Below are 254,957 nucleotides of genomic sequence, written 5' to 3' on the forward strand. Positions count from 1 at the left end.
CTTTACTTGGAATAAGCCTAGGAAAATGGTTGCCCTGGAAGGCAATTGTGTTCAAGTTATCACTTGATAGCCTACTGAAGGCCAGTTACTGTAGCTCCTTCCAGCACTTTTAAGCAACAAGGTCTGAACCCCTGGTCATTGTAGTAACTTCCTGAGCACCCTCACGTCCCTGGCAGCTCTAAGACCCTACAGGGCACATGGTGAGCAAAGAGCATCTTCTTTCTGTGCTGCATCAGGACAGCTTTTTCTCACAGTAAGACTTACATGCCTTGTTTCCACAGTATTTCGGGTTCAAAGGTAGTAGGTACCAAGAGGATAAAATGCAATTGTTTGGCAATAAAAAAAACCATGCCGAAGGCAGCCGAGATGACTGTGGCTCCTTAACAAACTACCTCCATGCTCCCCCTTGCTTCTCAGTCCTTCTGCTCTGACAGTTCCCTCACTGCATAATCAGAAAAGATTCCTTCATCACAACAAGGGAGAAGGAGCCAAAAGCAAAAGGTTCTTTTGTGACACCTCCCGTTGATGCAGCCCCTACTGGTGCTTATGAACAATCATCTCCGCCCTGCAAATTCTTAAAATCCTTTTTTTTTTTTACCACAAATGCCACTGGTGACTCTGGGCATTCATTATATGGGTATGCAATCACTCGACTTTCCTGATAACTGTTTTGTTTGCTTGTTTGTTTTCAGCCACTCTTTTGCGATGAAGCAGTAAATGTGATAAGCAAAGTAGATAGTACATCAGTCTTGCTCTCATCAAGACTAAATACTGTGAGAAAAGCCTCAGTTATCACACAAATCTGCTTAAATAATTCTGGAGGTATCACTGCTGAAATTACTCATGTTCTTTGTTCTGCTTTGTGCTATAACTCAGCCACTGGCATTTGCAAAAAAAAAAAAGAAAAAAAAAGTAGTTTAAACATCATTCAACTTGACAAGTGATGCAAGACACATCAGTACATCAGACCTCCCTTTACAAGTCCTATTCCGTTTATAAAGACACATTCCTAATACGAGCCATGCCAGAATTACTGGGGTAACCTAATTCCCTCTCTCCCCTCTACACCATCATCCTCCGGATGCCGGCATCCTCACTGTTATCTGCAAATCCAAACTCTCCTTTTCTTTAAAATCTGTAACTAACAGGGTTCACAGATAACAATGTGCTGCCCTAAACCTTCCCTTTCAGGCAGCCTTTCTCCCCTCTCTCTCATGTACTATCATCATGTGTAGGAATAGCATTCACATGAATAATTTACCAACAGCCCACTGGTTGTTCAAAAGCCACCCGAATCCCAAAAGGTGACTGTGCCTTAGGCAGATGAAATGAGTTTTGCGCACAGTTGCTTGGGACCCATCTGTGGCCATGTGTTTTCCTCTTAATCTTAATTGCTAGGTAAAGAGCAAAAGCACACTCACCAAAGCTCACAGGTTTCTCTAGTTAATGTCAGAAGGTGCTGGAACAGTAGGTCTGGTTTTTCTTAAGAAAAAAATGCCACACACACCAGCAATATGACATTAATCACAACATGAGCAAATAATTTACCTGTTTCTTTTCTATTCAGTGGTAAGTGGGTTCAAATCCAGAAAATGATACTCTCAGCAACTTTCATAGCTAACAAATGCAGTGCTGAAGTCAAGAATAGCACATTGCTTCCCAAACCCTGAAATTTGTTTCAAAAGCTCTGCAGTAACTTTGGCTCACACAAAGAAGATGAAAATGTTCATAAAGTCTTTAAAAAGACTCAGGGAAATTCACAAGCCCACTGACCTCTTGCTTAGTGAATTCTGTGGGCTGCATGCTCATTACATATAGGAGTCTGACATTTCCGATGCTATTTAATTTATTGTTTCTAATGGCAAACAGACTGGGTGAAGAAAAGCTTCCAGGCCAGTTCTCAATGCAGTCTTTATAATGTGTTTTTAATAACAGAGTGCTGTGCATGTTCTGAACAAAATCTCTTTTACTTCTGAATGAAGTCCTATGACAGCCTGAATGGTGCCATAGGCATCAAGATGAAGAGTGCTTTTCTGCATCCTTTTTTTCCATAAGATGGAAAATATCAACCTCTCTGCTGACTCAAGGAGTCCACAAGTCATCCTCTAGCAGTTCCCCAGGACACTGGTCATGCCAGACTCACTGTGCACCCAGGCTGGCTTCAGACTAGCCCTTCCATGGAAGCCACACTCTGCTTGGGTATGTCTATGCTAGCTTTGCAGTTCAGATTAGGACCACACTTTTGAGAACAGTTTCTTGTTTCTCCCCATCTATTCTGCTTGGGTTCATACTGCCTGAGCTGGAGTCCTTCTGCAGGACTACTGCTATTAATGCTACTAATAGGCATCGAGTCCTCGCAAGCACACTGCTGCTAATCTGAAAGAAAAACTCCTGAAACACACAGAGTGTAGATGTTGGACCCATGGCACCATTTTGCTCCTAATGTAGACATAGCCATCATTCACTGTTAGTGCTCTGATCCATTTTGTACCTAGAGTGCTGCAACACATGCAAAGCAAGCTGAATAATGCATAAATTCTACCTGTCTGGTTGCCTGTCCACAGAGGAAGCTACTGTTAAGTTGCTGAGTGGGACTGTAAACCTACTGTACACTAACTCTTCCTGTAGTCCACTTCCAGTGGCAGTTTACTCTTTCCTGAAAATTGCGGCTTCTCCTTCAATAAGAATTTAAAGCTACCTTTTTTCCCTATGCTCAAAAGCCTCCAGAAAACAGGAATGCTAGATGATTAAATATGAATATCAATCAGCTTTCAGAGCACTTTGTTAAACTGTTTCTAACTGTTGTGTATCGACATTGAGAATTACAGGGAATGTACTTCAGGTCCTTTTTCCAAAATTGACTACAACTTACTGAGAAAGCCTTAGTTCTGAATAAGAGAGTCAACACAGGAGCTTGGTTTTGTTTAACGATCCGTTTTAAAAATCTGAAACTAGTTAATTTAGATTTTTTTTTTTTCTGAGAGCCAGAGTGTAGATAAACCCCACAGAGTTCATCCTAATGTTGTTTATTATTCTTCTCTTACTGTCCTTGATTCTCAGCCAAAAGGCTCAGGAGAACCCTTCAGACAGCAAAGCCTGTAACACAGCAAATACAATACTTTTAGATGAGATGCTGAATTTACACAATTAATTGTATTTAAGAAGCATTAACCCTTGAGGTTGAAATTTTGCACAAAGCAGGTCAGGACCAAGCTTAACACTGTCAGATTCTTTTTCCATTTGTTTGGCTACCTGACCATGTCTTCATTCAGTAAGTACGGTTTCATCTCAGAGCCTTGGGCACTTATGTTTGGTTTGAGAGATGAAACAATTTCCAAATTGCTTGCAGTTTAGGCTCTGTATTTCTTTTCATTTATAGAACATTTTATGCCTTGGTATTTTGAGTGGGCAAATCCCAACACTATCTAAATATGTTTTCAGCCTGAGCATGGCTGCTGTGGTTTGTTATCCCAACACGGAGGTGGACATATGTTGATTTTTATATTTAAAACCTTTGTAGACAAGCAATTTCTGAAGATGTGGTATGGTCTATAATCAGGCTAGTATTGCTGCCTGTGTGGGAGGTACCTACGTTTGGCAATTTGGTCAGATCCCTACCCTGGGACAGTTTACAGTCTAAGTTTGCATCTGCTCTGGAAAAAGTAGTTGAAATCTAATTGTATGTGTTCTCAGAAAGTTCTTGTTTTGATAAATGCTGTTAATAAGTATGTCTGGGTCTCATTTACAAATCAAAGAGCCAAGAGGCTAACAGTTTCTTGCTTGGCAAAGTTACTTGCCCCTCCAGCACCCCCAGGACTCTGGAGTGAAACACCTTCATACATAAGGAGTTTAATGAGGTTTCTGTTTCTGGGTAGATTTGCATGTACTACCTTAAAATCAAGTTTAGTTTAAATTGGAAGGTGGCTTGTTTGCTCTTTGTTATGACTATGCTCTTGCAACTGGATGCAAGAGATTATAGAGATCCAAATTCATTGTTGTGACTCTCAGTAAAGCTGCAGTAACTTAACATGACGTATAGAAAACTTCCTTCCCTGGTCCACGAGACAGACTACTATCCTCTGATAGTAGTCCAAACTGGTAACGATGATCTAGTAAACAAAAAGACCAAAACCATCAAGAATGACTTTAGGGCCTTTGGGAAAATGATGGAGGGCTCTGGGGCACAAATAGTATTCTGCTCCATCCCATGGCTAAATAGAGAGGAGCAGGAAGCCAGGAAGAAGAATTCGATTAATGCCTGACTCTGAGCCTGGTGTGAGGAGAGGGGCTTTGGCTTCTTTGATCATGGGGGGGCTCACGCAGCCCCAGGCTTTCTTGCTAAGGATGGGAAACGTGTGTCTCCTAGGGGGACTAGAGCCCTTGCTAGAAACCTAGCTAAGCTCATAAATCAAGCTTTAAACTAGTTGTGAAGGAGGAGGGTGTTGAGCCCAGACTAGACAGGAACGAGCCTGGACGTGGGGCAATGGTGATTGGGAGAGGGTGTGCTGGTGAGGACCACCAGTACCTCACCACACAGAAAGTGAGGGTGAACACACCTGGGGGTGGTAAGGGAGATATGGGCACTCTGGTGCTAGCTACTCCAGTTACCAGGCAATTGGGAACAATCTCTGTTCCCTCTAAGAGGGCTGAAGGCTCAGCAGTGCAGCTGAAGTGCATTTACACCAATGCACACAGCATGGGGAATAAGAAGGAAGAGCTGGAAGCTGTTGTAGGGCAAGGAGCCTATGATGTTGTTGCCATTACGGAAACGTGGTGGGATGACTCATATAACTGGAGTGCAGCTATGGTGGGGTACAAACTCTTCAGGCAGGATAGGAAGGGCAGGAGGGGAGGTGGGATATCCCTCTTTGTAAGGGAGGACTTGGACACCTTTGAGATGGATTGTGACGATGAGGAGATTGAGTGCCTGTGGGTTAAAATCAGAGGAGCCCACCAGAAGGTAGATTTTGTGATGGGAGTCTGTTACAGACCACCCAGCCAAGGAGAAGCAGCTGATGAGCTCTTCTATAAACAGCTGGGGTTAATCTCTAGATTGATGTCTCTTGTTCTTGTGGGAGACTTCAATCTTCCTGATATCTCCTGGAAGTACAATAGAGCAGAAAGGAAGCAGTCTAGGAGGTTCCTGGAGTGCGTGGAAGACAACTTCCTTGCACAGCTGGTGAATGAACCAGGGTGCCCTCCTGGACCTGCTCTTTGTGAACAGTGAAGGCCTTATGGGGGATGTGGCAGTAGGAGAACGCCTAGGACAAAGTGATCAAGAGATGATAGGGTTTTCTGTTCTAGGTGAAGTGAAGAGGGTGGTTAGCAGGACAGTAGCATTAAATTTCCAGACTTTGAACTCTTCAGAAGGCTGGTTGGCAAAGTCTCATGGGAGACAGTACTTAAGGGCAAGGGAGCCCATGAGGGCTGGGAGCATTTCAAAAAGGAAACCGTAGCAGCTCAGGAGAAAGCCCTCCCCATGTTCCGGAAAAAAAGCCAGCAGGGTAGAAAACCAGCTTGGTTGAACAGAGAGATCTTGAGTGATATCAAGAAGAAGAGAAATGTTTATGGGCTCTGGAAGAGGGGACAGGCCTCTTGGGTGGACTACAGGAGGGAAGTGAGATTGTGTAGAGAAAAAATCAGAAGGGCTAAAGCTCAGCTACAAATCAGATTGGCAAAGTCTGTGAAAGATAACAAAAAATCCTTCTATAAATATATAAATAATAAAAGGAGGACTAGGGAGACCATACAGTCCCTATTGGACGCAGAAGGAACAACAGTGACAGGGTATGAGGAAAAGGCTGAGGTACTTAATGCCTTCTTTGCCTCAGTCTTTAATTGTAAAGAAAGTTGTTCCGTCTGTGTACAAACCCAGGAGCTAGAGGAGCAAAATGAGGCTCCCATGATCCAAGAGGAGGTGCTCAAAGCCTTGCTAGCCCGAGTAGACACCCACAAGTCTATGGGGCCGGATGGGATTCATCCCAGGGTATTGAAGGAGCTGGCAGATGTGCTGGCCAAACCCCTTTCCATCATCTTCCAACAGTCCTGGAAGACTGGTGAAGTCCCACTGGACTGGAGGCTGGGTGATGACGGGTCCTGCACTTGGGTCACAACAATCCTGTGCAGTGCTACAGACTAGGAGAAGTCTGGCTAGAAAACTGCCTGAAGGAGAGGGACCTGGGGGTGTTGGTTGACAGGTGAATATGAGCCAGCAGTGTGCCCAGGTGGCCAAGAAGGCCAATGGCATCTTGGCTTGTATCAGAAACGGTGTGACCAGCAGGTCCAGGGAGGTTATTCTCCCTCTGTACTCGGCACTGGTGAGACGGCTCCTCGAATCCTGTGTTCAGTTCTGGGCCCCTCACCACAAGAAGGATGTTGAGGTTCTGGAGCGAGTCCAGAGAAGAGCAACAAAGCTGGTGAAGCGGCTGGAGAACAGGTCTTACGAGGAGCGGCTGAGGGAGCTGGGGTTGTTTAGCCTGGAGAAGAGGAGGCTGAGGGGAGACCTTACTGCTCTCTATAACTACCTGAAAGGAGGTTGTAGAGAGGAGAGTGCTGGCCTCTTCTCCCAAGTGACAGGGGACAGGACAAGAAGGAATGGCCTCAAGCTCGGCCAGGGGAGATTTAGGCTGGACATTAGGAAAAAATTCTTCACAGAAAGGGTCATTGGGCACTGGAACAGGCTGCCCAGGGAGGTGGTTGGGTCACCTTCCCTGGAGGTGTTTAAGGCACGGGTGGATGAGGTGCTAAGGGGCATGGTTTAGTGTTTGATAGGAATGGTTGGACTCGATGATCCAGTGGGTCTCTTCCAACGTGGTTATTCTATGATTCTATGATTCTATGATTCTATAATAAAAGAGGAAATACCAGAGCTGTAACTCACAACAATATTATTTCCACACTAAAAGTATATGGGGTGTTTTTAAGCCATCCCCACAGTACCTCTATGATGTCTTCTGTGACTTTCTTAATTTCCTTTGTTTATTTAACTCTTGCGATTTTCCAGCGTAGGTAATTTTCCCTGAAATAATTTGGAAAATTTGCTTTAACATAAGAAGTATGTCCTCCTTGCCGCAGGTTATATGGTTTATATACACATAGTTTGCACCAAATTTTAATTTCTCCTTCTTATTATACCAAAGAACATAAATACACATAAAATGTTATATTCATGTAATATATACACATGGCCACAGTTCTAATGGAACATTAATATTTTGCATGTGTGTAACCATTTTACTCACAAATAACTTGAGGGGAAAACTACTGCATTTTCTGCATTGCTGTCATTGGTAAAATTATATTACCCTTCCCCACTGTGATGCTATCTGCAGTATAATTTCTTAGCTCTCAGAACTTTGTTCGCATCAGCTGCCCTAAACAGAAGTGGTTGCAATCACGTAAATAGAAGTTCAGCCTTATTATTTCCCTGTTTGAAAAATAACTCATACCTGAAGCAAATGATGCTTTCTTTCCCTTTCTTGTTTTACCCTCATTTTCTTCACTCCCTACAGCTACAAAAATAATTATCTCCATGACAGGTACCAAAATTTTGCTATCTGCCTCTCTCTCCCTTCAAAAGCACACTCACCAGCACTTTGTGACAATCAATCAAAAATATTACAATAATAGTTTTCAACATAGTCTCCTCAGACACATCCCTGGGATTTCTGTCTGCTATTGGAGCTGAGGAGGGGGAGTCTTGCTTCCAGGGCCTTCCTTTCATCCCTGTCACCTATTCAGAGAAATGAGTTTCTATACAAGTCTCCATGGTCTACACACATTCCAGGTGCCCAAAATTCACGGTCACCATCACCTTCACTCCCTCTTTGTGTTTCCTCTTTTTACATGGGAATCACACATAAACTTCAGTTGCCGCCTGATGCCACTGTTTCTAGGCATGTCCCCTGCAAAGGCCTCCAATTCACCACTCCATTCCTTCCAGACAGATGGAGAAAACTCTTCCGCAATGCAGTTTGCAGCTAAAACAACTTGGCTGACTGGAAACCAGGGTGAAACTATAAACTTACAACTATAGTACAGGTTCTTACTGCCTACAGCCATGTCCTGTTTCTGTGGTCACAAGTGAGGTAATTTAACCACGGTGGCTCAGATTCTTCACCTGTAAAACACATGTACTGACTCATACATAAACCCTAATCCCTAATACTGCTTACCCCCAAAGAGTTCTGAGAAGCTGAATATATTTGAAGGGTGCTTTTTGACACTCAGCTGACACATCTTATTGTCCTTTAAAATCTTTTAAAGGTAAGATTATACAACTCTGGATTAGATAATACAAATCCTAAACCAAATTCATCATGTCAGTAATGACAACCCAGATGATCAACAAAAGAAATCAACAAAACCAGCAATACTAAGAGCCATCCTATCATAACTGTAAAGGAAAAGGAAGACTTTCTTTTTCAGAGCTCTTGGACAACAGTCCAGCTTTCAGATAAGAAACCTTTAAGCATCGCACTTAAACCTGCATTTTTTTGCTTTATGAAAGTACCTTTCAGAGAGCACTGCAAGCATATAAAGTGTACATGTTTCTAAGTTAATTACTTTAAAAAAAAAAAGATTTAAAAACTTTTAAAGTAATTGAAGAAGTTCAACTGAAGTACACCCTGGCTTCTGCGTTTGCTCTGTCACTGCCATTGTAGCTGCCAGCTGTGGAACAGAGGCAATGGAAACACTAGTGGAATGGATTAGGAAGAAATAGGTAAACACACCTGCGATGTGTTTAATCATACCCTCTTTGACATAATTGGGACTTCAGGTGGTGATTTCATTTGGATCATGACCAGATCCAGCTAGAAACCGACATTTTTAAACTGGAAGACTGATGAGACTGTACCCACGCTACTGCGTTAAAAAGAGCTCGTTGCAGAAAACCATAGAATTGTCTTTTACTTGCGATAGGAACGCTTGATTGTAAATGAAACTTGATTGCATTTACACCAGGCAAAAACAGAAGCAAGAGTAAGTAGGAACAGTAGCTATCTCACTTTTCCACAGGCATGAGCATGAAACAAAGTTGCCATTTTACCTTTTGTGGCCCAGTTTTGCTGCCCCGTTCTACAGAAGGACTGGAAACTGGCTTCTAGCCTCACTGCCGCAGCTGTGGGCGTTGCATGAGACATAACGTTCACATACAAGACGGCCCACAAGGAACACAAGTACAAAGCAGCAGAAAGGCTACATCACTGTGTGAAGAAGGCTAGAGTCAGAGATCTGGCTTTCAACATCAGTTCTTTCAAGAACGTACAAATATGATCCTGTCCAAACCAGTTCACTGCTCCATGCAACCTCATCTCCATCTGTTTGGAAAAGTGGAATCATTTTTTAGGGTAAGTGGTGTGGACCTCATAAATGGCATTCTGCTATTGATCATAGCTATCACACAGTTCTTGAATTTATTAAAGAATTTAGGGAATAACAAATTGATTAATACTTTGGACATACTCAAGAATGGAATTACACCTGCGCAGTCACGTTCACTGTTGACTTCTGGGGACATGCGACTAACCACAAGCAGTAGGGCTTCACCCAGTAAAAGCAAAAAAAAGCAGAAGTGGACCTTCACCCTGAAGTGAATAGTATCAGATTAGCATATGACAACCTCCAAATGGTTTGTCAAACTACTGAATAGGAATTAGAAGGGGAAAAAAAGACATACTAAAGGTATACTTTAGTGGATTTTTAAATGGAACATTTTGATGAAATGCAAAATATACACAGGTGAAGCTAAAAGGATAAATAAACAAAAGAACAGGCACAGAAAAGTAAATGCATGAAAATCTCATGCCAGTAGAAATATGTCCTAGGCTATGTGTGCCATCAAGCAGCAAACAAATGAAAATAAATAGATCTTGCTGTATGAGAAAGGCTAATAGTTTCAATAGTTCTCTAGTATTGATAAAAACAAGGTCAAGTATTGCAACAGCTATTTCATTTCTACAGCTTTCAGCTGAGGAAAGTGACTCACAGAGAGTATCCAAGAATCAGTGCCAAGACAGAGCTGAGAAGGATATAAGTGAGGCTGAAAGGGTGGTCCTGTTTGTTTGCCTTTTCATAATGGAAGAGCAACAGAATATGAAATTAAATTAGAAGGCAATATATTTAAATCAACAGTTTCTTTTTCAATGTTATCTTGAAAATCAAATGGTTCAAAAGCAAGGAACTGAACTTGAAACTTCATATATTTTGTAGTGAATGTAAGCAATAATCAGTAAAAGCATGAACCATCCATGTATAAATGAAGAGAACCTCCCTAATATCTACAGACAGTATCAACAAAAGAGCATGGGGATGGAGAATATCTCGCAGGAGACGTGCAACCCACTGGCTACTCTTGCCAGGCTTGTTAGGGGGTATCCTCATAGCTGGTAACTGCAGATAAGGTTTGCTGCTTTCTCCGAGACACGCAGAACCGGCTCCTTGCAGAGACAACGGGCTCTGCCTGGGATTAGCAGTTTTTATCAAGTTTAATCTGACATATTCTTGTAGCTCAGCCACTAACCGAGAAAAGACACCAATTAATACACACAAGATCTTCGGTTCTTTCTTAAGAGGCATAAATAACGACAGATGCTGGAAACTGGCCAGAAGTTTCCCAAGGGGGAAGGAAACACTAAATGAAATTTGAATGCTCGCCGCAATATATGGTAAATAAATATAAAAAAATGTAAATACTGACAAAAATCTGGAGCCAGCTCATAGCCACAGAACCGTTTTGAAGAAACTGGCGAGAGGCACGGGAGGCACCTCCGGACCTGCGTTTCAATCCTTGCAAATCATTTGCAACGCGCTGCGGTGCCGGGGCTTTGGGCGCGGGGGGAGCCGGCGGGACCTCCTCGTTACCGAACCGCAGAGCCGCGACGTTTCCCGTTCGCTGCGGCGGGGCGAGCGCCCGCAGAGCCCGAACACGCCCCCGGGACGCGGGCACCGAGCGGTGAGCAGCCGCGCCCTCCGTCCCGCGGGGGCCGGTCCCGGCTCTGCCCCCGCGGCTCGGGGCTCAGCCCGCCCCGCCGCCCGGACCCGCGTCCATGCCGAGCCCCGCAGCGCTCGGCGGCGACGGCCCCGCCGGGGCTGCGGCTTCCAAACGCGCCTCCCTGGACGCGGCCGGGCGGTCGGGAACTCGGGAGAACAGCCCCGCGCGGCCCCGGGAGACACTCGCCGCGGGCGGCGCTCACCTGCCGGGGCCGCGCCCGCCGCCAACAGGAAACCGAACCGGGGCCGGGACACCGACAGGGGCCGGCGCGCCCGCTTTTCCGAAGTGCGTTGAACTGGGGCTCGGGCTTAGGTTTTCTTTCGGGGCGACCCTCGGCGGGCGGGGGAGCCGCCGAGGTGCGCGTCGCCGCGGGGCCGAGCACGTGGCGGCCGGCGGGGGGGGGGTGGGGGGTGAAGGGGACGGTGCCCCGGCGGCGCGAGGGAGCGGCGGGGCGACCGCGCTCGGGCCCGGCGGGAGGAGGCGGCGCCGGAGGTGAGAGGGGCTGCGGGCGGCAGCGCGGTGCGCGGGAACTTTGCGGCTCGCCAGCGGCACCGGCTGCCCGCCGGCCGGGTCCCTCCTCTCCCCGAGCCGCCAGGCTGAGCCGTGACCGCTGCCGAGCCGCCCGTCCCCGTGACCCGCGCCCCCCCCCCCCCCCGCCCCGCACCCTCGTCTTACCCGCTCCCCGTCCTCCGCGCTCCCGGCTCCCGTCCTCCCGCTCCCCGTCGTCCCCGCTCCCTGCGGTGGCAGCCGGAGGCTCTGGAAGCTCTGGAAGGGGCACCTGCTCCTGCCTGAAAGTACTTTTTTGTCTCTTTGCCTGCTTGGCGGTTTTTTTCAGGGTGGCGTTCGTTTCAGTGACAGAAATGGGGCGTCCCGAGCTGTCACGGACACACCGTGTGGTGCCTTAGCATGTAACTGCCCAGGAGCCCTAAATTCTCTAGATTTTGCCTGTGCAGAGTCCCCGCCGGGTTCCTGGGCCTTTCTCACAAAATTAAGTCTTTACTCAGCTTGCAACGTCTGCTAAATAATATGTATAGCTAACAAGATTATCAATTTCAGGTTGAATCCTAAGCAAAATTTGCTCTTATTATGCATGTCAGTCATAGTTAATGTTTGCTAAATGCGTAGTAAAAAGTTGAGTGTGTATTCTTAGTAAGGTCAGACCATAAATTGTGACGGAATATCGAGGGTCTGTCTGGACTCAGAACCACAACGTATGGTTTTAATATACCAGCTTCAGTACCGGCCATGAAGAAAGGGGGTTAAGATTTGGCCTGAGGAAGAAGGTTCTTGTCTGTAAAACCCTTGACAAGTCTGATCACTTCTACCAGAGTCTTTCTGAAGAGGCAAGCTCTCCTTTATGATAGTGCTCGTGCTTGAGTTTCTTTTGCAAGAATAACTTCTAACTGCATCTTTCTTCGTAGGGAAAGAATGGCAAATCTCCACCTGAGGGCATGTTTTTAGTTCAGCCTGCAGCACTAAAGTTATTTTAGAAGTAAAGGTGTTTCTCAAGTCTGCTTATCCCGGCTATTTCCATGGTTCTGAAATGACTTGAGGCTGACCTTCAGAGAAAGAAACCGGCTTTGCTCAGAGGATTTCGAACCTCTTTTATTTGCTTTCCTTAAAGCTTCTCTAAAGCAAACAAGCAGAGCATTTGGAAAGAAACCTATGATTTAATATTCAGCACTTCCTTTCCCTTGGGTAAAAGCTGATAGACCTTCCTACTTGTTTTTGGAAAGGTTTCTAGCCAAGTACAAAAGATCAGATTTGACACTGCTAAAGTAAGATATGAGGTAAGGCAAAGGGGAGTAGTCTTTTTTTCATACGTCACTACTTATGTGGGAAAATAAAGTTAAAAACTAGGCAAATTGTCTCAGGTTTTTGGTTTTTTTCCAATCACACTTCTATTTTGGTGGGTTAATCCATGTATCAGTTGCTGTGAAAACTCAAGACTTACACCTTTTAAAAAATATTAGTATCATCACCAGATACTTTCAGGCAGTACACTGAGATGCTACTGCACTGGCTAGGAGATTAGCAGCATTTGGCCTTGTGCCTCTGGTCTTGTGCCTAACGATACTTCGTGGGAGCACTGCATTAACTGTCAATAAATGTCTATCATCTCTTTGGGCTTAATTATGGAATGTTTTTAGAGCAGCATACAAAATAAAAAAAGCAGCTCAGCTTTTAAATGTGATACAGCCCTGTGCATGAATAACTCGTGGTGCCTGAATCTGTTGGCAGTGTCCCCATTAATAAAGCCCTGCTTTGTTTATGTGGCTTTGGTTTTGAAGCCCTAGAAGGTCTGCATTAATTTTTGTTTGTTTGTTTGTGTCCCTTTAGCAGCTCCATGTTGATAAAACAGATGAGAGAAGAGTTGCATTTCTTTGCTAAGCAGGGTGTTTAGACAGGATTCTGATGGTCTTTGCATGCTTCTTGTCTTTCCCTTTTCTTTGTAGTTGTGTTCGATTTTTGGGAGAAATCCTTTTAAATGCCTGGCTACGATTTCAGGACAGTCTAAGAAATTTCTCGCAGGTAATCGGACTGTGCATAGCACTGAACCCATACTGTCTGCAATCAGACAGCATCAGTGATCAAGCCAGTGTTGGATGGATTCTTATACGCTGTGGAAACCCTTGTACTTCTGTAGCGCAAGTCTTGTCTAACCAGAGATGTTAGAGCCAGAAACGCTGGTGGGAACTGATAATGTTGTAGCTAACCTGTGCCAACATTGTGCCACGGGTAATGTCATTAGATGGTAAGAGTGCCCAGGTGGTGAATTATTCCAGAGCATTGTCTTCCGAATGCTCAGCATAGCTTTTAGTTTGTGAACTGGCACGTAGACAACTGTTTGATTGCTTGTTTTGAGTAGTCAGGGGAAAGACCAAGCTGCATGTGATCACTGTGTCCGCAGATTGGAAGGCAGAAAGAGAGGCAGCATATTAAGACTGAACAGGTAATAAAAAGAAATGTTTAATTTGAATGGTATTAAGGGAAGAAACAGAAAACAAACTGGGGGTAGTGAAACTTCCTAAACATTTTCTAAAGGTCTAAGTGATTAAGAAGCCTTTCTTCTGTTTTGAAAATTACACAGGCAGAGTGTTTTGAAAATTACACAGGCAGAGTGTTTTGAAAATTACACAGGACCAGAGTGTTAAATTTGTGACGGATCTCAGTAGGGAGTTCAAAAACTTTGTCAGATGTATACAAGTGACAAGGATTGAAATTGTTTCCTTGCAAATGTTTTGTAGCTCTACTAAAAAAATGAAGCCATATCAGCTCTGACCAGATGTCTCTTTAAATATTCAGTGTGTCTTGCATTGCATTGACTAGCTTATTTGCTTAATTAAGACCTCAGTTTTGATTTATGTGACTTGCATGTTTCCCTACTCAGATTAATATCTTCATCAGATTGATTATGATACCCTTTATAATCAGTGGACCTTAAAGCTTTGTTTACATCAGTCAGGCTTTTTTTTAGGTACCTATTAATTAAACCTGACAACTTCAAGTTACTTTGTACTACTTCCCTGGTATATTCTTATTCTGCATCGCAGCTGAACTTACATCCTTTTGCAGGAAACAGTTTAGACATACAGAAAGTCAGGCTTCATTGTTTCTGTTTCTCTTGTGTAGTGTCTTGCCTGTGGAAGACCTTTTCCTTGCTCCTCGCTTTTTCTTTTTTCAATGGGACTAAGACTCCAAGGGAAGATTCTGTGCAGTGTGATTAAATGGTGAGCAGGATAAAAAAATAACATTTTTTTAAGACCCTGGTGCTGATCATGTTGTTTGATGCAAGGCAAGAGGCCGTCCCCTGACTTCCCAGCAGAATAGGTGGATGCTCCCCATGTTACTCAAGATGAAAGAGGGGCCAGAGTCCCTGTGCTTCCTTAATATCATCCTTCTGCTCTTTACCAACTCTAAAGTTGTCTGTAATGTGTTACTAAAAGCTGATGTGCTTTAGGATGAGTGCTTTACATTTTAAAACTTTCAGTATTTCCACTAACCTTAGGTGCATGTATTGCACTGAAGAGCAATTTCTGGAGCATTATTCTTATTAAATATTTAACATTTCTTGACCTTTTTTCACCCTGGAAAAAGATAAGAATAGTCTCCTAGCTTCTTAACATGAACTCTGATAATCATTCAGGTTATACCAACTAATCTGCTGTTTCACAACCATTTGTGATAAAATCTAAAACTTAAAAATAATCAGACTCAGAGGTTCATGGTATTTTTTCCAAACTACAAAAAATCGAAGAAAGAGTTGTAATTACTGTAATTGAATCAAATCAATTTAATATGTTCCTGATCCTGAGTAGAAAAGGTCTCAAATGAGCACTCTCTCATTGTGTTTCAGGATTCTAAATAACTACATTTAAAATAAGGATAATTGAGACTGTTATCTATGATTGTAACTATTGGTAAAAATAAACATAAAACCACTATGTTTACAGGATATCTACACAAATAATGGTTCTCCCTGCTCTGTGCTACTTTTTTAACTAGTGTCTTTGGTTTTCTGAGCTCTCCTGGTAGCATTTGTGGATTCTGCTAAAAACAAGACCTCCAACTAAAGTGTGTTGAACTGGAGTTCTGCACGACTGGTAAGCAGGAGGTAAATTGATATTGGACAAATAGGAAAGAACATGAGCATTGAAAAGAAAAAGTGTTGTACTCAGAATTCTACTCACGATTCTAGGAATATTAAAGCAACCTAGAAGAAACAAAAGTAAAAGCATTAAAAACATCCTTTTAGCGTTGTTTCAGAAGGTAAAGAATTATATGTGCTGGTGTTTATGGAAATTATTCTCATCTTATTTTTCAGAGCTTTCTGTTTCTTCAAGAAACAAACAGTGCTTAGACTGAGATGGTACCCTCAAAAAGCACTTTGTATGTATTAATGGGGGGAGGGTGGACATTTGGTTAGAACCATTTGTCTCAGCCTTCTATAAATGGCTCCATTAGCAGAATAAATAGTCTGATACCACCTGGGCAGGGAATAACATGTAAGATCCAACATTGTCTGTGTGCAGTGTTGTCTTGTGCCAGGATGCCCACTGCTCACCCCTCAATGAATAGTAGCTCCATGAGAACAGCGGTGGGGGTGCTGGTGATATCTTTCTCCGTCTGAACTCCCATCACTTCCCATGTGGACAAGAGTGCTGTTAGAATCATCGAATCATTTAAGTTGGAAAAGACCATTAAGATCATTGTGTCCGACTGTTAACCTAACAAGTCCACAACTATGTTGGCTTTGCTTGGTACACCTGGGATTTGAGCATGGTCCCCTGGAAACTTTGGAGAGGAATGATAAATGTGTTTCTTTTCTGAGAAGAGCCATTCTAAATGTGTAGATTTTTTGCCATTCTGTGATATTTTTCTTTAAATGTTTCTAGTCAGAGACACTACTGGAATTAGTTGAAAATCAGTTTTGTCAGATGTGCTGTGAAGCTAGTTCCTTACATGTGTTGTTATTTTATGCATACTTACCTCACTGTCTGAATTACAAGACCTCTGTAATTTTAAAATGTCTAAGGAGAGACTGGAAAGATGAAGGAGAATAAGTAAACCAGTCAGATTTCAGATAAACTGTCCTCTGGGAATTTGGCACAGCTGTGAGAATAATTTTTTTGCCAAGCCTTGTACCCCTGAAAAATACACCTAACTTTAAGTCTAGCTTATTTCTGGAACTATGTGATTTTATCTATCAAGGATTGAATGGAACTGGATCCTGAATGAGAAGCTCATTTCCACACTTTTTTTAATTTCTTTAGTTAGAACTGGATATAAGCTGTTGCTTGTAAATCTTTGTCACATCAAACTGGCTTTGAATCAAGGGATATCTCTTAGGGCTTACTATGATGACTTTGAAGGTGTGAAAATTTGTACAATCTCAGTCTCTCCCTTTTACCTCCTCCCCCCTCTTGGTCCATCCCTTGCCATGGGGCTCAGCAGCGCATGGATCATGAGCCCTCTTTCCTGTGCTTGATACTGCTGCTGGTTCAGATGGATTTGGGATTACTAGGCGGTAACTGGCTTGAGCTGGAATGATTTAATTCACAGCTAAACTCAAAACTGGTTACAGCTGAAGTGACACTGAATTAGGTGAACAGCAAAATAAGAACACCATATTCAGCATGAACAATGAGAACATGCTGGCTTAACTGCACAAGTGATGTGGATTAATGAAGGAGATTATATGTGAGTCCCATTATGAGTTGAGGTCTTGTTGCATGCATGGGTGGCATGAAGCAGTGTCAGCCAGAAGCCTAACCCACTGTTGGAAGTTGGTAATCACAGCAATGAACAGATTTTCAGTATGTGGGAAGATGTTCTGGGTGAGTTTTTTTGTATTTTTTAAAAGAGGAATATCCTGCTTTGGAAATGAGATGGAAACAATTGCTAGAGAAAGTGAATTGTCAACATTAAATCATTGAATGGTCAAAACAGTAAGATAAAAGATAGACTGAGCTTGAGGGAAGATGACAGGCTTTTGAATTTCTCAGAGTAAAGTGCAGGGATCCTAACTACTCTTTGCTGAACAGATTGTGATGGGCAGTAGCAGAAACAATTTCTTTCCTTCAGATCATCAGTGCAGGTTTTTTTTCAACTGGTAAGGCCGGGGAGATGAACATCCATGGTGACTCTGCAATCACAATATAAATTCATTCAACAAAACTGAGTGAAACCCAAGTCTCTTTAGTTTAGAGCTTTTCAAATATTATTCCAAGGCTAAAATCTGTATGGGTTAGGATTCTACTTTATTCTGACCTTCAAGGATGAATTTTTTACTTGGTTCTCAAGAATGAATTCTCTTTCCTCACAAACCACCTTTGATAATGCTATTGATTTAAGGAGGAAATTCTTTAAAAAACAGATATTTCCCAGGACATGGAGCACATCCTCAGAAATTTTAATTTCTAATTATGACATCAGAAATTATTGCTTTTGGAGATTATTGTAACATGCTTCTAATTAATGAAGAGTATGATAGACCATCAAGATTAATACCCTTTTCCCTTATTTCATGCTTCCTTTCCTCTTATTTTTTTCTTGTAGTGAATTTGCATTTAAATTTTGATGGGAGAGACTTGTTGTGTGTCTCCACAGGCAGGCTAGTACCATTTTGTTACCATTACTGGACCTTCAGGCTGCAAGAAATTGTTCAATTGAGCTGTTATATTTGTTTACAGAACACATGTTGACGTTGTTCTGAGCTTACCCCTGTGCTCAGAATAATGACAGGTATTACCTTCCAGACCTAAGCAATCAGTGAAACCTCAAGAGGCTTGTTTGTGGTTTCTGTTGATGTGTGTGGGTAGGCTTACTTTGAATTATGTAATTTATGTGATGTCTTTCAATATCCAGAAGCACACAGTAAAATCTTTACTCTGTTATGTTTAGTTGTGGAGACTGTTCCTGTGGCAGTATTCATGTTAATATATTCAGTCTTTGTTCTCAGATAAGTTTTATGTATCTTTTCCAGTGTGTCATTCAGATGAACTTCTGTACATTGATTAAGGGAAACTCATGGTACCATATCGGTACATCCTTAGGGGACATCTCCACTCTTCAGCCTACAAGAAGGCAGGAACAACTCCGGTCATAGCAGGTCTAGTTCAGCTACAACTGATTTGCTGTAAGTTCTGCACACAGAATAATTTTCTTGCTGTGTTCTTGTCTAATGTTTTGCAAGGTCATTTATTCAGGATTACCTTTGAGCTGTAGTTTTTACTGTTATGTGATGTCTGTAAAGTCACCAGAGAAAACATTTTTCAGAGTATGGCTCTAAAAGCAGTGAAAACCTTTGAAAATATATATGGATTAGGGAAGGTGGTCAGGCTTATGTTCCAGACAGAAATAAGAGAAATTGAAGAAGTCTTTTCAGGACAATTTGAAGTAGTCTTGAAGCAGGTATTAAGCTCCATTTTATAGCTACTGATTTAGAAACAAAAGGTTGAGTCCTTTGGGACTTGGAAATGCACAGTGTGCACAACCTTTACTTTATCCACTGAGAGTATAAGTAGCATATCCTCCACACTTTTGAGGGTCTCAGCGTTTGATAATTGTACATTACAAATCTCCCCTTTTATATGTATACTCTTCAATGTAAATGTCACTAAAATATTTTTTTGCATTAAATTGAGTGTTTCCCTAAAACCCTTATTCTGAGTTCAGCCTCTCCTGATGGTTTTATGAGGCTTCATGCTGCGAAGGCTTCCTCTGACTGTAGAAGGACTTGAATTTGTTAGGGGCTCTGCAATGGGAACAGTTTCTGACTAGATGGCAGGGGAATGTTCTTCTGAGCTATACTGAAGCAAATCAAAGAAGCGTGTCCAGATCTTCCTTGTTATAAATGACAGCACATCTCAGTCGTAGATGTTTGTTCTTTTATTTCTTTGTAATTGTACTGTGGCCTGGAGTTAAACCCCTCAGAGTTATGGATTAGTAATATATTGCCCTTGGGCTAAGCAAGAGTAGAATTTAGAGGTTTATTTTATTTTATTTTTTTCCTAACTTTAAAAGATTTTTTTTTAAAAGAGCTTGTATTCAGTGCCTATCCCTGCCAGACTTTACCCTTTGTGAGTCATTCACACAAGCCATCCTACTGAAGTTGGAGTCCTGAAGCTGGTGGACTCATGTGAGTAAGGGGTTTGAAGACTTACAGAACATTTAAAAACTTTAATTTATCAGATCTCGTGCGTTCTAATTGCTACCTCACAGTCTGTATGCTTTATCATGTTAATAAGTGTATAACTATTGTGTTTCTCTGTATCTCTGATAGCAAAAGTAGTAGACTGTGACAAAAAGCACGTGTTCAAATGATGTACATGTGTATGTGCGTGCTTCTCAGAAAAACGCTTTTTTGCTCCATATCAAACATAGCTACTTATGCAACAACTTACTTCAATTGTGAATGCTGCATTATTATTTTTTAAGATTGTCTAGAATTAATTTATTCCCCAGTCCATCTTTACCCTAAATGAGACATGACCGGTGTATGATCCAAGTCTCGTGTTTCAATACATTCTAATGAACTTGATTAATTCAGCTGTTAATAAAAAAAGTGTTATAAGGGAGTACATTGCTATAGGCATGTATCAGTGTGAAGAACCAAAGTCAGATGAAGATTTGTTGTATCCTGGCCTTCATGGTGTTAGCAGCATCTTAGACAGGATAGATGTCATCTTTCTTTACAGTACTCTGTCATTATCAATTTAGAGATCTCTGCAGGGTCCTGGCATTGTACAGTGCAGTCCTGGCCTTGAACTTTGTCACAAGAGCTATCTGAGGCTCATAATGACCTACTTAACAGGATTTTGATAGTGCTTTGCTTCTCAATAACCTGGTTATTACCTGTGTACTTTCCTTAGTTCAAAAAAACCTCACTTGCAAGCAGAACTGTTGAGACAGAGTACAGATCCCTGAGGACTTCGCAGAAATAATTTGCAATCCTGATAGAGAGCATTATTTTATTAATTATCTTCTTCCATGAATCTTGAGATCCACTGCAGTATGTCAGTTTATACCACAGTCGGCATTCTCAAAAGTGGACCATTGTTATAAAGAAAAAAGAAAAAGTAATTGTACCACAGAAAGATCCTACTCTACAATTTTTAAGTTATTCTATGCGTCATTGGAGATTCCAGTGCAAAATTATATAACGAGACACAGCTGCAGCTATGTTTAATAGCATAAAAAGGTATAAAACAAGTCAGGCCCTTTATTTACAGAATGTAAATGAAATAACAGTGTTTGGGTTTAGGAGCAAAGTGCTTCTAAGAGCAAGGTCTGTCATGATTGCACATCATGAGGTTTCTTGAACCTTCCAGAGAATTGTATTATATTAGCCACTGATTTTTCCATCCCATTTCCATTTATAAAAGCCAGTCAAGATAGTCTAACTTTGAGCCCATTTGTTGCAGGATTTTCAACTGGCCATTAAATGTATTCAAATAGTCATAGCACAAGCGTAATTTTCCACTTTAAGTTAAAATAAGTTAGTGTAAAATCACACAGACTGGAATTTTGACTTTAGGTGGTACCAGGTCAAAGTAGAACAAGAGTGTTCAGTCTGGCATTATTTTCAGTCCTCTGTTGTCATGAGCTTGAGTTTTGTCTCCATTCATTTTGTGCATTCACTTACCCATTCACAGGAATAACAGGTGTCTTGAACAGCCCTCTAAAGTGTCTTCACAGTCATCTGCTGCATATTCATAGGGCTGTCTCTGAAAAAAAAAGGTGTAGGACCTTTACAAGCTAGGCTCAGCAATGCCTGTCTTAAGGTTTCTGAATGAATTCCTAAGCCCTAGATTTGGTTTTGGTGCTGCCCACACCATGTGCATCCACTACAGGCAAGACCCTGAACAGATCTGTTCTGTAATGCACTCCATCCTGCTCCACGGTTACTCAACTTAAGAGTTGTGTAGTGTGACCAAAAGCCTTTCTGCAGCCTGTGCAGCCATGTTGCTGTTCTCTGGAAACCATAGTACTAGAAAGCATGGGAACAGGCTGGGAAATAGACATCAAGGTATCTCTAGTGTAGGTCCAGGATGCAGCCAGGCTTTGTACCTGTTTGCAGAAGACAGAAAGCGCTCCAGACTCAACACCATCATTATCATTTGGGTTTTTTTTTTCTCCACAGGAGTATTTCTGAACCTCTGCCACATATCTAAGGCTGAGTCAAAGCTGTGAGCAGTTACCTCTGAGTCCCATTAAAATGAAACATTCTTCAAGAACAGTTACCCTCAATCCTTTGAAAGGACAGAACTGAGCCAGCTGTTTGCTTTGGAAGGGCAGTGAGCTGGGACAACAGTGCTCTTGAGCTGGAGCCATGAGACTAGGAAGTTACCCTCTAGAGTGAAAACCTCTGATTCTGAACATCTAGGGCAGTGCTCTGGCTTCTTGGCTGGGTGTTCCTTTCAACTTCTATGCTGAAGCTGTTCCACTCATGGCATAAACTCTTAGGGATGGATTGAGAAGGCAAAAGCGTGAGGGAGCATGATGCTGTGCCCTGTATTGATGGTGGTACATAGCTTGCTTCTTATCCAGTGCGAGGGAAGATGAAAGATAGTAAATGAATGTGATAATGAAATGGATATCCCTCTGCCACTTCTGTAATTTTATCTAAGCCAACTGGTTAGTGTTGGAGTGCTAGAAAACAACATGTGGGTTTTCAGGGATCCAAGGATGGATTTAAAACCATTTTTATGTTGCTTACTCACCCATGTTACATTCCTGCTACGCCAGTAAGTTCTCAACAGCACAGCAATAAGTACAATATTAGTACAGTTATGGTTAGGTTTTTGTAATTATGTAGTAGCACTTTCATTCATCAGTTTTTGTGTCTCTGAAATAAACAACATGATAGCAGTGCAGATTGTTATATCCATAGCCCTAAAGGAAACGAAACTATTTTAACAGAAAATGAGACAAAGCTCATTAAGAAAATGTGTTTGTGTGTCAGACTGGGTGCTTTCTTCCTTGCAGTTTCACTCACTAATTCTGATATTGTTCTTGCCGATACTAGCACCTGCCTTTCTTTGGAGGGACATCCTCACTGCTTCTTGGGGGAAGGGAGCAAGGAAATATGAGACCTGACCCCTGACTTCTTTTTTTTTTTTTTCTTTAGTGGAGTGTCAGGTATGGGTGTAAGAGGGAGCTGCAAGTCCCTTAGAACTTTGTGAAGGCAAGGTGTATGGCAAGTGATGCCAAAGTCCTTTTGGAGGAGAGGACAAGGCAGGCTGCCAGGGAAGTGGAGTTAGGAGTGCCTTCTGTGACCTTGCATGCAGAACATGGCAGGAGAGAAGGCTTAAGTGAGGTTTCAAGTGGAGGTCTTGGCTGGAGCTTCCATTTTAAAGCTTTTTGAGGGTAATAGGTTTATTGCACCTGGGAAGGGCTGGGAAGCTAGTGGTTGTGTGCATGGCTGGCTAGCCAAGATAAGGACCAAACTATTAGTTTGGTGCAAAAATAATTGCTGGTTTTGTCACTGTAAACTGTGGTGCTTCTTTATGATTGAATTCTTATTTAACTCTGTTCAAGTAGTATACCATTTTAAAACATGAAATTAGTGGAAACTACTAGTAACATCAACCAAACATTTGGCCAGGGGACTGTCAATAAATGTACTGCTTGACTTTGGTTCCAAAAATTTCATAATGGAAATGAGAGCCTTGAAGATGAGGACGCTCGCGAATGTCCTTCTGCAATAGACAGCCAGGTGAGAGCCAGTATTGAAACAGACCCAGGCAAAACAACTAAAGGAGTTGCAGAAGAAATAAATGTTGACCATTTAACAGGTGTTTGACATTTGCACCAAACTGGAAAATCCAAAAAAGCTTCACAAATGGGTGCTGCATGAGCTGAATGAAAATTTTAAAAAATCACTGTTACGAAGTCTGCTCTGTCCTTCTTTAGCACAACAAAAATCCGTTTCTTGGTGACATTGTGACATGTGACAAAAAAATGGATTCTATACAACAACTGACAGCCTTCCATACAGTGGCTGGAGCAAGGCGAAGCAACAAAACACTTCCTGAAAATGAAGCTGCATCAAAAGAAGGTTATGGTCACTATTTGGTGGTCAGCAAGTGGAGTCATCCACTACAACTTTTGAATCCTGGAAAAACCATCACAGCAAAGAAGTATCGTAAGGGAAACAACAAATGTACCAAGAACTGAAATGTTTACATCCAAAACTGGTCAATCAAAAAGGACCAGTTCTTCTCCAGAACCGCACCTGATCTCATGTCTCAGAAATACCTCTGTGGAAGCTGTACAAACTGGGCTACAAAATTCTATCTCACCCAGCTTACTCACTAGACCTCTCTCCCACTGATTACTACATTTTCAAGCATCTCAACAACTTCCTGCAAGAGAAGGTTTTCAACAACCTAGCAGCTGCTCAAAATGCTTTTGAAGTATTCATCAGTTCCAGGACTCCAGAATTCTATGCTAGTGGCATAGACAGACTTGTTTCTTGTTGGCAAAAATTGCATGGATTCTAATGGTTCTTGTTTTGGTTAATACATTTAATTCCAAACTGAGTTATACTGCTTTAAAGCACAGGAACAACCACAAGGCTACAGATAAAATGAAAAGAATAAATTTATTTCCATTGCCTCATGATCCAGTGCAACTCCAAAACACCACCTGGGCAGAGGAAACACAAATGGAAACACAGGCACTGCAGAGCTTGGTCTTTGCTCACAGTCCGGGGCAATTCCAAAACAGCACCCAAGCAGAAAAAATGCAAGCGGGAATGCAGGCACTGTGGAGCTTGGTCCTTGCTAGAAAAAGTGTGTGTATAGCCTGCCCCTTTGCCTGCATTTGTCAGGGGAAAGCATGTGCTTTGGTCTTTCTCACAGCAACGCTGGAATCTCAAGCATGTTTTCTAGGATGGCCCTGAATTTCGCAGGCCTGTGTTACCTAAACACAGAAGATTCTGCTTGTTAAGCATCTGAGACTAGGCAATGATTAGCATGATTTGTATTTTCTGCATTCCAGCTGCAAGGTCTCTTAAGTGTATTTACAGTTCCTCCTCAGCAATCTTCCACTATATTCTCACAGTGATTAAAAACATCAATTTTTTTTTGCACCGACCTAGTATAAGAGCTTTGACTATTATCGTACTGGAATAGTCCTGATTCCTTATGGGAATTGGTGTAGTAGAGCACTTTGAAGAGTCTGTTTGTGCAGAAGATTCTGCTCAGCCTTGGTGATGCATAGTGAAGTGCAGTGCAAGGGAGTCAAAACAATACTGTGGCTTCCCTCCACAACCTCCTAACCCCGTGTGCTGCTCACATGGGATCAGAGACAAAAAGCCAAAGTCACATGCAGAGTGAGAGACTGTCGCTTCTCTCCATCAACAGCTTTGTGTCTGTGACTCAGTGTGCCACAGACCCTCAGAAAAGCCTCTGTCCCTGTTGCATCGCCTGGTGCAAGGTGTAGAACAGAAGCATCTGCTCCTTTCAGTGGTCCCTAAAATGTTGAAGACATATTTCAGCACCTTAAGATGGGGTGAGAAGCCTGGAATTACATACCAGCGGCAACATACGCACCGTTTTGGAGGAAGACTGAGCTAGTAGACTGAAGTACACAAGAGCTCATTTGCTCCAGAGAGGATGTAAGTGAAGAAGGGGTAGATAGTAGCATATGGCAGTTCAGCTCTGAAACGGCGCTGTGCAAAATGGCACCTCCTTATTTAGCAGATTGGCTTCCTCTGTGGGTGCACTAACTTGATTTTGTAGAAGACCTAATTCTTTCCTTGATAACTGAATAGATTTGGTCTGGAAATAGAGAATCTTATGGTTCCTCTGACTGAAGTCAGAAAAAGTGGGAAGAGGAAAGACATTATCAACTTCAAGGCAAATAACATATGTTGGAGGAGAATTTTAGGAGACAGCATACCAAGATTTTAGGCCAAACCCCGAGAAAACATTTGGAAAGCATTTAAGAAGTAACTGAATGTAGAAAAAAGAATAATGACAAAAAGTCTGTTTACTTTCATTTGCTCCTGAGCCAGACAAAATCAAAGGAATATCTTCACTTAACCGTGGACACATGTTGGAAACATCTGCTGATGCAGATCTTCCTCCTCCTGGTCTGAGAGATCTGCAGGCTGGGAGGGGAAGCACAGGTAGGAGGAAACAGGGGCTTAATAGAAAGGGAAATTGTATTTTATCTGGTAAGTTGCACATTTTATGGTCACTTGAAGCTACCTTAACCTCGATCTTATGCTCTGTGAATCGCCTTGAAGAAGACATGGATCACCGCCATAAGTTGGTTAGCAAGTGGCAGTAAGTTGCTGACACAACTAGAGTGATGTAGTTGGAGTAGACCTGGAAAGCCAGCTATGACAAAAATAGCTCAACATAACTGATAGATTTTGTTTTCCTGGCCACACATAATTATTATGTTTCAAATCAACATAAGAAATACTCATTTTCAGAGCTAAATTAGAGCAGGAGATATACAGAGTATTTTATCAAATTTTTACTTTCCAGCATTTTGGTAGTCTGGTACAAATGTTGCTGGACTCACCCTCCTGAAGAACAAAAGGAAATAAAGACATGCTAAAATAATCCGTATCCGTCTACCTTGGAGAAAGCAGTCAGATGGTGTGATTTCACTCAAAGTAGTAGGAGTATTGTAAAAGTGATCTGGAGAAGGAAAACTGAGAAATGTTTGTCTATTCATTGACTAGGAAAGGGTAGAAAACGTATTTTTCTAGGAAAAGAATGCACTTTTGGTTTTATGGTTTGTATAGTATGCTCCAATGAAATAAGACTAGTCCAGGCTAGAGATGCATGCTCCTAATTTGTCATTACCTCTTGTCAAGGTTATAGCCTGTCCTTAGGTCATCTTACACTGGTATTGAATTTCAGCAGACCAAATTTTGAAAGTTGTTGGAACTGCCAAAGGTAATCAATTGAGATAAATCTGTGGAGGAAAAAGAAGCTGAGGGAAGATGAAAAGTGCTGACAGCTAACTTGGTAAACTGCAAGCCTTAGAGTTACTTGTGCTGTCTAGCAGTAAGAAAGAAGCCTAATAAAAAGAAAGGAAACTTGATGATAGTCTTCTTCCTAGAAGATAAATATGAGAAAGAGGGGCTGACGGAAGGTTAAATGTAACTGTCACAGATGCTCACTAGAAGTTACAAGCAGTAAAAGCTGCAGAATTAAACCAAAAGGAATGGGAGGATTTAAAGTAACATTTATTGGAGCATAAAATAACTCACAGAAAAAGGTTTTAAAAACAATAGGAATATAAGTCAGTAAAACAGAATGATTCTGAAATGAGCTGTTAATGCACCAATTACACAGTTTGGTTTGTTCTGTTTATGCAAGTGTTTGCACATTTTGAATTTTATAATAGTCTCTGACCAGATTAATTTTCATTGAATCGGATATGATTCTTTTTATGCAGAAACTACAAATTTATAAAGGGTTACCATAACAATAATTTATGGTATTAAAACTTAGAATGCGTTACTCAGTATGCCATATCCTCTAGATTAAATAGGCAGATCTTCATCTGGCTTCTGTTTTATGTGTTTACAGGCAGTCAGATATAAAAAATCTACGTTTGAGCATATACAGCTGCACTTGAAGACATTTGAATAGCTGCATAGCTAATTAGCTGATACAGTTATGGGCTGATACAATTATGGTATTTGTACATACAAATAAGGAGGCAGTGAAAATGTAACCTTAAATATAATTTATTTTTGTCACTGTCCTGATAATTTAATAAACTACTGGTCATTGCTTATTGAAAGTGTCAGGAATATTTTGTTTGTTGCCCATGTATTCTCTGTGAGGAATACGCTAGCCCTGTTGCATTAGAGTGTACAGCTGTGAGCAAGGATGACATCAGTGCACAGAGCAATACACGAACAGGAAGGGTGAACCTCAGTTTTTGAACCAAGTACTGAAGAAAACTTTGCTGGATGAAAAGGTGATTTAAGTATCATTTCAAAACTCTTGTTTCAGAGCCTGTAGGGATGAAATCACAATAGCTTTGGAAGTAGGATTTAGGTAAATAAATGACAGAATACTTTTTCCAAAATTCAGCTTCAGTAATCCGTATTCAGTCAATTTGTAACTTTGAAGCATAGATCTGATGGCTAGAAATAATTGAGATAAAGTTCCATGGTGGATAAAAATTTCAGGTCAATTTTTTAAAACGTATGACCACGTGATAGGTGATTTATATATGCTATACTGTGTAAGTGTAATTATGCATGTCTCTCTGGAAGAGAAAATGGATCTGATATGAGAAACTGGAACTAATACATGGTGAGGTGATGCTGTGAGACATTTATTTGGGGTGAAAGGGTCCATCAAATATGCTCTAGTGGAAAATAATTTGGAGAGTAAAGAAACTACTTGAAAGGAGAAGAGATTTGCCAGACTATGAGAAGCAAGAAAAGATACAGCTAGTGACTCTTTTGCCTTTTCATTATGAGGAAAGTAGCAGAAAGGGGGCTCATAGATGAACATGTTTTATTCATGCTTTAGTAAAATGCAGCTCAAGATTGGATTGAAGGGAGTGAGCATTGAACGCTGGCAGGGGTATAAGAGCACATGTCCGTAAGGGAGATGTTCAGTAACAACTATGACACATCCGAGAGAATTTGGATTGAAAATGTCTGTAATGTCTGTAAAATTCTTCTCCACTGTCCGTATGGGATGGCTTGGCTGGGGGTAATGGAACTTTTGCTGCTCCTGTCTTTCTTGTATGGAAATAAAGGTGTTTAGGAGTGGGGGATGAAGTGAAAATGAAGATGCATGTTGTCTGTTCTCTCACCTTGTCCCCATCTTGTGCCTACAATTTTTGACACAGAGTTCAGGAAGGCTCCATTGTAATGATCTCTTAATTCTCTGTTTTCTCTTCATCATGTCATTTAGTGGTACCACACAGGTTCTAGTAAGTCTGCTGGATCTGAGGAAACAGTGGTTCTCTGTGTGCAAAATAACAATCAGTCTGAAAATCTTAACAGGTTTACATGCAAAAAGAGCAAGGACATTCTACACCATTCTGTATCCTGAATTAAAATGAGCCTTCTTAATTTAGATGGAAGTAGGCTATCCATGTTGCAAGATGGCATCTTTATCAGCTGTGTATTTATAACATTTTATGACAATGTGACAAACACAATATCCAGGCATTCTGAAATAGCTACCAATTAATGCTCATATGATGCCAGTAATACATTATGAAAAGTAGCTTGCTTTACTGCCACGGACTAGTGAATTCAGTGACACTGATTTTCCTTTCACTGTAAGAAATTCTCAGTTGTATTAAGTCAGTAGGAATGCAGAGTATGCATAAAACAGAGGGAAGAGGCCAAAAGCATGAGATCCTAGCATATGTATAACAGAAAATGTATCTACATGATTAGCTTTACTTATTCTTTACAGCTGGGCTTTTGTTTTATATAAATATAATGAATAGCAGGATTCCTAGGGTTTGGAGGAAATCAGCAGGTTTGTGTTGTTATTCCTGGAGAATGCAGTGTTGTTTACAATCCTTTGGTCTTACTTTACCAGTCTGCGATCAGGAAGGCTATTTTTAGACAACAACATTTATCCAACAACATTTACCCAACAACATTTATCCAAGTAGGGCTGACTGATCTGATATTATTTGACCCCTTTGCTGGCTTCTCTTTTACCATATGGCTTTCCTGTGTGCTTACGTGCCTTAGAACAGATGCATGAGTACTCTGAAAGGGAAACCACAGCCCTGTATTACATATCTGGCAGGTTTTCCATGATGCCTTTGTATGACAAAGGTATCTCACCTCCAAAAATAAGGAATTTTTGTGCTCTGTTTTCCAGCTTAGATACACATTCACAGTTATATACATGCATATTTCTAGCTGGTTCCCATTACGAGTGTCATTGTATGAACCAACACCTGATCAAACTACAGACATCTGAAATTTCATGTACATGCTGAGTACATGCAAAAACAGTATCTGCAGTGATCAGATGTGAACTTAAGTGAACTTGAGAATTAAGGTGTTATCCTCCGTAATACAAATTGTTTAACATGTTCAGCTTGGATAAACCAGGAAGCATTTAGTAATAAATATGGTTGCCTGATGTGAATCTTAGGGAAAACTTGTTCCAGAATAGCACTTAACTTTAATTACAGAATGTTTCAAGTTTACCTGCACCACAACACAGTAGAAATCTATTGATTTTTTTTTAACAGCACTTCTGCTGTTTCAGTGTGTATCTTATCTCCATGGAGACATCAGTTGATACGCAGTGCTGTTTTCTCATGTAGAGTACCATACTTTAAAAAGTTATGAATATGGAGGATCTTTTATTGGTGCCAAAAAAAAAAATCAAAAATAAATCCACAAGGGCTCTGTGTGAAGAGATTTTCAAAGGACCTAAAGGACACTGTGTACGTAGGACAGTTTTGGTTGCCCAAAGATAGGCATCTGGTGCTGTTTTAGATGTACTAGCACAACTTGCTTGGCATCCAGCTGTTGCTGTTGAGTCACATCTCCTAGGGTGTCCTAGGTTGCACCAGATGCTTCTCTGCAGGCACCAATTTCATGCTCCTTGTTACCACTGGAAGCTAGTGAGGACTGACTTGACCCTTGTTGCCACCTGACCTTACACTCCTGATGGCTGTGCTTGGAGACTCACAAGAATTTCATGTCTCAGATCTGATGTCTGTCATTTCCCTGACTGTTCAGGAGAATATATGTACATACACACACATATACATATAAATATACATATATAAATGTATGGGATATATATAGGGGGAAAATACAAAATTTTATAGGGGTCTGTTTACATGTGTTGATGTATATTTAAGCACGGGCTTAGTACCACTTATGCATTTAATTGGTAAGGGTGTTCTTATGTGATATGGCAGACTAGGGTCCTGACTCCAAGAGAGGCAAAGAGCTTCTCATAAGCTCTTTGTCACTTGCTAACTTACATGAAAAGTACAGGGATTCAGCATATGCTTGGATTAAACTCTAAAATAATTGTTTGCTTTATATCACATTTATTGCTATTCAAAGCCTTTTATTCTTCATTCCTCCTCTTCCTTTGCAGTCTTTCAGAAAATTACGTATTTCTTTGTGACTTATTAGTTGTTGTAAGCATAAAAATACCAAGTGATCTTAATTCATTATTACGCTTTATCTGAAAGCAGTACAATTTGTATTTCTTAGTTGGCCACAAGAGGTTTAGCTAAATGTTTTATCTCTAGTGCTCTCTTCCTGTAAACCCATCTGTGTTTGCTTGTGTTTCATATTTATTTCACACTTTGTTTCCCTTCTAGATCATGAAGGTATCCTTTACAGACACAAAAGCATCCATGTAATGACTACAGAGACACTGAATTTAGATTATAAACTGGACTCACTGTATAGCATTGATAGGATCTTTCCTGCTGGCCAATTCTGTCTGGCAAGCTTTCCCTGGGTCCCCTCTGCTCCAGCCCCTCAAAAGCCTAAAGATTGTCCTCTCTAGGAGCCAGTTTCCATAACTACTTAAATTCCTTTTGGCTAAGTTGAAGTGAAGACTTGTAGAGTATAACGATACGCTTCAGTGCAGTGTTTCTGAGACCAAATAGGGCTGCAAGTTCCTGCCAGAGTACAGAAGTATTCAGAAGTGGAATACTTATTTCATGCAGTTGTATGGGACTGACCTCGGGAAGTAAATTTTCTTGTTAGGAAGGGAACTGAATGAAGTGGAGAGCAGCTATTTGATCAGACCTTAAGGTAAATAGTTCTGTGTCAGAGTGAGCTACTGAGATTACTGAATGCATTAAATAAAATGAGGTCATTTAAAGTGTAAAATAAATAATACAAAAAGAATTATGAAGTACAAATGAGATTACATGCTTTCCTTTCAACCGTCCTCATTAAGCAGCTGTTAGCTACTTATTTACTGATCTTTATTCAGATTTTTAGATGCTGATATCCCTGTTTACTTTTTACTTGATGAGAAAGCAAATGGGATATGAATTCATATTTTATGAGATGTTATTTATTGAAAATTTTCAGGAGGAGAGAGAAGTTATTTCTGTGTGTGTTTCTTCAATGACTCTTCTGTGTTAATACTAGAGAAGAAAACAATAATAAAATAACATGGTAATGACAAAACATAAATTGAGATAGCTAAATCTAGAGTGTTTTGTTGTGTTGCATGATACAAATATCACAGAGGTGTTCAGCACATAAGCTGTGTGTCTTAGAAACACTTCTACTTAGTGCCGTCACTATGGAGGAAGAGGAAAGGGTCTGTGCAGGGAGCAGGCTCTAGATTCTTTAGTGGACAAGACATACCAAATATTTACCAAAGTACACACTTGAAACTGAGCTGGAGTCTAGCTTTTTGTCAGCACCTATGAAGCTCCACTATCTTTCTCATCTACCCAAACATCAAGCTTTTCTTCCCTGACAATGCTCCAGCCACTGTGACCTGATGAGTTAGACTTATCTTACTCAACTGCATAGCACCTGCGAGGGAGCTTCCTTTGGCAGTCAGAACACATAGTCTGAAAGAAAGAGGTGCAAAGTCATTCCTGCACTTGGCAGTCTTCAGCTTCTTTGAGAGCCTGTTGGACCTTCTGCAACACAAGAAAGTTAGAGCAGCTTTTTGTTACTGAAAGTGAAATAATCATACTTATCCTCTTGGCTGCATAACAAACTGGCTAGCTACCGTGATGGCCCATCAAGTAGGTAAAGGTGGAATAAAGAAAGAGCAAGCATCCTGGAGTCACAGAGTGGGAAGAAGGAACTTACAGAAGCAACATCCTCAACTCTGCTGGCCTTATCACCATCTTTGTCACCTTCCTCTTTTTCAATGGTAATGGAGTTCCCACAGGCCTGTTACCCTTTGTAGACATAGTTGACAGCAAAGTCATCCAGGCAGGCACTTGGAGTGAGAGTTCTACACAGATTTCCAACATAACCCAGATGCAGGCCAAATTGGCTTGTGCAGTTATAGTGCTTTTGCTGATGTAAAGCCTGTTTGTGTGTCTGTGCAGCACCACACAGTGAGCCTGCCTCTACAGAGCTATGCAATATGCAGTCGAAAGTTAGAATGAAGAGAAAAAGCTGCTCCACTGACAACCCTGAGTGAGCCCTGCTGTAATGAAGTCTGAAACACCTCCTGAACAAAGCCCTTAGGTTAATTGCCTCTTGATTTTCCACGTTTAACTCATGAGTACTGCAAACTGCAGCTCATGGAGGGAAGGGAAGGCTGGGTGGCAATGAACTGAAGTAGCTTGGAACTCATCATCTTTCTAATGGTAATAAGATTTAAAGCGTAACAACATAGGGAAAGAAACCAGCAGGCTTGGAGTGTGCCAGAGATACTGGGATGTGACAGAGTAATTTATTGTTTGTAGCATTTGCAGAATAATATATGCTTTATGAGTAACAACATGCCCTTTTGCAGCATGAAAATAACTGCTCAGAAACAAAACCCTGTTAGCAGTAGTGAAAATGTAAAATAAACTCCATACCTCTATTGTATCCTGACATTTCTGTGCCTCTATTGCTGTTGCAAATAGAACGATGGTGAGCAATCTAGCAAAAGCTGAAGGAGCTCTGAGCAGATTCTTCTCATGGAGAGTGTGAACTGTTCATTTGCTAGCCCAATTGCAAGAACAATTAATAAATAAATAAATGCCGTCAGCATCACCCTAAGATCTAGAATGTTTTCTTAATGTTTACATTATTTTCTTACTCACTTTTGTTGCCCCAAGAGCTCACCTTATTCAGTGGTTCATATAAATCTGTTGGGTCAAAAACCTATGGAGTGGAGGGACTGTTGTTAGAATTGAGTTTTTCACATTTCTGTCACTGAAGCAATTCTCTGGCAATGTTGTAGCAGAGTGTGTGTGTCTATGACCTCTGGTCTGCCAGTGTTCTCCTGCAAGATGTCAGTGAAATGTTTTCATCTATTGCACACCTGGTTAATTAGCCAGTCAGCCTGCCTCTTGTATCTGTTCCAATTTTTTTGAAAAGGGAGGTGATTATAAAGGATTTGGTATGACTGTTGCAGATATTGCACATAACTGGGTCAATCATAGAATAACCAGGTTGGAAGAGACCCACCAGATCATTGAGTCCAACCATTCCTATCAAACACTAAACCATGCCCCTTAGCACCTCATCCACCCGCACCTTAAACACCTCCAGGGAAGGTGACTCAACCACCTCCCTGGGCAGCCTGTTTCAGTGCCCAATGACCCTTTCTGTGAAGAATTTTATCCTAATGTCCAGCATAAACCTCCCCTGGTGGAGCTTGAGGCCATTCCCCCTTGTCCTGTCCCCTGTCACTTGGGAGAAGAGGCCAGCTCTCTCCTCTCCACAACCTCCTTTCGGGTAGTTATAGAGAGCAATAAGGTCTCCCCTCAGCCTCCTCTTCTCCAGGCTAAACAACCCCAGCTCTCTCAGCCGCTCCTCATAGGACCTGTTCTCCAGCCCCCTCACCAGCTTTGTTGCTCTTCTCTGGACTCGCTCCAGAGCCTCAGCATCCTTCTTGTGGTGAGGGGGCCCAGAACTGAACACACTATTCGAGGTGCAGTCTCACCTGTGCCGAGTACAGAGGGAGAATAACCTCCCTGGACCTGCTGGCCACACCGTTTCTGATACATATTTTACTTGATTTTAAAGCCATCATCTTCACAGTGGAATCCATTCATTGCCACAGCATTGTGTAGATAAGTCCATCAAAAGTACAAATTTTTTAAATCTGCTTCAAGCTGCTGCAGTATTTCCAATTCACCACACCCCAAAGCTGCAAAATCTAGATGTTCCAGGGTAAAGACGGGGCAGAATAAAAGTGAAGGGCTCTTGGAGCTTCCCACTCCAAGCAAGGAAACTTGTTCATTATGGAAATGCAACTTGCATTCAGGGTGAGATCTGAAGTACCTCTGGAGTACCTCCTCATTTAAAAACATGTCTAGAGGACAGGATTCCTACATTCTGCCCACAGACAGTAGGACAGACAATGCTCAATGCATGAAGCAGCAGTTATTAATCTTTTGTCATTATTCCCAGTGCTCAGTGTGTGGCATCATGCCATACAGGTCAGGGTCCACCTCTGTTTACAGGTCACCTCATCCAAGGACTCTGAAACTGCAACCTCCTTTTTCTTGTCAAGTCTTAAGAGTCTAAAATGAAAATGTATTCTATGCAATGATGTTAATAATTAACTGAAATAATTTTGACTTCAAAGATATGCTTATATTTAAACACGGTCTGTTTTTTAGGTCAATGAACAATTGACTTATGAAACACACACAAGAACATCATCTGTAAAAAAACAATGCAGATGCATAAAATCTGGTGTTAACTAATTAAAGCTAACAAAAGGAGCTAGATAATCTGTATACAATTTAAAATATCTAAAACCTATGAGTACTTGATAAAAGCACTTATTCATAGAATCATATAATCATTTAGGTTGGAAAAGACCTTTAAGATCATCAAGTTCAACCATAAGCCTAACACTGCCAAGTATACCGCTAAACTATGTACTTAAGCACCACATCTACAAGCCTTTTAGATACCTCCAGGGATGGTGACTCAACTATTTCCTTAGGCAGCATGTTCCAGTGCCTGATAACCCTTTTGGTGAAGGAATATTTCCTAATACCCAATCTAAATCTCCTCTGGCACAACTTGAGGTTATTCTCTCTCATCCTATCATATTTGAACATGTATATCTACAATCATTCATACAAACCTGTGAATGACCCCAGAAAAAATATAAGGACAGGTACACCCATCCATTTATTAGGAAAAGTGCTCCAGCAAATTATTGTGAACATATATGAATGTGAAACTGGGCATCACACAGTGAAACCTTATTTCCAGTCAGAAACCTAGTTGCTACATTTTGTACTAAATCGAGCATATTAATCATCTGGGTAGGAAGCTGCTAAGTATAGAATTTAAAAAATCAGTAGAAATAAAAATATTGTTATCAATGTTAGAAAGGGAATAGACCTCATGCTAAAACCTGCTTTTTCCCCCTGTAGTGATCTTCAAATCCACCGGAACACCTGAATGATAATTCTGTGATTTGCAGACAGCATGACTTGTTTGGTTTTTCATGCTTCTGGGATTTTGGCAATAGAAATGAGACAATCTGTTTAATTTCCTGGGTGAGAGGAATAAACAAAGCTGATTTAACGTACTACACTGTCTGTCACTTTTGCATTTGATAGTGCCATTCACATTGTAACTTAGGCCAGTTGTGGATGTGTAATCATAACTGGAGTAGGTATTTTAAATGCTGGATTTTGATGATTGGTTATTCTGAAATACAGCAATCGAAGGACAGGGAAAGAAATATTTCAGGCTGGCAACTAACACTATCCTATGTAGCAAAGTCTAGTACTGTATCTGAGTCTCGTAAGCTGGCTGATTAAACAGGATTAATGATTAAGGCTCCTAAAATAAACTTATGTATTATTCAGGGAAGGAGAGAAACTTCCTTGTCTAGTAGCTGCCACTATTCATGGTCAGAAGTACCCTGTTAGCGTGGTTCAATCACTGACCAAGCAAGCAAATGCAGACAGAACACATTCTAAAACTAGGCTCTTGGGACTGTATTCTTAGTTCATGGTTGCAGTTAACAGGAACTGGATCAAAAAATCTCCATGGTCAATCTCATCTCCTCAGACTCGGGGAAGTATAGCTCCTGATCTGAAGTCTGTTCAGTTTAACCCACCACTCACTTCATGCGTATATGGTGTCTCTGTTCAGATATTCAGCAAATATGAACTGAGGATGAAAGCACACTGTAGAAAAGTGGTTTTTTCTTGTAACCAAATGAGAGTTAATACCCCTAAACAAGTAAAGCATGGTTTGAGCATGATGCTCTTGTTTTATTACAAGTAATAATAATCCCGTGGGAAAAAAAAATTCTGCCTAACCCTTGTAGGATCTGCCTAAACCTTGCAGGCTTTGCTTGGATTTTGCTGCTCAGGATACAGATAGTTTCATTTAGTGAAATACACTGTGAAAGGTCTCTGTATTTTAGGACATTTGTGAAATCCTGAAGCTCACTAACCTGAACAGAATTGTGTAATTCTGAGGAGAATGTAAAAGCAAGCCTTCCTCTGCCTGTACTTTATCTAGCACATCTGCCCTCATGTGCTGTGCAATTGAAGTGTACAAATCACTTCATAGGAACAACAGTTAAATTGCATTTAGAGTACAAAAATAAATGGGCACTGAAAGCTTGTGGAAGTGCAGAAAAATGTTGGTTTGTGCTATGAAGATGCAGCTAAGAATCCCATACCTTCAGGTAGTTAGTTGGACGAAATCTATGATGCCTTAAAGATGTCACAGTGTTAATACTTTCAATATTCAGCTCTGGCAAGAGCTAACACTAGATAACTCATAATCTGTCTAACGGAGACAAATAGCTATGGGCAGATGTCAGAATATTTAATGTTGAGTCAAGTTGATTGTTCATTTAACAAATTGAATTGTTTCAGCTAATTAGATAGCGTGGCATAAATGCAAAGAAGGATGTTCAGAGAAGAAAACTCTTCTTTTTTTCCTCCACTAAATAAATGAAACCCTTGAGGAAAATGTACACCCAGAGTAGGCAAACAATTTCCGGCTTCACATGCTGAATTTTACAACCTCCATTTTGGAGCGACTGTTCCTGGGCTTTCTGTTGGACTGACCAATGCAGCATCCTCCTTGTGGTCCCAGACTACTCTCTGGAGAAGCCTATATTCTGCTCCAATAGTACATGAGGAACTCACCTTTCTCTGTTAGATAGGGACATCTCAGCTAGGTGCGTAGGACTGCATCACTCTATCCTGTAACTCTGATGAAGAAACGAACAAATTGAAGGACTGTTCAAAAATCCAGTACCTTTTCAACTTTTTGGTCAATTGCCTTTTCTAATCAGGAATTATAATGTCTTGAGAGGTTAGGGATATTAAAGTTTAGTGAAAATAAATAAAGAAATATATAAAATTCAGCTTTTTGGGGTTACATATAAAATACTCTGTGTGAAATCAACCCTTTTGTACTTTGCAGTGTATCCTTGTATAGATTATAGCAGTTTTGCACTGGTCTAATTTTCATTTGTTGTTTTCTTCTGTGAACATTTTGAGCAACATATATAGCAAACAAGTTTTATTTGCATGTCTTCAGGATTTTTAAAATCTTAACTCTTTAAAAATTGCTTTCAGCACTGATTCAGACAGCGTGCAGAAGGCGGCTTTGATGCTTCTGGTTTAATCAGTGTTACTTAGTCTCACTTTCAGACCTTACAAAACAGTATTTTCATGACATAGAAGTAGCAAAGCAACAGGCAGAGTTCAGACCCCTGTTGTGCTAGTTGGGCTACAAATATGCTTAGCAAATTTGAAACAAAAGTTCAAAGCAAAACATGAGAAATACTGTGCATATCTTTGTATAATAACACTTCAACAGAAATTGGAGTGCCGAGATAGCAAGTCTTTGATCTGTATAGCTGTGGTTGACCTCGTCGTAATTTTGTGTCCAAGTTCTAGTCCCCTGTCAACCTCACTGCAGACTTCTTGATGCGTACTTTTGTTCTACTTGGACACCTGTTGAATAGTTCCCTTAGCAAGAGAATTTGAATATAGACATGACACAGCTCCCAGAGAATAGTGTAATGTGGCCTTTAAAGTTATGAGTGCTCTGTATACATGGGAAAGCATCAGGCCATGCAAAGATGCCAAATGTCACACAGAGTCACAGAATAGTAAGGGTCGGAAGGGACTTCTGGAGGTCCAACAACGCTGCTAAAGCAGGTTCACCCACAGCAGGTTGCACAGTAATGCATCCATGCAGATTTTTAATATCTCTGGAGAAGGAGACTCCAAAACCTCCCTGGGCAGCCTGTTCCATTTAGTGCCCATTGCCCCTTGTACTATCACAGAGAACCATTGAATAGGGTCTGTCTCCATGCTCTTGACACTCACCCCTTAGAAGCTTATAAGCATTGATAAGATCCCGTCTGCCTTCTCTTTTCCAGTCTAAAGAGACCCAGGTCTCTCAGCCTTTCTTCATATGCAAGATGCTCCAGTCCCCTGATCGTCTTCAACCTCCTTGACCTGCTTAATGTGCCCCAGGATACCATTGGACTTCCTGGCCACAAGGGCAAATTGCTGGCTCATGGTTAACTTCTTGCATACCTGAACTCCCAGGTCCTGCTCCACAAAGCTGCTTTCCAGCCTCTCAGCCCCTCACCTGTACTGGTGCAAGGGGTTGTTCCTCCCTATTTGCAGTACTCTATACTTGCTTTTGTTTAACTTCATTAAGTTCCTCTCTGCCTGACTCTCTAGCCTGTCTAGGTGTTGCTGAATGGCAGCACAGCCTTCTGGTGTATCGGCCGCTCTTCCCAGTTTTGCATCATCATGTCAGGTCTGAATGTGTTAACTTAAGGGTACAGAGCAATAGATTGGGATACAGTGATGCCCTAACTGAACTATGACACCCTGCTTGCTTTTGTGGCCAGCAGGAGTAGGGAAGTGATCACCCCCTTGTACTCTCCACTGCTGAGGTCACACCTTGAATACTGTGTTCAGTGTTGAACTCCTCACTACAAGAGAGACATTGAGGTGCTGGACCATGTCCAAAGAAAGTCAATGAAGCTAGTGAAGGGTCTGGAGCACATGTCTTATGAAGAGCAGCTGAGGGACCTGGGATTGTTTAGCCTGTAGAAGAAGTGGCTGAGGGGAGACCTTATTACCCTCTACAGCTACCTGAAAGGAGGTGAGTGCAAGTCTTTTTTCCCAAGTAACCAGTGGTAGGATGAAAGGAAGAAGCCTAAAGTTGCACCAGGGGAGGTTTAAGCTAGATGTTAAGAAGTATTGCTTTAGTGAGAGGGCTGTCAAGCGCTGTAACAGGCTGCCTGGGAGAGTGGTTGAGACACCATCCCTGGAAGTATTTGAAAGATGTGTATATGTGTTGCTCAAGTACATAGTTTAGAGGCGATCTTGGCAGTGTTCAGCTTATGGTTGAACTTGATCTTAAAGGTCTTTTCCAGCCTAAATGATTGTGTGATAAGGAGTATACAGGGAGCCATGTTCATGTTCAGTGTGGACAAACCGAGAAGCTAATTCCCCCCAAATCAGGTGAAGACTCTGCCTTCTTGCTAAGCTCTGTCTGCTTTATTTTTATTATATCCTTACAGTCTCATTTCCCCTTTTTTGTTTGTTTGTTTGGGATTTTTTGTTGGGGTTTGTGGGATTTTCTTGGTGGTTTTTTGCTTTGGTTTGTTTTTTTTTTGTTCTTTGGGGTTTTTTTTTGTTTGGTTGGTTTGGTTTTTTTTAATCCCTGTATTATTTGCACCCTCTCTTCATGTTTCCACAGTTCCTCGCAGGGACTCATAACTGGGAGTCCAGGTTCTACCATAATGTAGTACAGGAGTAACCTGGATCTCCGTAATTTCTTTGTCCAAAGAGTAAGCTGTAATACCACTAAACGTATGGTAAATTGCGTGTGTAAGCTTGACTATTCAAATAATTTTGTGTGTTGTAAATTATAAATCACGTCACAGTACAAAGTTGGAATTGCTTTGGTCGTAGTCAGAAATGTCATCTTCCAGCACATCTCTGACTGGAAATGGCTGAGCATTGCAGAATGGATTCACTGACTCAGCTCTAGTTGGACTTGAGAGAAAACACCATGTGGTCACCCTAATCTATGTTTCATGTCTGTGGCTTTATATTATGACACAATGACCTGTGCTCTGCCAAACTGTGTTTCATTTCACAATGAAAATCTTAAAACATTAATTACTAAAAAGCCTCATGTCTTCCTCTTGCTCCCGTAGTACAAGTGCAAACCTTCAGTACTCTATAATTTACAGCAGCAATTAAAAAGTGACTATTCACAAAATCATGGAGTAGTTCAGCTTGGAAGGGACGTCTGGAATTCATTTAGTTTAACCTCCACTTCTTAAAACAGCATCAGCTAGAACAAGCTTCTCAGGATTGTGTCCAGATGTGTTTTGAATATTTCTAAGGATGGAGACTCCACAACCTCTCTTGGCATCCTGTTTCAGTGTTTGACCACCCTCACAGTACCAATTCTTCTGTGCAACTGCACACAGACCTTTTAATTCCTCCAATTTGTTCCCCAGACTGCATCCATTTGTGTACAGGTGCTTCAGAGAGCACTTAGTCATGATGATTTCCCAGAAAGGTACGAGTGCTCTGCCTGTGACACTTGCCTGTAGGCATATCTGCATTCAGGTGCATACGCTTGATATGGTCATCCTTTAGCCCTCTACTGCTGATCACAAGGTCTCCCCTGGCCATGTCACCATGCACCCTCTGCTACACAGCTTTGTCCCCATAGCTGCTCATTTGAAGCTCTCCTCACCAGGCTGGCCAGCCTGTTGGCAGGGATGCTTTTACCCAACTTTTCATTCTTATTCAAGGCAACTTGAGAACAGTGGAGCCTCATATAAAAACATACATGACTTAGATGGAAGAATACTGATAAAATGAGATGCTGAAGAATGTTTGCAAGAAAAGTGATGATAGCAGGCAAGCTAAAAAAGTAGTAAGTAGGGGAATAGCCTCCCCTGCAATGAGAAAATAATTCAACAAAAAGGAGAATAAGAAGCAGTTGTATGCTTCTGACATTTATTTATTGCTTAAAGCCATTGATGAGAAATACCTGTATTTTAAATATCTCAACTGTCTGCTGTTGACAGAATTTGGCTAAACTTGTGTGTGTAGACACACACATACGCATGCATAGGTGGCCAAAGAAAGTACTTATTAGTGAACAGAAATTCTTCTGCTTTACTTAAAAAAGAAAAGAATCCACAATATGCATGACCCACCCTGAATGTATGTATCATCATCAAACTGAAACATTCATACAGCATTTTAAAATTATGAACAACAAATATAGAGTCAAATTCTGTCCTGTGTCCCTGCAAGGGGCAGCTTATTACAGTCTGTGTTTTAATAGTCTTTCTTGCACCCATCTGTCAGATTAAAGGGTAGAAATGCCAACTGGATGATAATGTAGGATCATTTCTGGAAGTATTGGCTTTTAAAGTTAATCTTCAATGGGATGCTTTACTGTAGGCATGTGCATACATTAGATAACCTTGGCATGCAGAGAGTATTTTAATACCCACATAATTTTGAAGCACCCTTGAATATTCAGTGAAGGTCACGACACATTCCATGCACATAAGATCAGAAACAGACCTTCCAGGGCTTATTTTACCTCACAGGATAGATGCTACACTGGGAGCCAATAGTGATGTGTTCTCTTTTTCTGTAAGACACTTCAGAGTGGCAAAACAAGCTTTTCTGTGCTGTTCTGCTAACATCTGAGCCCTGGTATAAGGCAACCACCTCAGAGGTGCCAATAAGAGTAATATGTACAACTCTCTCCACATGCTTACCTTTTAGCTAAGATTTCCAAAACAAATGCTGTCGACTAACAATGTATTCTGGATCTAATGTGGATTCTGGGATCCTGGAGTATTTGCCTGCTTACAGATTTTCCTATTGAGTTAGATATTTCTGGGAGGCAGGAAGAAGTACACATAAGGTAAGATTCAAAGTAATTCTGTGAAATTTATGTGGCCCCTTTATGAAACAACCTGCTACACAGGGGAGAGGAGAACAGCAAACCCTGGGCTTGATGTCAAAACGATATATACTACTTTTTGTATGTTGGCTTGTGTAACAAGTGAGGCATGAAAACAAAAATGTAGTGCCCTCAGAAGTGGCAGTGAATATTTTATCTTATCAACAAAGCAGCAAGTGACTAAATTCTTAAAGCGTATGCCATACTGACAGTGCGCTCTTGTTGTGACAGTAATGATATTTGCAATCCCAGATGCACTCAAGCCTGTCTTTAAAAGCACCCATTGCTTAGTAGGCATGTTGCTGTCTCTTACCCTTTACTGGCCCTTAACCAGGCAGAGTAGTTTTTCTTTGTTGTTCCTGTTGCCCTGTATGAATGGATGTTCAATCAATTTTTTTTCCCAAAGTGAAAATGGAGAAATTTTGGCATTGTTAGTTCTTCAGAAATGTTCACACTACTAAAAAGTACCATTAGGTAATTGAACACACCTTTTTTTGTGCATGCTAATCAGCTTTTCTGTGACTTTTTACAAATATCCAGCATAAACACCTTTCTGAAAATTAGTGGCTAGATCCTCACAGAAATGGAGAAGTAGGAGTACCACTGCTATTCTGTGGTTTGACTGGGTTGGTGAGAATATTTAGAGGGTGATTCATGCCTGTGAGTAGCAACTATTCACTTTCTGACACGGTTTTGACTAAGTCTAATGAGTTAAAAGTTATTGAGTTGATCATAGATAAAGGAAGATGCTGCTCTGGGAATGTGGATTTGAATGTGTGTGCTCCCTGGTTTTTCCTAGCAGCCATTTGTTTGGTACCCTCTCCAGGCTGAAACTTGAGATTTGAAAGGGCATTGGAGAATGTTCCTTATAAATTATGCAGTTACTGCCTCATGGTTACTGTCTTGTTATCAATAATGTCAGACTATACTTCATGCCTCAACTTTTTCTCCTGCCTTACCGTCTTGTAACGTTTCTACATTCCCCACTTAAGATTGCTTCCCATCGCTGCATCCATTCCCAACCCAAGTCTTCAGTGTGGAGTTGCAACCATCCCATGCTGATTTCTCATTTCCTACTTCATAGTTCAGCAATTTAGGAAGTTTTAGATTATTTGCCTATGCAATTGCATAGGAGATATCCTAGTACAGTTTTGGAGAGACAGCTTTGGAGAACATGGGTGGAAAGCTCTAGAAAAAATGAGGAAGCAGTATAGCAAGTGAAAAAGTATGTTCAAGAGATCTGTGGGTTGTGGTGTGGTAAATGGGAGCTAAGCAGAAGGCACACAATCAGACCCATTGTGCATAATGCTTGATCTGGTAGGGCAGAATGCAACAACAGATTAGCCTACTTGCCCATGTGGGCAAAACTACTTGCAGCAAGAATCTTTTATATCAAAAAACGCTGCAAACTTGCTCCCTCTTCTTGTAGCCTGACTGGGAAAGTAGGGTAAAGTCCAACTCTCAGCTTCTTGCTTTCCACCACCCCTTTGAGATCAGTGGGAAAAATTTGTTATCCAGGAGTAAGAGCAGCAAACGGGTTGCTTCCAACTCGACTCCATTGGGTTTGGTCTCCCATTTCAGAGCTGCTGCAGGGCACCCTGTCCACCTCCTGCAGTCAGAACCACAACAGAGCCCCTGGTAGCTGCTGAGGCGAGCTCTGTGCCAGACCAGTGTCTCTGCCCATCTCCGCTCAGTACTGCGATGCACACCTCCCTGCAGGAGATGTCACTAGCCTGCATGTCAGGCCCCCAGCACAAGAAGAAAAGCTTTCTATCTTTTAGAAGTGTGGCTGTTCATGTAGATATGCCCAATAGAGCTTTAATGCAGTTAGTTGGGGTACTTGTGGCAAGTGGGTCTTAGTAGCACACATTTTCTGTTCAAGTACGCAGACCTTCTAGTATGCAGGCTGCGTATTAGCTCCCATATATTCATTGCTATTGGCACTTGGTGAATTTAAACTGGGAATGACCAGCATTGCTGCAATCACATTTCTGACTGTACTGTAGGTATATTTGTAGGCATTTTTGTAATAGATACATTATATAGATGGACCAAAATAATCAAAAGGCCATTTGCAACTAAGTTTCTTTATTAAGTTGCTAAAATGTGAATTGCCATTTATCCAAAAGACTCATTTTCCCTTCCAGTATCCGCTGACATCCAGAGTATAGCTTGAACCTCTAGAAAAGACATTTCTGAAAATTATAATGCACTGGATTTGTTTCCATTCATTCACTGATTAATCAACCTAGAAGTGCCATCACGGCTTCTGAACTTACTGCAGTTTAAGTTCTTTCACCAAGCAGATAGTCCTAAAATAATAGGGGAAAAAGTAATGCCATGGAGAAAGTTTCTTCACATCAAGAGGATACGATTGGTTTTAATCTAGCCACTCCCTAAATGTGTTGTAATTTTAAAATTCTGTTTTACAGATTGACTCTCCAATCAAGGTCCAGAGGTATTTTTTTGAGTAACCTCTACCTCCCTATGGACTTAGTAAATCTGTCACGAAATGGCATTGCTTACTGGGAATGCTGATCCTGAGTTCACCTCCTACTCCTTCAATAACCTGGAAAACCTGTGTGAAGTGCAAACCAAGAAAGGATTCTTCTACAAAAAGGCCAAACTTCTGCACCCTAGGGAAGACCTGTGCTGCTTAGCCCACCTGGAGGACAGGACCAGGTTTGTGATCATCAACGTAGGTGGTATTAAATACAAAGTTCCATGGACCACCTTGGAGAACTGCCCCTTGACCAGGCTTGGGAAGCTAAAATCTTGCAACAATTATGATGAGATCATGAATGTCTGCGATGATTATGATGTTGGCAGCAATGAATTTTTTTTTGACCGTAATCCTAGTGCCTTCAGGACGATCATGACTTTCCTGACAGCTGGGAAGCTGAGGCTTCTCAGGGAGATGTGCGCTCTTTCTTTTCAGGAGGAGCTTGTGTACTGGGGGATAGAAGAGGACCACCTGGAATGGTGCTGTAAAAAGAGATTGCAACAGAAAGAGGAGGAGGCAGATGAGTCCAGGCTTTATGAAGGGGAGATGATATTTAGTGAAACTATGCAATGTGCCTTCCAGAACAATAGCCGATTGAGTTTGTGTATGCGAAAGGTCAGGGATATGGTGGAGAACCCCCACTCAGGGATCCCAGGAAAGATCTTTGCTTGTATTTCAATCTCTTTTGTTGCCATCACCGCAGTCAGCCTCTGCATCAGCACCATGCCAGATGTCAGAGAAGAAGAAGATCGGGTGAGTGCAGCTTTTCTCAGAGTAAAGTGTGTTTTGCATTGTTGTCTCCTCAGAGAAAGTGATGGGCAATGTCACTCCAGCAGTCTTGTAGGTATTGCACTCAGTATTTATGATGTAGAGGGCTGGCTGATGTAGAGCACAGGAAGCATTATGTCACTTAATATCGAGGGAAGATTGGGCCATATTCTGCCTTGCCAGCACAGCTTTGCCAGTTCTCACTAGCAGACAGCTTTACCCAACAGATTTGTTTTCTGACATCTCTAACTAGATGACAAGCTAGTTATTGCAAAACTATTGAGGCTTAATGTTTTCAAATTCGGTTATTAAGAGCTAGGAGATGAGTTTTTCTTAAAGGTACTTTGAACACAACACTTTGAATGAGCTCTCAGTACCCCACTGTAAAAAACACATCTAAAATATTTTGATTCTGAAGGCGAGATAAATGGCAGGGAAGCTGAGGCAGGAATTTAACAGAAGAAACAAAGCAAAGCCCGAATTTTTAATCATGCTTAGTATTCTCATGTGTAAGTTGTGGATGCTGCATGCCCTTGAAAATTAAGTCTTACAGATATTTTGTTTATTCTTTAATTCAACACATTTCCTAAGGGTTTAGTCCCTTATTTGTGCAAGCAGCTCAGTTTCCTAGGATTAGCTGTATGTAGGACAATGTGAGTTCATCTGAAGATCAATAGAGGAGGATACTCACATTGTCATTACATGTGTGCTGAAATGCCATCTAAAGGGTCATTACCTGACAGGAGACATTTACTGGTTTGTAGCATTGAGAATAAAAAGCCTGATGATGGAAAATTTGCCCAGCAACTCCAGAGAGGTGCCTATGTTTGACTGAGTACCTCATGTGCAGTTAAACCCACTGTTTCCTTGTGAGATGTGCTCAGGTTAGATATCAACTGAGTTGTTTGAATTGGAATCATACTAATTCAGCAACAGCCAGGAAAAAAGACAAAACATTTGGTATGTTGTTTGATATTTGATTTGTTATAAGTTTTTTATTTTAAAAGCTTGTTATGATATAAAATTTGAGCATAGTAGTACTGGGTACTAGTTAAAACTATATTATCTTAATAATTTTTTTAAAAGATCATTTCCAAGCCATGCCTTTACTGTAATTAACCAGCAGTGCCCCTGTATGCTGGATTTTTAAGCACAAGGGATATTTTACTGTTGAAAACTGAGATGTATTTAGTGTTCAGATGTTCCTGAGTTTAAGTGAAAGCTGAACAATTGCTTTCAGAATTATCAGAGTTTAGCACCTTATATTTTTACTCGTGTTCTGTATATAAATAGAGACCCATAATAGGCTAATAATATTAGTTAGGTGGAGCAGGGTAATAATAAGGATAGAGCAAGAACATGCCTGGATTTCTTGGTAAGCTGGGGGCCATTAAAAGGCGCACATTTTCATAGTGAAATACAAAATGGTACAGTAAAGAAGAACGCAGACTTGCTCTTGCAAAACCAGAGTAAGTATCCCAAAGCTACTCCAAATAGGATTTAGGATGCAAGCAACTGAATGTAAGTTTGTGTTGCAGCATAGAAACAGAAGGGTTAATGTGATCCTTAAATGTCTGAGCTGGGGAATAGTGATTAGAAGCTGGGAGATTATTTTGTGCCTGTATGTGGCATTGGTGAGACTTGGCACTAGAATGCTGCAGTCAGTTCTCATGTTCGTATCTTTAAATGGTGTTTTGAAAAATTGGGGAGGGTGCAAAAAACCCTGTAGATATTAGACACCTGGGAAAAATGCCATACCATAAGAAATTTTAACATTTCAGTTTATTTATATAAAAGTAAGAGGATTCAGCAAATAAGTGATTTTTTTACAGGGAGAAGAAACCTTTAATTTACGCAGGGAAAGAATGCACGGTTAAAAGCTGAATCCAGACAAATTCATGTGGGAAACAAGGTGCTAGCAATTTATACCACAGTGATTAATTACTGGGGCAGTATAGGAAGAGAATTAATGGGGTTTGTATTATCTTATGCTTTTAGTTCAAAGTCAGTGCCCTTCTAGAAGGTAGCCTTTAGTGTAAAGACACTTTACATCAATCAAAACTAAATTTCTGATTTCAGTTCAAGTTACAAAGGTGAAATGCTTGCAATACAAAGGTGATCAGAAAAGAAAATGATCTGGTGTTTTTCTGTACTATTAAATTCTAAAAGCACAGAGTTTCTGTAAATAGGCTTTGTTCTGCCACAGAAGGACTGTGGAAGGAATAGAAATTGTTATTTGGTTTGAGACAAAAGTGGTTCTCTAGCACAGGATACAGGTGAAGGATCACTTAGAATCATAGAATCATAGAATTACCAAGTTGGAAAAGACCGACCAGATCATCGTGTCCAACCATTCCTATCAAACACTAAACCATGCCCCTCAGTGTCTCGTCCACCCGTCCCTTAAACACCTCCAGGAAAGGTGACTCAACCACCTCCCTAGACATCCTGTCCCAGTGCTCAATGACCCTCTCTGTGAAAAATTTATCCTAATGTCCAGCATAAACCTCCCCTGGTGGAGCTTGAGGTCATTCCCTCTTGTCCTGTCCCCCGTCACTTGGGAGAAGAGGCCAGCACTCTCCTCTCTACAACCTCCTTTCAGGTAGTTGTAGAGAGCAATGAGGTCTCCCCTCAGCCTCCTCTTCTCCAGGCTAAACAACCCCAGCTCCCTTAGCCGTTCCTCGTAGGACCTGTTCTCCAGCCCCTTCACCAGCTTCATCGTTCTTCTCTGGACTCGCTCCAGAGCCTCAACATCCTTCTGGCGGTAAGGGGCCCAGAACTGAACACAGGATTCGAGGAGCGGTCTCACCAGTGCCGAGTACAAAGGGAGAATAACCTCCCTGGACCTGCTGATCACGCCGTTTCTGATACAAGCCAAGATGCCATTGGCCTTCTTGGCCACCTGGGCACACTGCTGGCTCATGTTCACTTGCTGTCAACCAACACTCCCAGGTCCTTCTCCTCCAGGCAGCTTTCCAGCCCAACTTCTTAGTTCATCGACAAAGTTCCTCACCTGCTACTGAATCAGTGCAGGTCAGCATTCTATCTGAGCTGTAATTAGTCACGCAAAGAGTCATACACAGATTTTGGACCTGCACAAATGGGTTTAAATACCCATGCAGATCTTTTCAGCCTCAGTAGGGCTGGGCAAGGATTCAGACATCTGCCCACATGGAATTGCTTGTAGGATCAGAGACCTTGGTTGCAAACTCCTTGTGTTCCGTCTGTACATGGCTTAGCAAGCTGATGCAGCTCATCAAATAACAAATGCAGAGAGAAGTCAGTTTATGTGAATTCAAAGTCATGTTAGTCATCCTGAGCTGTATTCCTAGTACCTAGTTTAAAATTCGTGCCCAGGGATAGCTCTTTGGTCTGATTTTGCAGTCTGCTAACAAGCAGAAAATGTGTGTGAATCCCTCCTAGCTAAGGAACAAATAAACAGTAAATATTATCTCAAGGACACACTGTACTTGGTGTGTACATTTTCCAGGCTCTTGCTGGCATTACTCTTTTTACAGTTCCATGTCAGAGGTGTTATAGAAACCTTGGCTAACAAGCTGTGGTCTTTTCCTTGAGCTGGCATTTTCCAGAAAACAAGAGCTTTATGTGCCACCTACCTGCCCTGGTTTTGCTTCAGGGAAAGAGACTGGTTGATCATGAACAAAAGCTTGTTGGAGAGCAATTTCTTAATACCATCTGAATGGACCAGCTGTTACACCCATTGATGTCCTGCAGTGACCTCAAGCAGGTGTAAGCATGGGACCACAGAAGTAATTACAAAGTGGGTGAGGAAATTCTTTTAGGTACCTGCCTCTCTCTTTTAAAATACAGAAGAAGAATCAGTCATATATTTTTTTAACTTTATGAACTGTTACAGATGTTCTAGATGACAGTGGCAATCCCTGCTAGTTTAGCAGGAATGGGAAAGATTGTATTCCTTTGTACCATAGCTGTCTTGTTCCTACTAATAGTCATCCTGAGCACTACTCTTTTTTTGGAAGTAGTATCATGTATTTCAGATGCTGCACAATTATCAATGAAGCTAACAGAATCAGATCCTAAACTACTTTTTACTTACTATACTAGGATATATATTTCATCTTGTCAATTTTTTTTCATTTAGCTTTTATTTACCGATTAAGTTAAATAAAAAATGGCAGTCCAGTGATGTGCACAATAGCTGCTTCTGGAAGTTTCAGGAAAGGGACATTTCAAATGTGTAATTAATTTTTAATTTCAAAATTTTCAGAATGGGAGATTTCTATGGAAGGCCTAGATTTAATGGTGAAAAGTCCCCTGTTCAGGCAAGATACTGCTGAGACAAAATCATAGCAGGAGCCCTTAGGCACTGAGTTCTTTCAAGACCACCACAAAAATGATCTCCAAGACATGAAAATAGCCAGAGGCATTTTAGACATATGATACCTTTAAGTGGGCTGCTCAACTCCAATAAAACGGCAGGCATCTAGTGACTCAAGGAAAGCAGCTAGTATATCATGGGAGTCTTAAACCAGTTGGGGATACATTACAGCAAAAGCTTTAACAACATGGTGAGAGCTGAACAACCAAAAGGCATTGAGAGATTCAACTGAAAGCCAGTCATCATACTAGACACTTCATCTTTTTTCTTAGTGAAAACAGGAATGTCAGCCACTTGAATCTGAAGAAGAAAGCTTCTTTCTTTTGTTAGACAGTCTTCCTCATCATAATAAAAAGATGATGTGTTCAAGAGATTAACATTCAACACTTTGTCCTGATTCACAAAAGCATTTATAGGCTGGAGTCCCACTAAGCTCAATCATTTGTAGTACCACAATGTAAAACAGGACAAGAACATCAGAAAGTACTTCCTTCTTCGCTGTGCATTTGAATGTGTTGGGAAAAGCTAGTCTAATTAAAGATGCTGTGATAAGAAGTTACAGTTCAATAATCTTCAGCTGAAGAATCTTACAACAAAGAGAGAGACTCATAAATAATGAAGTTAATAATAGCTCATAAAGAAGCCTGAAACTATTTAACTTTCTAAGCTTAATTTACACACTGTGCTTCAACTTTCATATTGTTGAGGATGGGAAATAGATAAGTTGTGAATGTACACTTTAAAAAACCTTGTGGCTAAAGATTTAATTTTACAAAGGTACACAGAAAAGTAATTTCAGACAAGGTTAAGAGAGATTTGTATAATGATTCTCAACAGCTTTTCATAGACAAGCCATTGATGTAGGGGCTGGAGGTTGATTGAAAACTGGCCAAACAGACAGGCCCAGAGGTTGGTGATCAGTGACGCAAAGTCTGGTTGAAGGCCTGTAAATACTGGTGTACCCCAAGGGTCATACTGGATCCAGTCCTGTTCAACATCTTCATTAGTGATCTGAAGAGTTAGGCAGGGTTTGCTGATGATGCAAACTTTGTACAAGTGACTGATAAGCCACAGGGGCATGCTGCCATACAGAACCACTTCTATAGGCTGCAGAAATGGGCTGACAGAGAACTTAGAAAGTTCATCAAGGAGAAATGCAGAGTTCTGCATCTGGAATGGATCACTCCCATGTGCCAGTATATGCTGGGCATCACCCAGCTGGAAAGCAGTTTGGCAGAAAAGGACCCAGGGGTCCTGGTGGACACCATGTTGAACATAAGCCAGCGATGTGTCCTTCCAGCAAAGAGGGTTCATGGTATCCCAAGTATCATTAGGCAACGTTCTGCCAGCAGGTTGAGGGAGGTGATCCAGCCTCTCTCCTCAGCACTTATGAGGCCACATCTGTGTCCAGTTCTGGGGTCCCTGGTACAAGAGCGAGATGGGCATACTGCAGAAAGTCCAGCAAAGGGCCACAAATTTGGTTAAGGGACTGGAGCATCTCACATATAAGGAAAGGCTGAGAGAAGCTTTGTTTAGCCTGGAGAAGAGAAGCCTCTGGGGGATACCTCATCAGTGTGCATAAATACCTGACAGGAGGGTAGACTCAGGCTCTGTTCAGTGGTGCCTAGTGGAAGGAACAGAGGCAATGGGCACAAACACAGGGGGTTTCCTCTGAACATCAGGAAACACTTTTTCACCCTAAGGTTGGCTGAGCACTGGCACAGGTTGCCCAGAGTGGTCATGGCATCTCCACCTGGAGATATTCAAAAGCTATCTGGACACAGTTCAGTGCAGCCAGGTGGCCCTGTTTGAGCAGGTGAAGAGGGCTGGAGCAGATGACCTCCAGAGGTCCCATCCAACCTCAATCACTCTGTGATTCTGTGGTTAAAACTAGTGATTTGTTTAAGTTTGTAATCTAAATAGGTAGCTAAATAGGAAGAAATCTAAGTATTCAGGGCCTTGGAGTATCAGAAATTCCAGACATTTTGTTGAATGAATATCTTGTCTCAAGACTCTTGTAGTTTGAGGTACTTTGGGGTGGGGAAAACTGTTGTTTTTACTTTAAATTATTTTCTTATTTCAGTGAAAAAAATGTAAAGGTGCACAATAGTTGTTACTGTTAGTGCTTTCTGCCCTAGGATGGCACTCTGCTTGAGAGTGTGGAAAGAAGCTTTTTGTTACTGGAGAACATTTCTTCTTTTGTGGTGGTTCAGCTGGTTTTCTGCATGCAAGACTGAGACTTTCTTGATTTTAACTTAGAGCCATACGTTTATGTGATGCATAGATGGTTTGTTTACATCAATGAAAGTCTTAATAAATTGTAGCTTGTGTTTTTCTTTCTTCATGGAATAAACTGTTCTAGAAATAGCAACACAGTCAACATAAAACATGCATTTTAAAAAAAATCTCCCTGCTGGTATTACAGATAACTATTTAGAGTGTATAGGCACCAAAGGAGACTTCATATAAAAATAATTTTGGGGAATTGGACTAATTTCTCTGGGGATCGTCTAAGAATTCATTATATCATTCTCTCAGCTCTGCTGTTTAAATGCAGAAACCATTAGCAGTAACTATACGACTAGTTATAGCATCTGAACTGATCTACTGTCCCCTATGTTCTAGTTTACACTTTGTGTTTCCTCCAGGCAGTTCAGGCCACAGCGGGCTGGAGGCCAGGGAAAGACCAAATGACTCAGTTTTCACCTGCATTTTCTACAACATTGTGCACAAGGTAGTTCCTGTAGACACGAGATTCATGTTCACTTTCACGTTCACATGCCCTTGCCTTTGTTTATTTTAACTAAAGTGTTTCTTATTTTTTTCTTTCATAAGCTTAAAATAGGTTTTCTGCTTGGATGATAATTGGTAAAATGGTAACACAGCCCAAATGGTAACACAGCCCAAATTACAAGCATTGAGAGCATCCTTTCCCCACAGCTTTAGTCATCAGCACTAACCAAAAGTTTGCTTTGTTGTTTGTGAACAACCTGCCTCATCTAGGTTCCTCACCTCTTCTGTGTAGTCCCTCACTTAGACTGTGAATGCTTTGGGACAGAAAGTCTTAAACACAATGTCTATGAACCAACATCATAACAGAAATAAAAATTGCATTTATACTGCTGTTCATGTACATGGACACATTTCTCATGTCTTAAGCTTTGAGCTAGGTTTCTAAGCAAGGAAATTTTTTTTTCTTTTCATCAGTAAGACCAATTTAGTTCATGCAAGATGCAGTTACAGCATTATGTCTTCTTACAGTCCAGAACTGAGTAGTAACTGCAAAGTTCTGCAGTGTAAGTCTGAATCATCATAATGCAGTCTCCCAGCTCCTGTTTGACAGTCAGAGAAATTTGCTCTATGTGTTCCTTTTCAAACAGCTTAGGTTAGTCTGAAAGCAGTTGAAAGTGATGAGGATTGAAAGAAACAAGTGATGTTGCTTCTGTGGGTCACGCACAGAACTTTAATACCAAGGAGTCAAGAACTTCAGCAGTGCTCAGTCTATACCTTAAATGTTGACTTGTGTGGGGTTTCAAGTGGTGGACATTTTTTATCTGATTCCCATGGAACTTTCAAATGTCAGACTAATGGCAAAGTAAATATCAAGAAATAGTGAGCTTGTCCTTTGATCATTTTGCTGGGAACTGTGCTTGCCTGTGAACCATCTGCATGATACAGCAGACCCTAATGTAAAAGAACTACATGTATTTATCTTTCCTTTGTGGAACTGAATCTAAATCTTCCCTTTACTGATTCTCCAAATCCAGCTGTTGGCATTAGAGTATCTCAATATCAGTTTAGTTTACTGAGCTTGATATCATTAGATGCTTCCTACTAGGAAGCACTTTTGGTGCAGTGAGTTACTGGTGTCATTGTTGCACAACACATTGCCCACTGCACCTGCTCTTCCCACCACTGCAGCTGTCTGGAACCCCCAGGTCAAGTAGCTTGGACAACTCTTTTTCAGAGATAGACCTTCCCTTTTGCAAGACTGCTTTAAGCTGTTAATGAATAGAAAATGTTTGAAGGAATGATTTATTGTTCTTAATATTGGTTGTATGGACAGAGTGCTGGGTTGGAGATCACTTGCTTCTTTTGCTTGCTTCTCTTGGGAAAAAAAAAGAATAAATTACTTTCTTTAATACTTCCTTCCTGAGGGAAAGTTGATCCAGTATTCCTGCTTGATTTGACTTTAGCAGACATAGCTAGTTGTTATGTAGTGGCAGCTTCTTTAAGAGAAGATAAAGGAAACAGAGTCCCAGTAAGAAAATCTTTCTCTGCTGTATCAGAAGGGTTAAGAGAAATGTTGTCTTTTCTTTCACTAAGAGTTGCTTTAGATTGGGACACACACACACAATGACACTGTGCAACAGGTTTGTGCAGAGTCCCTCAGTGAACCTGCAGACCCTTTACTCAAAATTCTTGATCTCAGCAAAGTTACTGCCAAAGCTGTTCATGCCATGGCTTTTTCCAGCTTTGGGTCGCACTGAAGCACCTTTTCCTGAGTTGCTTTACTGAAGTAAAGAGAAAATTTGTATGGAACAAGGGGCTGCCCTGGAGGATTTTAAGGACAGTATGTTACAATATAGACTTTGCAAACCACATGAAAATCTCTCCAGTGTTTTAGGATTAGAAGTAAAAAAATGGAGACAGTGTGAGACAAAACCTGGGTAAGATAAAATTTCTGTTGACTTGTTAGTAACTTTGTGCTGTGCTAATGAACTTCTTCAGTTTACAGGATATCTTCTCATGAATAAAAAGAAGGCTTAGGTCATCTTTTAAATATTGCATAAACATGCTGCAGAATGACATTAGTGATAAATAATTAAACAGCTAAGACTCTCCCATAAAAGCATTTGTAACTTTGACACGTTGTTAACTGGTTTATGTTTGGTTTAATGTGTCTAAACCAGCAGAGCATGCTCCATATTTAGTTTCGTTTAATATTTCTCTGATTCCACCACCATAACTAGTTGGTTTATTGTCCTGAATACCAGGTAAGTCATTCAGGAGTCTCTGAAGCAATCTCAGGATAATTGTTGCTTAGCTTCGAGCCATTGTTATAAAATTATTACAGATATTATAGCCTGCTTTGTAATATCCTGAGAGTACAGCACAGCTTCTTTACTCCACAGATTGCTCCACTACCTTTTGCAAGAGAGCTTTTGCTGTATGGGCTTACTGCATACTGTCCTAGTGTATTGAAAGAGGGAAATCTTCCACTGATTTTTAATAAAAATATCACCTGGAAATTTCATCTCAGAGATCCAGGGGAGGTTGCTATCAATTCTGGAGGTTTGGGATGAAAAAAAGCGCCTAGATTTACGTTTAGCTAGAACTTATATGACTAGGCTGAGGTAATGAGCTGATTCATATGCACAGCACTTAGAAAATTGCATTAAATCATTTAAAATTATAGATGCTTATTGCCCAAAATGTAGTGATTAAAATGAAATATAGGAAGTTTTTTAAATTAGGGACTCCTTGCAGTGTCCATGGAAACACTGAGATTCAAGACAAATTAAGGTAGAAGAGTGGTATACAAATGAAAGAAATAAGGTTTAAAAATTTTTGCAATAGGTTTTTAACAAAGACTTGGGAAAGAACTAGGAGAAAACTATACTATAAGCTCATTGGATTTTCTAAAGGTAAACGTGACATTAAGTTCTAAGTAAAACCATGAAAAAGGTGGTACTGAGTGCAGTTGGCAACATTTTTGAGGATAACAGCATAATTAATTCTAGTCTATGCAGAACAGCACTCAAGAGTGAAACTGAATATACTTTTTATAATGTTATAAAGTTTTCTGACAAAAACAACTTCTGATGTAGGTACTTACACTTCTGTGGGATATTTGAATTAGTGACACACAACATGAATCCTTAATAAAAATTACATTTTTCATAAACTTTCTTCCCTTATTAAATATTTTAATAATTCCTGTTAGATCTCGAAGTAGCAGAAAACTAATATTGGAAATCAACATCCAATGACAGTATATGCAGAAAGGCATGCAAGTGTTTTTGGTGTTGGGCCAGAGCTACTTATGTGTGTTGCTGGTGGTCTGGGAGAAAATACAAAATAATTAAAAATTAAATTTGCAGGTAGCAGAAATCACACACTAGTCAGGGACTGGAAGTATTGCAGTAAGCTGAACTGATTCAAGCATACAGAGGTAACTGCATATTCATCAGCAGAGAGTGCAGCCTGGAAGTGTAGAGAGCATAGAAGGCCCAGGACAAAACACCCTTTTGGAAAGTGAGGGCTCCAAAAAGATATAGGGACCCTGGTGGACTGTCAGCTGTACACCATTTCCCATCTGACATGCTGGGTAAGATGCAAAGCATTGAGGCTTGAGATGCTATGTCCAGATTGGTATCCATTAAGCTGGTAAGTCAAAATAAAAGTTAAAAAATTGTTTAAAATCTGGACATTCTGCTTTACAGTGAGACACTAGAAGAGTTTTTCATGCAGTAAAGAGCAGAATGAGAATGCCTGTGGACATCAGTGAACAATAACTGGAACCCGCAGGTAGACAAACTCATGCTCGAAATAAGGTGTTTTACAGTGTGGGTAATTAACAACGCAAACTGGAGATGCTTGAGTACATCTCATACAATTTTTAAATACATTCTGACGGTCCTTCTAAATATGGTGTCTTAACTCAGTTGAAATCATGCATGTGATTCATGAGCCGCTTGGTGAGATCCTCTGCTCTGCAGGCAATTGGCTCAAGAGCCCCTTCTGGCCTTACAGATAAGTGAGCAATTGCCATCCTGTCCCTGACTCACTTGTGCAGGAGTGCAGTCTCCCTGCACAGGACGTACCAGTGAGGATGATGAATGTCTGGCGTTTCCTTGGCCCTGATGAGATGAGCAGTGGCAGTTCATAATTGTGATTAAAGGCAAGGGCAGCCAAAAAAACTCAGAAGCCTAGGAGCTTTCTGAAGAGGAGTGACATGGGATGAGTCTGGCCCTGTGAAGGCAAGATACTGACCAAGGTATCTTGTCCAGCCCTAGCTGTGTTTGTAGGGGTGCTACAGGGCCGGGTAAACATTACCAGCCGGGCTTCATCCCTCACAAGCAGGATGCCTCAACCAGAAGAGGCTGTTCACCAAGATATGTGCCAGCCCAGCCCTCTGACCATTCATTGGCAAGTTCCTCACACCCTCACCTTCCCATGCAGGCACACATCCCCTCCAGTTTCCTCTGCTCCAGATAATTTTCTGAGCCTGGATACAAACAGGAAATAGAGAAAATAATGTGAAGGTCCCAGCCATCCAATACATCCTGAGCCATGCTGGAAACTTGGCAAACACTGCACTGGGTAAATATGACAACAGAACAGAAATTGCAGTAACTGCCTGAAAGGTCCAAGCATTGAGTGTTTGTGCACAGAAGCTGAGGGTCTTTTCTCTCAGTTCACAGCTAGTTGCCTTCATACAAAGTAGAAACACTGGCTTTGATTTAAAAAAAATTTAAAGCAAGTCAGGCAGTTCTTGCATTCTGCTCTGCTGTCACAGAAAACACCATTACTGTTGCTTGAGCAGAAAGGGGGAATATGAGAAAGAGTGCAGGGTTTCACAGTGGTCAGAACCACCTTGCAAAAAATTCATCCTTTTTTGCAAGTACAGGAATACAGCTTACAAAGTGCAATGGGGTTGTTCAGCTTGGAGAAGAGAAGGCTACAAGGTGATCTTATAGCGACATTCCACTACCTGAAAGGGGCCTACAAGTAAGCTGGGGAGAAACTATTCATAAGTGCTTGTGGTGATAAGGTGAGGGGTAATGGGTATAAACTGGAGAGGGGCAGATTTAGGCTTGATATAAGGAAAAATTTCTTCACCACGAGAGTGGTGAGACACTGGAAGAGGTTGCCCAGGGAAGTTGTGGATGCCCCATCCCTGGAGGTGTTCAAGGCCAGGTTGGATGGGGCCTTGGGTAACCTGATCCAGTGGGATGTCCCTGCCCATGGCAGTGGGGGTGTAAGTTGATGATCTTTAAGGTCCCTTCCAACCCTAACTATTCTGTGATTCTATGATTATTCTCCAGAAATCAGAAGATTTGCTAATTTGCGAGGAAACTAGGCTCCTTCATGTAAAAGCTCAGGATCAAGCATTTGCTTAGATTTATATAGAAAGGATTTTTTTTAAAAAAAAATAATTGTAATTTATAAGCCTCAGGGGACATGAGGCCTCTATCATAGCAAGAAAATAGAGTGGGCTGAGGAGGACAATTTCTAGTTCATGTGAAATCAGGGGAAGAGGGGGGCACTTGTCAGCAAGGAGGTTTCTGGTGTTTAATTATTCTGTTGGCGTTCTCTTTAATTTCAATTTCAGTGAAAAAGTGGGCCAAACCCAAGAAAGACATTATGGAAATCTGGAAATAAAAAAGTTGAAGATAATAGTTACTCAGAAACACTAAGAACATAAGTGTTCCTAAAGTGAATCTGTCCTTCGGAGGACACGCTGACTTAGTGAAATCATTTTTTTTTCTGTGTTACTATGTCTGTCCATGGCAGTGACTGATTAACAAATTCTTTGTGCTGAGCAGCCCCCTGAGGTCAAGCTGTGCAGGTCATGCCTGGTCCAGGCATGTCAGGCTGTGTGAGAGCTGTGGCCGCACCTGTGTCACAAGTGGGTGTTTCTCATAGAGGGGATCTGCTGCAGGGAAAAGCTGCTAGAAAGCAAGTCATATGGGCAGTGCCTTGTGAAATCCTGCCTCAAATGCTGTAGGAGTTCATGTATCTCTTATACAGTATCTTGTTCTTATGGACTGTGTCTTCTTGTGTAGCTGTTTGTCTTCAGACAATTTCCAAATGGCACTGAGATACAGTACAATTGCCGAAGCAGATCCCAGATACGACTAACTAGTATTTTGACTCAGAATAATTGTTCAAACAAATGCAGTAAGCCTATTCTTGGACATACAGGTTGTAATTCTTTATTATTTAGAGCCTACTTATGTCTTAAACACATGCACAGCCAAAAACTATTGACAAACCAGGTAGGGATCTCAGACCCCCAGAAGGCCCAGCTCCAGGAGTATCAAGTGCATCATTTTGCTTTACTACTTGAACGTAACAGGAAGGTAGGGCTTGGAGGGGTCCTCTGAGGTGAGTGCAGTCCCCAGTTGTCATGGCTACCACATCACACCACCATTTCCATAAACAGAGCAGCTTAACCTTAAAAGACCTCTGGCCTTCCCTGTTCTTGGAGGGGGCATTTTTGGAACCTCATGTGTCTTCATGTGTCTTCAGTGTGTCTTCATGTGTCTTCATGTGTCTTCATGAACCTCATGTGTCTTCAGTGTCCAGATTCTGGATGCTGGTGTAGCTATTTCTTCTCTGCCAACTCCATCCTTTTGATTAGTCATGGGCTGTCTTTGCAAATAGCTAGTGCAAATGGAACATTTCAGGTCCCCCACCTTCCCAATCCTACCTCACCTGTTGATTGCCACCTGCTGAAGGGTTTGTCCATCCCAGCCACTCCTAAACAAAGTCAGCTGTTCTAACAGAACCAACCAGTGACTTATCCTGTTTGACTTTGAACTGAAGAGTACGAAGGAACAATCTTATGCCCTATTCAGTGGGATGAGCTGGGGACTGTAAACTGCCAGATAATCAATAGAAATAGAAGTACTTTCAATATCTCCAGACAGACCTGAATTAGAAGATTTGACTACCCCATTACACAGTGCTTCTCTTCATCCCCTTGGTTTATTTGTAGACTGCAACCATGTCTCTTCTCTGTCTTCAATTGATGATGGTAAAGAAGTGCACTTAATTGCCTGGTTTGGGGACAGGTTTTCTATTTCACTAGCCCTCCAAGTAATCTTGGGTTACTCTCCCATCTCACTCCAGTTTGAATCATCTTTGTTGAACATGGGTGGGGTTTGAACAAACAAAATCTTTCACTTATATGTTAGGATCTATCAGCAAACTCCAAATACAAGTGTTGGGTTTTTGTATTTGGTAAGCGAGAAGAAATGGATGTCAAGACTTGTTACAAGGTTGAAAACTGCAGGTTGTGAGCAGCTGTGTGTACCCATTGTAGTGGAGCAGATTACAAACACAAGAAAACCAAAGAAATACAAAGTGAAGGGAATACTAGCCCATGAGGTAGGCAGTGAGCAAGCAGGAGACCCTTAAGAAGCACCCTCAAAGAAAATGTTACCCAAGGTGCATCACTTCTCTTTAAGCTGTACCATGGCCCCTCTTTCCTGGTGTGTGGTATGATCAGAATGGGAGACAGTAGCAGACAGCCGCCAGTATGCATATTGTTCCCTCAAGTTTCTCCCAGCTGCAGTGACAATGTCCTAGGGGTTTTAAGATGCTAGATATCTTCACATCCCCACTCCAGCCTCTCCAAGTGAGGTACTGTGCTGTTCCTGGTAGGCATCTGAAAATCTGGCAAGTTGATGGTATTCTGTTTCATAGGTATTTATGATCTGTTTTAGTCTTTATATATTTATTGCTTCTTCAGATTTTACTTTTTGTTTGCTTTCCATGAAGTAGAGCCAGATAACATTTGTTTCCCTCTAACAAATACCATTGCCTTTGGAGAAGTAGGTGCTAAAAGTGGGTGCAGGTGTGAGAAAAGCTGGTTGAGAAGATGATATTAATAAGAAGGCATTTTGTGCATCTGTACTACTACTTGCCTGCTTTCCATTCCCAGCAATTCTACTGTGGCAAAAAAAAAAAAGGACAGTGGACTGAAGGATCTGTCTGCATGCAACAGGGAGTGTACATGAAGGTGGAAGGCAAATGGAGGACAGCCTTAGGGATCACAAGAATAGCCTTGTCTGGTAGCTGGGTGATCAAACTGCCTGTGTCTTGTGTCTTTCTCCACAATTCAGATGTATATGCCAAATCCATGCAGTCAGAGTACAGCTGTTAAAAAGGCATCTACAGCACTTGCAGGGAAAAGGTGGCAGTTAAACAGGTGTCAAGGCTCAATATTTACAGCTTAGAAACCCTAGTCCTACCTACAGTATTTAATTTTGGTTGTGTACTTTGGGGGTGAGATGGCCAAAGCAAACTGCTTGTGGATCAGACAAATTACCTCGAGGAAACACATCTGGTTCCTCTTTGAGTGCCATCTTGAGTGCCATCTGTGTCTCCTGGCTATTTTGTCTACAGCAGTGGTCATAGTTAAACTCCTCATGCACATGATCTTGTCTTCCCTTCTGTTGACTTCCAGACCTTTTTCTGAGGTTTCCATGAACGCAGTCATTTGGCTTCATAGTTACCTGTCAGAAGAGCACTTTGAGCCAGAAATGCAGGGGACGTGCAGGCAGCTCTGTCTCACTAACCCCCTGGCTACAGGACTGCAACTGAATAGCACAGCATGTAATTTTACAAGCTGCTTAACCTGGCTGTGGTTTTTAGCACACTTTAGCAGTCACCACAACCTTTTGGCATGTCCCTTTTTCCAACTGAGTTCCATATTTACTTGCAGCTTCACTACAAGAATAAAAATAACACACAGAGAGGTTTTGAAAAGGGATGATTTGCGGCTGTGGTGCTGCCTCAGGATTAAAGGAAATCCAGAGAGATAAGTCTAAAGTAGGTATAACCCCTGCCCACCTCCTTGCCCTTTCTCTTTGACAGAGACAAGTTTTACAGGAACAATTGTACAAGAGCTATCTTGTGTCCATTACATGACTGCAAACCATTTGTGGCAATTGTCCCTGCTGAAGGCAAGGCTATGGTTACCTTTTCTAGCAGGTGGGCTGAAGATATAGCACAAACTCAGCTCCAGTTGCAGATCAAAGTGTGTAGAGGAGGAAGCAGAGAGCTCCTTCTTTGCCCCTCAGCAACTTTAAAAACAGAAACCGTTACTTTGAATTCACAGCCAACCAGCTTTGAGAACAGACTGTTCAGTAGCTGAATCATCTTTGCTCAAGAGCACAAGAAATGCTTAGAGCAGGCTGGCTGCAAGTTCAGCCTGACCCTACCATTAATGGCGCATATACTGAATTACAATCAAGTCTGTAGGTAGTCAGTGCCAAGGAAAGCACGTCTACACCCAAGGGCAGGGGGTCACACGGCCCTTCCAACAGTGGATCACATCACAAGAGTTGTGCACTCATCCTTACTGTGGAAATGTTGCTGTTTTGCTAGAATTTTTCTCAGGGAAGGCTTCTTCATTTCACAACAATAGCTGGGATGAGGGTGTGTGGTGATCCAGCACCCTGTGTTCCAGGCACTACTGCAGGCTGGAACAGAGCCAGGTGCAGGCTTCCACCCTGTCTGCTTCTGAGCAGGAGCTGGGGCTGCTGTTCACTGAAACAGGCAGTTCAGCCTCCAGCCCAGATCCGAGAGGAACACCCTCAGCCTCTGACCCGGGTACCGTAGTGCTCTGTGCAGCGCTGTGCCCAGGCTGTGGGCAGACCTTGTGTAGCAGCCACAGGGACTTTGTCTGCAGGTCCCTTAATGCTGATCTCTGGTGCTGAGACCTCAGTTACAACAAAATTTCAAGAAGTTCCACATTTTTGTTAAAAAAGAGTTTGATCTGATGTGCACAGAGAAACATTTGAAATATGTGAGCCAAAAGGCTCAAGTAGCAAGGAGCAAGTGGAAAAGAATAAAAATATCATTTTAGAAATGTCATGATTTTAAACTTATGTAAGTATTTTTGTGTGCAGTGCCTCTCATGTTTGGGTTGTTTTGGGATTTTTCTTAATATATATGTTTGACAGGGAGGGAAATCTTCATTGCAAGGGGAATTGGGCAGCATTGAAACTTCTGCCTTTAAAGTGCTGTGGAGCTGCTGACCATACCAAAATGTGTGTGCAAAGCAACTGGAGAGGTTAGAGGTGACTGGGCTTTTGACATCTTCTAATACCAGAGAGGGGAGATGGTGTCAAAGCCTGCAAGAATCTAGAGAAGAGTCAGAATTTCTTCTCAGGAGACCAAAGGACAAAGGCAGGGTCAAGAAATCACATAACACACATTGGAGAATTTTTCTGAGGCACAGTACAGGAAAGAACTGGTCAAGGGGATCCTGCAAATCAAAATAAAACATTTCTGAAAAATGCCTGCAGTTTTTAGGCAGAGCATACAGAGCAATGAGTACAGCTGTACAGCTGGATTTGAACTCCAGTGACACCGGCATTTCTTTTTGTAATTTTTCTTTTGCCAAAGAAACCTTTGGAGAAGAAAATGTTTCCTCCAAAGAAAGACACTGTGGTTGGCTTTTTGACAGCAAATTTCTATAAATCCTAGTGAAGGAGACTCACTTTAATTTGACCGCATAGAATTACTCACTGAGACCTTCATTTATTTTCTTGTGTCCTGAGTTGACATTAGTAAAGGCCCCAAAATCCCATGCAACTGCAGATATTTCCCCATACTCAAGTAATTTCTGCATGGGAAAAAAACCCTGCTTGCTGTTGAAAAGAAACACATATACACCCTTAAATACATATACACATATCTACATCTTGTAAGGAACAACTGTGTCCATATGTTTTTACTATACCACTGTTTCTTGTAATTGAATGCCTAAGATATTTTTTGTTTAATGGCATGGTTATGTGCACATTAATAAAGAAGAATCTTAGTCTTTTAATATAATCTTAAAAATATATAAAAACGTTACAAGATGAAGAAATCTGGTTAGTCAGTATAAGAGCTACAAAAAGTAAAAAGTGGAATATAGTTGTTACTGTATGTGTTTATGGCCATGAGTCAGTATAGCTTCATTATATTTTTTTGAGAACATTTGAGATTTGACACAGACCTATTCTGGGCAGGATGATATCCTATTCTGTTAGGACTTATTTTTCTCTTATTCCAATAGCTGATTAATTCTTGATTGCTTTTTTCCATTTGTGTGTGTCTTTCTGTGCATTTTTGGGTTTTTTTTTTTCTTGATTGGAAAAAACTTCAAAAGCCTAAACAGAGTTACAACATCCGCTTGGACTCAAATACATAGTTATAAGTTTCACAAAGAGAAAAATGGCACTTTTTTTATTTTTACAATGCTGTAATCAAGGCCGGGGTGGGGGGCTGCTATGAAAAGCAGCAGCTGCAGCTGAAGGAAACAAAACACAAAACCCATAAAACACATTTTTGGTGTTACTGGTTTTGATTTCATATCAGAATAATAAAAGGTTATACCTAGATGATATTGAAACATGATCCAGGGGACAGGAAGACATTTAGTTAGTGAAAGAAAGGCCTCTGGCAGGTTAATTGAAATTTTAGAGGTCTGTTCTCTAAAAGACTGTTCAGACTTTCTTATTCTCAGTACAGCCTTCGGACAGAGCCTGGCTTGTTCAGATTGCAATAGGTTAATAATGATACTGAGAAAGACTAGCACTTAGCTGAAGATAATTATGCAATAGCTAGAAGAGAGGATTGTTTCATCCTATTGAAATGAACTCTGTGTAGCGGAGCATTATCACTCCACTGTACTGAAAGTAAACATTTCAGCATTCACAATGTTAGCTGTCAGCTGTGGGTAGTGAGAAGAGCAAGAGAAAGCTCGAGCCCACCATCAGCTCTGGATGGAGAACATTTCAGCTCTTCATTACAATGATGGGCAAAGATGCTAGCTTGATTCTTCTGTGCTGGATGACTTGACCTTCAGATACTGCCATGCGTCTCACGCTCAGATGAGCAAAGGTTACCAGGCTGCTCCTGTGCTTGCATTTTTTTATGTAGTTCTGCAGGAAGATTGGAGCCATAAATAGCAAAGCTGTAGGTTTGTGAACCTACACAGGATAAACATGCCAGAGTGTGGGAGGGCAGATAGAGTCTTCCAAAAGTCATCGCCACTTGTAGTCCATTAATGAGGAACAATTTTCACTCCTGTTTGCTCCCACACCAAAACTCACATGCTTCAGAGAGTTTCTCTTCCTTATGCACCAAATAAAGAGTACTGGGGGAATTATGAGCGAAATTAGCTATTAAATGCCTTGTAGATCTATTTCAAGGCTAAATTCTCCATAGGCTTCACTGACTTTCTTTAAACTTTTATTGGTATGAAAATAATATACATGCACCCCTGAATACAGAATGCTTCCTGCCAGATAGGTCTCTTAAGGCAAGCTACATCTTTGTTTCCATACGTGATGGTCCAAGTAGTGATATACCTCTCAGAGAAAGCAATTTGCATATGAGAGTTTTTTCCTTCTTGCCATTGCTGGTACTTTGCCCAGGCCATGGCTGTTCTTCTGTGGGTTGTCTTCCTAATGTCTCAGCCTGATCCTTCTGTGCATGTGCAAGCATAGCATCAGGAACTGCAAATCACAGGCAACCATTGCCCTTCGGTGTGAGATCAAGTGTATCGTGATGTGAGATTCTCAGGCAGCAGGGCTCTGGGACAAATATCTGTCTGATGGCTGGTTTCTTGGTAATAAGGTAACGAGTTATAGCGGCACAAGCAGAGTCCTTCAAATGACTTTGTGAACTTTGGCTTATAGAGCCTGATTTGTGCAGTAGTAAGAAAGCATCTTGCTTCCGTCTCTGATGGGAGATCCTGACATCTTTATTATGCTGTGATAGGAGTAAAGCCCCTAAAACCAAAATGTATTGTCCTATGTGTCAGGATTGTGGCAAAACCATTTATTTATGACCAAATTATTAATCTGGTTTGGCAGATATAATTTAAGCTCCTTCTAGTCTTCCTACTTGCCAGCATTGAAAAGACGCCTGGCTATCTGAACTACTACACTAGTAAAACAAGATTATCTTTCTTCCCTGCAATATGCTTAAGATCTTGACAGCAGTTTCAATGGGACATATGATTTTCCTTTCCATATCAGTATGACCCGCTGGGAAATAGTGGGAGGTATATCATGTATCAATTGAAAGTAGAATTAAAAAAATCTTCAAATATAAAACACTACAGCCTTTCATCATGTTTAATACAAGGACTATAAATGCCATCTTTGAGGATTCCTTTTCACTTTTTTTTTATCTTATCGACATCTTTTTAGTCATTGTCTCTCTTCTTAAGCATGAAATGGAGAGGGTGCCTTGACATTTTAATTATCATGTCGAGGTAACACAAGGCTTCATACTCAATGTGATGACACTGCTCTTGCTGCCGGCAGTGCAGCACCCCTTGGAAAGTGTATATCCAGTCACTCCCCCACATTTTGGGGAATGCTGTAGTTAGTGGAGAGGGCAAACATCTTGTAACTATTTTGATGTTTTCTTTCACAACAGAGAAAACTGTGCATAAACACTTAGAGAAAGATGAAGCTAGGATGTGGTGCTGTGCAGTAAAAATTTCTTTGCCTCCACTTAGCAAAAGACACCTATGGTGAGCGTGTGGGCAAAAGTGTTTATAGATGTGTCAGATTCTCAGCTTCTCCAGAGCATAAATGGAAACAAGCTTGACACAGCCTCACCACTCTTGAGTGATACTGTGTTGCTATAATTTAGCTTAAGCAGCAAAATCAGGTTTTACACTGGTGCTAACCTGTTGCATTCAGGGTGAGTCACGTACCCCACTACCATGGACTATCTCCTTTATTCTTAAAAGAGTTTTCAAGAACTGCTAAGAGTCAAACTGGCTCACTGAATAAGTATACACTTTCCTTAAATAAATATACACTCGCCTTCCACTCAAAGCTCCCAGAGCATTAAAACGTTCATATAAGTGAGCATTTACAGAGGAAACAGGACTACAGGACTAGTCCTATAATTGTCCACATGAAAATCTGTTAGCAAGTCCAGCTGAATAATAATCAGCTTTTTAAATTATTAAAGAGAATCAGCATAGTATTTGTGCTGTTGAATTAACAATCAAAGAGCAGCCATCACCATTGTTATTGTTTATTGCTGTTCCACTGTGCCAGGGCTGGCTTGTTTATTTTCCACTAAGTGAGCCTGTAGGGAAGTGCACCTCTTCCAGTGCCTCAGGACGCTTGGGAAGGGCATTATGGTCATTAGTTGTTACAGGTGAAGTAATTGAAAATGCTTATCTCTCCAGGCCATCCCATCTTCTTGTGGTTCTTTTTCTTTTGGTACTTTGTCTTTTAGAAATACCTACATTTGTCAGTACTTTATATAAGCTTCTGACTATAGGGCTAGTGTGTTAATAAATGTTCACTGGAATATAAAAAAAATTCTATATTCTGTGAATAATAGATTATAGACAACACCAAAAACAAAACATAAAATACTGTAGATGTTTATGAGCCATTTATAAACAATTTATTATCGATCAGGAAGGGAGAGATCACCCATTTATTAAAATCCTTGAATCCTGTACTAATCCTTTCTAAAGGGCGCTAAAGGCTCCATTCAAAATGAGGTGTGAGTCACTTGTCTTTCAGCTGTGGGCTGCCTGACCAACAGCTGACAGGATCACACCAAATTCTTGGCAGCCTCAGGATACTCCTGACTGTCGTTGACCTGTTCTGCAACGAACACATAGAAGTAGCTCTGGGTTTAGTTATCCATCCCAGCTGCTCTTAGCAGTGATGATTTTACTTTGGTACCTAGCAATTCATACCCATTTCATGTGGCACTTTCCTTAAGAACTGTCACTCTGTTTCTTTGGTTAACTTCCAAGCTAAATCTTTTTCTTCCCCCTTTTCTGTGTTTCCTGCTCCTCTTCTCCCCAGGGTGAATGCTCACAGAAGTGCTATGACATCTTTGTGCTGGAGACAGTGTGTGTGGCATGGTTTTCATTTGAGTTCCTGCTGCGATCCATCCAGGCGGAGAACAAGTGTGCTTTCCTGAAAACGCCACTCAACATCATCGACATCCTGGCCATCTTGCCTTTCTATATCTCTCTCATTGTGGATATGGTCTCCACGAAAAACAGCAGCAAGCCAAGCGGGGGAGCTGGGAATAAGTACCTGGAACGAGTGGGTCTGGTGCTGCGCTTCCTGCGGGCTCTGCGTATCCTGTATGTGATGAGGTTGGCACGGCATTCACTGGGGCTGCAGACGCTGGGGCTCACGGTGCGACGGTGCACCAGAGAATTTGGGCTCCTCCTGCTCTTCCTTTGCGTTGCCATGGCCCTCTTCTCACCCTTGGTGTACTTGGCTGAGAGTGAACTGGGAGCCAAGCAAGAATTCACAAGCATCCCCACCAGTTACTGGTGGGCTGTGATCTCCATGACAACTGTTGGCTATGGGGACATGGTTCCTCGTAGCATCCCTGGACAGGTGGTGGCCCTGAGCAGTATCTTGAGTGGGATTTTGCTGATGGCTTTCCCAGTCACATCCATCTTTCATACCTTTTCCCGTTCCTACAGTGAGCTGAAGGAGCAGCAGCAACGAGCAGCAAGCAGGCAGATGTGCCAGCTAGAAGGCAGCACCGAAGTCCCAGGTGGCGGCAGTACACAGGGTCTCAGTGTCACATTCCCACCAGATGCTGCTGGGCAGGAGGGATGGCCCATGGTGGACCAGGAAGCCAAGAAAGATTTTTGACTCTGAACAGCTGAAGACACAGCTTGGCAGCACAAGAAGAGGACAGTTCTGCAAAAAGAACATCTTGAACTGCATAAATGAGGGGCAGACACACAAAAATTTATCCCTAAAGACCAGCTTTTGATCCTGAGGTCATGCTGAAAAGTGCCCCTGGAAACACTTAAGAAGTACCGCTTTGCTCTATCGCTTTTCTTAGGGTCTTTCTTTTCTATTGAACAAGTATTTTTGACAAACTGCAAGGAGCAGCTGTTGAACATAGCCAGCCAGGAGAACGTAACATGGAGCACAGCCTGTGCTGGGTGCTGTTCGGCAGAGCAGCCAGCACTCTGCGTCCTCCCTGCTCAGTGCTGCTCTGCGTGCAAGGGGTGAATGAGAGAGCTCCTCGTACTGTTACAACCCATGCACGCGAGGGTTGTTTCGGCAGCTCCACCGCAGAACATGAACCTCAGACAAGGTGAAGGGGTGAGGGCAAAAGAAGGGCAGAAACATCCCTTCAGCTTTCCCGGGGGTTTGGTTTTGCCTTTTCCACATATCAAGCAGGGCAGCCTGGGCTGCTAGCTGCCAGCTCCAAGTTGTGCGCTAGAGCAGTATGCATTATTTAGTAACTATGCATATTTACCACCCTAAGCTTTGTAACTTAGCCCCATGACAGAAGTAAACATAGACAATCTTCCTGACTATGGGACTGAATGTTAACTTTTTTTTTTCCTTTGCTAAGAATGGAATATAACAAATACCTTTACAAATAATGTCATTTCTCCACTTTCTGTTAACTTTCTCTTATGTATCACAAAATATGTTTAATGGATGACTAAATTTGAACTACACACAGCTCACGAATGGGAGAGTGATGTTATACAAGCAGTAAGTCCCAGCTCTGCATACTCTTCCTCAGCAGTGGTGCCTGCAGCGACTGCAGTCATGTGCAAGCAGGAGTAGTTCAAACCCGGTGAAGTCAGTAAGATGCCTTCAGTGGGCTCTGGCCCAAGCTGCAGCGTAACAGCTGTGCTCTACATTAGGAGTACATTTTTTCTCCCCACTAAGAAAAACACAATCCTATCACCTAAAAATTAGAATTATTTTTCTGTCTCTTCTTCCTAATTCTCAAAAGAGCTAAGGGTTTTAATTTAAAGGGAAAATGAATCATATGGTGGCATCTGCGTGTTTGTTTACAGATACCAGCCCCTGAGCTCTACAGCTCCCTCTCTGGAGAAGCTGGGCCAAGTCAGTGTGCTGCGTGGGTCTTTCACTGCTCCTGCAGGTGGGATATAATCAGGGGATGAAGGGAAATGGAGCACAACTCTTTCTTGTACCTGCACCCCCATTTGTATTACAGCCATGCAGTGTTGGCCTCTGTATTCCCCTCCCGCCAGGAAGGGAACAAAAGCTGAGGTACTGAAAGTGGGATTTGTCTGGTTTGTGTTGGTTGGGGTTGTTTTTTGCCTCAGAATAAGTTGTAACACCAACCTTACATTAGCAAACTCCTGTACTAAGCCATGCCTTATAGGGATGGAGTAAGGGAAAATGTAAGGTTACACTTTAATGAAAATTAGAAGCTTTGTTGATGAATGGTTGCCTCTGATGATTCAGGCAAGAGGGGGGGAGGCAGTGTTTTGCTGTGCTGCTGTGAAGCCATGCATGCCTGTACTGTAGCCAGGATCCCATGTCACTGGTCCTCTCTGCCCCATGGTAGCCCTGGTGCTGCTCCTTTGCAGTCCTATCCAGGCCCAACAGCCCTGCAGCGCGGCAGAGTCACTGGGCCAGCTACTGTGTTTTGTTATGCAGCTAGAAGCAACCCATGTGATACACATACAGCTCGTGTGAGTGCTGCAAGAGATGGAGGCAGCAAAACTGAGCCGCCCCCCCTCACTGCCTCTGGGGCTGCATCTGGGTTTCCAGACTCCCAGCTGTATTGAACTACATGCAAACCAAACACAACCACTTGTGCCAGGGCTCTACCCATCATTCACAGCCCATCACCACCAGAACATCTGCTCCTTGTGCCAAGCAAGGAGGGCCAAGGGCCGGTGGATGATGCCTCAGCTGACTCTGACTCCTGGCAAAGCAACACCAGCACTGGGCTGTTGTGACTCATGAGATATTTTAATTTTATTATTTCTTTATTCCTGATGTAGACATTAAGGCTTATTAAGGTTAGGCATCAGAGATACAGCTTTGCAGCCAGGTAAATGCAAACCAGCAAAGTGAGCAGTGGGGTGGTGATGAGGGGCAGCAGAGCATTTTATGGTGGTATTTGTGTGTGCAGTCTTCACTTGGGACCCAAAATATTCACCACGTGAAGCCACAAGTTCGCCTTTCATGGTACTTTGGTTCATGCACATCAGGTACTTTTAGAGCTACATCTCTGCTGTGAATGCAGTGATCATGGCTAGCGTGCATACAGGGTGCAGTATACATCTCCTCAAGGTAACGAGGCCCATGAATGATCAGCAGCATTAGCTGACTCTTAGAAGAGCCATGTTAGAGTAAACATCCTTCCAGAATTATAGTTTTCACACTTGCATTGCTAGCATATAACCATGAACGAATGCCGCTTTTGCCCCTGCAGCACGAAAAGACATCACCAAGACATCTAACCCCAGGTCAGCAGCTGTGTAGGAAGATTGACACACATCCTACTGTTGCTGTGCTCCATCGAGTTTCTATTGTCCTACAATAGTGAGTTCTTTATATTTTCAAAAGGCGTATAATTAATTCTAGCACACACAGTGTTTTAATAAAGTGACAAAACCCACCCATCATGTATGTTAGTCAAAGCCTGGCTTTCAATAAAGCTTCATTTTATGTATTGAGATGGCAGATGAGGAAACAAATACAAACCAGGAACATTTTAAACAAAAGGAAGCTGGATAAATTTGTGATATGCACATTGCCAGACATAAAAGAAGAGTGAGTTTCACACAGCATTTCTGTTGTCACATGTGATGCCTATTACTTTTGAGCAGCTACTGGAGAACTGTTGGTTTTGTTGTGTATAGTTGTTTTTTTGATTTGACATTGCACACACATGATTTAAGGCCATTTATCTCCAACTATAATAAATGCTACACTGCTGTCTGCACACATGGCTGGTGCCAACAAGTACTCATATCTGTTCCTTTGAAACACAATTTAGTTCTTCATAGTTGTAGCACAGTGGGTTTGCCCCAAGGAAAAAAAAAATTCCTCTCTCATATGGGACAGAGACTCAAAACGCATGTGAGCAGAGCTGCCTCTTCTACACAGCCATCTTGGTTGCAGCACATGTGGGCACACAAATTCTGGCAGCTGGCAATAATAATGATCCAAAAATTGTAATTGTGTTTGAGAACTAAAGATGTGGTAATTGGTAAATTTACAGAGTTAGAGAGAATTGTGCAAAGTCAAACACAACTCCTTCTGCTTGTGTGGCAAGTGAGCAAAGCCATCTCCTGCCTCACAGCAAACTCAATTAAGAAAAAGCACTAACCGTAAGAAAAACATGACACTGGTACCACCCCATCAGCAGTGAGGCAGACAGAGGTTGCTGTCTCACATTGATGGGGCCAGAACAGACAGTATATGGCAGCAGATGCTTCACTGGGGCAAGTATCCTTGGCTCTCTCACAGGGCCTGGTGCCTACAAGCTGCATTCTTAGAAGAGTATGAAGCCTTGGGGCAAAGGAGGAAAGAGGCAGATGGAGAGGTTGACGGGTAGAGAAATAGTGTGGCTCTGCTGGCCCATCTGAGGCTCAGCAATGCCCTTCAGTCTCACAGCACAGCTAAGCCAGCACCTGCCAAGAGCCAAATCCACATAAATTGGGACACGGAAGGCCACCATCTGTGTTTGCTGATGGGACATTTCCAGATGCTGGCATGTACTGGGGACCTGGCTGCATTACATGGCTGTTTACAGGAAGATCTGCCCCCGCTCCAGGGCGTACCTCACATTTTGTTCTAGTCCATGTCTCTTATTTAGTGTTGCTGGCACAGGTATCCAGGCAGTGTGTTTATTTACTGGCATATTGTTGACTTATGCATTAATATTCTTTCCGTTACAAAAAGCCACCAACAAAGCTATCAGTCAGATCCTTGAAGCCTTCTTGGCACTCAAGCCTAAGCTAAGGATCACAACCAAATTTAACAAACAGCATCTGTTGGCCAACTTTTGCTTCACCATCCAGTGCTGTATTTGAGCTTTGCTTTTTGTGGAGCCACAGTACAGAGCATTGCCTGCCCTGCACGGCTGAGGGACAGCTCTGTCCCGAGCTCAGGGCCAGCCTAGACAGCACTGCACAAGCCAGCAGGGCAAGAGCCTCGCTGCTCCCCTGGCTGCTGCCGTTCCCAGAGGCGGCTATGAAAGCTCCTATTTACTGAAAGAGCTCCCCAGTGTTTCATTTGGGGCCAGTACCACTACTAGCTTCACCTCCATGAGTGTGAGAGTGGCAGCCAGTAACACCAGTACTTTTGGGGACAGACAGTGCAACCACTGAGTAATGAGCAGGCCCAGCTGTTATGGGAACTGCCTGGGCCATTGCCCTCTGTGGTCCCCACTGCCCTCAGACTGTAACAGAGCAGGCAGGCTTTACTCTCCACCCTCTTGTTTTCCTCATCCTTAACCCCCACTTCACTGATTCACCTACCTTTACCCTTCCAGGTCTTGGTTTTCCTGAATTCCCTCCCTTCCAAGAGTCTTCCCTTCAGCCCCATTTTGAGCAAGCTCAGCCTCTCCTATCTCTCTCCTGCCTTTTCCAGCCCTCTCTCCTGTGCCCTCAGCCCTCTCTCCTGTGCCCTCAGCCCTCTCCCCACATCCGAGCAGCCAAACAGCCTGCAATGGCTGCCCAGCAGGGCCCAGAAGCCACATATCAGCCACAAGGCAGGTCCTGACTGCCTTGGCTTGCTTTCAGGTACTAAATCAACATCAAGAGAGGTCAAGACTCCTCTTGCTACCACGATTAGCCATAAGATGACACAGTTTTCTCATCTTCTATGCAGAGGCTGCAAAGAGCGTATCTCTCGGATGTCTCCTGACTTTGTCCTCATTATGCAGTTTGCATGATACAGGTTTTTTTTTAAGCTACATAATAATCTGTCAGTGATTGGTTTTTTTACTGTGAGCATGAGCATCACAAGCATAGAAGAGTTAAGTGTTCATGAGGGTAAATTTACCCCAGGATGTATGGAAAAGCAGGGGACAGAAATCGAGAATCCCTGTCATGCGTCATGACCTCAGGACAATTTATGCCTTGTGTTTACTCATTTATCGGGAGGAAAAAGCATGCTAATTATTCCTACAGGCAATGCTCTAGACAAGATGACATATAATAATAGTTAAGAAGCACACATCTTATATCTGAACAAAACAAAGCAACAATAAAATTTGTATATAATAGGTAATATTTATTTAAAAAAAACATTGCAACTGACAGAGAAAATAAACTCCATGAAATGTACCATACAGTCAAAGAGATGTATTTGAAGTAATTGATTTTTCATTCTCTGAGGTGATCATTGATACAGATACTTCCTTGTCAATTAAAGAACAAAACCAAAGTTCTGTAACATTCTGTCCCTAAAGTATCTTGCAAGATGCGTTCCTGGCCTAGAGTCCTACTTGCTAAATGCCACATACAGAAGATGAGTTCAGACATGAAGGCTTCTCTTCCAGCATTTGCAGCTCTGCTGTGATTGAGATTGACCTTCAGAGCTTGCTGGTTTGGGTACTGGTGACAAACTCAAGAATCTGCCCACGGAAGAGTCCCAGAAGGAAAAATCAGCAGTTGTTTTATCCTCAGTAATACCTGTAGTTTAAAGCCGAAGCAGTGGCCAAAAGTGTGCATTCCCAGGTGAAGCTATAACATACAGAAGTGTATTTCTTTAGACCCATATTTTTCTTATATCCCCGTTTCAGAGACTATTACAAAAAGACCACCATATACAAAAATCTTATCATTACAAGTTATTAAAAAAAACCCCAAACTTCAGACCATTAAAACACACAAGAAAGTGTTCATATACAGTAGAAATACAATCCTCATTTAAGCAGTGTACCAGAGAAGCCAGTTGCTAAGTTTTCAACTGAAAAAGACAAAAGCCCAGACATTCCTGTAACACAAGCAGAACATTGGAGAAAAGAGGAACAAAACATTCATAGTCTGCCATGCCAGGTACATTGTCTTTGTAAGGTCACTTCAGGCCTAAAAGAGTATGGTATCAAACAAAGAGCGTAGAGTCAGTGCCCAGGCAGAGCATTTTGTGCCCAATCCTCAGAAACAGCAGCTCTTCTCAGCTTTGCTTCACTCATGCAGACCTGCCTGGCTCTGCTGGGGCAGGAAGGATTCCCTGGGGATGTCCTTCCTTCTACCTCCAGCAGTGCCCCCACCAAAGGGCAGTATGGTTTGGCCCCAGGGCGGGACTTCTGCCCTCAAATTTGGGCTTCAGCCCTCTGCCACCAATACATCAGCTCCAAAACCGAATGGCACAGGCAGTGGGAGCTCCGATGTCAGCCTCGGACTACCCACAGAGTGAGAGGGGCACAAGTCTGTAAAGCAGCACAAGGACAAAGCCCACTCTTCCCTGTCTCATAATGGATATTCCCAACGGAGTGTCACACAACCATTACTGCATCCACCTGATGCTTCTCCTCCAAAGGACTGTTTGCCAGTGATGAAAACAGTCCAGACTCAGATCATGAGGTTCCCAAATAAAACAGGTTAGGTGAAGCAGTATGTGTGATTTACATACTGAAATTTTTCAACTTAAGACTTGCTGCCATTGGCAAGAAAACATAAGCTCTTGGTCTAATCTTTGAGAAAAAATGATTCTCAAAAATCTATCACTTGCCTGTGGTCACATGGGATTTACCACACAGCAGAGAGGGAGCATCATGAAGAAGAAAGCAGTGCAGGCTTAGTTCCTAAAATTAAGCATCTTGCTATAGCTGCCTCTTACCAACCAAGGCAGTTTCAGGACAGTATCTGGCAGAAGCCCGGGGGCTTGGTCACAACCCGCTGCGGGTCCATACCACCTGCAGCTGCTAGACATGTGCAGTTCTCAGAAAGGTCATGGTGATCTACGCTGGCAAACAGCCATTATAGTCAACATCCACACTTACAAATAAACTCCACTCTTTCAGCTTTCTCAGTTCTTCTAAGTACAGGCTGCTGATTCTTCTAAGACCCTAGAAAATCTTAAGCAACAGAAAAAGGAAAATGTGGACCCCTTCCTTGTCGGGTCAAGGTAAGAAACACCTCAAAGCACAAAATGCTTCTTGTTTGGCATTAAACAACATGAATACGAATCTCAACCTCAAATAATCAAGCTGTCAGATGCTAGTCCTACTCCACAGGATACAGCTTTTCCTCTGTCTCAAACTTTTTCACTTCCCTGTCTGCGGCAATGGAAGTAGAGTTGCTTCTACCTTTGTGGCTCAGCCGCCATCTGGAAATACTTGCCTGGCAATACTGGCAACATGGGCCACACACCTGTGGGCCTCTTGGTTTGCAAAAGACACCCTGCAGCCCAGCTCTGTCCTGTGCACAGCTGCAGGAGCAGTGCTGCCCCAAGTCCAGGGCAGGCTGCTCCCAAACCCTATTGTGTCAAAGCACAGCTACCTAAGTTACCCACAGTCTCCTGTGAGCTCTTCCTCTTGGCTCACCACTTGACTAGCTGTGCCTGCTGTGAACATGGCTCCAGCATCGTCCATACTCGGACCCCCTTCATCATCTCCTTGATGTGTCTGCCTGCCACACTGATCCCACACCAGGGGTGAACATCTGCCATTCACTCTTCTGCACTCTGATGCTTTACACTGTGTACAACTGGTTGATTTCTGGCTGCTCACCTCTTTGCCGGGCCTACCGCTCTCACCTTCTCTACTCACCAGACACCCTTCTCAAACAACGGAAAAAGCTCTTGCATTTGCTCTTCAGTACTTCTTCCTACATCTTGGAGATACTGAATGCTCGCACATGCCACAAACTTCCTGTCAATATAGACTTCGTATTCTATAAACAGGTGAAAGTTTCCAACAAAATATCCTATAATTTCTGTAGTGTAACTTTTAAAATTAGCATTGAAAACACAAACCATCCAGCCCTTCTGATTAAATATACAAACATTTGTGAATTGATAAGGCTCATAGGTACATATGCAAAAATAAAGTGCCCCTCACCCCACCAAGACACAGTTCTGTACAGCTAAGTCTGAAAACAGAGAGAGCAAGTTATTTAAAATAAAACCTCCTGAGTGCAGACAGATTTTCAATCCTTGTTCTCATTTCTGCTTTCAACTTGGCAACACAGGAGTATTTACAAGTGGAAGAGGAGCTGCCATGGCTGACTCCACAGTGCCGTTGACCTGTAACGTGTCCAGTTAAGTGCCTCAGAGGGCCTTGGTGCTGGCTGGGTGTGCAGTGTGGGACACAGGCTTTTGAGGGTAGTAGCTGTACAAGTAAACCTGCAACAGGATAGCAATGTCCACAAAAACCTGCAGGAGTCCACAAATGGAGAATTGGAAAGGTGCCTGATTCAAGATGAAGTAAACAGTCTTGAACGTGTCCCCGCTGGTCCACATCAGCACCATCTTGACACTAAAAGACAGAAAAGAAGGCAAGAGTGTTTATTGAGAGTAACTTGACTTGTGATTAGACCTGCCATGCCAGAGGATCCCACCCACTTTAGCACAGGTTTATACTCAACAGTGGGCAGAGGCTCCCCTCAATGAAGGCAGACACTGTGCCTAGCCAAGACATGCAGCACTGTATCTGGAAGGGTGGATCCAATTCTCTACCCCACAAACTGCAGCACTTTTATCTCACCAATTACAGCTCCAAATGCCTGTGGGTATTAAGGTATCCAACATTTTAAAATATCCAGCTAGGCTACTTGACTCAGCAGTGCTCTGTAAACATGACTGCCACAGGCGGACAACACTGACCATAAACCAAAGTAAAACAGTGCATGGAAAACAAAAGGCAATTCATCCCAGCAGTTACTTCATGTGCATGTAATTTTGTGCTCATGCAAGGTGAAGTAACACACAGGCTGCTATCTCATGCACGCATAATTTTTTAGCATGTGCTGGAATAAACACTTCTGATAGACACAAGAACCCATTACCTACTGCAGAAAATGCAACCCCAAAAAAATCCAGAAAGACATATAATCGAGGAATACAGAAAGAGGGGAAACAATGTGCCTGCAGCTGTTACCAGAAGGATGAACATCACTAGGGATTTTTATCAAGGACACAGATCAAAAGCAATGCTCAGACTTCCTTTTAATAGCTATCCTTGCTTTCTTCTTGCTGTACTGCTGAGCCATCTCCTGTCAGCTCCTGCTTCCCCCATCAGAACAGAACCTCCTCACTCTGAGGAACAGACCATATTTTTGTTCTAACAGACCATATTTTTTTCAGTGCCCTCAACAAAATGGGAACAGCTAGATCCTGAAGGCTGTTTCAGAGCTTCACGCACTTTAACAGGAAAGCTTTTTAAGCCGTTGGATAAGTAGTAGTGGACGAAAGCTTTGTAGTTCACAGTATGTGCATTGTGCATGATTTGTCATAATTATGAGCAATTATGTTTTGCTGGCATTGACTCCAATTCATCAAATGCAGTCAGGCCCTTGCAGCAGGGTAGGACTTAATGTTCATTTCTCAAACATTCAGGCAGGGAGCTAGCACAATTTGTATTTTAGACACAAATACACAACGCTACTGCAAGTCAAATGCTGCAGTCCACTCCCTCCCCATATGAGAAGGGTGGCCAAAAGCATTGGTTTGTAGTGCCCCATCACACTATGGAAACGAGCATTTTTGGAACTCAAGCCACATGATTGAGAGCATAAAACAGGTCTACAATCCTACGGATCTTCCAAAAAGAGTTTCTGTGTGGAAGTGCAAGCAAGGACATGATGTTGAGCAAGCAATCATTCCTCCCCTCAAGGTCACTGTAAAAATGTAAATAAATAATTGGAGAAAGAAAACATCTGCTGAACCCACAATGCCATTTGGCTTAGTGCAAAGAGCCTACGTCACCTGCCTTGTGCATGTTCCCAGACACAACAAATTGCCTCATATCGCACTTAAGAGAGGTCTACAGATGGAGGCGGTGGGGAGGATTGTTTGGGATTTTAATTAGGAAGGATAATAAACTTGTACCTTGACTGCAGGCAGCCAACGTTTCTCCTCCTCTGAATTTAAGCTTCTCAGTGTTTTCTGGGCAACTGATGACAATTGTGAATCTGTGCTGGCATGTTTGGAGATCCTCACCAAAAGCACATGCTAAACCTGGCAGGTCAACCTAACTGCTCACTTTTGACAGAAAGGCAATCAAGAAATGCCACAAAATATCTGAATAGGAATTTAATGTGCAAAGGATTTTATTTGTCACATATTCCCCATGAAGAAAGCTGGTTGGGTTTTAAAAGTGGGCCCCCGGTGCAGTGCAGATGTGGAGGAGAAAATACACACTGTCAGGAGATGTATAGCCTTTGGGACTTTATTCTCCCAAAGAAAGAATAATCTCTGAGGGAAACCTTATGGACACACACAGTTAGTAGCACCACAGGAGGCAAGCACTAGAAGCACATCTCTAGCTGCATCACATGCTGTGCTGAATTTGCCAAAGCAATTCTTGGTTTTGCTAGGAAGCCACCTGCAAACTCAACATCGTGCTGGGTAACTTGATGCATGCTCCAACAGCCTTTGCATGTTCCAGAGCCTGCTCTTCAACTTCTACATCAGACACTCAAGGAAATCAGCATCATGCCTGGGGTTCTCACTAGAACATGACAATGCTCTTTACACAGGAAAATATCAATTTGTCCTTGAAATAAATGATTTTTTAAAATGTAACAGGTAGTCTAAAGAACTAACACCACAGGTCTGCCACTGAACTCAAAAATATACATCCTGCTCTGTGCAGTAGCTTGGACAAAAAGCAGAAAAAACCTGCAAATCACTAAAAAATCCAAAATAAAACCACTTGATGTTTCACAAAACCTTAGTCCAGCAGCTGCCCAGGGTTAATGCAGTATTCTCAGAGCCTAGGGTTCATGCTGAGCAGTGACTGGGGGGACACTAACTGCCCTTGAGAGAAGAGACTGGAACTGGACAAAAAGAACATGTCCAGCACAGACCTAAAGGTGCATGGGGTAACCAAAAACAGCTTGGCAAGGAAGAAGTGAGAAAAGGCAATGAAGAGCCCCAGAGGAAAGCCAAAGAAACATGAGAGGATCAAAGAGGTCAGTCAGATGAGGAGGAGGTAGGAAAAAGAGACTGCAGCAGGGCAGGGAATGATAGGAACAGAAGAGAACTGTGAACTTGGGACTTGGAAACTACTTGAATTTGGGGTGGACAGACAGAGGAGTACAGCCTCAGACAAAGGTATTCAGGGTTGTATTTGGTTTGCATGGCAATGCTGGAGGGAAGGGAAGCTACCAAAGTGGCTTCTGTGAGAGGCTGCTAGAAATTTTCCGTGTGTCTGACAGAGCCAATGTCAGCTGGCTCAGTGACAGACCTACTGCTGGCCAAGGCTGAGCCAGTCAGTGATGGTGATAGCACCTTTGTGATACCATATTTAAGAAGGGAAAAAAAAATCCCTGAGCAATGGCAATTGTGGAGTGAAAATATGTGAGAGAAACAACTCTGCAGACATCAAGATCAGGGAAGAAGGAAGGTGAGGAACTGTTCCAGGCACTGGAGCCCATGGTGAAGACCATGGTGAGGCTGGAACAGCTGGATGCATCCTGAAGGAAGCTGCATCCTGTGGGAAGCCTGTGCTAGAGCAGGCTCTTGGCAGGGCCTATGGACCCTTGGAGAGAGTAGCCCATGCTGGAACAAGTTTGCTGGGAGGACTAGTGACCCTGTGGGGGACCAATACTGGAACAGTCCATTCCCGAAGGACTAGTCCCCATGGAAAGCACCTATGGAAAGAACCCATGCTGGAGCAGTTTTTTGAAGAACTGCAGCCTGTGGGGAGGGTCTGCATTGGAGAAGTTTGTGGAGGACTGTCTCCCATGGGAGAGAACCCACATTGGAGCAAGGGAAGAGCTTGAGGAGAAAGAAGCAACAGAGGCAATGTGCAATGAACTGACCACAACCCCCCTTCCCCATTCCCCTGTGCTGATTACAGGGAGGAGGCAGATAAACTGGGAGTGAAGATGAGCCTGGGAAGGAAGGAATAGGAGGAAGACATTTTCAGGTTTGGTATTATTTCTCTTTATCCTACTCTGATTTTGTGTGGCAATAAATTAATTTACATTATCTGAGTTTGTTTATCTGAGTTTGTTTTGCCTGTGATAATTGGTGGAATGACCTCGCCTTATCTTGATCCACACATCTTTTATTATATTTTCCTCTCCCGCTGTTCAGTTGAGGAGGGGGAGTGATAGAGTGGCTTGGTGGGCACCTGGTGTCTAGCCAAGGACAACCCACCACAAGGATGAAGTCAGGGAATGAGCAGAAGAGATGTGCATTGCCCCAAGGCCCCCGCCTCATCATTCTAATGTCTGCAAGCAACCTTGAATGCCCCCAGTGCCTTCTCCAATTAAATACTTGTCTCACTCTTCCAATGCCTGCCCTAGGGAGAGGAAAATCTACAACTGCTGTCAGTTCTCCTCCACCTCAACCAACACCCATTTGCGCACACAGCCTGAAAGTTTCAGCTTACTGAGAAACCCATTGCATGTCTGTGTGGCATCTCAGTGGGAAAAGCGCTGCTCCTGCCCCCACTACCACATCACAGGCTTCAGGAGGCTGAAAGGAGCAGCTGCAAGAATTTTACTCCATCAACATGATTTCTGCCATCTCTTAATTTCCAGATACTCAGGTACACTAGTAATGGTCCTCCCCTCTTATGTGGGCAGTGCAATTGTCTTGTCCTTGCTGCATACACAGATGCCATTCACAATAATGCAACAGTGCGTGCAAGACTCTGCGTGACTGTTCGCATGGATACACCCCATCACTGCTTTAATACTTCCAGCTATTGTGTCACTTCAGGATGCCACACGGGACAGAAAAGCCAAGTTTTATCCACAGCTTCTCAACTTAACCTACTCACTTGGGGAAGAGAGGTAGTCGCTGTATTTATTCTTAATTTTGGGGTAGGAAAAAAAAGAAACCAACCTATCTTTGGCAGATAGCTGCCCCTTACCTGCTCCAGAGTAGAAAGATCAGTTTCTGTGCAGAAAGGGAGGGTTTTATTGCCCAGAACAAATAGTTGTGGGGAATGAAGAGGGGAAAAAGGGAGAGCACACCCAAGCCCTTCCTCCACTGCTGTGCTGTAAACCTCCATTTGCTGAATGAAGCTCCAGCTCCTTCTTGCAAACCATGCAAGGCTTATTTTTAACAAGCTGCTAATACAGCAAAGGGGGCAGCCCTCCAGTCTCAGCTTTCTTTCCCAGCAGGACTCTGCAGGCCATGTGACAGAAAATCTGAGAGCCACATGATGGAGCAGTGGCTCCAATGCTGGCTGCCAACAGTGGTGAACAAGGCCTCTATGTGGCTCTGTTCTTTTGCAATGCCACGTGCCAGGTGCCACTGGCTGGCAATATGCAGCCTGTTGGCATACATCTGGCCCTTGGCTGCACCGTGCAAGAGAAAATGCTGCGCTGTTATCGTAGATGAGGCTTTGCTGCAAGAAGGCCAACCACAAACACTGTCTGAGACTGGACAGCACAGCAAAAGCAGGATGAATGCAGGAAAAATTTCCCAACCTACCTCATAAAGACCAACTTCGCACTATATTCCTGCCATCTGCAAAGGCATGTGAGCGAAGGTGTTCTTTGCAGCACTGGCTACACAGCTAATCAACTTTTAGGTGTAAATAACCTGATTTCTTTCCTGAAACAGAACAAAGCCAAGTTTTGGAGATACTGAAGAAAGGAAATGCTCACCTTGTTGATCTTGAGGATACGGTCTAGTAGGACAACACAACTACTCTTAGTACAAATGAGTGAGCAGGTTAGGGGTGCACAGTGCCAAGGAGCAACTTGGGGAGGCAGAAAAAAACAAATGGCAGCATTCAGTTGTGTGACTGTAACAGAGATGCCAACTGGAGGGGCAGGAGGAAGGAACTGTGCTGAAATAGCTGGTATTGCCAGAGGCTGAAGCAGACTTCTGGTAAAAATAGTACTTCCCAGTAATGTAAATCAGTACTGCAGTATCCAATGACAACCAACATCCTAAAAGCAAGTGCCTTCCTTACAGCTGAGCTTGTTACAAGGAATGGCTAATGTAATAGAAGTCATTATCGAGTCTGTGCAAATTGCAGTTGACCACAAAAAGGAAAAGCTGGTGTTATCTCAACTGCTCTTAAAATCTGAAAGAGCGCTTATTTGTTCTGCTGTTAGAAGTAATTTTGCGAAAGACACCATTACTTCTGATGAGCCTAGGGGTGCGTTGCTAAATGCTGTTTTTCAAAATGGTCAGAATTCCTTACAGTGCTGCTGTCCTCTGCCACTGATAGCAGATTTCATAAAGACACCATACCAATCTTCATTTGATAAATAAATAAAAGGCATGCTGAAAACAGCATTCACTTTTCTCAAGGAAAAATTTGCTTCATTCAGGTTTGTTGTATACCACGTATTCATTTGAAGTGACAGCAATTAGAAGCAAAACCCACCTATTGGTACATTGTATCTGCAGTCAGCCAATAAACCACAATTTTTACAGAATAGTCCTGAAATTATTCAGATGTGAAAAGAGTAGAGTGCACTCAAAAGGAAAAAAAAAAAACCAAATCCAAAACTTTCTGTTGCTTCTCTTTGAGGAACTGCACTAGAGGCTGAGTAATTTACAGAACAGTGAGATTAGTCAGATATTTAGGCTCAATCCCCCTCATCCAGGGCTAATGCTAGTTGAATAAAAACTTTTCAGCATCTTCATTTCTTCTGCTCAAAACCTGGTTATAAGAGTCTCACATCTCTGGATTTTCCACTGGAGTCTCTGCACACTCTGCTCAACTTTAGTCACTTCTTGGTCATTTAATCTTTCTTCTTTGTTCAAGTGAAAGAGCAAAAATTACAGAAAAAAGGATCTTGTATGAAGCCCCTTCTTCCTTCTCCCTGGTAAACCAGATGGTCTTAACTAGTTGCAACCATCCATCAAAATAACTTACAAACAGTAGCACATTAGCAGAGCTGCAAAGCAGCGATCTACAGAACACAGGCTGGTACTCAGCATAAAAACTACACAAGAAGACAGGCACAGCAGCACTCGCTTCCCATTTGCACTCTTAATTTTCTCACATCAATGTTACGACTCTGCACGTTTGTAGCTTAACACACAAATGCAAAAATAGCCTGAAAGCTGGAAGACACAAAGAGAATGAGACATTAGACAGTTACTTCCATTGGGAAATTCTGTCCAGACACTTCAGCACAAATAACAACAGGAGGTACGTGTTGCCCTAATGTAATTACATCCTGCTACAGTCACAAACGTAGTGCTAATTATTGCTCAGTCAACAAACTCAAAAATACTAAGCTATTTTCAGTACTAGAAAAATTAGTAGAATTTATTGGCCTTTACCTACTTCGAAAGTTTGCTGGATTTCCCCCCACCCCCACCCCCATCTCAGGCAACTGGACTCTTTGTTCAAGAATCAGTGGAGGTTGACCACAACTTCTCCACATCACAGCGAAGTGCTAGGCCAAGATACAGGTGATGTTGGATTAAAAAATGTTGACTTTTTGGATTGCCACAGTTTCAGACATTTCTTCATATATTAGCACTTCACTTACGTTAAAAAATGGTGACAGTTCTTTAAATGATCAGGGATATTAAAGTAGAATAAAATCATTTAAGAGCTGACAAAGTAGTATTTCCTTCAGGAACATGATCCACATAGAAACTGCCTATCTTGAACACTGCATTTGGTTTTGGGAAGCAAAGAAGAGGGTACAGAAGGCATCTCTCCTGCAACCAGCTATTACTTCCCACAAGCCATTTGCATGGGGATGTCTGGAAGAGAAAGCAGATTCACTTATAACATCCTGACTTTGGAAAACTTTCAGCTCCTATTTGCAGCTCCAAAATAGTCTACTTAGAGAAGACAGCAAGCATCCATAACATTGCACTTCAATCAGAGGTTGGCCTGCCTTCAACAGTGAAACAGACCAGAAAACATGAAATCTGAATGCCATGTTATTTTTAACACTGCACAAGCCAAACAAAAATTAACAAATAGAAGATTTGTTCTTAACAAAAAGCCACAACAAAGGCTGAACTAAAGAGAAACAAAGAAAGTAGTTCTGAGCTAACCAAATTGTTCAGCCTGCCAAAAAAAGTTGAAAGAAAAAAAAAAGGTTAAGAAGAAAACATTGGGATCAAAAATCCAAAGCATCTGAAGTTTGAAAATCTGTAAACTAAATGTGCACACCCTAAGAAAGGTCATTCTGTGTGAGCAAGCATAGATCTTGTTTTCAAACACTGCACAGCCAGTTGGGAATCCAAGCATGAAACTGTTTACCAGTCCTAGTGCTCTGCTTCGGGAAGAGTGTCTTACCTCACTTCTCAACAATTCCTCTGAGGCTGGAGTAACACTGGCCATTTGCAGAGGGAGCCATTTGTCTAGCTCTGCAATGCTAGTAGGAGCAAAGAGGAGCATGCAGTAAGAGATCCAGCATTTATTTTGGATCTCTGGAACCCAGCTAAAGCAGTTGAGTTGAAGCTGCATGCATGGGCAATGGATACCACAGAGAGCTGCAATACAAGCACAAACTATCTGAAAGCTCCTGTCATTTTCAAGGACTGAATGCATCACTGAGGAAACTTGAAATTGAAGATTTCACTGTGGAAAACGATAAAGCAAACAAATGCATAAAGATGCAATTTAAAGTGATTGTTTGTTGGTGGCTTCTTTATTAATAGGTACATTTTATGCAGACTCACATATAAACAACAAAGTTTTATAGAAAAATTGGGTAAACAGGTATTTGTCAATTATTTTTCCTCATGAACATCGTTTTCTAAACTCCAAGCAGCAGCAGGTCAGCGGGTATTTTGACCATACTTAGCACACACACCCAAAAGCCAGTATTTGTTAGAATATGTCTGTCAAAGGAGAGACAAGGGGAAATGACAAGGCACACTACACAGGGCTGGTGGACAGGCCAGGATCGCCGGTATAGCCTCTGGCTATTTCAAGCATCTATGCTGAAAGTTTAGCCTGTAAAAGTCCAGAAACTGGTAACCCTTAACAACTACAAAATATTTCTAGTACTGTACAACTTATGCTGCAGAAAGAAGGGCAGCAGGTGTTAAAATAAATCTCTTCTGTGGATCAGAGGAAAGACTTGAACCACAAATCACACCAGTACACTTCCTGGCAGGAGACACAATGGATGCTGGCCAGACTACAAAGCTCAGGTCTACTTAGACACGTAGTAAAAACAAATATGAGACAGGCTCTGCTTCTGCTGCTGGAAGATTTGGAAGCTTTGAGACCTGCTCCTATGCCAGGGAGCAGCTTTCCTTTGGTGCTGGGGCAGCAAATCATGTTGTACACAGCTCGCAGAAATTCAGTCAGCTGCTAGTGCACACAGTAATGTCAATTTAATGTAAATGGTGCAGAGCAAACCTAAATTACACCACCCTTTAGCTGTCACTCTTGAAGTTGTTCTGGAGTATCTGTCCTCCTTTCCCGGTCTCTCACCTTCCACTCAAGGCATTACAATAAATGGAGCTGTAGGCACAACTGCTGGTTAATGCTGCTCTAGATGCTCTCATGCTGCACAGCTAGCTGAACCAGTCATCTTGGCATCCTGGGGCGCTCACACCACCCACAGAGAGGTGGGCAGCTGGTGAAAGGGCCATCCTCATGTCCCTGCTGCCATGTAGCTGTCTGGCAGCAAATCCCAGGAAGCAACACTCCTTCCCATGGCTCACCTCCCTGCAGGGAAAACTGGCCCCCCACACCCTGGCTGCTGCAGCCAGTGCACTGCCAGGAGGGACACCACTGCTGTGCCTCGCAGGGCCAGTCCTAAGAGATGGCAAAACCATGTACCTGTGTAACACCACTCAATGTATTTCCTTCTCTGCATCTAAAAAACTTGCAACACATTCAGTTTGAAAGGTAACAAAAAGACAGGAAGAAACAGAGCCTTGCTTCAGCACAGCTGTGTATCCCAAGGCTCAAATCATAGCATTTTTGAATCTTCCTTTCTTCCTGCCCTAGACAACAAAGAAATCATTTGACTCTTCATCCAATTTAACTTGAGGCAATCTGAGCACAATTTTTCCCTTCATCTTCGTGAAGTAACCAGTACATAGCCTGAGTGCACTTTTCCTGCTCCAATTCAATAATTCAGTACAAGGTAACAGTCCTATCTCTACTGCTTACCTTGTTCTAGATGATTAGCATCCAAGGTTGTCGCCAAAGCCAGCACTCCAAAGGACAAAATCTAACAATATTACAGTCATTACTTTTCATGAATTAATCACATCCTTCAGCTAGCAAAATGCTTCTCACATTCTAAGAAAACACTGGAGAAATGAAAATGCCAACGCATTAGTGTGAAAAATGAGAATGATCACTCATTGACAAAGATCTACCTTCTGGTCAGCTTACTGCCCGGAAATAAGGTAAGATTTCTACAAGAAACAAAGCTCTCATTATTCTCAAAACCACTTTACCATCATAAGGAAATAACACCCTGCAAGCTCTATATGAAATTATGTCAGCACCTAAGATTTCATATAAGATGCCATTTCCTTCCACGTGCATGTGAGCACACAGAGATACACAAGTGAAGTTCATGGTGACAGTAATGCCCCAAGCACCTGTGTGCTTTTCTCAAAGGAAAGCCCTGCAGGAAGGCTGTGCCACCACAAACCAGTGCTTTCTGATCCATTTCCCATGTGCAGCGTTACCACTGACCAGCAGCACTGCAGAACAGTGCTTTGAAGCCCTGCTGTGGACAGAACTGAATGCTGTACAGAGGAAATAAAAGCATCACAATTACATTTTTGTTAGAGAAAAAAGACACTTCCAGAAAATTTTCATCTTTGAGGTGCCTTCATGATAAGATCAACCCTGACCTTTTGTGACTTGGCAAGACCTGACCTCAACTATGCAAAATACCTTGCATGACACTTCCTTGCTCCCAGAAAAGAGCGCCCAAACTTAACAGAATGCTTTTTTTCATAGAAGCATGATTAATTTTCTCTTGTATTTCAAATTTTCAGAGCATGGAGAAAAGCACCAACTGAAGAGAGCACTGATTAGACATGCCAGCAATGCTTTATTCCTATTACTGTAAAGAAGCATTGAACTATTCGTAAAAGATGAATGCTTTCGGTTTGAAGTAATTTGCTTTAAATTTACTTTTTAGAATTGATGGGTTGAGGATCCAGGGGAAGAGAAATGAGAAAGACATTCAATATGTGCTACAGCTTTAGCAGTCCACACTGTGCTACAATCTGGGTAATGCTTAAGCGAAGTAGGTATTGCTGCTCACACTACCAGAAGTGCTGAGAAAATGAGGGAAGGAAGGTCTCCCACTCCCTCCTGGGTTTTCCCACCTGCCTCTTCCTTCATTCTCAGATGTGTTGAGTGCACGGGGCAAAAAGAACTGTCTTTGGAGCCTCATATTGTGCTGCTGCAGGAACACCTCTGGGGAGACACAGCAGGCAAGCATAGAGTTCAATGCAGTACTGACCCCCGCACAGCAACCCACAGGCCACATGTCTGCAGAGAGGAAAACAGAAAGTGCAGTTTCTTGAACCCAGAGCACTGAACAGGGAAGGGAAAGAACATGAGATTAAAGGTAGAGAGATCACAGGTCTGCTGTAACTGAGAAGAGTGTCTGGAGAAGAATCTGTTTGCTTCCTGAGATCAGAACAAAATGGTTTCAGTCTATCTGTTCGCATGCTGACAGAACTCTGCCCTCGGTCTGAGTGCACTCAAGAGACACAGCCTGTTTGCTTTCCTGATGTAATAACACTGCAAAGAGAGAAGAAATTAGCAATTTTTTGAGGAATAGAGACCATTTTATTCATCCTCTTAACTCTAAAACAACCAGAAGGGAATCTGATGTTCCTGTGTTCCAGAACCACAAATGAAAAGAGGAAGAGAGAAGAAAAGCTCTAAGTGGTAAGCATTGCTGTTGTACCAAAGCTTAGAACATCCAGCCATGAAAATTGTTTACGGATTACCTCCCAAACTCCTGCAAAATCCAAAAATGAGAAACTCCAGACTATTTTATATAAAGGACATCATAAAGGACAACAGTAACCAGCTGATCAGCACTGCACGAGGATAAGAAGAAATGTCAAAGCAAAGCAATGAAACAAGTAAAACTGCCCCGGAAAATTCTATGAATGCTGGCTGGAGCCTCAGAAGCAATGACAATGATTTTTGCAGACCCACAGAGAAAACTAAAGATCTGAGTAGGAAGAACGAGCATTTATGAAGACAAATTAATACAACCAAAGAACTACTGTAAATTATAGTAATAGTGTAAAATAGTCAATTTGTAAACATGGTAACAGACAGTTTTGATTAACTTAGTGCAATAGGAAAGGTAGTAAAACTAAGGAATGGTCTATATAACACTAAGTACAAACCACTTTGAAGCAGTGCTAATCATTTTGCAGGTACTCAATGTATTTCTGGCTCACAATTAAGACCTTGACTTCTCAATTTGCCAGGGTCCCAGATTTACCTTTTAGTTCCTAATTTTTCTCTTGAAAACCACGTTCTGTTTATAACTTCATCTCATATGATTGTCTATACAATTCTGTCTGTAATGAAGAACTGCTTTTCAGCTGGGTCAGATGATGATTAATTTGAACACAGAGACTTTTTTTTTTTTTAAACTAAATGGCCCCCACTTCTTATACTTCCACTGACTGCTTAATATATATATAGCTGCTTCTATTTTAAGAGTAGACACCATTATACCAGCATCTGGAGGCTACAACAACAAAGCCTGAGAGAAACAGTTCTCTCTCTTCAGCAGCTTCCTTGGTGTTAGTCCCTAACTGGAAACAATGCACTACTAACTCAGACCACCATTGTACTGGCCAGTGTCTGCTTTATGTACATGGCATACTCAGAAAAGGAAATCTCTTATGCAGGCATCCATTATCCCTACTCTTATTTCTTTGATTATGCTCTCATCCATGCAGTTTCTGTCAGTGAGAAACAGGAGTTAGGAAGGAGAACCAACACTGCCATTGCCTGCATTATACTCTTTTAACTTTCCTTCTTTTTAGAACTTTTTAAGTCCTTTCCCAGATAACTTCTCTTTTTACTTTACTGAACCTCCACAAAGAAGCACAGATATGTAACAAAGTTGTTCTGTCGATTGCACCTAGCATGTCTTCAATGGAACTAAATTAATTCTTTAGTTAAGAAGCTAATGCATAGCTAGTGCCCAAGCAGAAACATCCACAATTCTTGCTACTTCTCTCTAGCTTAGGGGGTTGTTTTTAAACATCCGAACTCCAAAGGAAGCAACTTACTGGAGCTGTTTTACCTATTCACTATTCAAAAATTCATGTGGGCTAAAAAATCCCAAGAAACCACAGGAGTGGCATTTTTACAGCACTTGCCCAATCTCCTCAAATCTCTCTAAAATCTCACTAGAGGAGATGGTCAGATATTGGTTAGCCAGTCCTGAATAAAGCCTTCTCCATGTGTTCATCACAGCACTTGGCTAATCCAAGACAGGAATTAAAAATCTAGCAGTTTGCATTAATCTTCACAGAGTTTGAATAAAGCCAGAATTTGTCTCTGGAACAAACACTGTCCTCAGAAGTCAAAAGCTTCTCTGTATCAGAGCTGCACATCACGTAAAGGAAAAAGATCTACAGCAGGACCAAAATAAAAGCACCCCACAACAAAACTTTATCTCCCTAAGAAATACTGCCTTCTTGTATTTTTAGTATTAGAGGAAATAATAAAGAGGAAATAATATCTCAGGATATATGTTTAATGCAATTTCTTCTTTTCATACCTCTTTACACTGCACTTATTTCACTGGATGCATTTCAGATAAACACCTGTTCCTAACTAGCTCACAGCTGCAGCGTACCTTGTAAAACATTTCTGAACGGAAAAGCATTCTTATAATTTGCAACTCTTGGCTCCAACAGCTTCTGAGACAATAAATGGTGATTGTTTCTCCTTCAGTGACTCGTGGCTTTTAATCACAGCAATAAATGCAGTACCTCCACAGGAGAGACTAAATATTTTCTTTATTTCATCACACAATAATCTGATTGAATGCAGTACTGACATTTTCCTCATTCAGCCTTTTTAATCCAGATTGCTCAAGAGGCTCATAGCAATACGCAGGCAGGGTACTCGATTGTGCCAAGCTGTCTCTAGGAGGCAAAGTTTTGAGCCTTTATCCAATGTCAGCAACAGACAGAGGATGTGCAGAAAGAAAGTTCCCTTTAAGCAGACTGAAAACTGGCCATGAGCTAGAAGAGAGGCTTAGGGTTTATGGTTAGAATTTAGGGGTTTGGTTCAGGGTTAGGTTTAGGGTTATCGTTAGGGTTTAGGGTTATGGTTTGCAGCTAGGGTTTAGGTTTAGGATTACAGGCTAGGAGTTAGAGGTCAGGGTTAGGGTAAGAAGGACAATACAGCCACTAGCATTAGGGTTTACAATTAGGGTTAGAGTTTAGGGTTAGGGAGAATACAGCCACAAGGGGTTTTAGGGGTTCATGTTAGGGCTAGGGTTTAGGGATAGGCTTAGGGTTTAGGGTTTATGGTTTAGTGTTAGGGACAATACAGTCATTAGGGTTAGGGCTAGGGTTTAGGGGTTACGGCTATGGGGTAGGGACAATATAGCAATTAGGGTTGGGGTTAGCGTTATGAGGTAGGGACAATACAGCCACTAGGGTTAGGGCTTATGGTTAAAAGTAGGGATAGGGATAGGGTTTAGGGGTCAGGGTTTAGGGTTAGGGTTAGTGTTTAGGGTTACAGTTTAGGGTAAGGGTTAGCCTTACGGTTAGGGTTAGGTTTAGGGACAACACACCCCTTCCCTGGTTCTGTCCCTCTGACCTTGCACACGTATACGCAGCCCTGAGCCAGGCACAGCACATCCTGCCTTGCATCCCGCATGGAGCCAGGGAAAAGACAACAATGCACACCAGGAGCTCACCAACCGCTGCAAGAGGACCTTGCTTTTTGGAGTCATATGCTTCCAAGGCAACCATCTATGGGGCATATTTGAGTACCACGTGCAGTGTGACTTCAGAGATTTCAAGATATGCAGCCCAGCTCAGTCCTACTGCCAGACCTCTTCCACAGACCTTGGGAGATTCTGCCACCCAGCAACTCTGAACTCCAAGCAGGGACTGAAAAGAAACTCCCTTGGGCTGGAGCAGCAGCTAATAGTCAAAAAGGGTCACTGCCAGTGACTTTGACGAGCTTTTATGAAAAAGTTTCAGTGAAGGGCAGTTATTTTTTCCAGAGTGGCTCTGCAGCAGGAATGCAATACAGGAGACCGCTCAGGAGCAAATCCACACTTATGCCGTCCCAGGGCTAACACATTCTTGTGTAGGCCAACACACCCACCTACAGCTTTGTCACAGACATACAGAGGAACACTCTCCACTCCCCTGCTTTGGTGGAAGGAGGTCTGATGGGATTAGGAACAGTGCATGATAACACTGGTTCCTGCATGAGCCTGTGCCTCCCACAGAGATGAGGCTCTCTCCTCCTCTGCATGAAAGCATACACTTCCTCCCCGCAGAAATGCTGTTGTCCCCACAAGGATATGATTCTTACAATGAACAGACCAGTAGGTCCCTACCTGCATGCAGCAGCACTGCTGCAAGATCTAGAGCCAACCTTCCCTCCATTTCCACAGCCTCATGTGGAATGCTACCTTTTGACTGCAGTTTATTAGAAGGGGACAGCAACTTCGAGGCAAGTACCTCAGAAGGAGTGGAGACCCAAAGATAAATAGCAGACACAGTTCTTGTCTGTATGGGTTTTGTTACAAAGGAAAAGCAGTTAGTAAGATGAGGAGCATCAGATCCCAACTGTGGCAGTCAGTATCCCTGCCTCCTGGAAGATGGAGGAGAGGCATGTTTTTGATACCAGTATCTTGAAATACACATAATATAAAAAAAAACTTATAAGGGATGAGTAATCTTCTAGCCCCATAACGCTTTTTTTTTTCCCATAGGACATGATGTCTCCTAAGCTACTCCAAATCTCCTAAGTTGAGGTTGCTTTCTTCCTTTTTCTAACCAACACAAACATAGTCATGCCCATGATTCTAATCTACCCTGACAACTACTAATGTTATTAAATTAATCCTTTACTAGGTGACAGGATAGAACTAGTTAGGTTTGCAAATATTCAAAAGTGCTTAAGTGCTTGAACAGAGCTCTAAGTTTCTTTAAGTACTAAATCCAAAAGTAATCAGATTAATTGTCAATGAGAACATCACAAAAATTTCTGTTCCTTTGACTGGCTTAGTTCTGTTTGCTTAAACATAGAAAAATTTCCACCCTTTAATTAGCAGCCCACCTGGGCATACACTACCTTCCCTCCACAAAAGCTGTTACTCAGCATGCATCTCCTTTCTGCTTTGTTTCCATCTCTTTCAAATGTCTTTGGTCTCTGCTTTCTCAAAGAACAGAGTAGGAAACTACGAGACCCAGTCACGAGAAAGCTACAAAAAGAAGGAAAACAAGACAAGTAAGGAAAAATGAAGACCTAAATAAAAATAATAAGTGAGGAGTTCTACAGAGATATCAAAGAACTCAAAGACTCATTCGGAGGAGTACCACAATGCACGCAGCTGTGACTCTTTCACTCCAGCCATGCCCTATTACAACAAACAAAACTGACTTAGCTGCAGATGTCTTCTGGATGTTTACCTCAGACATTGAGCACATTTTCAGTAAGGACTTTTCAGGCAATAGTAGACTCTCAAAGGGCATCCCGCCTGCCACCACAGCCACTCATCCCATTTACATGTCTCATGGTCTCTAGTCTCAAAGTTTGTTTATCAGAAAACGATTGCTACCTTAAGCATGAGACATCCTCAACTTCTTGTTTAAACAGAAAGAGGTGACTGAGGGGCAGAGAGGGACTGTAGGGTTATTTGGTTGCTGTCTTCTTTCAGAAACTACACAATGTTTGAGGAGTCCGGCAGGACACCTTGATCAGATGTGGCCACATACTGTAACCTTATTCTCCATTTCTATTTTGTCAGTTTACATTTATGAAAAGAATTATTTGCTAAAGTAGAAATAGACCTAACACATCAGCTGCTGTGTCCCACTTTGCCCCAACTCAGACACAGATGCATGTTGCTTCTTTTCTCAGCCAAGCCATAAGGACCTCCAAACAACCTCTCCTCTGGCAGTAAAGTGATGTTTATAAGGGACATCGGCTCCACTCTTGTACCACAGCTGACAGACTACCGCGGTTTAAGAAGTTATCACCTCCAACCAGGATATGATAATTGTCCAAGAGATCACTAAACAGAACAGCTTAATTCTCATTGCTCTTCCCATTAAGCTTAGAGACACCTGACATCCATTTTACTTTGCCACTGAGGCTTGCTAACAGCATGTCTGGCAACCAGCCATTATGACACAGCTGATGAGTAGAAGACCACAAGTTCAATTGCTTCTGGCAGTGCAACCATCCACATGCACATTATTTCTGCACTAAGCAGAGGGCATCAACTAGCTCCCATCTAGTAAATACTCATTCAAGTTCATAAACTTAATCCTTTGGGTAGCCTGTCTGGACTGCTACATGCTCCCTCCACTGCTTCCAGGACTGGGGTCTCTTCTCTAATGTGCTTTTACACAGAGAAGCAGGCACAGGAGAAGTTAAGAGGAAGTATTTCATCAGCTTCTTCAACAGAAGGTAATACACCAACCTAGTATTTTCTTCCTCTTTATTACTTTTGATATACAAGCTCTTGTTAGTCCACTGCTGATTAACAGTGTAGCACAGCTTGGGTTGAACTTCAATACATTGCTAACGGCAACAGCAGTAATTTTATATGTTTATTTTACTAAAACATTTCACCTGGACTTGGACAATGGGTCAGACCTCAGAGGTGTACTGGAGCTCCCGCTGCCTTCAGCAGTGCTGCACCAGCTCCTACAGACAGAGAATCCTACTCCAACAACCGCTGTGTTTTCAAGTAAAATTTAGAAAGATGACACTGTCCTGCCTAGAAAAGTATTTCCATGCTACACAGAAATTTACCTGCACACCTTTACTTGCTTTACATAAGACAAACACCATACCTCATTCCTTCTGTAGATCTGTTTTGGTAGTTACGGTAGAGCTGAGGAACACCTAACATTGCCTCGGTGAACACTGCAAGGAAGCCCAGCGTTTCCACAAAGAGAGATGAGTCAAGCCAGAGGTAAGTGATGTAACCGGTCACACCAGTGAAGGTCAGTACACACTGTACGTAGTCTGTAAACTTGCTCCAATGCCAAAAATAGTTCAAGTCAAAATCTGCAACAGAATAGGAATGGAAGAAGAATGAAATCTCTTTTCCCAACCCAACTCAAAGATAATCAGGGTGGAAGTGAGAATTGGGAAGGGAGTCACTGTTGGTCTTGGGGGCCTGGGGGAGGTAGAAAACCAGGTTAAGGTTTAAAAAGGATAAAACTAAGCCAAACAAACATAACAAAAATTTTTTTAAAAAGTAGTCCTACCAAACTCAAAACTAACAAAAAAAATAAAAATTAGGAAACTTGACAAGGAGAACATTTTTTTGTAGGGGTGTTAAATAAAGATATACAACAAAGACTTGCAAACTACCAAAATATTTACAAAGATGACTTTAAAAGAGAAAGCATTGACCTTCAGGAATTAAACATGAAGAACTCTGGATACAACCCAACAGAGCTGACATAGGAAGCCTTTCACCAAAAACTTTGTAATTCTAAGTACAGGCCCCAAATCACATCAGTGCAAGTGCTCTCTCTCTCTTAGGTCTACTTCAAGCTGCCTAAATCCAAGCTGCCTAGGAAGTCATCTGAAGTGCACAGCTCTGTTCCCTGGCGTGGTACAGCTGCCTGCCGTGACGGGCAAGCTGCCACGAGCAGCTGGTGCAGCTTTACTGAGATAGGTGCAAGACAGAGACAAGAATCACCCCTGGAACAAGGCCTCCCACAGACATCGCCACTTCTCACTCCAAGGGCAAAATGTGCTTCGCTCTTGCCTTTGCTGGTACTGATGAGTGCAGAGCGCACACCATTTCTACATCCACCAGAACAAAATGCTATGCCATCAAACACAATATCCACTCTTGAGGAATTAAGAGAAAGAACAAACCAGCTATGCATTTGCTTGACACATTAACAGCATATCACCAGCAGACATATAGCTATCTTGTTGATGACTAATAAAATACACAACCCCATTACCGCTGACTGCATAGCAAAATAACAACGTAATTTTAATATGAACTCTGAAATATCTGTTCATTAGCAGGTGTTGTTCAAGTCTTCCTTTCTTAAAAGGAACAGTCATTAGACTTTGTTACAGTGTTTAACAGATACCACCTCAGACCAATACTTGAAAACTAGCAACTGCTGGTAGCCACAGGCAAGAACACACGAAGCACACTCCTCCAAAGAGTTCCAGTCCTAGAAGAGAACCTCTTGGCTCTCAAGATAGCTATATAGTTGTTACACCTCAAATCCTGGACTCCACAGCATTAGTTTGGATTCTGGTCGCCATGCTGCCTTGGGCATCGGGATCCTTGGCTCACTCATTAAACTCTCCCAGCAGCTGTCTGGGCTTCCCTGCATACACTATGTTTCTCTTCCCACACTCCCTACTTGCTCAAGGATCTTTTTAAAATACCCATCCCTGTACACCAAATCCCCAAGTGCATTTCCCCAAGCATTTTCATAATAGAAGTGAAAGAACTAAATCCACAAGGGGTGTGGAAGTTTTGGAATTTCATGGAACCAAAAAAGTCAACATTCACACAGCTCAAACAGATACATGCTGAGGCCAGCATGGACTCATGCAAACACTTAAACATGCAATTAACTCCTGCTACACCAGCTGTTCATGTGCATATTCAGTACTGCTGCACTCAAGTCCATTTCCATTTATATAACTACTAATGTCCCTGAATCTAGTCTTAGGCAGCCAAAAAATCTGGTCATGATGATAATGTATTCATCACCTTTTGTCTGAAATTCTTAAGTATTATTTCTATTATAGCAACATACACAGATGAGAAAACTATAGTGTGTGACATATGACTTCAGCTGAAGCAGGAGAATCAATTACTAGCACAGAAAAGAGACTGAAATTCTCTTTTGCTCTAAATTATCACAATGCTATATAGTCTCAAGTTCTCTACGCTAGGTTATAACTAAGTTCTAGCTTCTGCTACAAATTTTGCTTGGTAATGTTTTCCTGAAAGAAAGACAGACATAATGTGATAAGAACAACTAAAACCTTGGTAATAGCCTTGCGGAAAAACACCTGAATTACCATAAAACCAACCTAATACATAATCACTAATTGCGCTCCTTTTATTTTTTTTGTATTTTCCAAAAATGTACTGTATTTTCCAAATACCGAAGTCTATTTTTACTCTACACATCACTGAAGTCTGCATTACCAACTACTTCCAGGAAGAAGTAAAAGAATGACTGAACTAAAAAGAAAAAAAAAACCAACCAAACATGTAGAGAGCAGACAATACAACCAATATTGGGACTTCTGCCCCAAACTCCCTCAGCAAACATCACCCCTTTCCTTCAAAAGAACAAAAATGCACAAAATCCCACTGCACCACAATTTACTTATATCAAAAATCTTAAAATCTGTCCCAGTTAAATCTGGATGCACATATTTCTACTCTGTGAAATGGGACGGCACTGCTTGCACAGCTCAGTCCATCCACTAGCTCCCCATCCTGCCCAGAGGACAACTCATTACATGAGTTGGTAACCACACTCAGTTAATGCTGTTCAAATGGTAACTTGCGGTCACCAACATCCAGGATTGATCTGAGCTGGCATTACTGCAGTGAAAGGTACTCTATCTTATTACCTATGCCTGAGCTTTTTTAATCCACTCAGTGAATTGCATTTTAAACATGTTAATCCACTGAAAGATGAGAGATATATGTTGGAAAATCCTCTTGATACTGGGGTAGGAGCAGCTCAGCAGGTACTTAGTGCACTGACTGGAGAGAAGTCTACACAGCTTGAGGGTGAAGAAAGATGAGATTAGAAGACCTCCTCTGAGAAGCACACCACACGTCAGATATGAAAAATGTAAAGCAGGCAGAGACAGCATTGCAAATAACCATGGTTTGCACTAGTCAGGCCATAACGCAAGCAGAAAACTCTATTCTTGTGTGGGATAGAGGCCAAGTGACACACAATAAGAGTCCACAGCATCAACTTTCACTTAAGGAGGACACAGAGGTCCAAACAGTTACATTATTTTTAGTCAAGACGCATTTTCTACGAAGTCAGCTACCATCTTAGTTCCTTTTGGGAAAGTGAAGCAGAGACTTTGACATCCTAAGAATTGTTTACTGTAGCTCTCAATTTCTCTTGCTAGTTACATCACATTTTGTGCCTTGACCTTTCTAATTCTGTACCTACATCCTTGCACTACATTCATTTACACTCCTCTTCGGTCATTTGACCCAATTCCCACTTTTTGTTTGGCTCCTTCTTGCATTTGAGCTTGCAATATACATTCCCTGTCTTAGTGAGGTGGGAGAGTTTGCACTTGAGCACTTTGTATAGCTTCACAAAGGAAATGAACTTGTTCCTTATTATGAAAGCTACTGGTTTTATTTTACTGTACTCCCTCCCTCTCCTTATAAATGCCATGGACTCATAGTCATCCATTGAAACTGCCTTCCATAATTAAAACCTTAGCCTCCTGTACGGAAAACACTGCTCACATCCTAAGAGCATGCTGTACAAGCTCTAGTCCTGAGCGTCTTTCTAAACAGGTATCTGGGTAGCTAATCCTCCTCCCCCCAGGGTTATAGCTAAGTCTTGTGCTTTGGAAGACTGCTGTTCAAAGAACCTCCGATTTCCAACACCTAACTCAGGGCCACAATGTTCGCCCATCTGACCTGACTAATCCTGTCACAGCCTACTTCTGCATGCTATCAAAGGAGTCCAGGCAGAGCAGTCAGATGTCCAATGCCTCCCTTAACAACACTGGAATCCAAAACCTCAGGGCTTAGATGCTGTTAAAGAGCCTGATAATAGTCATTAAACCAACCTTGAACAGCTACAAGATGTACTCATGTCTGGGAATTATTTCAGGTTATTATCCATGGTCTGTTTATTTTAAAATGTACACACAGCTTGAGGATGCAGGAGCTGGAACCTACAACTCTGCCCTGCCTCCGAGTCTCTACCACTGGGCTACGGTGCAGCAGGCTTCCTCTCACATATTCTTTTGCTTGCCTCAAGACACTTGTGGTCTCTCCTGTAAAAAGGGTGCAGCTCTGAGCAGCAGGCAAATACAATGTCCCTCCTCCTACCAGCCTGCCAACAAAGGCAACTCCTTGAAAGATGCAGACTTGTAACCCCACCTGGCAATAGAAATTAATTCAGACCTCTCACACTTTGAGTGAGTGCTCTAGGCTATGCACAAGCACTACACTCAGCAGCAGCATCTTAAAATCAATAAATTTTGCCACATTCTCTGAAACGACTCTGCCATAGGAGGTGGGGCCTAGGCACTGGATGCCAAAAAGGACTTTTACACTTGCAGTCCTCCAGCTGCAGTAAATCAAGCATTTGCTCTCCCCACCTAGCTCATTCTGAGCAGCTCCCAGCCAGCAGATAGGTTTCTCCAACGCTCTGTTTTGAAATTCCTGCATACCCTACAGGGCACTCAGGAAATAACTGGAGTGACAAAATCAGGAAGGCTCTGCATGACTGTTACCAGGCAATCCATAACTTCTTCTCTCACCTTCATCAACTACATATCCAGCTAAGCACTTTCTTCTTCCTTCCAGAAACAAGGAAGGAAGCAGTATTATAGACAGGCAGTAAGAACTGATACATTTAGCCTTTCTTTCTTCCTTTTTTAAGAAGTCATAGAAACCTGCAAAATGCTGTCTGAAGCCAGTATTTCTTTTACACTCACTGAGACCAAAAAGGGACTCATTATGTTTCACGCATGGTACAAAATAGAAGAAATGAGAGCTGAGCATCAAAAACTTCTGGGTCTGGTCCAAACTGCACTGCTTCTGAAAAATATTAAGGAATCCACCATCCTGCATGGTCTCTATATCAATGCTAATACCACTGTTCTCCATCTCCGTTCTTCTAGGCCTGTGACCTAGGAATTTCTGCATCTCTATGTACTTTTAAGTATCGGCACAGCCCTTTCTGCACAGTCCCTAAGCATGTCTCCATGTGCCTTAACCTTATAACATTCCTGTCTATAGGCTATTGTCACCTGACCTTCACACATATGCATAGTACCCAAATACTGCCACTTTTTCTTTTCTAGCACATCTAAGATGGAAGCAGAATAGTCCAGAATTTTAAATCTTCTGAAAACACCACCCCAGCCTATAAGAAACAAACTACCGTAATTCAATAAAATCAATTTTTGACATCCTTTAGTCCATATAGTATCTTTCCTTGGCCACATTTAGACCGGTATCAGAGTTTCAATAGAGCCAATTCTCTTAGTCTTTGACTCTGCTTAAAGCCCCAGCACAAAGTTCATATGAGAGAGAGAAAACATCAAACCTTAATTGCAGAGAAGGCGGCTGAAAGCCTGACCCAAACAAACCAGGAAGATTCATACAAAGACTGTTTGTTTTAAAAAGCTCACTGGAGGTTTTGGTACTTGGTGGAGGACTGTTGAGCACCTAAAATTAGAAGCTGAAGTCAAATGAAACCTCTTAAACATCAACATTACCCCCGTCTCCCTCAGATATCTTGTCTAGTTTGAAGGTAAATGCTTGTCTTTGTTTTCCCTGCCACGCTTTGTGGTGTCACCAGCTTCTAAACTCCCCTCTACTAGGTTTTGTCACATTAAGTTCATGTTTCTTCCCCACCATCAAGGTTGCTACCTGTTCTTCTTCCTCCTTCTCAAAAGAATTATACGTAACTGGGCTGAATTTTTGCTAGCACTGTTACCCCTCAGGGCTTCTCACTGATCTTCCATACTGTCCCTCAGCACAACATACCTCTAAGTATCAGCAACTATTGTGCCCTCCTCCTTCAGGTCCTAGTAGGTCCATTCTACCTCCTCACCAAAGAGAATTAGTAATCGCAAGGCTCAGAGACACGTTATTTATAAGTACTTTAAAAAAAAAATCACACCCAAATGCACTGGTAAAAATGCACTAAAAAAAGTCAAACAATCCACACTTTCTGTAACACCCTGCCTTTCTTATTTCTTTGCTATTAGGTTGATGCAAAAATAATTTCTGTTTTTAACCATCAATTCCAAAGCAGTATATCTCAGCTTAGAATAAAATTTATTAAATCAAAATAAGAACAATTAGAATCCATGGATTTTTGCCAACAAGAAACAAGTCTGCCTATGCCAGTAGCATAGAATTTTGGAGTCCTGGAACTGACGGATACTTCTAAGGCATTTTGAGCTGCTGCTTGGTTGTGGAAAATCTTCTCTTGCAGGAAGTTGTAGAGATGCTTGAAAATGTGGTAACTGGTGGGAGAGAGGTCTGGTGAGTAAGCTGAGTGAGGCAGAGTGTTGTAGCACAGTTCATGCAGCTTCCACAGAGGCATTTGAGAGGCATGTTGTCAGGCACTGTCGTGGGGAAGAACTTGTCCTTTTCAGTTGACCAGTGCTGGAGTTCTTGGTGTGTTTTGGCATTCTCTTGGTGATACTTCTCTGCTGTGGTAGTTTTGCCAGGACTCAAGAAGTTGTAGGGGATGATTCCACTTGCCAACAATCACAGAATCACAGAATCACAGAATAACCAGGTTGGAAGAGACCCACCGGATCACCAAGTCCAACCGTTCCTACCAAACACTAAACCATATCCCTCAGCACCTCGTCCACCCGTGCCTTAAACACCTCCAGGGAAGGTGACTCAACCACCTCCCTGGGCAGCCTGTTCCAGTGCCCAATGACCCTTTCCGTAAAGAATTTTTTCCTAACGTCTAGCCTAAACCTCCCCTGGCGGAGCTTGAGGCCATTCCTTCTTGTCCTGTCCCCTGTCACCTGGAAGAAGAGGCCAGCACCCTCCTCTCTACAACGTCCTTTCAGGTAGTTATAGAGAGCAATGAGGTCACCCCTCAGCCTCCTCTTCTCCAGGCTAAACAACCCCAGCTCTCTCAGCCGCTCCTCATAAGGCCTGTTCTCCAGCCCTTTCACCAGCTTTGTTGCTCTTCTCTGGACTCTCTCCAGAGCCTCAACATCCTTCTTGTGGTGAGGGGCCCAGAAATGAACACAGTATTCGAGGAGCGGTCTCACCAGTGCCGAGTACAGAGGGAGGATAACCTCCCTGGACCTGCTGGTCACGCCGTTTCTGATACAAGCCAAGATGCCATTGGCCTTCTTGGCCACCTGGGCACACTGCTGGCTCATATTCAGTCGGCTGTCAACCAACACCATAAACTTCTTTGATGCAGCTTCGGTTTGGGGAAGTGTTTTGGTGCTTCACCTCAGTCCAGCCACTGTGCAGAATGCCATCAGTTGTTGTATGAAATCCATTTTTTGTCACGTCACAATGTGACAAACAATCAAGAAATGAATCCTTTTTGTTGCACAAAAGAAGTGCAGAGCAGACTTTGTAACAGTAATTTGTTCTTATTTTATTTCAGCTCATTTGTGAAGCTTTTCCAATTTTCCAGTTTGGTACAAATGTCAAGCAACCGTTGAATGGTCAATGTTTAGTTCTTCTGCAACTCCTTTAGTTGTTTTGCATGGATTTGCTTCAATACTGGCCCTCAACTCGTCTATTGCAGAAGGATGTCAATGACCCTCCTTATCTTTACGGCTCTTGTTTCCATTAAGAAATTTTTTGAACCAATGTAAAGCTTTACATTTGTTGACAGTCCCCTGCCCAAATGCTTGATGGATATTGCTAGCAATTTCTGCTGCCTTATGTCCCCTTTCAAATCCATAAAACAAAATCACTAGAGTTTGCTTTTTTTCCATCTTTAATTCGAGAGCATAATGTAAAAAGGAACAAACAGTGAAAACAAAACCAGTAGCATAAATAGAGCAAACTTCATGCCTTAAAATTTATACTGCATGAACACAGTTAAATAAAAGTATAATCCACAATAAATATCACAGTTTACAATGACAAAAACAACGACTATTTTTACACCAACCTAATGCTTTCCTGACCTTAAAGGTCTTTAGTTTAAGGAAAACTTTTAAATACCACATAGAACGGTGGTCTTGACCAGAGATAATTAGCAGTAACACCTATAATGACCATTTTATGAACCTTAAAAAAGAGAAATTAAAAAGTTGGACTTCTTTTAAGAAGTTTTAAAAGTTACTACACAGAGTACAAGTAAGAATGAAAACCTAAACCAAGATATTTATACCCTGGACACCTTGCATGCAGGTGACAGCCTTTGCTGTGATATCTAGCATAATTTGGTTTGTACACACCTTCCGTCTATGGGAGTCTCACAGCAAAGAATAAAAACATTTTAGAGAAAAATCAGGTTGACCTTTAACTCATCTTTGACACTTTTCTTTGTCCTACAAAAGGATGCAGAATAATTTACCAGGCACCATTACCAGTCCCTATCAAAATTTTGTGTGTGCATTTATATAAACACTTAAACATGCTTGCATACATGTACATGCCTCTTCCTCACAGTACAACTACTAATATTATAAGCATTAAAAAGAAAGCAAAATTATAAAAGCAAGCAAGGAAGAACAAAGTTTTCTTTACAGAGAAAGCTTTAGTAAGTATGGTATCTGTGAGCAAGGCTCCAGCTGTCAGGCTCAGAGACTGCGGTGAATGCCAACTGAGCTGGGAAATCCACATGGAGCAGCTGTCTCTGCACATCACTGCAGAATAAGTGCAACCAATTTTAGGTGAGCCAGAAGCAAACTCTCTTCTTGCACCTTCCCCTAAAAAGCCTGCAGAAGTGTTCTCTGGACTATTGTCTTCCAAAACAAGGACATTTCTTGGAGTTCTCCATTTGCCAGATGCTTTCAAGGCAATCTTGCATGGCGTAAACTTGCAGCTCCTTACCAATTTACTATATGCCATCAAAACTCTCATTCTTCACAAGTCCAGCTGAGAGAAAATACCAGGTCTGTACTTCTAGAGCAGGCAAGTAAGATTAGGAGAAGAAAAAAAGACAGACTAACACTACCACAGATACATATCTATATCCCTGCTAGGGCAAGGCATTTAACTTTAATCCTATATATCTAAATCAAGGTAGTTATAGCACTATTTCCTCAGTGAAGACTGGCCTCCTCAGTAACTTCAACACTGAAATTATCTGTTGTATTACTGCTACTTTTACTTGTTCAGTACAGAACTCGTCTCTCCTCTTTCCCTTCCAATGTATTTGCTGTTCTTAGTCACTGTCTCCATGAGATTGTCTCAACAGCTGGTAAAGGCAGCTGTGAGCTGACTTACAAGATGACTAACGAAGGAGGACAGTTTAATAACTAGGCAGATCTTAGGGCTAGGAAAGCCATTCAATGAGGCAGTACTACAGAAAACAGGCTATGTATTTCAAAGGTGGAGGGAAAGCACCATAAGCAGCTTTAAAACGTGTGAGAGAGAGAGCATGAACCTCATGAGGAAGTCCTCCTCTCAAGGCACAGCATGGGAGTGAAATGGCAAGCCTACAGAGTACCACAGTGGAGTTTTGATGACTCTGGGCGGTCAATACTTTCACTACAAATACTACTGATTCTGCTCATCTCCTATGCCAAGAATGTCAAAAACCCTAAAGCAAGTCAAACTAAATAAATAAATCCCCGAACCCTTCACCTGCAAGCACAGTTCTGAAGCAAGGCCTTTGCTCCCAACTGTGCTAACAAGGGAGGCAGCAGATTAGAGAGAAGCTCACTCTTCTTTTGGCTAGATACGCCTTCCTATCCTAACTATAGAAAGAGACTTCTTTTTCTGACAGCAAGCTAAGCATGGATGATGAGAATGTCACAGCAAGAAGAACGTGTAGTACCAAGTTACTATTTTTACAATCATTTTAACAATATTTTACACTATCCTCAGCTCAGTTTATCTAAGCTATCACCCACAGCCCTACCAGGCAGCACACAAAGGCCTTGAGACAAAAAACTAAAATGGAGTTAAGCTCCGCAGAGCAGGCAAACCTTGGCTCCAAATTCCCACAGTGGGAGTTATAAACTCTCTATGAAAACAGTTTAGTTTATTTTTAATAGTACTGAAACTTATTCTTTGAAGTTTAAGTCTCAGAAGATATTAGGACTACTATAATATTAGAAACAATATGCACTTATACTCATTCGAAGACTGCAATGACAGAGATCTATAAAAGTTCTTCTAAATATTATTATACAAAACCAAGCTGTACACTAGCCCATACCCAGGCTGACTCAGATACCATGTCAGGGATTACAATGCCAGGTTGCATGTATAACACAGCAAGTTACTCCCAGAAACTATGGGATATGGTATATGTTACACATCTATATATGGAAACTATCGTATATGCTGCCCTCCCTTTCGAACTACTGATCTGTGGGGAAATTGCTGAATAGTCAGTAACTTACCTAAGAAAAATAATCTCTTTTTCAGCCTTATTTGAGCTTGACCTACCTGAAACCACATCTCCTCTGTTGTGAAGACACTTTTTTTTCCAGATACATAAGTCAGACAGACATACATGCATATGGAAGTGTGCATACAACAAAAAGCTAAACACTCCTACTAAAAATATAAACTCCTCTCCTCATTTAGTATTTTTGGGTGAAAAGTTTAATCCTTGTTTCCTAGGTAACCCACTACCAGCCTAATTCTTGCCCCCAAATTGGCCCTACTAATTTAGCATTAAAACAGAATAATGCTTTGTGCAGCTGCCTTCTTTACTAAAATAATGTCATGTGGCCTGGTAAACGTTTCTTGGTAACTGCCTCCATTAACTTCAGCATGACCTATCTTAGTATCGATAATTTAACACTTTAAACTCATCACAACCATGTCAGATTTCTGCGCTTTTATTCATTTGCCTCTCTCCTCTGCCTAGTCCCTGTGATGCACATGAAAATGTCAGACATGCTTGCTTTAATTATCTGGATGGTATTATAAAGATGCTAATATCTCAAACTGACTGCACAACATACTCCATTTCATAGGGGTTCCTTTCAAATATCTATTGTAGTTAAGAATAATAGAGTAGGCTGGTGTACAAAAATCCTGTTTTGAAAAAAAGAAATTAGTATTTTTGATTTTTGTTCTATGCTGGAACAAAAGCAAGAGTTTGGGGAGGATGAAGAGAAAGGTAAACATACCGATGGGAATTGTGAAATAAGTTCCCATTTTTAACATCTGTGATTTAAATGAAGGACCTTCTGCCTAGCTTCTTCCATGTCTTAAAGGAACACCCAGTCATGACGCCATCACATCACGACACATCTCCTCTCATCATAAACTCTGCCCATACTAGATGAACAATTTTGACCAAATAAATTCATTTTGATAATTTATGTGTGTGTTTGAAAAGATGTGACCATTCACCAGTGACAGCCCTTATCCCCAACAATCAATTCACAAATGGAATTGGCCAGTAGTAGCAAAAATTCTCAACTTATAGTTTCTCATTTGCTACCACTAACATCATTTAAGCATACTGACATTTGTAAAGTTGATTATGGAAATTCACCCACTTTTTAAAGAAAAAAAAAAAAAAAGTAAATCGATGAAGCTGGGAATAATTTCAATCTCCATATAACTTTCTAGGGAAAGGGGGAAAAAAAGGACTTCTGGAAGTAGGGGGTTTCCTGAACCTACATGCCTGCAGTTTTCCTTCACAGCCTTTAAACCAATGCTCACTCTATATCAAGTTTGTACAGATCTATACTACTGTATATAATGACCGAACAGGAGGTATTTCCACACAAATTACTTCATTGCATTAGCAGGAAGAATTTATAGGGTGGGAGAGCAGTACATAATTTCACTTAATTGCTTGCAGAGTGCCTTACTCATTACAGCACTTGTAACTGGAAGCGCCAAGCAAGACAGAGCTCCCTGAAAGAGAATTTCCCCTTCAACTTCCCAGCTGTTTAGTTTGATCACAGATAATTTCCTGCTTTGACATGAGCAGTGGTTATTGTGCAAGATGCACTTCTGAATACCAAGTCTCTGAACACTTGTGTCTGCAGTTTCATGCTCCATAGTCAATGTATCTTCAAGATCTGGAAAGGAAGGTAATAGTAGTGGATTTGGGTCAGTTGCTCCGTCATGAACAGTTTGGTGGTGGCACAGGTGCACATTCATAAATTGTTCACATTTCCCAGCAGAAGTTTGAGCTCCTCTCACCCCCTCAAGCTACAGCAGAACAACTGTATAGCTCCCTAAAGTTTCTCATTGAAGCAACAAAATGTGGCATTTTCTGAAATAAATGCTCCTGATTTTACACGCCAAGGAGTGCAAAGACAAGAAAGGACAGTCTTGTAAAAACTTAACGTTAACAAGGAGTCTTTCCAAGTTTATGGTGGTTTGTATAAATGGACAAAAAACATCGGGGTGGAAGGATGCAGAGAATTTCAAGACTAGCAACCATTTCTTTCCAAAGGCTATACAAACTGGAGATAAGGGGACAAAAAAATCTACCCAGCAGCAACTGCACGGTATCTGACATTTAGAAAGCAGCCTACTAAAAAGTTACTTTAGGTAAGGAAAGGATGGGAAAATTTTTGTTATCACCAATATAAAGATAGACTTCAAATTTTAAAGACTAACTATGCACACACAAAAAATGCAGTTAGCTTGCAAACACTAATGAAGTGAGTATGAAAACCAAAGTAGTCTATGTATTCCAGAAAGAGCATGTTTGGTGCCGATTCTGATGGGAAAAAAATCCTAAAACTCACATACCTTGAGCAAAGAAAGAGCAATGTTCTGAATATTAAAATGTTGCATCTCCCAAGTTCTCATCGGACTTTTGAATTGCAATGAGTAACAGTATAAAAGATAGCTTTAAGCAGCTACCAAAAATTAAAAATATGTTTCCCTGAAATACTCAGGATCTCTCTTCCTTTCACTAGTTTCCAAGTCTCCATGGAATTATCCAGGATGAACAAGACACCTTTTTTCAAGTGCAAGTAAAAATAAATCTGCCAGAACTGAATTCTGGGGGTTGGATTTTTTTCCTTACCCATGGGAGGGAACATAAGATCCCAATGTGGTAGATGCAATTTGTAAAGATCACAGAGTAGAGCAAAGAGAACGCAGGCCACATAATAAATGCATATGAAAGGAGGCGTTCATAATTTCAGGAATAGTGATGGTATAGTTCCCTCCACAAGGAAGGAAACTTGCTGATCTCTAGCAATCCCAGTGTCTAGAGAGAGACTGCATACACCCTGACCCTCACCATAAGTTCATGATTCATCAAAAAAATTACACCTTTTCTGCTGTTGATTCAAGAGGATACAGGGAGCACCTTTGCATGAACAGCTGTTACATCCTTTCTTCTCCAACCTCACTTATGTCATCTCTCTGTGCAGGCAGAGACTGCATGTGATGCTTTCAGTAACAAGATAAAATAAAATAAAATAAAATAAAATAAAATAAAATAAAATAAAATAAAATAAAATAAAATAAAATAAAATAAAATAAAATAAAATAAAATAAAATAAAATAAAATAAAATAAAATAAAATAAAATAAAATAAAATAAAATAAAATAAAATAAAATAAAATAAAATAAAATAAAATAAAATAAAATAAAATTCTGATGTTAAAACCCATTTATCCTGAAAAATAAAACAAATTAAAATTTTAAACTGTTATTATGCACACATCTTATGAAGCCTATGTTTGCTGAAAATTTAAATCATTGAGCATCTACTGCATAGTTTTAACGACTGAAGTACTAAATCTAAAGAATGTACTGGAACCAGATCTCAAAAAGTTGACTGTTTCTGCAAGAAAAACTTTTTACTTTTTCAATTTAGCTTAATAAAAATCTCATTTATTCAAACTGTAAGAAACTGGGAGCTGAGTAATGCCTGCAAACAACACATCTTTGAATAGTGACTGAGAGTACGGAAGGACAAGATACCTGCCCTCTAATGCAGGTAAATTAATTTTACAATGAATATATCTAAAAATAATACCTGCTTTATTTGGTTTTCTTTAAAAGCATGTTTCCACAAAATGGACCTTCAGTACAAATACTGCAGTTTATTTACATTTTTCAAATTTAAATAAGTTATTCCACATTTCTGTTTGAAATCAATTTTTAACCAAAATGGCTTAATATAAATTACAAGTAAAAGTAATCTAATACATGACTATTTAACATATTTTTTAAATTATAAAAATATAATTTGAATGGATTACATATTACCCTGTATCATTACTAAAGCGTATAGGTATTACACTTCCTTCATCAGCAAGAAACCCTATTCAGCGTAATGACTATATAGCTAAACACACCACCACATGAACCAAGCTTTCTTTTTTGAAGTAAATGAAGGATATAAAATCACTATTTTTTTTCCCATATTGATAATTTAAATAATGAAGCAAAGGCAGCTCCAAACCCAACCACCCTCACAAAGAAAGAGAAAAAAATTTTTTACAACGTAAGACTTCCTTATTACAGCATCAATGAAGTCTTTGGAAGTCATATGGAGGTAGCTTGGACCTTAAAGCAGAACAACCGTTTGTGGGACAAGACTCCCAAGTAAATTCAGGAACTGATAAGGCTAACAAAAACTTCCTTCCACCTTAATCCTGTCTCTCCCCTGACAGCCCTCCAGCAGTCCAGGCTGTTATCTGGAATGCAGCAATAAGCCAGTGCTGCTGCACATCCTTTGCTGTCGCATCACTAATCATCTAAATAATTTGTCCTGATAGGTAATGTAATCACCTTTTCTGAAGTAGTCCATTTAGGGTGCATGAAATCGCAAAAATTAACAAGCTCGAGGTGGAGGCCAAGACGACATATTACCTGTGGTTGAAAGTTGACTAACATGTCTCAGTGAAGATGAGAGTACAGGCAAAGGAAAAAGGCACTTAAAACACAAAGTTCAGAATAAACAAATTTCTTATACTATCAAAAGTACAACAGAGCAGGACTGTTTAGTTATTAACTTATATATATAGGCCAAGTCTGTGCTACTGGAACATTCACATCCAACAGCCTCCGTGCTAACTGCTGACATTTATGCCATTTTCTGTAACACCCACCTCCCCAATACACAGGAACAGAATTGACAATAATTCATAGACAACCTTCTTCTCTCCAGCATTTGTAAGCCGTTCTTTGGGCACCTGTTAACTGGCAAACATCAAAGGTGACAATTGTGCATTCACACCAGAGGGGTGTGAATTGGTTCGGCTTTTGTCCTTCAGTATACCTTGGGCCTGAAGGTTCATAAAAAATTACTCAAAAATAAATATGAATAAAGGCAATTGTGAACTTACTGTTGCAAAAGTACATCAGTAAAGCTTAGTAAGGGAGAGGGAAATTTTCCATGATGCAGTGCTGATCTCAAGGCACAGAGGGCAGCATTCATATCACCAGGCTTGAGAGATCTGGAGTCTAACCCATTTGTCTAAGTGAGGGATTCAGACCCTTTGCAATCAATGAAGATAGAGACTGGCCTGCCTTCAGCTCCCATGGACAGCTTGAGGAGTCAAGGGTAGGACCAGAGAACCGGCCTTTTAGTTTGCAGGAAACACTGAGATTTCAGACATGTCTCCATTCCTACTCAGGAGGAAATCCCACTCTTTCACATACGCATGCTCAAAGACAGGGAACCAGAACCTAAGAGCTAGGGTGCTTGCTTCAGGCTCCCATTGGGGCCCCTCTCTCCTGCCTGCAGCCTGACAACCTGGGGGCCATCAGAGTCACTTCGCAAGCAGGAACCTCCATCTCAGTCTCTGGCATCCCATGCTAGTGCCATGATACTGGCTTATAGCCTAATTGGAAGGGTTTCAACTCCACTTTCAGAAGGCTAAAAGCATTCAAGGGCAGAGGCAGACACAAACTAAACAGGGGATGAGGGCAAAACAGAGCTGACTACATACAACCTTTTTGTGACAGCAAGAGTGGATTCAAGAACTTACAGGAAAGCAGGAGGACCTAAGCCCCCTGCTCTGATGCGTCCTTGCTTACCATTCCCATGGGCTACAGATAGAAAGAACCTAGGTTCCACTGCTTCATTTTCCTGCTTCAGAACTGGGACATAAAATGCAATTTCCTGTGTCATCTCCCAAAAGCAAACAGCCCAGGGAGACAGGCTATCTGCAGCGTAGCAAAGCTCTTTCTCTTTTCTCACTGAAACATCCATCTAGGGCTTGAAAACCATTTCCCAATAAACACAAATGGGGGAAGATGTGAACCTTTCAGTAAAATAAAGCTATCCTTAATAGTTTTCACTCAAATATGGTCACTGTAGTGCACCACAGGTTAAAAGCACGGCACTTGCATCTAAATAGAAAAGGTTCTATTTTGTTTTCCCTTGATGCAGCAATGAAAATGGCAAAGCACTAACACTTCAGTGCAAAGTGCCTTTCGATATCCAGCATAAGAAATCGTCTTATTAACACATTGTTATTTATAAATAAGAGCTTCAGAAATATAGACTTATAAAATCTTCCCTATTTCTAGCTTAGTAGAAACTAGCAACTTCATATTAAATATTATCACTTTTCTTCAAGTAAATGAAGGACATAAAATCTAGCAAAAAAATAAATCAGGCTGAACACAAGCATTAGTGGGCAAAAGACATCATCTCTGAAAGGACATGCTGATTGGGAGAAGTGGTCTATGACTGAGAGCAAGGGAAGAAGGAGGAAAAGGAAAAAAAGAGGCAGAGGATCCAGGATCTTGTTCAAGGCAGAGGATCCAGGGAACTACAGGCAGGTCAGTCTAACCTTATCCCTGGGATAGTTATGCAAGAAGTTCTTGTGGAAATCATTTCAGAGCACTCGAAGGACAAGAAGGTGACTAAGAACAGCCAGCATGGATTTACCAAGGGCAAACTGCACCCGACCAGCCTAACTGCCATCTATTATGAGATGACTGGCTTTAAGAGCAAAAGGAGACTAGTGTATATAGTGCCTTCAGCAAAGTTGTTGACAGTATCCTACAGTATTTTTATTAGCAAAGTATCAACTAGTAAGTAGACAATAAAAATGGTATAACATCAGCTTGGATCGTGGGAAACACAGGAAATCCCAATTAGAATTGGAAGAAAAACTTTTTCACCATGAGGATGGTTAGACACTGGCACAAGTGACAAAGAGGTTGTGGAAACTCCATCTTTTGAGATAACGACAGCTCACCTGGACATGGGCCTGAGCAACCTCATCTAACTAGGCCTGCTTCAAGCAGGGAAATGGACCAAACAATCTGAGGTCCCTTCCAAGTCAAATTACTCTGTGACCTTGTTTAAGGAACTGAGCATACAATGTCACATGGCAAGCTCAAGAAGTGCAAAAGCTTCTCACATCTACCAAACCAAAGCCATAGTTTTGCTGCATCTGTTCCTTAATGTGCATGATGGGCAGACAGTATTTGAAGATTTAGATGTTTCATTGTCAATGTTACTGAGGCAAGTAATTACTCTGGCTCCCACCATGAAGGAAAATGTTTTTTTAAACCTGGACAGACTAGAGAGCTGTGTGGGGAGGAAACTCAGGAAGTTCAACAAAGACAAGTATAAAGTCCTGCATCTCAGGTGGAACAACACCATGCACCAATACAAGCTAGGGATTGAGATAAGCTGGAAAGCAGCTCTGCAAAGAAGGACCTAGGGGTCCTGACAGACAAGTTGACATGAGTCAGCACCATGCCCTTGTAGCCAACAAGGCCAATGGCATCCTGTGGTGATTTAAGAACAGTGTGGCTAGCAGGTCAAGGGAGGTTATCCTCCCCCTCTATAGTGAGGCCACATTTGGAGAACTGTGTCCAGTTCTGGACTCCCCAATTCAAAAAAGACAAGGAACTACTGGAGAGAGTCCAGTAGAGGGCCACAGAGATGATTAGGTGACTGGAGAACCACTTGTATGAGGAAAGGCTGAGAGACCTGGGTCTGTTTAGTCTGGAAAAGAGAAGACAGAAAGAGGACCTTATGAATATCTACCGAGCAGGTGTCAAGAGGACTGGGCAAGACTCTCTTCAGTTGTGCCCAGTGACAGGACAAGCGGCAACAGGCACCAACTGAAACACAGGAAGTTCCACCTGAACAGGAGGAAAAGCTTCCTTATTGTGAGGGTGACGGAGCACTGGGACAGGCTGCTCAGGGAGGTTGTGGAGTCTCCTTCTCTGGAGATATCCAAAATCTGCCTCAATGCGAACCTGTGCAACCTGCTGTAGATAAACCTGCTTTAGAAGGGAGGGGTGTACTAGATGGTCTCTAGAGGTCCCTTCCAACCCCTACTGTTCCGTGATTCTGTGATTCACTATTTCTATAGTGACCACCGCAGCCCTAAAAGCAAGATTAGACTCCTCTCCAAGGTTCCAGTTGAGTAGTCCAGCCGGCAAGAATTGGAAACACAAGAGCACCCTCATGTGGCGAGATGTTGCTACGAGCTCTCCCTCCTCACGCAACAGCAGCAAAATTTACATTTAATTTACAGGTTTATTTCCCCACCACATCACGGACGAGAAGAGGTGCTTGTGCCACAAGTAAAACTTCTGTCGGTGCACAGACTACAGCAGGGTGACAGGGACTGCCAAAGGGCTGGGTAGGGGCACCGGGAGCCAGAGCAGCACTCCAGAAACACAGCTCTGAGCCATGTCTCCTGCAATATTACCACTCATGCCAAGTCTCACTGCCAACCTGAACACCACCCTCTTTTCTCCCAGCGTTAAAGGACAGTTTTCCCTCAATTTAAGATTAAAACTAGAGTTTCCTGGTAGCAGATAGGACTTTTTCTTTCCCCTGCCCTTTTTTTTTTTTTTTTTTTTTAAACAGACAGGCTGAGAGAACAAAGGCTGTACTCCTTCCCAGTTCACCCAGCCACTGCAGTGTGCACTTCATTCTGCATGGCAAAGGAGAGGCCTCCTCACTCACTCTACCTAACCTGCATCCGCACCCTGCCTGTCCATCCCCATCCAACCACCTTTCTCCCAGCTCTTTCTCCTTGTAGTGGGTAGGCTTTCAGGAGATGCATTAAGCACGTAAGTCCTGTGAATTGCATTGGAAGTAAATGAAAAGAATGGCCTGGTTCCATTTTCCTGTAGAAGCCATTCCAAAGTCACAAGGCTGGTGCAAAGGAAGGGTTAGAAGGCACGTAACTCAGGTCTGACCATACTGTTCTACCACCAAATAATGTCTTACTTCAGACTCAGTAGAGATTTTACAAGTCTCTGGCTGGCCATTTTCTCTACTGGCTGTAAGCTGAACACTTAAAGGGGACTAAACAATAATTTTAAAATGTTCTAGTCTCCAAAACATAACACCATCCTGCAAGTACTCTGCTGTGATCAATAGTAAACACACGTAACACCTTCTCAACTCCCTGTTTTAGGGATACAGATGATGTATATTGTTTGATTACCACCACATAACAGGTGTGAGAAGAATTAACATGTGATGCAAAACATTACAAAGCTAATACAGCTGACAAGATTAAGAACATAGTGTTTCAGATTATCATACAAGTATTTCTCTCTAGCTAATAAAATATATACCCTACTGCCAAATGGAGAAGTAAAAGGAACAAAAGGATTGTATTTTCAAATTGTTTGTAGTGGTCACACAGTAAACGATTGGCAGAACATTTTTTTTAGAATCTTGCAGTAGCTTAGATTGGAAGAGTCCTCTGCAGGACATCTTGTCCAGTCTCCTGTCCAGAACTAACCTGTTAACATTTAAAAACTGAGGATATTTCACTTTACCAATTGGTACTTTGGACCTTTCAGATCAACAGTGGGTAGACTTTTAAATTATGATGATGAACCAGTTTAACTACAAGTTACTGTGCACTACAATAATATAGAAGTAAAATGTTATTGCCCACACTACACATAAGAATAACCCTTTCAGCCCTTAAACTGAAACCTCCAAAGCATTAAACTAAAAGAAGTTGAGGGTGACAACTCCACTTTCCTGAGCCTTTTGGAAAAAATAAACAAAACAAAACAACTTTTTACAATGACCCTTCCGATACAGCTCACAAAGTTCAGTGCTACTTATATTTACTACTGAATGTAAAATATTCACTCAGTGTATCAAATTGCCTGGTGGAAAATGCATGGCTAATATGTAACAACCATTATACATCAACTCCCATATACAAACTCATAGGAGAAAAACATTACTGGCCAGGTAATTTTCATTGTCAAAGGTACCACCTCTGAGTGGAAGCCTCAAGGAGGAATCTTTTTCTGTCAAGTTGCCAAATGACAAGCCTGGAAGCTAAAGTTCACCAATGGTTATAAAAATTTTTGGGCAATCTAGAACTAACTTTCTTGCATGCTAAAAACATTTCCTGAAATGCAACACATCCATCACATTTTATGGTGTGCAGTTATCCCATTCTCTGTCCCACAAGGGACAATGACCTGACAGGTGGCAAACGTTCTTCTCAGTTAACTGGTCTAACTGATAACAAGTTAAACTCGGACAAAAGTAGCTTCCAAACTGAATGGAGCTTGAAGCTCACTGCTTCTGTTTAAGACCATAAGGGCTTGCAGAGCTGAAAACATTTTTCCATTACAGGGCATTACCACTCCACCTGCCAATCTTAGTCTCATCCTAAAAGAAGATAAAATACGTATACTCCAACCCAAAGCCTGAATTCAGCAGGAATCTGTTCAATATCATTGTGCTAACCAAAATTCCAAGAAGTGGAAACACCCAAACAAGATCCCTTTCCTCACTAAATGCATTACCTACACAAAAAGAACAGCAGGTCAGCAGCTAAGAGTTGTCTACCTGGCAGATACATGTCATTCCATTCAGATGGCAGTCAGACCCAGTAAGAAGTCAACATGAACTGTGCTGACTAGCAATGTAAGACTGCAACTTGTAAAGAAGGTTCCATGTGCTAGCATGAAGTAACAGGCTCTCCACAGATCACACATACTAAACCAGAAAGCAGGAGTAAGACATCAGTCCTTGGCATTTCTTCATGTCTGGAAAGAAACAATATTTTTTTGAATGCAAACCACATTCCACCAGCTTACCTTTCTCCAAGAGGAAGCTCAAGACAAAACATGAGGCAAGAATTTCTAGATGTCTGAAAACTGACTGTTCAGTTTAACAGTATTATTTAATCAGTCTAGACAGCTTCTGCTTTACCTATTTAACTCTATCTCAACCCACAAATTCTCTCACTTTGATTCTCCCCTCCATCCCACTGCAGCACAGTCAGAGTGGCCATGTGGAGCTTAGCTGCCTACCAGGGTAAGCCCACAATACAGGGACAGGTGTATTATTCCCTGTGGCTTTACTATAACTATTGATGTATCTGTATTGATGTATCTGTTCACGAACAGAGCAATAAATCTGAAATCAGCTTAAGACCTGGAAGCAACTGCCTCATATTTCATAGATCACTGATGCATAAAATTAATCTTCCTCCTTTCTCCTACTGCAGTGTTTATCCATGTCTCCCATGAAAAGAAACAGCTGGTGATCACCTTTACTTTGATGCATCTCAGCATTTGCCTCCTACATGTAAACCACTCACATGCTGTGCACTCCCAGAAAGACCTGCCCACCTGGACCCCCATCACAGTATCTGATAAGTCTGTGGATTTATTGCAAGTCTCCCTCTCCCCTGCTTGCTCCCTCACACAGCCAAGTGGCACAGTTGCTTCCAGCACCAGGAAACAGGGGAATAAAAGAAAAGCCAATATTGTACTGTAGCCAGGAACGTGCTTTCACACAGAGCTCTATGTTCCAGTCTGCAACAAGCACAGAAGCATGCAGCAAGCACACCGGCCTCATCCCACCACCTCACTTTGGGGCTTCTGGGTGTCCCATGTTAAGGAAGTGTAAAGTCAGACTACGTTTATCTCTTTGCCTTAAACATTTTGGCTGAGGACTACCCACTTGTGGCACCAGCTTGTCTGCAGTGCCGAGGTTCAGCGGGGGGCAGTGCAGGAGCAGGCACAGCTCTCCCTTGCTGGGGCGAAGTCAGGCCCCAGAGCTGCTGCGGTGGGGGGACAGGATACAGCCGTTGCTGCTGCCCCCGCTACCCCCGCCACCTGCTCGCTTCCGGCGCGACAAAAAGAGACGGGCTGATGGGGGTCGGACTGGTCTTATAAAGGGCTCTCAAGGAACCAGGGGAGGGGTCTCGCTCTCACTCACACACTTCGATCGGCCACCCTGGACCACGTGTTCCCGAGATCATCTGCTGCCTTCGATGTGGTGATTTCTTTTCCTTCTTTCTCTCTCTCTCATTACCTCATGGTGTGCGTGTTGGATCTGATCTGAGGGACCTGAGTTGTTTTTGGGAATTCGTTTCTGTAACTTTGGGTGGTTGCACCCTCCCGTGCCTTTGCTATGCGCCCCGGTATCTTGGTGTGTTCATGTTTGCCGGAGCCAGAAATAAATACTGCTTTTGATATTCACCCTGGGAGTGACCTCGGGATCGCCACAGAGACAAACGAATCCAATCCCCCCGGTCAGGGCCGGACACGAGCGTGTGGCTCGTGAGTCCAGGTTGTGACATTTTTCGCGTTGTCAGCAGGATCTGTCTGTTTGTAACGGCGACAGGGTGAAAGAAAACGGTGATTTCTGGCACAGTTAGGATTGCTCCCTGGGATGTGCCCTGTTTCTATTATTCCCACTCATCTCTGGTGCTGTTGGGGGTGCTTGGAGTCCTGGTAGCTGCCGTGTGGGAGGTTGCTCAGAAGGGGAAGTTGCAGAGACTTAAAATTATGAGAGAAAATGAAGAGTTGAAGACAGTGAATAAGGCAGAGCGGAGAGCACAAAAGGCACTGGGTGACAGGAGAAGGTCAAGGGAGATTCTGCGAGGTAAAGGACGCTTTTGCATGAGGAAAGATGCTGACATTACTGTTGCTCCAGGTTCGTTAGGCCGGTGGTGGAACGGGTTTTTCGAGTTTTACCGAGGAGACTGCAGATCGGGCAGGGGAAGCGGCCACCTATTGTTGGGAGAGGGTGCTGCCCCATCGTGCCCCCAAGCTCGGACCCCTGTTTAAAACAGATGTTGCTTGCGAGGGAGAGGATAGGATTAGACTTTCTTAGCAAGAACTTGAGGGACTTTACAGACCAAGAAGTCTTTTGCTGTTGGATACAGCCCCAGAGCCCGAGCAGGTGGCTCGGCAACAGGGTCCTGTTGATGAAACAGAAGGCATCGGGTCGCCGCTGCTAAACGGTGGAGGGGGGTGTTGTGAGACTGGTTTTTCTAGTTCGGAGCATGAGGCTCATTGATTTTGGGAGGAGGGGGTGGTGAAATCGGATCCTATTCCCGATTCTGATCCCTAACTCCAACCCCTGATTATTATTAATGACGGGGTAGAATGTAAAGTCGTCTCTCTTTGCCTTAAACGTTTTGCCTGAAGACTGCCTGCTTGGGTTCAACAGGACAACGTAGGAGCGGGCACCGCTCTCCCTCGCCTGGCTGGGCTCTGGACCCAGAGCTGGCTGCGGCTGGGTGGAGGTGATGCAGCAGCGGCTTCAACTGAGCAAGTTGCACCCTCAAGTGTCACCACTATGGACAGAATGGACCCGAGTTTTCGATCTGACTCCTGTGACAAATGCTTAGAACGGAGTGGAATGTAAAGTCAGACTATGTTTATCTCTTTGCCTTAAACATTTTGGCTGAGGACTACCCACTCGTGGCACCAGCTTGTCTGCAGTGCCACGGTTCAGCGGGGGGCAGTGCAGGAGCAGGCACAGCTCTCCCTCGCTGGGGCGAAGTCAGGCCCCAGAGCTGCTGCGGTGGGGGGACAGGATGCAGCCGTTGCTGCTGCCCCCGCTTCCCCCACCACCTGCTCGCTTCCGGCGCGACAAAAAGAGACGGGCTGATGGGGGTCGGGCTGGTCTTATAAAGGGCTCTCAAGGAACCAGGGGGCAGTCTCGCTCTGTCCTCCATGCTCGCTCTCACTCACACCAGCCTGGACCACGTGTTCCCGAGATCATCTGCTGCCTTCGATGTGGTGATTTCTTTCCTTCTTTCTCTCTCTCCCCCGCCCCCCCACCATTACCTTATGGTGTGCGTGTTGGATCGGATCCGAGGGACCTGGGTTGTTTTCGGAGATTCATTTCTGTAACTTTGGGTGGTTGCAGCCCCCCGTGTCTTTGCTATGCGCCCTGGTATCTTGGTGTGTTTATGCTTTTCGGAGCCAGAAATAAATACTGCTTTTGATATTCACCCTGGGAGTGACCTTATTGGCCTCCGGATCACCACACAAACTAATCTAATCCCCCCGGTCACAGCCGGACACGAGCATGTGGCTCGTGGGTCTGGGCTGTGACAAGAAGCATACATGTCATCCTAGGGAGAAGGCATCTAAACCTGTTCACGTCCATGTGCAGCTACGCACGGACAGAGGGCGTGGCAGTTGGATCTAAGCTCTCCTTATGTGCTTAACTGCACAGCAGCTGTACAGGGAATTCAGCTACTAGAGAGCATGGTGTAAAAGTCACATACTTCCAATGAAACCAAAGTGCTACCCACAACTGGGCAAGGGAAACAGTCCCTGTTCTGTGCAGGACGTTGAGGCCTGGACAGAGAAGCACATTGTGCACGCTATTTACAGAGAACCTGTGGAAAAATCACAGCACATACCTGTATGTTTGCAAGCCAGGCACTCCTGCTGAACCCAAACAGACTGAACAGAGGGAACGAGAGAGATGATTAAATAAACTTTTACATCCTTCACAGCGCATGTAACATATTAGTGCTGTTCTGGAGTATACCAACACCCAATTTATCACAAGCCAACTCCTGCACTGCGTGCAGAAAAAGGAAGAGATGAAAGTGGAGTTATTTACTAGGCTGTCACAATGCCAGTGGAAACCATGTAGCAGATGACTGCACATGCTTAATTCACATCACTATTTTCTCTTCATTACTCTGCAAATACTAACACTGTGAAATTAACTACACAGACACTTTATGTTTTTCCTCTAAATAAAAAAATGCAGTTTTAAATATTTCTGCAACAGGTATTTGGTGATTCTAAGTTTTTGTCTTTTTAAATTACTACTGTCTTAAAATTTAACATTACTTGGATAACTTTTTGTTCAGGCTGAAAAGCAAGGTTCAGCATTCAGTAATACAGCAGATTTTAAAACCAGCTTCAGAGAAGGAAGAAAAACCCTTGTGATCTACCAGAAGTGTCCTTCAAAATATTCAAATATCTACTTGGAAAAAAATTAAGTCACATTCACCGCGAGATTTGTCTGCCACACCAATGAGATCATTTTAAACAACTTCAAAAGATATAGCCTCTTTGGAGCAATGCCTTGTTTAACGTTTTTGCTACTTCTGACCAATCTCCAACACTCATAGGACTCAAAATACATACATAAGAAACTTGTATTTTAGTGTAACAGAGTAAGACATTTATTTATCCACATTTGTTCTATAACAACTCATCAAGAAAAAAACAAAACAATAAACATCACTCAGCTTTGCTCACCCTCAGCAGTAGCCATCAAAAGCAAGCAGGCACCAGGTAGAACTAAATACTTATAGAATCATAGAATCACTAGGTTGCAAAGGACCCACTGGATCATCAAGTCCAATCATTCCTATCCTACTTGCATTAAAAAATAAAGGGAATAAAGTATTATTCCTTCAGAAATGGAGCTACTTAATCCTTTTTAATCCTTCCTTTGCCTATAAAAAGAGGGGAATGATTTTATTTCTGTATGCAATCAGGAAACCCTACACTCTGGGGCCCACCATACTGTAAATTGTTTATCTTACTTAGGTCAGTGATACTGCAGAAACTCTCTCCCACACTCCCAACTCCACTCAGCAGTGGAAAGTTGGTTTTCAGAGTAATGTGCCAGATAAAGCCTTATTCAAATAACATGTGGAAACAAAGTGGCATTAAATGGTTTGTTGGATTATGAACAATAATACATACCTAAAAGCAATCTCAGTGAGCACAGCAGGAGCTCAGTTCCTATTCAAAGAGAGGCATCAAACAGATGCCTCAGTATGTTTCTATGAAGTTCACCTGAAATTTATTGGTAGACCAGTACATTTTCAGACTAAGAGTTCAACAGCTGTACAACAAAATAGCGTTCATGGACAGTCAATCTACTACAAATGTAATATACAGAGCATTTCTATGTAACTGGAAAAATAAAGTAATATAATGGTTTCTGAATCCTAAAAGTATTCTGAAGAACATTTTTTACAGCACTGAAATAAACAGGGAAATGAAAAAGCCTTTTTTTTTCTTGAACAAAGGCTTAATCAAAACTCATTAAATTGGAATGCACTGCAAATACTCCTCCTTACCTAACCTCTTAGCAAGATTCCCCAGAGCTGCAGCAAAAGAGCAGAACTGTAGGACATAGCTCATTTAAGCCCTCTGTAGGCTGAAGTATGACTTATGCTTTGATGTAAAGCACCATGCATCCCACTCTTTCAACCACCAGGACGTACTTCAGCATGTACACTATACATAAACACCTCAAAACATTTCTGACTTGTTTACACTAGGAAGAACTATCAAGTTTCAACAGACTTGCCCACTCCAGTCTTTAAACTTCTCAATAGCAGCATAAGACCATCCTGTTCCTTAATCGTTAATTCAATTCACCCTACTTTGCTAAGCAATTCCAAATGGAACTTCAAGGAATATTTATTAACCAAATGTTTCGGACTTAAACCAGTTGGATTAGTTGCTTTTCTTCTACAAACCTCAACTTTCTAACCTATCAAACCAAGCAAATGATTTTTTTAACTAAAAGAAGAAAAAAACCCTGAAATGAGTAGAAGGTCACATTAAGTCACTTATTTCTGTTTCATTTTAACCACTTGAAGTGTTTTTAAATAATCCACTCAGTCATAACCAGGAGCACAGTTTCTAGCTTTGACACTGTACATAAAGCATTGCTGAATACTAGTGAAGACAATAGGAACACAGGCACAAGGAATACAGGACTGCTTAAAGTTTACATTCCATTGGTTAGCACTGCAAGCCAGTGACAATGAATACAAACCAGAATTAAAGACAAACAGAAAAACAAAATTTTTTGATACCACACCCAGGAAAAAAAAAAAATGAACAAAAGGAAAAGGTGCTTTGCACTGGTATCAGACCAAAAAAGGCAAATTTCCTAAAGTGTGCATTTTTTGCCTCTAAATCTGAAAGGGAAGATCCAGAAGATGAACCATTAAAAGACAGTCTTTTTATCCTTAGCAGGAATGGCCTTACAGCTTCAAGAAAGCATTTGGGTTAATATTAACTCTTTGGTAATGTTTCTCCAGTTTAACTGTGTGTGTCAACAAATACAGAAGAAGAAACTCTTCTTTTGCACGAGTAATATTCCTCTTTACCCTGTATTTCTTCAGTTGCCCCCTTACTAACAGCTAGTATCTAAAAGTCGCATTTGGGGAACTTCGCTGTCTCTAGTCACAGGTTATAACTTCCTCAATGTGATACAACCCTACAAATTTTAAACAAAATTACCATGACTTAACTAAAACTGCCTTTCCAAACCACTAAGAACTGAAAATAGTGCAAAGCTAGTTTGCACCTAATATTTCTTCTTCCTTAGGCATCAAGTGTTGTGGGAAATTTCTTATCTAGCATTCTGAACAATGCTGAAAGATTCTCTGTATTTTCCCTAGTTTCCTCCAGAGTCAGAAGAGGAAGAATAAGAATTGGAAGAGATGGATCCCCGTATCATGTAATATTTTGCCTGTCTAGCTTGGGGAAGGAAAAAGGAAGATATCATCAAGACATGCAATGCAGTGATTTCAACTGTCTTCAAAAAAATAGTTTCTGAAATATAGCTGAAAGCATCTTTTCCTCAATGAAAGTTAACTGAATGAATTAACTACCAATAAAAGTGGGTAGGGGTAAATTAAAAAAAAATAATGAAATGCACCAGGTTTTAGTATGTCAAGAAATAGGTAATGGAAACATTCTCTATAGAAGTGATCATGCAATCATTTCCAAGAATAGTTACCAAATGTAGCAAAGCATGAAATATGTAGTTGAGAGAACACCTTCATGTAGAATGGGTTTGTACAGTACATACCCAGATAGGATCTCTTGGGAGGTGCTTTGATTTCTTCATCTTTACTATCTGCAGCTACATCAAAAACAGTTGGGGGGGGGGGTGGGGGGAAGGGAAGGAAAGACAAAAATACTTGTATGATTAAATGCAACAGTGGGTCTTTTAGTTAAAGTTTAGTCAGTTAGTACATTTTGCCTATAAAAAAATAATAGCCAAAACACACCAGAAATTTTAGCCTCCATGCTTTCTATAAGGCCCCCACCCCATGGTGTTTATAGTCGAGCAGTAGGAAGTCCCAAAACAGTCTCAATACACAACCCAACAGCTATATACCTAGGGGGAGAAAATGAAGGCTTAAAAACAGGGAACCAGACAGCTTAACTCTTGCTTTATATACTTTTCATGAACAGCAAAACCCAAGTCATTACCTCAGCGACACTGAGTGTAGATACGCACGTATAATCAGCTAACACAATCCAGTTGCCTTGCTTCCTGTGAAAACCATTACTCTAACAGTTTCAAAAAGCCTGAGGTTTTGAATCAATCATATCAAGAAAGGCAGAGTAGACCCCATCTGCAACCATTCTGCATGCTAAATTTTTTCACTCTAGCCTTCCTCTGCCAGTTGAATATCATGTATTACACAAGAGTGCTTTCCAGTGCCAAAATCAGATCCCTCTTCAAGGGATCAGAGTGCTATAATAAGATATAAGTTATAAAGCAGCTTAAGACAACCAGCAGTTGGAAGGAAGACAAAACTGGATGAATGACCATCTTCATGTAAAAACACAAAAGGCAATGTTCTGCTTAGGGAGCCTGGGCTGTACTATAATACGAGAAGACATCCAGAAGCCCATTTTTAACAAATGCTGTCCACTGCTTTTCAGTATCGTTCATACATTCAGGGTGATCAAAATCTGTCACAGTGTCTTGCGTATAACTGAAATGGAATCTTTGTTGGGGATAAAAGAAGGTGTCTGTCTCTCTTAAGAATATGAAGAAACTGTTCTGTTCTGCCAACATTTTCAAGAGGGACCAGATGTTTTTAGCTGTCTGTATCGGTGAGTACCTTGACTCAATAATGAAGGGGAGGCTGAAGCAAGACAAGTCACATGCATCTTTTGCTTTTCAATATTTAGCTCTCTAGCATGGTAGCACCACCATGCCCCAGAAATATTACAGTACTTTGAACAAAAACAACTATAACAAAAGAAACTACCACTGAACCTTAAGCCTTTCTGTTCTGAGGCAACAGCACACAGCATAAGCACCATTGCATAAGGAGAGCTATTGTTACCATGACAATGGTACCAGGAGATCTCCATTAAAGCATTCAAGTTGCAATTAAAGTGGTGTTAAATGAAGGATAAAAGATGAGGAAGCAGTGTTCATGCCTGCTGATCTGATCTAAAGACTCCTTCAAACAGCTTTCAAAGTATTCATACACAGGAGAGAGAACTAACCCATCATTGAAGGTTTTAAAATAAAGTTTTTCTGTTTCTTCTTGTTTTGAGTTCCGCCCCCCCCAACTCAGAACAGTTAATAACAGGCTAAATAGTCAAAGTTTAAAAAATAATAAAACAATTGGATATATAAAAAGGACTTACTCTGTCTTTGATCAATAAATGTAATTGAAAGATAAACTTTATGTACACAGAAAAAAAAGTCAGGGAAGGAACGAGATGGGCTCCAGCACTTTCAACTTACTTTCACTTAAAAGACTCCCATAATAGAGAAGTAACTGAGAGGAAAAAAATAAAAGGTTTTGCAAGTTTTCCTAATAAATTCTCTACAAGAAATAATTAAACACTACTGGAAAGAGATCAGGAAGACTGTAATTTTCATGATATGATAGTTAACTTATAAACGGAAGTACAAGCATTTCAACTGAATGGCTTTATGTCTACATTCTGAATTGCTACAGACATGTATTTTAACCCAACAGCACCACAAAACAGGCTAAAAAATACAGAACAAGATTGTCAAGATTAGGAGAGGCTGCTTCTTAATGCTTTAAGAAATTTTAAGTAGATTCCTTCTGAACAAGTTATTACTAAATAGACCTTAACTGTAAGCCAGAAGATATAAAAGACAACTCCCACATAACTCAAAACACATTGTTGAATATATACTCATGTGACTGGGGGGCAAATACCACGTTTGATAGTAATAAAATAAAGCAGCAAACTCCCTTCCACTGAAATAATCTAAATTATTTTGGATTTGCATTTCCTAACAATTTTGGATTACGTTGCAGAAACATTCAAAGTAAGGATAGAAATTAAAAAAGAAAAATGTTTAAACTGAAGACCATCCATGTGAAAAGTTTATATTCAATATTTATTTCAATATATTCAATATTTTTTTATTTCAATATTATATAGAAACTGCACAACTTCCCCTGAGGATTCTGCAAGGTTAACCAAAAACACTGACTTCAAACCTAGCTTCTCATGGTCCCAGTAAGCTATGAGGAAAGAAAGTAAGTACACAGATTTATCAGCTTGCCTATATCACCATAAAACTTAAACGATAAGATTAGGAGTAGAATTAGACACATGGAAACTCCTAGTCAAATTGTGCTTGAAATACAAACCTATGTCTCTGCCTTGCTTGAAAGAAGCTTCGTATGCATTTATATGTTTATTCTGAGTCATCGCGTTATAGTTGCCCTTACTAAACATCAATCACAGGTAAAAAAAAGATTTTAGCTGTTCTCAAAATTTGTGGGAGGATGCAAGCCTTTTGATGAAAGCAAAGCAATAAAGTTCCACAAACAGGTAAAACCAGTCTGTGTAGCTAATTAAACACACGACAAGCCGAGTTTCAGGAAAAAAGATCAAATGACAGAACACAACCTTGAGGAGTAGCCATCACCTGGTAAGGGATAAACTGATTATCCTTTAGGAGACTGTATGTCTTTCAGGGAGAGTTGTTTAAAAGAGAGCTATACACTAAACTGAAAAGCCTCCCTTTTTGTCCAAAGGCTACCAAAGGAGCCTGCCAGAGTGTGTGTGTAAACATGCACAGGGATCATTTCCCCTCAGACAGGGCAAACAGAGAAACCTTTCTGCCACTTCACAAAATGCTAGCACACAAACCAAAGGAGGGAGAAAGCATACACACCCCCCTCAAATACCTCCTGGATTTGGAAGCAGTTTAAGTCATTCATCCTGCCAGACTAACAAACCTAGTGAACACAGCAGCTTGTGTTTGGGAGCTGGAGTGCATCTCCTCTTCCACATGAATTCACTTACCTGAATAGTTCCACACTACACTCCACAATGAGTGGGAATGGAAGTGGCTTCCTGAGCTATTAAGATAAATTACCCTACTGCACAGCCAGTAGCTGCTGCCTTCTAATGATGGCTATAAATATCTGGAAACAGATCAGATCCTCAGTTATTAGGGAGTGAGGGAAGAGAACAGATGGAGAGAATAAATTATACATCCATATTGGCAAAACAAACAACAAAAAGCTGACAGCATTAATTCTGTTCTTCTTGTTAATAAGCAGTAACATAAAATATTGTATGTCAAAGCCAGAGAAACACAAAAACTACTGCTCTTACATTTCTTATCTGGAAAAAAAAAGCAGGGACTTTCCACAAAGCTTGAACATTTCATTAAATAAAGAATAATATTCTGGCCCCGACTGAAAATACCAAAGCCTAAAAATTAACTAACAACCAAAATAAAAAATACATGAAAATTCCCATAAATCCCAAACTACAGCTCAAGAAAGTGGTATACAAAAAGACATTTTTGCAACTATGATATGACAGCACCTCCTATTGTCACATCCAATAACTCAGAAAACAGAAAATAAATTGTCTACAAAAGAAAATGTATGCAATTGCAAAATAAAATTTCAGATAATAGCGTATGATTGTACCCAAGAACTTAGTAGAAAGTAGAGCAGAAGGAAACATCCTATGCTGGCCAAGATCTCAAAAAAATCCAGGCTAGCACAATGGCTTAACAGTCATCTCTGTATTCAGTGGACAGTGTGAAACATTAAGGAGAATGATTTCTAGACTGAATCAAAACCTGTCTGAAATAAAATTATGGCTTTACACATTTATCTGGAAAAAAACAGTTTTAAAAAAGCAGCTCAGGAGCTGCTACATTGAATTATCAAGAAAGGAGACAGGATTGCAGACAGAACTTCTGTCCAGAATACAGCACACTGCTTTCAAAAAGATTCACCTTGGAAAAGTCAGTAGCTGTCACTAACCTGCAAAAGATCGGCGTTTTATGTTGAGCTCGTTGGATACACGTACTTCAGTGCACAGTTTCAGCATCAGTAACATCGTAAAGATCATGATAATGCTTTGCCACAAAAGAGGGGATTCAAAACGCCTTCCAAACCTTTAAAAAAAAAAAAGGGAAAATAAAATGTATAAAACATCTCAAAGATGACAAGTGATGTACTCAGCTACTTTCATTATTTGACCTAAGGACCTGAAAGAAAATCCTAATAGTAACAGGCTGAGGAAAAGAAAGTCACCAGCCAAATCTAAATGTAAATGCAGTAGATCTGTCACAAACCCCTTGCAAGAGTATCGGAGAACTACGTTACAGCATTCCTGTGCACTGATCCTAGAAATTCTGAAACCAGAAACTTAAGTCTTTGTTTCCAAAGCCAGCAGCAAATCTATTATTCAGAAAGGAAAAGCAGATTCATGGAGCAGTCAATGCAGTACAGAGAGATCAGAGAGTTATGTCACATTAATACCAGTTATGTGTCCTTTCCACATACACCTTCTGTAAATTTCATAAGAATTTCTGTACAAAACTTACCTCTCTCCATTTTTTTTCGTTTTAATATGTAGTCATGAAAACTTGCCCTATAAGGAAATAAACACTCAAAGGTATTAGCTTGCTAGATATAGCATACCATCTTCCTACAGCGGGGAAAGAAAGGTCTTGTCTACCTCTAGACAGCTGAGTGGAAAGACAAGGTCTGCAGAACACACCAATCAATTCATGAATTTGTGTCTAATTTGGACCAATGCTGGGGGAAGTAAGAATACCAAAAGATATGGGAACTCAATACATAATTTGTCCTCTCCTGCCTTACCCTCTGCCTCAAATGTAACTTCTGCTTGCTCACAGATGATGCTCAGTGGGGACTACTGAGCCTTTCCTACACATAACAGAAGTGAACTTGGTTTGTGGCCAATCCTGACTGAAGAGCTTACTCTTATGTGATTGCATAAGGCTCTGACACAGGAAAATTAAACCCTTCAGTGAAGACTAGTGATGCTATAAGTTTCTCTTCCTGCATTACTTGATGGAAGTTCAACAATCCCCACCAGACACACTAAATAAGTGCATTAGGGCTAAAGGGTAGAAGCGTTTCATATACAGCCCTCAAAGTATATAAAATTTAAAAAAATAAAAATAAAAATTTAAATAGGAAGGTTGCACACACAGTGCAGTGAGCTGCTTCTCTGCGCTCACTTCAGCCAGGTTTTATGCCTTGAAGACAGAGATGCTGAGGAAGGGATTTGGTGAAAGCACATTGCTATGCTCCCCAACTCCTTCAGCCTGCAACACGTGGCACACAGGCTTTCTAAATTTCTTCACAGCACAGTTACTAAGGCCATTTTCTGAGCACACCATGGCAATCTTTGCCGTCCTTACAGTTCCTGTTCTGTTGCACCTTGGCAAAACAAAATTTCTTACACTTGGGCTAATTTCATGGCAGAGCTCTGTGTCAGTAAAAACCAACTAGGTTCACCATCACACTCTCACTCTCTGCATTTCCACTATAGCTATTTCACTAGAGAGACATTTTTTTTCCTTACGAGTCAACTAATAAGGAACAGGAAAGAGACTGGAAAGCCCTTGACTAGCTTCCTTGGGAATCTTCCTGTGCAGAACAGCCAAGCAGCCCACACCAATAAAAACACCCAAGTATTTCCTGCCTAACTGCATAGCACTAAGGAAAATTACAATGTCTTGAACCTCAACAGCACTGCTAAAGACACAACCAGTAGCTACCAAAAGAATAGCATTTGTGTATACCCTGGTCCTCCACTTCTTTCTACCATCAACGGATTTGTTGTGAGCCACATGACAGCCGTTACCCTAACTAATGTGGAGGACATTACAAGGAAGGAAATAACGAACACAACTAATGCATGTAATCACAGGCAGAATGTGCTCCAGATAAAGCTTTCACTGCACTAGACAAAAACTGCAGGGGAGAGGAACAGAAGTTTGGCCCTACCTACGGCCAATGTCCATGATCCCAAAGCTCATTCAGCCTGTGTTGCTGACTGTGGCCAAGTTCCCCTGAACAAATGAATTCACTACTGTTATATTTGTCTCTTATTGAGGGAATGAGGAAAAAAACATGGGAAAGACTTCCTTAGAATTACAGAGCAGTTAAAATTGTTTACATTAGGCTGAGAAAAAAAATCCCCAAATACAAATGCATTTGCATGTAAAAAATAAGAGTAATGAATTTAAAAGGAGCTGAGCTAGAAGCGCAATAAGCTAGATGCTATTATGACTGTAAATCCAGTGCAGTTCAACAAGAGGTTACTTTCTCCCTGCTGATGAGATTATTGGCCATTCATGGGTGCCTTACAACAGTATTGCTTGCAGTATAAACCTCCACCCACCACAAACACCTATCAGCATGGCCATGTGCTGTTTCATCACAACAATTTGCCACCATCATAGCCTTACTGGAAACAGGACTGGAAATACTGCTGCAGATCTTCTACCCCTTAAGAACTAAACAACCACAAAAAAAGTAAAAGAACAGGTAGACTAGAAATCCTAAAATTTTTATAGGGACTTCAAACAATGTATAACACCTGAAGCTTTTTTTTTTTTTTCAATCCTCCAGCCAAAGACAATAAAGGTTACACAACAAAACATACTCGTGTGAACTGTATCTTCCCAAACACCAATCCCCAAACCGAGTCTCACAGGCAACACAACCAAGACCAACAGGCAGAGTAAGCAGGAGACTGTTTACATCACACTACCTGGACAACACCACGGTAAGGAATACTAGTGTCAAGGACCACTGTTGGGTTCCTTGAAACTTTAACAGTAAATCTAGAACACTCATTTTGCTCAGGATCATGGAACAAACATCACTCCAAGCTGCTTACTCTACTTTGCATTGTTATTAGTGACTGCCAAAGCAACACTAACCCAGTTTAGGAGTCCTTAAGCCAGCTTCAGCTAGGAGGAGCACTGTAAGGTGCGAGCCCTGCATGGAGAGCGTTCTGTTACATGTTCTGCTTACTTTCTGCCTCACAGATTTTATTCCTATCTTTGCCAAAGCAGGAGCCAGGAGAGGAGTAACATTAAAGTAGATTATGAGAGAAAGATTAAGAGCCTTAAGATACTATAACAGGCTCACTGACAAGAACAACTTTGAAGTCCTAGGGATGAAGGGGTCATGAGCATTATTCTGCATTTTCACCCCACAACTACAATGTTATGTGACAAAGTGAACAACCATGATATTTGCAGGATTCTGGGAACTTAGACATCACCTCAAACACGGACACAAACAGCTTTTCGCTGTTTATTTAATACTGTGAAAACAGAGGAACTCTTTTTCCAGTACTAGTTAAATGTGCAAATAAAGAGGGGGAGGGGCTGACATGCTATTAGTATTTCAACAGCCTTAAAGCAATTAATGCTTGTTCAGGGTGATGAAGACAGGAGAAGAGCCAGAGCAGAGACAAACTAGTCATTGAGAAAACTAGGTAATTCCATCAGTATGACTTGACCCTCTCGCAATAATCCTGCTATTCCAGTTCTGAGCCTACTCAAAACAGCAAATGCCAATTGTGCAAAAGTCTAAACCAGCCTAAACACAAAAGGTTTGCTTATCTCTTTTCCTAAGATGTCTCTGAAAAGAAATTGATTGTTGTTGGTACAACCAGACCACCATCACCCTGACTGCACTGTCTCCTATGTCCCCAGAATGGAAACCACCAAAGTGACTACCAGCCCCACCACTCCTGGTTGACTTTCTCAGCTCTTTGGGAAGTTAAGAGATTCTAGGCGAGACAGAACACATGCAGGATACTGCACACACTATGTGCAGAACAAGAAACAAACTAGTTTTACAACTGGATCTCTTGATATTAGAGTTTCTCCTCCACACATGAACTTCGTGGACTCTATGGAGCACCCAAAACAAGCTTCTTGCTTGGACATACAAAATCCTACTTTTACCCTTACTTTTTGTACAGAAGAGCAGTGCATTTTACCGTTGCTCTCTGGCATTTATAAAAATGAGAAGGAACTGTGTAACACTCCCTCTCCACGTCTGAGCCAGAGTCCACTAGTAGGCTATATGGAATGCAAGCTTTCAAAGTGCTACTCACTATGTCAGCTTGGTTTGTAGCATCAATCCCCCTTCCCCATATGGTAAAAGGTGGCTATACTAATTTTAGTCTTAAAACCCAGAGTTTCCCATTCCCACAGAAGGTCCTATGAACAGACATCACTGGCCCACTATCAGAAGAAGCCAATGCAATACCCAACAGCAGTGACCTGATTCACAAGTAGTACTGTAGGTGCTACAGGAAAAACAAATATGTAAGAATCTACCCCAGACAACAGCAAGTGCAAAATTTTCCTATAAACTACATCCAGCTGCACCCATCTTGGTAATCCTGTACTCATGACAGGAAGTTCATTCCACTAATTCCATCAAGCACAAAGAGCTCCCAGTTCTACTGACATTACAATTTTCAGAACTGCTTTGTTTCAGGTTAACTGGTGTGGAATGGGTAGAGGGTTACCTTTGCTCAAAAACAACCATAGTTTTTGGCTTTTCCCTGACTGCATGAACTTGTTCCATAGTTTGTCTTAAGGCAACTATTTTGTGCAAACAACTCCAAAACGGGATGATTTTTTACAGTTTCAATTTCTGTGCTGTTTACTGTATGAGCTTTAGGCCGGTAATCCACAAAATTGCATCTCAAAACCTTCGGAAACATTACTGTCTTCCTGGAAAATATACAAGCCATATTACACTAGTACATAAAACATTTTATAGACTGCAAAACTGGAAAAAAAAGTCCAGAAAGTCTTTGAGCTGGAGGAAGTACAAGTACTTTTGGCTGAACTTAATCAAGATACAAAGCATCGTCCTCCTAACGCCTAGTCTAAATCGGCCCCTCCCCAATTTACAGCCATTCCCCCAAGTCCTATCACTCCATGCCCTTGTAAACAGTCCCTCTCCAGCTTTCTTGCAGGTCCCCTTCAGGTACTGGAAGGTCACTATAAGTTCTCCTCAAACCATTCTCTTCTCCAGGCTGGACAACCCCCAGCTCTCTCAGCCTGTCCTCGCACAGGAGGTACTCCAGCCCTTGGATCATTCTTGTAGCCCTCCTCTGGACCCATTTCCAACAGTTCCATATCCTTCTTATGTTGAGGATTCCAGAACTGGACACAGTGCTCCAGATGAGGTCTCACAAAAGAGGAACAGAGGGGCTGAATCACCTTCCCTTGACTTGCTGGCCATGCTTCTTTTGATGCAGCCCAGGATATGGTTGGCCTTATGGACTGCAAGCGCACATGGCTGGCTCATGTCATACTGATTTGAAGCATTATATAAAGATATAACAATAGATTATTACTAAAAATAAAGCTAAACTCGATACCAAGTCTAGTCATAGCACAAAATCTGCTTTTCACACTGTTAAACGGAGATTGCAATGTGTGATACTGTGAGCACAGACTGGCTACTTTTCAAAACAAAGGTTTTTCAGGATCCTCCTTAAAAGGGCCAAAGACTTCACAATAAATCAACACCTTGAACCACAAGTTTGCACAGTCAAACTTCTACTCTCTTTTTCCTGAAAAAGAGCCACGCCCATTGCCATCCACATGCAGTTTTCATCCTTGCAGACCAGTTCTCACTGGTCTGCTTTTCTCCAAAGTTCTGGCACATAACTCATTGTTATACAAGCTATATGCACTGTCATTGCAAGGCCAAAAACACAAATGAAAACAGAAATGTCCCTTTAAAGACAACCTTTTGAGACACTGAAACAGAAACATGAAAAATGACTTAATGGATAACGTGTCACTAAAAAAGAGAAGTTCTTTGAGCACACTCTGAAACTGTGAGATTAAATGAGAGGAAGTCAGGCAGTACATGCATTGCACCGAGTCCTCTGAATTTTAAAAAGATGCCTTGCCATGGGAGACTCTGATTGGAGGAAGAAAAATTGTGAAACAGGTAACTGGGAACAGATTTGTTATCCTTGATCTCAGTACACTGTTCATTGGTTACTGTCACAGTGCATTCCATCAGCTGCAACTCTATTGACACACAAAATGAGCCAAGATTTGGAAGTAAATATTTGGAGGGGAGACAAAAGGTCAGACTGCAAAAACCATACATTACCAAAAAAACCGAAAAAAACAACAAACCCAAACCTCCATGATAAGGAGGGTGGAATACGCCAAGTCGCAAATAGGCAATGAGGGAACTACCACCACAGCTGAGGTGAACCAAGTATAGTAGAACCAGAGGGGAGAGGCGTAACTGGCTCTGTTACGAGTAACAGAAACAGATCAACACTACTCAAGAGTGAAAACACAGAGGAAACATGGCATAAAAGGCAGGAACTGTCTGTTCCTGTTGTCTGTGCATCTGAAATAAAAAACATTCCACCAGATGAGCCTCAAAACTCAAGAATATATTAAAACCAGAGAAAATCTGAAAGTAACAACAAAAATGAATTACAGAAGCATCTTTGAAGTTAAAAAAAGGAGCTATCCCAATAATTAAAGGCATGAAAAGCAAAACAACTAGAATTTGAAAAATTTTAAGGTCTACCACTTTAAGTACTTCTTTTTGGATCAGGGTAGAGGGGAAGTCAAGAGGGATGAATCTGGCACAAATCATATGCTTAATAACCAAGGCTAATGAAGATAAACAAACCATTTGAAAACAGCAGCCACACACAAGTAAAGTTTCCAGAAGAGAATTAAGGTCTGGACTGGTTTGCTAAAGGAGAGGAGGAGTAATCTCATCAGCTGGTACTTTGAAAGTCAGATTGGGGAAAAACTACACACAACACAATATTACTGTTCTGTTCCAGCACAAGAAAGGATCAAATCATTTAATAAATTTAAAACAAAATAAACAAAAGCCTTCTAATTCTCTCCAGTGAATATTACATAGACAATTAAAATCACTCTGCTGTTTACACCAAATAACCCACAGTGCTGCATCCCAGACACTACATAAGCCACAGGTGACATTAAACAACTAATGCAAAAATTGAATTGCCAAGCTGCTCTATGGATGTATTTTAAACACGGTTCACAGATATCGCAGGCTCTTGCCCTGTTATCTGCCTCTAATCACCTATATGCCCAAGGATAACATCCACTTCCAGAGCTGCTTTCATGACTTATTGGTGTTTACAATGAACTACAAGAGATGCCTAATCTCTAGAAGTAGAGAAGCAAAACATTCTCCCAGGGAAAACTGAATTATCATTATACAAGTCTTCTTTTCCATCTTTTAGTTCAAGAGAACTAGAAAGAGGTTATTAATTATAAAGTACAGACAAAAAGGTTTCTGCAGGCTCACGCCTGCAACACTTCCCCACAGAAGTGGCTGTGCCACAAGCCAGCAGCGGGCCTTGTGCTCCCCCCGTAGCTAGAAACACCTATGCAGGTGCTGTGTGAAGCCATTCAGTGCCACCACCAAGCTCCAAGATGACCAGAGCCTACACAGAGCCAGTATGCGTCAAGGAGTGCTACTGTTATGTGGCTTAAACGCTCACAGTAAAAAAATTCCCTCTCATTTGAAATGCTGACAAATCTTTTAACAGTGACATGAATTATAACTTTTCATTACCCATAGTATTTTTTCTTTTGCACATCTCAACTACAAATACTTAAAATATATTCAAATTAAAGATCTTTCAGTTCTTCCACAGCCCAAGTCTCATTTAGCAGATGTACTCGCCTGGGTTACCTAGAAACTGCCACTATCTCCATTCCAGTGCCAATCAGTTGAATATTTCAACTCCCTCCAGTGAAACAAAAAAACTGACAATTTGTTTCTCAAACTGTCAACTTGGGCTTTTCACTTCTCCCCCTACCAGTTCAACTTCTCTTTCTACTTTTTTCAGCAGCTGCTTCATACACTTCAACCCAGGAAAACATGGGTCCAATGGAACAAGTAGCTCTTATCTAGTGATGACTCCTCAGTTTGACTGCTAGCTGTGATCCCAAGAGAGTGGCTCCCGTTTTCTCCACTCCAGCACAGCACCTACATTTTACATTTTGCTGCATGAATCCAGGAAGTTCCTTATGCTTAAAGAGTCATAGGAGCTTTAAAAAGAAACTGGAAACCAACAACAGGATGCAGCCTGTTACCTATCAGTTCTTTGAGCGCCACAAAGCAGCACCCCATACTCAAAATGTTCCTAGAATATTTTCTTAGTTCTTAGTTTCAGTTGTTTCCCAGACTATTTCATCTTTGGTTTCTGAAGTTTCCCAGTGTTGCAGCATCTATATTATAAGAAGTAATGAGGAATATAAGTTATTAAGAGTCATGCATGGAAATTACACCCTAATAATATTTTCTTTGTCCAGCAGCACAAGACCTAAATGCAGAAACAAATCTGCTTTTAAATACTGAAAATAATTTTAAAACCGAAAAGAATTTGCTTTGAAAGATAGATCACCTTTTGCCTATTTATAAAAAAAAAAAAAAAATCTATATTTTAATCTGCTGTTGTGCATGGAGCTCTAAAAGTGAACACTGCTCTGAAGCCAGTTGGCAACCCAGGAAAATGCAAGAACATAGGACAAGTGTCTCAAAGACGTTAATACCAAGTAGATGCTGGAATAAGCATGCAGGACCAGGCCCTTCACTCTGAGGATGGAACAAGAGGGGCAACGGAAATGTAAAATACAGTCAGCAAGAAAAAAGACCTGGCTTAGAATAAACCTCTCTCCCTTACCAACAAGTTAAAAAGTTGCATCTTGGAACCAGAGCCCTAATAATCAGACCTGGCAAGGGTAACAGACAGTGCTCCTGAACCAAGATCATTTCACTCAGTGTGGATTTACCCACTCATAGAAAGATAAGATGTTCATAGATTCACGAGGTTGGAAAAGAGCTTTGAGATCATGAAGTCTAACCGTACCTGTCCAATACTAAAACATATCCCTGAGCATCTCACCCACCTGTCTTTTAAAAACCTGCAGGAAGGGTAACTTAACCACGTCTGTGGGCAGCTGTGCCAGTGCTTGATAACCCTTCAGGTGAAGAAATTTTTCCGGGTGTGTAACCTGAACCTCCCCTGGTGCAACCTGAGGCCATTACCTTTTGTCCTATCGCCCATCACCTGGGAGAAGAGACCAACACCCACCTTGCTACCTCCTTTCAGGCAGTTGTTGGCAGTGATAAGGTCTCTCCTCAGCCTTTTGATCTTTTAATGTTACAGAGAGGGGGGAAAAATATGCGAAACATCATTTTCTCAAATTCTCTTCACCCAAAGGATTCTCAGGCACTGGCACAGCTGTCCAGGGAGGCGATCGAGTAGCCGTCCCTGAAGATGTTTAAAAGACGGGTAGGTGAGACGCTCAGGGATGATTTAGTATTGGACAGGTACGGTTAGACCTCACGATCTCAAAGCTCTTTTCCAACCTCGTGAGTCTATGAACATCTTATCTTTCTATGAGTGGGTAAATCCAAACTGAGTGAAATGATCTTGGTTCAGGAGCACTGTCTGTTACCCTTGCCAGGTCTGATTATTAGGGCTCTGGTTCCAAGATGCAACTTTTTAACTTGTTGGTAAGGGAGAGAGGTTTATTCTAAGCCAGGTCTTTTTTCTTGCTGACTGTATTTTACATTTCCGTTGCCCCTCTTGCTCCATCCTCAGAGTGAAGGGCCTGGTCCTGCATGCTTATTCCAGCATCTAGTTGGAGACGCTCAGGGATGGATTAGTATTGGACAGGTATGGTTGGGCTTGACGATCTCAGGTGTCTTTTCCAACCTAGGGATGCTATGACTCTACCAAATACTCCAAATCAGAGTTTTGCAGCTAGCAACCGACCCAAAAGGACGGGCACCGGGCAGGAGCACAGACACCCCCCAGACACCAACTCACCAGAAAAGTATCCGCAAAATGTTCGCCACCAGCAGCACGAGGCAGACGTAGGTGGAGAAGCCCTCGACGTTCTGCGAGCGGCGGATGTCGCGGTACTGCGGGATGTAGGGCACTACGCCGCCGAACACCATGGCCCCCGCCGCGCCCCACGACACCAGCTGCCGCATCGGCACCAGCGCCCACTCCGGGCCGGGCGCCTCCATACCGGGCGGTCAGCGACGCTCCGCGCCGGCACGCGGCGCCGGGACGCGACCTGCGCCCAACGAGGGGACCTGAGCGAACGGGGCGGGGGCGGGCAGCCCCGCCCGGGACAGCCCCCCCCACCGCGTCCTCGGGACCCCCGCCCGTCCCCCGCCCCCTCCCACCCCGCGATCTCCCTGCCCTCCCTCCGTTCCTCCCGCCTCGGGACCCCCCGCCCGCTCCGTCCCCTCCGCCCCCGGCTGCTCCCTGTCAGGGCGCCCCCGCGGCTCCCCCGCCGCGCCCCGCTCGGCCGGAGCCCCGCGAAGGGGCTGCCGCCTCCCCACCTGCTCCCCGCGCCCCGGCCGCCCCCATGTCCCCAGCTCGCTCCGCTCCGCAGCCGGAGGTGGGGGAGGGGGCGGCGGGGGACGCCGCGATGACGCAATCGGCGCCTCCGCCAATCAGCGCCGGCACCGCCCCCCCCGGCACCGCCCGGCCCAGGCGCGCGCGCGGCGGAGGGAGAGCGGGCAGAGGCGGATCCGGGAGTGGGGTCGGAGGTGGCGGCGCCTCGTGTGCGGGGCGGGCTGTGCGGGACTGGTGTCTGTGCTGCAGCCTGTCCCCATCTCTAATGCAAGGTTCTGGGCCCCTCACAAGAAGGAGGATGTTGAGGCTCTGGAGCGTGTCCAGAGAAGAGCAATGGAGCTGGTGAAGGGGCTGGAGAACAAGTCTTACGAGGAGAGGCTGAGAGAGCTGGGGTTGTTTAGCCTGGAGAAGAGGAGGCTGAGGGGAGACCTTATTGCTCTCTCCAGCTACATGAAAGGAGATTGTGGAGAGGAGGGAGCTGGCCTCATTTCCCAAGTGACAGGGAACAGGACAAGGGGGAATGGCCTCAAGCTGCGCCAGAGGAGGTTCAGACTGGATATCAGAAAGAAATTTTTCGTACAAAGTGTCGTCAGGCACTGGAACAGGCTGCCAAGGGAGATGATTGAGTCACCTCCCCTGAAGGTGCTTAAAGGATGGGTGGATGAGGTGCTGAGGGGCATGGTATAGTGATTGATAGGAATGGTTGGACTTGATGATCTGGTGGGTCTTTTCCAACCTGGTGATTCTATGATTGAAACTGAATCTCCAGCTTGAAAATTTCAAAAATTTTCAGCCTGTCAGGCAGAGCTGGCTCCGAAGCTCCAACTGAGCATGAGATTTCACTGCTGTGAAGTTCCTGATAACATTAAAATCAGACCTTGGAAAGCAATAAAAATGCTTAAGAATTCTGGGAGAATTTACCCCATAAATAAGTGGGAATATAATAAATGGGAAATACCTTCTGTCCCCAGCTGTTATCTCAGGGCACACAATGGATGGAGATCACTCCTTGTGTTGCTCAGCTCTGATAATGGGTGCTCGCTTTCTAGAACTCAAAAACGAGTCTTACAGAGTTTATTAGCTGGCATTTAGGCATCGCTGCCAGCACAGTGACACTGAGCAGGGTGCCTGCTTGCAGCTCACCCCTGGAGGGAGGGCACAGGGCACCCAGCACCCCACAACAGAGGTGGAAGGAATGCCTGCAGAGCCTTCCCACCTCACTCACTGCTTTCAGATGTGGACCCAGATCTTGCTCCCCTGCCTTTGACTTCTTGTTTTTTTCCTAAGAGTCGAGAAACTCCATCATGCTTCATGGAATTTCCAGTAGCTCTCAGGAACTGCAGTCCCTCCTTTACTATGTCTATGAGATGGAGTTACTTTCCCCAATTTTCTGTGAAAAAGGGAGAGAGAACTTGCATCTTCTACCCAAAATGATCAGCAAGTCTTTCTTATTGCTTGCACTGGGCAAATGCTGCACACAGGTGCCACGAGGAGCTCCACAGAATCATAGAATGGTTTGGGTTGGAAGGGGCCATCCAGTTCCAACCCCTCCCCCGCCATGGGCAGGGACACCTCCCACCAGATCAGGCTGCCCAAGGCCCCATCCAGCCTGACCTTTAACACCTCCAGGGATGGGGCATCTACAAACTCCCTGGGCAGCCTATGCCAGTGTCTCACCACCCTCATGGTGAAGAATTTCCTCCTAATGTCTAGTCTAAATCTGCCCCTCTCCAATTTACAGCCATTCCCCCTAGTCCTATAACTCCATGCCCTTGTAAAACATCCCTCCCCAGCTTTCTTGTAACCCCCTTCAGGTACTGCAAGGCTGCTATAAGGTCTCCTTGGAGCCTTCTCTTCTCCAGAAGATGGCACAGACGCTGCATCCTTTAACTGCTGCTTGAAGCGGCAGCACACTTTAGTTACACTAAAAAGGATGGTTCATCCATTTATCCTTACAGGTGGCTGCACAACTGTCTTCCAAGTTTGTTCCTTTGGGCGCCACATAATACATAGACACATTGCTTCCTTTCTTGTATGTGCTCCTGCTGCTCATCCAGCAGGGGAGAAATGAGATGGGTTTTCCTGCAATTGAATGAAACATTATTTTGTGTTTTGTGTCAGCAGTTGTAAATGTTTGTTTTGAGTCTTGAACAGAAAGGAGTTGGATTAAAAACATAAATAAATGTTTGTTTCAGGCCTTCTGAAGCCTTTTGTTTACTTCCCGCATAGCAGCACCTTAGTCAGCTGCACCATTTCTGCCACCTGCTAAGTTTTAGCAGTGTACAAACATGCACACAGGTGTGTTTTGCAGCACATGAACCTTCGCCTTATTGCAGAACAAAAATAGCTGCAAGTCTTCTAACCGGACTGTTATTCTGTCAATTGATTTTGAAAAATGACTATTAAAATCATTCTATCTTCTACATTAGAAAAATGTTGTTGCGCTGAAGGAAGCATAGGAAATCCCTGCAACACATAGGCTAAAGAGACAGTGTGGATATGTTCCAAGTCACTCCTCAAACGCACTGCACAATAAATGCTGTCATAAAGATTATGTGAATTCCTATGGTAGTCAAATTCCCTTCAATTATCACATTATATCTCATTCTACAACTTTAGTCATGGTGAGATTAGAAAGAAATATTCACTGTACTGTTCATAAAACAAGTAAATGGGTCTTAAGAACCTTGAAACTGGCCACTTTTTCCAAGATGTATTATCACTAAATCAGCAGTCCTCTCCACTTCCAATTTTCTAAAGCAACCTTACTGCAGCTGGTGGCAGAAGCGATCTCCTGGCTCTATCAAACACTGATGAGCTTCTGGTTTTGCAACTGATGGGCAGGATCAAGCTAATATTAACAGGAGTTACTGCTTTATTGTACATCAGCACTTTTTCTTCCTCTTTCTGCACTGATCTTAGTAAAGAGAGCATTGAGGACTTCTGATAAATGTGCACAGCCTACAAGCCCATCTCTGGGCAGCAATGCCGTGCTTTGCCCTGAGGAGAAGGAACTGGGACCACATTGGCCGAGCTGCTAAGATTCGTCTCTGTACTTGCACTGCTACCATCTCCACAGACAAATGAAGACAGAAACCCAAACCAAGCATGCCAGATAAGCAGCAATCAACCTGACAGCTGGCAGAGATACATGAACCCTTCTTCAAGCCATTACACTCTTGATAAAACAGAGGAAAGTTCAGGCAAGGGGAGAAATAAGCAAACAACAACATATCACACAGGCAAGAAGTTGAACCAGGACTGCTTAACCCACAACCTGTTCTTTGGACAAACAGGTCTAGCTGACTACAACTGTTTCTTCCCCACATGCTCTTCATATGCTGTTGCGCATGTCCCATGGGCACAGGGTCACCTCAGCTGGCTGGTTGCGTCAGAGGAGCCTGCGGGCAGCTCCCACTCAGCACCAGCTGCTGTGCCTCATGTGCAACCTTGCCTATGTATAACAATGCAGCAAGGAGTTCTTACATCAACAACTTCTAGGAGTAAAGATGTTTTCTTGCGAGAAAACATATACTAGCTCAAAGGACCAGAAAAAAGGAATGTTTCCCCAGATGGGATCTGCAGTGTGCTGTGGGAAAATCTGTGCAGGCTCCATCCAGTCCTGAACCAATGCATGTTGCCCAATATTAGAAGGGGCATAAGGTTTACTCACTATCTATATTCTTTTTTGTTGTTGTTCTGTCTTATTAAAATGGCTATTTTATTAAGCCAATTCTTGTTTGAGCTTCCTTGCTCCAGGCACAAAAAGAGCCCAGCACCACCTCCCTATATCTACTCCCTGGGACAGAATACTCACTAATTACAGGATCGCTGCATTCCGCAAGGACCTGCTGATACTGGGGAGTGAGATGGAAAAGAGGGTGTGCAATGGGTTGACCCCAGCCAGCAGTGAAGCCCCCACCCAGTTGCTTGCTCACTTCCCCCCAGCAGGATGAGGGAGAGAATCAGAAGTGTGAAACAAAGAAATAACACTTCATGGGTTAAGATAAAATCCATTTAAAATAAGTGATGCGGAGGCAATCACTCATTACCTCTCATCAGCAGACTGATGCCCAGCCAATCTCTGACAAACAGAAGAAACTATCCATCCTCCAACCCACAACTCTCCAGCCCATTTTTATTGCTGAGCATGATACTGCATGGTCCAGTATGTCCCTTTGGTCTGTTGGGGTCAGCTGTCCTGCCTGTTACCTCTTCTGTCATTTTGCCCACTCCCAGCCTATTTGCTGGGATGGGGGCAGATTGAGAAACAGAAAAGGCCTTGACACTGTGCAAGCACTAGTGCGCTATCAACATTGTTCTGGTCACAAATCAAACAGCACTGTAAAGGCTGCTATGAAGAAAGTTAATTCCATCCCAGCCAGACCCAGCACAGGGAGTGAAATGCAGTTTGGGAAATCCTTGAGCTAGCTTTATCTCTGAAGAGTGAGCGAGGATGTAAGTGCAGTGTCTTAAGTCTCACCAGAATTCATCTTTTTTCCCTCTTGTTGAGGCTGTGGAGTGGCTTGGAAGCAGAGAGAGAAAGAAAAAATTGCATAGAAACTATAGCTTCAGCAAGATTTGAAATACCACCATGTGATCTGGAGTCAGTAGCACTACAATCCCCAAACTATTTTTCCTTTCTCTGTTCCAGGACAAAGGGCTTCTGTTGTACGCACTTTAGCACACTCCAGGTTTGCTTCTGCCGAGATATGTTTAGCATCTGTGGTACACATAAGAACATCTTCTACACACATGAACAGAACCAAACAAATTTACACTGCCTTCACCGGGAGCAAAGAGTGCAGCAGGAAAAAAAACAAACTGAAACCTCCCAATTTTATTGTAACAATTAAGTCTAAGACAATAATCTAAATGAGACAGACACAAACACTGCAGTCTGATTTCTCCTGATACCCCAAAGAGCCACATCTACAGCTCCTCCTCAAATAAAACAACATTCATCCGAGAAAGAAGCTGAACATCCTCACGCATCCTCTGAGCCCCTCTGGCCAGCACCAAAAGTGGGAGCAGCCTTGAGGGTCCCCCATGTCCCCACTGTGACTTGAACATAAAGCTGCCTTGATCTGGAGTCAGATGCGCTGCCGTTGCACCATGAGGCTATGCCAGTTCACCCCTTCCATTTGCTATGGAGGGCCAAGTCTTTAGTGCTCTTCTGCCCAGGTGATCCTTGTGCCCAGTCTATGCCTGCAGCATCACTTGGTACCCTCCAGTCCTTCTATATCCTTGTCTTTTCAGACGCATTTTGCCAGGCACGCTTTGCATATGCATCCACAAGACTCCTGCTGGCAAATACCATGTGAGGCAGTAAAAAACAGTGCATTGGCTAGAGGGCCTCCTACAGTAACCAAGTTGCATAAAATACTCGTGATTCTCTTAGCACCTCCCACCTCTACCGCAAATGTTTCTCAAGTGAAGCAGGCAGGCCACTGTCAGTAAAGGTTTTAGTCTTAAAAGCACATTTGCCAAGGATCTTTGTTTCAGGCAAGAAAGCACAACCTTTCCTACCTGGGACAAACTCCTAGTTCTCTCCTGCAGCCTTTCAGGAGGGGAACTGCTCAATGAATGTTCCCCCCACCCTCATTGTCCAAAGACAGCAGGAATAAGACTGAAGCAGAAAGCAAAATAAGAAGTAGTATCTCTTACCAGCCATGCCTAGGAAACAGCTACAGATTCCTAGATCATCACATAATTCAGTAAGCAGCAACTAAATGGGTGATTTTGTGAATTATGCACAACTCTTCACAGAGCCAAAGGATGCCACCACACCAGCCTCTGTAGCCAAAGCATCTACATTGAGCTTTCTGCTGCTCCTGCAAATGGACGTTTGTCCCCAATATGGAACACTTAGAGAAAATGCTATATCCTGTTTTCTGTTGCAGCTGCTTAGTGATACGTGATGCTCATAGTGCAGGCAAGGAACTTTTGGTAAAGAATATCTTTAATCCTGGCAGTTTTCTTTCTGGAAACACATGCAGAAAGGGGCTAACTGAACAAGTTTCACAATAAGGGGATTTGTAAGCAGCAGACCCATTAAGCAACACTTTCACTGAAGGCAGAGCACCTACATCAGGGGTCATTCCACTAGTTTCCCAGACACTGGAATTACCCACGCCTCTTCAAAGATACAGAGCCTGATATTTGAACCATGCACAAACACCCAAGCTTTTACTATTCATCTCAAGTGACTTTTCTTTCAAAGAAGCTCTACAGTTGTCAGACACCATTGACCTGAACGACTTTTCACCATGCCTGAAGCGTTTGCATTTCACTCACCACATCTTTCCATGCTTTTAAATAACAGTGACTTTTTACTTCTACAGATATTACAAGATGAAAGGAAAGCAATTGTCTTCAGCAGGAACAAGCTTTTAGTGAACTGCCCTATGCCCGAGTCAAGAGAAACATGTAAATGTTAACCACCAGCACCATTTAGGATTTCAGCATATAAAAGCTGATGACCTAGCACAGCCAGACAATTTTTCTGTACCTTGTGTCCTACTGAACAATGATTTCAAAGTACACAAGAGAAGATTCTTAAGAGAGAGGCAAAGACCAAGAACAGCATGACTCAAAGACCTAACCCTACAATCTGGTAGCAGAAATGCCATGACTGTGATGCAAGAACTAGCTTTTACCTAGCCCTTTTCTCTTCAGAGAAAACTTTTACAACCTACCATGCCTCTGCCAGGAAGGGAAAAAAATCCCCAAACCAATCACAAAATTGCAGTGTGATTTGCATCCACCCTTCTGATCTACAACCAGACAAGCTGCTGTGGTGGCCCAGGAATACTATACTTCTTGCCTCCTTCCAGGACTAGATTTCCTATTTTCTTTCTTATTACACATATAATATTAGTCTTTTTCTAAGACTCTCCCTCTCTGTCCTCACATGCATTCCAACGCAGCCCTGAGACAGACGTGATTGGAGCACATGACAAGAGAACTCCTGATCCCTGGTATATAAAATCTCTTTGGTCAGCAAAGAGGAGAGAGAAGGGACTTTACGTAATACCAGACGACAAGAGTAATGCATTTCTACAAAACAATTCCTTTATTGCTGCACACGGCAGGTTTTTACAGCATGGCATTGCATAGCAGAGGCATTGAACTTGGAGTTTACAACTATAAAAGCTTAAGCATACTTTTATTTCCTGTATTGCTACCCTGACTTCTGTTTCCAGATTTGGAGGGACTGGAATTTCCCAAGAAAAGAGCAAGACAAACACATTTTGAACACAATTTCAACATAAAATCACATTGTAAAGAGTTCCCAGCACAGGCCTGCAGTTCTGAAATAGGATGGCAGCAGATGGCTCCCCAACATCCAGGTCACCCTATTTTTTATTTTTACTTCATGTGCTTCATACCAAGAAGAGATATTTAAGTTGAAAGTGACTAGAGTCTAAGCTTTTTATTGAAAAAAAGAGTAGTTTAGAGCATATTTGGGCATGGAAAAAGAATTTGTGTTGTCAAATCTTGTCTTTTGTCCTGCTCCCTACCCCCTTAAGGTCTGGGTTCATATTCATTGCCCACATGAACTTCTTGGTACCCTTTTAGTAAATGAAGTATTCTTTACTTACTGCAGTAAATGTTTTTATGAGCACTGGTGGCACTGGTTGTTTACCAGTCTTCAGCTAAACTTTTCTTTTTGAAACCACCACCACCAAAAAAATAATATATATACATATATTCTCAACTTCCATTAGCCTGTGCATGCCTAACACAAATTATTGTTTTTAAAATATCACTCATCTTACCTTCCTGGATTTCAGATGCTGATAATGTCTGGTAACAGCTCAACTCTGAAAAACTGAGCCCTCTGAAGCGGGGGAGAATAGAGGATAGCAAGGCAAAGCCAAGCTTACCAGGTCTATTTTAAGTAAATTAATTGTTAAGCAAAGTCTTTTTTGTCTTGCTGTTTATCTCTTCTACTCTTAGGCTTTCTAGAACTTTGGAACTCCTCTGCAAATATTTTTGGCTTTAAAGACACTTCCATTTTTTTCCATAAACCCAGCTGTGGATTATTGGACTAATTCAGCTCAAGATTTGAACTAGGAGGGCCATTCAAATTAGCTGTGGAGGCCACAAAGTCAAAGAACCAGACCTTTAGAGGGGTAAATGGTGAAATGGTGAAATATTTTCTGCAGTTTTCTTCATATAGTAATTGCCCTTCCTCCATTGCTATGCTGGTGGATACTATGGTTTTTAGTCTTGACCTCACTGATCTGTCTTGCAAACAAAAGGGGCTACTTAAAAAAAGCCTTTACCAAATCATGCTTGTTTTCTGTTGAACTCTAACCTTTGTTCAAGGCATCTGGACACAAGCCGACAGAGCTGCTTTGACTGTCTCAAGGGGAAAGCACTGATGCCTAAGACAGAAGCTGTTCTGGCCAGACGGAAAATCAGGAAGACTACAGCTGTTTATCAGGAGTAAAAATGCAAAAATAGTACACCTCTACTATTTTCTAGGGGTAAAGAGATTTGTTTGGAGCAAATAAACAGGTAAGAAGCATCAACTGTTTCTTATTATTTACACAACAAAACAAAAAAGCTATGTGATTGCAGCCAGTGACTAAGTACAAATGCAAAGCATATCTATGTGCATATTATTGTTCAAATTTTTTTATCTAGAAGCTTTCTAGAGCAGTAGAGCAGTCAAGCTCTGCAAAATGTACTTGATTTTTCTCTCCACAACGAGAAAGGCAAAGAGGAGAGGATCTGCAGGAATGGGAAGATAAGGACATACTGACGACATTCCGGGATTATGGGAAGCAGGCAGTAAGATGGAGGTTTGCTTTGATGCCAGAATCTCACCACAGAGATGAACACACCTTCCCAAATGAGGTGAGGAAGGTCAAGAAGGAAAACAATTAAGTTTATTAAGATTCTAAGTGGTAAGTTAGAAGAAATAATCTTTCCAGCATTTGAAGTCACTACTAATTCAGGACAGAAATTTGTTATGAATGAAGGCACTATTAGGTGTTTGGCATATTTATAAAGTAACAGAATAATGAAATCTATTGCCCAGCAGTGATACTCTCTAACCACATAGGCATAGTGAATTTACATTAGGCAACAGCACCAAGGACATCTGTGCACACAACAAGATACCTCTGTGACAGATGCACCAGGAACTTTTTATGCTACCAAGCTAAAAAACACAGGGATGACCTACATGCTAGCACGACTATGAGAGGCACCACCCAGTTCTGGCTGACGTGTTCAGTCTTGTCTGATGACATGTTCTGGTACAAGGAAATTCAACAAGCACGGTATTTTAACCAATTCATATTACAAAACCAATTACATGGGAGTATAAAATATCTTTAAAAAACACTTTACAAATTGAAAAGAAATATTAATATGCATTCAGTCTTGTCTGTTGACATTAGGAAGAAATTTTGCACGCTGAGGGTGGTGAGGCACTGGCACAGGTGTGGGGGGTGTGGAACCGGATGAACTTTAAGGTCCCTTCCAACGCAAATCATCCTATGTTGTATGAGTCTATGATTCTATGACCCATTCTGGTGCAAGGAACTTCAACAAGCACGGTATTTTAACCTCTTTGTATTACAAAACCAATTACATGGCAGTACTAAAAGTCTTTCTAAAAAAACCTCTAAAAATTAAAACGAAATTTTAATATATATAAACCAAAAGAAAACAAAAAACAAACCAACCCAAACTTGTGCCTTGCTGCTGGAGAAGGATTTTCGTCACTTAATTTGTCATTGCAGTCCTGTCATAAGACAGATGAGATTCTGTCTAATCCTAAGAGCTCTGCAGATCAAGCCCCAGCCTCCCTGTCTTGCGGCTGCACCATGGAGTTGGGATTTTGGTGGGAGGCAAAGGGCTGCTGTGAGGTGGCACCACCTGGTGCCCCCGGGGCTGCTCAGAGCTGGGTGCGCGGGGTTGCTGCTATTCCCTTGGGCGGCGGAGACAAGGGGAGCAGGGCTGGGCTCCTGCCTCCTTCTGTGGGGTCCATACTGGGATCAGTGCTGCTTGATATCTTCATCAATGATATTGACAGCGAGATTGAGTGCACCCTCAGCAAGTTTGCAGATGACACCAAGTTGAGTGGTGTAGTTGCCACACCAGAAGGACAGGATGTCATCCAGAGGGACCTGGACAGGCTGGAGAAGTGGGTCTGTGAGAACCTCATGAGGTTCAACAAGGCCAAGTGCAATTTCCTACACCTGGGTCAGGGCAGTTCCTGATTTCAGTACACAATGGGGGCTGATGTGATTGAGAGCAGCCCTGCAGAGAAGGACTTGGGGGTGCTGATTGATGAGAAGCTCAACATGAGCCAGCAATGTGCACTCCCAGCCCAGAAAGTCAACCATATCCTGGGCTGCATCAAAAGAAGCATAGCCAGCAGGTCGAGGGAAGTGATTCTGCCCCTCTATTCCTCTCGTGAGACCTCATCTGGTGTACTGTGTCCAGTTCTGGAATCCCCAACATAAGAAGGATATGGAACTGTTGGAACAGGTCCAGAGGAAGCTACAAAGATGATCAGAGGACTGGTGCACCTTCCATACGAGGGCAGGCTGAGAGAATTGGGCTCGTTCAGCCTGGAGAAGGCTCCAAGGAGATCTTATAGCGAACTTTCAGTACCTGGAAGGGGACTACAAGAAAGCTGGAGAGGGACTGTTTACAAAGGCTTGTGGCGATAGGAGAAGGGACAATGGGTATAAACTGAGGAGGGGCAGATTTAGACTAGACACAAGGAAGAATTTCTTCACTATGAGAGTGGAAAGACATTGGAATGTGTTGCCCGGGGAAGCTGTGGCTGCCCCATTCCTGGAAGTCTTCAAAGCCAGGTTGGATGGGACCTTGGGCAACCTGGTCTGGTGAGAGGTGTCCCTGCCTATAGCAGGGGGATTTGAACTAGATGATCTTTAAGGTCCCGTCCAATCCAAACTGTTCAATGATTCTGTTCCCCCCAGGCAGACACCCTGCTGCACCAGCTGTGGGATAATCTTCAAGCTCTGACTGAGAAGATAACGCTGAGAAATATCCTGAGCCAAACCCATGCTCCTGGCTTCACGGGAACAGGCTCCATGCTCCCATGGCTCCTCCGAGGGACAAGGCTCAGGTCCCCCCTGCACAGCAGAGGGGGATTTGCCTTTGGGAACCAGGATACTCTCTTTTCTCAACATCGAATTAAGTTATAATGATTGACGCTGCTAAAGGCTTAAGATGTAAAGACAGTGGATTTGTCACCCACCTCCATTTATTTTTCCTTTATTGAGAAGGATCCTAAAAAAAAGGCTTTACTAAAAGGAGTACCAGCTCCCAACCAGCCAGTCTCTGTGTGGCAATTCTTCCTTTCAAGTAAAATCAGCAGCCGATTATCTGTAAAGATTCTGAAGGTCATTAAAAAAGCAATCATCTTCAAAAATGCCACTTAAATCAGCGTATTGCTGCGCGTTGTTGGTTGACAACCAGCTGTTGGCTCTGAGCGTGGGAAGCTAAGTCCTCAGAAAGAAAAACTAAGACATGCCCCGGGGGTCTGTGGTGCCCGGTCCCTGGAGGTGTCCAAGGCCAGGTTGGACAGGGGCTTGAGAAACCTGGTCCAGTGGGAGGTGTCCCTACCCATGGCAGCAGGGAGTGGCCTCTATGAAGGGGCTCTGAGCTTTCTCATTAGGTGGACTTACCGAAGCTACTTCTGCTTTCACAAACTGTGAGTTTATTAAATTTTCCATTTTTTTTCTGTAACTCAACCTTTCAGGAACCAGTTGCTTTAGTGTAAAAGAACAACATTTTAGCAGCACTCATATTTTGATTGTGTGTATTGACCATATGGTATCACCTAAAATAGTTCCTCAGAAAGGGAACAAATATCACTCAGAAAATACTTCAGTTCAGTCATGGCCGTACAGGAAGGTATTGGAAAATATTTAGAACCTGAATGCTTAGCTATTGAGAAAGAAAGTGGGGACTGTCTTGTAATAATACAACCTTGTGCATACTTCATTTTACATTACTGTTGAACACGAATAAGTAAGACACAACTGGAAGAAAGCTTCTTATTTTTTCTCACATAAGAAAAAAAACCCCCAAAATTTGAATACTCTCATTTATAAATAAAGTTATCTTTAACTTTTTAATTGAAGAAATGGGCAAACGCATTAATGATCTTGAGAAGAATGTTGCTGACCTGATGACAGAGGCTGGGATAGAAAACACCAATGAAGAGTTGAAAGAAACTTAATTAATTTTTACTGTGTTTTATGTAGTGCCACTATGGGCAGCACCTAATATGAAATTATTGTTTACATATTTATTGTACCTGCATTTACTTGGATTTTAAAGTATACTGAGATATTTTAAATTACTGCGGATTTCTTTTTGCCAAGAGCCAAAGGATGCTACAGCTTTTTTCCAAAGAACACAGACTGCAGCTTGGTGCATCTGTTCCAGCTGAGTGCCGTATACAAGGGGTAGTGCAAACTAATCCCAAATACATACACTGAGGCTATACATTTGTCATAATATATGTGGCTTAGAGAACTCCTTCCCCCCATTCCTGTCCCTCAAGTCTGCTAACCTAGCTGACTGGGCATTCTCACTGGTATAAATGTATGTATATCTCTTTTTAAGCATGTTTCAGCTTCCCATTGTGGCTCAGGGCACACCTCTTGAATACAATCATCCCAAATGCAGCAGTAGTTCGTTCTTGCAGCAGTAAGATGGGAAAGAGAAACAATAAGTTTCGTATAGAAAATAAAATCATGCTACATCTCAGGACTGCATGTTGGATTTTGTATCGCTACCTGTTGCAAATGCCACTGCCCTTCCCTGATGGATGCTTGTGTTTTCAGTATTTATAAAACAGCATTGCTTGTGTTCCATGGGTGCGAGTGATGTCCTGATTCAAACTGAGACATATCAATTCTTTATGGCATTTAGAGACTGCTTAACCAGTGAAAGACAGGAATAGCTGTAAATATACTGAGTAACTAAGGCATCTGTTCGTTCTGATGCCTGTCATGATAAACCACAAAACAATTTTCAGAAATATAGAAAGACAATCCATAGAGATTTCCTTTAACTGTACAGAGATCTTCCTATTTTTATGCTGAATCACATTTGTGAATAATTAAACCACTTACCTATTTATTCATTGTTTCTTTGCAGCACTGAAATGAGGATGTGATGAAGAAAGGTAAAAGAACAGCACTGCCCTGAAACCAGTTTACAATCAGTCACCTGTCACCAAGAGTCAGTGAAAACAAACATACTTGTATCGTGTCATGACAGAATCTATTTTTTTTAAAAAACTGTTGCTTCTGGGAAAAAGTAGAAAGCAGGAAGGCTGCAGTGAGGTGGATGTTGGTCTTTTGTCCAAAGTAACAAGTGATAGGACAAGCAGAAACGACCTCACGTTGTGCAAGGCGAGGTTTAGATTGGATATTAGAAACAATTTCTTCACCGAAACGGTTGTCAGGCATTGGAAGAGGCTGCCCAGGGAGGTGTTGGAGTCACCATCTCTGCAGGTATTTAAAAGATGTGTAGACGTGGTGCTTGGCAGTGTTAGTCTAAAGGTTAAACTTCATGATCTTAAGGGTCTTTTCCAACCTAAATAATTCTGTAATTCTGTATACTATACAATCATTTTGTTTGATTTTAAAGGCATCTCCACACAGCTCCACGGCTATCTGACTTCAATTAATCTAAATGGGACACTATTTCCTATAATTGGGAAAGAACTGTTAAGTTTCAGGGACGGCAAAACCACTGTTTTGGGTAGAAAACCACATCCTGTATGTTGAACTTATCCAGTCACAAACTTTATTCATGTATGAAAATGTTTCACTTATTTCAGTATTAAAATTTTCATATTTCTTTGTTGCCATTTTAACTTAAATTCTCAGAACAAGATCCTTCCAAGACAAATGTTTTCCATTTGCATGTACCATTTTGATGCTTCTTTACATGTTTTACATTACAAAATGCACCTTATCATATTTGATGTTATCACAAAAGTGTCTTCGCAAAACTTGATAGTTCCAATGAATCTAAACTGTTCTGCAGCAACAGAAATGGCAGTATTTGAACGGATTACAGCTGGTCAGTTGTTACTCTTCACAAGCCACCCAAGGCTGTGCACATCCATGCAGATAACATCATCCACGTATCATATTGTGCCAATTTCAGTTCTTTAGCCATTTTGATGAAGGAGTCTGTCTTAGAGACGTTGGAGCAGGTAAAGAATTTTAGTCACCAAACATGTCCTGAACAAGAACATGGTAGAGTCAAAGAAAAGAGGACATCTGCACTAACTTTAAGATTCTTGTCCACAAAAACATTGCCACTTTTTGCAGGAAAGATTCTGAAACTTAATGGGAACCTCTTGCAACAAACATAGAAATTGAAGCTTTACCAGGTAAAAAGAATACCTCAGCTAATAAAGGATAAATATGCTTTTTTAAAACATCAGCAGGTGTTAATACTTAGCATCAATTAGAATCATAGAATCATAGAATAACCAGGTTGGAAGAGACCCACTGGATCATCGAGCCCAACCATTCCTATCAAACACTAAACCATGCCCCTTAGCACCTCGTCCACCCGTGCCTTAAACCCCTCCAGGGAAGATGAATCAACCCCCTCCCTGGGCAGCCTGTTCCAGTGCCCAATGACCCTTTCTGTGAAGAATCTTTTCCTAATGTCCAGCCTAAATCTCCCCTGGTGGAGCTTGAGGCCATTCCCTCTTGTCCTGTCCCCTGTCACTTGGGAGAAGAGCCCAGCTCCCTCCTCTCCACAACCTCTTTTCAGGGAGTTGTAGAGAGCAATGAGGTCTCCCCTCAGCCTCCTCTTCTCCAGGATAAACACCCCCAGGGCCCTCAGACTTGTTCTCCAGCCCCTTCCCCAGCTTCGTTGCTCTTCTCTGGCCTCACTACAGAGCCTCAACATCCTTCTTGTGGTGAGGGGCCCGGAACTGACCCCAGGATTCGAGGAGCGGCCTCACCGGGGCCGAGTCCAGAGGGAGAAGAACCTCCCTGGGCCTGCTGGCTCAGAAGATGCCCTTGCCCTTCTTGGCCACCTGGGCCCCTGCTGGCTCCTGTTCACCCAACACCCCCAGGTCCTTCTCCTCCAGGCAGCTTTCTAGACAGACTTCTCCTAGTCTGGAGCTGCACAGGGTGAATTTGTATCAAGAAATCATTCCAATCTGCACTGCAGTCATAAGCCCTGGCTGACATGCAGCTTTGCAGGAAAGGAGTGAGGTCTAGTGGACAAGGTGACTGTGAATCAGCAGGGTGCCCTTGCAACAAAGCCTCCATCCAAATATTTACTGGTCAGTATTAGCACAAGTAGAGCCAGCAGGTCACTCCTCTTTATTCAACTCCTGTGATACCACTTCCAGAAAAATGTGTCAATTTGGTGGCTTCCCAGTTCAAGAAATCTATTCCACCAAGATATGGTGGAATACAAGGCATATGAGGGTTTGAGAAAATCCTGTTCTTTCAGCCTCAAGACTAAGGCTTCTTGCTGGCAACTACCCCACGGTAGAGTATGGGGAACAGTTGGGCTGTTGTTGGAGGTGTTTTATATGACAGTTAATAGACTCAAGCTGCAACACAAGAAATTCCAGCTAGACACTTCTTCAGCTACAAGGGTGCTTAAGCATCAGAGTAGGTTCTCTGGAAAGTCTAAGGAATCTCCATCCTCAGAGACACTCAACATTGGACACCGTCCTAGGCAACCTGATCAATAGGACTTACTTTGACTGGGAGGCTGATGGTCCATTCAAAATAAGTTATTCCTTAATTAATAACTACTGTAAACCAGATTAACCTAGGTAGAAACTGGGACCCCGTGTTTCACTCCCTTGACTCAATCTAAACCCTCCAAAACACACCTAAGACTAAAAAAAAAAACCCACAACCAAGTTCTGTGTCTTGTTACAAATTGGACCAAAAGTAGAGGTATCTTCTTTCTGTGTAGTCTGGCTTCTTTTTTCTTAATCTGCAACTATGTATATATTGGTTAAAAAAAAAAACCCAACCCAAACAAATCATACAAGACTGGCTCTGTCACCACAGAACAGAAGCTGTCAGTAATGCAAATGGGAGCTTAAAAATCTATGCCACAGTGGAATCCAAATCAAGCCTCCCAAGTACATATGCATTTAGCACACCATTAGACAAAGCCGAGGTCAAATGACAGAAAGCACAGCTCATCCTTTCTTCAGCTGTTGGCTTTGCAGCCAGCTCCAGAACTGCAATTACCCTTCAGCACTGCAGAATCTGTAAGGTATTTCAAACTGACGACTGTATGCGTTAATCTCCATGAAAAAGAAATCCATTGTCACAAGTCAAGTAAGTTGATGGGGGGGGAGAGGGGGGAAGACGTGCACAAAGTCATGGAAGATGTTTTCTCTCAGTTTTGCTAAATATTAATAAATGCACCTTAGTGTTCTATCCCTGCTTCTAGTTGATACAGAAGACCAAGATACTATGCAAGGAAATCCAGACAGAAGTGATAAACCTTCATCTTCAACATTATGACTTTGCATCCAACTACCTTTGGTTTTATTCCTAAATTTAATTGGCTAAAGAAAATTAAGGTAAGTGGAACTAACTTTATTCTTTCAAAAAAGCTATACTATAGTTTTCCCAGATTTCATTTACTTTTGATACACAAATAACAGTAGAAAAGTTTCTCTCCAAGCAGGACTTTTGTGCACAAAAATACATAATACCAAGAGGACAACAACACAGAATAAAGTTTTTATAAAATAAAAACAAACAACTCAAAATTCAGCAGCAATATTACTGCAGTGAGGCAGTTCCAGGATTTGTGACTTCTATTTTTCCAAACAGACATAGAATCTTTTAAATAAGTCAAAAAATGCTCAAAGTTGAAGAATTTGTAGTCTTTTAATATATATATATATGTATACCTACAGCAGAATAAATTTAAGTGGATGGTTACAAAAAAAGGCAGCCCCGAAGAAATATCAGTATCTGTATTTAGTAGAATAATCTTTTGGTGATACCACCAAACCTCGACCTTTGCGGGCTCCTCTATAAACAGTTTCTATAATATCAATCATCTCTTGCTTATCTTCCATTGCCCAGTTGATCTTGTTGTTATTACCTGTACCTAAATCAATCATGATGTGTTTGTTCCTTTAAAGGGAGAAAAAAAAAACAACAGACAAATTAACATGTTATTATAATTCAGAAAGAAGCGTTATATCCCCCACAAGAATGCTTTGTAGGATTCAAAAGAAGCCCTTATAACAAACAGGCTTGCAAAATAAGCATCACAGAAAGAGTATCCACTCCCATCACTCAAGTTGACATTTTACTGCCTGTTTCTAAAGCTAGAACAAAGGCTGCAAACGGGCCCAGTTTGCTACTCAGTGCAATTAAAATTCAGCACACCCCATACTGTTTATATTTCTTTCCCATTACTCTCTAACACCAGAGTTCCATGCTTGTTAGTAGCACATTTTATCTTATCAATGTAGACACCTTAGCTTCAGGAAAACCTTAATACTTGGGTGTATCTTTAAAGCAAGTCTGACAAGTTTGACTGCTGTCTTACTGCAACAGTCTATACAAAGTTTCAGATCCAAAACTAAACCAAACAGATAATAGAACCATTTTTCTCTATCACTCGTTTGTACTTCTATCAAAACATTGTTACTTGGCTAACGGGAAAACAAGAGATTTTCCTATTTAACAGTTTACTCTCTTGTACAGCAATGAAAATGCATTTAGAAATGAACTACTAAGATGCTATATTTGACACAAAAAAATTTAACTGAGTTACATTCTAGAACCATCATGTACCTGAAGAAAAACATGACAGTACAGGGGTCGTACAACTCATACATCTTGTTGAAGTCTGGTACTTCAGTGATATCCACAAGATAAATAACAGCAAAGTTTTTTACCTAAACAGAAGAAAACAGGAAATATAAAACCAATAAATATTACCAAGCCTTTCATTATTTGTACTACCTATTAAAAGATATAAGCTTTCATTATTGCAACATTTATTTTCCAAAACATTAAGTCATAGAGTCACAGTTAACAATCTTGCCATCATTTTTAACAACCACCAATTAACAAGGGAAGTATTTTTAAATACAGCTAAGATGCTCATTTCGTATTAACTGGAAGGATACCATGCTACATCAACATCCAGAGAAACAAATGCCCTTTATGTACAACTGAGACCTCACAGTGACATGCACAGCTATAAACAAGCAGAGTAACTGCTTTCTGCAAGCCAAGCTGACCCATTTTGCTTCTGTTGTCAGCTGTTTACAGACTTTAAAAAAAAAAAACTAAACTAGAATGTCCTGACGCCTGTCACCAAGTACTTTTCCCCCTCTAAATCATCTTATTTGTTTAACAAGGCTCATTGAATGAAAATAAAACTGATGATAACAAAGCGCTAGCTTTTTTGAGAGGGGTAAAACTAAAACAGGAGCTTAAAAATTTCATTGGTAATGAAAAAAACCTTGATGAGAAGCTATTCTCTGGGCAATTCTGGTAAAACAGGCTTCCATTTTGCAGAGTAATTTAGTTAAATTGCAAGAATCCCTTCCCTTTAATGTCATAGTTTATGTCTTCATTCCTGAAAGAAAACCACATCACATTTTTGTTTCCTAGATGCAGGATATTTGATCTTAAGTGGAATTATGGGAAGTTCTAGTTTCTAAACTTAGCTCATACACATATAGTAGAAATTAACAAACACACTACAATATAAGTCAACAGGCACCTAAATTACACAAATCTTTAACTGTAACTGTACTCACATATTACACCATGAGTGCACACCCTTGACCCCCTGTCCTTACTTACATGCAAAAACAATTTCATTTCTTCTCATCTGACTACATAAAACTACCAGTCTGCAGTCTAAGATTTGACAAATTTACTGTTTGCCACAGTACTCCCCACTATTAATTTTGCTATAAAACATCTGGAAATGCTATGATAATTTCTGCTTGATGTAAAGATTTTTAATTTTGGTCCACAAAACAGATTAGACTATACTAGAAAAATATTATAACCATCCTATCCTGTACTTAACCATCCCAGCAGGCACTTTAACGGAGAAAGTATGGAGATGTTTGTTTACAAAAAAACCAGAGGCACACAGTAAATAAATTCTGATGGACTTCTGCTCCAAGACAGTTTCTAAATTATAAGAAATAATCACACATCAAAGATGTGAATAATTATCAGCAGTGAGGAAAGTAAAATACCTTCTGGAACAAAACAGCATTTAAGTAGCTTTCAGTTTGCTTTTATGGAGCCAGTTATAATTCTATAAAGAATTATATATAATTCTATAAAGAATTCTATAAAGAATTTAATGAAAACATCCTATTTAAGCCATGTTTAAAAAAATACAAGAGGAAATGCCTTGAAAACCAAAGTTCTTCATAATATCAAACTCCAACACTCTCTGAAATGACCACTCACACCCATTTCAATTTTATATGAAAGATTTCTAAGATGCTTAATGGGATGTTCAGAGTCAACAATTTAGCTGAGAAGTGACTGAGATTACTCCCTGGTTAGCCTTTGGAGGCCAGACAAAAGACAGTTGTTTAGTTTGTGGTTTGGATTTTTTTCTTAAAAAAGGAAAAAAACACCCCCAAAACCAAAACACCAAACAAACCAACCAAGAAAAGTCATTTTCTCATATAATTTCTTCTCCCACCTTGCTGACATTTTTGGCATCAGTAGCACAGCTTTGCCATGCAGAGAAGTTTCTACAACGCGGTTGGCAATGCCAAAAAAAAAATGAAGATAGTCTTTGCACCATTTTATTTAATTTGGAGATTAGAACATTATTTTAAGTTAAACCAAGCATTAATACAACATTCTAAGGACCACTTTTTCACTGGAAGATTGGTGCGAGGCAATTATATGTCACACCAGAAGACAGAAGCACTGCTAACCCAAAATTTTACTTCCAAGAATTGTGCACTGCACATAGTACCAGAACAACAAAACTTTTGAAGTAAGTTTTAAATTATATACATTACATTTAGTTGAGCTGTTGCAGAGTCAGCAGTGCTTCTTACTAGTAACAGCCTAAGATTTTAGAAAAGAGTACCAGAGTATTCAAGTCTTAAATAAATTGTTACATACATCTTAATCAAAAGGACTGGATCATTCAATTCACCCTTGCACAGCATATACGCATTATCACTGTAATCCAAGTATCTTCAACATTAACTGAGTCCTCCTTCTCTCCTACATTGGAGTAAAAGTACAGCTACCTACTTTTATAGAAGTGAAACTAATGACAGTCGCCTGCTCAAAATCTTGTATGAAGTCAAAAGCTAACCTCAAAGCTAGATACCAAGTTTCAAATTTTAATTCAGAACTTTAGAAGTGGCTCTATTTTTTCCCCCTAGCTTTCTTCATTTCAAATCTGACAAGATTACAGCCCCTAATCTTGCAAGTGCTTTGAATAAGGAACGTGTTTTGCTGAGTTTGGACACTGGCTACCAAGGTTGCGTGTGACAAGGGCCTTGCCATGCAGCACTCCAGTATAGATAGCAGCACGAATGTTGGGATCTAGGCCTAAGAAGGAACTAGACAAAAACATGAGTAGGAAGACAAACAAGGAAAGAGTCACAGAAGCACCACAGTGGCCTCAGTATCTATTGTTTAGTGGCCATGACAAGCCTGCCCTGTCTGGCACCAAGAGGCATTTTATTTCAACCCAAGACAAGCCCTGCAGAACTACTAAAATTCCTCCCTCCCTCAAGAGTATTGACCAGTTTTATAGCCTGCAGAAGTACCTATTCTCGCAGACACTACTTGAACAGAGATACAAAAGTACAGAGCAGCATTCCAACCAGCTTCACACACAGCCAGCTCTAATTCCCAAGGCTTTAGCTTAGGCTTCATTTTAAGCAAAAGGAACTGAAGCATTTCTGGATTCAGGCTGGTATAGTTTAGGAGTTGATCTATACTTCAGCTAGTAAGTCTGCAGAGACAAACCAAAGCTTAACCTCTCCTCATGCACTGGGGAGTGAATCTATCCCCCAGACAGTTATCAGTTCAAAAACTACATTTCTATTTAGAAAAAGCTTCACTACCAGTTCAAGGTACTGGTTGCTAAGAAATTTTCCTCCTGATCTTTTAGTTATAAACGGTGTGACAGATGGTGTTACCTCAGGCAAGAATTAAATACAACCCTAAGCAAGCAAACCATACCAAACAAAAACAGTTGCAGCTGTAACAATTGAGACTCTGCTGAGGTTGTTAAAGTGAACCAAAAGTTTACTGTCCAGAAAATATGGAAAAAACTACTGGTATTTTAGAACTTGGACACATAATTTATTCTGGAAGCACTTAACCTCACAACACACACTAAAATACAGTAAATTTGTTGCAGTAAGTCAACTGCTTTCTGAAAAAGCCCCAACCCTCTAGTGATGGACCTCCTTTTGGACAGCTCCACTCTTGTTCAACACCCGAAGATAAAAATATTTTCAGCAGAAAACCAAGACAGATATTAACTTTTGAAAGTACTTAATTCTGACACTGACTTCCTCTACCCATCTTTCAATTCAAAATTTTTTGTCTTACCAGGCCATCATAGCTGCTGTTCACAGGGACAGGATGGAGTAGGAGACTAAAAACCAGGGAGCAGCATGGATTCAAAATTTTATCAGACTTATTTTCATTGACTGGACTTCAATTCTGGTTTGTTTGTTTGTTTTTCTTAATTACTGTAGCTTCATGGACTAGTCTATGTCACTCAATGCATGTATAAAAAAAGCCAAGTACAGTACTGCCTTGCCACATCTACAGGCTATTTTAACACATCACAGAACCGTATCTGCTTGGTGGACTATTAATATATCTTTAAACAGAAAGGCCCAAGATTATAAAGCAGAAGAATCTATACAACTCCTAACATTAGATACAGATTCTGTGTCCTATCTTGAGCAAGGCCACGCACTTGCTAGCAAACAGAGATGTAGGAAAAATCATATCCCAGACGAAATAAGTTTCATTTGCCCTCCAAAGTTCTCCCTCCTGACTTTGGCAATATCATTAAAAATAAAATTAATGCATTCCTACAACATGATCAATGACTACAAAGAATGGCAGCAATCATGAAGTTCCTTTACATTTCTGTTAGGGGTAAGCAATACTCTTTTCAGTTAAGATTTCAGCTCCCTTTAAGCAGCTATATGTTATCTTATGGCCTAAAGTGCACACAGCAATTACCTAAGGAAATCTGAAACAAAATCCAAGATTCCATCTTCTTATCTTCCTAGGTTTCTACACAATGATTTTTATGTTTAGAGGTCTTTATGGGCAAGGAAATCACAGGAAAAAACTACAGGAACTGAGACTAGGTTTTGCAACAAATCATTCAAGCTGAAGAAGCCTAGCAGACCTGCATTACTGAAGAAAGTCTGTACTGTCAATATTTATTTGAATTTTTCTTTCTAATTATGCTGTAAGTTTAGGTGATAAATCTATAGGGGAAAAGAGAAAGACACTTCACTGCTGAGAGATGTATTTACAGCTAACATTTTCAAAAACCGTAGACATAAGTATATGGATTAGCTTTGCTGAACTTTAAATACAAGCACCAGTAACTATAATACCAACATGGTTTTTTATAGGTCTTTCTTTCCGTGCCTCCCTTTCTTTCCATCTCTTACTGTTCATGAAATTTTAACAGACAGGCAGAGGCACAACTAATGTTCCAGCAAAAGCCACAGCTATTCACACTTCTGATTACAGTTCAATAAGTGCGAAACATCTGAATAATCCTCCCTAAGCCCACCTCAACCCAACCCAACCTGTTGGTTAAAGTCACCGGGTTTCACAAGAGGTTACCTGTTTTATAGTATTCGGTCCTAGATAAATCATGTTTTTTAAGTGAAAAGGGGGTATTAAAGTAATTTAGCAGCCAAAGCCCTGTATTTCAGGGGATTTTTTTTATAATTGGAAACCTCCTTGCAAAAAAATGTGTATTTTCGAAAAAAGGTGTTCCAGAGAAATTTTGTGAAATTCAGTTCTTGGATGTTTGACAAAGCAAAAATCTAACATCTTATAATTATCATTTGTTTTGAAACTCAGTGAAACATTGCTTCTTTGTCACCTAAAACAGGGGAAAAAAATGGTCAACTATAAATGGAATAAATTTCAGTGAAAGTCATCCACTTCATATTTTCATATAATGTTCTGGTTTCTTTTTACTCCAAAAGGACTGAAACTGAAAAAAAAAAAGGTTTTCCTCTTACAAAGTACAGATAAGTATCACTACTACCCAAAAACCACTGTGGACTACAGTATATTGAACCATGGTAACAAATGTAAAATACGGCTACATTTTCTTCAAATGTAGTATGCAATTACAGCATATTAAAAATCTGTATTATTCTCCACTATAAACACCTGTATGATTGGAACATTTACTCACTCTTTAAAACAGCAGAGATCCAAGCATGGCTTGTAAGCAAGAAGATGAGGAAGGATCTCCCCCTTTAATTTGCCATTTCTGCAGAGGGAGATTTTTAAATAAGAAGTTACATTGTTCTTTCTTCTCCCAGTCATCCCTAACTGCCAATACCTCTGCTAAACTGTCAAGCATCCTGCCAAAAATCAATACTAACAGTACCTGAGCATAAGAAACTCCCATCACGTCAAACAAAAAATGACTAAAGCAAATGAAGTGACAATTCCTTACTGTATTCTATTATGTCTTAACATTTGGCTATACAGAGAGATCTTTCATTGTAAAGATTTCAGAGACAGAAGCTCTGTTTATTTAAAAAGAATATTAAAAGAGAAAGGAGTGAGTACACCACAGAAAACTCTCTAACAACTTATGGAGTATGCATGCAATTTTACCAGAAGACGGCAAACTCCTTTCCTTACCCAAGTTACCGTTTCTGGTTCAGATTTTTTTTGCTTCATTCTCTATGTGGTTCAGTTAAGAGCAGCTATGCAAAACCTTTACTGAACGACAAATTATAGCTGATTGTTTATGTTCACAGTTTAATTTCACTTCAGTATCTATCCTTCTTAAGTGAGTGACCAGCTGTCAGTAGGCATTCAGTTTCCATCTCAAATCAGCTTTAGAATTTGGCTCCTAAAATTTATGTCAGCCCATGCAACTCAAAAGAATACCATCAGTCTCCACAAATATGACTGCTAGATTGACCAACGTTATCCTCTACATTTTAGGATGTCATCATTTTTAGGAGTCAAAATGAAAGTACCTTATCAAGTTGTAATCAAAATGAAAATCTACAGCTACTCTACAATCTGACTGTGAAGTGACAGTGCTGCACTACCTACAGCCAGAGTCCTACTACCAAGCACTCATTTCTGTTCAAATGCTGATGTTCATTAAATGATAAACTATTAATAGGCAGCAATTTTGATTTCAGAACTTCCAATACTCTTCTGGGTGGTGAGGCACTGGTACAGGTTGCCCAGAGAAGTCATGGAGGCCCCATCTCTAGAGGTGTCCAAGGCCAGGTTAGGTGAGGCTTTGAAAACCCTGATCCAGTGGGGGGTGTCCATGGCAGAGGGGTTGGAACTGGACAATCTTTAAATCCCCTTCCAACCCAAACCATTCTATGATTTTTTTATCCCCTTAAATACAACAAGCATCAGGGTAGTTGATGACTTTAGGAGACACTTAGGAAAGCAACTAAGCAGCCTTCTTGCTGCCTCCTCAAGCAAGAATCCCTCTCCAAAACTCAAGTTATAACCTGTCTCAGGCTTTGTATAAACCGTGTGAAATACTGAAAAGCAAAAAAGCCCATCTCACATCACAGCTCCAGTTTACCTTCTCAGCAATGCTGTACAAGACTTCATCCATTTTCATGCAGGTTGGGTCCCAGTCATGTCCAAAGCGGATGACCACAACTCGGTCCTCTTCTGACAGGATGGCCTGGTCCACCTGCCATCCATTGTGCAAGTGCGGCAACATGTACGACATCTTGAAGGGCAGCTAGTGGGCCTGCAGGATGACAGCAACCACCCAGGAGCTGACAGCCTGGCCTGCCTTCGAGCTGGCAGACCCCCCCACAAGCCTCCTGCAACAACGGCCTCACTGGCCCATGTCAGCACTCAGTGACCGCAGCCCTGCTGCCCTGCAACAAGCCCTACAGCTCACTGGGTGCCAGGGCCAAAGCCGAGCTCCCAGTTCTGATACCAACACCACCAGCAAATAAACCTTTTAAGACTCGCTTTGGAATTTCAGAAAGCAAGCATCCTTCATCAGGTCTGGGCAACACGAGGAGTGATTTCCATCAACTGTGTGCCCTGCGACAAGAGCTGGGGACAGAATCTACTCCCACTTATATGCGTATGTGTAAATTTTCCCAGAAATCTTATGCATATCCTATTACTTTCCAAACACTGATTTTAGCATTATTATTAACTTCACAACAGCCAAAACTCTTGCTCAGTTGGAGCTGGCTCCAGCTCTGCCTGACCCTGCATTTGAGATGGGGGAAGGCTTTAAACAGAGGGGACTGCAGAAGAAGAGACGTTCAGCACAGATCACACTGCCCATAAGACGCTATCGTCTTCAAAGAATGAACAGTGTCTGGGAAAACACTGCTTGAAAGAAAAAGAACGCTGACAGAGGGGCATTCTGTCTAACATTCAAAGAACACAATTACTCAGAAGAAATAACTCTCCTTTCGCTTAAATCAAAAGCATTCCACTTTTTGTAATAGTAACAACTTCTTGTAGCAACCCACCGCCCCAGTCCCAGTCCGCGGTCGCGGTCCCGGTCCCCAGACCCAGACCCAGTCCCCAGTCCCGGTCCCCAGTCCCGGTCCCCGCCTCACCCCAGGGGCCTCCTTCTCTAGGCAAAACGGGGCAACGCAGCGCCGCCAAGCTCGAGGGAGCGGAAGCGGAAGTGACGACAGCCGTTCGCCCGGCCGGGCCCGGCTCTGGGCCGCGGGGCTCCCCGGGGGGCGGGGAGGCCGCTCGGGCCGTACCAAGGCGGGGGGGGGGGGCTCAAACCCAGCTCGGACCACACCAAGCGGGGCAGGGGGGAAAGGACACACATAGAATCATAGAATCATAGAATAACCAGGTTGGAAAAGACCCACTGGATCATCGAGTCCAACCATTCCTATCAAACACTAAACCATGCCCCTCAGCACCTCGTCCACCCGTGCCTTAAACCCCTCCAGGGAAGGTGACTCAACCCCCTCCCTGAGCAGCCTCTGCCAGTGCCCAATGACCTTTTCCCTGAAAATTTTTTTCCTGATGTCCAGCTTGAATGTATTATATTTCTCATGTATTATATTTCTCATAAAAATCATGCATATTAATCACATCTCCTACTACGAATTATAATAGGTGTCCTCCCCTCGTGCATGCTCCTCACAGTCCTTTACTGAGCCTGAGGTCTGCAAAGCAGTTCCCTTATCTGTTTCATCAGCCTCTGGCCCCCTTTGAGGCTTCCATATGAGGTTCAAAATAAACGTTATCTGGACTTTCCATCTTTTTTGTCTCCTGAAGTACAGGCCTTCTGCAGTCCTCGTGCTTTCCCATTCTTCTGTTCCTCAAATATCACAAAAGGAGAGGACTTTTAACTCCCTCATTAACTCCCACGATTAGATTAGATATTAGTACAGACACTGCATCCTATATAGCAGCTCACGTTGGTTTGCACAGGGGTACGATGACATTGCTGCCCGAGGGGCCAGGGCTGCCCGAATGGGAGGGTGGGTTGTGCCGCCGGTCAGCTGGCCGGGGCAATGGACATCTCCCCATGCAAGTGGGACGAGGAGGCGCGCCACGGTGGCTAGCGCAGCAGCCCGAGCCGTGCTGCTGGGTGGCACCGCAATGACGGAGAAGAGACTACCACAGCCCAAAGCTTTGAATCTCTGCTACTGACTGCCCTAGAGATGTTAAATCCACACCACCACCCTGTGCCTCCCTTGGATTTATTTATTTTATGGTTGGACTTGATCATAGGGGTCTTTCCCAATGTTAACTATTCCATGATTCTATGTGTGTCCACATAGAATCAAGGTGATATTGCAACAGGGAGAGCAGCTGTATGTGTCTCTTGGTTACAGAAGATTTTGTCAGTGTATTAACCCACAGCAATTAACATCTTCATGTTGGACTTAGCCCTACTTGTGGTTCGAGCGCTGTGTGAAAATACAGGTGCCTTTGAACCAGCTGGCTCACAGCTGCATATCCATCTTGTGTGCTTTCTTCCAGATGCCCCCTGCACCCAGAGCCGACCCTGCCCGTGGGGCCTACACTGACAGCCCCTGGCAGCAGCCACGCTCTGTCACAATGCAAGGATTAAACACACCGAGCAGACATTTCAATTGCTTCACTGATCAGCAATGAAACCGGGACCTTTCAGCATTAGGTTTCCGAGCTGAGCTGGACACTGTGATAGGGTATCTCAGGACAATCTTTTTGCTTCATTAAGGGCCTACACATTGTTCTACACTGTGCTCTAGGACAAGAGGAAATGGCCTCAAGCTGCATCAGGAGAGGTTCGATTAGATATAGGGAAAAAATTCTTCACCAAAATGGCACTGCTGAACAGGTGCACTGGGAAGCAGTAGAGTCACCGTCCGTGGAGGTGCTTACAAGACTGGTACATGAAGTGGTCAGGGATAGTTTAGTATTGGACAGGTATGGTTGGACTTGATGATCTCAAAGGTCTTTTCCAACCAAATCATTCTCCGAAAGGTCAGGTCAGCTTGCAGCAGCCAGGGAGAAAAGCATATTTTCCACTACATAAACCCACACCAGCTTGAGCTCTGTCTGCGGAGAGCGATCGTGGAACGGGGGTGTGAATACCAAAGTGCTTTGCCCAGGAATTGCGGGGCTTCCCAAAAACTACCAAGGTCCTTGCTACACCGCATCTTCTTTCCAGCAAGTCCCGCGCCGGGACGGCGGGAGGAGACAGCCGGCAGCTCCCTCCCACTCCAGCACCAAGCGCTCCCTCCCCGCAGTCCGGCCCGCTGCCGCCTCCCCGGAGGATTCCCCGCAGCCGGTAACCAGGGCCCGGGGGCTGCCCCGTCCGCAGGAGCTCGAGCGGCGGAAAACGAAAACATCGGAAGGAAGAAAGCAGCCCTGGGGTAATTCTTTTGTTTGTTGTTCTACTGTAGAGGAGCTGGTGGGAGGGGTTTATTCTCCATAACTCTTGCTATGAACTCCATTTACAACAGGAAGAACTGTGCAGGTTTATTTCGCTCTGATTTGACAAAGTTCAGAGTTGAAACAGCAGTGCCAATCAACAGATCTGCAAGTGAGCTGTTCCACAAAATAAATAAGGCCGGCAGCTTCAGTAAGCTCCAATGCCATGTTTTTTATCTGCCTACTTAGAATCATAGAATCATAGAATCACCAGGTTGGAAGAGACCCACCGGATCATTGAGTCCAACCGTTCCTATCAAACACCAAACCATGCCCCTCAGCGCCTTGTCCACCTGTGCCTTAAACACCTCCAGGGAAGGTGACTCAACCACCTCCCTGGGCAGCCTCTGCCAGTGCCCAATGACCCTTTCCATGAAAACATTTTTTCCTAATGTCCAGCCTAAATCTCCCCTGGTGGAGCTTGAGGCCATTCCCTCTTGTCCTGTCCCCTGTCACTTGGGAGAAGAGGCCAGCTCCCTCCTCTCCACAACCTCCTTTCAGGTAGTTGTAGAGAGCAATCCGAGTTGTATTCTCAAAGTTCTCTCTGCAATGTGACCAGAACTTAGTACACATACGTTATATCAAAGTGTTACGTGCGATTATAGATGTATACATACATGGAAGCTCATAATTTTATATAAATAAAAAACGTGAGGAGAAGATAGCTTAAAAAAAAAAATTTAGTGATACTGCAGATGATACTAGTCCCAAACCAAAATTGTCGTACCCTTAACAGGTGGGACATTTCGCACGCTGGACAAGACATCTGATATTTGAATAATTATGTTCAGGAGGAAAGCATTCAGTCTGTTAAAAACAATTCCCTTGATGTCTGACCCTTTAAATTTGGCTTCCAAATTTATTCATCCAGTTATTGCTTCTCATGGACATCTCTGTCACAGGACAAGTGTGGATTACAGAAAGGCACAAGACAGCCCAGGTAGTGCTGGAGGACAAACAATAAGCGCTCCTCAGACCAAGGTTGGTATCTGGAGAACCTCCTTCTCTCTGCAAGGTTCCTTTTAGTATTTTTAGCTTGCTGCTATCAATATAAGTTTTTTAAGATTGTACCTGATGCTAGCAGAACCCCCAGCTCTTGAACCAAAGCTGCAGTCTATTAATGGTTGATGTGCACATTGAACAGGGCTGAAATTATGGCAGACTCAGCATGTTCACACTACTTGAAAGATTAATTACATGTGACTGACCTGTTTCTAGTACATCAGCTGGTTTGTTTAAAACTAAACCATCTCTCGCTGCATTGCAGTGTGGCTTCCTCATGGATCACCTTTTTGTTTGTGAAGTTTCTTTTCTAAAATTAATGTGCATCAGACTCTGACCTTTGTGAACAGTGTGTTGTAATAGAGGAGGAAGTGGTGATGAAAGCAAATGGTGTATTACAGTGCTGCTTTAGCCAGTTGATCATATCTGGTGCTCAGTTTTCCATCACTTAACTGCATAACATTTAGTTGCCTTCCAGCCTAAGTTGCTGCAGGAGCATCAGTTTGTGAACATCAAGAAGCTGGACTACACTGTCACAATATGACATCAAATCTTGTCTTTTATTCTGTGTCATTCATTCTGGAGGAAAATCTAGTTTACCCTTCGAAGGTCATGTTGTATGATAACCTAAGAAATATACAGACTACAGCTGGGGAAATTTGCACAATTTTCACAACCATACAGGGCTGGCAAAATACTTTGTTTGCAGTTGGCAATAAATAGATTAGATATATTTAAGAATGTAGTATTTCTTTGCAGTATGGTTGTACTAGTCATCTCATTGCTTTGTTTGCTGCTGGTCAGAACCAGTTAGTGTTATCAGAGAAGCTGTTCATGGTGAGCTGCAGACCTGTCCTAACATGAAGACCCCTTCCAGCCAATGTACAGCAGCAGACTGGAACTGCAGCAGAAATGCAGGTCAAGGCCAGGATAAAGTACTATTGCTGGTGCCAAGATTATAAGCATTTAATGGCTGCGGTTTGCTGAGGACAAGGGCGAAAACGGCTTGACAGAAACTTCCAGTCTGCATTGACACCTTTTTGTCAGAGGTTTGGGTTCACGTTAGTCTCTGAAGGCTTTTGTGAGAGGAATGAAGCAGCAGGAAATTCCTGCCCAACACCGTGTGTGCAGAATAAATCAGCATAGTGCTCTGGAAAGTTGTTCTGATTAGTTTAGGTTTCTTAGGCCCAAGTGCACAACGCAGAATGGTACAGAGACTTAAAGTAAGTGGAACACAGCAAACAGAGTTGTAGGAGATTAGACATGAGTGTTGCTAAGTTCAACAGCAAATATTCGCCTACTATTTGTCAATAAGTGCTGCCTCTAATTAGGTATGTGGCTGTTTGTGGAGCCCCTATCTCATTGTAGAATCATAGAATCATAGAATAACCAGGTTGGAAGAGACCCACCGGATCATCGAGTCCAACCATTCCTATCAAACACAAAACCATGCCCCTCAGCACCTCATTCACCCATCCCTTAAATACCTCCAGGGAAGGTGACTCAACCACCTCCCTGGGCAGTCAGAGCCAGAGCCCAATGACCCTTTCCATGAAAACATATTTCCTAATGTTCAGTCTGAACCACCCCTGGTGGAGCTTGAGGCCATTCCCTCTCGTCCTGTCCCCCGTCACTTGGGAGAAGAGGCCAGCACCCTCCTCTCTACAACCTCCTTTCAGGTAGTTATAGAGAGCAATTAGGTCTCCCCTCAGCCTCCTCTTCTCCAGGCTAAACAACCCCAGCTCTCTCAGCCGCTCCTCGCTCCTCATAAGACTTGTTCTCCAGCCCCCTCACCAGCTTTGTTGCTCTTCTCTGGACTCGCTCCAGAGCCTCAACATCCTTCTTGTGGTGAGGGGCCCAGAACTGAACACAGGATTCGAGGAACGGTCTCACCAGTGCTGAGTACAGAGGGAGAATAACCTCCCTGGACCTGCTGGTCACACCGTTTCTGATCCAAGCCAAGATGCCATTGGCCGTCTTGGCCACCTGGGCACACTGCTGGCTCATATTCTGTCGGCTGTCAACCAACACCCCCAGGTCCCTCTCCTCCGCCTGGAGGAGAGGGATATTGTAGGATACAATATGTTTGCATGAGTGTTGCAGAGAGGACTGAACTCTAAACTGTCTGGGCAAGGGAAAAGTTGTGGCATAAAAGACTGTTGTCAGTGGGACTTACAGTATCACCTCTTGTGCTCTTCTCCATTGGTTCAGCATAGAGGCATGGCTGTGCTAAATTTTGTGGTGGTACGTTCAGGTACAGATCTTGATGGGAAGATCTGAAGGGAAGCAGTGTAGCAGCTGTCCAAGGCTGACCCCTCATTTGCAAATTTGTTAGACCTGAACTATTCCTGACAGATGTTTGTCAGACCCATCTGAACCTTAGTGCCTCCCTGCACTACCTGCAACTTCACCAATAGGCAAGAAACTTTGAGCAACTTTCTAGTGGCCTCTATTTCGTACCATCACTTGTAAAAATGAATTGTGAATAAGGTCAAGAAGCTACTAGACTTGTATGAAATCAATATTGATTCAGAACTAAAAGGAAACTATTTGAGAAGAACACCTTGTGGTACTGGATTTAGATCTAAGGGGATGGATATTCCTTGGTGTTACAGCTTAAATTAGCTCTTAGTGAAAGTACTGGGAAGTTGCCTAATGTACTACACTAGTACCAAGTGACTGTGGATTTTCTCTGTATCATTAAAAGCAGTATTGCGTTCCATCAGTTTCCTGTTTTACAGATGTGAATTTAAAGGATCACTATTTTAGGGGTGCTCTCCTAAACAACTTCTATTCCCCTGCTGCAGGTCATGGCGAAAGAAGAGTTGCCGGGTGTTTTGATTTTGGATATAGGAGGAACTCATGGTGTGCTAGAAGACCTTGCAGCACTTTTGAAGAAACACTTTTGTCTTATCACCATGAAGGAATTTCTTGAAAGCAAAAGAGAAATGGGCAAAAAAATCCAATCTATTTTTGTGTTTGAGTGCAGGCCAACTATTGACCGGGAGCTTCTAGAAAGCTTGCCTAATTTAAAGGTAATTGGAAACTCTGGAGTTGGAGTTGATCACTTAGATTTGAAAACGATTGCTAGCTTTGGTGTAAAAGTGACCAACACCCCACACGCTGTGGCAGACTCAACAGCAGACATAGGAATGGCCTTGATGCTAGCCTCTGCTAGAAGACTGGTAGAAGGTAATGTTTCAAATTTTTCTTGATCTTAACTGCTTCTTTGGCATACCTCACTTTTACTATAATGCAGATGAACTGTCTGAATCAATATTTAGGTTGCTTTTGTGGGGAAAAAAAATCTGAAGGCTCTATTTTCAGAGGCCTCTGCTTTTCCTCTGTCTCACTTCTTTTTAAGGCCGTGGTGACAAGAGTAAGACCTTTGTCTAAGTTATGCACTTTAAAGTCACTTGTGATATCCTGTTTGGAATAATGTCTGGGGCTTAATTCTCCTCTGCCTGTTCACTGGATGGGTTGCTTATAGCTGTGAAAACTGAACACAAAATGCATCCAAATCAAATGTCACCACTTCTCCATTTCCCCTTGCAACGAGTGCTAGGAGCTACAGGAGGGTACAAAGTATTAATGGCCATGTCCCCAGCTCTAGAGCAGTAACTATTGTAATTCTTCATTTTTTTTCCTGCTTTTATGAAGAGTTTATCTAAACCAATGGGTTTTATCCAGAAGAGCATCAGTATTATTATTGAAATAGCTGATAATCCTTTTGACAAAGTTATTCCAAACTGGACTGCCAACATTAGTGCATCTCCTTAAAGGCAGGTGCTTTCCCCACGTTCCCTTGATATGCAGTGTCATTCAGGGGAAGGAAGGTGTCAGTAGAGACTATCACAAGAAGTTGCCTTTATCTTCAGGGACTGAGTCTTCTGTCACTGCTGCTCAACTCCTGAGCATAAATATCACCTCTTTCCCCATGATGTTTTCTTCTGTTGCATCTTGCTGGACCTCAAGTTCTTCATATAAAAGCTCACCACATACTCAAGTAGTGGTGCTGCTTTGGATTGTGATTCAGGAGAGAAATGGTGAGATTTACCCCAGCTTAAATAAGTCAATGCTTGCAGGGCACTCGAGTGTCAAAAAAACTATTTTTGAACTTCCAAGAAAATACTCTGGGTACAAAAGAGTTAATTCCTTGAGGAGCCATTCCTCCCAGCACCTGGGAGCCAAGCAGTGTTACTGGGTCCAGCCCTGGCTGCCGGGAATAGCACCATACAGAATCTTCTATACACTGGTCAAAATTATCAAGGATGTTTTGTAAGGGTTGCTCCAGAGCCCCACTGCTGTGATATTGAGAAACTTTTTCTTTCCCCTAAACCTACATTTGTGGTTGGTTTGTACGTATTTACACTCAGGCTGCCAGATTGCGGTTTCTCCAGACACAAAGCATTTTGCTGTTGACTGGCTGGGAGTGGAAGTAACCCAAGCCACTCTTGGGATCATCGGGATGGGCAGCATTGGATACAAAGTAGCTCAGAGAGCCAGAGCCTTCCACATGAGGATCTTGTACCATAACAGGAACCGAAGGTAAAAACATCTGGTTTCTGCAAGTAATTAGCCAGGGGGTACTGATGGAAACCACAGCTCTGCTATATGTCTTCTGATTTTCCTAGGCATTAGTGACACTTGGAAGTAGCATGGGGAGCACCAGCATGCTACTGCTTCCTCGCTTTGGCTCCCTACGGCTCCCCTCTGGAAGCAGCTCCCCCTTGCTTCTTGCACTCACTGCACTGGATAGCTACTAGCAGTTTGGAAGAAGAGTTGTGTGACCTTTCTGAAGACTGTCCAAGCAAACCAGGCCTTGTGCCCTCACTGTGTCCCCTGTCCTGCTGCACTCTTCAAGCTTCGGGCTCCTGGCCCACCCTGACAATCACCCCTCTCCTCAGCCCAGCCATTATTGCTTATCGCACTGGCATGAATCACAAGTGTCTTAGCTTCTTTTAGATTTACGGTTCCCTTTCTTGCAGACTTCACTTCCCCTTCATTCCTTTTCCATTCTAATTCTTAACTCACATGTCAGATGAGGAGACGTTCTCCAGGGATTGGCACAGATGCAGGAAAGAAGAGCAGAGTCAGACTGCATCCTCCTATACCTAATATTGCTTGCTCGTTTTGCTTTCGTCACTCCTTTAGTGCTAGCTCTAGCCTGTTTCTCCCTCTAGCCCATATCCTTCCCACCTCCCTTCCACCATCTCTACCTGTCAATTGTCTTTTCCTTTACTTTTACCTTGACCTCAAACCTCTTGATCTCTAATGCTGTTCCAGACCTCTCTCGGGTTTATTGAATGTTAAAGCCAGTTAGAGATAATTGTGTCAGTTTGGGAGTGTGTGTGTTTTTTCCTCAGGAGAAAGGAGGAGGAAGAGGCGGTTGGTGCCCACTACTGTGAGAAGATGGAAGACTTGCTACAGCAATCTGACTTTGTTATGTTGGTTGTGAACCTCACTCCTGAGACTCACAAACTGATTGGGAAAAAGGAGCTGGGGCTGATGAAACCCACAGCTACTCTTATAAACATCAGCCGAGGTAGGATGGTCTAAACTCACTGTTTGTCACTCCACAGCTAAGACTATGTTTCATCTGATTATGTTGACATTCCCACCTCCAACCTCAGTCTGTGATGTCCCTGTATTGTTGGAGTCATGAAGTAGCCAGCAGTCTACAAATGAATGACTGATTATAGAACAGATGCTGTGTTCAAAGGTCCTGTGGAATGTAGGGGTGCTCATTAGATGTTCTGTTCTCTTTAGCCTTATCCTAAAGATGGCACTTTTTTTTTGTGGAAGTAAATGAAAGGTTTATAATCATTGATGATGGAAGGGGTACAAGGAAAAACATACATTTCATTTGGAACAGCTGTGTAGAAAAAAAACCTCACATGGGATTACAGATCTGTTGGTACTGAACAAGCATAAAATGAGAGAGGTTATAGTTTTAGCAAACAAAGCAGAGATATAAAAGTGGAAAGCTTGAAGCAATTAAATGGTTTGTCTATAATAATGTGGGTCGTCATGTTGAAATGAGGAAAAGACTGAAACTGGTCACATCCTAGGAAAACCTTTATGCAGTGGACCATAATCCCTTGTAATTAAAGATTAAGAAACAAGATTTCTGGTTTGTTTGGTTCATGGTAACTAGAAAGATATTCTACTTTCTAATAAGGTGAAGATCGTTTAAGTTTTCTCACTTGAGATCTTTCCCCACTTCCAGGTAAAAACGTGTTCATTAATTTGTCACAATAGCACTAGGTTTAATTTCAATGCAGGTGCAGTTATTGATCAAGATGCATTGGTAGAAGCCCTCCAGAATAAGATTGTTAGGGCTGCTGCTCTCGACGTGACATACCCTGAGCCTCTGCCAAGGTAAAGAAACCTGTTTTCCATTCTGTTGATCTGAAGTGTTTTAAACTGTGTGCAAAAGTGTGCTGTTGATCTTGACCTCCATGGGAAGTCTCTCTCACTTTTTAAGGGCAAAATGTCAACCTGTCTCATAAATAAATGACAAACTGTTTTCTTTTCCTGCAATTGTCAGTTCTTTGCTAGCCTAACTGACAGGCAAGGTAATGCGACCAATAAAGAGGAAGAAGAAATGGGTAAGCAAGCTTCCCACAACTTTCTGCTGGTTCTGTGCTTGTGACCCTTTTATCTGAACATGCCATTGCTTTTTCCTGAGGTTCAGTTCTCAACAACTAGCATGGGATAGCTGCAGAGTAAATTCCCTTTGTAATACTTTGTTCTTTGTGTAATACATTCTGTTCTTTCTGTTTCTTACAGAGATCATCCTTTATTAAGATTAAATAACATAATCATAACCCCTCACATTGGAACAGCAACAGTCCAAGCTCTCCGCATGATGGCAGAAGAAGCAATAGCAAATATGTTGGCTGTTCTGAATGGCCAGCCCATTCCAAGTGAAGTGTTCCCCAAATGATGCATGCCAGATGTTATCACTAAGTCTCATATGTATGTGAAGGTAGTATTTCTTACAGCAGCAATTTAAAAAAAAAAGAGAAAAAAGGCATCCTGTTCCTGCACCACTGTTGTTGTCATGATACTGAAAACTGTCTTCTCAATAGACTTGATCTGTACTGTTACTTACAATTCTGAAAAATAAAGTAGAATTAATAAAAGGGATTTGTTTGAAGATTTTAAACTAAGCATTTATGCACTTTGGTATCTTCAGTCCATTATTTCAATAAATATCTGTATTCTGTTCCCAGTGCTTGCTGGTACATAATGATAAGCAAGTACACCAAGCAGTTTGTGTAACACATTCAAATATATTAAAGGTGAATTGATTGTTAATTCCCTGCAGAATTTTGACTGTATCCTGAAACACTTTTCAGCCAGTAGTGCAATATTTTGGTTTTATGTCAAAACACTGAAGAAAGCAGGCTCCCTTGAAATGTTAGTTGGCTTAAGGTTTTCTAAAGCAAGAAAAATTCTGCTTCATCTACATGTTAAAGCAGAGCAAATCACTGAAAAAGCATCTTCAGTTTTCCTGAGGGGGTGTTTTGAAAAGGGAGGTAAATCCCAAGAGATTTAGTTCCTCTGTGCAGACAAACCCGATGCTTTTATTTGAGTGGCCATGAGACAATGGTATGTCTACCACTGAAACCATACAGATGAGGGCAGATCCCAAAGCAAAATTAGTGATAAGTCCTAATTTACAGCCCAGGGTCAAGCATTTTCTTGCATTCTTTTTCCCATGAGCAAGCAATGAAGTCAGGAAATTCAGTAAAATGGTTGTCAACTCAATAAAATCAGGAAGCCTTTCCATGGTTTTGCTATATGGTCAGACTTCTTGAAGGGATGGTAAAGTGAAGTTTTAGCACAGGATGTGTCGACAGGTGAAGAGTTAGACATTCAGATGCAAATAGCGAAATACCACCGACAAGACAACAGCAAGTAGTGCTATAGGGGATTCCAAGATCTTCAGTGGTCGAACAATTCTCCCTGCAGCTCTTCCCAAATTCTTATTGCTTATCTTCTGGAAAATCAATGGTAGCTGTAAATAGTCTATTTAACAACAAAAAAAAGTGCTGTCAGTCCACAGACCCCTTGAGACCCACTAGCAGATGGTCAGTGATTACTGAAAAAAAAGCCCCCACATTTGAAGTGCAAAAGTCCTTCTTGGAAAATACTTGCCTAAGTATCTATTGCTTTGTTAACTTATGATGGCCTCAGGAGAAGGCTGCAGTTAAGAAGTCACTGGTGTCTCTTCAGAACAGCAGGCTGCAAAAATCTCTGAACAAAGGCATTTAAAAATTAACCTGATAAGTCAAAGTTCATGATAAGCTGTGCAATTTGTTTTCAAGACCTAGATCTTCAATATTTTTCTAAATTACTTAGACATGGTAATTTATGAATTCACGGTAGGGAAAGAGGTTTATTGCACCAGACTATTGATGGTCTGAAACTAAGTAACTGATTAGGAATAATTGCGTCTTACAAACTGGGTGACAGTGACAAAAAAATTTACAGACGAGAGACAGAATTTATTCGGACTTGATTCTGTGAATACCTCTGATGAAGGAATCCAAACTCAAGATAAATGTACAAACAGTAACAAGGTAGAATTCAAAGGTAAAAGTACAAGTACTAGTAGGGCAGCAGGAACTTGAAATACAAAAAGAGGATTTGTAGCAATGCGCAGGTGCATGAGAATCTGTACCTAGTAAGGATATGTAACTTTTTAATAGAGAAGGTAGTTAATCTTATGTGTGCTTAATAAGACTGGGATAAAGCCAAGAAAATTTCATAGAATCATAGAATATTTAGGGTTGGAAGGGACATTAAAGATCATCTAGTTCCAAACCCCTGCCATGGGCAGGGACATTCCGCTAGATCAGGTTACCCAAGGCCCCATCCAACCTGGTCTTGAACACCCCCAGGGATGGGGCAGCCAAAACTTCCCTTGGTAACCTGTTCCAGTGCCTCACCACTCTCACGGTGAAGAAATTCTTCCTTATGTCTAGTCTAAATATGCCCCTCTCCAGTTTATACCTGTTCCCCTTCATCCTATCACCACAAGCGTTTATGAATAATCCCTCTCCAGCTTTCTTGTAGGCCCCTTTCAGGTACCAAAAGGCCGCTATAAGATCTCCTCTGAGCCTTCTCCAGGCTGGACAACCCCAACTCTCTCAGCCTGTCCTCATATGAAAGGTGCTCCATGTGATCATGTTTGTAGCCCTCCTCTGGGCCCGTTCCAACAGTTCTGTATCCTTCTTATGTTGAGGATTCCAGAACTGGACATAGTACTCCAGATGAGGTCTCACAAGAGAAGAATAGAGGGGATGGCCACACTTCTTTTGATGCAGCCTAGGAAGTGGTTGGCTTTCCGGGCTGCCAGCGCACGTTGCCGGCTTCTCATCAACCAGCACCCCCAAGTCCTTCTCTGCAGGGCAGCTCTCAATCATGTCATCCCCCATTCTGTACTGAAACTGGAGATTGCCCTGACCCAGGTGTAGGAATAATAGGATAATTTATATTCTTAGCTTACTTCAGGATATTTAAATAGTAAAAATCATGCCTACAGGAGGAGATCTTAGATGTAAATAAGGCAAGTCCTGATAACTGAATACTTCAGTAGAAGGCAGACATGTGCATATGGAAGTTTTACTATGAAATCATAATGAACCAATAAGAGAAGTTATTGCATCTTAGTTCTTTGTCTAAATATGTATGAATACCCTGTAGTCAGAATGAACAGGTGTGTTGATTGTGTTAAATGGCTGTTACAGGCTTAGGGAAGAGTGGCTGGGAAACCATGTGGCAGAGAAGGACCTGGGGGTGTTGGTTGACAGCCGACTGAACATGAGCCACCAGTGGCCCAGGTGGCCAAGAAGGCCAATGGCATCTTGGCTTGTATCAGAGACAGCGTGGCCAGCAGGTCCAGGGAAATGATTGTGCCCTTGTAGTCAGCAACGGTGAGGCTGCACCTCAAATCCTGTGTTCAGTTTTTGGGCCCCTCACTATTAGAAAGACATTGAGGTGCTGAAGTGTGTCCAGAGGAGGGCAACGAGGTTGGTGAAGGGGCTGGAGAACAAGTCTTATGAGGAGTGGCTGAGGGAACAGGGGCTGTTTAGCCTGTAGAAGAGGAGGCTGAGGGGAGACCTCATCATGGCTTACAACTACCTCAAAGGAGGCTGTAGTGAAGTGGGTGTTGGTCTCTTCTCCCAGGCAGCAAGTGATAGGATGAGAGAAAATGGCCTCAAGTTGCACCAGGGGAGGTTCAAGTTAGACATTAGGAAAATATTCTTCACTGAAAGGGCTGTCAGGCCCAGGGAGGCGTTTGAGTCACCATCCCTGGAGCTATTTGAAAGATGGGAAGATGAGGTTCAAGGACAGGTACAGCCAGACTCAATGATCTCAAAGGTCTTTTCCAACCAAATGATTCTATGACTCTATGATTCTATTCTCTTTTCCCTCTCAGATCCTTACCTGCACATGGCACTCGGAGACACAGTTGTTCCAGACCAGGTGCAGCAGCTGGACAAGGGGCACTGGTGACAACTCTGCAGCCTGGTGTTATCAGGGCCACAGCTTTGGCTGTTGCCTACCTGGGACTCCTGGCCAGGCTCACCTTTCTGCTGAGGAACAGGCAGGGGCAACAGCCTGGGCAGGGCTGCTCTGCAGCAGGCATGGGTCTGGCAGAGGCAGCCCCACACACCCCAGGGAAGGAGGTCTGTGTGGAAGTGCCATGAATACCAGTGAGATGCAACCCAAATCTTAGGTCTGATAACAGGCCAAAGGCAAGTCTGGGCACCAGGAAACAGCAGGAGGGGCTTGTGTGCAAGGGGAGCATTAATCACTCTCCATAGAATCACCATATGAAGCTGCAGCAGTGCTCAACTTACAAATTGCTTTATTGGAAGGTGCAATTTGAATGAATGAAAAAACTTGAGTCATCCCTTCTTAGACCTGCTGCATTGCCCCAGGGCTTCCCTCAGGTAGACTTGTTTCCCCAATACTAGGCTGAAGTACTGTGGTTCTCTTGGGCCCAGAGACTACCTAGCTGCTGTATAAAGACACTTCTGCCAGCATGGTGCCTCATGGAGTTAACTGTGCTGGCTCAATTTTGGAGCGGAAGAAGTTTAGTCTTGTTATCAATGTGTGCCAGGACATCACTGTCCATTATCTGAGCTGCATAAATACCGCTCAGACCATTGTGCAGGGTTAATGCGTCAGGAAGGCTTCATCTTCTCTTCTGACACAATTCAGATTGCTGCCTAATGGCAAAAGTCTGTTTCTGGACAAAAGAGTACAGTATAAACTCCTAACATGCCCTTTTAATGTTCAAAATTTCTTGAACACTGGTGGTCAGGTTCTGTAGATGTAAGTAGGGTTTGTAAAGTTATACTAAATTAATTTTATATTTAAACATAGTGCAAAAGCCAAAGTTGGACTCCTCTTTATTTGGACAAACAACAACAGGTAACTTAACTATCTCTTTTTTCGTTTCTTCCAGGGGTCATGCATTGTTAAAATTAAAATCTGTCATTATAATGCCTCACCTTGGCATTAAAACAGACAAAGCTACTTAGGTGAAAACAGAGGAAGCAGTTGAAAAATTCTAGCAGCTATTAATGGTCTTTTTCCCCCATCAGTGCTAAAGGTTTCTATTCATATGTTTTCCCCATTAAGGCTGGGTCTTGCATGTCATTATAAAACAGCTTTTACAGTTTAATTTCCTTGTGGATAAATGGATAAATGTGGATAAATGCATTACTTTTCACTTCCAACCATAGACAGATGCATGCAGGCTTTAAGTGGCTCTAGGAAAAACAACTTCTGATTGCCAATGCACTTCTCGTTCTTGCTAGGCTCCCTAGTCCTAAAGAAAATGTAATTTCAGATGACATAATTTAATTTGTTTCCATTGTATTAGCTATCAAAAACAATAAAGTAAGCTACTTGTCTAGAAATATTATTGACTTTCCTTATGGAAGTCTCCATTTAAACTGGCTCCTGAGACACAAAATGCTGACGCAAAAGTCAATTTTCAGAAATGTACTCAGAATCACTTATTCAAAGCAGACTGGAAATTTAAAGTAGTACCACTAAGGAAAATTAATCTTCAAGATGAACATGCTACTATATTCGTAATACCAAATTTATGTGCAGTCTACCTACAGATTTTCAACTTCGTGCAAATATTTGAAAGACCACACAGAGCCCTCTAAGCCTCCAGCACAATTCTGTAAATTAGTGGCAACACAAAAGTCTATAAAAACACATGCATCATTAAAATCTAAATATATATGTCTTCCTTTGTGTCACTGCGACTGGACATTTGTGAAGATAATTATATTTGAAAAAAAGATATAGCAGGGAGCTTCACTACTGCAAAGAGAAAAAATACATTGACAAAATGTTTTTGTTACTACAATTATTCCAATATTGTAGAAAAAATCAAAATCCCATGGCTTTCCTGCACTTATATTACTATCGATCATTCAAACTCCACAGGCAAAGGGTATCTTTAAAGCATCTTTAAAGCATTCTTTAAGCATTCTTCTGGCTCATGGACCTTTGTAAAGCTTTGTAGGAAACAGTTTGCTGTCCTCTCAGTCGTCTTTACGTCTAATACTCTTTTTGTCTTAACACAAGTCCAAAAGATAAATAAACCAATACACAATTTGAAGGGGCAGTGGTACACATTTTATTATGCAGTATTACTTTAGAATAGTGTGATTATTTAATCTATCATTAAAATTTATAGCACTAAGTGCAGCTAGGATTTTGATTGCAGTCTCATGCATATTTACAGAGCCATTTCCACCTCCTTTTTCTTGCAAAAGGTTGTAATTGGAGCTTGCCAAAAGACACTTCCTTCCACCAGTTTAACATAGGATGATGTTAATTAGCTGGCAGGAAATTTAAGACTGCTCCGGGTACCTCCCTATTCTTTGATATATGCCTTCCATTGTCACCAGTATGACCTTGACAAAAATAAGTTAAGTTTACTCTTTCAAACTAAAAGGCTAAGTAATAAATTACAGAGCTGAAAACAAAGCTACAAGAAGCTAAAGTAGCAGAGAGAAAAAAAATACCCTTTATTAGATCAATATTGTAAAAGTGGAAAAAACATGCAAGTTTTTTGCACATGCACACTTTTCCCTGGATATGAAGCAGGAAACATAAAACCAGATACCATACTTCACTTCATTTCCAAATAGACAAATAGAACATGGTTGGCATTTCCTTTGAGTTTTACCTCTGCTTGGGCAGATATTTCTGGCAGATAGTTACAGAAGTGCTTCCCACTGCTTTAGACTGGAAGACACAGTGCTGGAAGACAGGATTCATGGGACAGCAAGTCATGGGAATGATGGATTGACTCACATATGCCTAACAACCTGTAATTCCATGGCTGGAAATCATCACTTGAAGGACAGCTTTCCAAAATGTGTTCAGGAAGCAATTACCTCTCTTTTAAAATTACATTGCCAAAAGTGGCCCTTTGTTCCTTGCCTTTCCTTAATCCATAAATATTTATTGAATAATATAACATTAACTGGCATACAGTTAAGGAAACCTTCCTGTGCCTATTAGATGCTCTTTTCCATCTCTGCTATTCTGCCTAGATGGTGCTTGGAAAACACAATACATCGAGTCTTATGATTACTAAAAATAGGTCAAAAAATGCAGTGGCCATGTGAGCAAAGAGATGACCCATTACTGCTCACTCTGTTTGTTTGAAACATTTTGACAGACAAACAGTACATGATCTGGCATAAAGCACTACTACAGTGGTCTACTGGGAGAGCTGGCCTTACCTGTGGCAAGCAGGTGGGTTAGTGGTAACATTTGATGATGGTTTAGAGTCAGTGAAAACAAATGCATTGCTTGGGTTGGCTCACCATATAGATTTCCTGCCTTTGCTTCTTTTGCCCTATGAATCATGGCCAACTTCCATGTAATGTGTTAAGCTGAATTACACGGCATTGCAATGTGCTGTTAGTTTTCTGTTTTAGAAAGAGATCTATTACACCAGCACTGTGACAAAGTTCTCTGAAATTAATAATTGTCTGTGGATATAGGGAGAGTAGTAGTGCACATTCTGCAAACTTCATTCCTGTAATTAAATATTGCCATTGGTGTTTATGCAATATGGCAGGGCAAGCTGATGACTGCAGTGTCAATAAGGTGCTTGCGTAATAATTGTTTCTTAAGTCTTTAAGGTACTCTACAAATTAAATCTACTGGTGCAGTACTCTAATCTTTTTTTTACTTCAATCAGAGTTAGCTTATGGTGACTGTTGTTTGGTTGCTGCCCACACTCTACTGTCTGTGATGTTCTGTGTTCCCATAATTCAATCAGTCCTTAAGCCACTCAAAATATAAATGGCTTCCTGAACTCTTTTGTTGTGTATTTTGCTATACAGATATATCTCCTATAGAGATATATCAGCTCCCTAACCATAACTTGAAAATTATATATTAAAGTTATACAAAAAACATTGAAGCCATCTGAGTCCCTCCACATCTAACTACATAACACACTCATTTTCTCAACATTTGATATGTATGTCCTGTATATTTGCTGTAAAAAAGTGTAACATTCCTTTGACTATTATTTTTTCTGGCTCCTCTGTCTACTTGCTTCTTCATTTTGTTCACTCAAATTCATCAGTTCGATATACACAGGGAAAAATTACTGTGATGTCCTTTTTAGAGGTTTGGGGTTTTTCTAACCTTCATTACTAAAATGTGGTAGAATTCCTTCCTTGATTCATAGCCAGAACTACTTGCCTCTTTGGGAGGGACTTTACAATGGTCCTTTGATCTCAGGTATTGTAAAATGAGCAGCAAGTTAAAAGATCACCCATTATACCCTCTCTGCAAACTTGGAAGCAGCTGATGTGAAAGAGGGAATGTGTAAGCATTTTAGGCTTTGTTGCTGTTCTTTAACAAAAAAAATTCCAGTGGACTTAACTAAGAATCCAGTTAATATACTGTAACTCCATCTTGCTAGTTAATTAATTTTTACTTTAAAACTTAACTGTCTGAAATCCATGTAGGCCAATGATGCTCAAAAATCACCAGGATAACAAGAGCAATATAAGGTTTTGCATAATTTTATAACATTTTATTATACTTTCGTCATTTTATAGAGGATTTAATGCTGTATTTAACTGCTTCAATGTTCAGCATATCAAGATGTTTTTAGTAGAATTCAAGAAGACGCCATTCTGTAATCCATTCTTTTGCAAAGCAAAAGCGCAGTAATCCAAGGAAAAAATGAGTCCCCAGCATCCTTTTTAGAAAGACTTTTAGAAGCATATAAAACATACAGCCCCATACACCCAGAAGCACCTGAAAACCAAAGAGCAATTAACATGGCTTTTGCTAGTCAGTCAGCCCCCGATATTAGACGAAAATTGCAGAAGATAGAAGGGTTTGAAGGGAAGAATCTAACTGAGTTAGTAGGGATAGCAGAGAAAGTTTATAACAATAGAGACTTGCAAGAAGATGACAGGCAGACAAAGAGGATAGTAAAAATACTGGCTCTACACGAGGCAGGAAAACAGTCAAATGCATGGACAACTTGGAAAAATCAACCAAGAGAAATAGGACCACCTGGGAAGGCAGGATGGACTGTTCAGCTAGACCTGGACCAGTGTGCATACCGTAAAGCAAAAGGACATTGGATCAAAGATTGCCCTAAGACGAAAAGCCCTGTGCTAACAGTGAAAGACTGATGGGGCTGTGGTTCAGAACCCCTCCCTGAACCTCGGGCAACCATTGAAGTGGAGGGGAAACCTATAGACTTCATTGCAGATACAGGGGCCCAGTTTTTGTCACTAATATAGCCCCTGGGGAAATGATCTAATGAGAAAATATGGGTACAAGGCACCAATGGAACTGAGGAGCACTCCTGGACCACCGAGAGGACACTAAATTTAGCCTCTGGGACAGTAAAACATCAATTCTTGGTGCTACCAAACACCCCGTATAACCTTTTGGGGAGGGACCTCCTCCATAAATTAAAAGCAGGAATCCAGTTCTCAGAAAGTGAACTGACTGTCACCATGGGGCAACCTGTAGTACAAATGCTAGTTTCAGCCGTCGATGAGCACACGATTTATGAGCCTGAATATCGACCACCCGATGACTTGTTGCAAGATCTCATGACAGAGTTCCCTGATGTGTGGGCAGAAGGAAAGCCGCCCGGCCTAGCTGTAAATCGACCACCAGTGATAGTACACCTTAAAGCTAATGTAACACTGGTGCGAGTTTGGCAATACCCCATCCCCTGGACAGCGAAAGAAGGGATCAGAAAGCATATCGACCGCCTTAGACAATATGGCATTCCGATGAGATGCCAGTCACCCTGGAATACCCCCCTGTTACCAGTTAAGAAGTCAGAGACGGGTGACTACCGTCTGGTCCAAGATCTGTGAGAAGTAAACAAGCAAGTCGAAGATATTCACCTGACAGTCCTAAACTCGTACATGCTACTTTCACTCTTGGGACCCAAACGGGTCATATATACTGTTTTAGGCTTAAAAGATGCCTTTTTCTGTATCCCGCTTGCGAAGCAGTCACAGCCATTTTTTGCCTTTGAGTGGACAGATACCCAAGAAGGATTCCAGGGACAGCTTACATGGACAAGACTCCCCCAGGGGTTCAAGAACCCACCCACCATATTTGACGAAGCACTCCACGAAGATTTGCGAGACTACAGGACACAGAACCCCAAAATCACTCTGCTACAATATGTAGACTCCCTGCTCATTGCCGCCGAAACCTTTGAGGCCTGCCTGCACGGTACTAAAAATCTGTTACAAACGCTACAAGAGAAAGGTTACAGGGTTTCAGTGAAAAAGGCCCAGATATGCCAGAGACATGCTACCCATCTGGGATTTGATCTGCATGAAGGAGTTCGCACGTTATCGGAGTTGCGGAAGAGAGTAATAACCCGATACCCTCAACTGACCACTGCAAAACAAGTAAGAGAATTCCTTGGGACTGTGGGATACTGTAGACTTTGGATTCCCCGGTTTGCAGAAATAGCTCAACCTCTATATAGTTTGATCAAAGGCAATCCTACATCCATCAGCTGGCCCCCAGAGGCAGAAAAATCTTTCAGAGAATTACAGTCTGCATTAGTCAGTGCCCCTGCTTTAGCCATTCCCGACATAACCAAACCCTTTCATCTCTATGTAGATGAGAAAGTAGGGGTGGCAAAAGGGGTCCTGACTCAGAAACTGGGACCGTGGCGGAGGCTGGTAGCCTACTTCAGAAAGAAATTGGATGCTGTGGCAGCAGGATTTCCTCCTTGCCTCCGAATAATTGCAGCCACAGTCCAGTTAGTCAAAGATGCAAGTACGCTGACTTTAGGACAGGATCTTATTCTCATGACAACTCGTTCCATTGAAGGCCTGCTTCGTACTCCACCAGACAAATGGATCACCAATGCGAGACTCACGAGCCACCAGGCACTCCTCCTTAATGAACCAAAAATCACTTTCAGGCCTCTGGCTGTCTTAAATCCAGCCACCCTCCTGCCTGAAGAACTCGACGATCAACCTCATGACTGTGGAGAATTCCTCGCTCAGATCACCAGAGTATGACCAGATCTCAAAGATACCCCACTCTCGCATGCAGAAATAGTTCTGTTTACAGACGGCAGCAGTTGCATCAACAATGGAAAAAGGTATGCAGGAGCAGCAGTAGTAACTACTACACAAGTAGTTTGGAAAGCAGCCTTACCCCAGGGCACATCAGCACAAAAAGCTGAACTTATTGCCCTTACCAAGGCTTTGCAAGTGGCAAAAGGCAAAATAGCGAACATCTAGTGGACAGTAGATATACCTTCGCTACTGTAAACGTACATGGCGCTATCTATAAAGAATGGGGGCTGTTAACAGCAGAAGGGAAAGGAATCAAGAATAAAGATGAAATACTATCCCTCCTGCAGGCCATTTGGGAGCCCAAACAGGTGGCAGTAATATACTGCCCCAGGCACCAGAAAAGCACTGACAAAGTCGCCGTAGGGAACTAACTTGCAGATAAGACTGCGAAACAAGCTGCACAAGAAATTATTAAGTACAGATGCTAACTACAGTACCTGAGCCGGTGTTACCTGAAAAGCCAGAATGCTCCAAAGAAGACTTAGCCTATGTAAATAAATGGAAAGGCGAAAGTCACACAGGGTCCTAAGCAAAGACAGACACAGAAAAAATTATTCTCCCATATAGGTTGGGGAAGAAATTAATAAACCAGATACACCAGGGCACACATTTAGGAACTCAGAAACTTAAAGAACTAATTGGAAGCTGGTATCAAATATTAAAACTTAAATGGATCATAACAGATGTTGTAAATAGATGCCCACAGTGTCAGATAGTAAATGCTGGCCTGAAACCAGTCAAACAGGGGAAAAGACAAAGGGGTAAAGAACCAGGAATATATTGGGAAGTAGATTTTATGGAAATGAAGCCGGGAAAATTCAGATACAAATACTTACTTGTGTTTATTTTCAGGCTGGGTAGAAGCATTTCCTACAAAACATGAAACGGCAAATATAGTAGCAAAAAAACTGCTAGAAGAGATTGTACCCCGGTTTGGACTACCCATAGCAATCAGAACTGATAATGGGCCTGCATTTGTAAGTACAGTCTCCCAAACCTTGGCAGCAGCAATAAATACCAATTGGAATCTGCACTGTGCCTATAGGCCACAAAGTTCAGGATAAATAGAAAGAATGAACCGGACATTAAAAGAAACACCGACTAAATTAATCTTAAAAACTGGCGGTGGATGGGTAGACCTCCCGCCCTTCGCTTTATTACAAGTACGGTGCACCCCCTATGTTAACCATATTACTCCCTTTGAAATCCTGTTCAGGCGACCACCACCTTTATGTCCACGCCTACAAGAAGTAGCATTAGCTGAAATATCTGACCAAACTGTACTCCAGTCTTTACAGGCCTTACAGGGGACCCTAAAGGCGATACACGAGAAAGTGCGAACTGCATTCACCACAGAAGCAGCTGACCCACACCTGTACCAACTTGGAGATCTAGTATGGGTCCACCGACATCAAGTAGGAAACCTGGAACCCCGATGGAAGGGACCATACTCAGTCATCTTGACTACACCAACGGCAGTAAAAGTAGATGGCCTGAAGCCCTGGATCCACACATCCCACATCAAGAAAGCAATGAAAGAAGACACACAGATGTCAACGTGGGAACTGGTGCAGAATTCATCCGACAACTATGGACTAAAACTAAATCTCAAAAGAGTAAAACCCTAAACCAGGTATCATTGTTAATTACTGTCATGCTTATAACAAATCCAGGCGCAGAAGGGAATCCTTACCAACCTATGAATGGGAGATGGACTCTGACAGATACCCAGACAGGCCGAATCTTAGCAGAAGTCAATACAACAGATCAACCGGTGTTTAAAGTTGATCTTTGTAAATTGATAAGTAATATTGACAGCGGTTTAGGCACGGGGGAGGGAATCTGTACCATGAATGATCCAGGATAATACCATTTCGTTCCAGGAGTTCTCCCTGCCGGATGCAGGGAACCTCATTTAGAAATGATCCTCCAACATACTCAGTTTTATCTCTGCCCAGCCAATGGAGGACCCAACTGTCAGGGTGCAGGAAATTATCATTGTGCTAATTGGGGTTGCGAAACGATTGCACCTTGGACCGACCATGACGCCTATATATCCTTCAGTTGGACCAGTAGGCCTATAGCCTGTAATTATAATAGCCTAGGAACTTGTAACCCCGTAGAGATTAAAATAAAACTCTGGTAGTCCATCCTCGGGGCAGGGTGGGACCTTGGATGGACCTGGGGAATTAGAGCATGTATCAGTGGAAACGACCCAGGTATGGAATTTACTATCCAACATCAACCACTCCCTTACATACAACAAGGAATTGGGCCCAACAAAGAAATCTTTGAACGTAGTCTCCCTAAACTTCCTATAGATCCAGAACCCATAGACAACTTGAGAACCACAAGTGGGCCAACTGAACCTGAACGAGAAAACCCGATCACTGAACAATACAGTGACCGCGTAAAAGTAGTAGACCCAGCCAAATACAACAAATGAATGTTGGCTCCCAGACCACCTTATTATTTTGGAATTGGGACTATAATCGGGGACCTCACTAATATCACAGATTGGCGAAATTGTCTGTGGGTAGACAGGATAGTCACTCTCCAGGAAGTACACAGGAAAGGAACTTGTCTAGTGTGAGAGGAGTACCCTATAAAAAAATCACCATATAAAAACTACTGTAGCCAAACCATTACCTTACTGAGAAGTAATAACAGTGAAGAAAACAACCTCTTATAGGTCTGTTAGGTCGTTTATAACGACCTAACAACACATGGTTTGCCTGCACCAAAGGACTAACCCCCTGCATATACCGTGCACATTTCCATGTGGAACCAGAGTTCTGTTTAATAGCTCAATTACTTCCGCAAGTTTATTATTTTAGCAGACAGGCAGGATGGGAACATCTTCTACAGAACACACCACGGCAAAAACGAGCAGTAGCAATTCTAATCCCGGCTCTCATAACCGCAGGTATAGCAGGATCGCCGGGGTTAGGTATTGCCTCATTAATAAATAATGATGTCCAGCTTAGAAAACTCTCTGAGCAGGTAGACCTAGCTATCCAACGACTGCATTTCTCTATGGAAAAGCTTCAAGAGCAAGTGGGATCGTTAGTGGAAGTAGCCCTACAAAATTGGAGAGGTTTGAAATGAAAATTTTGTACCACAACAGGAATAGGAGGTAAAGTTTGTTGTGGCTTTGTCACTGCTTTTAAATATTATTTGTAACTTTCACTATCAAACAGGTCTCCTCTCAGTGTTGTAATAGGACGATATGCTCTCTGCACTATTGTTATCAAATATTGTAGCACGAAGCAGCAAGGGCCACAGACCATGGCCAGGTTCACCCAAAAGTCCGAACCATCATATAAGCTCATGGTGGCCAAGCAGGGTGGAAGTCAGACCAGGGCTGCAGAGAGCTTACAAACAGCCCTGCTGCCGCATCGCTGGGATGTAAGGGAGTCTTGCGGGGTGGGCAGGGATCTGCTGGTGCCCTCAGGGCCACAACAATAAGTTGCTACTTGTTACTGGCTCTTCATTTTAAGTGGCAAAGTACATATACTTGCTTCAAGATGGTCATTAATTTCCCAGTTTATACAGACAAAGAGTCAGGGAGGAATGGGAGAGATACATCTCCCTGGTCTCCCCATCAGTCAGGGCTCCTTGATCCTATCTGTTGTATTGCTGACATTGCAAAAGACTGAGGAAAAGAGAAACAATCTGGCAGGACAACTGTTCTGTGATTCAGTTGAGGAAGGGATGCAGCTCAACCTTTTAGAGCCAGCTGATGTTGAAGAGCCAGATTTGCTGGCCTGTTTGCTTTCTTCTGGATTACGTGTATGTGCCCTTCCCGTACGCTGTGATCCCCATCAGGCCCATGCTATCCTTTTCTTTTGTGGGAATCTGATGGAAGTTGGGCAGTACGTGCCCCAACCTTGTCCTGATATGGATCAAATGTGTCAGCAGGTCCTGCAGCATGTGGTTTCAGTGAACCACCACTGATACACAGAGCACGCAAACTGCTGCTTAACACTAATTTCTGAAGATTAATTTCTGAAGATCCCCTTGCCCTTCTTCCTCAGTAATTTTCAGGCAACTTCTCAATGCAAAGGAAATTAGTTTCAACATCAGTCTTGCTTTTGGGTTGGAAAAGAATCCCTGTTACAAGCAGAAGTTGTGACACAAATGCATTTATTTTATTATTTATTCAGTGAATTTACATGATACTATTTTCCATCTCCACAGGTAAAATACTGCACTTCGGTCTATAGTGCACTTGATATTGTGGGAAACAGCTTAACACTTTCCTTTACTGCATTTTGGTGGTATAACTGGCTAACTGCTGTGCACTACATAACAAAGAAAACAATGAAGAAACCTTTTCTCTAATGATGATTTGAACGTTTTCTTGTTGCTTACACAGGAGTTTAAGTTTTTTATTTCCCCCTTCAGAAACAAGGAAGAAGAAAGTGCTGTTGGAGCTATTTATTGTAAGAAGATAGATCATTTGCTCCAGCAGTCAGATTTTGTGTTGCTGTCTGTGAACCTGACTCCAGAGACGCACAAACTGATTGGGAAGAGGGAGCTGGAGCTGATGAAACCCACAGCTACTCTCATTAATATCAGCAGAGGTAGGGTGCAGAATAAACAAAACTGCATTATGGTTTGCTGGCACAAAAAGTCCTGGGAAAACCCACCCTAATATAGCATCTGTCACTCCAAAATCCGCAGTAAATTCTCTGATTACTGAATTATTTAGGTGTCTGTGGTCTTATCTGAGCATTTAAGCATTTCTGTAATTATGAGCAAGCAGGTCACTAAAATGTTAGTGAGCTTGGAGTGTTAGTAGCCTATGTACATTTGTACAACCTCCTACTTAAGCTTTTTATTTATTTAGTGCAGTGTTGTTGTTAACATACATCACAGTGGCACAGCCCACCCTGAAGTCTGGCACCATACTTTGTTTTATGGCATTACATACTGCCTTTTAAAACCCCTGATTGTCCCACTCTGATCCATGTACCCCAGCTTTCTCCTTCTGCTTCACCACCCTCTCTCTGCTGCTGCTTCTGCTTTGTGAACAACGCTAGTCCTGCTGTTTGCCTGACCCCATTCCAAAAAAGATGGTGAGAGAACAGTACAGAACATGTAAATAAGGTTATCCTTTTTACTGTAACCGCAGCCTGCTTGTGGGTCAGGATGCTTTGGTGGAAGCCCTTCAAAACAAAGTTATTAAGGCAGCTGCTCTGGATGTGACATATCCTGAACCTCTGCCAAGGTAGGACATGTGTTTAAGTTAAATACAGGTGAGTGTACGTGTGTAGTTCAAACCAAGCACAAGTTTGTCAGCATGTAAGAAGTTACATAGTTTTGTTAGTGGGTGTGCATGACGTATGGGCACTTGTACTGGAACGGTGTCCCTGATCCTTCCATCCTAGGCAAACAAAATTCACACTGGCTCATTTGGATGATTTGTTGCATAAAAAAACCTACAAGCTAGGCAGCATTTTGGACTCCTCTGAGTATGCTTGGGCCATGTGATTAGGTTTTATATATAATTATTATTATTATTTAAATATCCCCCTGGCTCACTTCAGATGACAAAATAACAGCAGTGTGCCCAGGTGGCCAAGAAGACTTGTATCAGAAACGGTGTGACCAGCAGGTCCAGGGAGGTTATTCTTCCTCTGTACTCGGCACTGGTGAGGCTGCTCCTTGAATACTGTGTTCAGTTCTGGGCCCCTCACCACAAGAAGGATGTTGAGGCTCTGGAGCGAGTCCAGAGAAGAGCAACAAAGCTGGTGAGGGGGCTGGAGAGCAGGTCTTATGAGGAGCGGCTGAGTGAGCTGGGGTTGTTTAGCCTGGAGAAGAGGAGGCTGAGGGGAGACCTCATTGCTCTCTACAACTGCCTGAAAGGAGGTTGTAGAGAGGAGGGTGCTGGCCTCTTCTCCCAAGTGACTGGGGACAGGACGAGAGGGAATGGCCTCAAGCTCCACCAGGGGTGGTTCAGGCTGAACATTAGGAAAAATGTTTTCACAGAAAGGGTCATTGGGCACTGGCTCTGGCTGCCCAGGGAGGTGGTTGAGTCACCTTCCCTGGAGGTATTTAAGGGATGGGTGAACGAGGTGCTGAGGGGCATGGTATAGTGATTGATAGGAATGGTTGGACTCAATGATCCAATGGGTCTTTTCCAACCTGGTGATTCTATGAATCTATGAATGCTTTGTGAGTGACTGGCACAGTATTTTTTTCCTTTCCCAGGTATCACCCTTTGTTAAAGTTGAAGAATGTTATAATAACTCCCCACATTGGAAGTGCCACTAAAAAGACACGCCTCCTTATGATGGAAAACATGATCAAAAGCATACAAACATGTCTTATGGGTCTTCCTATCCCTCGTGAAGTATTACTGTAAAGCGGCCTGCATTTGATGTTCAAACCATTAGTGTTTGTTCTGGTGTGAAGAAGCGGTAATTCGACCACTCTTCATGTAATTATCCCATATGCGTTACACAGATTAAACGTGTAACATGTGTTTAAGTAAAAGTGATTCTGTGTGGAAAACTGCATTGTTTTGTCACAAACATCAAGGGAAAACTTAGGAGTCCAGGGTCTTGCACCCATGCAGTTTATTTTGCTCACCTCTTCTTAAAATTGCCTATCAGTGTAACACTGAATTGAAGGATATTTAAACTGTTCCATTGCCACTGAGGGTCTGTGTGGCACAGTGAACCACATTCGGTATGACAGCCCAGCTGTTCCTGATGCTCCAGCAGTGACGCTCATCTCCTGGGTACAGCTTGCAAGTCTGGGTGGCCCTTGAGTGGAAACACAGCAGCCAGGTCTGCTCTCGCTTCCAAGATCACTTATCCTGACCACAGCGCCTGTGCTCGGCTGTGCCTGCTTGGCGTGTGGCTCTGTGCATGTTTGCATCCTCTGCCACTGTGCCCACAGGCAGCTCTGATACAAGAAGCAGTTGTTATTATTAGAAAAAGTGGAATATTTTGATTTAAGCTAGGAGTTAACTTTCATCCAAGTAACTGTATTTTTTTGAAAGTTAAGCAGAATGTCCCTCTGATAGCATGTTTTTAATAGCATGGTTTTTTTCAAATAGTATTTTTCCAGACACTGCTATGTCTTGTCAAAGGAATTCAAAGGAATCGACTCGCAGATGTAAGCCCAAGTACCTTTATTTTTGCTACCAGGGAGAGCACAGGGTCCGCACCCTGCAGAATGTACCTCTGCCACAGTGAAATTTCAGTCAGCTTATATGGCGATTTTATAAAACACTCCATACATCCTATGGTTAATCCCGATAAGCAAGCAGCTGGGTTACACAACTTTAATTCCTTATTGTGTCTATTATAACTAGTTTTACGGTTTCCTAGATAGCGATCCGTACGTGCCCAACAGCAGCTGTCTCAGCAGCTACCTCAGCTGTACTCGGCACTGGTGAGACTGCACCTTGAATACTGTGTTCAGTTCTGGGCCCCTCACCACAAGAAGGTTGTTGAGGCTCTGGAGTGAGTCCAGAGAAGAGCAACAAAGTTGATGAAGGGGCTGGAGAACAGGCCTTATGAGGAGCGGCTGAGTGAGCTGGGGTTGTTTAGCCTGGAGAAGAGGAGGCTGAGGGGAGACCTCATTGCTCTCTACAACTACCTGAAAGGAGGTTGTAGAGAGGAGGGTGCTGGCCTCTTCTCCCAAGTGACAGGGGACAGGACAAGAGGGAATGGCCTCAAGCTCCGCCAGGGCAGGTTTAGGCTGGACATTAGGAAAAAATGTTTTCATGGAAAGGGTCATTGGGTACTGGCAGAGGCTGCCCAGGGAGGTGGTTGAGTCACCTTCCCTGGAGGTATTTAAGGGATGGGTGAATGAGGTGCTCAGGGACATGGTTTAGTGATTGATGGGAATGGTTGGACTCGATGATCCGAGGGGTCTTTTCCAACCTGGTGATTCTATGATTCTATATCGCACCCCTGCAGAGGGGTGAGTCCCTAAGACGCTGACTTGTGTTACAAAGCAAAAACTCAGAATCACAGAATCACAGAATCACAGAATAACCAGGTTGGAAGAGACCCACCGGATCATCGAGTCCAACCGTTCCCATCAAACACTAAACCATATCCCTCAGCACCTCATCCACCCGTGCCTTAAACACCTCCAGGGAAGGGGACTCAACCACCTCCCTGGGCAGCCTGTTCCAGTGCCCAATGACCCTTTCTGTAAAGAATTTTTTCCTAATGTCTAGCCTAAACCTCCCCTGGTGGAGCTTGAGGCCATTCCCTCTTGTCCTGTCCCCTGTCACTTGGGAGAAGAGGCCAGCACCCTCCTCTCTACAACGTCCTTTCAGGTAGTTGTAGAGAGCAATGAGGTCTCCCCTCAGCCTCCTCTTCTCCAGGCTAAACAACTCCATCGTATTTGCTGACTCAGGTTTCAAAGCAAAACCCCGTAGTTGCGGTAAGACCGGCCCGGCTTCGTCCAACAAGCTTTAAGCCGCACTTGACTCCCTTCGTTGACACCTCCGGGGCGGCAGGGGGCGCTGACGCCTCGGGGGCGGCCTGGGGCGCGGGAGGACCGGGCGGCGCGGGGCGATGTGGGGCGCGCGGGCGGTGGTGGCCGCGGCCCCGCGCTGGTGCCGCGCGCTGCGCGGGGAGCGGAGGCTCCTCGGCAAGATGCTCCGCAAGAAGAGGTGCGGGCGGCGGCCCCGGGCGGGGCGGGGGCCGGGACACGCGGCGCTGCTGTCGCGGAACGGGGAGCAGCGCTGAGGGAACCGAAAGCCGAGCACCGATTCGTCTAATAATTGTGTTCTTTGGAAGTTAGAATGTCCCTCTGAGGCGTGGGGTTTTATGGCGTGTTTTTGTTTATAGAGGTTTTTATAGAATCTTTTCTTAGTAGCATTTTTTTTTTTGTAGCATGTTGTGCTGAGAGAGCTGGGGTTGTTTAGCCTGGAGAAAAGGAGGCTGAGGGGAGACCTCATTGCTCTCTCCAGCTACCTGAAAGGAGGTTGCAGACAGGAGGGAGCTGGCCTCTCCTCCCAGGTGACAGGGGATGAGAGGGAATGGCCTCAGCTCCGCCAGGGGAGCTTCAGGCTTGATATTAGGAAAAATTTTTTCACAGAAAGGGTCATTGGGCACTGGCTCTGGCTGCCCAGGGAGGTGGTTGTCACCTTCCCTGAAGCTGTTTAAAGGACAGGTGTATGAGGTGCTGAGGGGCATGGTTTAGTGATTGATAGGAATGGTTGGACTCGATGATCCGGTGGGTCTTTTCCAACCTGGTGATTCTGTGAATCTCTGAAATCCTTGGTAGTGCTACAAATGCAGGAGGTTGTGGTGGGGTGGGTGCTGGTCTTTTCTCCCAAGTGACGGGCGATAGGACGGGAAGGAATGGACTCAAGCTACACTAGGGGAGGTTCACTTTGGACATCAGGAGAAATTTCTTCGCTGAAAAGGTTCTCGGGCACTGGCACAGCTGCCCAGGGAGATGGTTGAGTCACCATCCGTGGAGGTGTTTAAAAGATGGGTAGATAAAGTGCTCAGGTATGGTTTAGTATTGGACAGGTACGGTTGGGCTCTATGATCATAGACTCATAGAATAGTTTGAGTTGGAAAGGACCTTGAAGCCCATCCAGTTCCAACCCCCTGCCATGGGCAGGGATACCTCCCACCAGACTAGGCTGCCCAAGGCCCCATCCCACCTGGCCTTGAACCCTTCCAGGGATGGGGCATCCACAGCTTCCTTGGGCCACCTGTTCCACTGCCTCACCATCCTCATTGTGAAGAATTTCTTCCTAATGTCTAATCTAAATCTTCCCCCATCCAATTTTGAGCTATTTCACCTCATCCTAATACTCCATGCCCATGTAAAAAGTCCCTCCCCAGTTTTCCTGTAGTCTCTTCAGGTACTGGAAGGTTGCTATAATTTCTCCCCAGAGAATTCTCTTCTCCAGGCTGAACAACCCCAATTCTCTCAGCCTGTCCTCATCTTCATAGCCCTCTGCATGCATTCCAACAGTTTCATATCCTTCCTATGTTGAGGATTCCAGAACTGGACTCAGTACTCCAGGTGGGATGTCATGAGAGTGGTGTAGAGGGGCAGAATTGCATCCCTCAACCTCCTGGCCATGCTTCTTGTGATGCAGCCCAGGATACGATTGACCTTCTGGGCTGCAAGCACACATTGCTGTCTCACAGGTCTTTTCTGACCTAGTGATTCTATGATTCCCCCCACTTCAGCTGTGGGTGGGGGCTTTGCTCCCCGCACTGCTCCCTGGCTTCGGAGCGTGGTGGGGGCACAGAAACATGGGCACTATTCTGTACATTCAGGTGGGCGGCTGTTTAATTCCACAGGGAACCTGTCATTCCTCTTAGCCACTGAAAAGTAAAGCTGCTTTCCTTTCGTCTTCCCCAAAGGAAGAAGTTTTGGTATGACAGCCCTACTCTGGGATCTAAAATGGTAAGTACAGGCTTTTCAGGTGCCGAGTTTATCTGTGCCAGGAGGAACAAGCTTATACTTCTGCCATTGTGTCTAACTGGCAAAAGCATTTTCTGGTGGGGAAGTAGCGGGATTTTGTGAATGAAAACCAGGGTGCCAGTTTCAGTGTGGCATGCCAGAATTGCTGTCAAGAGAAGCCATTCAGCTCCCCATGGCTGTTTTCTCTTCTGTGCTGATCTGTCATCCATGCCAGCACTCAACAGTCTCTTGCATGTTCTTGAGTCTGTAGCAGAGAACTGATCCAGATTAAAACTCTTGTGTAACAGCTTCGTTTTACTTTTATGGAAAACAAGATTTTCAGTATGTTTTTCAAACACGCAGTGCTTTTCAGTTAATACATGCTATATTCTAGGAAACGGATTTATTGAGCTGTATAACATGCTACAAAATAATAGAGAAACTAAGAATCCTTTACTGTACTATATGACAGTCAAATATGTTGTGAACAGAAATATTCTTTATTGAAACACCTGATACATAAGACCTATATAAAGCCATCACAGCTGCAATAATGGAATTCTGATAGCAAACAGTGCACAAATCTATATAATTTCCTGATACAAATTTGTAACTATTGATTAATGTGTTGGGGTTTGTTTGTTTGTTTTTAAAGATATATAAACCAACCAGGTTGGCCTCTGTAATTCAAGATGACCAGACAAAAACTAGGAAAGAAGATAACATACGCTGCAGAGTCTTGAACAGTCTTATTCATAAAGCTGTGGTAGATATGATGAATACCTGTGAAATTAATCAAGAAATTTGTGATCTCAAGCTGGAAATCTGCAAGGCAAGTAACAAAGCTACAACTTGTGTTGAGCTACTCTGGCTATACCTTCAGGTCAGCATGGCGTGCCAGAGGAGCTCCCCTGTGTTTTGTGTTGTGTGCAGGAGGAGTTTTACTGTGTTGATTCTTGTGTGACCGAGCACATCAAGATGAGACTCTATTTTCATCTTGCACACTAGAAAAACTTTGCCTGTTGTACCTGGCTTAGTAGACCTGTGTTGCTATACCGCAAATGTAACTTAGGCAACTAAATGGTGATTCTCCTGGTATGACTCTTTTATTCTGTTACTCAGACATGTTCATTTTACCTTACCCTTTCAGGAGGAGGTGCTTGGTTTTAACAACGTAAGTGTGTGTTTCCAGGAGTCTTTTCTTCATGCAGCTGTGTGAGAATCGATACCTCTGTGTCACTAGCCAGCATCATTACATAGGCAGAAGCCTTAAGTGGGGCATGACCTTAGTTTAAAAAAGGCAAGCCTAAGAAAATGGCATTAGCAAGCTAGGTTGCGGAAAGAATTGAAATTTGTAGCTAGTGTTGCCATAATTCATTGGTTTAAAAGGGATGTTAAAGCTCTGATTCAAGAACTAAGTCTTCAATTCTTGTTTGTTGTCTGTAGTTTTTTCTTCTACATTTGTAGTTTTGTTAAGATGAAATCATACCAATGTTCGGCTTAAAAGCTTAATGGACTTAGCTTTGTTAATTAGAAGCATGGAAAAAAATTGTACCTCATAGCTGCCTCTATGATGAGGGGTTTGTCATTTATGATTGAAACAGATATTTTTGCCAGCTGAATTCATTCTGTCTTCAGGCAAGCAATTAAAATTACATGGGCAAGGTGAATCTTTTGGCTCTATATGTGCAGTAACCTTCACTTAATATTTCTGTCTTTCTAGGGCTTTGAGATTTGCTGGTCTAACTCAGATGGCACGTCTGTACATACAAAATACTGGCTGGTGTAGTCGAGCCAAAGGAGGCACTGCTGTAGATGAAACAACTTATAACATGAGAGAGAGAAGGAAACAGCCTTCTTCCAAATATACTACAAACTTTATTAGCATAGTGTTTAGTGTTTGTGCTGCACTGCAATGTGACTGTGACTCCGTCCTGATTTACTCTTGAGCTGATTCTAGTCTGATATTGTTAACTTCCATTATCAAAAGAAATTTTCTAGTAAGCTTTCTGGACTCTGTCAGAATTTGGGTTTTTTCAGTATGAAAAGTTAAAATTAGATGATAGTAATACAGATAAGAATCATGCTTCAGGCCTGACGCATCAAACTTCTATCCAGTTGATAACATTACTCATGTGATGATGAAGAAATGGGTTGTGTTAGATAGGGTTGTTTATGTGCTTACATTAGGCTTGTTATGGGAGATGGGGAGGGTTGATCCTGTAGTAAAAACAGCCAGTTAATGGTCACAGTGGGTTTTTTTAATGAGTGGTGAGTTTCCCGGGGAAGGAGCTATTTGGTGTTATTTGGTATGTAATTTGGGTTTTGGGAGCAGTCCATACTGCCCCGGGAAAGAGTAGCACTGTCAACAGCAGTGTGTGATGCAGTTTTCACTCCTGGGAGTACTCTGATAGAGTTGTCTTTTCCTGCTAATGTATGTAGATACCTGTATGTTTGAAGAGTTAGTTTCTGGACTAGGTAACCTCTAGACTGTGCCTTCCAATAGGAAATTTATGCTTTTTCCTTCTTCCTTGACTCCTTGCTTTGCTTGAGCCAGATAGGTTATTAGAAATTTGCTGACTGCACCCTCGTAGCGAGAGTCTCACGTGTGCTTCGGCCCCTGCACACCATGCGTTTCCAATTGCATGCATGACAGCTGTGAGTATTGTCTGTCAGTGAGCAAGTGGTTCAGGCACTGGATTTCCCCAGCCCACTTTGGTGCTGGAGGGACTTTGACATCGCAGTGGCACGGAGGGTACCTTTTTTTATGTCAATATCAAAACCACACTCTGTGTGGGCGACAACAAACTAGGCAGTGTCACAGGTCCTTCTTTAGCAGAAACTCACACTTTCAACTGTATTCCGGAACAGCATGTTGTTCTGGACCATTTTTGATGGTAGCACCGTCACATTGACTAAATGTAGCACTGTCAGTAATGCACAGGTGTTAACAGGCTTCATTTAGTCTTAGTTGGAGTGGAGATAAGGCCATGAATTGCCTAGATAAAAAAAGTCCTTTCAAGTACTGAATGTGAATCTTATTTGGTGTTTAACTCTGCCTTTATAAAGGCACCATGTAATTATGGCTCTTAAGAGTGGAGAAGGGAGAAGAGATTCTAAGAATTTACATATCCGGTTTGGGTCACTGTGTGCTTGTTCATGGATTAGAGACTTCGTTGTATACAAAATGTGTATATGCATGTAATTTAAAAAAAAATTATCTTTTTGCAGGTGTCGCTGGCATCAAACTTTTCAGCATGTCGTGTGTACTGGAATCCCGCTTCTACTACGGAGAAAGAAAATTATGTTGAAAGTGTACTGCAGAAGAGTGCTCCACGTATACGGTGCTGCTATGGGATAAATAGTTAGACCACTGTGTAGTTCATAGCCATATGATAGTACCATTTCTTTAGTGTTTTTAACAATCTGTATCTAACCTGTTATGATGCTTTAGATTTTTAGGTATTTAGAGTCAGAGCATCTCCTGTGATGTGCCTCACAGGGCAGGATAGCTGTGTTAGACCAGCCATGTATTCTCTTGCTGGAGCACAGCTGGCTTATTTGACTTCTGTGCTTTCCTAGGATTGTACTAGGCTGAGCAGAAAGAGGAGTCTGGATGGAGTTTCACTTTATTGTACTAGTGGCAGTAGACTGGACACACCATGCACGGCAGTAGGCCAGATATGATGCTGCACAAGAGAACTGGCAATTACAACAAGTATCTCCTTGGAGACCGGGCAATTCTGATTGCTAGGGACAATTTGGACCTCCAGAAGGGATGGCTGATATTACAGAAATCGTAGAGATTTGTGTTTCTTTTTCTTTCTTTGGCTTGCCCTCTGGTATCCAGCCAGCCTGTTGGAGGATCAGGGCTTCACTCCATGGGGAAGGTGGCATTGAAGGATACTTGTAGAGTATCATAGAATGTTTTTTGTTGGAAAGGACCTTAAAGATCATCTAATTCCATGGGCAGGGAGATCTCCCATCAGACCAGGCTGCTCAAGGCCCCATCCAACCTTGCCTTGAACACCTCCTGGGAGGGGTGTCACACCCAGAGGGAGACAGAGTAGGACGTAGAACTGCTCTTAAACATCTAGTTTGTTACCTGTAATGTTACAATCCTAAGTCAAGAGTATAAGCTTAAGTCTAGACCAATATTAACATCCTGTAAGGGTTTGTGAGGGACTATACAACCTGTCTGGAGTTCAATGATAAAGTCTTTTTAGATGTTTCCATAAGGCTGCTGCAGGTGAAGTTTTTGCAGATGTTCCAGTGCTCGGAGGGATTGGATCCATGATGTTACATTGAGATCAGTGGGGGTCTCGGATCAGCTGAGAGGGAGCTCTGATTATGACCTGCTCCTCTCATTCTATTATAGTCCCTTCTGGAGTGATAACATCTGAGGTATCAGTCAGCCCAGCTTCTTATCTTCTTCACCTTTGGTCAATGATGCCACTGGTACAGGACACGGTGGATTGCTTTGGTCCCCCTGCCAGTGCAGCCTCCATCAACATGTAGGGATCCAAAAACTCCAGGGTTAGACAGCAGGCCATTTCCAACACACAAAACTCAAGGTTTCCACATCCATACGTCATCCAAGTGCAACATATATTGGTTTCTATTCATAAATCTTAATAATACTTCTGCTTTCAGGATCACCTTTGATTCTTTGTTCTGTGGCTATGATGTAACTGCATACTTCCACTGATATGCGGGAGGGGGTGACCAGGGGCCAGTTTGGTCATCCTGATAGGCAAATGAGTGGCCAAGATGTAATGGTTAGCTCATGTTCCCTCACTCATCCTTGCTGCACACACGGGCTTTGATGTGGCTACTGATGTGGAGTGGCCACCAGACCTCTGTCTCGCTCCTCTCCACCCGATGACTCAGCAAAGCAGTAGCCCTCTTCATCAGCATCAAGGGGAGTGATATGTCAAGGGGATATCCACAACTCCCCTGTGCAACCTATTCCAGTGTTTCACGACCCTCATCGTGAAAATTTCTTCCTAATGTCTAGTCTAAATCTTCCCTTCTCTCATTTAAAGCCATTCCCCCTCATCCTGTCACTCCGTGCCTTTGTAAAAAGTCCCTTCCCAGTATAAGGAAGATGAGTGAAGTGGGGAAAAGACCTGCAGCAGCCTGTGCATGTAGGAAACAAATATAATATAGTCAGTACTCTGTGGGTCTGCAGCTTGTAGTTTTTGTGGGTATACATTCAGGCCTGGGATTCTGCAGGTCTGCTTAGTGGTGACCTGGATGGATACCAAACAAACTATATCCATTGCAAGCCATATCCTTAAATTTGCAATACTACTGGAATTAATTTAACATGTTTTCTCTGTCCTGGGGGTACTGTACTGTTACTCATACTGATCAATGCTGTATTTTTGCCAGGTATCTTCTGACAAGTCAGCAGATTCTAGGAAATGCACCCCCAATAGTATTTGTAAAAGACAAAGAAGCTGCAGCTGTAAAGGAGGTAATTGTAATCTTTGACTCAGTGTACGAATAGAATGATACGCAAACATAGTGACTTAGCATACCATAATGCTTAGGAATATGGAGAGAGCTGATCATTCAATTGCTCTACCAGTCGGCATTAAAAATCAGTCTTTGTCTGTACCCTTTCATCTTCATGTTCCAAAGCATTTTAGCAAGGAATCTTGACTAAGGATGACACTTACATACAATGTAAAAGAATCATTGTAGTTACCACCTCATGAACTATTTTACAATTAAAATTTCTGAAGTGACGTTTCAGAGAAGTTTGTATTTAATATGTATTGTCTTTGTATGCTTACAGATTGAGGAATTATTGTCAATTGCTGATTTTGGACCTCCAGAAGAAGAAGAAACATCTCAAATTGCTTCTAGGTGGGTTTTTTAAATCAGTGTTTGTTTTCATTTTAATTAAGATGTGTTATCTCACAGTTCAGCAAATGGTGTTGTGAGGAAATAGAAGGGAGAGACTTTTTAGAAAACCCCACCAAAAAGGCATCTTTGCTTTTAAAAGTATCAGTTTTATTTATCAGGCCCTTTTATTAACAGAAGAGGCTATGGAATAGCCTAGGACAAAGCCAATATGTAATCAACTGAGAAATTAATTGTAGAAGATGGCATTTTATTTCGTAGCTTAAGCTTTCTTTACCAAAATTACACCCATTTATTAATTTTAAGGGAAAATATTTCTTACAATATATGGTCTGGTTTACTTTCATATTTTAGTGCAGACACATTTCCATAGGGTATTTTGTTACTGCTTTTTATGCACTGGTGGCTTGCTGCAGACCATAGGTTTGCAAATAGGGAAAGGGAAGTCTTTTTAATATATAAATGAGCCTCTGTTAAGCTGTGGAGAACTACAGGGGACAATTTTGTCACCGCATAGTATATATACTTTCAGAGGCAACTAAACAAGAATGTGATAACAGAACACAGTCTTAGCAATCAAGAGTGTTTTATGTTTATACTCTGAGTAACATAGTCATCAGGCTTGTTACTTGCAGACCCAATACTTGTTTTGGTATTAGTCTCTTTACTTTTATGAGGGAAATTGTTTTAGAATTTCTAAGAATTCAAGGCTCAATGTGTTTGTGATAATTGAATTTTAAAAAATTGCTTTGCAGGAGTTTGTTTCTTGCTGGTAATTTTCTCATGATGATAAAAGCTCTCTGTTTACCAGTACTTTTCTACTTGGCCAGGTTTTTTCTGGTATAAGTTTGGTTTGTTATACATGAGATAAAGTTCCCTGACAAACCTCCCTAAGTTAACAAAAAGTAAGTTAATTGAGCATTCTTCTGTGAGGGATTTTTGGCTATTGAGGGATAGGGCTGAACAGTCTATTGGAATAATGATTCTGTGGACTGGATGCCCTTGAAGCTGACAGCCTTGCACTTGTCTGCTGCAGTCTGTTGGTGGAAATGCCTTTTGTGCCTTATCTTGCAGGATGGTTCACCAGGTGCAAATCAGAAATAGCTTCTCAAGGAAAATAATTTTTGTGACACCCTTTCCCACAGGGTACCTAACATCTTCCTCTGTTTTTGCCTTGTGAAAAGACTTAAATCAAGCTTAAGGTGCCATATGCTGTCATTGCAACGCCTGTCTGACGTGATTTGGACACAGGCTGCTGCTTCTTATTTCTTAGAAGAGCTGGGAGAAGTCTAACTTCCTTGGAACTCCCTGGTCCAGTGCTCATTCTGTTATCTATGCACACCTTTTCCCAGAAACAGTTTCATCTGTAATGTCATTACTTCCTCCAATTAAATCTGTTGATGCGCTGGGACACTTACACACAGCCTGTCCTTGGACACACAGTATGGTGGGATCTCTTCCTTCTTAACATAGGGAGCACAATGCTGATCACACTGCATTTAAGTCTGACTGGAAACTCCAGTTTATTTCTGCATTACTCAAGTTGTTGCAATTAGCATTGCCCCTTAAAATATACATGGGCAAAATAAACCACATTTGTTTTCCTTTCCACAGTGAACTGCTGTCTTCAGCAACTCAATCTTCAGATTCACCTATGTGGTCTAATCTTTTTGGTATTGATCATGAACTGCTGAATAAGCAGATAAGGGACTACAAAAGACTGAAGGTGTCACGAGATACAGAAACTGTTGCCTGGACAGAAGAGCAAGAGCAGCAGCTTTCTAAGATTCAAAAGAAAATGAAAAAGAAAAAACCAAGAAATCCTCCTGATGATGACATTACACCACAGAAATACTTGCTGGACAGATATGAAGCTGATTATTGGGATGATAACACTGAATCAGTCTCAGACCATGAGCTGGAGGATGAATTACAGGAAGAAGTAAATGAATTGGAGACAGATGATGGCAAAACTCTAAGCCAGCCTACTGATAAACAGAAATGAAGTGAAAAAGCCACTCCCTTTAAGATGTAGGCTGCCAATAGCAAAAGAAGTCTGCCATAGATACTGAAAAATTAGTTTCGTACAGCCTGTTTACCACTTCCTCTTTCAAACAAATAGGTTTGCCACACGTGGGCGAGTTTGCTAGCACAAGGTTTGGATGCTATTTGTGGCATAGTGTTAAGCAGCTTTTAAGCTGCTGTAATTGTATGACTTCCAATCAGAGAACAGTTTTGTAATTACAAAATATACATAGTGCATCACTGAGTTAAACTTCTTGCAGTTCTGTTGATTATTTCCAATAAAACTCTGGTTTCTGTATTGAAAGAAAACTTCTCTCTTTTTTTTTTCTGAGTGGTCTGGATAAAAATAATCACAAAGTGATACTGCCTGTTATTCTAAGGTCAAGGAAGGAAGAGGGAAGCAAAATAATGACAATGGCACTCAAAGGGTGGCCTTTGGGGCACAAAGACCAGGACAGGTTATTCTCTAGAAGATTTAGTGTATGAGGGAATTCTTCCCACAAGAAGGTGAAATTTGTTGAAACTATGACCAATAAAGTTTAAATCTTGAAAGAAAATAAATTTATTTATTTTAATATTTAGACATTCACAGTTGTGGAAGGGGAACTGCAACCAGAAAAGAGCAGAGAACTACTCACTTGTTGGGTAAAATTGGGCAAAGCATTAACTGTGACTGAAAAAATATATTAAAGATCCAAAGGCGGGAAAAAAGCAGCAGGGAAGAGTGCCCCAGTAACAGATCTGGAAATGAATGAAGAATTGCATAAAAAGTGAGAATAAAGCTCTCTGGCTCAAAGCAAGTAAGAAGTAATAGTGTGAGTGTATAAGGGAGAAAAGCCAAAGCTTCAAAAAATGTTTTAACTAACAAGGTTGTAAAAAGGAATTCTACCAGAAATAAGCAACATTTAATTCCACTAGTTAATGGGGAAGTAAAGAAAGACAATGCAGAGGAGGTTGCACTATACAGTCTTATACTCTAGTTTTTGAAAAAGATTTGAAAGACAGCAAGTATAAGCTCAAGAATATAAAAAATAGTCTAAAGGATTTTTAGGTTGAAGAGAGGCGTGCAGGTCAGCAAACAAAACTAAAATTCACTTCAGGATATTTCATTATCTCCTAGAAGCATATTTTGAAGACTGATTGCCTGTGGGAATATGGAGAGGATATGGGTTATGAAGGTCCATAGGATATTCCTATAAGCTGTTTGAAGCTAGTATTGAATAAGGGTCAGGATCTTGTAAACATATGCATGACTTCCATTAGAATCATAGAATCGCTTGATTGGAAAAGACCTTTGAGAACATCAAAAGCCCAACCGTATCTGTCCAATACTAAACCATATCCCTAAGCACTTTATGTACCTGTCTCTTAAATACTTCCAGGGATGGTGACTCAACCACCTACCTGGGCAGCTGTGCCAGTGCCCAATAATCCATTAGGTGAAATTTTTCCTAATGTCTAACCTGAACCTCCCCTGGTGCAACTTGAGGCCATTCCCTCTTGTCCTATTGCCTGTCACTTGGGAGAAAAGACCAGCACCCACCTCTCTACAACATCTTTTCAGGTAGTTGTAGAGAGAGCGATAAGTTCTCTCCTCAGCCTCCTTGTCTCCAGGCTAACTAACCCTGGTTCCTTCAGCCACCTCTCATAAAGCTTGTGCTCCAGCCCCTTCATCAGCTCCACTGCCCTTCTCTGGACATGCTTCAGTGTCCTTGTAGGGAGGGGCCCAGTTATTGTAAGTGTATTAGGACACACGTTGAAGCTGTAGCTCACAGTAGTACTTGCCGAATTTGAAGTAGGTGAATAATCACACAAATTTCAGCATGACTTGTTCTGGCTTTCCAGGAGGTCAACCTAAATTTCATGGGATGGACAAACTTTGAATTAGATGCTTTAGTTTGTTTTCCAGTGAGTGAAGGTATTTATCATGGCAGAAACTGCTTATGTGCAATATCATTGTCAATCCAAGCTGGCCATGAATTTAGTGCAACTTGGCAACAAAGCTCTTACCTTTTTGAATGAATAACAGGAACCTATTAATTGGTACTTGCTAAATGAATCCGCAGGACACTAAAAACTAGTTTGTGCTGTATAAAATGTGAGACTGTCCTAACTCTACCAAAAGGTTGAAAAAGGAAAAAAAAAACTTACATAACAGACTTTTGAATGAACAAAGAGAACAATGTTGATTACCTCTGCTTCTTCTTTAATTTGGACATCTATAAACTAGGTTTGCAGTTCATATATTAGATTTCATGTAAAAACAATCAAAACCATCCTCACTGTTGGCCCTCCTTCCTTTACTCCCTTGTTAAGCAAGTGAGGGCAGCTGACTTGGTTGCCACAGGCAATGCCATGGGAACCACACTTTATTCAAGAAGAGAGATGGCCTAGTACTTAAGCAAGGTTGTCAGGGGACGGGACAGCTGTTCTGAACCTGGTGATGAGGAAAACAAAGCAAAAGCAACTAGAAGAGGTGGAAATCTTAAAAGCGACCAGGCAGGACAGACTGGAAGGAGAAACAGCCCAGAGTGTGTGGGGAATGGCACAGAAGAAGATGGGCGGGAGCAGCAGTGGCCTCTCCCTTACTAGGGCTCTGCCTCAGCAACCGCTGGCTTCCCAGGGAAACAATGTGGGAAGTCTGCGCTGTGCTTTGTTATATTTTTGCTATGCTACCTGTGTAACTGTAACCTCAAGACCTTTATAGCTGTAGAAGACAATAAATGAACGTTACAGTCAATATGAGTACTATGAACTATAATGATTTTCAGAAACCCTTGATTTAGTTTTTTATGTATTATATAACCACTGATGGGGAAGAAACTTCTGGGGCCTTCAGACCCAGTCCTCTACCTTTAATGGGAGCCACAGACTGCAGTCCTGTATTCAGCTGTTAATCCTTGTTAGAAATATGCAGCTGGGCATAATTGTTATATAACATTGGCAGAATCAGATATGCAGCTGAATGTAAGCAACTGGTGTCCCCCTGAGCCTGTGCTTCATCACTGGTGTTTGAATCAATGTGATGAGTCAATGAGTTTTAAATAATATGAGAATTTTCATTGCTTCCTATGCCTGTCAATCCAAACCTTCCCAAACACTCCATGGTCCTACAAGTGTGTTGTTCAGGTCTAAGTTTCAGACTGAAAGTAAAGAAATACCTCAGTTATCCCTCCAACCTGATTATTTTAGCTGAAGTCCCGGTCCTGTATGGGGCTAATTTTTCAATGAGGGCATATAGTTCCTCTGCTTCGTTTTAACAAATCAGTTTGATTTCTCTGACCCCTCTCAGACCTTGCCGTGAAAGTATTTATGCATTTTGTATCTTTTCAGAACAGAAGTGTCTCTCCAGAAGACTTGCTGAGTAACAGTACTGCAAACAGGCTGACAGCAAGTTTACTAATGGCACTGCTAGCTGGTCACGGGAGGTGACTCTACTCTGCACTGGTGTGGCCTCATTTAGAGTATTGTGTGCAGCTTTTGGTGCCACAGCATAGAAAGGATGTCAAGCTACTGGAAAGTGTCCAGAGGAGGTCACAAAGCTGGTGAAGGGTCTAGAGGGGAAGCTGTTTGAAGAGTGGTTGAAGTCACTTGGTCTGTTCAACCTGGAGGAGACTGAGGGTAACTCATAGCAGTTTATTGCTTCCTCACAAGGGAAGGAGGAGGATCAGGCACTGATCTCTTCTCTCTGGTGACCAATGATTGGATCCGAGGGGATGGCAGGAAGATGTACCATGGATAGGCTGGATAGCGGGAAAACATTCTTCACTCAGAGAGTGGTGGAGCACTGGAACAGGTTCCCCCAGAAAGTAGTCATGGTGCCAAGCCTAATAATATTCAAGAAGCATTTGGACAATGCCCTCAGACATGGTGTGAATGTTGGGGTTGTCCTGTGCAGGGATAGGAGTTGGACTTGATCTTTGTGGGTCCTTTCCAAGTCAGGTCATTCTGTGATTCTGTGTAACCCTCTCCAAAACATGTAACTCAAGGAGAGTGACAGTCTCCTTACTCATTTGAGTCAGAAACACCGCTGACAAAAACGGCATCATGCCAGGGAAATTAGAAAACCAAGCTGCACATCTCACCCAAATCTTATTTTCTGTCCAAGGATTTACTTATTTGTCATTAGAGCCAAGCTACCCTTAAGCTTTTCTTGTATATGTAAAATGAAGAAATGTAGAATAAATGCTCAGCAAAGAGAGATTAGTATATTGCCCAATGCTTTGCCATTTTGTTCTATATCTAACTTTGCAAGAGGATAAGTGAAGTAAAAAATGTTTAGTTTTAAAACTTTCAAAACTCTGTAGAATATGCCCTATCAAACCAGAAGAAAATCTTCTTTAACTAGGAATAATGTGTTGCTTGCTTATTTTTATTGTATTAAGTCACTGCTGATAGTACATTGCTGCACTGCATTCATGTGTGCTCAATGGTTAGTGACCAGTCATTCTCATGAACACCTAGCTAACAAAATATCACACTTCAAACTACAAGATTAAAAATGCAGAAATGTTTGTCTGTTGTGGTAACTGCTTCTGACTTTTTGTGGTAGTATGTTCTTCAGATAGTCCATCTTACCTGGTGAGCTTTGCTCAAACTTACTGGAAAATAAATTGTAATGGTGGTGAAGGGTTGAAAGGGGAATTTGTACAAGGAGCGGCTGAAGTCACTTGGTCTGTTCAGCCTGGAGAAGAGGAGACTGAGGGGTCACTTCATCGTGGTCTGCATCTTCTTCACAAGGGAATGAGGAGGAACAGGTGCTGAGCTCTTTGATGACCAATGATAGGACCCAAAAGGATGGCAGGAAGATGTGCCACAGGAGGTTTAGGTTGGATATCAGGAAAAGGTTCTTCAGGTTCTTCACTCAGAGGGTGGTGAAGCACTGGAACAGGCTCCCCAGGGATGCAGCCATGGCACCAAGCCTGAAAATATTCAACAAGCATTTTGACAATGCCTTCAGACACCCAGTATGAATGCTGGGATTGTCCAATACAGGAGCTGGACTCAATGGTCCTTGTGGGTTTTTTTCAGCCCAGGACATCCTAACATTTTAAACTGCCACTAGATTGCCCTTCAGGATCCTCTTCACCAGACTGAGCCAGCGTAGCCTTCTTGCATCTTTGGTGTACCCTATCCATCACCACAGATTTGACATCTGGCTTCTCTAAGTAGTTGCTGTTTTGCTGTTCCTCACCTTCCTGGACTGGGCTGGTAATGTACATAATTTTGAGAAGAGTGGGAAGAGTGAAGTTAAAAGATATTGAGTGCTTCAGTCTTTTCCATGTTGTCTATGAATGAACTGTATGCACCATTCATCAGCGGACCCATATTTTCTCTTGACCTCCGTGCTGCTGATACAATTGTAGAAATCATTCTTGTTGACCTTTTCAGTCCTAGAAAGATTTAGCTACAGCTTACCTCTGGTCATCCTGATTTCATCAAGAACACCTTTACACTTACACTTTTCTTTTTCTGCCTGCCATCATTTCACCTCAAGTACGCTTTCTTTTCGCCTTTCAGATCAATGGCAAAGCAAGGAGCCTTACCTACCTTGCTTCTTTCCTACCCTGTATAAGCCAATGTTGACTCCTCTCGAGTCCAAGCCCCAGCTGTGCCGCTTACCTTGCTAGCCTTTCTCCAGAGCCTCAGTTTGGTGATCTGGTGGTCACAGCAACCCAAAGTGCTGTCTATGACCATATTTGCCATCACTTCCTTCCTGTTTATGAGAAGTAGGTCAAGTAGTGAATTACCTTGTCAGCTTATTCAGCGTTTGCATTCAGAAATTGTGATGAGTGGAGCCTGGGAAACTCATGGACTGCTTTCACAGTCCTGTTTTATTGTCCTAGAAGATATCTGGATGACTGAAATTCCACACAAGGGTAAGGACATGCAATTGAGGGCTTCTCATAGTTGTCTATATTTCATCCACTTCATCCTCCTACTCAGACAAACTTTAACAAAACCCACCACAATGTTATTTTTCAGTCTGGTATTGAGTCTGAGACTCTCAGCTAGCAGGTCTACCGTGTCACGCAGACAACCCCTGCACAAAGTGCCCTGCTATTCACAGACATGACTATACCTGTCTATGGATATAGACGTTTGTGTATGCGTTGAGTCTATGAACTTAGGAACTGATTATTAGTAGCACTTTAAAAATCTAATTCAAGACAGGGTCAAAGATGTTGATCCATTTATTTATGCTAAATTACAATATATCTGACTAGCAGGGCAAGTATAAAGCTGCTCTTGGCTCAGCAGATGATCAGTAATACTTACAAGTCAGCATCAACAGATATATTTGTGTTACCTAGAAAACAGGTTACTTTTATGCACCTGTTCCTATCTAGCTGACTGGCATGTGAATACCATTCCACAAGACAGTGAACAGTTATTCCAGCATAGAAAAGTGTGGGCAAGCACTGTCCATCAGGAATGTTTAGGAAAAGATGTTGGAAAGGAGGCAGGCAAGTTGCAAAACTGCTTACAAAGCAAAAAAGAAAAACCATTCTCTTTTTCTCCAGAGGTCTGGGCCTTTTTTTCAGTACAGCTCATAAGTTATTAAAATAAAATATTTACAAGTTAGTTCCTCAAATTTTTTTTAATAGGCAAGAGCAGACCTCAGTGTAGTCAAGATCAACACTTAGCTGAAGTCTAAAGGTTAATATTGATGAAAAAACAGTCTAACTGCCCAGCTGGCTAGACTATCATTGCTGCGTTACTGCTGCAAGGTGCTAGCAGTGGTGTTTATATCCGTGCAGCCTTAAAACTGATTAGACCGTCCAAATAAATGTGTGCCTGACTGGGCATGTTTGCACTGGACTGATCTCTGAACTGGCTCATGCTAGCAGAAACAAATATGAAAAAACCACACGGTTTACAGCCATAGTCAACCTGCTGGCTCACGACCCAACTTGCTATGAAAGAAAGATTTTTAGATCCATTGTGATATTGAACTAATTGCGGTAGAAGCCCAAATAACATGAAAACATTGTTTTCTGTTCATAGATTTGGCATCCTTCCTGTTGAAGAACTGATACTTAGTCCAACAATGCAACTCTGTCACAAATAATAAGTGTTCCCACCAAATTTACGTATTTTCCCCAATGGTCAGCTGCAGCCAGGAAACACCTGGTACCTCTAGACAACAGTTTCTCCAGAGAGCACCCTTTCACTGGCTGAATGCCTAGGGGAAACACATCAGTGGCCATGTACCACAGTTACAAGGACTGGCATCATGGAAGAATTGAGCACTGGAACTCCTACCCGTTCCCTGAAATCTCCCTTCTGTTCTAAGTTTATGGTATATGTGCAGAAAGCTGTTTCCTTAAAAATGTACGTACAAATGCAGAATGTGCAGAAATTAAGTGCTTCCTTGGAGATGGAGTGAGGCAATTACCTTTGGGACAGTTGTCCTTACTCATCATGAAACTCGAACCCTCCTGTTATGTCTCATGCTTATCCAGATCTTTTCTCATCTAGGATATTGATACCCCTTCTGATGGGTAAGCAAGAACAGTCCTTTAGCCCAAACATCCTCAACATGATCTTCCCTTACAGTCATTATCCCGCTGATGGTTGTTCAAGCAACTGTACTAGCCACTTGGGGACTGGCAGCTCTGGTACCTGCTTGCAAACAGGACTTTGATAGCTGTATTAAGCTTAGATCCAGAGTCACATAGCTAGATGTAAAACTTATTCAAGGATAAGTTCTTAACTAGTTAGGTAGGATGAGAGCTCCAGAAATCTGTGAGGAGGCTGAATAAATTAAATATCTGGAGGGCTTTTATATTAGCATCTCCAGTGTTTGCATTCCTGATATTAAAAACATGATCAGAACTAGGCACCTCACAACCACTCTTAGGTGCTCCACTTTGAAGAAATTCGAGGTCCAACCCAAATACAATGAGACTGTGCCTGTTACTCTCTTTTCTTTAAGGAATTGAGAAAATCAACTATGATCACCTTCAAAATAGTTCCATTCTGCGTCGGCACGCAGCTGCATATGATACTGCCAATGTTCAAAGCAATTCCACAGATCATTTTCTGAAAGGCTGTTGAGGATCTCTGTCATTTTTGCTTTCACATTTTTTACTGACAAAAAACTTATTCCTCTGAGCATCGACTTGATCTTTGGTATCTCTGCACTGTAAGCTGCAGACAATAACTGAAAAGTTTTCATCATGGATTTCTTCAGTTTCACAGGAAACTCTATGATAACTTGCTGTTCACTCTTGCACACCAACATTTTCCAACCAAGGGTAAGAAGATGTCTGTATTTGAATGTGACCACTTGTACTAAGTGGAGCAATCAAGTTGAGCCTTGTCTCACTGTGACAGAATAGAATATGTTCAATAACCATCTCTTTGTCTCTCCTCGCCCAGGAGAGCTGAGTTCCTGAACTATAAGATTAGTCTAGTCTTCTTCGTGTTGAACCTCGTACACTCTTTCTCATCATCACCATGCCACTCCTCCTTTGGTGCCATTGAATCCAACTGAATCTGCTCAGCTCTTTTAAGCCCAACTCCACAATAACCTCACATTTTTCCACCTTTCTCAAACAGTTGTTTGTTGGCCATGAATCTGCTACTGCCTGTGACTTTTACAATTTTCCTGAGACTGTAGCAGTCTTCATTTGGACCTCTCTAGCTGAATTACGGTATGTGGCAAACTATCAGATAAGATAACATGAAGATCCTAATCTTGAAAAGGTGGTCTCAGAACATCATCTAAATTGGCCTCTTCATCTGTCTTCTTTTCAAGCAATACCTAGAACTTGAAGAAAAGAAATTGTATGTGCCTATATTATTTAGAATTTGCTTTGATACTTTGATAGAACCAATACATTCTTTTTCCAAACCAGATAATTCTACTGAAGAAATTATCTCCTTCCTGTACTATCATCAGACTTGTGTACTTCTCACACTTAACATAAACTTAATATCTCGCAAAATATAAAGTAAACATTTCCTATCAGTCAAGACAAGATGTCTGAAAGGCTGTGCAATGGAATATTTTCTTAATCATTTTAGATACTGTCAACTTGGATTTACGTGTCAAGTTTGGGAGCGAGAGCAGCACCACCCCTTTCCTCCCCTCTCCTCCCCTCCCCTCTCCTTCCCTCCCCTCTCCTCTTCCACTTTTTATTTTTCCACAGCAATATTCCATTAAACCTCTGAATCCATACACGAGGAGGGATTGTTCAGGGTGTAATATAGCTAAAGCACTATAATTGTAAATAAAAATGTTTGTTCCTTTGTGCAGAGGGCAAAGGAATTTCAAGACTAGAAATAGTAAAATGGTTATTATTGCATTTTTAAATAGGATTTAGAACTTTCTGCAACTGACCATGAACACTCATAGCACCATACGTAATGATTTGTTAATTGTTTTGGACTATTACCTTTCAAATGAACAGGAAAACTTCTATATACGCGAACAGTACAAGATCAAATATTTAAATATTTACTTAATTTTTTCAAGTACATGCGCAGCATCCTAAGCGGAGAAATAAGGCTATAATTTATTTCAGAAAACTCCACAAACATTGGGCTGGGACTGGCCAAAGTCAGGGAAGCTTCTTGGAATTAGCTGCCATTTGTTGATTTTACACCTGGTACCTGCTTGGTTTGGTAATTTAAAAAACTCCGCTTAATGTTAAATCTAGTAAAAACAAGCAGCTAATTATTCTCATATAGATTAGTCTGCAGCTCTGTTAAACATCCACTATTTTATGTTTTCTTTTATCTCATCTCCTATCAAACATCTAGCACATCATGCTGAGATGGTGTACACATCCGGAAATGTACCCTTCCTTAAAGACTACACCCTAACTACTGTGGCTATATAAATAAATACATACCTGAATTACATTACTTCTAAGAATTTGCTAAATATTATTTCTGAGCAAAGAAAAATCTTAATATGTGATATGTACATAATCTAGAAAGAAGCTATATGATACCGGCTTGTAGCTTCCTCAGAATACTTGCTTGATGGAAACACTGTCTTCACTTAACACTGTCTTCAGTGGAAACTAGCAGAAAGGCTGGGTAGGCTAATAAGAATCTCTATGTATAAATACTTATTTATCACGTAAATTACATGTGACATCAAGCACTACAGGAGAATTATTTGCTGATGAAACCTAAACCAGGAGAAAATACATGGGAGAAAAATATTGCTCAGTCTTTGAATACAATCACCAGTTCAATACAGTTCAAAATAATGTAGAAATATTGGCGTTCTAGCAGATTTCATGTGCTTTATTAGCCCTACTGTGTGAACTGAATATGTACTCCTGCAGAGTTATTCAGCTCCCTTTGGTGTTGACTGACATAAAGCCATGCACTTCCAGAACAAGCTGGGGAAACCTGGATCAAACTTGAAGGGACGTTTGACATGGAAAAGGCAGTGACTGGCAACACCTAACACATTGTTATAATTAGTTTTTAAATCCTCTTCTAAAAACAGGGAACATCTGAAAAAAAAAATCAATATTTTATGTGCAAAGTGTTGGCTAAAGCAGTGGTGATTGTTCTAACATTTTCAATGTTTGCATTTCCAGACTTCAGAAATTATGAAAAGTAAACAGAATTGTGTTTCTCAATGCAGTTCTCAAAGTAGAAACATTTGTAACTACTGAAGAATTTATTTCCTGCATTACTGTGTATATTTTATGATTAATTTTTTTTGAGTGGATACATTTAATCTTTCTAGGCATACTTTTATCAAATTTTACTAAAATGCTTGTAACGTAAATGAAGCTGAAAATTTCCTGATTATATTGGAAATTAAGAAATATCTGTTCATTTCTAAAACTAGCTTGATTTATTTTGAATGTGAATTAGTGCCCGAGACATTGAATAGTGAATGGATTCGGAAACAGTCCTTGCTTATTTCTTGTTACCTTTACTTCTCAGTTTCTGAATTATTAATTCTTTTCTACAACATGGCCTGAATTTTTAAGACCCATCTTTCTTTTAGCCAAACAAGTCACATAGTTTAACATTAATTTTAAATCTATTTTTGTAGGTAAAAACACATTAATAAACATTGTTTTGTTTAGCAAAGAGATCTTGCTTTAACCATAATTAACAAATAATTGCGATAAAATTTTCCTCTGGAAATCTTTACATTATGCTCATATAAAAATATTGATATAGAATATGAGGAGAGATGATTTCATTAAGTATCCAAACTAATATAAATGTTTTAGGGATAAATATCGAGGACAAGTTAATTTGGCATAGATATCATATTCTGGTATACGATGTGATCTATTGGTTTCATTCCAATGGAAACTGAGGCTAGAGATTGGTACATGTTTATATTGCCAGCACAGAAATTAAGAACCATTGTGTACTTTCCAAATGAGGGCTTGAGTTCTCAAGAAAGTCTCGTGTCACCTAACTATGACAGTATCTCACGGCAGAGAGTGAAAACAGCAAGTTGTGATTAAAATATTTTCTTGTGTAAATGAGATAATAGCCTTCCTGGAAAAAGCTTCTCTATCTTTTTTTTTCTTTTACAACAGTGCTCAGTTTTTAAACTCTGTCATCCTTTTAATTTCTGCAGCACTGACCTGGCAATGTACTTTAAGCTGTAAAGGTAATCAGACTTTTTGAATATGGTTACTTTTTGTATAACTTCTGCATGCCTAGCATTATGCTTTGCCCTTTCTTTATGTGTTGTTTCTTGGGCTCCTTGTCTTCTTCTAGAAGAGAAGCTCATTTCTTCTTGGTAAGAACTTCCTTGAAAAATCTATCGCTTTCAGGCATTCTAGAGTTCAGTGGAATTTGGGGCTGACCTAAGGGAACACACGTGCCAGCTTGCATCACAGAACACTAAGCACAGTGGATAGCCTGCTATTTTAACTGGACTCCAGTGAAAAGTACTTCAGCTCTTAATACATGAATTTGTTTGAACTACAGACTTTGGGAGTCATAACTGTAGGGTATTATTACTTAGGAAGACTGCATTAGAGAAAGCTCCTTGCAGGGAGCAGAAGAATGGGATGGTAGTGGGAGACCAGTGCATGGCTCCTTTGGAAACTCTTCCCAGGTTGTCTTCTGTTTATCCACAGTCACGACAACACTACAACAGTCAAAGAAACACCTTTCTCCGGCAAAGTAAATTTAAGGACTATGCAAAGGGAGAACATGTAACTTCTATTTGTTGGGAAGAGATTTTGTAAAGTAATTACACTAATCTTTAAACTTCCAGGACAGGCTGATGGAAATATTCAACAGACAGTTTTGAATATGATCACTCGGACTGGTATGCGCTACAGCATCTGTTTGAAAAGCAAGGAGAATTTTGCTACCATTACACTAATATAAGTTGATGTGGGAAATGTATTGAAGGGTTGAAAAGAACATATATTGAGTGGAAATCCCTGTAAAGAGACAGAACAGGTGGGGTTGGACCAGATGGCCTCTGAAGGTTCACTGCTGACCTCAAACTTTCTGTGGTCCTGTGTAAATCAGGAGACATTCCACAGTTTTGCTGTAATGTTCAGCTGTGAAAGACCCTTTCACAACTATTTTATCTGAATCTTAATCCTTTGCTTAATCTTTTTAACACATATATCGTTTGAAAGACTCTGAAATTATTTGGTGATGATTCGTTGCAACAGAAGTTGAATGTTGTTGGTCATGTGGGAGCTACTAGGCATTTCCATTTTGGCGAAGCTATATTTAATTATTTTACTTTATGAATTATCACACAGCAACTAGTAACTTCATTTGAAATGCTACATTTTAACTTACTGGGACATACCTCTCCCAGCACTGTGTAGTAACAATTTTTTATAGTTTGGTCCTATAACAGCTATCATCAATTTATCTTTCATAGACGTCCGCCCTTTTTTCCATCAATGTTTTTGAGTCTTGACTTACCTACATCCTGACTGCATATACAACTGTGCAGAATAGATGTGGCTAATAATTTTATATCATACAAATTTTTAATAACAGAAAGGTACCAACACAAAAACCTTACAAATTAATTCTGTTTCAGTGTACTTACTATGAGTGTTGACTGCAAAATAAGTAATTTTCATGGGCACTACTGTAAAAAGAAACAGAATAATTTCCTGCCAATGTGAATATTTCATTAGTATTACTTCTTGACAAGATATCAGTCAGTCTACTGCTGTGGTGTTCATGGGCTTTGATGGGCGCTGGCCAATACCTTGGACTGCATATGAGCTGTACGTAGATAAGCACTGAAATAGTATGGCTCCCAAGGCCAATGACAAAACTCTCCTTGAACTTCCATGTGATCACCATTTAATTCACATGGTGAAGACTTAAAAGAACCTCTAGTTGAAGTAATTCGTTTGCACACCCCTTGGAAATGGCCTGAGCAAAGTCACGACAACCTCATGAAGAGCAGGAAGACTAAAAGCTGCCCCAGAAGATGGGAAGGATGGCAAGGAGCAGGTCCTGGTGTGCCAAGCATGAGATCTACCATGGCCCCATGTGCCTCCAGTGTAGCGCACCTCCAGCCATGACCCGGCTCCTGGCTGCCCAGCCACAGAGCCACACCAGCCATCTCAGCATGCAGAGCTATTCACACTCCTGATGGGGCTGTTTATGTTGTGGTTCTTGTGGTATGACTGTTACCAGCACAAAAGATCAGTTCTGCTTCCATCTTGCATTCATCAGAAACTACCTGCCATCATGGCAGAACTAAGAACTGTGTTCAGTGCTTCATGTGGAGCCATCTGGTAGACATAGCTCAAAGGACTGTTGGAATGGGTCCAGAGGAGGCTAAAAAGATGATCAGAGGGCTGGAGCACCTTCCATATGAGGACAGGCTGAGAGAGTTGGACTTGTTCAGCCTGGAGAAGAGAAGGCTCTGAGGAGATCTTATAGCAACCTTCCAGTACCTAAAAGGGGCTACAAAATGGGGAGTGACTGTTCACAAAGGCTTGTAATAGGCCTAGGGGCAATGGGTATAAACTGGAGAAGGGCAGATTCAGATTACACATAAGGAATTCTTCACCATGTGAGTGGTGAGGCACTGGCAAAGGCTGCCCAGGGGAGCCGTGGCTGCCCCATCCCTGGAGGTGTTCAGGGCCAGTTTGGATGGGGCCTTGGGCAGCCTGGTCAGGTGGGTGGTGCCTCTGCTCATGGTGAGGGGGCTGGAGCTGTTTGATCTTTAAGGTCCCTTCCAACCCAAACCATCCAACAACTGACTGTATGATGATGTCAACAGAGGGGAAATCCACCCAGGATGCCCGGGCCTCCTAGCAGGTGGAGGACCGCCTCGGCGGGAAGCGTGAGCCACGCCTGGCGGCGGGAGCCTCCGCCAAGGGGCCCGGGCCCCGTCTCCTCGCACGGGCCGGGGGTGCGGCCGGGCCCCACGCGCTCGCCGGTGGCTCCGCACGAGGCTCGACACCGCCCCGCGCACGGAGCCAGACAGCGCTGCCGGGAGGTCACGTGGAGAGCACGATGCCGCCAGGCCCCGCCCACTCGCGAAGGACGTCACGTCCCAGCTCTCGCGAGAGCTCCCGGCAGCGCCCCCCGGTGGGCGGGGCACGTGACCCGGGTGCAGGTGAGCCCCGGGGCGGGGGGTGGACTCGCGCGTGGCCCCGCCTCCCCAACCCGTCCGCCCCCCTGGCGGAGCCAATGGGCGCGCGGGGCGGGGCCCCTTCCCATTGGCCGGCTTCACGGCATGCAAATAGAGCTCCTGACGTCACTTCCAGGGATAAATCGAGCGCCATTTTCCCTTTCTGGCTGTGGATGAGGAGCGGGAGGGGGCCGGAGGGCGGGCGCGGCGCGCGCGGAGGCTGAGCCGAGGTCAGTCCCGGGCCCCGGCGACGCCGCCGCCCTCTGGCTCGCGGCGTGCGGAGGGAGCGCGGCCCGCGGGGCGGGGGCAGCGCCGCGAGCTGCGGGGAGGCTGCGGGGGGCGCGGGCGCGCGCGGCGGGGCGGGGTGCGGCTCCCCCTGCAGGCGGCGCGGGCAGGTGCGGCGGGCGTCGGGGAGCGGGGAGCGCCGCCCCTTGGCGGGGGTTGGGGGGGGGTCGGGGAGCGGGTTGGGTGGGAAGGGACCTTGAAGATCATCCAAGCCCGATTCGTGGGCACGGATGACTCCCGCTGGATCGGGCTGCCCAAAGCCTCATCCAGCCTCGACTTGAACGCCTCCAGGATGGGGCAGCCACGGCTTCTCTGGACAACCTGCGCCAGTGCCTCCAACCCTCACAGGGAAGAAATTTTTCCTAATGTCTCATCTGTATCTCCCTTCTTTCAGCCCAAACCGGTTTCTCCTCATCCTATCCCTGCGCTCCCTGATCAAGAGCCCCTCCCCAGCTTTCCTGCATCCCTTTCGGTAGTGGAAGCTGCTGTAAGGTCTCCCTGGAGCTTTCTCTTCTCCAGGCTGAACGACTCCAGCTCTTCCAGCACACTTAGTGCTTTACGGTGCCTGCTCGCTAAACGGCTGTTTAGAACCACTTCTGTTTCTTAATGTCTTGTCAGTACTGAAGTGATGGGGTATCTAAGGAACTGATTTAACTGGTGGTCCTCGAGTCTCATGGATGAAAATACTTAATTCTAGGCTGTACAGGTGTTTGAAATAGCTTGTGGGGAGCCATAATGTGCATGGCAACGGTATGTGTTAGAACTAAAATGTTAGTGGAATGCAGAATGACATTAAATATTCTTGTGGTATTTCAGCAGAGATGAATTTTTTTAATAAGAAAAACTATGAATAATGCAAACAAACATAACCTATACAATGCAAACTATTAAAACCATTTGAATATCCCTGTCTTGTGCTTGCAAGTAAGTAGTGGGACGTTCTTTTTGTCCTGATTTGTAAAAGGAATAAAAGATAGATATTTGAATTATCCTGCAAGGCTTCATAGTTTCGTACTATCAAAACTATTAACAACTTTGTTTCAACTGGTAAATATTTAAGTACTGAGAGGTAGGCTGTTGGGTGAGGATTAGTGTTTTTCTTAACAGCTTTTTATCATCAAAGCCAGACTTTTGAACCCCAAAAGTTTTAAAGACTTATACTGAAACACTTAAAAATACTTTTGGAATCCCCAGTCTAATTTATACTTTCAAAAAGACTACTAAGATTTCTATAAACTTTAATTTTAAGTTTGAACAAGAAAATAGGATTTCTTTAGAGCAATATTTAGACCAACTGTATGTAGTATTTAAATAAGCTATATTAAAAGCTGTAATGAGAAGTATCGTTCTAATAGTTCATTTCATAAAAGCTTCTTTTTTTAAAAAAAGAAACAACAGAAAATCACCACCACCACCACCCAGATTATAGCAGATCTTCAGACACAATGAAGAGCACAAGAACACAGCTTTAGAATGCCTTAAGTTTTACCACTGGGAACTCGTTGATTGGGCTGTATTGTGGAATGCTAGTAGAGCTGGCTTGAGTCTAAACACTTGTAACACAGCCTCTTTTTTTTTTTTTAAGTTCTGTCTTGCTGAATTATTCAATTTGTGGGCTGTCTGTGCTGTGGACTATCTGTGCATCTGTGAAATGTCTTTGAGTCATACAAGACTGAACAGTGCAGTACAAACACAGTTGTATGTCTTTCTAGAGTATCTGGGCTTGGTGTGTGACTCTCCTACTCATATCTGCATGGGGCTGATAAGTCCTACGGGATTTGAGTAGGCTTCATGTAGGTAGATGCCCAAGTCCTCTAGAATGAGCTTGAGCCCTCCTGGTTTCAGTGTCCGTCTCGTGCTAACGTTCAAGGGAGTCAGGCACTGTGTGAGTCACAGTGCGTTAGGAAAGCTCCATGAGTTTGAATGGTACAGTCCCATCTTCTCTTCTGACTGGTTTTGGGTAGCAGAGACTTGATTGTGTGCTAATGAAGCATCACAGCATTTAAACCATGGTAACTAGATTTATTGACCTAAATTTGTTTTGCTATGACCTTTTAAGTAAGGTGCAGGTTGATGCACTGTGTCTTTATCTATATAATTATGCACCTTAATGCTTTTTACTGTGCTAGCCACTGTTGAGTAATGGCCAACTTTGTATTGAATTAGATGACTGTTTTAACAACTGCGATTTGTAGCCAAGAAAAGGGCAAAATTGTTGTGGCCATTCGAGATCTGTAAATCAAGACCCCTAAAAGCTTCTGGTTTATTTAGACAAAGAATAAAACATTTATTTTTGTATCTAAGATTTTTATGAAGTTGCACTCAGATAGAAATTGGAATTTGGGAAGATAACATTATTTTGTTGATTTGAACTACTCTTAGTAAGTTTTATTAATCTGACTCTTTCTGTTGTCATTTCTATTTACAGTGTGTTAAATAACGTACAAGAATAGTATCAATTCTAATCAATTAACTATTTTTCTTTCCAGGAATCAAATCTTTCAAAGGTGTTAAAATGCCTAGAGATGTTGATAGGAAACTATATGCATTTCTTCCCTCTCCCTCCAAAGGCTGGATAAGCTTTGGTGGTGCCAGCATACTCTTAAATCCAGTTAGGCCTCTCGGAAGGCACAGATAAAAATCGAGGGAATTGAACCATCCATGTAATACGCGGTTGAGCAGATATCCTGATATGACTTCTTGGAGGGCTTGTAAGTTTGCCAGAAACAGAACTGAGCTGATGTGAGTAAAATTCGGCATAGCCTAGCGTTCGCCTAGGCAGTTTCTCAGTGTGCCTGTCCTAGCTGCTGTTGTTGCCATCCAGCGTTCTTTAGATTCTAAGCATTAGTACACTGCATGCTGCCATTTTAATTTTCAGGAATGAAGTAGTAGTTATTGTTTTCTCAACTAATATTGAGTTATCAACGTGTAATGAGTTTACTGCAATGAAAATAAAGAATTCTTTATTGGTGCTTGTAAACTCTGATAACTGCTGAAATAAATATAAGTTGGTAAACAAACCTTTAAAAATACTTCCCACCCAAATGTCCTAAAACTTCAAAGTCTTTATAAAAATCTCTTGCACAGTCACTAATGCCAATTTATTAGATAAAAAGTTATAAAAACTAAGAGTGATTGCATTTCCAAAGATCCAAAATTCCATAAGCCTTTCATAATTTCCCCTACTACAGATGGCTTTATAAACGAGATCTAGTGAAAGCCAGCTTCCTAGGGGCACATCTGGAGATCTGGCTTCTATGTGGATAATTTGCTGTCTAAAAAGGGTTACATTGCAGCCTTTTTCTCTGCAGATATGGGTTTTTCCTCTAGCTGCCTGTTTTCCTGAAAACTCTAGAAACGCATGATTATCTAGTTTACTGTTGGATTTTGCTGGATCGTATTTGCATGCATGTGGAAGGCACATCTGTGAATCTTCATTGCTCCAGCTCTTTACCTGCTTCGTATTTGATTTGGTTGCATGTGCCTAATTCCCTTAGGAACACAAACTAAAATGATGCTGATTTGATGTAAGGAAAAAACCTTTCACTGTGAACAGGTCCCATCATTGGAAAAGGATGCTCAGAGGGACTGTCAAAACTATCTGTGGAGGTTTCCAAGACTTATCTGGCCAAGACAAAGAGTACCCTGCTTGTTACTCATTGTCGAGCCTCCTTTGAAAAGGAGGCTGGACTTGGTGTCCCCTTGAGGTCCCTTTCAAGGGGAATGAGTATTGTTCTAAGAAGGAAGGCAAGTAGGAACTTGTTTTGTGGTGACTTCTCACTTTGAAGAAGTGAAATGTAGTATTTTTGCTTTTTTTAGTGCACAGACATAGTCAAACATAGTTACTTGGCAAACTGGGAGTCTGTTTTGGACTGGTTAGAGACTGTCCAGTATTAAAATACTACAGTACTGCTGGGAGGAAAGAGTTGAATTTGTGATCTTTGTGGCAAAGCTGGACATAGATGGATGTGATAATGCATGATTACAGGTGTTGTAGAAATGAAGTGAACCTTTAGTGTTGCATAAAAGTCCAGTTTGCTCTGTCATTTGGGGGTGTATTCTAAATGAACCGTAAATGCAGTGATAGGTTGGTGGGTAAAATGCCTGAGCAAGGGTTTAATGACCTTTTTGGAACAGTTTGGGACAATACCTCTTTTATTTTGATGTTAACTTGCCATGATTCTGTTCATGAAAAGGTACTGTCTGAAAACTTGATTGATTATCAGTTTTTTGGAAGCTATGATTAGAAGTAGTTTAAGATAAATTTGTCTTTTAGGTAGGCAACATGATAAAAGGATCAAGACTCTAGAGCTACAGTACATTGGGCTTAATTTCAGTATAATTCTTTCATGTTTAATTTGCTGGTTAAGAATGGGATGTGTACCAACAAAACATTGAGTTTAGTAATGCACAGAAACAAAGTGCAAGCTAAGGCTTGAAGAATGTCTAAAACGGAAGGCTTCGAATAATAAAGAGTATAGCAATCAGGGAGTAAAACTGAGGGCTTGAGGGAATAGGCTTAGAAAGTTGAAATTTTGGAGCCTTTATGATGGGGCCTTGATGGGATGCAGAGAATGTTAGATGAATAACTTAGTTTTACTCCCAAGCAGATTGTTTAAAGACCAGCTGAATAACCTTGCCCATGATACAGAAATATGCATATTTTTGGGTTGAAGGCCAAAAACTTGAAAACTGGAAAATGGGTAACTTGTATTCAGGTTTCTTTCTTTGTTGATTTGTTTTGTTTCTCTTTCAGATTAGACATTAGGAAAATTTTCTTCACTGAAAGGGTGGCACTGGCACAGCTGCCCAGGGAGATGGTTGAGTCACCATCCCTGGAAGTATTTAAGAGACAGGTAGATAAAGTGCTTAGAGATATGGTTTAGTAGTGGACAGGTACGGTTGGGCTTGATGATCTTAAAGGTTTTTTCCAACCTAGTAATTTCTTTCTCCTGGATTAATGACTTCATTTCAGAAAAGTTGCTAGTTAATAATTAATTCTTGAGATATAAGGATGTTACATACTATACCACCTGTGCAGAAGAATTTTTTTTGGGGGAAGGTAGATGTGCTTCAAGAAGTGTCTGTGTCACCTTCAGTAGCACCAGTGTATCAGTTAAAGGACAGAGGTGGAGGAACTGTTTCCAGTGGAGCCTAACATATTGAACCCCGTCTTCTTCTGGCTGGATCTGAGCATGAGGATGTCCTGTCAGCTCTGTTACCTGCAGTGGACCACGGGGTTGGTGCATGTAACCTGCCGTCGCAGAGGGTCTGATCATAAAGCTTCAACTGGAAGCCATGCAAATTGACAGTTGACTTCACTTTAAAAAGAGGCGTTTACATCTTAATTGTATTGCTTGATTGGTAGAATGCTAGACTAGTTACTATGATTTATTCCATTCTGTGCAGGTTCCTGTTCCACACCCACCCCAATGGTATCAAAATGTCTTCCAGGCTTCTTACCGATAAAAAATACTAGAAAACAAGACTAGCATCTGTCAAATGGGGCTCCCTCTCCATTTCTCTCTACACATCTTTCCTTTGGGAGGAGAAGAGGAGGAGAATAGCATGTGAGTTGTTTGAATTTTAATTAAAGAGCCTCAATTTTATGTTTTGTACCTAAAGTTTGTTGCTTTTCTTCTTGAGTGATATCATACAGAGTAGAAAAAGATTGCTTTTTATTTTTTGCTTTTTGTTGAGGCTTACCTTTCAGTATAAGTCTTACGTGGGAGGGCTTTTTGCAACTGTTTACAGGGAAGTCTTGCCTTTTCAGGGCAAGTATTTCATGTTGACGGTGATCTTGCCTATTTCTGAGAAGTGTGGCTTTCCAAGACATTCAGGACCATGAAGGCTGAAGTACTGTTTGGGGATTTTCTTTATTTTTTTCTTCATATTAGAACTTATTCTGGATGGATGATTTTTTTTGCAGTGAAGAGTGGCTCTGTTGCATTCTGTGCCCGTTTAAGTTTCTTGAATCTCAGTCTAAATTGCATTTTACTGTAATATAGGGAGGAGGTGATAAAGGCACATGCTTCTGGAGTGAAACTCATTGAGATACCTTATGATATACTGGGAGCTGAAGATGATGCAGCCATAGCTAAGCTGCTCATGTGAAAGCCTGGCTGTTTGGGAAGTTCTAGACCCATCTTGTTGTTATGCTCCACACAGATGGGCAAGCATGCTGCACAACCCTTCCAATAGGTGACCTGCAGCAGACAATCTGTCTTTCTATAATTTTCTTTAGTTGTTGTCATCTTCACTCAGGTGGTCTCCAGCTATTGATGTTTGCTGAAGGGAGCAGGGAAGGATATAAATTCAAATTCTGGAGAAGGAAGAGGTGGTAGACCTATGCATACTTCTTCAGAGAAGGAGACATAGAAGCATACAGTTATTAAAAAAATTGTCCCAGTTCAGCCTATTTAGTAATCAATGCCATACGTTAATTAAATTTTATTTCTACTGCACTAGTACTGTAGTAGGTGTTTTATGCCTATGTCCATATCAGCTTACAGCAGCAGAAGCTTCTGCAGGAAATTCGGATTTTATTATTAATCGTATTTTAAGCATGTCCATGCATGACAGCAAAACTCATTATCAAAGAGGCTTCTCATCTTGACACTTAACATTCAAGGCAAAAACTGTTGAATACCTTTCAAAATGAGGTGATAGTAATTTTCTGAGTAGAACTTTAGTAAAGTTCTGGTGTTAGTATTCTCTTGCAAAAAATCTACAAAGCACAGTACAGTTGCCGTATAGACACAAAGAAATACGAAAGGCAAAAGCTGTAATTTTGTTTAGATGGGAGAGGAGAAATGTGAAGGCTTTCCCCCCCAACCCCCCCAAAAAAATCAGAATCTTTCATTTAAGAGGAAGCAAGTGATGGGCTGTGAAACAAGGCCAGCCTTTGGGCTTAACGGTTCTGGATTTTTGTATTGAAGTACGTTTTTCAGACTTCAGTTTTTGTTTTAATACTGTTAAATGCATACTGTTAGGTGCCTGTGTGCAAGTATTCCATCACTTTTTTATTTCTTTTTCAGGAAAAGTGCAAGATGTTTCAAATTCCTGTTCAAAATCTTGATAATATCAGGAAGGCTCGAAAAAAGGTGAAGGGCATTCTTGTGGATCTTGGGCTTGACAGCTGCAGGGAGTTGTTGAAGGTAAAGCATTTGAAATAACGTAAACCAGTCTGAAACGTAAACCCTTGAAAAGTATTTCACTTTTTAGTGTATATATAATACTCCTCCACCACAGATCTTTATGGTGTGGCCTTTACTTGAAGGATTACTCATGACCGACTGTTCCTCTGTTGGGGTGGAGTTTAGTGTTCTACTAGGTAATGTTGGAAGAAGTTCTGTTTCTCCATGAAATGTGTTATTGATGGTACTGCTATTCTCTGCTAGTAACGTTTCAACAAAAGGAAACGGTACAGCTTTAGGAAACAACCACAGACTAATGAAATGTTATTTGTGTGCTACAGAGAAACTTTTTGGTGATTCTTCTAAAGCAGATGAGGACTTGAATCAACTCAGAGTTATCCTGTCTCATATCACAGGCAAGCCTCTGAAAAATAAACAGTCAGTATTTCTGAAAATGGAGAAGTAATTAGGCCCAGTCATCTTGTTGCAACTTTTAAAATTTGTGTCCAGGGAAAAATACTCCACACATCTCATAGATTCCTAGTTCAATTCTGTGTCTTAAAGTATGTGGAAGTGTACTGGGGCATTTGAAATGAACGCAGTACCATTTTTGCCACTTTCTGGAGAAGGTGGTGAGCAACAAGCAGGAAGAATTTACACCACCAGATTGGCAAACCTGACACCAGAACAAGTGCAAACACAGTATTGTAACTTAGTGACTAAACAGTAGAGTATTTCAGCCGGCTGGTACACAGGCTCTTTTCACTGTTCACTATGTTTATGACTTCACATTGACCGTGGTCAAGAGTTTGAGTTAATTCTGTGCAATGGTACTGAACTAAGTTAACTGTCTGTAGGGATGCTGTTGTCTTTTGTGCTGTTTTTTCTGAAACTGGAGAAGTAAACAATTGGAGAAGACAATCCTTAAGATCTACATGCATAACTAATTTTGGAACATTCTTAGTTATTGCAGTTGAACAATGTTTGATGTATCTAAATGTTGTATGAGCTCAGGGCTGTTAGTGTTCTTCTCTTTTCTTACTGGTTTTATTGTGTTGTATATTTTTGTAATTAAATCTCTAAGTCAGCAGCTGTTCTGACACTTGAGCATAGGAATGTTTTGCTGATACTAGTATTTTTGTTCTGGAGTTGATTGCAGTCTAACTTTTTGGTGGCAGTGTGGGGTTTAATGGTGAATGAGAAAGAAGGTGTTTTGTGTTTGGTTGGTTGTTTTTTTGAGGATGGTGTGTGGTTGGTTGGTTTTGTTTCATTCTTAATAAATGGTGGTGTTGGGTGAACCAGTGAACATTTCCCTTCTGGAAAAAGCTCTGTGAAACGTGGACCAAAAAGTACCATGTATTTTTGCAAATCATTCTCCTTCAACCAAGTTAATAGCTTCAGCTTAATTATTCCAGGTAATCTGGGAATGGTTTTGGTATAATTTTAGCAGCAAGAAGAATGGTTTTTAGAACTTCATTTGTACTCTGATCATATGGAGATGCAATCCTTTTTTCGGTAGAATAGGATGTGTTGTGTCTTAATAGGTAAGAAGTAGCTTTTTTAATCCTCGGATATTAAGACTGATTTCTGGACGTTGTCCTTGCAAGGAGGCTGGACAATTTAGGAAATGGTATGAAATGATATGATAGAAACTTGACCTGCCATGTGGTGTTAAAATCAGTGTTATATTTCAGCTCTTTCAAAGCATTGTAGGTTAGGATTTTAAAAATAGTTCTAATAAGGCATGGTAATGGACGGTGGTTTGAGGAGGGTGAAGAAATTTCATGTATTGCTACTATCTCTGTAGCTTGGAGACAAATTATTTTTTAGGCTAAAAGTTCTTTATTGATCTCTGCTAGGAAGAAAACATGAGCCTTTTTGTATTAGTTTATTAATTTGGTTCTCAAAGTAGTACTTTTAAGTACACTGTAATGTCAGAGGCTTTCCTTAAGTAAACTATTCTAGCTTCTTAACTCTTCATTTAAACTCTGTTTTATATTTTTGTTCTGGAAAACAGTGATGGCCTTAAAGAAGGGAAAACAGTTCTTAGTCTTAAAATGCTTTTCTCTCAAACTTAGAAATACTCACTATGCATCAGGATGTATCAGGCTTCTTGGAGGGTTTTTATTCCCTTGTTACCTTTCCCTTCTCCTGTTTTCTGCCCTTCCTCAAAGTGAGAAATGAGGGAAGGGCATAACAAGTTAGCCTATCAAAGCTTGCTTCTGGAACATCAGCATGGATCTCTTTTTAAAGCAAGAGTGCAGAATAGCCATTTGCAGTGCTGACTAATTGTAGTAATAAGAATGGTTATCTATCTTTATCAGTCAATATGTCTCTGTAGGAGATAGTCATTTCAGCAAAATTATCTACGCTTAACTGTCACACGCATTTGGTTTGTGGGAATCTGGTGTTCAAGGCTCTTGGTGGAGAGTACTCAAACCAAAACCAGAACATGTTTGGGGTAGAGTATAAATGTCAAAACTGCATGTAATTCACTCCTGTGTGTTTGACAGAAGAATTGTTAGTATTACCTTATCAAACATATGTAAGAAAACCATTGTGTTCTCCAAGGCTGTGGAATTTCTCTTGTTCCATGCAGCTGTTGTCCCAAAATTCATGAGATTGTTAACCTGGTGTGCAAGCCTGTAATACAGAGTCAAGGTACTGAGTTTTATTCAGTTTGTGCAAAGTGGGTTGCTAGTCGAATAATCTCACAAAACTAGCACACTTCAAGAAAATTTCACACTGTTTATCCTACTCTTAATTTACATATCTCTGCTCATAATTACATCAGACTTATGCTTATTGGTTATTTGTCTTTTTAATTAATAATCTATGTCTTAGTGGCTGGCGCAGTCCTCGCTTGCGATGTAAATTAACTGTGCATGTACTCTAGTGTGGAAGTTTTGCGTAGGAGGGTTTCTTTGGCCAGTGTTCTGTGAGGGTATGGTCACTTCTATTACCTTTGTCCCGATTTCTTCAATAATTATGCTGAATTCACGTTGGCTGGCAAACCTTCAGCTTGGGAACTTGCTGAGGTAGTAGTCCTTCTTTTTGTTTAGACAGGTGTATTGATTTAAAGCCTTCCATGTTCTTTTCCATACACAAAGGAAGCTTGATTACTTTCTACAGATCCTTAACAGATGCTAACCTATCTTAGAGAGAATGAGGCTTTACATTGGGCTGTTATAGCAGCAGTAACTGATGCGTATTTTCAGTTGTGTTTTTACATTTGATTCTCTTATATCAATTCCCCCTTTTAAGACTTGGCTGTAGAGCAATCTTATTGACAGGCAAGTCTTATTTCTATTCTGTGGCTGTAATACTTATTCCTGTACAACTAATATTAAAGAGTGAGAAATTAAACCAATAATTACATCTGTAAAACACCCAAACATGACGCAAGCAATCACAGTAAGTATCACTAGTACTTTTAAGTTTTGTAATAAACTTTGTAACTATTCTATTAAGGGGGAAAATCCTAATCCATGCAAAATTGTTTACTATACTGTTTCCATTGTTTTTATATTTCAGTTTGGTTTTGCCACTTGTTGAATGGTATCTCATTTTTTTTTCTCACTCTTCTGTTGCATTTGGAATGTGTACAATGAATCTCGTGGCTGGAAGTCATGTACTGGAGTATGTAATGGCAGTGGGGTTTGTTGATTCAAATATCTTTTTAAAGGAAATAGAATGCATGGTAAAGAGATCAAATACTTTCTGAATATTCCTTTCTTATTGCTGACAGCAAGACAATTAACTGTATGAATTAATGTATGGAAAAACATATAGAGTCATTAAGGTTGGAAAAGACCTCTTAAGATCATCAGGTCCAACCATCAGCCCAACACCACCATGCCTACTAAACAATGTCCTTAAGCGTCATGTTTACACATCTTTTAAATTTCTCCAGGGATGGAGACTCCAACGCTTCCCTGGGCAGCCCGTTCCAGTGCTTGACCACTCTTTTGGTAAATACATTTTTTCTGATATCCAACCTAAACCTCCCCTGGTGCAACTTGAGGCCATTCACTTGGGAGAAGAGAGTAGCACCCAGCTTGCTACAACCTCCTTTCTAGTACATCAAAAGGACTTACTTCTTCTCTTGCTGGGGGTTATCATAGCCCTTATTAAGGCTAATAGTAAAATCCATTTTAGTTGACTCTTTTGGCATAATTTGGCAATTTGTCATTTAAGGGTCTGATTCATCCTTTCTGCTCTACCACTGAGGCACCCAAGGCGTGTTTAATTCCTGTTTAATCTGTAAGAGTTTAGATACCTCTTTTACCACTTTTGCAACAAAATGAGGTCCATTATCTGATGACAATCCTGGTATTTGAAATCAAGGAGCTATTTCTTTTAACGATTTTGTGATCACTTCTCTGGCTTGGTTGGTGTGGCATGGAAAAGCTTCTAGCCAGCCTGAAAAAGGTAACTACAAAACCAAGAAGATATTTATGTTGCAGTTTGGCAGCTCTGAGAAATCCATTTGGCAGTGCTCACCTGGGGTAATTCCTGTAATTTAATTTCCAGGGAGAGTTTTCCCTTCAATATTTTTGGTTATTTCTACAACAGAGAAGGCGTTTTGTAGTAATGGTATCAGCTAGAGTTGGCATCTTTGGTTCTATAGTGTACTATTTGACGCTATAATCATAGCATCTGCTCCTGTATGAATGTCTGTGCAAATTGTTAATATTGTGGCACATCCGCATCTCTTTTCTCTGCAGCGATTAACGCATCTCGAACTTTATATTGTAGAGAAGATTGCTAGGTCTGCTTTCTGATTACCTTGAATTACAGTTCCTTGTCCCTTTTGGTGGGCTTGGCTGTGAATTGTGGCCATGCGCTTTGTTCCAGTACTGCTTGCAATAGGTCCAAAATCTTTGTCCCATATTTAATAGGTGTTCCTTGAGAAATCAATAGTCCTCTTTTTTTCCAAATAGCTATCAATTCTGCTTTTTTTCTGAGGCCAGTGTTGAGCTTCAGTTTCTTTGCCAATGGTCAGTACCACACACCCAGCTTTCCTTTCTCCTTTGTGTACAAAGCTGCTGGATATATTGCCCTTTCCTTGGAATACTGGTGCAAGTAATGTGACAGAAGAGCCTGATTTTTTTTTTTTCCTGGAAGAAGGGGGAAGAGGGGTGAATGAAAGGAAGGAAATGAAAATAACGGGTATTTTAAGTTATTCATTATGTAACTGACTGTTAATGAATACTGGAGGCACTGTCTGAGAAGCCAGATGAAACCAAGCATACCCAGAAAGACAGTACTAAACAAGGCCTCAGTGTGGCCACTAGCACTACAATTTGTTCTTCAACTCAAGTGAACCTTCCTAACAGCTTTTCTGTAATCTCTAATAGGAGTGTTAGCTCATATTGAACAACGTAGTCTATTTGCTCACCTTAGGACAATGGCAGACAATACCTATGTGAGTATCATTGGTTCAAGTATTTGACAGTTGTTAAAGTCTTGATGCTACCGATTCATTCTGTTCCAGTTTGTACCAATTCTGACTGAAAGGACTTCAAGCCATGTGTCTAGGTGAGGAGGGGGTGTCACTCTCTCTGTCGGTGACCGGCAGGAGGGCACGGAGCCTCACCTGGGGATGGATGAGGAGCCATCTGTGTGCCTCTGGGTCAGGATTAAAGGGAGGGTAGGGGCACGTGACATGATGATAGGGGTTCCCCTATGGCCACCAGACCAGTAAGAGCAAACAGATGAGGCCTTCTGTAGACAGATAGGCACAACGTTGTGTTCACAAGCCCTGGTCCTCATGGGGGATTTCAAACACCATGATACCAGTTGGAGGGACAACAGAGCAGGGCATAAGCAAGCCAGATGTTTCCTGGAATGCATTGATGACAATTTCCTTCAAGTGACAGGAGAGTCAATGAGGAGGGATGCTATACTGGATGTTGTTCTCACCAGCAGGGGAGGGCTGGTGGGGAATGTGAAGCTCAAGGGAATGACCGTGAAATGGTGGAGTCCAAGGGCGTTAGGGCAGTGAGGAGGGTGTGCAGCAAACTCACTACCCTGGAGTCCACGAAAGCAGGCCTTGGCCTCTTCAGGGATCCCCTCAGTAGGGTACCATGGGATAAGGCCATGAAGAGAAGAGGAGGCTGAGGGGAGACCTCATTGCTCTCTATAACTACCTGAAAGGAGGTTGTAGAGAGGAGGGTGCTGGCCTCTTCTCTGAAGTGACAGGGGACAGGACAAGAGGGAATGGCCTCAAGCTCCGCCAGGGGAGGTTTAGGCTGGACATTAGGAAAAAATTTTTCACAGAAAGGGTCATTGGGCACTGGAACAGGCTGCCCAGGGAGGTGGTTGAGTCACCTTCCCTGGAGGTGTTTAAGGCACGGGTGGACGAGGTGCTAAGGTTTAGTGTTTGATAGGAACGGTTGGACTCGATGATGCGGTGGGTCTCTTCCAACCTGGTTATTCTATGATAAGGGCAGAGGCGGGGCAAGAAAGCTCTTTATCGGGGAGTGTAGAGGAGGATGAGTGGTAACGGTTTCAAGTGGAAAGAGGGGAGATTTAGATTAGATATTAGGATAGATATTAGGATTAGATATTAGGAAGAAATTTTTATGCTGCTGGGATTGGGAGGCAGTGTTTCAGGTTATCCAGAGAAGTTGTGGATGACCCATCCCTATAGGTGTTCAAGGCCCAGTTGGATCAAGTTTTGAGCAACCTGATTGAGTGGGTGTCGCTGCCCATGGCAGGGGAGTTGGAACTGGATGATCTTTGAGATCCCTTCCAACCCAAACAATTCTATGCATCTATGATTCCAGTTTTGATTTTGGAACTGCAGTTCTGCAGATTTCTTCTTTTTTCATTCAAAGTCCAGTGCTTGTTGGCCTTTTGAGATATTGTATCACAAATACTGAACTTGTTCTTGGGTTATTTGTGCTGTTCTCTTTGATACTTGGTACCCAGGCAAAGCTAAAAAGTTTGTTATATCAATGGTAGTTTTTGCAGTCTTCTCTCCAATCAGTCCCAATAAGAATGACGTAGCAATGTAATATTTTGATTACCTTGCTATTGTTCCAGTTCTTTTGCCAGTACGTTACCAAATAACATAGGGCTATTCTTGAATACTTGTGGCAGCACCATCCAGCATAACTGCTTTCCTCCCTATCATCGACCTGCCTCTCTCAGAGGCAAATAGTGTCTGGTTCATTTACTGGGATGCAGAAGAAGGCATCTTTCAGACCTAGTATAGTAAAACACTTAGTCTCTGGAATTGTAGTTAACGGGGTGTAAAGTTAGACAGAATGGAATGAGTAGTTTGCCTGTAGGCACTGGACCAGCCTGTGTTCTTGAGGTTTAGGTTTCTTTATAGGCAGAATGGGAGTGTTGTATTCAGATTAGCATTCTTACAAAATTCCAAACTTTAAGTATTGATTAGGGCTTCCAGTGCCTTTATGACTTCCCAATTTATTGGATATTGTTTCTTTTGGTTTGACTCCCAAATTCAATCATATATTTAGCAGACTTGCATTTTGTGCTCTTCTCATTTCTCTGTAGCCCATGTAAGGGGAATTACAGCATCTAACGCTTCATTAGGAATGTTTTTTCCTTTTCCTTTGATGGCTGCAATCTCGAGAATCCCCTATGAGGCATGGTTCTGCTTTCCATGCTTTCTCTGAAAGAATACGTAACTGAACTGCATTTTCAAAAAAGGTTATTTGTGTGTTAAGTACAAAACAAGTCTCTCCCGAGCAGTGGCAATGCGCATTTCAGCATATAAAGACATTAATGTGTTAATTTCGTGTCACCAATTTTGCACTCTTAGCTTTAAAGAAAGGTCTGTTCATTTGCTTTCCCATTGCCCCAACAATAGGAATGTTAAATTTACTTAAAGGTCCTTTACAACTAGTTATAACAGAATGTGTGGCTCTACTATCTATTAAAAAAATCAGTAGTTTCATTCCCCAGCTTTACTGGAACTAGAGGGTTGGCTAGGGATGTTTCAATAATGTCCCTGGTCCTCTTCAATCCAGATCTATTTTTGCTAACAAGTTAGCTGTCTCCCTGGTCTCTTCTTGATGATTATACAGTGACCGCAGCTTCTTTTCCAGTGTTCCTCTTGCTGGCGATAGGCACATTGGTTTGTTCTCAAAGGGAATTTCTATTGTGTTTGTCCATGACCTCTGACACTTCCCTTGTCTCTACCTCTCCCTTGGTCATCTCTTAAAGCTGCTAATAGTGAAACCTGTAATTTTGCTATTTTCTTTTCCCCCCTCTTTTTCTAAACTTCATCGTCTATGGATATTAACTGGGAGATTGACATTCCATCTGCTCGATCCGCTTCATTATTTCTTTCTAATATCCTCCACAGACTGACCAGTGAACAACATGTTAAATAATTTCTTATTATTTGCACCTTGTGGATGATTTCTGTCTAATATCCCAGTTGGTTCTGAGTGAGAAAAGCAAATATACATATGATAATTCGTACAAGGTACCCCCATGCTTACAAATCAGAGTTAATTGTAATATTGTGTTGTACTTCAAATCTTCACACCATTTTTCTCCTTCTAATTGATATTGTGGGCACTGTTGATTACAATACCATATTAAATTTGACGTGGGGCTTCCCCTCCAGTTTTTTTCCAGTCCTTGAGTATGCACCCAAGAGGTAACTAAGGAAGAATTTGCTGGGAAGTAGCAGCACCCGCTACTGAACCAGAATCAGAACATGGGATTACTTTCCCTTTGTTTGTAGCCAGCAGCTTATAAAATGTCCTTTAATCTTACATGTAGAAATGAGATAGATATAAAATAAAGAAACCAGACCGGAACCAGGATTTCATACACGAGAAGCAGTCCAGAACAAACGGGTTAAAAGTTCCTTCATTAACCTTGTGCGTAGAGATGAAATAACCAACCTTACAGCCCTACTGTGTATCTTTTTTCCTGATGTGTATTAGGTAGTATTTGTCTGAATACTTCCCAAGAGGTCCAGCTATCCCCCCTTCTTTACCCCCACAATACCTCTATAGTGTTGCACCGTTGAGCTGGTCACTGCTTGGCTGCAGGAGAAGAACTGATGGAGCACCCAGTCAGACAGGTTGGGATGTGCTCTGGAGTCCAGTCAAGCCTGTTCTCCCTGTTGGGTATGGCAAGGTGAATCTGGGCAAGGGTGTCATGGGGTCCTATCTGAGTTGCCAAAATCTTGTCCCAGAACTCAGTGAGATCCTTTGCCTGGTGTGCAAACGGACAACACAAACGTTCTTTCTAAGGTGTTTGGCTGAAGGGCAAATAGGTGACTTGTTCACCTAAGGGGGTTGTTTATTGTTGCTCTGAGTTGTTCAAGATTCTCCTTGAGAAACTTGAAGCTAGAGAGCTTATTGCAAACTTGGCTAAATTTTTCTGAATTCTTAAATTCACTAACCTGATTGCCTTCTATGACAAAGTGACTCGGCTGCTGGATGAGGAAAAGGCTGTGGATGTGGTCTTCCTGGACTTCAGTAAAGCCTTTGACACAGTTTCTCACTCTCTCAGTTTCATTCTGCTTGAGAAACTGTCAGCCTCTGGCCTGGACAGGCGCACACTCTCCTGGGTGGAAAACTGGTTGGATGGCCGGGCCCAGAGAGTGGTGGTAAATGGTGTTAAATCCAGCTGGAGGCCAGTGACAAGTGGGGTTCCCCAGGGCTCAGTGCTGGGTCCAGCCCTGTTCAATGTCTTCATCAATGACCTGGATGAAGGCATCGAGTGCACCCTTAGCAAGTTTGCGGACGACACTAAGCTGGGTGGAAGTGTCGATCTGCTGGAGGGTAGAGAAGCTCTGCAAAGGGATCTGGACAGGCTGGACCGCTGGGCAGAGTCCAATGGCATGAGGTTTAACAAGGCCAAATGCCGGGTCCTGCACTTGGGTCACAACAACCCTATGCAGTGCTACAGACTTGGAGAAGTCTGTCTAGAAAGCTGCCTGGAGGAGAGGGACCTGGGGGTGTTGGTTGACAGCCGACTGAATATGAGCCAGCAGTGTGCCCAGGTGGCCAAGAAGGCCAATGGCATCTTGGCTTGGATCAGAAACGGCGTGACCAGCAGGTCCAGGGAGGTTATCCTCCCTCTGTACTCGGCACTGGTGAGACCGCTCCTTGAATGCTGTGTTCATTTCTGGGCCCCTCACCACAAGAAGGATGTTGAGGCTCTGGAGCGAGTCCAGAGAAGAGCAACAAAGGTGGTGAAGGGGCTGGAGAACAGGCCTTATGAGGAACGGCTGAGAGAGCTGGGGTTGTTTAGCCTGGAGAAGAGGAGGCTGAGGGGAGACCTCATTGCTCTCTACAACTACCTGAAAGGAGATTGTAGAGAGGAGGGTGCTGGCCTCTTCTTCCAGGTGACAGGGGACAGGACAAGAGGGAATGGCCTCAAGCTCCGCCAGGGGAGGTTTAGGCTGGACGTTAGGAAAAAATTCTTTACAGAAAGGGTCATTGGGCACTGGCTCTGGCTGCCCAGGGAGGTGGTTGAGTCACCTTCCCTGGAGGTGTTTAAGGCACGGGTGGATGAGGTGCTGAGGGATATGGTTTAGTGTTTGATAGGAACGGTTGGACTCGATGATGCGGTGGGTCTCTTCCAACCTGGTTATTCTGTGATTCTGTGAAATTATTAACTTAAATTATCAATTACATGATCTTCTGGCTCACTGCAATCTACAATACACAAAGGGATGCTCACATTTGCCTGGTGTGGACAGGAGCCTGGTGTGGACAGAGCCCTGTAGATAGGACTTTATATTTACTTGAGTGCTAGATGCTTTGTTTCTTTACGTTGCTCAGTATAGCTTGTGTTGCTTGTAAATTTTGCATAAATATTGCATTGGGGTTTTTACCACAAACTATTAGATTTATGAATTGCACAGCCAGTGCCTCATCTATGATGTTGTGGTGTGCTGTTGAAGCTAGCCTAAGGTCATAAGAAATGCCTAGCAAACAGATATCTAGCTTTTCGAATATTTTTTTTCATTAAACTGGTGTTTGCATATGTGTGGACCTCAGAAAATTGGACAGGACCTGAAGATTTTGAGTAGTAGCTGGCTTTATCATGAGGAATACAAGCTGCTCTGATGGAATTGATTGGAAGAATACTGTAAGGAAAGTTGTTTACCCCAACATGGTTGTTACAGACATAATACTGTTGTTTTTACAGCTTGAGAAAAAAATCACTGATGTTCTTTGATATAAGCTTCTGGGAATGTCTAAGCATAGCAGTGCTGTGAAGATTTAGTGCTAAAACCTGTTGCAAACTAAACCATAGAGGCAAGTAAATATATTGAAGTAATAGTGAAATATTACAGATTTAAGTGGAGGAATGTAGAGGGAGAAAATATCTTTGTGTTCACTGAGAAGTTGTCTAGAAGCAATGAAATGAAAGTGTAAATAAAATTTGGACTCCTATGTTTCTGGTTATTGTGAAGCGTTCAGAATTTCTACCATATTACAAGATAGGCATATGAACAAGTGTTTGAGGTAAAATAAATGAAAGAAGGGTCAAGTAATTTCTTTGAACTGAATTTTGAGACCTGTATCTGAATACTATACGGAATTGCCATTCATCCTAGGTTTGTGTAGTTTTTTCTTTTTTTTTTTTTTCTCCTTGCTTTGCATTGAGACTTTTTTTTTTGTATTCAGAGTAGACTGCAAAAGCAAATTATTTGTTGGTTTCTGTTTTCTTCTAGAGTCTTAAAAGCTTTGACCCAGGTGAAAAACACTTTTGTAGCACTTCATGGAGTGATGTCTCTCCTTGGGAATCTGTGGGCAAAAGGAAGGTATGTATATTTGTATTGGAACTACATGGATGTACATGTGGAGCTGCTGAATTTATCACTTTCAGAATTTTTGGAGAAGTTAAAATACACCTTTTAGCTTTAACAGGTAAGTAGTAATCCAGGGAATAATCTTCTCTCTCCTCTGTTCTTCCCTGTGATGCAGCTGGCTATATATGTTGTTTGCTGTCTTTAAGGATACAACCTTGAACAGACGTCACACTGATGTTCTGCCTTTTTAGCCTAATCTGATGTGTAGGCTTAACGTGCTTTTGTTTTTTTTTTTATTGGAAGGGTGAAAACATAATTGCATAGGTTTGAGTGGATCAAGCTGAAATTATCTTTCGCTGCTTGGGATAGGGTTGTAGTGGAAAACATATTCCTGTTACATTTGAGTATGCAAAACGGCTTTTAGTTTTATATAGTTGGAATCTTTTGAGAAGCTAGAATGTTCAAGAAGGGCAGGGTTGAGATAAAGAAACCAAATCATTTATATAATTTTATATTCTAGCAAGTTTCTAAGATACTGTGTAGAGCATAGGGGTATATCCAGAAGAAAAGATAGTCTTTTCTTAGTCTTGCTGAAGAGTCATAGGGTCTCCTGATGGCTTCCATGAGGAAGTCCTGTCCACAGTGTATAAACAGTGTTGAGTATCCTCTTTTAATCCTGAATCAAAAGGTAATGGTTTAGAGCAGTGTGGTGGTGGTTTGCCAGGACTTTATCTGCTTTTACCATCTCTAAAGCAAAAGCTTCCATGTGTAATAGCTGCATTTTTTTAACTAAGCCTCAACTTTTCGGCTGACCGAAACAAAAGCCACTCAGTCTTTTCTACATTTAGTAGAAGGTAACCCCTCCTGCCCTTCAGGACCTTTGTCTGCTTTGTCTCCTAGTTCTACATTCCTGAATGTGGGTGCACACATTTAAGACTAGAGGTTCATCTGTTCACATGAATTTGTGGTTGAGAGTCAAATGTGACTTGAGTAGGTCCGTAAAGACAGATTGCATCTAGCCTCTTAGTGCCACTTCAGATGAAGCTTACAGTTATCTTCAGTCAAGATTGCCTTTAGTTTAGGTGAGGGAATAATCTGTATCTGTCCAAAAAACAAGATTAGAATCTGATCTGATGAACTTCAGTGTAGAGTTTGTAATGTGTTGCTGTGGAACAGATTTGCCAAGCTATGCCTTTTGGATACTAAGCTTGTCCCCATCCATTTTCTCTGAACAGGCATGGTTCATTGAGACATATAATTCATGTATCTTGACATCATGCTGCCTTCATTTGGGAGAAAAGAAGTTAGTCCTTCAGGATGTTCTATTCCAAAGTTGTTGCCATGAGGGGAAAAGAAGTTGTTAGTGCTACACTGAAAACTCAGTAGGCTGGAGAAGATGTCTAGTTGAGTTGGTGATTTCTACTGTTCATACTATTTTTAGGGAGATATTAATAATTCTGGAAGAACTTTGGGTTTGGGGGGGCTGTCATGTCTTTCTGCTTTTTCTCTAAATTGTGGGGAATGTGAGGCTAAACAATGGGAAGTGTTAGTGCATTCTGGAGTATGTTCTTTGAAGTGGGACTAGGTGAGGTTTTTTCAACTACTCTAATAACCTTTTTTGGATTCCATTTGTACAGTTTGGAGTTGTGTTGGTCAACCTCCAAGACAGTTTTTCTTAAGTGGCTTAGAATTCTTACTTTTTAAAATTTTCTAGAAAATTAAGATGGCTTTAGTAAACTGTAGTAGTACTTGTGAACATAAAAAGCAGCTTAGATGTGTATGCAAGGAGAACATGCTGACAAAATTATTTTTAAGGTGTCTGTGTGGAAGAGCTGTATTTCTTACAGAAAATGTCAGAGTAGCAGACTTCCACAAACTTCTGCTGAAACAGAATTTCTTGGGGATTTTGCATTGTTAGTGGGGTTTTTTTTTTGAGTTAAGTAGTGGAAATTTAGGTTTTGCACTTATTTGATAGGATTTGAGGTACAGAACTTTTTCTTTTGCTGAAGTCTTGTAATTTTTACCTCTATCAAAAAAGAAAGATGTACGAAGGTGAGCAGCGTTATTTCCCCTAGACTTAGCAGTATGCAGGTACTGCAGGGGTTTCTTAGTGGTGTACTGCAGTGCTTGTTGATGTAAGAAACAAAACCGTCACTAGTATGGAGTAGTAGATTAATTCCGCACTTTGGACCACTTGCTTTTAAAGTGCAGTATTCCCATCGCACCTAACAATTGTTTAGATTTGACAGTAAGGAAATATTTACAGTGTATTACACTATGGTATAAGTTTATGGAGACAGAAAGCCTCAAACCAGAAATGAGGTGTGGGAGAAAGTAAAAGGTATACGAGCCCAGTATTTAAAAACACACAAGCTTTTCTAAGACTCAGACAACCAATTAAAATAAGCAGTCACCTCTCTTTGTGACCTGACTTCTTCAGAAGTAAGGCTGGTGAGGTGTAGCTTTTGATAATGCTCTGTATGCTTCGTTAGTTGAGTAGTGTTGGTGGCCTTTCTCTACTCAATATACTGTAGAAGTAAGATTGAGGCTTCTAATTTGCTGTGATGCTGTTTACTACCAGCTGAGACCGGACACCCAAAGACTGTAAATAGAGCATAATTCACTGATACCCCCAGCAGCCTTAGCCAACCCATGGCTTTATCTGACCCAGTCTTTTGAATTGGGAGGTTAGATTTTGGTTATCATCAGGAGATTCTTTTAGTACTGCTAGTAGGTGACAACTTTCATGGCTACATGAAATGACAAAAACCCTGCACTAACTTCTGCTACAGTTCTTCACAACATGACTGACATCTGTGTCGTTGATCTAGGTAGGCTGGGTGCTGTAGTGGTGGAACAGCATGTTCCGTTTGGATGGTGTTTTGTAAGGAACAGAAGTCAGTAAGGTGACAAACACACATCTGAGGGAAGTCTTCCACTAGATGTTTGAAAGTGCAAACCAGTCACCTGGTTATTGCTGTGACTGATTGTGTAGTTTTTGGCAGGAGCCAGGGTTAACTTCCTAGGAAGTTGATAAGCTCTTTGGAGAGAGTGAATCATAGAATCACTTGGTTGCAAAAGACCTTTGAGATCATAGAGTCCAACTGTACCTGTTCACTAGTAAACCATATCCCTGAGTACTTCGCCTACCCGTCTTTTGAATACCTCCAGGGATGGTGCCTCAACCGCCTCCCTGGGCAGCTCCTGCCAGTTCCCAATAATCCTTTCAGGGAAAAAAAATTTCCCAATGTCTAACCTGAGCCTCCCCTGGCCTTTTTTGCCACCTGGGCCACTGCTGGCTCATGTCCAGCTGGCTGACAACCAACATCCCTGGGTCCTCCTCTGCCAGGCAGCTTTCCAGCCACTCTTCCCCAAGCCTGTGATGGTGCACGGGGTTGTTGCGTCCCCAGTGCAGGACCTGGCCTTGTTAAAGCTCTTACCATTCATATGAAAAGTAATACTGTCAAGTGACATGTTACTGAGGAAGCAAGCAAGTTTAGTGGAAGGTAGTTAGGTTTATTTTTATACAGTTAAAATATTATTCTGAGAAGCTTTGTAATGAGTGTGCTACAGGAAGTTAATCAAAGAAATCACTGTGATGGTCTGTCCAGTATGTTGAGTTAATAGAAAGAGGTCATTGCTGCTTTATCATGAAAGAGAGTTTAAGAACAAAAATGTTCTTAAAAGATCGGTCTTCTGTGGCTTTGCTGGGAGAGGTACTTTTGGAGACCTTTCAGCTCTAGATAGGATATTGAAATACACACATGCACACAGACCTTTACTTTTTTCTCCTCCAGTGGTTAGTAGGTGTCCCTGAACTAAATAAAGCCTTAGAAGTGTCATTTTAAAAGGACTGCTGTTCCTAATTGGAATAGCTTCACTTACTTTGTATAGTGGCATACAAATTCTCCTTAGTGTTCTGTGGTTCCCATCTTTAAAAACAAACCTCAGAATTTTTACTTGTGAACTGGAGTAGAATTTAACTCAATTAAGGCTTCTTAGTAAATTGTGGAGAAGCAAAACACACAGAAATGTTTCTCCCTTTAAATATGTCATTTTTAAGTCTGCTTTTCAAAAACAGATCTTCATGAAACTGAGAAGATAGCATGTTGTACATCCAGTGACGGCATTTTTGACAGGTGATAGTGCAGACTTACTTACAAACAGATAACAGATTTAGGAACTGGCAGTTTCTAAGTGAATGTTTTTGTTTTGTTTGCAGAGATACAGAACAAAGCCATACTGCTGTAGCTTATGCAAGTTCTCGTCAAAATTACTTACTTCATTCAAGAATCACTTACACCGTTACCATGAGGATGAAATGGACCAAGAGCTGGTGGTTCCTTGCCCAAAATGTGCATTTGCTTCTGATCCCAAAATAATGGGAAAACATATCCGGATGTTTCATTCATCTAATAAAAGAATACAGAACTATACAGTCAGCATTTTGGATGGCATGAAACAATTTAGGACTGACATCATAAACTTTACATGTCTGAAATGTCACTTTACAGACACGTTGTATTACAATATGAAGAAACATGTGCTGATGAACCATTTTCAAAACTTAATAAGTACATATTTTGGCCAGAAACATGATGAAAGCAAAGAGGATGCTATTGAGCACTACTGTAAAAAATGTAATGCTTCTGCAAACAGCCAGGACTCTTTAATGTATCATGTCTTGACAGCTGAAACACACAGAGACCTGGAAAACAAACTTCGGTCTGTGATTTCAGAACATATTAAAAAACCAGGACTTGTGAAACAAATGCATATTGCTCCAAAGCCACCCCAAGGTGTGACAGTGGCTGCTCCATCTGCAGGGACTGCCACTGTTCCAGGAGGTTCTGTCACAGCTCCAGCTTGTGTCCAGCTTGCATTTCCACAGAATAATCAAAACCAGAGTGTGGCACAGCCAAAAGCAGTTCAAAACACAGTTAGATCACTAAGTGTTCCAAGTGCTTCTGGTAGCCTTCCACATACAACTTCTGCTCCAGTAGTTACACCATCGCAGGTTACTCTTGTATCTAGTAATATTCCTATAGGTCAGGATAACATTAATATTCAGCCATCACCTTCCCAGCCTATCATCGTTTCCCATGGGCTCCCCCTTAATCAACCTGTAAGGGCTGGAGCTACTCCTCTTAATCAATCTGTTGGGACCGTAAATGGAACTGTGGCTCCTGCAGTTCTTCCTCTTAATCAGTCTGTCAGGCCTGGGCTTTTTCCTATTAATCAACCCATTGGTACTATAAGTGGTCCAGTTGCAGCTGGAACACTACCTGTTACTCAACCTGTCAATCCTGTAAATCAGCCGGTTGCACCAGGAGTCCTCCCTGTGAATCAGCTGGTTGCACCAGGTGTTCTCTCTGTCAACCAGTCACTTGGGAATATGAACAGACCTGGGGTCCTTCCTGTGGCGCAGACAGTTACGTCAGGGGTTCTCCAGCTTAACCAGCCTGTTGCCTCTGTTGTTCCAACCAGATGCCCTGGCAGAACTGGGTTTCTTCAGCTTAATCAACCTGTAGCCCCTGCAGTTATCCCAGTAAATCAGCCAGTTCAACCTGCAGTTTCTCAAAATGCAACTTTTTTGACTGCAGGTTCTATAATTAGGCAGTTGATTCCGACTGGTAAGCAGGTTAATGGGATACCTACCTACACGCTGGCACCAGTTTCAGTTACTTTGCCTGTAGCTCCTGGGGGTGGAGTAGCAACTGTTGCACCACCACAAGTACCCATGCAGCTAATGCAGTCTGGGACAGTAACTCAGTTGTCACAGTCACCAGCTAGTGCACCCTCTCCTCCAGTGGTTTTGATGTCTCAGAATATATCATTACAAGCCCCACCACCTGGTTCTGAAACAGGTCAGGCTATCAGACAGGCTAAGCAGTGGAAGACTTGCCCTGTTTGCAATGAGCTCTTCCCATCAAATGTCTACGAGGTGCACATGGAGGTGGCCCACAAACATGGTGCAGTAAAAATAGAGGAAACCCTGGAACCTGACAAACTTGCAGCTTGTGCCCCCTTTCTGAGGTGGATGACAGAAAAGACGGTCCGCTGTTTCTCCTGTAAATGTTTTCTCTCTGAGGAAGAGCTCATGAAACATCTCTTGATGCATGGCTTAGCTTGCTTGTTTTGCACAGTTACTTTCCATGACTTAAAAAGCCTTGTGGAGCACAATAAAACTACACACAATGGGAAAAAGCAATTACATGCAGATTATAGCAACAGAGGCTTTCAACTAGGTAATGATGCTCAGGGTGACCTTGTATTTCCACACTTTGATTTCAGTACGGTGTTACCAAAAGAAGACATTGGTGAAAGAGAAGTACATTTGGCAGTGCTTGCTGGGCTAAATTCAAGAACGCTTGTCCCTGTTTACATCAAAGTGAAACCTCGGACAGCAGAGGTGAACAACAGGTGCAAAGAAAAAGCGTTAACCTGCCCCTTTTGCTTTGGTACGTTTGTTAGCAAAGAAACCTATGAAACACATTTGAAAGAGCGGCATCATATAATGCCAACTGTACATACAATTTTAAAGACTCCTGCTTTCAAGTGCATCCACTGTTGTGGTGTGTACACTGGAAATATGACTCTAACAGCTATTGCTGTACATTTGCTCCGTTGTAGAAGTGCTCCCAAAGACAGCAACTCAAGTATGAAGATGCAGCTTGAGCGTACTGAGAAGAAAGAGCTACTGCTTCTGAATGGTGAAAAGCATGTTTCTGTGGTATTGAAAAGGAAGCAATTGGATTCCTGCTTTATTGCAGAAGACCAAAGGAGTAAGGAACAGCAGCCTCTGAGCTTAAGTAGTGGCATAGCTCTATCTCCAGAAAAAGAAGTGAATTCAGGAGTAGTGCCTTTCAAGCGACAAAAGGTTAATACTAGGACTGAGATGAAGAGGCTTCCTTCTAGTGAGGATCTTTGCATTTTAGCGGTAGATCCTAAGCAGTATGATCACAATTCATATGAAGCTCAAAAACAGTTTTTGACAGACTACTTTCACAAGAGGCCATATCCTTCTAAAAAAGAAGTGGAATTGCTTTCCCTGTATGTATATGCGTGGAAAATTGATGTTGCGTCATTCTTTGGAAAAAGGAGGAATTTATGCTTAAAGGCGATCAATAATCACAAGCCATCTGTGCTGCTGGGTTTCAGTATGTCTGAACTAAAAAATGTCAAGCACAGTTTGACTATAAAAGATGAACCATTAGATACGTAAATGAGCTTTTTATAACAGCTAAAAGCAACCTGCAATTGTATACGTATGAATTTAGCAGTTTATTGTGTTACTTGTTTTAACTTTCAGACTGGCCTGTTGAAGGGTGCAATAGTTCCGAAAGTCTTCTTCAGTTGTGGCTGTTACTGTGAAAACCACGTGTAGTTGTGTATTTGAAAAAGCTAAAACCTTCAGACTTAAACATCTGGAATTTGTTTTAGCTTTTTAGTTTTGCTGGAGTAGTATTTTTTTTGATTGGTTGGTTTTTGTTCTGTTTTCCTTTCTTCCCCTCCAGGCTCCCATTACACTTTTTATACCACCGTGTAACACCTTTGTCCTTTTAAAAAAATAATTATTTTTCTGCAATGTTGGCATCTTTTCTAAACAATAAAATGTATAATGTTGGTTAAAATACTGAGATAAACTAAGTGAAAATCATCTATTTGATTGTGGTTTTAAGTCCTAATCTTTTTGGCCTGTTTTGGTTTTATCTACTGAAGAACTGATTTTAGCCTTTACATCCATCACCCCTCCAAATTCCCTGTGTACTCGTAGCAATAAAATACATGGCAGTCTTTTTTTCCCCTCAGTCAAAATACACGTGCCAGTTCAGTCTGGTGACTTGTGGTATCTAGTATTAACATGGTGGGGACTGAGGGGCTTTGGGGTGCCTGTTGAAATGTTACAATGAATTGATTTGAAATGATTGTGTTATTATCTGTTAAATAGATCTTGCAAACCAGAAGTGGTTTTACTCTTTTTGTTGATGTTGAAACCAGTTGTTTTTTTTTTTTTAAATACTTGTTCAAAGCTTGGTAGCAGCATTGGGTTTCTTTTCTTTTTCAAAAAGCAAAACTGCTTTGGAGTCGCTTTGATAAGCAAAGTATAGGACTTATCTGTGAAGCCCTGTCCAGAACCCACCAAAATTAGATGAAAAATCTGATTTCTATTTTAAATTGGTGTTGCGTTGGTTTCGAAAGGACTTTAATCCAATTCCATAACACTGATATTAGCAGGGACAAGTTTGACTGGATTTGGTTGCTCAAAGCCCCATCTAACCCTGCCTCAAGCACCTCCAGGGATGGGGCATCCACAACTCTTCTGGGCAACCTGTACCAGTGCCTCATCACCCTCACGGGAAAAAGATTCCTCCTAATATCTAGTTTAAAGCTTTCCTCTTTCAGCCTAAAACGGTTACTGCTCATCCTATCCTTGCACTCCGTGATAAAGAGCCCCTCCCCAGCTTCCCTTTAGGTCACGTTTCAGTACTGGAAGGCTGCTATAAGGCCTTCTCTAGGCTAAACAAGCCCAACTATTAGCCTGTTCTTTTGTGGGAGGTGCTCCAGCCCTTTGGTCATCTTTGTGGCCCTCTGGATGCATTCCAACAGATCCATGTCCTTCCTGTGCTGAGGACTCCAGAACTGAACAAAGTATTCCAGGTAAGGACTCACAAGAGCAGATTTGAGGGGCGGAATCACATGCGTAAAGATTAGCCAGCATAGATGCACCTACTTGGCTGCTGTTGCTCAAGGCCAATGGTAACAAACAGAGCTTGAAATGTGACCACCCATGCATCCAGTGTGGGGTTGTACAAACCCATTGCTGTGGTCGGGGCTGTGAGCTTCTGAAGCAATGAACGCGGTTTGGGCAGAAAGGTGGCTTTGAGATGAGCATATGCACTTCAGCTGCAGGGAGGTGTGTGAGGTGGCTCTCCAGGCTAGGGATCTGGCAACCAGTGTTTCCATGGGCGAGGGTTACTGGCAGCAGCACAAGCAGGGGTGAGCCTATCGTCTCAGCAAGGGCAGACGAGGTCCTCTCCTGCTGGCTGAGATGCTCCATTCACTGTGTTTGGAGGGTTGCCTCGGGCTCAGTGGCAGTGCCACTTGCCACTAGGCCTCACTCCACACATTTCAGTGCCTCTGGGAAACTGCAGAAATCTGAGCACAAGTGCCAGAAAGTAACAAGGGAAATGAACCACTAACAAGCATCGCACTGTTCTGGGCAGCCTGTGTGGGACCAGTTACATGCTGATTCCTGCGAAAAGATCCAGCCTAGCCATAGACTGAAAGTCTAGCCAACAAGGACATGGTGCTTGCTCTGTGGTCAGAATGAGCCACAGAACTGGCTCATTTAACCTCAGCCTCATTGGTGTTTGAAAGGGGAGTGGGAGCTCCCCTTCAAAAGCTCCATGAGGGATGGCAGCTGTGGGTAAATTTCCAAAACATCTGTCTGTGCCTGGGAGGGCCTGGACTTTGCTGAATGTGGACTTGACCGGAGGGAGGTTTGAGCTGGTCACTGCAGAAGTGAGGAATGTGAAGAGGAGCCGGAGTCCCTGGATGCCAGCGGGTCTGTGGGAGCGGGCAGTGCCACAGGGGAGATTTTCCAGTGACCCTTAGAGCTATGAGGCCAAGGTAGCCAGCGCTCCTTACACTGAAGGGGCCCAGGGCTACCAGGGGACCACATCTCCTCAAGCAGAGCAGAGGGACTTCTTGCAAGCAAGACCTCTGCCACCATATTCTTCTGATACCATTTCTGTTCTCTGTGGGGTATACTAGCTCTGACCAGAGGCTTTCTAATAAAAATTACTCCAGAATATTATTATTCTAAGAAAAAATAAAATAAAATAAAATAAATAAAACAAAACATTTAAAAAATTGCACATGCAGTTCTGAATGCTTTAGTTTGGGACAGCAGGGATGACCCAGAACAACAGCAGCAGCAATAAAAAAACTCCCAGTACAATACTTAAAGCTCCTGGGGAACAGAACTTAGCAAGAAGATGTATGTTTTTTTTAAAAAAAAGATAACATTTTCTCAGAGCAGATGCTTCTTTGTGCTTCTTACTGTTGCCCTAAGCCACACATACCTCTGGGGCAATGAAATCAACTCCTCATAGAAATACCTGACAGTATTGGGTGTGGGCTTCACTTCCTATATACTTTTTCTGGTTTTGACGTAGGTGGGAGTGGTAGCTGTCCATGAAATCTGTTATGTGCATAACTTTAGCTTTATACTGCTTTGTGACTGAACATTATTGGATCTGCTTTCTTTTGCTGGCCGGATTTTCATGCTGTAAACGGAATATTTACAGCATGTTGAGAAATAGAGATTTCTCTTTGGGAAATCTGCAGCATGAAACTTTTGATTACAGTGATGTTACATAACATACACACATACAGTGACAAACATTTAGCTGGTGAGGCCAGGCCCATTCACTCTCTGTGGGTGGAAAGAGGTTGATTTTTAAAGGAATTGGAAGCGCAAATATTTACACAGGCATTTTTAGAGGCATTCACAAACCTTATAAGCAGATCCAGATGAGAAAAAGGGGATGAGCAGTGGTCGAAATACAGCACCAGTGGCAAGTCCTGAGCAGGGCAATAAACCCTGCAAGCGTGAATTTAATTAATTAAATAAATAAATAAATAATTTTTTTTTTCCCCCCTTCCCTCCATTCTGCTAAATAAAGGTACGCTATTTGTGCTTGTATGATGTAAGTCAGCTTCCACTCACCTATCCCATGACCATGAGAGGTCTGAACTGCAGTCCCTAACACTGGGGATGTGACCTCTTCTGGTCAGAGGTCCTTGAGAGAAGAAACCTTCTCTGGAGAACCTGCCTCAAGAATAAGTGGGAGCAATAACAGGCACTGGTTTAATTGGAGACTCAGTGTGCATGTTGCTGGGGTGGGTTCAGAGCCAGCATAATGGAGAATGATCCAGTCACGTTGCAAACAATGCAGAGAGCCTCTGAAACTGCATGGAGGTCTGCAAGTGAGAAGGAGAGAGTTGTACCAGGCAAGTAGTTGAGGCTCAGCCTGAGGATGTCCCAGCCTCCACTTATATTCCTTTTTCTTTTCAACAGCAGATTATATACATTGTGCCCATTAACAATTGCACAACAACAATTCAACTTTGCCGTAACTGGGTCATCGACAGGGGTGGGATGCTTGGCTTGCTTTGTGAACTGAGGCTGAATTGTGTGCAACTTGGCTCCTCACCTGTCTTTCGAGTTCTCCCGTTGTGGAGGCTCCCCATATTAAAAAAAATATGGTGCTGACATCTATTGGTTGATATTCAAGACGTTAATGTACTAGTAATAACATAATGTCCTTTCTGAATGATAGACAAATGGTCCAGCAGCTCATGAAATCACCAGACATGTTGTGGAAGGTTTAGTTTCCCTTGTCCTTTCCGGTCTTCTCCAGTGGTAACTTCAGCTATAACTTGGTTTCCTTATCTGCTGGTTTTCCCTCTCCTGAATTAAGGCAGTAATGCTGATTTTACTGTAATTAATGATATTTTCATGTCTGTGCATGTGAGTTCCTTGAACAACCAGGATTTTCCAAGAATCTTAAAGAAGTTTACTTCTTTGCTCACTAGAGTTGAAACCTTGAGTGTGTGTCTGTATGAGGCCATGTCTGTGTCTGATCAGCCTCTTCAAATACCCAGTTAAAAAACTTTGTAGATTACTGGTGACAAAAATTATTGTCACTGATTTGACTGGTATGCTTCTCAAAAACCATTCAAAAGCACCATGCCAGTTTATGTACTGGAGAATTACATTCCTGGGACAGTTCTTAATACTTCCCAATGGGCATCTGTAGGAGAAGGTAAAGTTATGTAAGGTGAGAGACTTACCAGGCTTGTGCAGATTTGATTTTTGAGAATGAAATGTCACGGAAGATAGAGCTGAAGCTGTAGAAAAGTGCTAGCTGTTTTTCTTTTTTTTTTTTTTGAAAAAAAGAGAAAATTAAAAAAAAAAGCCAAACCAGTTGCATTTCTTCTAAATTAAAAAGAGCAGAAATGTAAGTAAACTTATGCTGTGATGCCACCTATGGGATTTCCGTGGGGAACACAACCCTGGCCACAGTGTTTATATTTTTAATCTTGGGGTTGATGTTTTGTTTTAAAACCACAAAAGCATGATGTCCCCCTGAGGCTACCAAAATAAATGTTTCCCACACTGTACCTAGCTATTTCTGTACTTCATTCAAGGAAAGTTATACTCCTTCTCGGAAACTTTGGTATACTGCCTCCTTCGAATACAAATCTAAGCCAAACACCTCTTACAACTAATGATCTGCTTTCAGTTTCTGTTACAGTCCACAGAAGCATTTCTAAAAAGACCATTAGCACAGACTAGATCTGTCTTGTTAAAAAAATCATTCAAGTAGTACACTACAAAATATCTTTTGAATTACTGAAGAGATAACAGCAGTGATTTTGAACCTGGGAAACTGATACATGTTTTGGAAAGTAGAGGATTTCTGTATTAAAAGATTAGCATTTTGAAACCATAAATAAAAACAAACCTTAAAAAAGAAATCAAAAATTTTAACACAAATAGTCCAAAGTGAACATTCTAGCTCTACAGAAGTGGTCTGAGCATTACACCTTCAAACTATAGACATTTGGGGTTTGGCTGCGAGTCTTTCACTAAACTGTGACATTTCACAATGCAGGGAAGGCCATAATATATGAGAAAAAACATGTACCTTTGAGAAATATGTAATACGCATGTAATAAATTTTCAACTCACTTGACTTTTTTCATCCACAGAACTATTGTACGGCTTGAATTACCCTAGCAATACACACAGCTTTTGTTTGAGTCAAGAGGGCTGCTGGATGTTCAGATACTTTTGTTCCGACAAGCAGGGACTGAACAAATTCAACCTTCTCACTGAGTCAGTTCTGTTTTTTTTTTAATAAGGTGTCAAATACCTGCCTGGTGGATGCAGACCAGCAAAATGGTTAGCTTATATAGTGCTACTCTAAGCTTTTCTAAGAACCATGGAGTGGTTGAGGTGTGAGATCTCTTCAGATCGTCGAATCAAACACCCTGCTCAAAGCAGAGCCACCTAGAGCCCAGACTGTGTCCAATCATGTGTTGAATATCTTCAAGGGTGCAAAATGTACTCAGTCTCTCTGGGCAAACTGCACCAGTGTTTGACCCACCTCACAGGAAAACTGTTTTCTTGTGTTCAGATGGAATTCGAGGTTTCTCATTTGTGCCCATGTCTTCTTGTTCTATTAGCAGACTCTGATGAGATGAGCCTGGTTTCCCCTTCTGCATTCCCTCCCTTACAGGCATCCATACACATTGATGTGTCCCTTAACCTGAGCCTTCTCTTCTCCAGGCTGAACAGCTGCTACTCTCTCAGCTTTTCCTCATCTGTGAGGTGCTCCAGTCCCTCCCATCACACTGACATCTGCCAGTTCTCTCTACGTTTGTGCGTGCAACCTCTCCAGACCCATGATCTCATGTATGTCCTCTGTGTTTAAACACTGTGTGTGATCCTTCTCCACAGAGGAGGAGCATGTCTTTCCTGCTACAGACTTCCCCTCTGGTCTCAGGCACCGGGATTTCCGATGCTCAGTCTTTGCAGTAAAGTCTGAGGTGAAGAAGGCCTGGAGTACATTGGCCTTGCCTGTGTCCTGGGTCACCAGCCCCGAGACGCTTTAAGCAGAAGGGACACATTTTCCCAAGTGTTCCATTTTTTTCTAAATTGCCATAGAAAACACAGAGCCTAAGTTTTTGTAATGTTCTAAGCGCTGTGTAAGAAAGGTCTGCTTATACTGGCAAGTAAATATTGAAGTCACAGCTACTGCAACTAATGGAAAATGCAAAAATAAGCTGGAAATAATGGTGGGGATCTACACAATGATAGAAATTGTGGGAAGATTCCAAGAATATGGAAAAGAGATATCAATCTTTTCTTCATAGTCTTAAAATGACTGTAAGGAACCCTATGATCATCACTAAACTTTTCCAGCTGTGCCCATAGCCTTTGCTATGCTGCAACAAGACACACAGCAACAAGGAGGAATGGTTAAGGGACCTGGCATATAATTTACTTTTACCTGGTGCCTTGTATTAGCCATAAGCTGAAGAAATAATCAGCAATTCCAAGTAACATTTTCTTTTTGGGGAGAAAAAAAAAATATAAAACCACGCTAGAATATTCTGTTATAAAAGCATAGTAAATGTCAACTTACTGTTTTGTGGTGGTATCCTGTATCTTTAAGAGAATTGAGTCTCAATAAAATGAGATTTATGAAAACAGGGAATCCATTGTACATAGAAGGCCACATCTGATCGTTTTTTAATACATTATTCTATCTAACGCTATACTTGACCAGACACAGATGATTTACGTGCTAGGAACTGCAGAGGTTGCTACTAGTGACAAAACCTGTGTTGCACACCCCTGGCTTTGAGGATCCATTTTGTCTTAGACTGTACCAGCAACATACAGAGATCAAAGACACCTCCACCCCATGCAGCTTGAGAAAGCTACAACTTTGTTACTTTGTCTTCATGATTGCTCTAACCTGACTTAGCTAAACTGAGTTTATATTAAAAACACCATAGTTTATATTAAAAATACCATTTTTTTTTCTTGTTGTGAAATATGTATTCACATTCCTTACATCTTTTCTTTGACTCACCTGTGTCTTGAGTGAGCTCTTTGAGCCGAGGTTCAGGGATGCAGTAAGTCCAGCATTACAGGTCTGAGTTCAGAAAGTACTCCAGCCAGGGGCTGCTGATCCAGAGTTTACATTGACACTTCAAATCTGTTAAAAAAGCAAAATGCACAGCCTGACAGCTTTAAGACATGCACAGAGAATGTGATTATGACAGCGTTTGTTTTCCAGTATAAAGTCCAGCCAGGCTACTCACCGGGTCTTGTGCTCTGGCCAAGCTGGGAGCAGGTTGTCACATTCCTACTTTCGGTCTGGACGAAGTTAGCACTTAGCTGAGCTGGCAGTGTACCCAGCCACTGCTAATGACAATGCAACCACAACCTTGCTGGCAATAGCTTGGTTTCTGCAAGGAATAAATGGCTGAAAATATTTCAATTTACTTTCATACTCCAAAGGAACTGAACTGCTGCTGGTGGATGGCAGCTGCTAGCGGCTCCTGACCAATGTCAGCTCTTGCACTGGTGCTTGGATGCTGCTCCTATTGCCCTGACTGGGAGCTACCAGCGTGTTGCTAACTCAGAGAAAAATGAACTGCAGCCGATGTATCTTTAGACCTTTTTGCACACTTGCAGCTAGATAACACTGTGAATAAATTGCATAACAAAGCAATAATTTTGATCCTTCATCTTTGTTTGCCAATTGTACTTGAAATCCAAACTTAAAAGTATTAAATCCCCAAATTTGGATTCTTTACTAAAATAAATTGCTAAATTGTCTACAATGCCCAAGTGTGCTCTTCCTGAAGAGCCTGATAAAGAGCTTGATATAGGGCACCATAAGATAAATATACACATGTATGTATCTGTGTGTATTTATATATGTGCAAGTGACTATATCTTTATATGTATTTACTGACATTACTCCTGCTGCGGCAGTTCAGAAATTGATTAAATAGTAGATGTATACAGCAAACAGTAATAATCCATCCACTCCTTCCGCTGTCAGTAAACAGTGCAAGAATTATAAATCATCAAACTGAAGAGCAGGCTTTATTTTGAAACCTGCCACACTAGGTGAGACGGCTTTGCAAAAAAACCTGATGTTCTCCTGTATATCCTAACCTGCTAATTAAATCCTTTTAACCCTCTAGGATTATTCAGAAGTGCTTTAGAAGAACCCTAGCTTAGGGGAATCAGAACTGAACAAACAGACTGAAAATCTTTGCGTATACTGCAGCTGATGCCAAGATCTAGGCACAAAAGAGTAAACTGGGAAACTCGGCCAAATACAACAGAAAGCTTTTGCCAAAACACAAGGATGGCTCTTGACAGCAAGAATTTGCAGGATTATTGAGCAGTGTCAGAGATACAGACAGAACAATCAGCACACTTTGGCTCAGGTTACTCTCGTTTTACTAGACCTGGCTAAATGAAGTTGAAACCAGCTTTGAGTAAAGTAAATCAGAGAATACTTCGGGGGGTGGGGGGGAGAATATATTTATTCTAACAATGGACAGAGATCTGATGAACAGGCATTTGCTAATAAAACATTTTAGAAAGTAATTTAAACATTCACAGATGTGTTACATATACCTATAGATAATAATCAGAACTGTGCTCTAGTATGTATGTTGACTAGCACTGTTCTGATCATCTAAAGAAAAAATTTAAGGATAAAAAACATTCTTTATATAATTGATGATAAGGTTACCACGTTATTTCATGAGTTCTTGCATCCTCAGTAAAGACCATCCTTAATTTTTTATTCTCCTTTATGTCCTAGGAACTGCAAGGAAACCCCCTACTCTTTTAATAGAACTTTAACTTCTTAAATATTTTACCTTTGGGTAAGCCTCCTTCAAAACGTCTAGAATGAGTGTGTTTTTAACCATCTCTTTTTACACTGAATAATGCAGAAAAGGGGGTGGGGTGGTCAGTACATAGGATTCTGCAGCCATGAAGTACTAAAACCACATGTACTTAAAATACATGAATGTATTTCTAAGTAGCAGTAGCCAGTATTCTGAGAATAACGGACTGATATTAAGGGTTGCTTTTTTTCCCTCACCCCAAACAGCACTGGAGAGTCCAAGTAAAAGATAAAGAATTTCTTGATCATAAAAGCTCTTGCAATGTTATGCTTGCAGAATTATACTTTATTGTTCCTACTTTAAATAAAACTTATATCAGTATAAAGTATTTCAATATATTCCAAAGGCTGTGATGTATATGTTGTGAAAAAGGCTGTGTAAAGTGGGAAATACCAGTTATTTTATATGTAATTTTGAAAAAAATGATAAATCCTGATAACATTCATGAGATAAGATTTATCATTAAGAAAATGATTTAATTAGCCAAAAATTTTCATGTGCTGCAACTGAAAATATTTCTGCAATCATAGAACAGCCCATGTTAGAAGGGTCCTCAGAAGATCATCTTGTCAGTGTTTTGGTGCTTTATCTAGCACCGTGTCCAGTCACATCTTGAAAACCTCCAGCTGTGGGGACTCCAACACCTCCACGGGGAAGTTGTTGCACTGATCAATTGTTCTCACTGTAAAAAATGTCTTTCTTATATTGAGATAAGATGCGCAAGGTTCTTTCCATTTAGCAGCGTATGTACACAGCCCATTAAAAATAAGAAACTAACGCTTTCTCAGTTTTCAAAGTAATTATCTTTGCTCTAAATATCATATGCAGCCTCAAACAATGCAAATGTTGCTGGCATTGACTTTATATATAATCAATCAGCTTCAAATGTAGCAACTGAAACCTTCAGACTCATGATACTAATTAGCACACTGTAGTGTGATAACATGAGACAAACAAACTTAGTACGGCTTTGAAACATTTTTCTCAAAGAGATTTTTTGTTTTTAAGCTATGAATCTCTGGCTTATGCAACGGACAAATGCAGGAGGTCGCAGTCAGTCTAGCACAACTGTAGCAGTTAAATCTTTCTTCCTCCAAGCTACTTTTTTTTTGGTTTGGGATTCACTTGACTAGAGGGTCATCTTACAATCCAGACTTCAAATATGAAGCTACGAGGCCACAATTTTACAAAGCACTCATGTATTTCTATTTGCTCATTTAAACGCTCCCAGGACCTCAGTGGTGTTGAAAAGTTTTGAAATATACTTCATTATGTGTGAAAGGAAGACCTGGAAAAGTCATAAAACTCAGTAAGGATGTATAAATAACACTTTATCTTTCAGTCAAAATAAATGCATACAAATCTGAAAGTTATGACACTGCGTAAAAGTGGCATAAAACCAGAGCATGAAAGAAAAGCAGGGCTATGAAGTGATACTGCAGTTTGAAGTGCTGATTTCATGCCCCCTCACAGAACTATTACCATGTGAAATTCAGAGATCCCAGCTCCTGCTAGACACAAAACTCAGCAGAAAGCGTAAGCTAGAAATCCCTTGCTCTTAAATGTGGTTGATCCACTCCTAAGGGTGAACAAACCGGCACTGTTGGCATCTCTGCTCTGTTGCCACCCTGTTGAGAAAAGCCAAACTAAACAAACTGAAATAGAAGAGAAGCATTTCTCCGGAGCCAATTATTGACACTAACTCTGGGTTCAGCAGACAAGAAAATAATGTTTTGTAAATTTTTCAGCTGAGCAACAAACAGGCTTGTGCTGCTTTGAAGTGCCCTTGTGCTGTCTCCATTCCTCCTTAAGTGAACCCAGACTTCCACACAGATGCTGACAGAACATCATTAATGTTTATATGGAAAAGTCATCTGAAACTCTTATCAAATTTACCCCCATTAGGTTCAAATTTCAAAACTTGCAAGTAAAACTGGGTTTGGTTTCTTCCATCATTTCTCCTAGTTAATTTGAATTCAAACCCATAAGTAAACAGTTTCTTCATTCCTTTGAGGAGGTCCTGAGAATACCTAGAAAACAACACTTTTGTTCATCCAGCAAAAAGAACCAAAGCCCTGTACACTTCGGATGCTGGACTTAGGCTGAAGAATTTAGGACTATACGAAATCTCATTGGTTGAGTACACAATTAACATAACTACTCAAAATCTTCACTCTTTTTTAGCAAGTACTGTACACTACTATGTGAATTAAAAAAATATCTGGGCTTAAATTCTGCTTTTTACAGATTCATCATACAAATTGAGGCAACTTTTTTGGCATTAACTTTCATTGAAGAAAATCTTCACAGTAGTAAAAAAAAAAGAAATCAGGACATATTCTGTTCCAAATGAGGTGCAGCTTTAATCTCTTAAATAATTTTTCCAGTCCAGCATATATATTTATATATTTGGGTGCATATATGCTTTCTAAAGACATTTATATTTCCTTTCATG

The 254,957-nt window shown here is 41.9% G+C and overlaps 6 protein-coding genes across 23 annotated transcripts; 4 read left to right on the forward strand and 2 right to left on the reverse strand.

Annotated features, from left to right (window-relative positions):
- The first annotated feature begins 11,261 nt into the window (after window positions 1-11,261).
- On the forward strand, window positions 11,262-68,920 carry KCNG2 (potassium voltage-gated channel modifier subfamily G member 2). Of its 3 annotated transcripts, none has more exons than XM_069853800.1 (3): window positions 11,262-11,278; window positions 44,540-45,363; window positions 67,324-68,920. In XM_069853800.1, exons 2-3 carry the CDS (start codon window positions 44,620-44,622, stop codon window positions 68,134-68,136), a joined length of 1,557 nt encoding a protein of 518 aa, XP_069709901.1. In that variant the 5' UTR covers window positions 11,262-11,278; window positions 44,540-44,619; the 3' UTR covers window positions 68,137-68,920. The 3 variants fall into 3 exon arrangements, with proteins under 3 accessions (XP_069709901.1, XP_069709902.1, XP_069709899.1); XM_069853801.1 differs by lacking the exon at window positions 11,262-11,278 and adding an exon at window positions 25,614-25,631; XM_069853798.1 differs by lacking the exon at window positions 11,262-11,278 and adding an exon at window positions 39,861-39,908.
- SLC66A2 (solute carrier family 66 member 2) lies at window positions 34,513-136,763 on the reverse strand. 8 transcript variants are annotated; one of them, XM_069853823.1, is made up of 6 exons: window positions 136,539-136,762; window positions 126,641-126,774; window positions 122,425-122,478; window positions 94,363-94,579; window positions 41,920-42,006; window positions 34,513-34,660 (listed from the first exon to the last, which is right to left on the reverse strand). In XM_069853823.1, the coding sequence occupies exons 1-5, from the start codon at window positions 136,739-136,741 to the stop codon at window positions 41,955-41,957; spliced, it is 660 nt and encodes a 219-aa protein (XP_069709924.1). In that variant the 5' UTR covers window positions 136,742-136,762; the 3' UTR covers window positions 34,513-34,660; window positions 41,920-41,954. The 8 variants fall into 8 exon arrangements, with proteins under 8 accessions (XP_069709924.1, XP_069709925.1, XP_069709922.1 ...); XM_069853824.1 differs by having other exon boundaries at window positions 34,523-34,678; XM_069853821.1 differs by lacking the exons at window positions 34,513-34,660; window positions 41,920-42,006 and adding an exon at window positions 73,519-76,705 and having other exon boundaries at window positions 136,539-136,761.
- Window positions 136,764-153,969: 17,206 nt separating this feature from the next.
- Window positions 153,970-163,019, reverse strand: TXNL4A (thioredoxin like 4A). 2 transcript variants are annotated; one of them, XM_069853753.1, is made up of 4 exons: window positions 162,931-163,019; window positions 161,919-162,092; window positions 154,910-155,013; window positions 153,970-154,240 (listed from the first exon to the last, which is right to left on the reverse strand). In XM_069853753.1, the coding sequence occupies exons 2-4, from the start codon at window positions 162,069-162,071 to the stop codon at window positions 154,069-154,071; spliced, it is 429 nt and encodes a 142-aa protein (XP_069709854.1). In that variant the 5' UTR covers window positions 162,072-162,092; window positions 162,931-163,019; the 3' UTR covers window positions 153,970-154,068. The 2 variants fall into 2 exon arrangements, with proteins under 2 accessions (XP_069709854.1, XP_069709855.1); XM_069853754.1 differs by lacking the exons at window positions 161,919-162,092; window positions 162,931-163,019 and adding an exon at window positions 160,542-160,619.
- A 2,069-nt stretch (window positions 163,020-165,088) lies between these two features.
- Window positions 165,089-173,584, forward strand: LOC138719006 (probable 2-ketogluconate reductase). Of its 4 annotated transcripts, none has more exons than XM_069853818.1 (7): window positions 165,089-165,201; window positions 166,162-166,240; window positions 169,069-169,453; window positions 170,638-170,809; window positions 171,628-171,806; window positions 172,546-172,642; window positions 173,054-173,584. In XM_069853818.1, the coding sequence occupies exons 3-7, from the start codon at window positions 169,072-169,074 to the stop codon at window positions 173,208-173,210; spliced, it is 987 nt and encodes a 328-aa protein (XP_069709919.1). In that variant the 5' UTR covers window positions 165,089-165,201; window positions 166,162-166,240; window positions 169,069-169,071; the 3' UTR covers window positions 173,211-173,584. The 4 variants fall into 4 exon arrangements, with proteins under 4 accessions (XP_069709919.1, XP_069709916.1, XP_069709917.1 ...); XM_069853815.1 differs by having other exon boundaries at window positions 165,121-165,201; window positions 165,996-166,240; XM_069853816.1 differs by having other exon boundaries at window positions 165,121-165,201; window positions 165,996-166,240; window positions 171,631-171,806.
- An 18,883-nt stretch (window positions 173,585-192,467) lies between these two features.
- RBFA (ribosome binding factor A) lies at window positions 192,468-202,530 on the forward strand. 2 transcript variants are annotated; one of them, XM_069853819.1, is made up of 7 exons: window positions 192,468-192,565; window positions 194,286-194,328; window positions 194,981-195,157; window positions 197,557-197,669; window positions 199,720-199,804; window positions 200,129-200,199; window positions 201,811-202,530. In XM_069853819.1, the coding sequence occupies exons 1-7, from the start codon at window positions 192,468-192,470 to the stop codon at window positions 202,199-202,201; spliced, it is 978 nt and encodes a 325-aa protein (XP_069709920.1). In that variant the 3' UTR covers window positions 202,202-202,530. The 2 variants fall into 2 exon arrangements, with proteins under 2 accessions (XP_069709920.1, XP_069709921.1); XM_069853820.1 differs by lacking the exon at window positions 194,981-195,157.
- A 14,364-nt stretch (window positions 202,531-216,894) lies between these two features.
- Window positions 216,895-243,969, forward strand: ADNP2 (ADNP homeobox 2). 4 transcript variants are annotated; one of them, XM_069853761.1, is made up of 5 exons: window positions 216,895-217,029; window positions 222,494-222,654; window positions 224,122-224,241; window positions 235,904-235,993; window positions 240,204-243,968. In XM_069853761.1, the coding sequence occupies exons 3-5, from the start codon at window positions 224,134-224,136 to the stop codon at window positions 243,204-243,206; spliced, it is 3,201 nt and encodes a 1,066-aa protein (XP_069709862.1). In that variant the 5' UTR covers window positions 216,895-217,029; window positions 222,494-222,654; window positions 224,122-224,133; the 3' UTR covers window positions 243,207-243,968. The 4 variants fall into 4 exon arrangements, with proteins under 4 accessions (XP_069709862.1, XP_069709864.1, XP_069709863.1 ...); XM_069853762.1 differs by lacking the exon at window positions 216,895-217,029 and adding an exon at window positions 219,574-219,826; XM_069853763.1 differs by lacking the exon at window positions 222,494-222,654 and having other exon boundaries at window positions 216,938-217,029; window positions 240,204-243,969.
- Window positions 243,970-254,957: the final 10,988 nt, after the last annotated feature.

Source organism: Phaenicophaeus curvirostris, chromosome 3 (genome assembly GCF_032191515.1).
Source record: "Phaenicophaeus curvirostris isolate KB17595 chromosome 3, BPBGC_Pcur_1.0, whole genome shotgun sequence".
In the NCBI taxonomy this organism is placed as follows: Eukaryota; Metazoa; Chordata; class Aves; order Cuculiformes; family Cuculidae; genus Phaenicophaeus; species Phaenicophaeus curvirostris.

Bases quoted from the DNA above. Each gene is read 5' to 3' on its own strand.
- TXNL4A (XM_069853753.1), bottom strand. From the start codon at position 162,071: ATGTCGTACATGTTGCCGCACTTGCACAATGGATGGCAGGTGGACCAG. The intron at 155,014-161,918 runs GTAAACTGGAGC...TCTTCTGTTTAG, and splicing joins TGTACAGCATTGCTGAGAAG to GTAAAAAACTTTGCTGTTAT. The intron at 154,241-154,909 runs GTACATGATGGT...CTCCCTTTAAAG, and splicing joins ACTGTCATGTTTTTCTTCAG to GAACAAACACATCATGATTG.
- ADNP2 (XM_069853761.1), top strand. From the start codon at position 224,134: ATGTTTCAAATTCCTGTTCAAAATCTTGATAATATCAGGAAGGCTCGA. The intron at 224,242-235,903 runs GTAAAGCATTTG...GTTTTCTTCTAG, and splicing joins GCTGCAGGGAGTTGTTGAAG to AGTCTTAAAAGCTTTGACCC. The intron at 235,994-240,203 runs GTATGTATATTT...TTTTGTTTGCAG, and splicing joins AATCTGTGGGCAAAAGGAAG to AGATACAGAACAAAGCCATA.
- SLC66A2 (XM_069853821.1), bottom strand. From the start codon at position 136,741: ATGGAGGCGCCCGGCCCGGAGTGGGCGCTGGTGCCGATGCGGCAGCTG. The intron at 126,775-136,538 runs GTGAGTTGGTGT...TTTTTTTTAAAG, and splicing joins ATTTTGCGGATACTTTTCTG to GTTTGGAAGGCGTTTTGAAT. The intron at 94,580-122,424 runs GTATGTACTGTA...ATTCTGTTGCAG, and splicing joins TCCCAAGAGATCCTATCTGG to ATTTTGACTTGAACTATTTT.
- RBFA (XM_069853819.1), top strand. From the start codon at position 192,468: ATGTGGGGCGCGCGGGCGGTGGTGGCCGCGGCCCCGCGCTGGTGCCGC. The intron at 199,805-200,128 runs GTAATTGTAATC...GTATGCTTACAG, and splicing joins AAGCTGCAGCTGTAAAGGAG to ATTGAGGAATTATTGTCAAT. The intron at 200,200-201,810 runs GTGGGTTTTTTA...TCCTTTCCACAG, and splicing joins ACATCTCAAATTGCTTCTAG to TGAACTGCTGTCTTCAGCAA.
- LOC138719006 (XM_069853815.1), top strand. From the start codon at position 166,043: ATGTTCAGGAGGAAAGCATTCAGTCTGTTAAAAACAATTCCCTTGATG. The intron at 171,807-172,545 runs GTAGGATGGTCT...ATTTCAATGCAG, and splicing joins TCTTATAAACATCAGCCGAG to GTGCAGTTATTGATCAAGAT. The intron at 172,643-173,053 runs GTAAAGAAACCT...TGTTTCTTACAG, and splicing joins TACCCTGAGCCTCTGCCAAG to AGATCATCCTTTATTAAGAT.
- KCNG2 (XM_069853800.1), top strand. From the start codon at position 44,620: ATGGCATTGCTTACTGGGAATGCTGATCCTGAGTTCACCTCCTACTCC. The intron at 45,364-67,323 runs GTGAGTGCAGCT...TCTTCTCCCCAG, and splicing joins TCAGAGAAGAAGAAGATCGG to GGTGAATGCTCACAGAAGTG.